This window comes from Schistocerca serialis, chromosome 4 (genome assembly GCF_023864345.2).
Source record: "Schistocerca serialis cubense isolate TAMUIC-IGC-003099 chromosome 4, iqSchSeri2.2, whole genome shotgun sequence".
NCBI classification, from domain to species: domain Eukaryota; kingdom Metazoa; phylum Arthropoda; class Insecta; order Orthoptera; family Acrididae; genus Schistocerca; species Schistocerca serialis.
The window spans coordinates 512,337,264-512,625,621 of record NC_064641.1 but is presented as its reverse complement, the minus strand read 5'-3'; the positions used below and the strand labels follow the sequence as shown (position 1 = coordinate 512,625,621).

The following is a 288,358-nucleotide window of genomic DNA, read 5'->3' as shown; positions in this document are numbered from 1 at the left end:
AACAGCTCTCTGGTCAAAGATTTTATCATGCCTCACCATCGCTGCTACGTTACATACATGTTTCATAACCCTCCACTGGGGGGGGGGGGGGGGGCAAAAGTTTGGCAGCGATGGTGAGTCATTTGGACTTGCCATCGCAAGAAATTTTTACAATTTACAGAATACTCAAATGTAGTACATAAATTAAATGTGGTGCACACGCACCAAGTACAAAATATATCTGACAAAGACAAAATGTGAGTACAAAACATAGTACCAAATCAGAAAAATGTATATACAAATTATTTGACAGATAACAGAGTGCATATGCACTGAAAAAATTCTTTAGCGTTTTCAGAACAAATAAACAGAATGGCAGAAAATCATGTTGACACGTGACATGAGTGTACTTAATGAACATATCAGGAAATCATAAAAGGTATACAGAATGAGTACAAATCATATTGAAAAATGAGAAAAGTGCACAGGCACTGAAGTTCAGTAGAAAACATATTAACACATAACATAAGTGCACATGCACTGTAGTTCAGAACATATCATCAAAATAAAAAATGTATATACAATATAAAAGACAAGAGTGCACATATACTGTACTTCAGAACAAATCGAAAAAAGTCTTTAGCATTTTCACAACAAATAAACATAATGGCAAAAAATCATGTCGACAAGTGACATAAGTGTACTCGCACTGGAGTTCAGCAAATCGAAAAAAAATGTATAGCCCATGAACATAAATGATGTTAGCAAAAAATGATTTTCACTATGTGACAAGAATTAGGATAGGAAAGGGAAGGATTGCATCATGGTTGTAGCACTTTAGATTGCACACAGCTGTTCTGAAAGTCCATATCTTTCCACAGAAGTACAACGCCAAGTGACACAATTTGAAGTTCTTTTCCCATCAGAATTTATCAGCGTAGCCAAGACACTGAACTGTCGTAGTAATGTTCAATGTTTTCATTTTGGCAGTACACTAGGTACACCAAACAGTGCGACCATAATAACGTCTTCATCGCTCACGGTGGTGGACAGCATGTCGTGTCAACACCACGCTCTTACAAGGCACACCAACGTAGAATTAGTGCAAAAACCAAATATAGTGCTCCATGATCATGAGGATGGACAGGACAAATCGACATTCCAGTAATTCAGGGTAGTTAGCTCATAAGGTGAAGGACATTAAGTCACATAATATTGAGAATTACAGTAGTAGTTTGCGGCATTCATAGCCTAGTTATTGAACATTTCTGTACCATGCCTTTAGTACTACAGAATAATGTTCATAAAATTAAATTATTGGCATCATAGGTAATCGTATTACAATAAACAGTGGCAGTCCTTGGCCAGTTACAAAGCATATTTAGTATGACAGAATAATGTTCATCAGACGTCTTAATTGAAAAGGAGAGTCAATTATTGGCCTAGCATTAACATAATACATTGAGTGATACAAATTATTGGCTCTCATTGGCCCTTTACCAAAACATGAAATGTCATAATTGAAAACAGGAGCTAATTGATGACATAATTAATATATAATTCATTAAGTGACACTAATTATTGGCACTCAGTGGCCATCAAGTATCGAATAGTATAAAACATTGTTCCTCATTCAGTATTATTCAGATCATTAAGAAGTCATTATTAAAAATCAGCTAATTACAATCATAGCATTAATAATCAGCAGGCATTATAAGTAGTCTCATTACAATAAACAGTGGCAGTTATTAGCCAGTTACAAAGCATTATTTTATATATATATATTTTTTGTCTCATTAAGAAGTCATTACACAAGTGACATACTATCCAGAGCTAATCAGTATTATTCTGAATTATCATAAACTAGTGACATTATGTGGGACTGGTAATACATTTTTTTTGTTAGCAATGCATTGCGTTGGGATCGATAATTAATTGCTGAGGCATAACACTATTTACTTTTGACCTATTGCTGCAAATGAGGATAGGTAACGTCATTCTCATGAGTCAGCTGTAGCAAGGTTATGTAACAAGGCAGTATATGTGATCACATTTATAAATGATAGACACAAATGGGTAAAAAAATAAAATGCAAGTACTAGAACAGGTATAATAAGTAACAGGTTTAGTAAGTATCATGAAAAGCTTTTCCTGAAAAAAAAAATACAAAATGGATTATTGAGCTGAAAGAAGAAACGCATACTATGCTGAAAAGTAGTGAACTTCGAATTAACAGGTAGTGAAATGTGTATAAAAATGTGTTCCATAGCTGTCCTTTCCAAAACTTTCCGTCATCCTACTATGCAATATAACACCTGCTGTCGAAGTAAACTGCAACAAATACTTAAATAACTACATAGCATAAATACATAACTTCAACATTATCCTCATCTGTAAAGAAAAAACTTCATTATCAATCACTTCATTATCCATATTATCATAACTTCATTATTATCATCACCTATAAAGAAAAACTTCATTATTCATAACAGCATATCCTTCATCATTATTCATCAGCATTCATTATCATCTGCAAAAAAAATTACTTCATTACTCATTATACAACTATTCCTTATCTCTAGCATATTTCATCACTAAAACTAAGATGTGTAGTTCTGTCTGACAGCCTGCATCAATCACCTTGTATTCTGAAAGAAAAATTAGTTAAGACTGCTATTCTACGATGAGTATAGTATATTCTTGTTAATGCTTGTTAATCCTGATCCATTTACTCTTCGTCATAAAGTTATTGCATCTTCTTTCGTTTATTCCGTAGGTGAAATTCCCATTTCTGTTGAATTTATTTCTTACACGCATCATTTCTTTCTGAAATTGATGAACAAAGATTAATGTCTTGCATTTAAATCATATACCCACTAAATAATGACTGGTTTATGGTGACATAATTAACCATACAGCATAACATGACAGAAAACGTAATATGTCAAAGACATTGACAGTGTGCAGAGGCAAAATGTACAGAGAATATCACAATGCAGCAGCAAAAAGAAAAATGTAGAACAGTCACGATGTTGAGATATCATAGGGCAACAAAAATGTCAAAGTCAACTGGTGTGTGTTATATCTTAACTATTTCACAGTGCATACAAACAAAACTGGAATACAATCATATACACAAAAAAAATGGAAAATGTGCATGGTCTGATGTGTAACGACAAGAAAAGCGACCTGCTAACCTTACCTTGTCGGGCACTTGCCAAGAAAAAATACGATAATCATCAGTAATTAGTCATGTGAATATAATTGCATAAGTGGTCATAAAAAAATTAGTAAATGGCATCATAGTGTGTCGAATCATAAAGTGTCTTCATTCAATAAAGGGTTTGATATTTGACCAATGGTGGTTGCCTTTCGATTTTCTGGTTCTCGAAGTTTCGACGTGTACAACATTTGGGTGAGGGATGCTGCGAATCCGATATGGACCTGCGTATAGAAGTTCAAATTTACTGCACTTACCTTTTAATTTGCTGGATAAATAGTGTGTACGCACTAATATCTTCTGTCCAACGTGAAAGTCGTGGCGTGTACAAACCTGTTTTTGCTGTCTTCTCCGGCGCTCTGCGGCACGTTTGATGTTGTTCAGCGCAATGTCAATTATTTCGTGGTGTCTTAGTCGACGACAGGTAGGGAAGTTTACTAATTCTTTAATTTTGTTTGGTGGTTCAACGTTTTTCAGTATAACAGACTCGACGACAGGTAGGGAAGTTTACTAATTCTTTAATTTTGTTTGGTGGTTCAACGTTTTTCAGTATAACAGACGGAGATAGCATAGTGGATTCATTTGGAATGGAATTAATTACATCTTGGAATGAGAGTATGTGTATGTACGGACTAACTGCCGGTTCAATAATTCCTTGGTCAAGCATATCCTGCAACTCTTTTTTAACTTGTTCTCTGTGAATGTATGGAATGGGATAATGCTTTGCTTTAAATGTGTCGTGCTGTTTGACTTGAAATTCATACATAAAACCGGACATAGTACCAGGAATGTTGTCAAAAACTGGAGCTTGCTGTAAAAGAATTTCGTGTAATTGCGTTCGTTCGTCGTCTGTATTTGCACTGCTCTCTTTAACCTTATCAGAAATGATCTGTATTACGTCGTAGTCAGCTTCGTCTGGAGTATTATAGTTGTGTACGTACGTATCTGTGAACAATGTGGGATTACAGTCTATGTTACGTGTTGCGGAAATGACCTCTGTGCGGTTAATTGTTTGTTCTTCCGCAGATAGTGAGTGCTGAAATTCTAAAGCAAGTTGTACGTTTTCATCCTTTAACATTAAATAAGAATTCTGAAAATCAATAACTGCGTCGTGTTGTACCAGAAAATTCGTACCTAAAATAACGTCTGTTGTCAATAAAGGAACAATCCAAAAATTAGAGTGAAAAGTATGACCTCCAATACAAAACGATAAATGCGTCTGTAATTTAACGTCTACTCCTTTACTCGATACTGCTCCCTTCACTTTTGTTTTGCCTAAAGGTAATGTCGGATAGGTATTCTCTTTGTTACACTCGTTAAAAGTTTCTTCATTTATTACTGATATAGGTGATCCGGAATCAATTACTGCTGAGAATTTCGATGAACCAATTTTAATTTCGATAACAGGATGTGAAATTGATTTCTGAACGACTGGTCTTTCCTGCAAAAGAGTGTCTCTGATGTCGTCAAAGGTAATTACATTTTCGTGAACAACATTTTGCGTGTCAAAGGTAGTGCTTGTGTTATTGGAAGATGCGTCCTGTACAGTATCTAGTCAGATTCTATCTGACGTGTTATTATTATCAGGAGGATGTTGTGGCATTTCTACTATTTGAACAGTTCTATTACTTCTTCCAGACGTATTACGTTCTGGATGGTACCTACTGTCGGGTTCATTCATGAGAATATGTTCTTGCGTATGATTTTGCTGTTGGTGAGACCGGCTCTTATTATATGTACGCTGATAATTGTGCTCATCGTTTTTACGTCTGTCGTGATAGTCATTCCTATATGGTGCATTGCGATAGGAATTGAAATACTGTCTTCTCTGTACGTAGTTGTTTCCTTGCTGTCGTGCGTTACTATTTGTTGGATCTGGGACTATACGTGCACGCGGCTGAACATTAAAGCCTGGTTGGACCTTGTGCATTACGTTGTTGGTTACGTATGCTAACCGGCTGACTTTCATGCTGTTGCGGTGGAAAACTTCTATTGTTACCAAAATGTGGTTCCTGTTGCTAATGATTTTGACGATATTGATAATCAGAATTCTGTCTGTGATTTAAGTTCTGGTAGTTGTCATTTCTCGAGTGCCTAATGAAAATTGTCACATTCCGTAAAAATTTGTCTTATCGGGTTTTCATTACAGCGTTTCTTAATTCTACAAAGAGCAATAGTTAAAGAGCAGTTTTGATAGATATAAAGGATAGTAGAAGAGAAGGCAGCAGTGCAGAAAACTAAAGATGAAACACCACTACTACAGCTCGGTGCCCTATGCTCGCTACGGCACATATTCATTAAAGCGTAATGAATCCCCTGAGGTCTTTAACGCACTGCAAATAAATTTTAGCTTTTGCGTTACAGGCAATAGCGGTAAAATTCCAAAGGCAAATTGTTGTATCCGTGCTAATTCAAATTTCCTCATTACAGGCAATGCTGATGAAAATGCAACAGCAAATTGTCGCATCTGGTTCAAAGCTAGTTTCTGCATTACACGCATAGCGGTGAAAGCATAAAAACAAATTGTCGTATACAGCTCAAAGCGTGTACCTGTGTTCTGTCATTATTAAATTCTTTACATTTTCTTACAAATGCAAATTGCTTATAATCAACGTTCTCGTCACTGAATTTGATAACACGTTCAGGTTTGTGTGTGAATCTGTTCGTCTGTGTCATTTCGGATTTCAAGTTGCGTAGCTTTTCAAAAAAAATGGTTCAAATGGCTCTGAGCACTATGGGACTTAACATCTATGGTCATCAGTCCCCTAGAACTTAGAACTACTTAAACCTAACTAACCTAAGGACAGCACACAACACCCAGCCATCACGAGGCAGAGAAAATCCCTGACCCCGCCGGGAATCGAACCCGGGAACCCGGGCGTAGCTTTTCAGATTTTAAGTCGCGTAGTCTTTGTAAATTGCACACATTATACGCGCTGCGTGACTCTGATAAATGCTCGCAACGTGGCGGATTCTGTGACGTGTTGGTGACTGAAATAGTTTTTAATTCTGTTACTTTAAAACTTTCGACATTTTGGTTGTTCTGTCGTTCACTTTTATTATTGATTTCCGTATTCGGAGTGTGTGAAACTTCCAGTGACTCTAAATTAATCTCGTCGCGTATCTGTACTGTGTTTTTAGGGAATTGTTCATTGACTGCATTAATTTCGTGTATCTGTGTTGCGTTTGCTGAACATTGTTCAGTGACTGCATTAATGTCATCTTTATGTGATTCTGTTGTGCCCACACGTGTGCTACTTAATTCTTGTGCAACAGTGCCAACTTCTTCATTACTGTTATTAGCACAAGCCTTAGTATCCTCACGTAATTGTTCTTTACTGTCCTGACATTGCACGGTAACAGCTGTAATCTGCTCACTAACTTGTTTGTTCTTGTTTTTCGTTTGTGAGTTTGAAACTTTCATTAATTGCCTCGCTAAGTTGTTTGTGAAAGTCGTCTAATTTTTCATTAAAGTATTGTATGAGATCTTCACTCTGTTGTTTGGAATTGTTGTCTTGTCTTTCATTCTGTTGTTTGAAATTCTCATTAATTTGTTGTCGCAATATTGCCATAATTTGATCCAAGCCATTATTGCCTACTCTATTCACTGTGGTGTTTAATGGTGGCTCTGGAATTGTCTCGCTTTCTGTAACCATTTGGTTATTCTGAGATTTACAAAAAGATTTGCCAGTCGAATGTACACCGTCGGTCACTATTTCGGAATTAAATGGATCCGTCGTACTTTCAGTACCCTGTCCATTTTCATTAGAAAAATTTGTCTGTACGTTACTTGAATTTTCCAAACCGGGTGTGTTAAGCTCGGTATCGCTCATTACAATAGGGCGTCCCGCGTCATCAATTGTCGTCAAATTAACAGAGGAGACAATTGAGTTCGTTTGTTCATCATTAAGATAAAAGTCATCATTAGTGGTTGGAATGCACTGATTGTTAGTGAACGCAGGATTGTTATCATTACATTGCGTGTCACATGTCCTATCGGTAAAGTTGTTTGAGTCGGTAGTTTCATTCATAATACCTCGCGATACACTATTCACAGTCTTTCGCGGAATTTTTACAATAGTCACAATTATTCACAAAACAAATAAGCAAAAATGCAAAAAGGCAACAAGTACAAATACACCAGAGCAAAGAATTGCCGTTGACCTGTAGAAAGAAAGTCACAATATTAGTAAAAGCGTTGCGCCAAATCCTAATTATATCTAAGCAATAAGAGCAGATATCTGACTGTTTTTCAAAAGATTCTCAACGAAATACGATCCTGGACTGGGTGTCGCCAAGTGTAACCTCCCCACCGAAATTTAAAAGACAATATTTAATAGAAATGGACCCAAACGTAACCTCCCTGCAATGAAATTTAATGACAATAAAAAATGAGAATCGCAATCTGACTCAAGGTGTAAACTCTCACGAAAATAATGAAAAACAATTCAGTGCTAATGAAACTTCAGTGACAATGAAAATTCAATTAAACCGAAATATCGGTCTTTGGCCCTGTGCAAAAACCATAATTAATTTCTTACCTCATTGAAACTGCATGTCAAATTTCTGCTCTCATTGTTGGCCACGGCTTGGAGGAAATGCATTGCAAATAATATTTCTTTTTTTTTTTTTAATTTAACTGAAACTTTACTTTAAGGGAAATGGAAGGAAATCATTGGTTCAATTAAATGGTTTTTTGTAAAAAAAATTGCTTTGAAATCAAAATTATTATTGGGGCGATTATTGCACAAATTAGTTACAGTTGATTTGCATTATTAGCTGAGCGCATTTAAAAATAATATACCTCATCATGAATCTTGACCAGAATGCCGTGTCGACGCCCGCCGACTCCTCACACACAACTGAACTGAGCTACTGCTACCGACAGAGTGCTGCTCGCAACTCTCGCGCGGTCAAGCGCAGACTAACCACGATAAAAGGCTCTCTGGTCAAAGATTTTATCATGCCTCACCATCGCTGCTACGTTACATACGTGTTTCAATGCACAAAAATTGCCGTATCCCATTCTGACTCGTGGTTGGGGCAGAACAGGAAACATGCAAGCACATATTTGAAAAGATGTAAAACCTGCATGACACAGTTTTACGCTATTTTCAAGTGCGATACGTTGGGGAGTACTACAAGGCAACTTTTACACAATTTTTGTGTTTTCTTGAGTTCCTTTGTTTCACAAAGATTGTTAAATATTAACTATCCCATTCCGCCCCTGGTTCCCCTATACACTGAAATCCTCCCTCCACAAGACCATGGCACTTCACCTCGGCACCCAAAACAGAATGGAGCACCCAGGGCCGGTCCGAGAACATTTTCTACACAAGCCCCATGCCATTGGTCTGTTGCAGTTATTTCCGGTCAATCTAGATCAATTGTTCCCAACCTTGTAGTAATTGCCCCCTGAGGTGGGAAATGTAATTTTCTCATGGGTAAAAAAAAAAGGGATCTAATTGTGTTTCGGTTATGGAAATAATTATTTTTAAAAGATCAGTACTATTTTTGTTTTGTAAGACTGTAACACTGATTATGTGAGTTTCCTGTAATTAATCATTTTCAGATAAGAATATTAAAACATTATTCAGTGTGGTGAAGGCTATGGCTTATGGAAAAAGTGTATGCACGACATTTGCCTCAGATAATTCACCTGCAACATACATACGTTGTAACATGTACCTATGACAGTGAAGCTGGTACGTACCATCGCATGAAAATGCCTTCTCTGAGTTGCAGGCAGCTCCTTTAATAGACCAGAACTTGCTTCATTATACACTTTGAAATAATAGATGAACTAACTGACAGCACAAAATCTACACAAAGCCTTTACATGGTTGCAGGGTCTACAATGTATTATTATTATTATTATTATTATTACTATTATTATTACTTGCATTCGTAAGACACAAAGTATTTGCCTTTTGTTGTCTTCCAATTTCCGCCAGTTCAGAAGAAACGAGTCCAACAATCGTGTGATTTACGAAGTGTGGCAGATACTTTTTAACTTTGTTGATTTTAAACGGAGTTTCAGGATGTGGATGAAGCAAATGTCTAGGGACATGACTGATGCTGAAGAAGCATATTTTGTATCAATTGTCTAACCTCAAAGTGGACACTTAGCTATATTTTCTGAGAAGGAGTTGTCAGTAGCATTCGAGGTCTGCTGGGAATCGTTTCATCACTCTGTGAAATTAGAAATAAGCAGCATTAATTACACTGAACAACAAATTTGAAGTTAAAGTGTGTAAATGCATGATTTTGAGTTAGTTATGTTTATTTCAGTATAAAATGATGCAAAATCATCACCTTCATAAATATTTAGCTCTAGTTTTATAAAAAAGTAATCTACATATTTGTATAAATAGCTCACTAACTAAATATGCATTCATGTTCCAGGATTCATCATAACAAATGTTAAGCGAATAATTACTTGAATTATGTTATGTGTTATGCATTGATAAATTTCAGTGCCATTCTAGAAGTACAAAAGTAAAATATTAAGAAAAAATGAAGATAATATTACATGAATTAAAATACTTTGTAAGTCTACTTTGTACCAGAATCATGTAAAGCAGACAAGAAAAAATATAAATTAACTGGTCCCAAATGTATATGAAGGATTACAAATGTTAAATGTCCATACATATATTATATACAGTTACATATTTTGTTCAAAGATAAATTCAGAAAATGACCGTTTTTGCTTGGCTTGCTTATACACATACTCGGGAATATCCCTTGTAATTGTCCAGCAGTAATTTGCTAAAATAGTAGGGCTCCACTTTCCGGTATACTTCTTCTCAAATGAGGCAATATCTCTCTGAAATCGTTCCCCATGTTCATCGCTTACTGCACCACAATCTTTGGGGAAGAAGTCAAGATGACGATGTAAGAAGTACATTTTCAATGACATGTTGCAACAAAGTTTCTCATAAGATGACAACATGTTGTCTACAATCTCCTTGCAATTTATTGCTCGTTTGTTCCCTAAGAACTGTAAACAGATTGTCTTAAAACATTCCCATGCACGCTTATCTTGTATGATTCCATCAAAAGTATGGTCTCCAAAAAGCTCTTGAATCTGTGAGCCTACAAAGATGCCCTCCTTTACTTTGGCATCACTTAAGTAAGTGAATTTTTGTCTTAAATACTTAAACGCATCACCATCTTTGTTCACTCACTTGACCCAACTTGATGCGCAAGTGCAGGAGCAGGAGCTTCTTAGGGTCTACTAGATGTTCGCTCTTAATGTCCTTTATACCTCGTTGAAGAGGTTTTCTGGTGGGCATTCATGTTTACTGTAATGAGATGCACGAGCTCGGCTATCCCATTCACAGAGAAAGCAGCAATATTTAGTATACTTTAACTGCATGTTTTTGTAAAGCAAATGTCACTTTTCCACACACACATAGTAGCAAAATCTGTGAGCACTGTTAACACAAACTCGTTGAATTTTTGTTCACTTCAATAGCAGTCAACTTGAACAACTGGTAGTTAACCTGGAAAAAAAATTATTACATGCATTAATAAAGTCACTGAAGCTGAAGAGGGAGACAAAAAGATCACTAAAATTGGTATCAAAATGTTTATATCCAAAATATTTCACACAAGTAATACCAGGGACAATAATATAATCCACTGTTACTAATTATTATGACTTAGACAAACCATTACAATATTTGATTTTAAACTTAACGTGAAAATCAGTATATAATTATCAGACCATAATAAAACAGTTTAGAATGAAAACTATTGTTAATTTTGAAACGTCTTTGTGATATTCGCGATCAGTACATTTGAATTGGCTATTTTATTCAATTTACATTGTCATTGCTGCACAGTGTTATATGACTAGTGAATTAGTTCGCTGTTTAATCAGATGCCTACAAACTCCAAATATAATTTACCTTTCATCATTTTACAAATGGGCTTTCAACGAAAGTTCTTTTTCGTACGAATGTCCAGTTAGGCCTCAATGTTGATGATGGCGGGAGAGGGGACTAGCTAAATCTAATCGCACTCCCAATCATCATGGACGAGTGCTAGTCGTATCTCTGTGACATACGGGCCACAATTTTTGTTTCATTATATGTAATCGACTGACCAGTGGAAATAAATTTAGCGATAGCGGACTTATTGACTTGGAGAAGGGGAATATGCCACTGATGTTCTATAATCCGATCTTGTACAGTGCGTGTCGTTCGTCCTATGTAAGATTTACCGCCGTCGTACGAAATTCTGTACACACCTGCGTTGCACAACTCTGACAGATCCTAAAAGCGCTAATACTTTCAAAGGAGGTCGAAATATTAGTTTAACTTTATGTCTTCTGAATATTCTAGCTTTATGTCTTCTTAATATTCTAGCTGAAACATCTCCAGAATATGGTAGAGAAGCAGTCATTTTGAAGACTTCATTCTCTTAATTGTTCCGCCTTTTGTACGTCTGTAGCGCTCTCTGTACTTGTTGAGACGAATATCCATTGTTCAAGAACAATGTTTGCAGGTGTTCCAGGTCCGTTTGTAGGCTATCGGCATCTGAAATGGTATGGGCTCGGTAGATCAAGGTCTTTAGAACGTCCATCATTTTTTCAGGATGGTGGCAATTAGTAGATTCTAAATGAAGGTCAATATGAGTGGCCTTTCGAAACACTGATTGCCCAGAGCTGCCATCGCTCTTAAACCGCACCAAGACGTCTAAAAATGGGGGAGTTTAGTGTATTTCTCGGCAGTATTCTCTTGAAGATGGCCAGAAGACTGCCCCGAAATGTCGTACCAGCAAGTTACAGATATCCGGCAGTCCTCTCGAAGCTTTATAGAACAACAAATGTTTGTGAAACGACAAAGTAAAAAAAAATGTAAAACGTAAGACAACAATTTTAAACATAAAACAAACGTAAGTAATGTAAATAATTAGATTAATAATGAATGTTCAGATATTTTAATTACATATGTTAAAAATACACTGACAGCACTTTGTGTACAGCTTATTTTTTAAAAAACTAGTATTCCAGAACCTAGTTATTACACATTGATGAATGTGGCTTGAAAGCTACTTTAATTTACCTTTAAACTTAAGTTCTCATTTTTCAGAATTAATTAATGGTGGTGGGGCATTCAGAAAAATTTAAAAATTAACACAAAAGATGATTGTACAGTTTTCAAGAACATTAATTACATATCAACTTTTATATGAAAAACATTTTATGGATATAATTGTTTCGAAGACATTCACTCTGAACCTAATATGCCAAATTACCTTTTGGGGTGTGTTTTACCTCTTGTAAAGAAATTGGACACAACAAAAAAATACGTATTGCATTATTTCGCCCCCTCCACACACACACACACATACACACACACACACACACACACACACACACACACACACACACACACACACACACACACACAGTCGCAACAAGATCGTTTATTTACACTTGGGAATGTTTCCTTGTCAGTCAATTCTTCGTTTCCTAGGACGAACATATGAAGATATCAATGCCTGGCAGACATCTCCAAAATAACGACAAAGTGATTTTCGAGGTGGAACGTTTCGTGAGCAGCGAAGATGCAGACTTCTTCAACCACGGTGTCCGCCAAGTCATCCATCGTTGCGAAATACGTGTCGAATTGAAGGGTGAAGGGTGTTTTTTGCGAGGTGATAATTGAAACGTTATTACTACCCCTCCTAGAGTTTTCTGCTAACACTAAACTAGTTTATAATTCTTTTTATGTTGTGGGTTTTAGTTTCTGCTTGTACCTAATGATTACTTTACCTTTCCTCCGTATGTTTGTCTTCCGAGGTGACAATGGCACGTCTCAGTTTTAGAACGAATTGTTGCGCTGAAGTTGTTATTGTCACTTTTGCACTGTGTATTGTCCTCAATTCATTCGGCATATACATTACAGTCATAATATTTATGCATGACATCCCATTCTCTCATTTCAAAGAAAAGCTAATTCCCTCCGAAACGTTGTTCGTTATTTCCTGACGAGAATGTTACCGTGTATGTGTTCAAATTTTTTACTGTTGTTCCGTTATTCAACACAGCCAATGTTTTGGTTAGAGGTCGAATACTTTTGGCGTGTAAAAATCTCGCGGACTTTGTCTTTCTCGCAGGTGGCATCTTATTGATCTATAGTTCCGCTTCATGTTACCGTTATCATTCTATATCGAACTTTCCAGATAAGCATCGCCCGCAGTGAACAGCAAATGGCGGTCACTGTCTAAATGTCAAGTAGTTTCCTTGTACTGCTTCTCCTGGGCCAGCGAACTGCTGCCCAATTTCCAGTATCTAGGCCGTTAAGAAGTTGACTTAAAAACTTTTGTTAGTTTCCTTAGATAATTACCAAACAATGCCCACGGGCATTACTGGGAAATGTGACCTCGGTTTGAGGAAGGCCGGCATGTACCAAATGCCCACGGGCATTACTGGGAAATGTGAAAGATGACCTCGGTTTGAGGAAGGCCGGCATATACCTAATTTCCTGTGAGTGTGGGAAGACTTATATCGGACAAACGGTACGCACCATTGAAGATCGTTGCGGAAAACATCAAAGGCACACCCGACTGAAATATCCAAATAAGTCGGCGGTAGCAGAGTACTGTTTGTCCGTGAAACACGAGATGGATTATGAGCGTACCAAGATCTTGTCTCAGACCTCTAAATATTAGGACATCGATATAAGGGAGGCTATCGAAATTCGCAACAGGGAAGATCTTATCCACCGAGATTGCGGCTACAATCTCAGCAAGGCTTGGGACCCGGCACTGAATGTAATAAAGAAGACTCTCAGCTAGAAGTGCGAACTGGCGACCAGGGCGGACGTAGCAAGCACATCGACTCTACGACAGATTCCGACGCCCACGTCTTCGCGACCGCCGGCGCGCGGGCGCGGACAGCGAAGAGAGCGGCCCGCGGGGGGAGGGGATTTAAATCGGCCGCCCGCCCTCAGGAGCTCAGTTCGTCAGCGCACCTGACGATGGCGACATGTGTGATAGCCGAAATATTGTGCCCGTTGGACGCTATGAATCGGCAGTATACCCGTGGACTGTTCGAGCAGCAAATACGCCGGGAGAAACTGAAGAATCACATATGAATAGTGATAGAAGCCGCCACGGCTCATAGACGTCCGTTCCCTAGTTCTCATCGTTTATAAGCAGGACATCATTTTGCCCCATGACAATAACCTATCACATAATAAAGGTATCCATTACGTAGCATGCATCTGTCTGCTAACAGCGCAGTCCACAAGTGTAACCGATCCTCTCAAGTTCATGTATGGCAGCTTCCCGATGGAGTGCACAAACGATAAATAGCAACGCCTTCAGGAAACCGGCAATCATCGTCCACGAGTCTCCACAAACAGAGGACGTAATACTTGAAATCGTTCACCAGTCACCAGTGCAAAGTACCCTTGATATTTCAAGGCAGCTCCAGATATCTCAGAGGCCAGTAGTTGAAGTGTTGCAAAATCAAGCACTGCATCCATATCATTTCGCATTAACTCAACACCAGCAGCCGGAAGACCGCATTCAGCGAGTACAGTTTTATGAATGGCTTTTGTATCAAGGTAACGAATATTTTATAAATAACGTGATATGGACTGAGGGATCTAGTTCCACTCGTGAAGATATTTTTAGCCTCCACAACAGCCATTGTTGGTAGGAACGGAACCCATACGTCACCTGTGAATGTGGCTTTCAGGAACCTTTGGCATAAACCTGAGGGTTGGGGGCCGTGAGAGGAGTGTTTTTGGGACCTTACCTATTGTCAGACATTTTGAATGATCCCTTGCACTGCATATTTATTTGCAATACGTTACATGGCGCATTTTCAAAGTTCCACTTGGTGTTCGACGACGGCTATTGTTTCAGCATGATGGTTCACCGCCACACTTTCGAAAGTGCGTAACTATTTAAATGAAGCGTTTTCAGGGAAATGGATTGGCCGTGGAGGTCCAATGTTCTGGCCTCCAAGTTTCACAGATGTTAATCCTTGAGAGTTTTATCTGTAGAGACACTTGAAGCAACAAGTTTATAGTACTCAACCCATGTGGATGTACACCTAATAGCTCGCGAACACGTTGCTTCGGCAATGGTGGGTGTAGGTGTGTTGTGTACCATAGAGCAAAGTATGATACAGCATGTGGCGAAGTGTTTGCAAATCCAAGATGGGCGCTCTGAACATCTTGTCCAAAGTGAACGTCGCTCATATCTGTAGGAGTTGTGCTAGGATAATCATGGATGCCAAGCGTACAGAATGGAATTACCGTGTGCAACGCAATGTGCAATCTAGTGTAGCCCAACTGTTGTGTTTTTTGTACCTCATCGCATACAGATGTTGTTAATGTATCCACTATTATTTTCTGTTGGCTTTATTTGTATCATGGACGAAACAAAGTAGTCGTTTGTATCTGTTTGAATTGAGATAACAGTAACAGAAAACAGTCTGATGCTTTAACCGAAAAAAATTAGTTGGTATGAATGCGACTGGATCATCGGCGAATCTGCACTCCCCACAGCATTGCCTCGTCTCACTAAATTAATGGGACAGAGTTCATGCTACCGGTTCTTGGCCATACTGCACGCAGTAACAACGTTTTTAAATCCCATTTCTATTAAACCTATTGTGGGACTAGCTTTTCTAGATACACTTTTGTTTTCAACTGTGATGAAAAATTGGATGCTGACCGCCTAGTGTGGAATTTTTGCTTCACCCTTTATATATAAACCAGACTGTATTTGTCTAACTGTTTATGTATGTGATCACCTCCCAAACATCCGGATCGAACTCAACAAAATTTGGGACAGAAACAGTAGGAATAACATATTGGCACTGTGGGATTCATAAGTTCCTAGCTCCAATACAAGTGCAGATATGGGCAAAAACGTTTTTTTTCCTGGCCCTGGCTACACAAAAGGCATGTTGTATGAGAATAGTATCATGCTGTCAAATCAACCTGCTTTGCAATCTAATGTCAGGGTCAAGAAAGTTTTTCCTAACACAGACATGTAGGCTGCTCTTCATGACAAGCATGCCTATTGTTGGAGTTGTGGCTGCTCTGCGTGGTAGGCATGTTGTGTTGAAGTAGTATCAGCTTGTTTTATCAGCCTGCTTCTCATGGTAGTCTGTATGTCAGGAGATAAATTATCTTTAAATCTCTGCTGTGTGACCTGTCCTGTATGGTAGGTAGCTTATGGAAGTAGTATTGGACTGCTTTACTGAACTGTATTTCAGGGACTACATGTGTCGATGAGCATGACTGGGGACAGGTTGAGAAGTATAGAGTCGGGTATGGAAAGAGCAGGAAGAAGGAGGAGCAACTGGAAGGAGATAGTGGGGGCGGGGGGGGGGAGGAGGGAAGACATGTGAGGCTCGTGGAAGGTGCAGAGGGGTAGAAGCAAAGTGTAAATGGAAGAGGGGAGGTGGCTATGGAAAGACAGAATGGAGAGGCAGATTTGGTCAGAGGGATGGAGAGGAAAATATGGTCAGAGAGAAGCAGTGAGCGAAAAGACAAAGAGCTCAGGAGGAGGAGATGAAGGGACAGAGAGGGTGAAGAAGAGGAGATATACAGATAGAGGTGGAGGATGAGGCAGATAGAGACAGGGAGGAACAGATGGATACAGAGAGGAGGAGGAGGAGGTGTGTTCCAGATGTGTCGACTGCATATGTTGGTGAAGCCATGGCGGAAAGGGCCGTATATACCATACAAAATGCAACCTGTATGACTGGGATCTCCTCCAAAACCGGTGGCTCGAAATAAATCAGATTTAACACATGAACAGCAAACTTTTTGAGTACCAGCACTGTGGAGCATATAACATCCTAGCTCCAGTGGGAACAGAGATTCTGGCAAAAACGTGGTGCCACATATGGTGCCCTGCACAACAGATCTGCTTAATTTACATGTTTTATGAGGACAACATATACAGGTGGCTACGTCTGGGGAAAGGCTGGATATAGGAGGGGATGGACAGAGAGAGATGGGGCAGGAGGTGATAACCAGATAAGAGGGATCAAAGAGAGAAGGGACAAATGGAGAGGGAGGAGGAGATTGGCAGAATGAAGTGGATAGATATATGGGGGGGAGGGAGGGAGGAGTAGATGGACAAAGAGGGAGCAGGAGAAGATGGGGGAAGATAGGGTGTGGAGGAGATAGGCAGACAGAGGGGGAGGAAGCAGAGACATAGGGAGGGGGAGAATGAGATGTGCAGTGAGAGGGGGTGAAAGTGATTCCTGAGCATAGGGAGGAGAAAGAGAGAAGGGGATGAGGAGGGATGGACAGAGGGGTGGAGGAGGAGATTTGTAGAGAAGGGGAGGAGAAGATCATCAGATAAGGGAAGGAGGAAATGTTCAGAGGGAGGGGGAAGAGAAGATTGACAGTGTAGTGGGGAGGCCGCTTAGGAGTTATTGGAGGCTTTAGGAACTGGAGAGGCATAGTGACAGGTGTAAAAGGAAGAGGGGAAGGAGGTGATGGACAGAGAGAAGAGGGACGAAGAGATGGACAGAGAGAGGGAGAGAAGGAGATGAAAAGAGGAAGGGGAAGGTGAAGTTGGACAGATGAATTGGGGAAGAAATGGAGAGGGAAGAATTAGACAGAGAAAGGAAGGGGTACATGTCTGCAGTATGATGAGAGAGACAGGGGGTTGGGGAGCTGTCTGCATTATGAGCCTACAGACAGAGACTGGTGGGGAAAGAGATGGACAGAGAGGGAAGTGGAGGAAATGGTCAAAGAGAGAGGGACCAGAAGATTTGTGCAATGCTACCTCAGGGATAACAGACGTACTGATAATGGTTTAAGTGTTGTCTGCTAAGAGATAGCGTAGTGGTATAGCTACCAGAGCGCCAACTGTGTCTACCCTTTCATTGGGAATGTGGCTACCTCTTCATTGGTAATGCTCACAGCTAGAAGGGTCAGTGTGATACAGATGTGTGAAGCAAACAGACAACCATGCTACTGAGATGCACTCATACTTCCTACAGCCAAGTGAGCTGGTTTGAAAGAGGTCAAACTGTGGCCTTCCAAGTGGCAGGACAGTGCATTTGAAGAATTGCCACATAAGTTGGATGTGCTGTGTCAGTTGTACAACGATGCTGGTATCAGTTGTCACATGAACGTTCTGAACATACTCACATCAGTAGAAAAGACCCTGGACGTCCAGTCAGCACAGACGCCTCCCAGGATCGTCGTACCGTAAGGGCAACAGTCGCAAATGGCACAGCTATTGCAGCACATATAAGAGGGCGTGTTATCCCAGACGTGTCAACACGAAATCTTGCGAACCAGTTACCAGCAGTAGGACTATGGGCACGCACAGCTCAAGCCTGTATTCCACTCCTCCCACAGCATCGACGTGCGTGGCTTGACTGGTACTGTCAGAGGATCGTTTGGAAGATGTAACTGCGCGCCATGTCTTCACCGATGAAAGAAGATTCTTCCCACATGCAGGTGATGGCAGTTTGCATGTACGACGTAGACCTGGTTAACACTGTCTAACAGAATGCATTCGTCCAAGACAGTGGCCCCACCCGAGGCGTCATGGTCTGTGGTGTGAGAAGCTACAACCCTCTTTCACCTTTATTGTTTCCTGGAGGGGACGCTATGCAGCGCTCGGTATGTGCAGAATGTTGTTAGCCCCACTCTTTTGCTATTCTGGCAACAGGAATGTGGTGTGTTGTTCTAACAGGATAATGCTCGCCCACATACTAATGGTGAAACTCAACATGCTCTGTAAGACGTGCAGCAACTTCCCTGGCCTGCACGATCTCTGGAATGATCTCCAATTGTGCATATGTGGGATATGATGGCATTAGAAATGATTCATGTCACTTGTCAACCAACAACCCTTACAGAACTGTGTGAGCAGTTTGAAACATTATGGACCTACCTTGTCGATCTATTTTGCATGGACTATATGTGCGGATGGGCACAGATAGGGGAAGTTTTACATGGATAGAGGAGTGGATTTACAGGGGATGGGTGGGGGGAGAGAGGGCAAAGGGGATGAGCAGAGAGATGGGCAGTAGTGTATGGACAGATAGAGGGGAGAAGGAGGAGAGAGACATAGAGAGGGTGCAGGAGCTTCTAGGTGAAGATGGAGAGAGGAGAATATGAGCAGAGACGATGGGAGGAAGAGAGAAAGCAGAGAGGAGAGAGGAGGAGGTGGATAGAGTGGGGGTAAGGTGGTTGTGGGTCAGAGAGGGAGAGGAGGAGGATATGGTCAGAAGGAACAGAGAATCAAATACATTTGTGTATGCAATATGTATCACATACGCACATGTCGTTTTTCTCTCAATGTTCACTTGTATTAACAGTTGTGACATTTAGTCCGTCAAGTATATAAATATATTGCAGATTAGCTGTTGTAGATAGGGCTGAAAGATGGAAGAGTGTTGGAAATATCGGAAGTAAACCTTTGATATCAACATAATCCAAATGAAGCATTTAAAACTAGAACCTGCTAGACTCTAGACGCGATGGAACTCATAAATGTGCGTTGTACCTATGAATTTTGTTGTAGCATTCGCTCCCTTTTAGTTTTCACAGTAAATCTTCAGGGCCATGAATTAGAAACGTGTCTACAAATAATTCACTTAGATAAAGGAGAAGTTTACTTCCAATCAACTCCGTCGTGGAGGATGCTGTAGGTAGGTGGATTCGGACAAAACGGGGAACTGAGTTGAGCTCGACGTGAATCTGAGCCTGTATGTCATTTGCACAGTATAACCTGGGACGAAAAAGCTCTAAGGGCTTTATATTTAACTGGTGCTTTCCTGGACTGCTGAACGTGGGCCAGAAATGTAATCTAAAGGAACGCCTATTTCTTCAGGCACTTCTGTAATATCTCAGTTTCAAAATGAGCGAAAATAATTTTCTTTCAGTCCTACAGAATGTACAAGCAAAGACAGTATAGCCCTCTTCACAGTCTGAAGGAAGTGCAATTCATGGGAAAAACTGACAATTTAGGACAGCTCTTGTGTCTCAGTAGTGCTCTTTGCAAATAGGTATCAAAATTCATATGGTCGTCACAATGTGGTTCAAATGGTTCAAATGGCTCTGAGCACTATGGGACTTAACTTCTGAGTTCATCAGTCCCCTAGAACTTAGAACTACTTAAACCTAACTAACCTAAGGACATCACACACATCCATGCCCGAGGCAGGATTCGGACTTGCGACCGTAGCGGTCGCGCGGTTCCAGACTGTAGCGCCCAGAACCGCTCGGCCACACAGGCCGGCTATCACAATGTGATTAAGCTTTTTGCATCCTCAGACAAGCTTTAGAGTCAGAACCTTGCTTAGCCCCAACAAAACCACTGAAACTAGCTACTGACGTGTCTCAGTACAGCATCTGGACACTCTTGTCCTACCATGAACAAGATTTTTGCAGACAGTCCATTGGATACACTGGACTCAGTTCTACAGAATTACATGCAAACAGGAAAAGAGGACCTGGCGATTGTCTACGCAAGTTATATACATATATATCTATGGTTTGAAATTTCAATCTTGTGACAGCCTATAAACCCCTGTTGGTATTCTCCAGGTCTCATTCTTGTTTACTGGATATGGAAGCTCTGCTTACATTGAGGTGCTCTGCTTTCATCAGAAAATGACTATAATATTGAGTACAAACGTATCAGCCCCCACACCAAGGCAGACACACTGTTTAGGCTTCTGGCTGGCCCAGACCTCAGTTTGGACCAACAAGAGGCCATGGGTTTAAAAATCGACATGAGGCCAGACCCTACACTAAAAGAATTTCACATTACTACATCCACAATTGTAACAGAGTCAAAGAAACACACCAAGCTTCGATAAGCCTTGAAACGGATGTAGTTAGGGTGGCTGGACCTCACAGCAATATGCCCCAGTCCGACATAAAATGGCTATTCTCCTGATTCTTACACAACATGATATAAATTAGCCAGCAATAGATAAGCCTGCTCATGTTCGACTGTACTCCTCAGCAAGCTTATCCTCCAAAACTCTTCTGTCCATGACCTCAACCCATTGCTAGTCCTTTTTTGAACAGAGTGTGGAATGTAGTAGCGGATTCGTAAATTTCTTTATGTGATACTGATGTGTTCGATAGTGGTGGAGACCATAATAAAGACATTGACTCAAGTTCTCGACGGTGAAGTTCTTCAAAAGGCCGCTGTAACAGAAATTCGTTCTCAGTTCACATTCTTCCCCTTTTCAGAATTTTCGGATGCATGGAATCCAGCACCTGCTCACTTCCACTCACAATCCAGTGAGTACGCAGGGCAGATAGCCTACAACTCTAAGGAGAAAAATGAAGGCTGCGATCCAGTCTACATCCACAGATGACACATTAACAATATTTTTAAGCACTTGTAGTGCGACGCTGGTAGTTGTGAAAAGCCCACTGAAGAAAGTGCATTACTGATGGATGACAGCACCAAGGGCGAGAACAGCCAGGTCTTTGTGTCCACATGGGTCCACAGTGTGGAAACAAACATTCAGCGAACATCCATCGTGGACGCCTGCAACATAACCAGAGCCCTGTAATACATGTATATGCGCATCTGTCAATGGTAGTCACCTAGGACCTCTGATTCATCATAATGTACAATCATATAACCTGGTCCACGTGCAGCTCATCCACTATTCCCACTGTTTTCCCCTCACCAGCCATAGTAGCGGCAGTGACAACTTCACAGTAATCAGTACTTTTGATTGCTACCTCTCGCCATCCTATCAAAAGGCAACTGTGGCCACCATTAAGTCCTCGACTCTGTGCGTCATTCATGAGAACCATAGAATCGACACCCCACCACTCCCAGCGACGCCATTATGGGGTGGTGAGAGAGCACCGAGAGCACCGCTTTATACAGTGGTCACATCCCCTGGAGCCACTTAGAGTGGCAATGCGCGGACCATTGCTCCCTGGATCGGCATTAGAAGTTTGGTATAGAGAAGCTCCAGCAACACGGTGCACTCCACTAACAATCAGTCCTTGCTATTGACTGAATTCATTTGTACAGTGATGAGATGAAGAGACAAGGAGGGAGATGGTTGAATCTGTCCTGGGTAGGAGGGATTATACATTGAAGCAGATGGGTGGAGAAATCGCCTTGTACGCCGGTGACACTGCGCTGTTGAAGCGATGTCCCAACCTAAATTTCATTACAAGGCACCTTCTGACACATTTAGACAAAATCACTATTATTACTCTGTGTGGAAGGTGACTGTCTCTACAGGAGCCTAAGCTGTTTAAACTTCAACTCACAGTTGATTACAGACTTGATGTGTGTGACTCTGTCAGATACCTTCGTCTTACCATCAGCAAGAGACTGACTTGGAGGTCGCACAAACCTGCGTGGTCAATAAGTGTCGTGGCCTGTATCTGCTCTTAAAGAACGATGCACTATCAGACAATGTGCATTACAGATGGATGACAGCATCATGGGCGAGAACAGCCAGGTCTTTGTGTCCACGGCATTTAAATGGTGCTGCACTCACTGGTAGTGACAGGATATTCAAAAACCCAAGATGGAGGGAAGTTTAAAAATTCAAGATGTTGATTTTGGGAAATTGAAAAAGAATGCAATATAGTGGAAAATTTTTAAAAAAATATTCAATAATTCAAAAAATTCAAGAAAAAAACAAGATGCCAGAAATAGCCCAGTTGTTTTATGTAACTCCTTTCCTCCAACCTTTTTTCCCACTCCTCTCCCCTTCTGCTCCCTCTCCTCCGATCACATGCCACTATTTACAGTGCTTTAAAATAAAACAGCTTATTCCAGTGTAGCTCCAAAACTAGTCACGGCTGTGTTCAAAGATATCTAAACGATCTAAATTTTTGGGCCATGTTCAAAAGTATTTAGCCAAAAATAAAGCTGCAATTTTCAATATTTCAAAACCTGAAATACATCAGCAACACACACACACACACACATTATGTGTGTGCTATAAACTTTCAGGTTAATCTGCACTGTCGAGCAAGCAAAGTTTGATCTCTGTATCATATGTGGCGTGAGGCACAACAGGTCCTCAAACTCACTATTACGTACCTCTAAATTCTTCTATGGAGTTTGTCAAATGTCAAAATTTTCATTCAACAGCTAAAATATCTACAAAAATGTATCAACTGTAAAAAAATTCAATTTTTATTTCAAGTGTTACAATGTTACTTTCTACACAGATATAAACATCCAATTAGTGCCTAAAACATGATTTTGAACTCTCAGATTAAGTGCCCCAATGCCATAGCTATGTCTAAACACATCTGGCTAAAAAATTACATCCCAAACAGGCAGTTGACACTCTTAGCAATGCCTAAAGAAAGTAATGTAGCAAAACGAACCTTACCAAGCAGAAAGTACACGTTGAATCAAATACTAAGCTAAGCAGACAAGCACACAAAGAAATAGGACTCTAAATCATTAGCAGTTACCGGAAGAATGTAATTAATTACACTCACAATAACTCCCCAAATAAAACATTACCTCATTTAAATTGTTTTATGATGTTTGTCAGGTGTGACAGTGGTATCTTCACACATAAAATACGGAAATGGTGTTAGTATTTCAGCCTTAAGGTACGTTATTAGTGGTAGTGGTTCACACAACTAATCATCACTTGTAGTTTTTACAGGTTTTTCGGTAATGTTTCGCCTTAGCAAGCACCATTTTATAGGGTATGAAGATAATGCATCATGTTGTACGCTGCAAAACATAACCTATGCTATTAACGGTCTAATACTGATTTTTATTTGTATTTGATCCAAGCCTACTAGAGGTTATGTTTCAAATGGCTCTGAGCAATATGGGACTTAACATCTGTGGTCATCAGTCCCCTAGAACTTAGAACTACTTAAATCTAACTAACCTAAGGACATCACACACATCCATGCCCGAGGCAGGATTCGAACCTGCGACCGTAGCGGTCAGGCGGTTCCAGACTGAGGCGCCTAGAACTGCACGGCCACACCGGGCGGCTTAGAGGTTATGTCCAAGACAAATTTTACAGTAATGCTGCAATATTTACCAACTGGAACTGTGGTGCCAGTGCACTCAAATTGTATTGCAATAATTAGCTACTACACTGATCAGCCAGGACATTATGACCACCGACCTACTATGATATAAATCCTTATCAGCAATAGCAGCGTCACTTGGCGAGGAATAACTGCCAATCAGACACATGACAATGCATGCAATATCAATGAGTGTGCTGTCCGTGTGTAGAATGGGGAATGTGCATGATATTTCTGAGTTAGACTAAGGGCAGATTGTGATGGCCTAGAGGCTCGGCACAAGCATTTCGGAAACCACACGATTTGTCTGGTACTCGAGAAATGCTGTGGCTATTGTCTTCAACAGGTGGCGAACCAAGGTGAAACCACGTCCAAATATCGTAGTATTCGTCGAACACTCCTCATTACAGAAGTCGAATGTCGCAGGCTGAGCAGACTGGTAAAACAGAAGAGGTGGATAACTATGGTGGAACTAACATCAGACTTTAATTCTGGGCAGAGTTCTCCTCACGATGGTCGTCTGGAGCCGACGACCAATGCATGTACCAATGTTGACACAACGACAGCGGCCACTACGACCCGAAATGGACACATGACCATCGGCACTGAATGTTGGCGCAGTGTCTGAGCGTTGCATGGTCAGATGAATGCCGATGAGAGGGCGCGAATCCGTCGTCTTCTGGGGGACTGTTCCTTGACACCTCTACTGTGGGACGTCGACAAGATGGTGGAGGCTTCATTACGCTCTGGGGACATTCACATCGGCATCCATGGGTCTAGTGGAGCTCTTTCAAGGCACCATGACGGCCAAGGAATATCGCACACCAGTTGCAGTATAGTACACCTTCACGACGATCATGTTTCCCGATGACATTGGCGTTTCTCAACGAGATAATGCGCCATGCCATAAGGCCAGGAGTGTGATCGGGTGTATCGAGGAACATGGTGGCGAGTTCCAGAGTTCCATTTGATATGCCGAGCTCAAAATCGCCAGATGTGATACTGATCGAACACATCTGGGATGTGATTGAAAGTCGCATCAGAGTTCATCACCCACCTCCCCGGAATTCATGGGAATTAGATGACTTTTTGGTGCAGATATGGTGCTAACTCCCTCCAGAGACCTTCCAAGGCCTCATTGATCCCATGTCACACCGTGTCGCCACTTTTATACTTGCCAGAGGTGGTCATACTGGCTATTAGGTAGGCAGTCATAATGTTCTGCCTGATTAATGTAAAATTACACTAAAATTCGTAACAAAATACATGATGCAAAAAACACACTCATATCTCACTTAGCCACAAGGCAAAAAAACTAATCAAACACCATTTTAAGAAGAAAGGAAAACGGTGTTTTGACAAGAACTTTATTATTTTGAATCACATACACTCCATATTTTCCTAGTATGTGGGCATAGCTTTGTAGTGCTCCAAATAGGAACTGAAAACACACATGACCAAAGAGAGCAAGAGAGAGACGAAATATGGTGAAACATAATGGTGGAACAAAATAGAGGGGCGTCTCAAAAATACAGTCTTTATCACTATAATGAAATTATTTATCATAGTAAGTAACTGATACTGACTGCAAACACACACACACACACACACACACGCACACACACACACACACACACACACACACACACTCGCACGCACACACAGACACAGACACACACACACACACACACACACACACATACACAAGTTGCTTTTTATAATATGCCAGTATAATTACAAAGGTATGATCATGAATGAAAATTCAAACTTTACAACAAAATAAAATTGCATTACTGCTCAAAATGTGTAATATTTCAAGTACAAAACACAATCTACTAATGTCAGAAGTTAATAGTTCTGTAAGGTTAAAAAAATAGACATTGGTTATTGGTTGCATATTGTAACTGCTGATAATGTTAATGAGTGAAGCAGCACTTGTTGACTATAGAAGTTCGACTGTCGTACCACACTTTGCAAGTCGTTTAAATGAAATGCAGCCACACCTGAACAGTGTCTGCTACTTCGGTCACTTATCTGCATCACTAAAATAAATTAAAGGTTATTACTTTAATGAACTTCAAACTTTGTATCTTACATTAAAGCAGATATTAAATTTGCCAAAATACATAAAAATTGGTTCTATAACATGAAAAAACATACATGAGTACTGCAACCGATCTAACTTAGAGTGTGGAGTGCACTTGTTGACAAGAATTACCTAATTAAACAATGTTATTCCCATGTATAAATTCATAAAAAAGATTCATCTCTAAAACTGACCCTAAAGTCAGTCAAACATTATAGTGACCCTATGTTCAGGTATTAGCTTAAGTAGATACTATTAATTAGTTGGTTAGTTAGTTTCTTGTTCTATAGATAAAATTTACAATAAATGTTAAGATGTGGAATATGTCAACAATACAACATAGAACACATATACACAACAAAGAAATTAAAAAATATGTTTGTATGGCTAATTCTGGCCATTTTCAGGTTTTTTCTTTAAGAAATAAGTAATTATCTGTTCTTGGTAATTCCTGTGTGGCATAGGAGGAGTTGTTAATGAGAAACATCTTTAATCTACTCTTGAAAATACTTTTGCTGTATGTAAAATGTTTTATTTCCATGGGCATATTTCACCAATTCCTGTGAGATGTTACCACAGAATATTACCTCATAAGACATCAATGAAGGAAATTTGAAAAATTCATTAACTTACTGACTTCCGTATCCTCAAAGTTACCAGTTATTCTTATGACAAAAGTAACTGAAGCTAAATATTTCAGCAAGTGTACTATATTGCTTTTCCAGTTTAAGACTTCTTTTGCATTCGCATCTACATACAATTTTCTAATTTTCTACCCATTTTATTATTTCTTGATGATGTACTGTGTTAATGCAATGTGGATTTTTGTACAGTACATAACTTGATGAATCGCATTTTTTTTCTTTTCGAACATTAAGGATACTACAATTGTGGAAAACCATACAATTACTTCATTTACTGATATTATTTACTCCCTTGTTTGGCTTCGCAACAATGTTTGTGTCATCTTCAGACAGGATTAATTGTGCCTCCTGATTCCAACAAAATGGCAGATCATTAACATAAAGCAACAGTAGTAGCAGGCCCTGTTGCTATTACTCATACTGCCTACGGCAACTTTCTCATCCCGTCACTTAAATAAGACATCTGCTGAACCACATATGATAAAAATTTGAGGGGGAAGTAGTGGATTTGAAACCAGAAAATCTATTTTTCTAAAATATTATTCTCTTAATCTACAGAGTTTGATCAATGTTGTGTGTGAATTTTATCATGATAGCGGCGTTAGCAGAGCCTTTAAAATATCGAACTGTATAAATCTGCACTCGCAGCCACTCCCACCTTTCTGACATTTGGGAAACCGCTTGCATCAGCAGAATTTTTGTGAGTGTAAAGAGTGTTTTCTTTCGATATCTCTGGCTGACATATATAACTTTGACTGACTTCTATATCGTTGGCTGACAAGTTTCATGCATGTGATTTATGTATTTTGTAACAATACTAACACATATTAGTACATGGAAGATTGAATTAGCAAATCTCTATGGGGAAGTGTAAATATGTGTGTAATGGGTGGTGGAAAAACTATGTTTAGGAAACGTAAGTTTCATGGAAGGCGGATTACGAAGAAAAAAGAGGAAGCAGCTAGAAATGAAGAATGTAAATTCGATACTTCGGCATCGAAAATTGCAATAGAAGTAATGTACACTTGCATGAGTGTTGTTGATGTGGACGTCACTGGATTCATGATTATTGATTTACAGCTTCTCTGCCGTGCTATAAAGCTTTTGTGTTCAAGTGTTAGCTGTAAAAATACAGACTGCATGACTGCTGTTGAAGAAAAAAGATTGCTCATAGCCAGTGATTTTAATTTGTAAATCATGTGGCTACGAATTTTCATTCACCTCCTCCAAAAAACTGCCACTGGTACCTATGAAAGCAATTTTAGTTTTGCATATAATCTGAGATGCCTTGGAAGGGTAGAGAAGGAGATAAATTATTGTGTGGTTTCCTGAGCAGACCTCCACCTTGTACAATGTTTGAAAAAATAAATGTGATACTGCTAAGGTTTCAATGAAAAAAGCAGTGGAAAAACTGGTGGAAATAAACCAAAAAGAAATAGATGCTGTGGTAGATATTCTTGACAGTGAATATCTTACAGATGTTACTGACCAGTGTGTTTCTGTAGATGGGGCCAGGATGAAAAGAAGTCACACATCCCTACATGATGGTGCATCTGTAAGTGGGATTGACTCAGGTAAAGTTTTAGATGTCGAAATTACGTTTAAATACTGCCACCAATGTGAAACAAGAAATATGTCTGACAATGAAGACAATGAGAAACTGTGGCAAGAAAAGCATGCAGTAGCATGCTCTAAAAATTATAGTGGTTCTGGTGGGAGCAGTGAGGCCCTTGCAGTTGTGACGATTTTCTCCAGCTCTGAGGGCCAGTATGGTGTTAGATATACTAAATATTTTGGTGATGGGGACTTCTCTTTGTTCAAAACTGTGACAGATAAAAACCAACAATCCTGCAGTAGAAAAATTTGTGTGTGTTGGCCACGTCTAAAAGATACTTGGTGGTAGGCTTCATCGCTTGCTGAAGGAAAAGAAACGTCAAGTGCTTGAGCATGGAAAATCACTAGAAGGAAAACGCAGGCCTACTCTGAAAGAAATTGCTTATCTTCAGTTATTTTATGGGAGAGCTATCAGGAAAAACAAACAATTTAGAGGTAATGAGACGTACTATGTGGGCAATTTTTTCCATGAGCTATCCACTGCACCAACACCAATGCATAATCTGTGTCCAAAAGAAGATTGGTGTAATACAGCAGAAGAAATGAGACTTATTCACGTAAACACTCATTACCATAATGTGTCATAAATGCAATGAAGCCCACATTCAGGTTTCTTACAAACACTAATTTACTGGGAGATTGTCTTCACGGAAAGGCACAGGATGAGAATGAAAGCCTCATTAATTTAATTTGGATTAGATGGTGAAAAAGGACGTCTGGTGGACTTGAAGTACTCAAAATAGGTGTTCATGATACTGTTTTGAGTTTTAATGAAGGAAATAATATAAGTGCTGAACAGGGTTGGTACAGATACAGGTGTGTTTACAACAAAAGCAGGGTCAAGAAAGCTGACAGATCACTCTCCTACCTATAAATACAGGTGAGGCAGATTCGAAGGGGAGAGAAGAGAAACCTGGAAGATGAGGAGTACCAACATCGAGAATTTTACAATTGATGTAAGCTTATTACACATGGAAGTATGAGATGAAAATCTTTGAACCAAATTTTTCCAGTTTTACACTTTTTGCTTAGTTAGAAACCTTTTCACAAAAGGAATATTCGCTAAGGCTATGAAATTTTCAGGAGCTATTCTAAATATGGTGCTGTCTCATTGGAACTAAAAAATACCAGATCCTGCGATTTCCTTCTGACTTTTATAGACTTGTATGCAGAAAAAACTTTGAATGTACAAAATTCAAAACTCTGTTAATAATGCAATTAGTACTAAAAACTGATGATTGTTGTTCAATGATCTTACAACCTTCTTAGAACACTACAATAAGATTTTCAGATTCATTGCATGATTAGAATTTGAGTTATGCCTTTTCATAAAAGACAATAAAAAATAAAAATTCACATTTCTGCGTCTTTTATTATATTTTTCCTTTAAAATAAAGCTCTTTTTCTTCACACATACAAAATTTTAGATCTATACATTAACAAAGATAGCTGTAATGATTTTCTAAATGAATGTTTACATTTTTGGTTCCATCTGCTCTTAACTTCCCTAAAGGAGTATTATTATTGACACAATAAAATGACTTTGATTGGTGAAATCTTATCATTTAAAGAGTTTGCTAAGTACTCAGTAAATGCATAAATACCTGGCTTAGTAGAATGGCAGTTTTGAAATCCAAACTGGTTCATTATGTATCTATTTACTAGACAGGTGAGTAAAAACCTTGTGGTACTTTAAGGTCCCAAAATTATTAGAAAGTGATGTAAGAAGTGACACTGGGTGGTAGCTATTAACATCTGTAGGGTCACCCATTTTATAGGCTTAAGAATGGCATACTCCAGTCTTAGCAGGAAAACACCTTGTATGAATGAGCCACTACATAATTGACTGAGAATACTACATATTATAGGCCCACAGCTTTTTAGTGTCTTATTGAATATATTATCCATCCTCTATAAAGTTTTACTTTTGTAGAGTCGTGCTGAGCTTCTACATTTCAGATGAGGACGTGATATTAATTTTTATTTCAGGAAATATTCTCTGCATTTCCAGTATACTATTTTGATTTCTCTTCTGTTTGCACAAATTTTTCAGAAATTTTGAAAAGTACTTATTAAAGATATCTGCTATACATGAACGGTCGTTTACAATGTTCCAGTTCTCTTTAACAGAAATAGTGCCATCTTCCATGGCTCCTGTCCTTGTCCCCTTTTGACAATATTGCATATTGATTTTATTTTGTTATCTGATTTATCAGTTTCAGACAAGACTGATTTATTTACAACTTTCCTTAATACATTAGAGTATTGCTTCTAGTAGAAAGGATCCTGTCTATTTTGTACAAGTCCTTTTTCCATTGTGAAGTGACTGATATCTGTAGTGATCCAAGGTTTCCTCAATGACACATCGGAAAACTGCTTTCAAAAGTGGATACAAACTTATTAACAAATAAGCTGAATCTAGAGTTGGAAACTAGGTTGATTGTAAACATGATCCCATGTCGACATATTTAAGCTTTCTTTAAAATTTTCAGTAGTTTTGTCAATAATCAGTCTCATTGTTTTCTTACAATGTTTCCATACTGTATATAGGACTATGTTATATAATGTTACTAACTGTCAATCACGTGATCTGACAATCTGGACAGGCATGTGGCTCTTTAACGTTCCTTTGTTGAGTGAATACACTATCTCTAAGGCCACTACTGTACTGAGAAACTCGTGTAGTGACATTAATAACTGACACCAAATTATAAGTAGTTAAAAGCACCTCTAAATTATTTTTCCTGTCAGAGAGCTTGAAGAAATTTACATTAAAATCGGCACAAATTAACAACCCTTCCTACTGCATGAAAGGGAGTACAATAATTCATAATACTTTTTCATGAAAATTTTCCAAATATCCAGTTGAGCAATCCTAGCCATACTAGTGGATAAAACTTAAGAAAGCTGTTGTGGAAGGACTGTGGACACAAATGCAGAGGAACTACATTTATTCAACAATAAATTATCAACAAATAACTCTCTGAGTAGTTTACAAAATTTCGAAATGACAGCAACGTTGGCACTCAATGAACGGCATAGCCTCCAAATAAACAGCACCTATGATCTTGCTTACTGCTACCTTCAAAGAATACATTAACACATTTCGTTTACAGGCAAAATCTAAAACACACACATAAAAAATTACAAAAGTCTCTGGAAATATTGTTCAACAAAATTAAAAGGAAAGCTGCTTGACATTTATGAAGCCAGTCTTGGGGTTAAAATAAAATTAAAGTAATTGAGTTTAGGAAACAGTAATAAAACTTAATATTCACTGAAAGGCTATGGCCAGGGGTGTCAAACAAAAATTTTAACAGAAAATACACTTTACCTTGACGTCGAGTTTTAACGCTTGCAGCTTATGTGTACCCAAATTCTGTTCAATACAATCAGTTGAAAAGAACTACAGGCCATTGTAAGCTACCTGTAACCTTTCGCAACTTGGTTCAAGCATCATAAACATTAAAATTAAAAATGAACTACAGAAAGTTTAGCAGTATTAAAATAAGTGGACCAGCACAATAAGAAAATTTTTGAACAAACACACAATTAATAATAAAGAATATAAACTCGATTCTTAAAACTAACAAAAGTTTAGGGCCAGTCAAATTCAGGATTATCAAAGCCCCTATACACATCTGAACATGCAGATCACAAATGAACCTTTTGTCCTAATGCCAGTGAGAAACAGTTCTCATGCAAATGTGATGCTCACCGTGCATTGAAGTTTTGTTTTGTACTCCTGGTCATTGGCCTGTGCACTAGACCACGGAAGGCCGCTTCTTTATAAGCCTGTGGATGGTATGAGTCATTAGGAATCACACTATCAGTTGTTGTACGTTTTCTATAGACGGTAAATACGTGCTTACTACCCTGCTTCTTAATGTTCAGATCTAGGAACTATAAACTACTTTCAATATCCTGCTCCATGGTCAACTTAGTTTTGCTACGGCCATCGTTGACGTTTTTACCATTTCAACAAGATCTTCATCTGAAGTGTCAGCAAGCAACAAAGTATGGTTTACATAACGTTTACAACAAACATGCGAAAGACACCGATACGAGATTTCTTATTGACTTTGTAGAATTATTTCACAACAGAAACGTGATTATAACTTTTTAATATTTCTTTGACGCAACAGCTAGAGGCTGCCGATTGTAGTTTTAGGAAATGAGGAAAAGCCGGAGACTAATAGAACAGCATTATGGTAAAGCCAATAGTTGCAGTTACACAGTAATGCAGAGGACTTGTCAGTTCACGACAAGCTCCAGACCTCTGCAGAAGCGTCAACGTGACACTCTTGGAGCCCACAGCAGAGCATTAGGTTGTGACCTGGTGCAATGTACGGTGTGAGACTGAACGGTCACTGACGGATGTGGATGATTTTAATGTAAGACGAGGATCCACAGTCCAAAGTGCTTTTGTTCATTTATTTGATCTTTTACCCCCCTGATATTCTGATGAAGCAACCTGATTATATTGTTTCTTCTATCATTATGAGATGAACTAGGAGCCACGGTAAGTTTAATTTCCTTTAGTGCTGTCTGTCTGAATTCTACATTTGCCCAGCCGCTAGTGTCTCACCTTACTATTATAACCACAGGAATTTGCCTTTGTGTGCTGGTGCGACCCCCCTTTTTATGTTTCCTGCTAATATATGGGCTAACTTGTCCTTACCCCTATCATTCAAGTGAATGCCAAACGCACAGTATATCCCCATCTTCCTATAACCACTACTACAAGAGCACCAATATAAGATTTATCATCCATCTGAAGCATCACACTGGGCTCCATGTTTACGTGCTTTACAGCAGAGGTAACCCAGGGGCGGTCCTGTGCCACAGAATCTCCACAAAACCCATCCTTGTGTGCTCAGTAGCTGCGTCCATTATGTCCAGATTACCCCTGGTGCTCTATTTTTCGTTTTTAGCCAGGCCATTCCCAGCTCCCCAACTATCAACAACTGATCTTCATTGTTAAAATCCTAACACATTTGTCCTACGTCTTCTGCTACCTGGCTAACACTTGCATTTGGTTTCACAAAACTTGTGATATGATATGCTGCGCCTAGTTTTTCCTGCAGCCCTTTCTTTCATCCTATCATGAGCGCTACCTGTTAGCAAAAATCTTGTTTTCCTGTTCAGTTTTTCACACCACTTATCAGTAAATTTCTTAAGATTGCCGCACGGGGTAGCCGCGCGGTCTGGGGGCACATTCTTACCGTCCGCGCGGCTGCCCCCGTCGGAGATTCGAGTCCTTTCTCTGGCATGGGTGTGTGTGTCGTCCTTAGCATAAGTTAGTTTAAGTTACAGTAAATAGTGTATAAGCTTAGGGACCGATGACCTCAGCAGTTTGGTCACATAAGACCTTACCACAATTTTTTTTCTTTGTTCTGTTGCACACTACCTTTCTCGAAATCTGTATATGGCAGTTCCTTCTCTAGTTCTGGCAGCAACCAAAATCTATTGCTCCACTGCATTCCGAATTTGCTAACAAAACTTTCCCTTGTTCGTCCTTTTCTTGCTGTCTTTTCCCAGTAGCCCTTTTTCCAGCTTCAGCTGTTGTAATTTAGTTTTCGTGATTTCAAACTGTGCCTGAATGGTACAAGTCTTCACTTCCTATTGCTTGATTTTCCAGCCTTTTTGAAATAATCTACGTTTCCACGGAAAAACCCCACCGATCACACAATTCTCTTCACCACTGCAGTCGCCCCAAAGAAACCACAATCTACAATTTTCGCGAAACACTGTGTTTAACTAATCTGCTACAACATCCACATGGCTGATAGATTCTAATGGTATATAATATCAAACAAATGAAACCGAAATTTAGTTTACTCTTTTTGGACGATTCTCGCACGACTAAAATTAAAACAATGGGCGTAATAAGAAAAATAAACTTTTTAGCTATTTACCTTATTTCACATGACACTAACGTTTATACTGTAATGTAATTAAGTACATCCTCCCTCTAGCTGGTAGTGACACAGAGTCCTTATTCCTTTCTACTTTTGTCTGCTTCGCATAGTATTTTAGCTAACAAGTATATTCTGCTTGGTCAGGTTCGTTCTGCTGCATTGCTTCATTTAGTGATGGTTAAAAATGTGAACTGCCTGTTTAGATTGTTATTTCTAGCCAGATGTTCTTAGGCATAAAAATTGCGCTGACACTCTTACTTTGAGATTTCGGAATCATATTTTAGGCGACGTTTGACGAATATATATATATATATATATATATATATATATATATATATATTGTGTGTGTGCAAGCACTCATGGAAAATGCAATTGACACTTCACGTAAACATTCCATTTTTTGTGTTGCTGGCATATTTTTGGAGATATTTTAGGCACTTAACTAACAACGTGACATTAGACAAGAGTCATAGAACGATTTAGATGTGAAAATAATTAATTTGAGTGTTCATTAGACATTACGCCATATGTTGTTTTTGTGGTCTTCAGTCCAGAGACAGGTTTGATGCAGCTCTCCATGCTACACCATCCTGTGCAAGCTTCTTCATCTCCCAGTACCTACTCCAACCTACATCCTTCTGAATCTGCATTCCGAATTCATCTCTTGGTCTCCCTCTAAGATAGACCCTGCACGCTGCCTCCAGTACTAAATTGGTGATCCCTTGATGCCTCAGAACATGTCCTACCAACCGATCCCTTCTTCTAGTCACGTTGTGCCACAAATTTCTCTTCTCCCCAATTCATATTCAGTACCTCCTCCTTAGTTATGTGATCTACCCATCTAATCTTCAGCATTCTTCTGTAGTACCACATTTCGAAACCTTCTACTCTCTTCTTGTCTAAACTATTTATCGTCCACGTTACACTTCCATACATGGCTACGCTCCATACAAATACTTTCAGAAACGACTTCCTGACACTTAAATCTACACTCGATGTTAACAAATTTCTCTTCTTTAGTAACGCTTTCCTTGCCATTGCCAGTCTACATTTTACATCCTTTCTTCTTCGACCATCATCAGTTATTTTGCTCCCCAAATAGCAAAACTCCTTTACTACTTTAAGTTTCTCATTTCCTAATCTAATTCCCTCGGCATCACCCGACTTAATTCGACTACATTCCATTATCCTTGTTTTGCTTTTGTTGATGGTCATCTTATACCCTCCTTTCAAGACACTGTTCATTCCGTTCAACTGCTCTTCCAAGTCCTTTGCTGTCTCTGACAGAATTACAATGTCATCGGCAAACCTCAGAGTTTTTATTTCTTCTCCATAGGTTTTAATACCTACACCAAATTTTTCTTTTTTTTCCTTTACTGCTTGCTCAATATACAGATTGAATAACATCGGGGAGAGGCTACAACCCTGTCTCACTCCCTTCCCAACCACTGCTTCCCTTTCATGCCCCTCGACTCTTATAACTGCCATCTGGTTTCTGTACAAATTGTAAATAGCCTTTCGCTCCCTGTATTTTACCCCTGCCACCTTTAGAATTTGAAAGAGAGTATTCCAGTCAACATTGTCAAAAGCTTTCTCTTAGTCTACAAATGCTAAAAATGTAGGTTTGCCTTTCCTTAATCTTTCTTCTAAGATAAGTCGTAGGGTCAGTATTGCCTCTCGTTTTCCAACATTTCTACGGAATCCAAACTGATTTTCCACGAGGTCAGCTTCTACCAGTTTTTCCGTTCGTCCGTAAAGAATTCGTGTTAGTATTTTGCAGCCGTGAATTATTAAACTGATAGTTCGGTGATTTTCGCATCTGTCAACACCTGCTTTCTTTGGGATTGGAATTATTATATTATTCTTGAAGTCTGAGTTTATTTCGCCTGTCTCATACATCTTGCTCACCAGATGGTAGAATTTGCTCAGAGCTGGCTCTCCCAAGGCTATCAGTAGTTCTAATGGAATGTTGTCTACTACCGGGGCCTTGTTTCGATTCAGATCTTTCAGTGCTCTGTCAAACTCTTCAAGCAGTATCATATCTCCCATTTCATCTTCATCTACGTCCTCTTCCATTTCCATAATATTGTCCTCAAGTACATCGCCCTTGTATAGACTCTCTATATACTCCTTCCAGCTTCCTGCTTTCCCTTCTTTGCTTGGAACTAGGTTTCCATCTGAGCTCTTGGTATTCATGCAGGTGGTTCTCTTTTCGCCAAAGGTTTCTTTAGTTTTCCTGTAGGCAGTATCTATCTTACCCTTAGTGATATATGCCTGCACATCCTTACGTTTGTCGTCTAGCCAGTATTGCTCTACCTGCCCGAATAAAGGATCTGACATTCCACGCTCCTATCCGTAGAACGCCAGTTTTGTTTCTCCTGACCACGACGTCCTCCTGAGTAGTCCCAGCCCAGCGATACGAATGGGGGACTATTTTATCTACGAAATATTTTACCCAAAAGAACGTCATCATCATTCAACCATACAGTAAAGATGCGCGCCATTTATAAGGTGCAAAATTTTATACAGTCATTTGTATCACAAAACCTCTGCCATATCCGTGGTTGTCATAGTCACTTGTACTTGACGATCCCTACAAAAGCTTCTTGCTGTCAATCAATAATCTCATTTGGATGTAAATATAACTCGATGTCAGTACAAGTAACCCTAGTAGAGGACTACATGAGCTTCATGATTTAACCCTCGCCTCCCACTGCCCGTTTGTCTTGCTTTTGCACAGGAAACGTCAGTTCTGTATGATGTTCGCTATCCTGAACTATAACAATACATGACATCAAGGAATGAAACAAAGCAAAGTAAACAAGTTTCAGTACACCGCTAGTGTTTACTATGAACAAAAATAACGTATAATTTGCGTCACACTCATAGGCAACTCTTTGTTCGATAGTATGTGCCAGCAACAGATAAATCGGCTGATTTAAGAGGGTTTGAAGCTGTGTTTGTTGTGATGGGTTCGTGGCTGAGAACAGTAGTGTTTGCTGTGATGAGTTCGTGGCTGAGAACAAATACCACGTGAGGGCCAAGGTATGTACTCATATTTTTCCATTGTTAGTGTCTATGAAAACTGATAAACTGTGAACGGCAAAAGGTAGGTATTTACGTCGCATTCTAAGACGTAGACATGGTTGGTTTCCTGTGCAGTGAAGCAGAATAGGTAACAACGTGTGATGTACGACCTGGCAAATTGAGTACGAAAACTGGCGAATCGTGCTTATATTGTCACTGGTCAGAGATTTTGTCAGTTAGGGATAGTCATTGGCCGATGGGAGAATGCAGCGAGACTTCCAAATCACATGAATCACGTGTCAGATTAGATTAGATTAGATTAGTTTTTCGTTCCATAGACCCGTGCTGAGGAGATCCTCGTGGATGTGGAACATGTTATTTTTTTAAGCTGAAATAACAATACTAATAGTATGAGTATATACAATACATCATTTGTTTGTATTAAAAAATTTGTCAATGGAGTAGGAGTTGGCCACTAGTAAGTCTTTCAGGCTCCTTTTAAACTGATCTTTATTTGTAACTAAATTTTTTATGTTTGCTGGCAAATTATTGAAAATGAGTGTTCCTGAGTAGTGGACCCCTTTTTGAACTAAAGTAAGTGCTTTTAAGTCCTTGTGCAGATGATTTTTGTTCCTGGTATTGTATGTATGAACTGAGCTGTTTGTTGGAAAAAGAGATATATTATTTAGGACAAATTTCATTAAGGAGTAAATATACTGAGAGGCAGTAGTTAGTATACCCAGTTCCTTGAAGAGGTTTCTACATGACGTCCGTGAATTTACTCCACAAATAATACGTATTACACGCTTTTGGACTCTGAAAACTTTTGTTTGACTTGAAGAGTTACCCCAAAATATTATACCATATGACATTATGGAATGAAAGTAGGCAAAGTATGCAAGCTTTTTCATTTTTATGTCGCCTATGTCAGCTAACACTCGAATTGCAAATACAGATTTGTTAAGGCGTTTCTGCAGTTCTGTGATGTGCTCCTCCCAACTGAATTTATTATCAAGTTGTAATCCCAGGAATTTGAGACTGTCAACCTCTTCTATCTGCTCTTCTTCATACTTTATGCATGTGCTGGGTGGAAACGTCTTACAGGTTCTGAACTGCATATAGTGTGTCTTTTCGAAGTTTAAAGTCAGTGAGTTGGTTTTAAATCATTTATTACACGTTAGTGATCGTATCAATGTACACCTACTTGACGCAGTGTGACATCTACGTTTCAGGACTATCATTTTTTTATTCAACGTGACTCAAGGACATACGTTCAGTACAATGATGCATATGAGAAGATCGTTTGATTTCTATGTAAGTTGTTGTGAATATGGTGCACATTAAAATCCTGAACTGAGAAGTACGCTTATAGAAACAACAGAGAGCGATTGCCTTAACGGGAGAGCAAACTGATAAACATCATACGTCCTTTAATTGTTGTCCATTAACAGGTATAAAACTTACTTGGAGTGAGTATGAGTCATTGAAATGAATACTAAATCCATTTAATGTAATTTCTCATAGCACATGAATTTTCTGAGTTATTAAATAAAAATGAAGCGCATTTTCCATCGCATATTTTACTATATGCGCAAACTAATTCGACTTTCGGCGCGTCGGCTGGTGGGAGCACATTTACAATCGCTCCCATCAGCACCAAGCCGACTGTCAACGTAATTTGCGTGTGTAGTAATGTGACCTGTATGCCATAAAAATTCAAGTGATATTTCGAGATATGTGGGGGGTGATCTTTTTTCTGCCGATTTGCAGTGCCTCCTCGTGAACCACCTAAACCAAACGTTCCTCCAAGGCACCAGATGTACCTGATGAACACCAACATAATATCCCTACGATATTCGGAAAAGTTCGTAATGAAACCATGTACGAGAGAGTCGTGAAAAGTGCTACCTCCAAATTTTTTATGTGGGGACTCATATCTTTTTAAATAAAATTAGCTTTATTGACAAGCTACATTTTTGTTCTTCATGTCTAGAAATTTATTTCTCAACATAGTCGCCTTGCCGACGAACACATTTCTCCGAACGAGAAATCTGATACCGTCACCATAGAACCATAATTTATGGAGCTAGAGCCTCGCCTCTGCTTGCACTGCTTCATCGCTATCAAAATCCTTTTAAGTTTTGTAAATATATGAAAATCGTGTGGAGCGAAGTCGAGATTTATCAAGGATGATCGATGAGAGTGAACCCACGGAAACGAATTGTTGCAGGTGTCGCAACGCTCGTATGTGGTCTCGCATTGTCATGCTCCATGTTTGGACGAAGGCTTTGAATTTGTGCTTCCAGTATTCTGAGGGGTCTGTTTCTCACGACCGACATAGTGACGTTACATACAATCATGATACACGCTACTATTCGGAACCCGCTACCGGCACGAGGGTTGAAAATCGCGTCGGCGAAGCGGAAAAGTCGACCGTGTAGGGGAACATGGGATAAAGTGGTCAGAGCGGAAAAAGTGGCGATCGCATAGTTCATGTTTTTAACGGTGCTGGTGTCTGCCGACAAGAGATCGGACTAGTTCTAATCTACGCCGTCATTGTTATCAGTGAGTTTTTAGGGGAAGCTTGTTCCGTTATTTTTTAGTAAAAATTTTTCTGATTTTCAGTCGTCTGATGTAAGTCATTTGTACTATTCTTGTTACCTCAGTTATTCGCAAGGTAATAGTTTTGTTCAATATCTAACGTAATAATTTTGTACAATATCAATCTTTAGACAACGTCTTTTGGCTCACAAATGTAGTTAATTGTGGCATTTATTTCGGTTTGATAATACCAAATATAAGTCATTAATACTGACATGGCGTCCAATCGGAAAAAGTGGCTTCGCTACTAGTTGGGAAAAATGGACGGGTTGTCCACTTTTTGCAACAGTTCATTTTTTATCTGTTTACTCTAGGAAGAGACAGTTACTTCCATATATCACGCATAACGTTACACTATTAGCCATCATTCTATTCCTTTGTGATGATTTAGAATTAAGTAACTAACGCTATGTGAGCCCATCTCTCTTCTGTTATGTATAGACTAATACTAGAATCCGCTTCAAAACAGTCTGCTGCAGCCACTTGATATTATTCCAGAAACTAGAACATCGAGATGCCTAGAAAATCAGAAAATATGTCCAGAAATCAGAGCTACAAACGTGGGACCTTGAAGCGATGGAAAGTGTGATTGACGCGGTAAAGAATTCTACTGCAGCTAGGGTTGCCAGATGAAATTGACAAAATTACGGAGCGTTACCTGGCGGAAGGACTTGTTTACTTGCCGGCCGGAGTGACCGAGCGGTTCTAGGCGCTACAGTCTGGAACCGAGCGACCGCTACGGTCGCAGGTTCGAATCCTGCCTCGGGCATGGATGTGTGTGATGTCCTTAGGTTAGTTAGGTTTAAGTAGCTCTAAGTTCTAGGGGACTGATGACCACAGAAGTTAAGTCCCACAGTGCTCAGAGCCATTTGAACCAACTTGCTTGCCTGAAGGTGAACACAACAAAACACTTTTAAAAAACATTAAAAACTTTATTGATTACTGATAGTTAAACGTTTCAACATTTTTTTTACCTTTAACTTTTTGTAAATGTCATTAAATATTGCAAACTTCAAATTACAACGAATGTGTAATTCTGGTTTTACTATATCGACAGTCAGTTTGTTTCTAACGGTGGACCATAAATGATTGTTCCTTTTGATAATGTGTTTATGCTAGGCGTTTCTTTTCCCTTTTAAAACATTTGCAAGAAAACGAGTTTGTTTACGTAGAAGCTTGATTTGGTATTTGTGCCAAAGTTTTTATCTTTTGGCACAGGATCTCTTCGTATTAACTGTCTAAATTAGGGATATGAATGGAATTCTAAAAATACCAAACCCCTTATACTTCGCTGCCGAACACTGAACAGGGGGCTGAAATGCCGAACTGTTCGGTAAAAAACCGAAGACCTTGGCGTCCCAGACCGCAGCAAAGCAACTTCGTGCTCCATGTAATAGACTGAAAAGAAAAGTGCTAGGATAAAACAAGGATACAGTAGGTGGTAATAATATTATGGGATGTTTACGGAGTGTATTGAATATGGGATAAGAGCAAGAAACCCTTGATTTCGTTTCAGAAACGGAAATCGATTTTATGGATTTACAGTGAACGATGTATGGAGATTAACGGTCCAATTGGTAGCGTGGAAGAAAACATTACATCTTTTTAACAAACAGTCGCAGATGGCAGGCAAATATAGCACCCCAATTGGGAAGCTTACCTCAGTGAGCAGAGGACACGCTTTTAACAAAGTCAACATTCTTAAAACATTACAAGAAAAGCAATTTTATCCTACTTATCATATTTATAACGTGGATGAAATAGTTGACAGTTCAGGGCAAGAACAGCAAATTGTTTACACTTAATGCAAGACGACAAGCCGGCATCGTTACTCCATTTGATGGATGGTTGCTGTCCACTTTCGTAGTATGTATGTCACCTCTGGCCACTTTACCCGGTTAGATTGGAAAAAGTGGACTTCGTCTAAGGCTTCAGAAAAATGCATCTACACTCATTCCCATAAATTAAGGATAACTGCAGAATGTGGTGTTGTGGTGTCACACAACATGGCACGACACAAAACTGGCGCTAATAGCATAGGCACATAGGGAACACACACGACACAATCTGTAAGTCCACGTTATTGGTGATAAGTTGAGAAAACCGTCCCGAAACACATGTGCTACGAAAAGCCACTGCTTCATGCACATGTACCCCGACATCTGTATGGGATATGATCACCATGCACACGTACACAGACCGCACAACGGGTTGGCATACTCTGGATCAGGTGGTCGAGCAGCTGCTGGGGTATAGCCTCCCATTCTTGCAGCAGTGCCTGTCGGAGCTGATGAAGTGTCATAGGGGTTTGAAGACGTGCAGCGATACGTCGACCGAGAGCATCCAAGACGTGATCGATGGGGTTTAGATCTGGAGAACAGGCAGGCCACTCCATTCACCTGATATCTTCTGTTTCAACGTACTCTTCCACGATGGCAGCTCTGTGGGGCCATGCGTTATCATCCATCAGGAGGAAGGCGGACATATTAGTGCAAAATGACGTCCCGATGCACCTGACCTGTTAAAGTTCCTCTGCCAAAGACATGCAGGGGTGTACGTGCACCAATCATAATCCCACCCCACACCATCAAACCACGACCTCCATACAGGTCCCTTTCCATTTTTATTTAACGGTAAGGATGATGTCTACCTTCCCTGAAGTATGGACCTTGCCGTTTGTGGGGTGGCATGCCTGCCCCAGCGATACAGGTAGCCATACTGCAGGTGCAATCACGAAGAAGGGGTATCTGTGGAGGTAAAATAAAATGTGGCTCCTGAAGAGGTGCAGTAGCTTTTTCAGTAGTTGCAGAGGCAACAGTCTCGATGATTGACTGCAATGGTCTTGTAACATTAACCAAAGCGGGCTTGCTCTGCTGGCACAAAGAAGGACAGAAAGCAAGGGGAAGCTGCAGCCGTAATTTTTCCCGATTGCATGCATCTCTACTTAAGGGTTAAATGATAATTGAATCGTCTTTGGTGAAAAATATTCAGTAGGTAAAATAGCGCCCCATTCGGCTCTACGGGCGGGAACTACTTGGGAGGATATCATCAGGGCGAACAGAACTTGTGTTCTACGGATCGGAGGGTGGAATGTTAGATCCCTTAATAGCGCAGGTAGGTTAGAAAATTTACAAAGGGAAATCGATAGGTGGAAGTTAGATACAGTGGGATTTAGTGAAGTTCGGTGGCAGGAGAAATAGGACTTCTGATCAGATGAATAATGGTTTATAAACACAAAATTAAATAGGAGTAAAGCAGGAGTAGGTCTAATAATGAATAAGGAAACAGAAATTTGTGTAGGCTACTATGAACAGCATAATTAACGCACTATAGTAGCCAAGACATGCACGAAGCCAACAACCACTACAGAAGTACAAATGTATATGACAACTAGCTCCGCAGATGATGAAGAGATTGAAGAAATATATAATGAGATAAAAGAAATTATTCAGATAGTTAAGGGAGAAGAAAATTTAATTGTGATTTTGGACTGAAATTCGGTAGAAGGAGAAGGAAGAGAATAATAATCGTAAGTGAATATGGAATAAAAGAGGAAGCCGCCTGGTAGAATTTTGCCCAGAGCGTAATTTAATCATGGCTAACACCTGATTTAAAAATAATGAGAGAATGAGACCTGTAAACAACGGAAGGCTTCAGACTGATTATATATTGGTAAAACAGAGATTTCGAAACCAGATTTTAAATCGTGTGAGGTGTCCATGTGCAGAAATAGACTCTGACCACAGCTTATAGGTTATGAATTGGCACAGTAATCAATAGAAGACAAATGGATAGCTTTAAGAGATTTCATAGTGAAGACAGAAGAGGATCAAACAAGTAAAAAGATAAGGCATAGTAGAAATCATTGGATGCCACAGGAGATACTGAATGTAACTGGTGAAAGGATACAGGCGAAAGGGAATACAAACGTCTAAAAAAATTCGATTGATACGAAGTGCAAAATTGCTAGGCAGAAATGGCTAGATGACAAATGTAAAGGGCTTAGATTCGTATTTCGCCACGGGAAAGGTAGATCCTGCCTATAGGAAAATTAAAGAGGCCTTTGGAGAAGAGAGAAGCAGTTGTATGAATATCAAGAGCTAAGATGGAAAACCAGTCCTAAGCGAATAAGGGAAAGTTGCAAGGTGGAAGGAGTATACAGAGGCTCAAAACAAGGGAAATGAAGGCAATACTATAGAAACGGAAGAGGACGTAGAAGAAGATGAGATGAAAGATATGGTTCTACGAGAAGAATTTAGCAGAGTACTGAATGACTTAAATCGAAAAAAGGCCCTACAGTAGACAGCATTCCGTCAGAACTACTGATAGCCCTGGAGAGCCAGTCATGACAAAACTCTTCCATCTGGTGTGCAAGATGTATGAGAGAGGCGAAACACCCTCAGACTTCAGAAAGAATGTACTAATTCCAATTACACAGAAAGCAGTTGCTGACAAGTGGGAATATTACCGAACTATCAGTTTAATAAGTCACGGTTGAAAAAATACCAGCACGAATGTTTTACAGAAGAATGGAAAATCTGGTAGAACCGACCTTGGGAAGATTAGTATGGATTTCGGAGAAATGTAAGAGGAACAAGTGAGGCAATACTAACTCTACCACTTATCCTGGAAGATAGGTTAAGGAAAGGCAAACCTACGTTTATAGCTTTTATAGACTTAGAGAAAGTTTTTGACAATGCTGACTGGAATACTCTCTTTGAAATTCTGAAGGTAGCGGGAGGAAAATACAGGGAGCGACAGGCTATTTATAACTTGTACAGAAATCAGACAGCAGTTATAAGAGTCGAGGGGAACGAAAGAGAAGGATTGGTTGAGAAGGGAGTGAGAGAGGGTTTTAGCCTGCCCTGGTGCTATTCAACCTGTACATTAAGTAAGCAGTAAAGGAAACCAAAGAAAAATTTGGAATAGGAGCTAAAGGTTCAGAGCCTAGAAATAAAAACTTTTAGGTTTGCCGATGACGTGGTAATTCTGGCAGAGGCACCTAAAGACTTGGAAGTGCAGATGAAGGGAATGGACAGTGTCTTGAAAGGATATTAGATGAACTTCAACAAAAACAAAAGAAGTAAATGGAATGTAGCCTAATGAAATAAGATGATGGTAAGCGAATCAGATTAGCAAATAAGACACTTAAAATAGTAGATGAGTTTTGTTATCTGGGCAGCAGAATAACTGACGACGGCCGAAGCAGAGAGTCGAGAAAATGTAGAATGGTAATGGCAAGAAGAGCGTTTCTGCAGAAACGAAATTTGTTAACATCGAATAGAGATTTAAGAGTCAGGAAGTCATTTCTGAAAGTATTTGTCAGGAGTGTAGCCACATATTGAAGCGAAACATCGATGATAAACAGTTTGGGCAAGATGAAAATAGAAGGTTTTGAAATGTAGAAGAATGTTGAAGATCAGGTGGGTAGATCACGTAACTAGTGAGGATGTTACTGAATAGAACTGCGAAGAAAAGAAATTTGTGTCACAGCCTGACTATAAGAAGGGCTCGGTTGATAGGACACATTCTGAGACATGAAGGGGGTGGTGGTGGGGGGGGGGGGAGGGGGTTAAAATTGTAGAGGGCCACCAAGTGATGAATACATCAAGCAGATGAAGAGGCTTGCACAGGATAGAGTAGCATGAAGACCGTAACAACAACAACACAAGGATGATGTGAAAGAAATTGAATACCGTAGACCGAAAAAGTTACACTTTATGTTTATCGACAAACAACAACAAAACAGCACAGTCGTTATCTTTCACATCTACATTTATAGCTTGAAATATTGTATTTTCACACCACCTCAACTCATCACATAAAACGCTGATTTGAGTAACGAAAGAGGCCAAGAGCCCCATTTATATGTCAATGTATAGTATCTAACTACGCACTGTAATTATGTATTTTGACGATTTACAAGGAGAAATGAATCCAACGTCACTGGCGCGCCTAAGAGACTGTAGACTAATTCAGCGCGCATGTAAAAACATAGATATTAAAGACAGACTCTGAAGACATTTGAATATTACAAAAAAAAAAGCGAGCAACCCATCGTCCACTGCCGGACGATATCACTCTCTTTTTATCTCATGTACAATACGGATGCACCATCACATAGGCGTCATTATTAGACTTATAATTTGTTAAACCCAAAAGATAAATACTGCCATATTGTTGCATGTGGGACTAGTATGTGTGAAAAACGCAGAGTGGTTAATGAATGGACATTTCTACGTGATTTATAAACTTCTCAAACAACTCAAGCTCTGTCATTGTTATTGAGTCCGAGTTCGTAATTATAGTGTCAATTACTCTAAATTTGTGTTTGCTTAATCTTTTACTTTCGATGTCCCAAGTTTTTTACAGAGCCAACCGTGTCCGGCATGTCATTGTGTGGACAGAACAGTTCAGGCCGACGTTAACATACTACTTATATTCTCCCCTTGTAATATTCTTCAAACTCAGTTTTAAACTGGCCCTTAGGTACATTTTCAGTTCGAGTGACGTCCGGGAATTTCTTGGCAAACTTCACTTCTCCAACCGCACATCGCTCGCACAAAGCCTCACTGTTCCACAATGCTACGCTGCACTTTCTGAACGGAAAAGCGAGCCACGCAAGTATATGTAGCTTCCTCTTCTCAGTCTGATGCTTAATAATAATATTATTTCCTTACATCAGGAGTTTCCGAAATATAAAACTGTTTAGCGTACAAAAAATGCGTCTCATTTCAACTGTTGGTCATATGTTGCAGTAAGAATAATCTTTATTTCTGTACCGTAATTACTTTGATAGGGTGGAGGACTTTGAGGCGCCCTTCTATCTCATCAAGACATCTTTAACAGATGTTATCTATAAAGCGGGGAACAATCAGTTGATTAACACAGCTAGTCACAGCGCTGCTTCATTAAAACCAGTCAAGGGTACTTAACAACTTCCACTGATCTCCATGCAGCACTCGGCTTGACGTGATCACAGTTGTTTCGTAGCTGTCAGCTAGTGTACGGCAGAATTCTATCGCTCTTTTGACGGGAACGGAGACAACATGGAACTCCGTGGCACCAGCCTTGTGACCGTCCTACTTCTTCAGCTCCTTGCCTATGCCAAGGTAAGACCATCTCAGATAAGGAGTTTAAAGAAAAACTAGGAAAACGTTTTAATACTGCAGTAGAATTTCATTTTTTTGTTTTCAAAGTACAGCATGATGTCAACATAAGTCGTCGTCATCGTTGTCTCTCTATTAGAATGTACAACAATTCGTGCTCTGCCTACATAAATCTTCCAGATGTTGCTGTTTTTTTAAAGGCCTACCGGTGCTTCTTCTGTCTGTTGGTTTATATGATTGTACTTGTTTGAGCATCTTTAATTATACTTTCTTTGTACAAGCATTTATTGCTTCCTCCTAATCTCTGTGAGTTTGACATTTGTGCCAAATATTTATATATCTCAGTGCACGATTCGTCTCGAATCTGGTACCTTAATACAACTTCTCTGACTCTCCTCATAATGTTCATGTTTGACATTTGAATTCATTTTGTGTCTTGTCCCATTAATAACCAATGTTCACTATCGTACTGCAGAATTTTAACTTTTATCCAGCGTTCTCTGTTTTTCTAATATTCTTTTTATTTTTCAGTGAATGTACTGATATTCGGTAAATATATCTTGTTCTCCTCCAGGTATTAACAGCTGGATGACTTTCTACAGGCTGATTAAAAAAGTACGCATTATTGCCTGATAAAAATTCTTTATTGATAGACAGCGCTTATTGAATATCGTCTATTTCGGTTTGATAATGGCACTGGGCAATGGCCGGAATTTTGAAGATAGGCCTGTTGTCATGTTTCAAAATAGTTCAAATGGCTCTAAGCACTACGGGACTTAACATCTGAGGTCATCAGTCCCCTAGACTTAGAACTACTCAAACCTAACTATCCTAAGGACATCACACACATCCATGCCCGAGACAGGATTCGAACCTGCGACCGTAGCAGCAGCGCGGTTCCGGACTGAAGCGCCTAGAACCACTCGGTTGCAACGGCCGGCGTGTCATATTTCAGAAAGTCCTTTCCAGGCAGTAGTATTTACTCCTAATGTTCTACATTTACATCTGCATCTTCATGATTATTCTGCAGCTCGCACCTGAGTACCTGGTAAAGGGTTCTTCGTAAGACCGTCAGAATATTTCTCTACCCTTCCACTCTGATTTCCCTAATTTTATTACGATGATCGGTGCTCCCTATGTAGAATGGCAGCAATAAAATATTTTCACATTCAGACGAGAAAGTTGGTGACTGAAATTTCGTGAAATGATCTTCCTGCAACAAAAAACGCCTTCGTTTTAATAACTCCCATTGCAATTTACTTTACAGCGTCTCCCCTGTTTGGCGATAATACAAAACGAGCTGCATTTCTTTGATCTTTCTCGATGTCTCTCGTCAAACCTATCCGACAAGGTCCCACACACTACAACAATACTCTACCAGAGATCGAAGAACCGTAGTGTAGGCTTGTTACATATTCTACAGCGTTTTGCCAATAAAACGTATTCTTTTGTTTGCCTTACTCACAACACTATCTATGTAATCGTTCCAGCTTACGTTGTTCGTAATTGTGATTCCTAGGTATTTAGTCGGATTTACAGCCTTAAATTTGTGTGAGTTATCGTGTAACGGAAATACATCGTTTTTTTATTTATTTATTTATTTTTTTTCTGTTGTATGGACGACTTCACACTTCTGCTTAGTGAGAGATAATTGCCACTTTTCACACCGTACAGATATCCTGTCTAAGTCAACCTGCAATTGATTTTCATCTTCTGATGACTTAACTAGACCGTAAATGAGAAGGATTTTCTCCAAGCAATTTAAGCGGACTGCTCAGATTATCTCCTAAATCGTTTATGTAAATTGTCCTTTTTTTGTCTGTCTTTCTTCGTCTTGTCAGGAAACAGTCAACTGCGTTATGAAACTTCCTGGCAGATTAAAACTGTGTGCCGGACTGAGACTCGAACTCGGACCTTTGGCTTTTGCGGACAAGTGCTCTACCAACTTTTTTTTGTGCAATAATCTTTATTGAACAAACTAACAGTACTCATGTATATATACACAATGCAACAGTTCTTCAAGGTACCATTTCAATATATACAAATGATTGTTAGTTAAACAAAAATATTAGAATAACATTAAATACAACAAAAATATAACATGTTCCGTCTTCCTGCTGTTTTTTTTCCGATGCATGAGAACGTGGATAAGGGTGTTGCATCATGTGACGGGTACGCATGACACACCTCAACTTTGAGGAGGGTCAAGGAAGACGCTGCGGAGATAACCGGCAAAAGTTTGTCGGTAAGATGGTTTTCGGGTGAGGGTGCTATGGGGACCACTCTGAAAGAGGTATTCTAAAGCCTGTCCTCGAAACCAGATTAGTGTATGGTGCTTAGCAAGAGGGTAGTGAAATATCTGGGGCAACAACAAGAAATATGGGGTTACCGTCGTTGGCGGGGCACGGAGGTAACAGCCCACGATTCGTTGGATGAGTAGCCATACGTTTCGTCTGAGGTGGCAAGTAAGACAGTGCTCGTCGGTGTCTTCGAGCTGAGGCAGAGTGGGGAGGTGGCCAGTCCTATGCGATAAAGTCGACTATTAGTAGGGAATTTGCCATAGATCAAAATGTACCAGAGTGCAGACACAGACGACGGTAAAAAGGGTGCATGTACACACCCCCAAACCGTTCGCCAGATAATGTCAAGATGCTGTAGCACCATGGGGTCGCAAGGGTTGAACAGCAAAAACAAACGATAATAATTTTTTGTACGGGGAGGACGGGTGACTGGAAGATCGGCCCGAACGTAGCTGAGTTCTATGAAACAATTGGCGACGTGGTACAATAATGGAGAAATAGGTGCCACATTGATCGGTGGATCGAGAGAAGCTGGTCCGAGGAGATATCTAAGAGACTGCGTGTTAAGGACGGGACCGGGCCTCGCCAGTGCCGCAACATAGTATGGACAAAGAGTGTGGAAGATCGTGTCCGCACGTTGACGAGTCCGAGGCCACCTTTTGCAGGAGGCAGTGTTAGAGTGTTGTAGCGGACTTTGAAAAGTGCCCCTGCTGACACGAAATATCCAAAGGCTGATTGGATGAGGCGGCCGAGTAACGGCATTGGGAGGATCTGGGCGGCGTGTACCAGTTTAGGGGCAACATACATGTTGACATAGGACACACGTTGGAGTTTGTTTAAGTTACGGTGCACTTGACCGCGTACATGGTGCCAAATCGACTGCAAAAGCCTCTGGTAAGCGAGGGCCACTGTGCGGTGTGTGGAGCTCGTAAATTCGATACCCAAGTAACGAAGGGTGGTACTGACTGGGAGTGGGGTCGGCACCATAGCCGGGAGGCGGCGCCTAGTGTTCATCATAGTCGATTTACGGACATTAACAATGCTATCAGGAAGACGTCCATACTGGTGGACCCATTGGATGGCGTCATTGAGTTGCGTGGAGAAGCAGGTGAGAAAGAGGAGGTCGTCCGCATAAGCCCTGCAGTGAAAGGTGCAGCCACGTAATGTGAGACCCTGCAGTCTAGAGGTAAGACCAGTGATAAGGGACTCAAGTGCAATGGCATATAGTAAAGTAGACATAGGGCGTCCTTGACGCACTGAGCGGTGTATAGGAATCGGTCCTACAAGCCTCCCATTGACTTGTACCATCGAGACTGCCGGAAGCAGTAACCGGCGAATGGCATCGACAAAGAGTAATGGGAACCCCATACGTGTCGCCACCATGAGGAGGAATGGGTGTCGAACGCGATCAATGGCACTAGTGAAATCGATGGATACCAGTGCTGCACGAAGGCGACAAACTGCCGCCAGCGTGATGAGTTTACGACATTCTCCTAGGGCTGTTTGTAAGGTGGCCCCACAACCATGTGCAGTCCGCTCCGGTGAAAGGACCGTAGGTAAGCCGGTGCGTATGCGCGCAGCTAAGAGGCGTGCATAGATTTTATAGTCTGCATTCATTAATGTAAGGGGCGATATGCAGAGACATGAGACCCTCCCTTCGGCTTAGGCACAGGTAGAAGAATGCCAGTGACGAATTCAGGTGGAATCGGGAAGGACGGAGTAAAGAGTTCCTGAATCATTTCCGTCCAGCGAGGAAGCATTAACGTGGTGAACGCCCGGTAAAACTCCACGGGGAGACCATCTGGTCCTGGTGATTTGTCTTGGCCCCCTTGTTGATCGCATATACCACCTCTTCTGCAGTGATTACAGACATCATGGACGTTGACTCCGCTACGGTGAGGGTGCGATCAGGGGAAGGACGGAGATCATCAGGAATTAGCGTTGCCATCGGTTCATCGTCGTAAAATTGGCGATAATGTTCAACGAAGGCAGACACCACTGCCGCCTGTGTCGTGAACACCGTCGGAGGTCGTGATGCTGGGAATGAAAAGTCGACGTTGATGACGATGGTCGAATGCGGCATGGATTGTGGATGGTGTTTTGTCGTGGAGGAGGTCCTGTCGTCGGGAACGCTCCACGACGCCATATAGTCGTGCACGTTAGAGACAGAGGAGACGAGCTTTAGTATGCTGTCGTTCCCTATGGGTTTCAGGTGATGGAGGGAGCGCATCGAGCTCACGGAGGACGGCATAGTAAAAATTTGTGGTGTCTTGATGCCATGCTGCTGCTTCCTTGCCACATTGCATGAAGACCTTTCTTATCGCAGGTTTGGCACATTTGAGCCACCAATGGAACGTGGATGTATACTGCGGGAGGCATCTTTCCCAAGACGCCCATGTAGTGCCAATACACTGTCGGCAATGTGGATCATGAGGAGGGAGGTATTAAGCTTCCAGTAACCTCTGCTGCGCCTTACTGACTGAGGTGGCAATTCCAGGAGCAAATGACGGCGCAATGGTCCGAAAATGCAAGGGGCCATCGTTCAGCTTGGGCGACTTCGTTGCCAAGGTGGGCAGAGACGTAAAACCGGTCCAGTCTGCTCGCAGAATGTGCTGTATAATGGGTAAAAGCGGGGGTATTGTCATGAATTTTCTCCCAAACGGCCACTATATGAAAATCTTCGATTAAGGTGAGCAGTGCCGGGCATGGCATTTGGTCCTGTGGATGGAGAACGCAGTTGAAATCGCCTCCCATGATGAGGCGATCATAGCGCCCAGCAAACAGGGGCGCCACGTCATGTCCGAAGAAAGTGGACCGCTGCCGACGGTTCGTGGAGCCAGACGGAGCGTAGATATTGATGACGCGCGTGTCGAAGATGGTAACAGCCATGCCCCTTCTACAGGGCAGGATTGTCGTGTCCTTGAGTGGGATTCCTTTGCGTATGTAGAAAGCCACTCCACGCCCTGATTGATCACATATCGACGTATATGAGTCGTAGCCGTAGACCGGTGGTAGTGTGGCAACGCGTACTGCCTGAAAAAGGGCGACGTCGACGTCAGAGCCTGAAGCATGTCACATAGGAGCTGCAGCTTGGGTGCGGTGGCGATCTTGTTGACGTCCAGTGTGGCGAACCGATACGTTTGTTTCAGTAGTGGTAGACGCGCATCTACCATCACCAAGGAAAGTATGAGGAGGGCACCGACAGGAAGTCCCGTCCCATCTGCTGCAGTGCCTTGCTTTTGATGTTAATGTAACCTCCGCCGGGACCAGCCGCATAGTCCACGTCTGCAGCGCCCTAGACCGCTCGGCTACTCCCGCGCGGCTTTGATGTTAACAGGCAGTCTCGTCCGGCGGAAGCATTTCATCCCGAGGAGGGGGCGTACCTTCCTCAACGTCGTCGGCCCATGTTCCTGTGCCGTGGGTCTGTCCAATGTCCATGGGAATTGCATCGCGGTGAGAGACATCTGGAGCTGCCGGCGGGGAGACAGGCGTCTCAACCTGCGCACCGATCGTTTCATTGTGTGTGGCGACCTGCATGGTGGTCCCGTCTTGCGAAACGTCTTGTTCATCGTGAAAGCTGTCCGCCGATCTCTGCGTGGATATGTCGGCTGGTTGAGTGTGGTCTTCGTTGTCGTGGGTGGCGACACTTTGAGAGCCCGTGAGTGAAAGGCGGCGGCGTTTGCGCCTACGTGGCGAGCGTTGTTTGCGAACGTGTTCCTCAGTGTCGGACGACGCCAAGGAGGAGCGTCGACCTGGTTCGAAGGCGTCGGTGGGTACAATGAAATTGTCAAACAGGTGTTGTGAAGAAGTACTGTTTTCCTCAGCGTCCGGCGCGGGAGCCTGTTCGGCGGCAAGATTGTCAGGTGGGACGTCCGCACCGTCCATAGGTGACTGGGACAGTGGGACGTGCCGATCGGAAGGACCGGGCACGGACTGGACGAAACTGTAGACGTGGCAAGAGCCGCTGCTTAAGTGACCGGTAGGGCGGTCATCGTGTGTATGACGGACGCTTCCGACAACGGGAGCGGCGCGACACATCGTTGAATGCATTCAGACCGTAGGTGACCTTCTTTCCCGCAACCGGAACAGGTCCGATGTTGGCCGTCGTACATTATAATGGAACGGCAGCCTCCGATACGTAGATAGGAAGGCATGTGTTTCTGCAACTCGAAGCGGACCTGTCTAACACCGTTTAAAACGGGACAGGTTTGAAATTGTACCCATCGTTCGGCAACATGTTCCAGAACGTTGCCATAGGGACGGAACGCCTCGATGACGACGTCTGCAGGTAGTTCGAACGGCAGTTCGAAGATCATTATCGTTCGTGTGCCGAGACCTGAGTGATCGACGGTAACGGATCCGACGTTGTCGTCGGAATGACAGAAGCGCAGTCCACGTTTTGCCTATTGAAGCACCTTGTCGCACGCCGCAACGTTGATCATTTTGACGTAGACGATGCTGCTAACTATGGACAAGTGGATACCAATTAGATCCGTTGGTGGTATTTTAACTTCATCGCGAATAAATCGTTCTACCTCCAGGACCTTGGGTAGGGCGAAATCGGAACAAAAGCTGAAACGTAATGTCTTCTTCCGATAGTTGTGCGCCATGGTGGTCTAGAAGGAAAACGGCACTTACAGCGGCCGAAGTAAACACAAACACACGGTGCGCGCTTCGCCCGCAGCGCTCTGGCGCGTGACCGCCTCGCAGCACTGCCGGCGCCAGACTGCCAACTGAGCTACCCAAGCACGACTCACGCACTGTCCTCACAGCTTTACTTCGCCAGTATCTCGTCTCCTACCTTCCAAACTTTACAGAAGCTCTCCTGCGAACCTGGAACCTGGTAACTTTGCCTATAGTTTTCCCACAGGCCTCTTTCATCTGTGTACTTAATGTGTAATGCAGGATTAGTACTGCGTGTTGTTTGATGTTCTTTGTATTTGATTTATTCTTCTGCGCTTTGTTTCCTACTAGCACCCTTATAGGTCATTGCTAAAGACGTATTAGTATTTTATTACTGTTGTTTGCATTTGTTTCTTCTCTTTCTTCCTTCGAGCGTAGCATTGTGATGCGTTCGCAACTAATATAAAGTGCTCAAATGACTCTGTAAAAATACCGTCTACTCCACAATCATTCGAGATGATATGTCAATAGCGGCACTGAGAACCCGCTGCTAACCTGTATTACGCTAAACTGATGTTCGCTGGGGAACGCTTCAGTCGTGACATCTTTCCGCAGGCCCAGGACGTGCAGGTCACCGTGCAGCAGGGCACGCTGCTGGGGACCGTCGTCCAGAGCGTCTACAACACGACCTACACCGCCTTCCGTGGGATACCGTACGCCGAGCCACCAGTCGGGGAGCTGCGCTTCGCGGTGAGTATAGTGTCATTGCCCACTTCTCAGCTGAAGCTGTTCCGTAGCTATAGCATACTTTTAATTGCTACACCATAGTCTGCCAAACCGCTATGAGTTAAACGGCACAGGGTACTAGCAAGTATATCTACCTCTAAGTGATACCTATTTGTGAGACCTTATACGACACTGCTTAAGTTTCTCCTGCCAGTTAACAGTTGACAAGTAGCAGCCTTTCTGTTAGATATACGAGAGTGTTCATAAATTAGTTATACAAGAGTAGCATTTAATTATGGAAAAATTATATAACTTACAAAAATGTTTCATAACGTACTGACTGCAGTATATCTTCAAGGTTTATTTACAAATGTTCCGTGGGCTATCTTTTTGTGACGCGATAAATGTCCCATCTGCAATCAGTTTCCTGTCAAATCCTAAGAAGCGAGTCTTGATGTATAATGACACTGCTTGTGTTATCCGTTGTCGCAAAACGTTTCTGTTTCCCGCAAGCGGAGGAACAAACTCTCTGTCTTCAATGTAACCTCATGCACAGAAGTCCATTGGATTTAAATCAGGTGACTGTGGTGCCTGGGATATTGCTGCACCAAGTCCATTTCAGGTCGGCACATTCCTACGGACATACATGACCACTTCACGATGATAATATGGTGGCACACCGCCTGACTGGGAAATAAATTCTATGCCCATATCCTGTTGTAATTGAGGCATTACGTACTGCTCAACCATGTCCAGGTATGATACGTCAATTACACTTGACGCGACAAAAAAGACCTGGTGTCCTACTTGATACACAGCAAGTTTCAGTGACACAGTTGTGCCACTTAATAATAGTTTGTCACTGAGGAGGTGCCTTACGATATTTCGTCCTGAGTTGTCTCTGAAATGTAGCAGCAAATCTGGATTTATGAAACCATAAACAACATTGCCCACGCTCTGCACCATTACGCGACTCCATGATGACTGCTGGAATAACTCATTCGTGCTTGCAACCCAGATGGAACGTCAGGAACCAGTAGTATTAGGCGGGAATAAAACTTGAAGATATACTGCATTCAGTGCTGTAGCAAATATTTTATAAGTTATGTATCCTTTTCATAATAAAATTTTACTTTTGTAAAACTAATTTGTAAACATCCTGTATAAAGCAGAGCGTATGTATGTATGTTTCAGGTTCTCCTCCCAAACCCTGCCTCGATTTCAGCCGAATTTGGTACAGGAATAGCAGGCCTCATGAGTTTTCAGGACTGGGAGGTTTACAACCACCTACCACCAATAGCAGGGGAGACATCAGCACAAACGTGTTTCTCCTAAGCCGCTGGTGTATAGACTGCTCTGCATGACAGCACATTATGTAGTCAGAGTACGACCCAGCCAAATGAACATGCTTTGCAGAACACCCTTCATGTCAGAGGCAAGAAACAGCCCTGACATGTAGGCTGCCTTGCATGACAGCCATATTGTGTTGAATAGTACTGTCCTCTTTTATCAACCTGCTTTGCAAGGCAGCTGGTAAGTCAGGGGCAAATAAACGATTTTCAAGCCCCTGGTGTGTAGCCTGCTCTGCATACATGCATGTTGTGGGAGTAGTATTACCCTGCTTTATAGGACTGTAATGCAGGGGCTTCACATGCTGATGACCTTGGTTGCGGACATTGCGAGAAGGATAGAGGAGGGGATATGAAGAGTGAGGGGAGCAGGAAATTGAGTGAGAGAGGGGAGCAGGAAGAGGAGATGCATCAGGCAGGTGGAGATTGTAGAGCGGTAATGGGCAGGTCGAAAAGGAAGTGGAGGATGCACAGATGGCACAGGCTTTTTCAGCAAGATAATGCACCATGTCACAAGGTCAAGGGTGTCGTGGAGTGTTTCGAGAAACACAGTGGCGAATTCCATTTGATGTGGTGACTCCTTAACTTCCTACACCTAAGCCCAATCGAATATAAATGGGATGTGACTAACGTGGTGTCAGATCTCATCGCCCCCTCTCTGTAATTAGGTAACTTGTGTGTCCAGATGTGATGCCAACTCCTCCAGCAACCTACAAAGATCTCATTGCTTCCAAACCTCGACTCGTCGCCGCTGTTATTCGTGCCAGTACGGCTATTAGGTATCTGGTCATAACGTTCTAGCTGATCAGTGTATGTACCTTACATGTTCAGGAATGTCCATGTAAGAAGGTAACATTCTAGCATAGGTCGGCCCCACTGCCCTTCTTAAGAAAGACTCCTGACGCATTCGCAGGATCCTCAGCCAGCCGGTGGCTGGGAAGGGGTACGCGACGCCACGGAGTACGGCAGCGACTGCATACAACCCGACGGCAGCGGCTCCGAGGACTGCCTCTACCTGAACGTGTACGTGCCGGGCGTCCCAGAGCAGGGCGCCAACCTACCCGTGCTCTTCTGGGTGCACGGCGGGGGCTTCTACTACAACAGCGGCTCCGACACGGAACACGGGCCCGACTTTCTCATCTCCTACGGCGTCATCCTCGTCACCATCAACTACCGGTTGGCTCAGCTTGGTATGTACACGTACCCCATTACGTATTCATCTAATACGTGCGTTTATGTTTACGGGTGTATAGATTGTGGAGAATTGTCAAAGCGAAGTACGGCAGGGACACTGACGTGTTGTTAATCAGTGAAACACAGATTCCTATTTACATATAGTTAAACATTCAAAAGATAGGCAGTTTAGGATGCAAAATAAGAATTCGTTTGCAATACTGAAAATGACACTCTAAACATAGAATGTTATGGCTAGTTCTTAGTGCACGCTCCTCTCTATAGTCTTGCATCATCATTGTCATGGATTTCGCCAGAGGCTGCTTTCATTGACATTTTACGCCATTCCTCTAGCAGAGCGGAGTGTTCTTTAGATCATCCATAATCATGTTTTTGTCGAGTGCATGCCACAATCCATCTACTGAATTAATGCCTGGGGACTGTTGTGTCGGCATCCAGCCGGGAGTGCTATACAACACCCACAGCCTTGAATCTAGAGCCGTATGTTTTGAACCATTATCTTGTGTGAAAATACAAACTTCAGAAAGAACCATACTATTCACACTTCGGGCGGATTTATGTTGTCTCGCAAATGGAACCCGCTTGCTTCTGTTGAGTTTACCAATGTATGGTTTTGTACAAGCTGTTTGGCCTCCATATACAGCTTCATAAAGCACATTTCTTCTGGCCTGTGCTGAAGCAGACTTTCCTGTACGCATTTGAATTGCAATCCCAAGTTTTTCATCTCTTACTTTCTGATTTTTCTTGACTTCTCTAAGCAGCTGTCTTTTTCCATCATCTTGGCCAGAACTGCAGGAGTACCGCTTCGCGATTGGCTTTCGTATGTTACGTTCTGATTAAGTCTGTATATAACAGTCTTCACTGTACTGGTAGGTCTGTCAGTGGTCTCTAAAGTTTACTGAAGTTATATTCCTTTTCGAAACAAGCCGATGCAGGTTTCTCTCTCTTCTTTTGTAGTTTCACGACGTTTTCGACCCTCTTCGTTGCACATCGTCCAACGCTTTTAAAACGGAGAGGGTACTGTACACTACAGTGGATCACTCGGAACTGCATAAGGAAAGACAGAGGGGTGTGTGCCAGTACAGAATCATACCTGGGATCTTGTTTACTAGACGAATACTTGTTTGGCATCAACTGGCACATGGTTATAAACAGCGTGTATTTGTTCGGAAATTAAGCAATATATGAACCCAAGTAGCGTTTCATTTTTAAATGTACACTGACAGGAAAGAATCGCAAAACCAAGGAGGAGTTTTGAGACATAAAAGAAAGTTGGTAGCTTTGCTTCTGCAACTGCAACTTCACGACAGTGAAAATTAGTTTGAATTCCTGAGAAATATAGGAATACACGAGACAAGTCTGTCTCTACAATTTGTCTTAGAAGGTAAACTGAAGAAGAGCAAACTTACATCTACGGTATTTGTAATTTAGAATGATACTTTAACAGTGTTGACTGGAGGACTCGAGTTCAGTGTTTGAAGTTCTCAGGTTGTCAGGAATGTAATAAAAGTCGCAGGATATAAAAGAGAGGCAAGTAGCTGCAAAAGGCGTGGGACAGGGTTCTGGTCCATCCCATATGGTATTGAATTTATACACACAGCAGGTAGTAAAGGAAATCAAGTAAATATTGGGAAGTGAATCGATACTCAAAAAGTAAGAACAAATACTTTAATATCTTCCGAAGACTTACTAATTCTGCATGAGACAGAAAATTATTTGTAAGATAAGTTCAACAAAATGGATTGAGATCAGCATCAGTAAACGTAAAATAAAAGTAGTGGAGTGTAGTCCAGTTAAGTCAACTGTTTCTGACGTAATTAGATTAAGAAGAAAGAGCAGTTCTGCAGTTGGGTACTAAAATAATTGGCGGTGGAAGTAGAGAGATATAAAAGAGAGCCTTGCAGTAGCGAGAAAAGCTTTTCTAACAGAAAGAAGTATGTCAACATAAAATATAAATGTTTTGCTGAAAGCAACGGGTGCGAAATGTGGATGACAAACAGCAGAAACAAGGCATAGAATCTTTTAAAATGTGGGTTGAAGGAGAATGCTGAAGATTGCTTCAAGCCCTGTGGGTGGCTTTACGAGTGATGTCAGTTAATCAACTTATGAGGTTATAATACTATAATATCGTAAGTTAGTGCAAGGTAGGATTTTCATGCATAAGCGAGAAATAATAAGAGTGTAATTATGTTTTGATTCAAAAGTGTGTTTATGTTAGCAAGGTTCTAATTTCCCGCGATCGCGGTCATCAGTTTTGGTAACAGATGAGAGATCGTAAAACTGGCTACGTGCCATCATGTGAGAGCTCCCTGGGTTCGTTAAGCCGCTGCATGATTGAGGTGTAACATCGAGAGGTCGTCCTGTCCACCATATCTGCGACTTCCTGGGGACACTCAAGACAGTGGCAACCTGCAGAAAATACGAGTACCCACACCACTTCGTTTTTCCACATACCGTTAATTGTTTCCTTCCAAATTCCCGAGGTATCAGTTTCTTTTAACCTATATCAAAAACAGGTTCATTTTTAAAATTGTTTTTTGGGACGATCTGTTTCATCTCACATCCTAACTTGCGGTTGTCATATGCGCTCGCGACAAGTTCCGATATTTTTCATTGTAGACATCATGCTACAACCAACACACATCTGTCCTATCACGAACGTGCTGTAATTGAATGATATCGCAATAACAAGTAGTAACAAGAATGGAGAGTTAGGAAGTAGCGCAGTAGAAGCAACTGGAATTTTGTTGCTTATTACAGGAAATAAATAGCGAAATTTGACCAGTGCCTGTGAAATGTTTTCAATGTGAGACGTGTTGTTTGTTGCAGGCTTTCTCACTACTGGCGACGCCGTCGTCCCTGGAAACGCGGGTCTCAAGGATCAGCACCTGGCGCTCACCTGGGCAAAGCAGAACATCGCCAGCTTCGGTGGCGACCCTGACCTCATCACTCTGTGGGGCCAGAGCGCTGGCGGCATGTCTGTGTCTTTCCACCTCGTCTCCCCATTGTCCACAGGTAAGTGCACATCGGCTTTTGCCCTTTCCTTCTACAAATTCTGGTAAAATTTTCTTTTAGCAGTTTCATCACCGCATGCGGACACAATCAAGCTGAAAATCAGTTCAAATGGTTCAAATGGCTCTGAGCCCTATGGGACTCAACTTCTGAGTTCATCAGTCCCCTAGAACTTAGAACTACTTAAACCTAACTAACCTAAGGACATCACACACATCCATGCCCGAGGCAGGATTCGAACCTTGCGACCGTAGCAGTCGCGCGGCACCAGACTGGAGCGCCTAGAACCGCTCGGCCACTCAGGCCGGCTGAAAATCAGTCTGCCTGTGTCGGCTTCCTATATAAGTTGGCCGTTACCCCTTCGAACATTCTCTCCCTCTGCAGCCGCCGCGATGGGTGGTGCCGGAGGTGGGGGTTGTGGCACCCGACTGCGAACTGCTGTCTCCAGTGATCGTTTGCTTTTTGTCGCCTCAGCACACGTTTCACGCCAGATTCAGTTGTAGGCCGTTATCTTTGTTAATTAGATGGTCCTGGACCCTAATTTTAATGGCCTGTTTGATCAAGCAATGTCAGGAGGAGGCAGGGTGGAAACAAGGTGCCATGAACATAGACGCTACAGCGAATTACCACGAAGTCACTCGTGGCCGTGCTATAAACTACAACAAAACCAAGGAAATCTTCCTCCTCCTGGCATTGCATGATCAAAGACGCCGTTGAAATTAGTGCCCAAGACAGTCTAAATAAAAAGACAGGGGCCTACATCTCATCATCATCATCATCATTTAAGACTGATTATGCCTTTCAGCGTTCAGTCTGGAGCATAGCCCCCCTTACAAAATTCCTCCATGATCCCCTATTCACTGCTAACATTGGTGCCTCTTCTGATGTTAAGCCTATTACTTCAAAATCATTCTTAACCCAATCCAGGTACCTTCTCCTTGGTCTGCCCCGACTCCTCCTACCCTCTACTGCTGAACCCATGAGTCTCTTGGGTAACCTTGCTTTTCCCATGCTTGTAACATGACCCCACCATCTAAGCCTGTTCGCCCTGACTGTTACATCTATAGAGTTCATTCCCAGTTTTTCTTTGATTTCCTCATTGTGGACACCCTCCTACCATTGTTCCCATCTACTAGTACCTGCAATCATCCTAACTACTTTCATATCCGTAACCTCAACCTTGTTGATAAGGTAACCTGAATCCACCAAGCTTTCGCTCCCATACAACAAAGTTGGTCGAAAGATTGAACGGTGCACAGATAACTTAGTCTTGGTACTGACTTCCTTCTTGCAGAAGAGGGTAGATCGTAGCTGAGCGCTCACTGCATTAGCTTTGCTACACCTCGCTTCCAGTTCTTTCACTATGTTGCCATCCTGTGAGAATATGCATCCTAAGTACTTGAAACCGTCCACCTGTTCTAACTTTGTTCCTCCTATTTGGTACTCAATCCTTTTATATCTCTTTCCCACTAACATTACTTTCGTTTTGGAGATGCTAATCTTCATACCATAGTCCTTACATTTCTGATCTAGCTCTGAAATATTACTTTGCATACTTTCAATCGAATCTGCCATCACAACTAAGTCATCGGCATATGCAAGACTGCTTATTTTGTGTTCACATATCTTAATCTCACCCATCCAGTCTATTGTTTTCAACATATGATCCATAAATAATATGAACAACAGTGGAGACAGGTTACAGCCTTGTCTTACCCCTGAAACTACTCTGAACAATGAACTCAATTTACATCTGAGTCGAGAAACAGCAAAGTGCTCCCTTACAGTGAAGTTCGAACCTGACGATGATACCGCCAACAACAGAGACTGCAGTTCGCAACCGGGTGCCTCTACACCTACCACTGCCACCGCTCACTGTGGCAGTGCACGGATTGCGACAGGAGCAGAGTGATGGAGAGGTTAAGGGCCAACTTACATATGATGCCGACAAGGGCAGGGTAGCAGTCATGAGGAACTATCTGAAAATGGCAGAAATATGCTGGAGATGTTTTCATTTTCACAATTTTTCTAATTTATAATTCAACATTAAACATTGAATCACACAAAAGCATGCTGGTACCACTATTTTGTTTTAATGTTTTTTTGTATCATAGGATTGAAACATTTTATTATAAATTTCTTTTTCTCGAGCACTATTCCTGTTTTTTTAATTTTTTCACCTACAGCAAATTATCTTCAGGTATCTCTGATACAATTGAAATTTTTGACGCTTCCGTTTTATGTAATTCTCACTAAAACGCATTCTTGATTTCACTATGAGATTTTATTGTCTCTTCACAGATTTTCATAGTTACTCTGATCACTGTCTCTCCGAAGATAAGTTTTTCATAAGATAATTGTTAGTGTTCTTGATTATTTATTTTATTGCTTTGTGCACTTCACATGTAGGTTTATCATTCACTTGATTCGACGAAAAATTTTGAAAATCTAAATATTAATCAACAATCTTAGCCTTGCCGTTTAAATGGTACTAATCAGTATTAGAGGATGAATTTAAATAGTTTTTGATAAACAAAAAGCATATAAATGAGCATTTACTATTTACTGACATTGATTTACTTACGTGACTCCTTAAAAATATTTCTAAGGGTGCGAGAATTCGCATTCTCACCTACTTTTCTACAGAAGAGCAATATTTTCCACAGATCTTTTCTCAAGAATTATCATCCAGAGTGGGAACTTCATCGGACTGCCAGGGTCTCTGGAGCTGGCCCGTCAGAACGCCTTCAGCCTTGGCGCAGTACTCGGTTTGGAGACAAATGATTCGCAAGAGCTGGTGGACTTCCTGCGCTCTGTTGACGCTACTGATCTGCTGGTGGACAGCTCGCTTGTTATGTCAGACGTGGTGCGTTATTTGCTGGATTTTTCTTTTTTTACGAAGGAAAGCGAAATAATTGTATCACAATTTGCTTGCAAAAGTCAATATAGGATTTAAGGAAATTTGCTAATAATAATGACGATTATCACTAATGACCAACAGTACGCGAGTTTATGTAAGTTCTCATTCGGTAACTACTCAGGTAGTTGAATCCGTTGATGGTATGTTTTGCTAAACCTCGCGTTCCTTTAGGATGACATTGCAGTACTTTATGTGGTAGCCCACCCAGTGACAACCCAAAAGTTTTCTGATGGTAGCTAGTAGCGTCCGTTTAATTATCATCCTCTAAATGGTATTGTTTTCTTACAGTCTCTATTGTCATACTATCACTCACCATTACACCACCCATGGAAAGCAAAAATCTTGGGATCTGATGATGTACAGAACCTGTAAACGTAGGCTTTCATGGCAGGTGTCAGTGAAGACCGGGTCAACTTGTGCGATATATTTGACGTTTAGGAATCTGTTGCAAGAACCACTTGAAGGAAGCAATGGACGACCACACAGCCACGACACTCACGAGAGCCTAGTGTCTGCTCAGACCAGACTAAATCGTGACGCGGCCAAGTGATTCATACCTAAGGCTCCTGGTCCCCGATAATTTATGAAGATCCCCCGATCTAGAAGGAGTTAAGTCCGCTACAACAATAATCAGTGATGTTGATTCACTCACATATATCCTGGCCAAACATCCGGCTGACAAAAATGTGTAACTTTTATAGCTGCCACGAAGTAAATGAGAACAACTTGGTCTATATTGTATAGATTTCGTTACTATTACATCAGAAGTAACAGTAAGCGTTGCTATAAAGTCTCTCTTCACAAATAGACAAATCGAGAAAATAGCACTTTATCTACAAGATCACCAATCTTGGTGCGTCATTGACCTGACGGAGTACTATACTGTGTAAATTTGCCGTATTTTAAATCGTGGGTAGAATTTTATGACCAATTTTGCAGCAATTAATGGGATCCACGGTCATCCGTAGCTGTAGATCTATTTGTGGAAGCCTTCGAAAACACTGTCCTTGACTTCACCCAGTGCTGAATTCATGTTGGACGTAATTTTTAATGTGTGGCCAAATGGAGAAGTGGAACATCCAACCATTACAAAAACCTCAGTAGCACACAACCAAATATATAATTTGTAACTAAAACTGAAACGAATAGCACCCTACTGAACATGCAAGATGTAGTTTACAGGGCAGCAGATGATGCATTAAATCACAAAATATTCAGGAAGCGTACACATACGAACAGTTATCTGCGCACTCAGTCACGTCATGATATTGGCCAAAGGAATATCTTTGGTTAGTTGGTTGGTTTGGGGGAAGGGACCAAACAGCGAGGTTATCGGTCCCTTCGGTTTAGGGAAAAATTGGGAACGAAGTCGGCAGTGTCCTATCAAAGAAACCATACCGGCTTTTGCCTTAATCAATGTAGGGAAATTCCGGAAAACCTAAATCAGGATGGCCGGACGCGGGTTTGAATCCTCGTCCTCCCGAATGCGAGTCCTGTCTGCTAACCACTGCGACACCTCGCTCGATGGGAATTTCATACGTAAATTGTTGGTCATAAGGGTGCGTCAGATTGTGATACAGTCACGAGGAAGCTAGAGCTGTTACACCTATGAACAACATTCCATACTAGAACAAATTAGTGTACGTCAGACAGGAGGAATGCGAACGGCAACACGGGTGAGTGAACGAATGTAATCGTGCTTATTTGTGTGACTTAGCAGTAGGATATCATATTATGAATGCACAAAAAGGTGATATTTTATAGCGACAAAAAATTAAGAGAACTTTTGCGTACCATGAGAGACTTCATCGATCAACAATCGTGTGTGTGAACTGAGTTGCGGCTGTGGTGCACTTTAATTACAACAACCAGGCCGAGCGTTAAGCATACAATGTCCGCCCAAAACGTTCCGAACTTGTCTCATTTCTAGTGTATAAGCGACATCAAGGCAGCAACTCGAGTGGCGGCATAAACTAACAACTGTAAACAACAGATGTGCAGTCCAATAGTCAGTTGTGAGCAACACTTAAGTAATGTACTAGTGACAGTAGTCAGGCAATGTTGTTATGTAACAAATAGCAGTGGAGCGACATCTCTAAATCGAGCGTTGGCAGACATTGTCCAGAATGTTTCGAAGAACAGATGAGAGAGTGCAAAGTTTGTATCGCATGCCTTGTCTCCTGAACAAAACCAACGACGCGTGGACACCTGCCGCGACTTCACTGAAATGGAAAATGTGGACAATACTTTTCTTGGAAGAATTATCACGAGAGACAAGACTTGGTGTTATCAATCGAACCTACCACAAAACGAATGGGGAAATTCACATGGAGGGTCAAAGCCTTGACAACTGCGAGCTAAGATCCCAAAGACGTTCGGGCTCATATGCGGTTTCTCTTCGTTGAAATGTCTTGGCTCAGACTCGTCTAGGAGTTGAACCGCACGTGTCGCATTACACGCCGTAAGTTAGACACTTGTGACACTTTGGTTAAATTGTCTGGATGATGGCAAGTTTGCGAAATACAATGTTAACGTAACATACAACATTAATAATAATATCGGGAACTAAATTAACGACCTATAAATGATGTGGGCCACAAAGTTGCGATTTTGTTTAGATTAATGTTTATTCATAAAGCAAACTAATAGCGAAAGTGGTCGTATTTAGAGTTACTGTTACACTCGAGCGCTTATCCATTTGACACAGTTCGATCATTCACAATCTCATCGTGAATTAAAAAGTTCAACAACCCACTTCGTTAGCTTTGCGAAAAGTTAGAGTTCACACCAGGCGCGCTGCTGCTCACCGCTCAGAGACTAAGTCCCGCGATACCACACAACTCGAAATTTTCTAAGTCGTTTCACTTCCTAGCTACCTAAAGACCGACCGTCCGCTTTCGCGTCTCTACAGCACTGTACCATTTGGTGTCTCTAGCCGAACTGTCCTCTTTGGTGTCTGCACCAGAACTGTCCCTCTCTATCCGTCTCCGGTCGCGTTTTCCCTCGCGACGAACATCCTCACTCAACTAGCTAGGGCAGTTCCCTTTCCTGAAGCCGTCCATCTGATTGGCTACAGCTTATTCTACATTACTTTACATTTTTATATACTCGTATTTAAATAATCACAGCGTGACCACTTTCACGTTCTAAATAAAGTAACAATAATATCCATTACATAACAAACGTTAAATTCTTTTACATGAAACCAATAGAATTTCCTTCTTAGCTTTGAATGCCACGGCCAGTAGCCTTGCACCAATGTGCTTTCTGATAAATAAATAAAGAACAAAAATAACTATTACGCACTAAACTTAACAACAATTATTCTATTACCTAATGATTCAATAAGTTGTCATGCTGTCATCGTTTAATGTATTTAGTGTGGAGGGAATGCTTAACTGCAAATACAGATAATTTAAATCTACTGTATCTTTTAAACAAATAAAGTTATAGATTTGATATTTACAACATTTGTCAGTTTAATGATGCTCTTCTTGTTAATTTCACTTTAACAGTGAATTCTAAACTATTATAGATACGATGAATATTCAAGTTTTATTGGAATTACCATGAAAATTTATGGAGGATGGCAGATTAAAATTACTGTGGCTTGATTCCCTGAATTACTACAGAATTAAATAGTTTCCATAAATGTTTCCCTTTAAGGCCGATCTTAGGTCCTCCATATTTAACACTTATACGTCTTCTCGGCCACAAATGGCTTCTTTTGGGTTTCCCTATGCCGCAGGTTCTCGTCTGTTTCACTCGCCCACTACAGGACTTAGGCATCAATAGAAAATAGACGCCTGTGAGTTTCCCCATCTCGCGGTGAATCTGCATCCGGTCCTGGATGACAGCGTTCGTTTCACAATTCTTGAAGGCTGACTCTTTCGGCCATATACTTAAATGAGAGCGAAATGCTCGTTAACTCACACAACTTAACTGACATTCAAGCCAGTGTGACATGTGAGTTGAACAACATCACAAACAAGGCCTTTTTTACAGTTTTATACCGTTGTATGAATGTTCTGGTCGTTGTAATCAAGTGGGGAGAAACTATGTAGAACACGTGATTGATTAAAAGTACCGTATTAACTATTCTTCATTTTTTATTAATTCAGTATCTAAACTTTTTTGGATTGATGTAGTACGTATCGCCGAAAACGGATTTGTCGATGAAGAAATGCAGCACATTCAAAGAATGTGAACGAATGATTGATGAACGTCAATGATGCTTGCGTACTATCGAAATAACCAGCAACGTTCAAGGGAAGAATTAAAGAGGTTATCGAGGTCAGATAGCCTAATAACGTTTTGACGACCGCTACCAGAGCCACTTAACAAATGGTAGGTTGTTTAAATCAAAGAAAGACAAAAATAATGAGCTGCAGCAGAAATGAGAACAGCGAGGAATTTAACATCAGGATTGCTGATCACGAAGTAGATGAAGTTCAGGAATTCTTCCCTAGACAGCAAAATAACCCATGACGGACTGAGTAATGAGGCAATTAAACAGAGAACCGACTCGTGGAGATAACATCTTGGACCTGATAACAAACAGACCCGAACTTTTCGACTCTGTAAGTGCAGAACAGGGAATCAGTGATCATGAGGCCGTTGCAGCATCCCTGAATATGGAAGTTAACAGGAATATAAAAAAAGGGAGGAAGGTTCATCTGTTTAGTAAGAGTAATAGAAGGCAGATTTCAGACTACCTAACAGATCAAAACGAAAATTTCTGTTCCGACACTGACAATGTTGAGTGTTTATGGAAAAAGTTCAAGGCAATCGTAAAATGCGTTTTAGACAGGTACGTGCCGAGTAAAACTGTGAGGGACGGGAAATACCCACCGTGGTTCAACAACAAAGTTAGGAAACTACTGCGAAAGCAAAGAGAGATTCACTCCAAGTTTAAACGCAGCCAAAACCTCTCAGACAAACAGAAGCTAAACGATGTCAAAGTTAGCGCAAGGAGGGCTATGCGTGAAGCGTTCAGTGAATTCGAAAGTAAAAATCTATGTAACGACTTGACAGAAAATCCTAGGACTTACGTTAAATCAGTGAGTGGCTCGAAACAGCATATCCAGACACTCCGGGATAATGATGACATTGAAACAGAGGATGACACGCGTAAAGCTGAAATACTAAACACCTTTTTCCAAAGCTGTTTCACAGACGAAGACCGCACTGCAGTTCCTTCTCTAAATCCTCGCACAAACGAAAAAATGGCTGACATCGAAATAAGTGTCCAAGGAATAGAAAAGCCACTGGAATCACTCAACAAAGGAAAGTCCACTGGACCTGACGGGATACCAATTCGATTCTACAGAGAGTACGCGAAAGAACTTGCCCCTCTTCTAACAGCCGTGTACCGCAAGTCTCTAGAGGAACGGAAGGTTCCAAATGATTGGAAAAGAGCACAGGTAGTCCCAATCTTCAAGAAGGGTCGTCGAGCAGATGCGCAGAACTATAGACCTATATCTCTGACGTCGATCTGTTGTAGAATTTTAGAACATTTTTTTTTTTTGCTCGCGTATCATGTCGTTTTTGGAAACCCAGAATCTACTATGTAGGAATCAACATGGGTTCCGGAAACAGCGATCGTGTGAGAACCAACTCGCTTTATTTGTTCATGAGACCCAGAAAATATTAGATACAGGCTCCCAGGTAGATGCCATTTTCCTTTACTTCCGGAAGGCGTTCGATACAGTTCCGCACTGTCGCCTGATAAACGAAGTAATAGCCTACGGAATATCAGACCAGCTGTGTGGCTGGATTGAAGAGTTTTTAGCAAACAGAACACAGCATGTTGTTATCAATGGAGAGACGTCTACAGACGTTAAGGTAACCTCTGGCGTGCCACAGGGGCGTGTTATGGGACCATTGCTTTTCACAATATATATAAATGACCTAGTAGATAGTGTCGGAAGTTCCATGCGGCTTTTCGCGGATGATTCTGTAGTATACAGAGAAGTTGCAGCATTAGAAAATTGTAGCGAAATGCAGGAAGATCTGCAGCGGATAGGCACTTGGTGCAGGGAGTGGCAACTGACCCTTAAAATAGATAAATGTAATGTATTGCGAATACATAGAAAGAAGGATCCTTTATTGTATGATTATATGACAGCGGAACAAACACTGGTAGCAGTTACTTCTGTAAAATATCTGGGAGTAAGCGTGCGGAACGATTTGAAGTGGAATGATCACATAAAATTAATTGTTGGTAAGGCGGGTACCAGGTTGAGATTCATTGGGAGAGTCCTTAGAAAATGTAGTCCATCAACAAAGGAGGTGGCTTACAAAACACTCGTTCGACCTATACTTGAGTATTGCTCATCAGTGTGGGATCCGTACCAGATCGGGTTGACGGAGGAGATAGAGGAGATCCAGAGAAGATCGGCGCGTTTCGTCACAGGGTTATTTGGTAACAGTGATAGCGTTACGGAGATGTTTAGCAAACTCAAGTGGCAGACACTGCAAGAGAGGCGCTCTGCATCGCGGTGTAGCTTGCTCGCCAGGTTTCGAGAGGGTGCGTTTCTGGATGAGGTATCGAATATATTGCTTCCCCCTACTTATACCTCCCGAGGAGATCACGAATGTAAAATTAGAAAGATTCGAGCGCTCACGGACGCTTTCAGACAGTCGTTCTTCCCGCGAACCATACGCGACTGGAACAGAAAAGGGAGGTAATGACAGTGGCACGTAAAGTGCCCTCCGCCACGCACCGTTGGGTGGCTTGCGGAGTATAAATGTAGACGTAGATGTAGACATAAAAAGCAGACTAGCACTGGCAAAGAGGATATTCCTGGCCAAGAGAAGTTTTCTAGTATCAAACACAGGACTTAATTTGAGCAAGAAATTCCTGAGAATGTACTTTTGGTACACAGCGTTGTATGTCATTGAGACATGGACTGTGGGGAAACCGGAACAGGAGAGAATCGAAGCATTGATATGCGATGCTACATAAGAATGTTGAAAATTAAGTGGACTTCTAAGGTAAGGAATGAGGAGGCTCTCTGCAGAAACAGCGACGAAAGGAATATGTGGAAAACACTGACAAAATAAAGGACAGGATGATAGGACATCTGTTAAGACATCGAGGAATTACTTCCATCGTATCAGAGGGAGCTGTGGAGGGTAAAATTTGCACAAGAAGACAGGGATTGGAATACATACAGTAAATAATTGAGGACGTAGGTCGCAGGTGCTACGCTGAGAGGAAAAGGTTGGTCCAGGAGAAGAATTCATGGCGATCCGCTCAAACCAGCTAGAAGACTGATGACTACAACAAAATAAAAGTAAATAAAAAGACCGGGGCGCAAAGAATAATATAGAGGTTGAGGAGTATCGCCTTTTACTGAAATATTTGCGTTTCATACTATGCAAGAAAAAGGCCTCTGGTGAACAAATATTGCTAGCGTCAGGTTCTCATTTCTGTGAAGCAAGTTAAGAAGCTCCCACGTCTCTAATTTGCTGGCTTATATCACAAGAACTGATCACTAGATGCTGTCAGCAGCAAAGCTGAAAAACTGTCACCGAGTAGCCTCATGGGCTACTTACCGAGCAAATAACAACCACTAATGACAATAAGCCTTTTGACAATGTGACCGCTACTTCCTTGCAACGTTGACTACAATGATGGATTGTTAATCACAGCCACTGCGACTAACCACTCGATTTGAGACACGCTTCCGAAATCAGTTCATAGGTAGTAAGTTAACTAGAAGTCGAATTAAAGTGCGTGTTCAGTGGAACTAATTAACCGGATCTGAAGCGTTACAAGTTCCGCCATTCCCAAGGATAAGTGACACATTCTCCGTGAGAAGAAGAGATCCCATGGTAGTGATTCACTGACCCTCTCTTCTCCAAAAGTACGCAGTTCTCATAAGGAAAAAGATTCGAATTTAATCAAAGTATATTCTTCTTACACGTCTTCCTCTGGTCTATCAGCAATGTTAGTTCTAAACTGAAAACCAAGTGCGTAAACTATCAAGTTGATTATCTGACACTAGGCATTACCAGCATTCTTTTGACTAACGAGGAAGACCACGAAATGGTTTTTATTTTAGACGATAGCTTGAAGAGTATAAAACTAAAAGATACACCCAGACAAAACATCCCGACCATTCAAGTACACCCACAGAAATTTTTGAGCGTCATTATTAACAAATAAAAAGAAACGTCACATTCTTCAAAAGACGTATGAGTTCCTAAGATGTGCCCTACTTAATTGCACCGAGCGAGGTGGCGCAGTGGTTAGCACACTGAACTCGTATTCGGGAGGACGGTTCAATCCCACGTCCGGCCATCCTGATTTAGGTTTACCGTGATTTCCCTAAATCACTCCAGGCAAATGTCGGGATGGTTCCTTTCAAAGGGCACGGCCGACTTCCTTCCCCATCCGTCCCTAATCCGATGAGACCGATGACCTCGCTGCCTGGTCTCCTCTCCCAAAACCAACCAACAACTTAATTGCAAATTCCAAATCACTACGCTTTATTGGTGAGAAAGTACTTCTTCCCGCAGCTGTCAAAATCGATGGAGAAAGGTTTGGTGAGAGTCTGAAGTCGACACTACTCTCAGATGACATGTGGTTGTATTGATGCAAGAGTCGCCAACATGACGAATTAATTGGTACCACGTCTTCATGATGGCCCGAAATTCGCCCTGCAACTTGATGACAGTATCGAGATCGGAAATCTTTCGCATCTCGCTTCTGTACGCTAGTGTTATGAAAATGAAATATGTGAGGACTTCATAAAGTTTTGGAAGGGAGGACTACAGGCGAATTCCTTAATTGTTGACAGTATGTCATGCAAAAATTGTGTTGTTACGAACACGGACGCGAGGTTCAATATAATGTGTGCTGTTTCTCCTTCTGTAAAATTCACACAATGGCTTATAAAATAGTACAATCGAAATTCAGTGAAGCGCTGAACGATGTAGTCAGTGTTGAAAATTTTGCGAAAGCACGGGCTTTAAACATTAGGCTATTGTCCGTTCTTGGGGAGCAGCTGGCCTATACCATGATTCGCTTCTATTGCACACGGAGATAAACTATGTGATCAAAAATATCCGGACACCCCCAAAACATACGTTCTTCATATAAGGTACATTGTGCTGCCACCTACTGCCAGGTACTCCATATCAGCGACTTCAGTAGTCATTAGACATCGTGAGAGTGCAGATTGGGGCTCTCCGCGGTACTCACGGACTTCGAACTTGGTCAGGTGATTGGGTGTCGCTTGTGTCATACGTCTGTACGCGAGATTTCCACACTCCTAAAAATCCCTAGGTCCACTGTTTCCGATGTGATAGTGAATTGGAAAAATGAAGGAACGCGTACAGGCCGCCCTCGTCTGTTGACTGACAACCGCCGACAGTTGAAGAGGGTCGTAACGTGTAATAGGCAAACATCTATCCAGACCATCACACAGGAATTCCAAGCTCCATCAGGATCCACTGCAAGCACTATGAAATTTAGGCGGGAGGTGAGAAAACTTGGATTTCGTGGTCGAGCGGCTGCTCATAAGCCACACAGCACGCCGGTAAATGCCAGACGACGCCTCGCTTGGTCTAAGGAAACATCGGACGACTGAACAGTGGAAAAACGTTCTGGGGAATGACGAAGCACGGTACAAAATGTAGCGATCCGATGACAGGGTGTGGGTATGGCGAATGCCCGGTGAACGTCATCTGCCAGCGTATGTAGCGCCAACAGTAAAATTCGGAGCTGGTGGTGTTATGGTGTAGTCGTGTTTTTCATGGAGGGGGCTTGCACCCCTTGTTTGCGTGGTACTATCACAGTATCAGGCCTACATTGAAGTTTTAAGCACCTTCTTGCTTCCCACTGTTGAAGAGCAATTCGGGGATGGCGATTGAATCGTTCAACACGATCGAACACCTGTTCATAATGCACTGCCTGTGGCAAAGTGATTACACAACACTAACATTCCTGTAATGGACAGGCCTGCACAGAATCCTGACCTGAATCCTATAGAACACCTTTGGGATGTTTTGGTACGCCGACTTCGTGCCAGGACTCACCGATAACATCGATACCTCTCCTCAGTGCAATAGGCCTACTCCTTGAAGAATGGGCTGCCATTCCCCAAGAAACCTTCCAGCACCTGATTGAACATATGCCTGCGAGAGTGGAAGCTGCCATCAAGGCTAAAAAAGGGTGGGCCAACACCATATTGAATTCCAGCATTTCCGATGGAGGGCGCCACGAACTTGTAAGTCATTTTCAGCCAGGTGTCAGGATACTTTTGATCGCGTAGTGTGCGTTAGTCGTCCCGTAATAATGTTTTTCGTCGCGTTGTAGATCTGAAACGAACTTCGTCTTTACCTGTTGAGTCGCATATTCACGGGTCTGTTTTCTCGATGAAGAAGGATTTTAATATTGTACCACTTGGCCGACATTTTCAAGAAACTAAATGATCTTATCATCACTTCAAGGCCGAAATAGTAATATTCTTCAAAGAAAAAAGTGGCTGCCCTTATGCGAAAAACACAGATGGAAAAGGGTAACTGCGAGATATTATTTTGCCTGAACAACTTCGTGAAGGAAAAATGAGTTGGATGGGGGCAAGTTTAATAGAACTGGCGTAGTATATCACGAAAACCGTCAACAATTCTATAATAAATTTCCAGAACCTTCGTCTGATTACGATTGGATACGCAACCCGTTCGATACTATCATAACAGAACACTAATCAGACTCTTGCCAACAACAGAACATTAGGAGCCAATAGAACGCTCGAGTGATAGAACATTTCGAAATGAATTTAAATCGAAATCTCTTGAAAATTACTGTGGTAAACTCTGAATGATCATTCCAGTTTAGCAAGAAGGGCAGTAGATGTGTTGCTACTCTTCTCGTCCACGTACTTGAGTGAGTCAACATTTTCCGGTATTGCATTACTTAAGACGAAATACTGTATTAGTAACGACTACAACTGGAAGCAGATCTACGAGTTACTGTTTCAGAGATAGGTCAAAAAATGGATCTGCTTTCTTCACAAATTGAAGCACACGCATCACACTAAACGTGCAAGCGTTAGGAAGTTTCACAATTTAGAACCGTGTTTATTTCTACTCACTTATTTCCTTTTTGGATGATCAGTTTAAATGTAACAGTTTTAAAACTAGTATTTCAATATTGACTATTTTTCTGTCGCCATTTTCATGACGAGATCTTTCAAATATTAACATTCTAAATGAATTAAAGCAATGTAGATGGAAACAGTTAAACTGTAACTGACTAATTAGTGAAATAATTTGTAAAAAAATATTTAGTCAAACACACATACCCGTACAGTTTCAGTAATTGCATACACAGCCGTGGTTATTTATAAACTCGTTGTAACGTTAAAGTTCACCTCGTTTGAATGATACAAATGTATGACAATTTTTTTAAAAATCTTTATCTGAGATGTACTTCAAGAACACTCTCTAATCCAGTCGTTATTATTGCTGCCGTAACTTCACTGAAGTAAACAGATGCAATGGGCAGTTTTTGTGCCAAGTGCACACATAAAAAAAAAAGTTTTGCATCACCTCGGCTCCAATAGTACCGGAACTTGTAAAGAAAATTGGAATAGAGATCAACAGAAACATCATTTCCGCCCTTTTTATTGCTCATGAAAACCACGCATTGCATGTTGTACTACCATACAGCGAGACCATCAGAGGTGGTGGTCCAGATTGCTGTACACACCAGTATCTCTAATACCCAGTAGCACGTCCCCTTGCATTGATGCATGCCCGTATTCGTCGTGGCATACTATCCACAAGTTCACATAACGGCGATTCGGCGTAGATCCCTCAGAGTGGTTGGTGGGTCACGTCGTCCATAAACAGCCCTTTTCAATCTATCCCAGGCATGTTCGATAGGGGTCATGTCTGGAGAACATGCTGGTCACTCTAGTTGAGCGATGTTATCCTGAAGGAAGTCACTCACAAGATGTGCACGATGCTGGCGCTAATTGTCGTCCATGAAGACGAATGCCTCGCCAATATGCTGCCGATATGGTTGCTCTATCGGTCGGAGGATGGCACCACCAGCGGCGTACGCCGACCCCACATAATGCCACCCGAAAACAGCAGGGAACCACCAAATCATCACATTGCTGCACTCGCGGGACAGTGTGTCTAAGGCGTTCAGCCGGACCAGGTTGCCTCCAAACACGTCTCCGACGATTGTCTGGCTGAAGGCATATGCGACACTCATCAGTGAAGAGAACGTGATGCCAATCCTGAGCGGTCCATTCGGCATGTTGCTGGGAACATCTGTACCGCGCTGCGTGGTGTCGTGGTTGCAAAGTAAGACATCTCCATGGACGTCGGGAGTGAAGTTGCGCACCATGCAGCCTATTTCGCACAGTTTGAGTCATAACACGGTGTCCTGTGGCTGCACGAAAATGGTTATTCAACATTATGGCGTTGCAGTCAGGGTTCCTCCGAGCCATAAACTGTAGGTAGCGGTCATCCACTGCAATAGTAGCCCTTGGGCGGCCTGAGCAAGGCATGTCATCGACAGTTCCTGTATCTCCTCCATGTCCGAAGAACATCGCTTTGGTTCACTCCGAGGTGCCTGGACACTTGTTGAGAGCCCTTCCTGACACAAATTAACAATGCGGACGCGATCGAACCGCGGTGCTGACCGTCTCGGCATGGTTGAACTACAGACAACACGAGCCGTGTACGTCCTTCCTGATGGAATGACTGAAACTGATCGGCTGTCGGACCCTATCCGTCTAATAGGCTCTGCTCACGCATGGTTGTTTACATTTTTAGTGTTTTAGTGACATCTCTGACCAGTCGAAGGGACTGTGTCTGTGATACAATATCCACAGTCACCGTCTGTCTTCAGGAGAGATGCGCAAAACTTTTTTTGATGTATGTACGAGGGGGGGGGGAGGGGGGAGGGGGGGAAGTCGGCAAAATAATTTGTTTCAGGAGGGGCCGCGAACCGTCGCGCCCCCTCTTGAAACAAATTATTTTGCGACTTTTTTTGGTGAGTAGCACCTAAGTTAACCCTTCGCAGATTTTCACAAACCCAGAAATATGTTATGTAGGCACATGTAATACAGTGTGCCACAATAAGTGATTGAGATTTCAAAGAATAATTTATACATGTGCCTCCAACGGTGACCTCTTGCATGTGACCGAAAAAGTCTGTTTTATGGCAAACCATGACGCAAAGATGTAGAACTAAGTGGAAACCTGAAAGCAAGTGATAATATAATTCGTTGAAGTCAAAGTTTTCCATATGCGAATTTGAATGAATTCTAACAGGGCACTATGATTGGTATCTGAGAAAAGGGTTTTTCCCGCCGTGATATTTCAGCTCATACAGGCCGTGCATGTACTATAGTGATACGCGTGGAGAACAAGAGCTTAGAAGAGGATCGCATGTAGCGATGCTAGGTTACTGGACAATGCGATATTAAAACAAATCGGTGTTAAGAGTACTTTGTGTGAAAGGGCGTAATGGTCTGTACAGCATAGTCCACAGCGTTGGTTCCGAACTAGAGAACTGACACGGGTGTCCACCAGTTTCCTCCGTGAAAACTTTCTGTGGTGAGTTGTGTGTATGAATTCCAAAGGGAATAACTGCTGAGGTCATCAGTCCCTAGATTTACACACTACTTAAATATACTTATGTTAGGAACAACACACACACCCATCGTCGAGGGAGGACTCGAACGTCCGGTGGGAGGGCCCGCGCAATCCGTGGCATGGCGCCTTAAACCGCGCGGCCACACACTGCGGCTTTCTGTGGTGAATTGTACGTGTTCTGATGTGCGACGGATTAATCTATTATTCTGTTATTCTGCGCAACGGGTTAATCTGAGATGTACCCTTTACCCTGTGCCTCCTGCAAGATGCAATTTCCACCCCCACACTGCTACAGAAGTCAGACAGACGATCCTAACGTTCTAAAGCCTCGAGGACTTAGTTCCTGCAAAGTGATGTCTGCACTGCACATTTTACATTTCATGTGTTGAGAAATAACAGAGAAAACAGCAATAAAATCATAACCCCCTGGCTCAGTCCGTAATTGAAATCAAAATCCTGTCCACTGTCTTTGAATTTCTTAGCAAGGCGCCGACTCTTTAAGAACTGCGCTCAGCCTCATAGCTATTCTTTGGACGCTTTAACGACATACTGCTTCGACGCCGCGTTCGATACGGTGCTTCGTAGCTTTTCTAACTAAGCACACGTTGTAACCACTCATTCTTACGTGAAAGACAAAACTGTATTGTATACGATCAGAAATAAACTATCAAAAGTCAATACTCCTCACAAAAATCAATATTCGAAGCGAAAGAACTGTCTTTTTCGTACACGTACTGATTCTTGCTGACACCACGTTAACGTATTATTGTTTTAAATACTTCTAATTATACCCAGACACTATAGAGGGTACCGATTTGCCGCAGGTAGGACGTTTCGTGTCATCCGAGGCGCTAGACGAGGAGTTCGGCATTCCATAGAACAATTTTGCCTCATATTTTAGAAGGATCGAAGCATCTCTTAAGCCAATTTACAAAAATGATTTTTTGAAAGTTCTGCAGAGGTGTTACACCTTAAGCCAAGTTGAAAATCAGTGTCCATGGAATGTAAATGTTTGGTGTTGAATATTTGGTGACAAACTTATTGATCCATCCTTATCGATGCCACCTGAAATAGTGATAAATATGTAATTTTCTTGGGGGAGGATCTTCCAGTATTGCTTGCAGACCTTCTCTTGGACTTGCGTGGTTTCACCATAATGGCTGACCAGCACATTATTCTGTAGCAACATGGGAAGTATTAGATCGCGTATCCAGATCTAGGCAAGTTGCCTAGATCTTACTTCGCCTGACTCTTGTTTGTTGGTTTACTTGAAGACTGAAGTTTATAATGAAGTGCCAACAACGTACGATAACATGATTCAGCGTATCACCAATGCATGTCAGAAGATTACATCAGAAACACTTGTCAGTTGTGTCGAATTAATCCATGAGCATCGAAGTGGGCGGCGGCATTTTTGAGCGCTTACCGCGAAATAATTCTTACAAATAAGCACCCAATAGTTGAGAGGACAAACCTCAAAGAATCTTTTTTTTTTTTACATTTTTACATTTACATGTCTTGGGCAGATGGAGGGAATATTTTGAAGAGTTGCTCAATGTAGGTGAAAATGCGATCAGTAATGTTTCAGATTTCGAGGTAGAATGGGATAGGAATGATGATGGAAATAGGATCACATTTGAGGAAGTGGAAAAAATGGTCAATAGATTGCAGTGCAATAAAGCGGCTGGGGTGGATGAAATTAAGTCGGAACACATCAAATACAGTTGAATGTCAGGTCTTAAATGGCTACACAGAATAATTGAAATGGCCTGGGAGTCGGGACAGGTTCCATCAGACTGGACAAAAGCAGTAATCACACCAATCTTTAAACATGGAAACAGAAAAGATTGTAACAACTACAGAGGTATCTCTTTAATCAGCGTTGTGGGTAAAATCTTCTCAGGTATTGTTGAAAGGAAAGTGCGAGTATTAGTTGAGGACCAATTGGATGAAAATCAGTGTGGGTTTAGGCCTCTTAGAGGTTGTCAGGACCAGATCTTTAGCTTACGGCAAATAATGGAGAAGTGTTATGAGTGGAATAGGGAATTGTATCTATGTTTTATAGATCTAGAAAAGGCATATGACCGGGTTCCTAGGAGGAAGTTATTGTCTGTTCTACAAGATTATGGAATAGGAGGCAAACTTTTGCAAGCAATTAAAGGTCTTTACATGGGTAGTCAGGCAGCAGTTAGAGTTGACGGTAAACTGAGTTCATGGTTCAGAGTAGTTTCAGGGGTAAGACAAGGCTGCAACCTGTCTCCACTGTTGTTCATATTATTTATGGATCATATGTTGGAAACAATAGACTGGCTGGGTGAGATTAAGATATGTGAACACAAAATAAGCAGTCTTGCATATGCGGATGACTTAGTTGTGATGGCAGATTTGATTGAAAGTTTGCAAAGTAATATTCAGAGCTAGATCAGAAATGTAAGGACTATGGTATGAAGATTAGCATCTCCAAAACGAAAGTAATGTCAGTGGGAAAGAAATATAAACGGACTGAGTGCCAAATAGGAGGAACAAAGTTAGAACAGGTGGACGGTTTCAAGTACTTGGGATGCATATTCTCACAGGATGGCAACATAGTGAAAGAACTGGAAGCGAGGTGTAGCAAAGCTAATGCAGTGAGCGCTCAGCTACGATCTACTCTCTTCTGCAAGAAGGAAATCAGTACCAAGACTAAGTTATCTGTGCACCGTTCAATCTTTCGACCAACTTTGTTGTATGGGAGCGAAAGCTTGGTGGATTCAGGTTACCTTATCAACAAGGTTGAGGTTACGGATATGAAAGTAGCTAGGATGATTGCAGGTACTAGTAGATGGGAACAATGGCAGGAGGGTGTCCACAATGAGGAAATCAAAGGAAAACTGGGAATGAACTCTATAGATGTAGCAGTCAGGGCGAACAGGCTTAGATGGTGGGGTCATGTTACACGCATGGGAGAAGCAAGGTTACCCAAGAGACTCATGGATTCAGCAGTAGAGGGTAGGAGGAGTCTGGGCAGACCGAGGAGAAGGTACCTGGATTGGGTTAAGAATGATTTTGAAGTAATAGGTTTAACATCAGAAGAGGCACCATTGTTATCACTGAATAGGGGATCACGGAGGAACTGTATAAGGGGGGCTATGCTCTAGACTGAACGCTGAAAGGCATAATCAGTCTTAAATGATGATGATGATGATGATTCATGAACACGTCTGGTTTGATCAAATGCATTTTTCTCGATATAATGCCGATTTTGAACTCAGTTCTGTTTTTTGTCGATTTCAGAGCCACACGTCATGCGACGAAAAAAGAATTACCTACAAAAGTTAATTTTCTCCCTGTGGAATCCGATTCTATCATAAAACTAAACCAAAACAAAGGATATTTCTCTTTCAGATTTGGAAGTTGCCACCCGCCCAACCCCCTGGGGGTGAAGGAACCGGGGGGGGTGGGGGGTGGGGGGGGAGTTAACACTGGTCCCGCCGGACGGCATTTATAAGAATATTGAACATCATTTATTTTTCCGTTTTTTAATACTGTGTATAGTTTGAGATATTTCGTTGCCTCAAGGTCAAAAAAATCATCTTTTGGAGCCGACGAAGATAAGCTGCATCTGGAATATCTTCAACACTAGTATTCAGCCAGGAAGGAGAAGAGTAGCGTATAAGACAACCTACTGTCCGTACAAGACCCAAACCAGTTTAATGCCTTAGCCCTAATTACACAGTGTCTTTATTTACTTAATACCACGTGGTGAACCAGATGGTTAAAGTTTTGTTAGTCGCAGAAGTGTTTAATAACCACCTCCGAAACCACCTGCAAGATGAGCTAGTCAAGTGAAGGGCTGTTCGTAAAACCGAACTGCAAATGTCGAGAAATTGTGGGCAGAGAAGTAAACAGCTATACCATTGTGAACTGCCTTTTCGGTATTTATTTTTAAAACATGGGTAAAAAGATGTAAGTCTTTAGTTTTCATTCTGTTTTGTATACGTCTCCACTGATCGGTAATACATGTAGCTGTTAAAATCTTACGCAAGTGAATAATAATCGCGCTTATACAGGGTGTTACAAAAAGGTACGGCCAAACTTTCAGGAAACATTCCTCACACACAAAGAAAGAAAATATGTTATGTAGACATGTGTCCGGAAACGCTTACTTTCCATGTTAGAGCTCATTTTATTATTTCTCTTCAAATCACATTAATCATTGAATGGAAACAAACAGCAACAGAACGTACCAGCGTGACTTCAAACACTTTGTTACAGGAAATGTTCAAAATGTCCTCCGTTAGCGAGGATACATGCATCCACCCTCTGTCGCATGGAATCCCTGATGCGCTGATGCAGCCCTGGAGAATGGCGTATTGTATCACAGCCGTCCACAATACGAGCACGAAGAGTCTCTACATTTGGTACCGGGGTTGCGTAGACAAGAGCTTTCAAATTCCCCCATAAAAGAAAGTCAAGAGGGTTGAGGTCAGGAGAGCGTGGAGGCCATGGAATTGGTCCGCCTCTACCAATCCGTCGGTCACCGAATCTGTTGTTGAGAAGCGTACGAACACTTCGACTGGAATGTGCAGGAGCTCTATCGTGCATGAACCACATGTTGTGTCGTACTTGTAAAGGCACATGTTCTAGTAGCACAGGTAGAGTACCCCGTATGAAATCATGATAACGTGCTCCATTGAGCGTAGGTGGAAGAACATGGGGCCCAATCAAGACATCACCAAAAATGCCTGCCCAAACTTTCACAGAAAATCTGTGTTGATGACGTGATTGCACAATCGCGTGCGGATTCTCGATAGCCCACACATGTTGATTGTGAAAATTTACAATTTGATCACGTTGGAATGAAGCCTCATCCGTAAAGAGAATATTTGCACTGAAAGGAGGATTGACACATTGTTGGATGAACCATTCGCAGAAGTGTACCCGTAGAGGCCAATCAGCTGCTGATAGTGCCTGCACACGCTGTACATGGTACGGAAACAACTGGTTCTCCCGTAGCACTCTCCATACAGTGACGTGGTCAACGTTACCTTGTACAGCAGCAACTTCTCTGACGCTGACATTAGGGTTATCGTCAACTGCACGAAGAATTGCCTCGTCCATTACAGGTGTCCTCGTCGTTCTAGGTCTTCCCCAGTCGCGAGTCATAGGCTGGAATGTTCCGTGCTCCCTAAGACGCCGATCAATTGCTTCGAACGTCTTCCTGTCGGAACTCCTTCGTTCTGGAAATCTGTCTCGATAGAAAAGTACCGCGCCACGGCAATTGCCCCGTGCTAATCCATACATCAAATGGGCATCTGCCAACTCCGCATTTGTAAACATTACACTGACTGCAAAACCACGTTCGTGATGAACACTAACCTGTTGATGACACGTACTGATGTGCTTGACGCTAGTACTGTAGAGCAATGAGTCGCATGTCCACACAAGCACCGAAGTCAACATTACCTTCCTTCAATTGGGCCAACTGGCGGTGAATCGAGGAAGTACAGTACATACTGACGAAACTAAAATGAGCTCTAACATGGAAATTAAGCGTTTCCGGACACATGTCCACATAACATCTTTTCTTTATTTGTGTGTGAGGAATGTTTCCTGAAAGTTTGGCCGTACCTTTTTGTAACACCCCGTATACGGTGCCCATATACACTCCTGGAAATGGAAAAAAGAACACATTGACACCGGTGTGTCAGACCCACCATACTTGCTCCGGACACTGCGAGAGGGCTGTACAAGCAATGATCACACGCATGGCACAGCGGACACACCAGGAACCGCGGTGTTGGCCGTCGAATGGCGCTAGCTGCGCAGCATTTGTGCACCGCCGCCGTCAGTGTCAGCCAGTTTGCCGTGGCATACGGAGCTCCATCGCAGTCTTTAACACTGGTAGCATGCCGCGACAGCGTGGACGTGAACCGTATGTGCAGTTGACGGACTTTGAGCGAGGGCGTATAGTGGGCATGCGGGAGGCTGGGTGGACGTACCGCCGAATTGCTCAACACGTGGGGCGTGAGGTCTCCACAGTACATCGATGTTGTCGCCAGTGGTCGGCGGAAGGTGCACGTGCCCGTCGACCTGGGACCGGACCGCAGCGACGCACGGATGCACGCCAAGACCGTAGGATCCTACGCAGTGACGTAGGGGACCGCACCGCCACTTCCCAGCAAATTAGGGACACTGTTGCTCCTGGGGTATCGGCGAGGACCATTCGCAACCGTCTCCATGAAGCTGGGCTACGGTCCCGCACACCGTTAGGCCGTCTTCCGCTCACGCCCCAACATCGTGCAGCCCGCCTCCAGTGGTGTCGCGACAGGCGTGAATGGAGGGACGAATGGAGACGTGTCGTCTTCAGCGATGAGAGTCGCTTCTGCCTTGGTGCCAATGATGGTCGTATGCGTGTTTGGCGCCGTGCAGGTGAGCGCCACAATCAGGACTGCATACGACCGAGGCACACAGGGCCAACACCCGGCATCATGGTGTGGGGAGCGATCTCCTACACTGGCCGTACACCACTGGTGATCGTCGAGGGGACACTGAATAGTGCACGGTACATCCAAACCGTCATCGAACCCATCGTTCTACCATTCCTAGACCGACAAGGGAACTTCCTGTTCCAACAGGACAATGCACGTCCGCATGTATCCCGTGCCACCCAAAGTGCTCTAGAAGGTGTAAGCCGACTACCCTGGCCAGCAAGATCTCCGGATCTGTCCCCCATTGAGCATGTTTGGGACTGGATGAAGCGTCGTCTCACGCGGTCTGCACGTCCAGCACGAACGCTGGTCCAACTGAGGCGCCAGGTGGAAATGGCATGGCAAGCCGTTCCACAGGACTACATCCAGCATCTCTACGATCGTCTCCATGGGAGAATAGCAGCCTGCATTGCTGCGAAAGGTGGATATACACTGTACTAGTGCCGACATTGTGCATGCTCTGTTGCCTGTGTCTATGTGCCTGTGGTTCTGTCAGTGTGATCATGTGATGTATCTGACCCCAGGAATGTGTCAATAAAGTTTCCCCTTCCTGGGACAATGAATTCACGGTGTTCTTATTTCAATTTCCAGGAGTGTATTTACGATCCTTCAGGGTGTCCGATCGTGGCTACATGAATCCTTCCAATCCCGACTTAAATTTTCCTTCAGTTTCCTTTCTGTTAGTAGAGAGTTCCCCATCTTTTTCAGCTAGTTAACTTATATTCAGACCAGAAATTTTATTCTTTCAGTAAACATTATCTCATTTATTTTGAAATATTGAACATATCATACAAAATATTCGTTTAATGTCAAGTCACAAAATGGTTGTTGTCGTCTTCGATTCCAGGAGAAGCAGCTGTTTTCCTATAATGTGTGGTGGCCCCACATCGAACCAGACCTTGAGGGCGCACTGATCCCAGAGTCTCCAATCCAGAGACTCAATGACGGTCGATTCCTCCAAGTTCCAATCTTCACCGGAGTGACGTCTGGTGAGATGGGTTAGTATCAAGTTTTTATAAAGGTGATTATCTTATGTTCATTTCACATAGCGTCGGACTTAGTGTAAACTGAATATGTAATTAACGAAAAGAATACCATATCTTGGAACTGAAATGAACGAGGAAAGGCAGATTAGAGTTTAACGTCCTTTCAATGGCGAGTTTATTAGAAATGGTGCACAAACTTTGATTGCATAAGATGGCAATGAAATCGTCAGCGCCTTTGGAAAGAAATTAAAATAAACAGGATATCTAGAGCTGCAGTCTTCCAAGCAGCTGATGAAAGGAAAGCTTTTATTTAAAAATCTGTCGTCTAATATGAGAAAAAAAGTTTTGCGACACTCTGACATTCATCATGATTTTTTGCATCCTTGTCAATAATATTTTTATTAGCTTAATAATAAAATCCCTCTTTTCTTTTACCAATGGCGTTTTTACTATGCCAATATACATTTCGAAGGCATATGTTCACCATCCATGATGGGATGTAATGACCTCAATGCGATGTCAATAACCTGTGAGAATTACAGAGCGTTCTTGATTTCAGTTTACGAAATTGTGATGGTGGAATATAACAGAGAAGAATATATTAGATTTTGGTAAAATTTATTGTATACCACAGCAAACGAAAATGTTTCGAGACTGGATTAACAAAAATAATAGAAAAAAGATAAAAGGCGGTTTCAGTTGCTCAGGTGTTCTACATAGTCTCCCCCGACGTGACTGAAATACACTTAACGATCATGCAACCGTGTGAAACGCCCAGAAAAGTGCTTTTTTGGAGTGTTGTTCAACTCGCGCGTCTCATTAACTTAAATGTCGGTTATGTCGTCAAAGCGTTGATCCTTCATGTGAATTTCTGCATTCGTTTTGTGGTAGGTTCTTGTTGATAACAGCGCGTCCCCTCAACCGTGATGATTTTACGCAGAAAATAATTGCCCGCGCTTCGCATTTCAGTAAAGTCGTGGCAGTCGTTCACGCGTCGTTGTTTCGTTCAGGAATCAAGATGTGCGGCACAAACTTTGCACACACTCTTTTCTTCAAAACATTCTAAGGAAGGCCTTTAACACTTTAGTTAGATATGTTACTTCACTGTGATTTGTGACGCAACAACATTTGCACACTGCGACCACACGTCCACTACTTAGCATTGTCTGGTCCCAACTGACCGGTCGAGTGCACGTCTGTTTACAGTTGTTAACTCGAACTGCCCCCGTAATTACTACACTGACGTCGCTTGTAAGTCAGGAAGAAACTCAGTCTAGGAATGTTTTCTGCAGATGAAGTACCTGCGAATCTTAGATGGAGTTCTACCCACTCAGAATTTGCAGGTATAATTTAAAAACTAAAACTAAACTCCTCCGAACAAACCATGAAGGCCCAACGGCACCGGCCGGCCGCCGTGTCATCCTCAGACCGTAGGCGTCACTGGATGTGAAGATGGAGGGGCATGTGGTCAGCACACAGCTCTCCCGGACGTATGTGAGTTTCCGAGACCGGAAGGTATAATTTCAGTTTTAACAAAAATCTCTTCCGTAATTCTTAAATCATTCAACAAATTCGTAAACTGAAATTAAGAACGCACTACACTGAGGAGACAAAAGTCATGGGGTACCTCTAAATGTCGTGTCGGCTCTCATTTTGCCCGTCATAGTGCGGCAACTCAAAACGGCATGGATTCAACAAGACGTTGCAAGAAATGTTGAGACATACTGCCTCTATAGTCGTCCTAACTGCGAAGGTGTTTGCCGGTCGGTTTGGCCGAGCGGTTCTAGGCGCTACGGTCTGGAACCGCGCGACTTCTACAGTCGCAGGTTCGAATCCTGCCTCGGGCATGGATGTGTAAGTAGTTCTAGGGGACCGATAACCTCAGAAGTTAAGTCCCACAGTGCTCAAAGCCATTTAGGGAACGTGTTTGTGGTGCAGGATTTTCTATACGAACTGACCTCTCGATCGTGTCCCATAAATGCTCGGCCATAAATGGTGGCCAGACTATTCGCTCGAATTGTCCAGAACGCTCAACATAGCGCATCGTCACCCACAAAAAATTTCATCATTGCTTGGGAACATGAAGTCCATGAATGGCTGAAAATCGTCTCCAAGTAGCCGAACATAACCATTTCTTATCAATGATCTACAGAAGAATGTTGAAGATTAGGTGGGTAGATCACGTAACTAATGAGGAGGTGTTGAATATGATTGGGGAAAAGAGAAGTTTGTGGCACAACTTGACTAGAAGAAGGTTGGTAGGACATGTCCTGAGGCATCAAGGGATCACAAATTTAGCATTGGAGGGCAGCGTGGAGGGTAAAAATCGTAGAGGGAGACCAAGAGATGAATACACTAAACAGATTCAGAAGGATGTAGGTTGCAGTAGATACTGGAAGATGAAGGAGCTTGCACAGGATAGATTAGCATGGAGAACTGCAACAAACCATTCTCAGGACTGAAGACCACAACAACAACAACATCAACCATCAGTTCAGTTGCACCGGAAAATACAGTCCATTCCATATAAATATAGCCACACCTTTATGAAGCCACTCTCAGCGTGCACAGTGCCTTGTTAATAACTTGAATCCATGGCTTCGCGGGGCCTGCCTCGAACCCACCCCACCATTAACTCTTACCAGCAGAACTCTGGACTCATCTGATCACGTCACAGTTTTCCAGTAACCTATGGTACAGCCGATATGGTCGTGCTGTTATCAAAGGCACTCGCGTCACCCGTCTGCTGCCATAGCCTATTAACGCCACATTTCGCCACACTGTTATAACAGATACTTTTGCCGACGCCCCACATTGATTTCCGCAGTTATTTCACGCAGCAATGACTACACAAACTCCGCGCTCTCGATTGATAAGTTAAGGCCGTCGGCCACTGCGCCGCCCGTGGAGACAGGTAATGTCCGAAATTTGGTATTCTCGGCACACTCTTAATACTGTGGTTCTCTGAGTATTTAATCCCTAACGATTTCTGAAACGAAATGTCGCATGAGTCTAGTTCCAACTACCATTCCGAGTTCGAAGTTTGTTAATTCACGTCGTACGGTCACAATCACGTCGGAAGTCCTTTCACATGAATCTCCTGAGTACAAATGACAGCTCCGTCAATGCACTGCCCTTTTATACCTTGTGTACGCAATACTACCGCCAGCTGTGTATATGCATATCGCTGTCTCACAACTTTTGGCACCTCATTGTTACGGAGAAGAATCTGCTGCATCCCACAGCAGAGTCACGGCTGCCGAGGACCCTGCATCAGCTGGGAGTGGAAGCTGATGACACCCTGATGCAGCGATTTTGCCACTCGCTGGAGATGTAGGCATGGCCCGCCAGTAGCCCTGCTTGGTGGTGGCGGTCACCACCAAGTGTGAGTTTCATTCACACCCCATATCACTGCCCGCTTTGTCCCCTCAAGTGGACCGCGATTTCGGATGCTGTATAGTTGTGCTCAATGTTGAACCTGGCCCGCCGGAACGGTAGACCTTCAGACCTCAGTGCGACTATGGAGTTTAGGGCAGTTTCTATCTTGGACTGGTGTTGGTAGATCTTCGGACTACCCATCAACACTGGCTGATGTTCTGCAGTTAGAACAGGACGCTGGACTCCATCAGCCATTGCTTCGGATTACTCCTCGTCTCGTACGGCACCAAGTTCAAAACCAACACTAGAACAATGTCGCACACAAGACGCCACCATACCATAACCAGAGAATCAAGTACTATCGATGTGAACGCCATCGATCCTACTGATCAAGTGGCAAAAGCCAGCTGGGGTGGTGTATTCATGTCGCCGAGGAGAAGCTCTACACTACTTTGATGTCATTCGTAAACACCGAATTGATTCTGCTCTTTCTGAGTCGTCAGCGGTCTTCAGGACTGCTACATTTCCTTAACGAGTTTGTTTCAAGGTCATTGCTGCTTATTCCAATACTCACAGGATGTTGTTGGCTCTTATCTAGAGTCTCTGATGTAATGTTACGAGGGTATCGTATTCGGTTTGGTCTGCACAGCTCTAACAATTTCCTGCTGAGATGCTCACAGTTTCTCCTAAGAGTGTCAAGGTGGCTATCTTCCGGACCTAGTAACATTGTTGAAATCTTTACGCATCCTGTCGGCGACACTTTCGCGTGATTAACGACGACTGTTTGAATCAGAAAAGATTTTACTCTCACGTTTCTTGACGAATATTGTTGAGCAACAGAAAATTCTCAGATCCACAACTGCCGTTGATATACACTCCTGGAAATGGAAAAAAGAACACATTGACACCGGTGTGTCAGACCCACCATACTTGCTCCGGACACTGCGAGAGGGCTGTAAAAGCAATGATCGCACGCACGGCACAGCGGACACACCAGGAACCGCGGTGTTGGCCGTCGAATGGCGCTAGCTGCGCAGCGTTTGTGCACCGCCGCCGTCAGTGTCAGCCAGTTTGCCGTGGCATACGGAGCTTCATCGCAGTCTTTAACACTGGTAGCATGCCGCGACAGCGTGGACGTGAACCGTATGTGCAGTTGACGGACTTTGAGCGAGGGCGTATAGTGGGCATGCGGGGGGCCGGGTGGACGTACCGCCGAATTGCCCAACACGTGGGGCGTGGGGTCTCCACAGTACATCGATGTTGTCGCCAGTGGTCGGCGGAAGGTGCACGTGCCCGTCGACCTGGGACCGGACCGCAGCGACGCACGGATGCACGCCAAGACCGTAGGATCCTACGCAGTGCCGTAGGGGACCGCACCGCCACTTCCCAGCAAATTAGGGACACTGTTGCTCCTGGGGTATCGGCGAGGACCATTCGCTACCGTCTCCATGAAGCTGGGCTACGGTCCCGCACACCGTTAGGCCGTCTTCCGCTCACGCCCCAACATCGTGCAGCCCGCCTCCAGTGGTGTCGCGACAGGCGTGAATGGAGGGACGAATGGAGACGTGTCGTCTTCAGCGATGAGAGTCGCTTCTGCCTTGGTACCAATGATGATCGTATGCGTGTTTGGCGCCGTGCAGGTGAGCGCCACAATCAGGACTGCATACGACCGAGGCACACAGGGCCAACACCCGGCATCATGGTGTGGGGAGCGATCTCCTACACTGGCCGTACACCACTGGTGATCGTCGAGGGGACACTGAATAGTGCACGGTACATCCAAACCATCCTCGAACCCATCGTTCTACCATTCCTAGACCGGCAAGGGAACTTGCTGTTCCAACAGGACAATGCACGTCCGCATGTATCCCGTGCCACCCAACGTGCTCTAGAAGGTGTAAGTCAACTACCATGGCCAGCAAGATCTCCGGGTCTGTTCCCCATTGAGCATGTTTGGGACTGGATGAAGCGTCGTCTCACGCATTCTGCACTTCCAGCACGAACGCTGGTCCAACTGAGGCGCCAGGTGGAAATGGCATGGCAAGTCGTTCCGCAGGACTACATCCAGCATCTCTACGATCGTCTCCATGGGAGAATAGCAGCCTGCATTGCTGCGAAAGGTGGATATACACTGTACTAGTGCCGACATTGTGCATGCTCTGTGGTTCTGTCAGTGTGATCATGTGATGTATCTGACCCCAGGAATGTGTCAATAAAGTTTCCCCTTCCTGGGACAATGAATTCACGGTGTTCTTATTTCAATTTCCAGGAGTGTATTTACCTCGTGATCGTTTGTCTAAGGTAGTAGGCCCACGTACCCACTTTATATCTGAGGTGACCTTAAGTCTCTAAATAACAAACAAAATCATCGATTTTTGTTTGTTTATTGTCGTTCAGTACAAAAACAAAGACATCACGCTCCACTTTTACATAGCATAGTCTGTGTGGCGACTATACTATCTAATAAAATCCAAGCATCAGAATCACTCAGCGCTCTAGGACTGTCCACCACAAGCGTCCACTCTCAGTGGAGATTGCCTCTGTTATTATGGTGGCTTGTTACATCATTCTCAAGACCACAGACAAGCCCTATGTCATAATTACGATGGACGTATCAGTTTAATATCGCTACAATTTTCCGTGACTTTGAAGACCAGTTTTCCGCACTATTCAGTGGATCCAAATAGTGTTTACGGAACCTCACAGATTGTCATTTCGGTTTTCACGCAAATCATTTTTATAATATATTGATTGAACAGGGTTGATGTAGGGACAGAAAGCCTGAAAATATAAAGAACGAAAATCATTGCGAAATAAGTCAAATTAAAATCGTGGAGAATATACAGGTTGCTGCTTATATCATCGACGCGTTTTTACTGGAACATTTGCCATTTGGATAAAATACAACACTTGTATCGACGTACATCAACTATGATATTTCTTGCATTTCAGAATGCTTATCAAAGATACTGTCTGAAAGTAAATTCAGACGTCCTCTCACATCAGTCTTTCCAAGATTAGTTGGAATCAATCCCCCACAAAGCCTGTTATGTCAGTGTGAATAAGAGGTGGTTTTCACGTTCAGTGCACATTAGTAGAGCTCGGGATGATTTCTAAAATACAGACCACGTACAAACACTTAAAGCACACGAATAAACCTAATAAATCAAATACAAGTAAACAGATCAATAGGGAAACAGGTAGACATTTCAAGAAATTTTATGTACTCACTAAAAGTGTTTGTCGTGTTTCAGCAGAACCACTTTTATTACATAAAAATTTAGGTTATGGTGACCTGAGGGCTGCCCTTCTGAAGCACCCAATTAGAAATAGAACAAGGAGTCGCTGCCGATCTCCAGTTTATGAAAAGAGCGGAGAGTTCGATAGGGTTATATCACAACACGAATTTATATTAACCGTAAAACAAATAGTCGTCTGTCCACTCGGTTATCAGCATGTACAAGTTGTCCCAAAAGTCCGTTAGCATTTGAAAATGTAGTAATTCACGGAATAATGTTGACAGAAAGGTAAAACTTGACACACAGGACTGAAACGACAGGGCTTCATTGAAACCAAAATCAGTGCAAAAACCGGACAACAGATGGCGCTGGGCCGCAACACGTCAGAGAAGCCACATGAGAGTGCGAGGTATGTCGATAGGATACACAGTAGCATCATCCATAGCCGGGCTGATAAAAAAAAACTGCTGGAAGGTACGACATCCATGCAGGATGGCGCTCCACCCCAGATTGCTACACGTGTGAAAGATCTCTTTCGCACTTCGTGTGGTGAGGATCGCGTCTCAGCCGTCACTTCCGTGATGCTTAGCCTCCCAGGTCCCCAGAGCTCAATCTGTGTGATTACTGATCGTCGGGTCAGCTGAAGTCGCGAGTCTATCGCGATCGTCGGACTTCATTTGGGATGATAAAAGAAAACATCTAACCCCAATTTCTTACCGTACCCACTGATGTATTATGCAATGCTTATAATCGCTGTTAATATTTGTTGTAGTGAAAGTAAAACTCAAAAGAGAGAAAGGGCGATTATAATGATGAGATGATCGACGAAAATCTGCGAAGCATGTATTGTAGGCCCCTCTTTCTGAGACGATAAAGCGTCGATCGTGAAATCGTAGTTGTAATTACCTAAATTAGTACTGCAAACGACGAGTGAGAACCAACAGAAAAACTAAGTTTTTCATTATTTCTTTGTTTACTTATGAGCCACTAGAGTGATTCTGTACTCAAGTAGCATGGTTTACTCGGTTTATTTCTCCGTCTCTATCGTCTTCGAACTGAAACACAATAATGCCGTCATCTGACCGGGAATACAGATTGTATTGAGTAGTAACAGTGCTGTTAACCACACAGTGTTTCTATGCTGTACTACGTCACTGAGCATAGCGTGAGACCGCGTCGCGTAAAAAAATCATCGCTATTATTTTAAAATATTCTGTAGCCCATTTTTGACATCTAATGTTGGGGAGAAATTCTCTTGTGCCTCAAAGCTTCCTTTGGTGTATGAAGTTTAGCCATTTGCTGTGAGGATATGCGAAAAATACTGTCTAGGAATTCTCGGTGGAAATTATTGGCTTCGTTAGATGTGATTCAAAGTGGCACGGAGGTTCACAATGCGTGAAATGTTCTTTTCACTTCTACATCGCATAAACAATTTATAATCCTATTAATATAGTAATTTATGAAAATATATGAAAACCCGTCCGTTAAAAGATTGAAAACAATGATCACTCTCGATCGCAACATGCTACCACGTTCAATAACGTACACATGTTACAACTTAGAGTATCGTTAAATACTATGACACTGACTGTACTAGACAATGTAACGTAGATGTCGGTTACCAGTGACAGTACTATGACGACCAAGGAAATAACGCTATTTTTGTTCGCAGGTTCTGGAATATTAGCCAGTCCAGATACAATCAGCACTCTGAACAACAGGTTCGTTGAAGCAGTGGGACCAACTCTACATTTGCCAACTGTGGAACAACAGCAGGAGGCAGCTGCCAAACTAAGGGAATTCTACTTCGGCGACGGAATCATCTCTACAGATAACCCGCAGCCCCTTGTTGATGTGAGTGCGTCGTGAAATATCCTCCTACGGCAGACATTTCTTGCTGCGTACTACAACTCTTTCGATTATTTCCCTCACATTATCAACGTCAAAGCACTTTTAATACTGTTGAGCTAAGAAGAAAAGCAACTAAGAAACCCCGTACTCGCCCAAGAGCAATTGAATGTCAGCCCTCGTCTCAAGCTATAACGATTAACTTTCTCTAGTTGCCATAAACAGCTTCGTGTGAATGTCGCCATTATTTCTTAAGCAAACTCGATCTATTCACTCCCCAGCCATCTCTTAATTCCCTCTCCGATGACGTCATGAGACGTTGACCTGTTCAGCTTCTCATCTTTTAATTTTTTGTAAATGCAGTACAGTAAATTAGCGCAACCTGTCTTGCTATATATTTAAAAAAACTAGATGAGATTTCGTAAACTGTGATTAGAATAACTTTTTGAGTGACAGATTGCGGGGGGGGGGGGGGGGGGGCAGTGTCGGCAGCGTTTAGTCAGCCACGCTACACAAGGCTCTCCAAAGTGCCCACGAAACAGGCAACACTGCGATCACGTGGAATTTGAGAAATAACTAAACTGCTTGACAGTAGCTAAGGAACAAATGCCAGTTCCTAGAGAGCAACCAAAAATAGCTACAGAACACCCAGCGAATGATAATATAAGGAATTATAAGAGGGCGGGACGTGCTAATTGCAGCGAAACCTGTGCACGAACGCTTGGGATGCATTCGGCAATTCAAGCAATACGGTATTTGACGAAGGTTGTTGTGGAACCGATTAGTTCGATATCCTGTGTGATACGGCAACATGTCTGTAAAACGTCATTTGAGTGCTTACAATCGTGGACAAGCAGTTGGACGGCTAGAAACTGATCAAAGGGACACTACTCTCGCCACAGTAAAGAGTGTGTTCAAAAGTGGCATCTCGCAATTGCAGAAGGCCGATGAAGGTGGAAATGCTCCGGTGGTCGTAGAGGAACCATTACACCGCAAGAGGATCGATATGTAGCCCAATAGCGAAAAGGAACAGATATCTCACTCTTTTGAAATCGAAATTTGTGGTAAGTTCCTATGGGATCAAACTGCTGAGATCATCGGTCCCTAGGCTGACACACTACTTAATCTAACTTAAACTAACTTACGCTAAGTACAACACACACACACCAATGCCCGAGGGAGGACTCGAACCTCCGACGGGGGAATGGGGGGGGGGGGGGGGGGAGCCGCGCGAACCGTGGCAAGGCGCCGAGACCGCGCGGCTGTCCGGCGCGGCTATCTCACTCTTGGACAGATCGCTAGCAACGGCTACCGGTACACGTGTGTCTGTCGGAACCATTTTACGGCGATTAAATGAGGCTGGTTTGTGTGGTGCCACCGCCAGACACCACACTTGCTAGGTGGTAGCATTTAAATCGGCCGCGGTCCGTTAGTATACGTCGGACCCGCGTGTCGCCACTGTCAGTGATTGCAGACCGAGCGGCGCCACACGGCAGGTCTAGTCTAGAGAGACTCCCTAGCACTCGCCCCAGTTGTACAGCCGACTTTGCTAGCGATGGTTCACTGTCTACATACGCTCTCATTTGCAGAGACGACAGTTTAGCATAGCCTTCAGTTACGTCATTTGCTACGACCTAGCAAGGCGCCATATTCAGTTACTATAATTACCATATCTGAACAGATAATATTGTGAATCATGTACCGTCAAGAGCGACGTTCATCATTAATGGATTAAAGTTAAGTATCAAACTAATTACGTCCGCTTTCTAAATTCTCATTCCTTGTCATGTTCCAGACCTCACGTCAGTTTAGTTCTTCCCTCCTCACGCTAGCCTGCTTGAGCTAAAACGCGTGCATTTCGGCCTCCACTCGTAACACGGTATTGGCTCTTCTGCCAACACAAAAGTTTGTATGCTCGGAAGCCTGTTAAATGAATCCTACTTCAACGTGCCCTCATCGAGAAAGATTCCGTTGATTTAGGGAGCATGTTGGTTGAGGTCAGCAACAGTGTTCCAGAGTGATGTTCTCCGACGAATCCCGCTTCACTTAGGAAGTGATTCTAGCCATCAGTTAGTGTGGAGAGAGAGGGAACTCGTTACACACCACCGAATGTTCATGAACGTCATAGGTATGGCCGAGGCGCTATGGTGTGAGCAAGGGTTATGCACAATGGCCGAACACCGCTGCATATCTTCGCGCGAGGTACCATTACAGAACAGCGGTATTGCAGGGAGATTATTCTAAATCATAGCTGTCTGTTTGGAGGGTGGTTCGTCCCTATGTTCTGTTCATGGACGACAATGCCCACCCACACAAGACCGCTGAGGTGTCGGGCACACTGGAAAGTATAAAATGGAAGTATAAAATGGCCTACGTACTCCCCGAACCTAGACTTTGTTGAGCTTTCCTGGGATGCTCTTGGTAGATGTGTTCCTCAAAAAACGCCCTCTTTCCAAACCGTCCAAGAACTGACGGAGGAAAGAACTCCTTTACAGTTTGGTAGCCTGCATGAATAACAGATGCAAACTGTACGTTAGTGACTGATAAGTGCATATTTCTTACTGAAAGTCTGATATGTTGGGAGCTTGGCCTGTGCCAAAAATGGACGTTATTTATGTCTGTTATCCTACTTTTCCACGAGGTGAAATATGTACCATTTTTGTTATAAGTATAACGCTCCTCCTCTATTACGTACGTACCGTCTTCCACGTCGTCCGTCATTGCCTGTGATCTTCCTGGTCCAACAATGTCTCTTCTCCACCTGGCGGCTGGCCGCTACCTTTCGACTCAATGAAACGTCGAAGTTATTTTAATCGAGGTGTAGAACAGACTAGCTTTCTACGATTAGATTCTTAGGTTACTGGGAGCAAACCACTTAGTTTCAACAACTCATAAAAGCATCGCAGCTGTCATCTTCACTGTTACAGTAGGCATCGTTTATTCTAGGAAACGTACCTGTCCTTCACAGGGACTTTCCTGAAATTCGCCTGCGGCTGTGTATGGAAATCCCAGGCAACCTAAACCTTGACTCACCGACAGAAATTTGAACCAGGGTCCACCTGAATACGATTTCAGTGTCTTAATCACAGTGTTCTTCCATCAGTTGTGAACAGTGTAACCTCCCAAAAGAAAAATTCCGAAACCTCCCTACAGTAAAAATATAATTATTTATATCATTCACATTCAGTGTAACCTCGCAACACATAAATTCCGTAACCTACCAATAATACAATGTGACTAACCTCCTAATAAAAAATCTGACTCATATACAACCTTTCAATAATTGACTGACTGTGAATCTGAACTGGTAAATTTGGACGTCAGCAGTGCTGCGTCATGGCCCTGAAAGATCATACTGAATAAATTGAAAATTCGTACCTCAATTAAGTTGCCGGATAACACATATGTATCTGCTCCCATAAGAAATTTTTCTGGCACAGCCCAGTGAAATGCTGGCCGATAGATTTGTCATGTATAAAAGGAAACAACTGATTTTTCTTTACAATAATCGGGATGAGCATGGATTGAAGAAATTAGTAAATTCTTTAAATTAAGATGAATGATCGCCAAAGTTAATTTTTATAAAAAAAGATTATTATTAAGAGATTTTATTTAAGCATTTACATGGGACTTGATATAATAATACTGCATATGCGTGAGGCTGCTTTTACCTTATATTATATAGCTCAGGCTCCGCCATCGCTCCCCACGACCGGCCCAGCCAACTCCACCCACGACAGCTCGCTACTACTTACTCCTACTGACAGACACTGCTCTTACTGCATACATCACTGCTCTCTGGTCTGAGATTCTCTTATAGCTTACATATCGCAGACAGCGCGGGAGCAATCCATCGAAATTACATCTGCTCGAGTGCGCTAGCAACAAAGTTCCTTAGTCATGGACCTCTTACAACAGTATAGCTTTAAGCTCGATTTAAATTAGGATTGTTTTCCTTATTTGTATGATAATACTGGTTTCTCTTTAAAATTAGGATCACCTGCAAAAAAATAAATATTAAAGAAGTCTATGAAGGTAGTGGACAAAAGCAATTTACCGGGCTTTGTTCCCACATAAGCCGCGTTGTGTCCTAAAAGGTCGAAAACAATGAGTTCTGCTTAAACTCTCAGATTCAAAATGTGGCAGTGTCCATTTCGATACTCAACTTCGAACCCATCCAAAGGTACGTGGATGATTATCGTCTTTAATTACGTGTCTGAGAAGTGAAGAATAGTCCACGTGTCTTCATAACATCCAGCATATCATTACTGTTCATAGAAATCTCAATTTACCAGCTCCTTTAATTGCGTATGCTACAAAGAGATGTAATTTCAGTTTTCTTCCTACTGATAACTCTTTACCGTATATTTACTCATTTTTAGCCCCGTGTTCATAACCAATTGTAGGAAATGTTAATGATACAATCCGTTGAATCTTCTCGCAACGTAGAATGAATAAGTCTACCAGCTGCATTGTTACAGCCTTTTACATGAACCATTCGAGTAAATATCGTGCGCCCTAAACATAAAACATCCGTCCGGGGTGTTATTTAGCTCATATTAATTGAAATATTAGCATACTGGTTTCCGTCACCACTTTTTACCAGTACTTTCATCTCTTCACTCCACTGATGATAGCCACAACGCTAAACTTTACTTCACCCTTTCGCGTTACAACTGACTGTTCATATTCACCGACTCAGAAGGGTGCTGTAATCTTTTGTCGATGCTACATTTTAATATGGTCTTTTACTATAAAATTGGCCTTACTCACTTCTTCCTTGTGCAGCGGCTTTGCGCAACTCAAGCTTTCCGTCAACGCTTGAATGTCCTATCTTACAATTAACAATCGCAGCACCACAATTACCTTACCAGTTAAGCTCATATTCCGCAACGAAAGAGCTCCACATTCGTGCATGGAAACTGACATTTTGGCAAAAATCATAAGAAATTGTGAACGAATACACGTTTAAGAGATGTTACATTTCATACTAAGGTGTGCAAGTAATATTTTAATTTCCTTTTATATGTTTATGTTTTTAGGCGTGTACTCCAAGCATAGAGTAAATTATTTACATAACATTAAATGAACATAGGCCTTTATAACTATACTCATATAATCAACACTATTATCAATAACTACTTAAAGTTAAAAGTGCACAAGCTGTGGCTGTTTTTACTAAAGATTGTTCACTCCTTCTACGTTATTCAAGCTTCTTTTTTCTATGATTACGGGTCACAACCTGATTATGTATGCATAAAAAATTTTAACAGGCTGGAGTCCACTTCTGATATCATCATACAAATAATGTGCTCCAAAACACAATCTGCAGACTTCGACGATTACACCTTTTAATGTAAAAAAATATTTATTCAATTTGCAAACGTGTCAGTCACAGCAAAAGAAAGAGAAAAAATGTTTTATGTGGGGGGCTTTTTTAATACCTCATACGTTAACTTTTCTGCTTCATTCTAACAACGCTACGAATTTCTGAAGATATATTTCCCTCTCGTGGATTGATGGGTTACATTGGCAATTACAGTTTGGTATTGACTTCTAGGAAAATATTTGATGGTAAAGTGATTTGTCTTAAGCCAGCTGAGGCGCAGAGAAAACACAGCCCAGGTAAACAATGTGGGATAGTTTTATTGAAAAGTACATGAACGTAAATACTCCTCCTTTGGACAAAGTTAATTACTACCATAGTTTATGAAGTTAGCACTGACTCCACATAAGTTCGAACTTCAGGTGAATGCTGTACCGATGAAGCAGCCAAAATTAAATATGCGCTCATAAGTAGATTAAAATGACGAAGTTAATATCGATGGCCGATAGCAAGTTCCTCATCCTCTCCAGTGCAGAGGCCAAGTCCTGTTGATGATGGTGAAAGACACTGGCAGCTCCTTCAGCTGGTCGTGGATGGTGAGTGGCACAATGGCGTCCATAGCAAAGATTCCAAACGAGACTCAGATTGAAGAGCTGTGACTGCAGCTGTGCCTAGTCCAGAGCTCGACGGTGGACTGGGTGGAGCGACGTTGTGTCACCCTAAAGAGCCAGACCACGTAGAGATACTAGAGGAAATATTTGCGATCACGTGATCTGTGGAAGGAAATGGGTCCCCAAGGCCACTGACCAGCTGCACTTGCGTTGCCACCTGCTGGCCTTGTCAGCGTGCGTGACTATTTCCATCGGCTACTGATGTAGCCCTTTCTGGGTTATGCCACTCGCATATTACAGTTGTGTTGCAAGTACGCCAGTTGAGCGGCCCATACATCTCATCATAAAGTTCTGAGGGTGGTGCCCAACTCTAAAGAATGCACCCTCCCACGGAACTAGTGAGCCAGGAGGCTGTGAATGACGTCCATAGAAGCTGGGAAACACAATCCTAAGGAGATGGAGGCGGTGCCACGTTGGGGTTTTCCTGGGTGCTGTACCAGGTTGGCACTGGGAGGAAGGAAATTCCGAGTCTGGAGCAAAAATCATGAACATTCTGTGAAAAGCAATCGTAGTATTTGCCTTGTTTGGAGGTTGATCTGGTCGGACACTTGTGGGTCTTGATGCAATGTCACTTCTCTAATGGCCATAACCAAGAACAGGGTGACTACAGCTGCTAGCTATTTGCAGTGTTGGGAATAGAGGTGTCCTAGACGTCCAGCTGCCGTGTCCCTAGGCTGGGATCCTGATCCAACCGCGAGGCTGGTGTCGGCGGACCTCGAGTGGCTGGCAAGACTGGCAGCAGCCGGAGAGCAAGCCATCTGGGGCGAGCCCATAAGGAGACCAAATATAGACATAGGGGATGTATATGGCTGAAACAGAGCGGGACCGCTTGGAGAGGAAAACTGTGGATCCCAGGGGCGAAAGTGCATGTGGCAGCAGATGAAAATTTAACCTGTTGGGCCTGGAGGGCCTAAATGAATTTGGAAGCACAGGAAACGGAAAATGATGGTACTGGAAAGGTAGAGATGTGTGTCACAGCACTTGGGACGTAAAATCCTTGTGCCTGGAGGGCAGAAGAGCTTAACTGGAGAGTACAGGTGGATGCAGAAGAACTTGAAATTTAAGGGTATTTGAGCAGAAGCCATAAATGGTTGTGGGAACCCTTGGCATGGAACAGAGGGTATAGTTCGCTGAAGAAGCACCGAAAAAATAGGAAAAAGAGTGCAGTGATCGTATCTGAAAAGGAAAGTCAAGAATCGTTTGCTTAGTTGATAAAGAAAACTGGATCAGACATGTCGTTTGTGGATAAGGAATGCGATGGACTAGGTAGGAGGGAATTGGCACTTCTATGGAGGTTTGCTGGTAAGAGATGTTGGAAGTGCTTTGTGTGAGGGCTGATGTGGACAAAGACTCAGTTGCTGTAAAAAGAGGGAACTGCTAAAATGGAGTCCAGTGGTGGTTGACACTGGAGAAGCGTTAGAGAGACCAGTTGGGCTCATTCAGAGACGTGTTGCGCCATGCCAGAAGCAGGAAGCGGTGGCGGACGTATCCAGGAATAACTGACCATGATGAAGCGTCTGGGAGACGCTAGGTACCTCTGGTGCCATTAGATGTCGGCCAGCTGTTTCATAAGAAGTCTCTGCACCTGCTGTATGTTGGAAAGATAGGACTTGAGGATGATCAATTGGGAACTCGACTGTTTGATGCAGAAATTCAATATCATAATCTCCGTGACCTATGAGTCACGAGCAGACAGACACTGTCTACCTGGGACGAGAACGCATGTGATAGTTGAAGTTCACAGAAAAATATCTCACCGCCAGTAACTATGGAATGAAACCAGGCGCTGGAGCCGATGGAGGTGCAGGGTCTCGAAAAATCCGCTTCACCGACTGATATGGGATGGAGGTGTCACTGGAGCCGATGGAGGTGCTGGGGCCCGAAAAATCCTCTTCGCCGATATGAGACGAAACGAGGACGTAGCAATGAAGCCAATGGAGGTTCAGGGCCCTTAGACACCCTCGTCGTGAACTGATACGTCTTGCGTTGGTTGAGGTGCAACGAGAACACAGCCCAGGCAAAAAAGTAGAACAGTTTTATTGAAAAGTGCATATACCAAAATACTCTTCCATTGGAGGAAAGTTAACCACTACTATCGTTTGTGAAAGTTCGTGGTTAGCACTGAATTTATACGAGTCTAAACTTACGGTGAAGGCCGTAACGACGAAACACTTAGTGTTTAATATTCAATCATAAGTAGACCAAAACAGCACAGTGAAGGCTGACGGCAAATATCAAGTTCTTGGTCATTTCCAAAGCAGAGGCCAAGTTCTGTTGGTGGTTGTGACAGATTCTGGTGGCTCCCTCAATTGGCCTTGGACATCATACAACGCCCTCAGTGGCATTGTAGCGAGAAGGAAGCGACTCTGCCTTACTTCTCTGGTTTCTGTATCACTAACCCGGTGTCTTGCTGCTTCGGTAGTCCGTCCCTCGTCGCCAGGTTCAATGCAGGTGTCCTCGGGCAGCAAGCGGAACGGCGTTGTACATAGCGAAGATTCTGAATGACGTTCTCATTGAAGAACTGCGGGTGAAACAGTGTCTGGCCCAGAGTTTGACGGAAGAAGCGATGTTGCAAGTAGATATGGAACTATTTGCAGTCACGTGGCCCGCAGAAGCATACAGGTCCAAGGGGCCAGCGACTTCTAGCAGAGTTCATGTTGTCGCCTGCTGTCCTAATGAGCAAGCGTGACTGAAGTTCTGTCATCTGCTGACGTAGCCCATTCTAGCTTTGATTACTTCCATACCACAATCGTAAAAGGGGTTGCAGATCTGCGTGACGAGCGGCCCGTACGCTACAAGAAGTTTTGTGAAGTAGTAAGTATCGTAATAGACTGATTACACCTACATTTCAATGATAGTGAAAGAAAAACCTCCCAGGATAGGTTTTCGGTGTGATGAGAATTAATATACAGAAAATTCTACTTTTACCGCAATGTTACAATTAATATAGGAATTTGCTCAGTAATCTTAGTTAATGGAGGCATAATCGGATAGTAACATCCTATTATTCCATATGCTCAAACTTCCCTTACGATACATGAACAGCGTGCTGCATTTGACACTGTAAAAACACACCATAGTTCATTTACTATGTTACACATTTTAATAACATATTTTATTTTCATTAAACAGTTCAATAACGACATGGGTATGTTTGCGACAACAGACGCTCTCGTAAGGAAAGTGACTGAAATCACAGACCTCCCGGTTTTCTACTACGAGTTTGACTACCACGTAGACAGCGTCAACTCTTCAGAATGGGGTAAGTAAAAAGAAAAATACAATACACCGTTAAAAAATGATTAGTAACAAAATCAGAAACTTTCATCAGACTCTGTCATGAATATTACCGTAGCTGCTTCTTCATTCTCCCATTGCTCAAATTTTGAATAAGAATTGTAGAGTACAGTGGCTGAAGACTTCTCATATAAGGATACTATGTTACTGTTGTTCAGTTGATTATCTGTGTCAGCGGGTGACAGCAAAAATGACAACACCAATAAACACAAAAATATTTTCTCCTGCTAGTGGAATAGTACTCTGTCTGCTGCTTTTGATCACGTTTTGCAGATGTTAGGTGACTGAGAAAGTCTCCAAAGGCTCTTTCTAAAGACAACGAAAAACGTACGTAGTTCATTAGTAAAATTGATGTCGTAATTCGTCAGCTGTAAACGCATAAATATTCAAATGATTTGCATGTGCCGGAAAATTCACTTCAATGTCCTCTATAGCTCAGTGGAAACGACATCTCGGTATATTTACTCTTTATTGATATATTTTGAGTGGTCTGTGCCTGTACATAACATCAATGTAAACGCATTAGAAATAAACAAGTTTTAGTGTTCGTTGCTACTGACTGAGTAGATATATTAGGTTTCTGGAAGAGATAGAGACCATGCGCCTACCCCGAGAGCTTACCGTCTACCGTCAGTCGTCTGGTGCCTTCCGTCACCAACCTGCACTGTTGTAAGAAAAAGGAATCTCAAGGAGAACAGAACTGAAGGGTCCAGGAAAAAGAGCTAAGTCCATTATTTAATCTTTTCACTTTTCAGCAGTACATGAAAGTGTGGAATAGATCCAGTATTTACTAATACACTCCTGGAAATTGAAATAAGAACACCGTGAATTCATTGTCCCAGGAAGGGGAAACGTTATTGACACATTCCTGGGGTCAGATTCATCACATGATCACACTGACAGAACCACAGGCACATAGACACAGGCAACAGAGCATGCACAATGTCGGCACTAGTACAGTGTATATCCACCTTTCGCAGCAATGCAGGCTGCTATTCTCCCATGGAGACGATCGTAGAGATGCTGGATGTAGTCCTGTGGAACGGCTTGCCATGCCATTTCCACCTGGCGCCTCAGTTGGACCAGCGTTCGTGCTGGACGTGCAGACCGCGTGAGACGACGCTTCATCCAGTCCCAAACATGCTCAATGGGGGACAGATCCGGAGATCTTGCTGGCCAGGGTAGTTGACTTACATCTTCTAGAGCACGTTGGGTGGCACGGGATACATGCGGACGTGCATTGTCCTGTTGGAACAGCAAGTTCCCTTGTCGGTCTAGGAATGGTAGAACGATGGGTTCGATGACGGTTTGGATGTACCGTGCACTATTCAGTGTCCCCTCGACGATCACCAGTGGTGTACGGCCAGTGTAGGAGATCGCTCCCCACACCATGATGCCGGGTGTTGGCCCTGTGTGCCTCGGTCGTATGCAGTCCTGATTGTGGCGCTCACCTGCACGGCGCCAAACACGCATACGACCATCATTGGCACCAAGGCAGAAGCGACTCTCATCGCTGAAGACGACACGTCTCCATTCGTCCCTCCATTCACGCCTGTCGCGACACCACTGGAGGCGGGCTGCACGATGTTGGGGCGTGAGCGGAAGACGGCCTAACGGTGTGCGGGACCGTAGCCCAGCTTCATGGAGACGGTTGCGAATGGTCCTCGCCGATACCCCAGGAGCAACAGTGTCCCTAATTTGCCGGGAAGTGGCGGTGCGGTCCCCTACGGCACTGCGTAGGATCCTACGGTCTTGGCGTGCATCCGTGCGTCGCTGCGGTCCGGTCCCAGGTCGACGGGCACGTGCACCTTCCGCCGACCACTGGCGACAACATCGATGTACTGTGGAGACCCCACGCCCCACGTGTTGAGCAATTCGGCGGTACGTCCACCCGGCCTCCCGCATGCCCACTATACGCCCTCGCTCAAAGTCCGTCAACTGCACATACGGTTCACGTCCACGCTGTCGCGGCATGCTACCAGTGTTAAAGACTGCGATGGAGCTCCGTATGCCACAGCAAACTGGCCGACACTGACGGCGGCGGTGCACAAATGCTGCGCAGCTAGCGCCATTCGACGGCCAACACCGCGGTTCCTGGTGTGTCCGCTGTGCCGTGCGTGTGATCATTGCTTGTACAGCCCTCTCGCAGTGTCCGGAGCAAGTATGGTGGGTCTGACACACCGGTGTCAATGTGTTCTTTTTTCCATTTCCAGGAGTGTATAATAAGTGTGGAAAAATGTTAATTCATACTGCAAATATGCTTTGAAAAGAAGTTGTACAGGGGAAGAACGAGCTCAGTCCATATGAAACGAAGGGAAAAAGTCTTAGTCCATTAAGTGCTGGTCTTTAAAATAAGTAATGATTTAGGCTGTCAGTCCTGACAAATAGCTATTATTGTCATACTGCGCGTTGTTGGCACTATAAGCTTTTGTGTGCAGGTCTTTATATAAGGGGCGATCAAAAAGTTTGTGTCTGAGGACGTTGCTGCAACTTATATACAAAGAAGCGCGACTCCGATACTGGTATAAAAGCACTACGTACAGGCAAGGGATTAGTGTGGCTTTCGTGTCTTTCCGACGTGCGTGCGATAAATGTGGAAACGTGAAGTTATTAGCCAATTCGTTCAAACGGGACCAGCATATTTTTTTATTCTTATCTTGGCTGCCGAAGGACGAAAACTGGCAGACAGACACCCATAGGAGACTGAAGAATATTTATGGGGCAGCATGTCTGTCGAAAACCAGCTTCGTGAAATGGTGTGCCAAGTATTGTGCTGGTAGCGATTTGACACAAGACGCTGGCCAATCTGGAGTTAGGCTAACTCAAATGGGAGACGCTCCAGCACCCGCATTTAGTGTTAATCTCTCCCCATGCAATTATCTCGCCTTCGGTCCCTTAAAACAGACCTTAAAGTTTCGAAGATTCCTGTCGGACGAGGACGTGCAACAGGCAGTTCAAGGAGAGGGGACTTTACCAGAGGGGCATATTCAAGCCGGCGCCTCGGTGGGATGATTACCTCTACGCTTACGGCGATTTTGTCTGACTGGCATACCGATTCTGGACTGTACGGCCTCCGAAAGGATACTTTTGACTGTAAATTATATATTACACTTACGTTTCTGCATTTTTGTGACACTATTGAATACAGAAAGTGAGCCATTGAATAATGCCTTTAGTGAAAGCACGGAAGGAGGTCAGCAACTAACGAAGAAAAGAGCACGGCCCTTATCTTACGTAATAAAAAGATTAAATTAATTTCTCATGAGGTGGAAGAAAACTGCCATTGTAGGTTGCAGTGTTTGGACAGCGTGCCTTAAGATAGAAAACAAAGTATTGAACTCAATGGAATCTATTTTGCAGAATGCTTGTTTATGTGATCTCATTTCCCTACTTCCAATAAGCGTAGAAGGCCTAGAAAAGATGAATGGGAAGCTAGATTTAGCAATACAACCATTTGGTCCATACTGCCACCTCTCAAACCATGGAATGCTCTTTTTAAAAACCCGTATAGATGCAGAATTGGTGTTGATTCCGCACTGATACCTTGTTTTCGAATCCGTGTGGGCCTAGGAACAGCTTTAAACCTGCAGCCTGATAAAAAGACGATGTTAATCACTGCTAAACTTTTTACTATTTATATCCACCTCAGTTTGAACAAATATATTTTACAAGCATCACTGGTATCCGAAGCCAATGAGCGTATTTTAAACATGTATTTCTAGTACTCACTTTATATCTGGAAGGAATATAATTCTTATGCTGTTGCAGGTGCCCCGCACTCCAGTGATTTGCCTTTCCTTTTCGTAAGGAAGGATACGGTGTACAACTTGGATCCCAACTCTGACGAAGACAAAGTGCGCAGAAATTTACTACGCTACTATACTAACTTCGTCAAGTATGGGTAAGTAACTTTTATTTGTGAAATGGTCACATATTTGTCAGGCATCGTCGTCGATACACAAAACACACTCACATGTCAGAAAAAAAAAAAAAAACGTTGCACCACAAAGGACTTACGCGAAAGGAAGGGAAGTTGGTAGCTGTGATGTACACGTACGGACGAACAAGTGATTACAATTCCAGAAAAATTGGGTAATTTTTTCAGGAGAAAGAGCTTCACAAATTGAGCATAACGCATTGGTCCGTCTCTGGCCCTTATGGAAGCAGTTATTTGACCTTGTATAGATTGATAGAATTGTTTAATGACCTCTTGCGGGGTATCATGCCAAATTCTAATCAAATGGCGCGTTAGAGCTTCAAAATCTCAAGCTTGTTGGAGGGCCCTGTCCATAATTCTCCAAATGTTCGCAATTTGGGAGAGATTCAGCGAACTTGTTGGCCAAGGCAGGTTTTGGCAAGCACGAAGACAAACAGTAATAACTCTAGTCGCTTGCGGGCGGATATCATTGTGTTGAAATGTAGGCCCATGATGACTTACCACGAAAGGCGGTAAAGCGGAGGGGGTGGTGGAATGTCGTAGACGTACCGCTCTGTTGTTAGGGTGTTCTCGTTGTTGGGCCGTATGGGGGGCGACAGACAGGTTGGTATCCACCGCTGTCTGGGGCGTCTCCAGACAGATCTTCACTGGTCATCGGGGCACAATTCGAAGAGAGATCATCACTGAAGTCAGCCTTGCTCCAATGAGATTCCAGGCCGAAGGCGTGTCTGGAGATGCCCCAGACATTGGAGGGATACCAACCTGACTGTCGTTCTCCATATGTCCCAAAAACCAGAAGTGGTGGTCTGGAATGTCACTTCTTTTCGTTGCGGGACTCCTATGGTTGTCATCCGCAGCACCCCTACAGCACAGCAGTACGTCGACGATATTCTACGCCCCGTTTTGTTGCCCTTCATGGCAAGTGATTCTCGGTTTACGTTTCAGCCGCATACGGCGAGAGTTTCTACAGCTTGTCTTCATGCTTTCCAAACCCTGCCTTGGCCTGCAAGGTTGCCAGATCTCTCACCAAATCGACAGCGTTTGGAGCATTATGAAAAGGGCCCTCCAACCAGCTATAGATTTTGTGGTTAAACGCGCCTATTGGACGGAGTTTGGCACGATATCCCTTAGGACCACATCCAACAGTTCTATCAATCAATGCCAAGCCGAATAACTGCTTGCATAAGGGGCAGAGGCGGACCAACTCGTTATTGACCTGCTCCATTTGTGAAAGTGTTTCTCTTGTATAAATCATCGACTATGTTTGAATCTGTAATCATTTGTTTGCCTGTCATACAAGCTTAACCACGAAGGAGGCACAATAATCCTTACATATATTCTTGTTCGGCACACAACACAGAACTGTTTGACGAAGCGTAGATTTTGCTATTTATGTTTGATCAGTCAAAACGAAGAATTAAGAAGGATGGTATGCTTCTGTCACAAAGGAAACAACCAAAAAATACAAGAAATAACGTCTCATTTTATCAATGATTTATGTTTTAGAACTTAATAATTGCGTGCAGTCTCCCTCAGAAATCTCTAAAGGATTAATCTCTCCTATGGATTTACTTGTAGAACATTATATGATGAGCACAGATTGTATTCATGCATTAAAGCAGTTACTCAAAATATACTCTTCAGGTTCGTCTTCGGGGTGGTAATGAATACTAGAAATAAAGAACGAAGTTCTGAAACCACTCTAGAATTTGTTTTGAAGTTGTTTAGTCTTTTCACATAAACATCTGTGGTATCATACTGAGAAAGCAGATTTTCTCTCGAAATGATCTGCCAGTGAAGAGGTTTCTTTCAAATACGAAAATTAATAATACATATCGTCAGTAAATATTACGGATCAAACTCTCAAAATCCGGCAGCCACAGCCTGCGTCCAGCAGTAAACTATGAAATATCTACTTTACGCTGGAATACACGAATAAAATTCTTCCTGTATGATACAGTTGTACAATAGTCGTTCTTTCATTTTCGCCTAACCACGAGACTGCAATTGGCGATGAAAATCAGTTAAATAATGTATCAGTGGTAGAGGATGTTGGCGAAAAAACTCAAGGCGGATATATTTGGATGTATACACAGTGATGGAGGAGATAGGGACGTCAACTGCACGTATATTCATCAGCTGCTAGCATTTAAAAGGCGAAAAATAAATATTTCTATATCCGAACGTGTGTGTTTATTAGTTTCTAAATTTAACTGCTACCGAAGCCACGAGGCTTGATCTTAAATCACAGATTATGGCTATCGATTTCCAGTCCATCTGCCTGCTTTATCAACGGTACTGATCTCAAAAAATTCATGTTTTCTTACAGAAATCCTACTCCAGAAGCTGATCCCGTGGTCTGGGAACCCTACAACAACTCCACTCGCAGCTATATGCTCATGCAGGCCACCTTCACAATTTCGCATGACAAGGATGCGGAACGCATGGACTTCTGGGAAGAAAATGTGCCGCTGCTACCTTACGCGAATATCTACTCCAAACGCAACGTGTAACACAGGACCAACATATTCTATGTATGAAACTGGAACAATTACAACTTGTAAATAAATAAATAGATAAAAAGCGGTGTAGCATTGTTGACTGAAACTCCCCAAAGAATACTTCAGCTGTCTGATTGAAAAGAATTTTCACTTTTCCTCTTTGTGGAGAGTGAGTAATGCGCCATGAGTGTACCTCTTCAGTGCGAATGAGTGTGAAGAGTGTTCGAGGAATGAAATGTTTTGTTTCGTTGAAAGACAATGAAAGCAGAATGTGAAGCTCAGTTCACACACAGCCGACCCACGACTTCCTCCTCCAGACTAGCAGCAAGGGATTGGATGAGTTTAATGTTACCATCCAACGGACGAGTGACTATCAAAAATGTCAGATGTCCTTTCGTCACATCCATAATTGAACAAAAAGCAAGCGTTGACGTTTAGAACGTGAATCAATCTGCCTGTGTAATACTGCCATGTGAATTGGAGCTGTCCTGGGGGAGGGGTATAACTACTATTGTAATTTAGTATGGTTTTACCTAAATAACCAAAAACCCTGTCTCTATGTTGCCACGTATAACTCTCTTACTACATTTAGTTTAGTTTTCAAATAGAGTACACTATGCGAGGATAGTCCTGTTAATACGCGTAGAAAAAGCTAATAAATAGTGTTACCCTTTTACAGGATTTGACCACGTGTCGTGTCTGATGGATAAGTAGCCTATTCAATTCCTTTCCTAAGATCTTACCCAGTGGTAAGATAGAAACGCAGTATAAATAGTATTATATTGGAGCTAGGACATCTTAGTTCCAAGTAATTTAGTAGCTTAAAATATGTACTAACGGTCGTAAGCCTATCCAAGCAATGGAACAGCAGAAGTATTAATTTTGCCTACTTTCTTGCTATTGTTTGAGTTGCTTCTTCAAATAAATATTACTCCACGTAAACAATGGACTACACCCTTATATATTACCGTTTTCTAAAAAGAGAAAAAGCCCAGTAGATAACTTCAAGGAAGCTAAAAATTTCGGCAAGTGGGGGACCTTTAGAAACAACACTTACCAGAATCAACAAACTTAAATACTAAAATACTTAGATACTAAAGCACACACTTTTTATACTGAACATTTCACTTCAAGAAAACCTCTTTCTTACTGGAATTTACTTTCAAAACCTATTACTCTTTGAACTAACTCTGTATATCCATTTAGTAGTTTCTAGTAACTTTGCTTCACTCTGATTGAATTTTATGTAAGCATACTTTTACTATAACACTTTGCTGTAGTTAAGAAAACTTTCTCATTAGTTACACAAAAACAATTTAAATGGAGCCTCTTTATGTTAACTTGGCGCTTCATAAGTCTGTGAAACACGATACTCGGATTAATCAAACACCAGGAAGGAACCCTACATAGGTGTTTGATTAAGATGAAATAACAGGGTAACCAGTTTCTTTAAAGTTCAAGATTGATTATTCACAGTTTAAGTTAAAGGTTCACGCTGTACAAAAGTAGAATACAAAAAAAAATATCTCGTGGCTGTAGGCTAGAGTGGCGAACTATTATAGCGGCTCCACTCCTATAGTACGGCCTGCAAGTATCTTGCAGTATGGGCTCAATTTCTCTTCTTGACGTCGTTCAGTTTTACATACAGTAGCCCAACAACTCGCAGCTATGCCGTGAGCCTTTTGCAGTCTTCATCCGAGGCATTTTTTTGCAAATTTTCAGGCAAAGCTTCTCCTGCTCCACAAAGGTGTTACTTCAATCACTGCTGCCTACAAACTGTGTGACTTACTTCAAGCGCTTGCTCTAGATAGTGCGCCAATTCGCCCTTGCCACCTTTTCCACTCATCAGTGCCTCTTTCGTTGCAACCAAAAGCACACTAGCTTTTAAATAACGCCGGCCGGGGTGGCCGAGCGGTTCTAGGCGCTACAGTCTGGAACCGCGCGACCGCTACGGTCGCAGGTTGGAATCCTGCCTCGGGCATGGATGTGTGTGATGTCCTTAGGTTAGTTAGGTTTAAGTAGTTCTAAGTTCTAGGGGACTGATGAACTTAGAAGTTAAGTCCCATAGTGCTCACAGCCATTTTTAAATAACACCTATTTCTCACATTATTCCTAAGAGTGATCATTTCTTACAATTGCAAATTTACATCAACAAATGTCATCGGGAAATTATTTAACATAATGAACCATTTACATAGTATTTTACATACATTACTTCAGTCTCGAGTGTAGTACACTTTACTTTACATGTACAGAAAATATAGAACCAATATGCGAAAATTTTAAAGCAAAAAATTATAAAAAATATAGATGAACCATAAACAAATAGTGTTATGGGAGGGGGGGGGAGGAGTACAAAACGAGTAGTGGATCACAATATCTCATTAGTACTGGAGTCACTCACTCACAGCTAAACGTGCAGGCTCGTGGATCGGTATATTTAACGACCGTCTGCCTAGGTCGCACGTACCTGTCTCCCTGGGCGCTCATTTTCTCTTTGCTGCAGCCACCAGCTACGGTCGAGTCCTGTGATTACTGTATTTAATTAACAGCAGGTTGAGGTACCAAGCAGGCAATGTGGATCATAAATGTCTGGTAAAGATCCACATATATTCCACCAGTAAACACGTAAATATGAACTGCACTGTTCATAACAGTTTTGATAGACAATATTAATAAACTGGGATAACACTTCACCCACAGAGGACTACTTGCAATGCAAATCACTCACGCGGTTTGTTAATTAGCACCTCGATTATTTTAAAGTCACTGTTCCGATATTCAGCTATGCTTTTGATAGTCGGCACAGTTTCTTGTAATAAACGTTAGTTCTTTCTAACGATGGTATCAGTTCCTTTCACAAGCGATTGCGAAACAGTTTCGCGACACGACTAGCTGTTGACGTCGTAATACGTTATACTAATGGAAGTGTCTCCAGGCGTGAATTTTAATTACACACCGTTTGTAGTTCACTCTCAGAATGTACACTGAATGATGATCTAATCGACATTTGTTGATTCCGTACTGCCGGTGCGTGGCTGATTGTTACCTCGACGACACGGGGAAGGAGCACTTGTTACAATATTCTACTAATATTTTCGCTGATGGAAACTGGCATAAAACACATAACTTTCAACCTGAAGGTTTTAGCCGTTTTAGACAATGCAACAGTCGCCATTTTTTGTAGGTCACACACCTGGAGATACTCGTGGCACCCAAAACTGAGACTCATGGACGACTCAATAACAACATCCACGCTATCATCGGTTTTGAGGCGGACAGCGATACTACAGTACGCTTACATATTCCACAGTTCGAAACATTTTTGCCCACAGAGAGCGCTGCGATAGCTGAAGAATCAAGTAAGCTATGTCGCAGGGAAATGTGAGTTAGGGAAATGGCAAGTCGCACTTCCAAATATGAGGGCGGACAAAAAACACGGAAAAACTAAGAACACATCACATTAAACTAAACTAAACTCCGTCCGAACAGGCCACGAAGGCCCAAGGGTACCTACCGGCCGCCGTGTCATCCTCAGCCCATAGGCGTCACTGGATGCAAATGTGGAGAGGCTTGTGGCCAGCACACCGATCTCCCGGCCATATGTCAGTTTACGAGACCAGAGCCGCTATTTCTCAGTCACGCAGCTCCCCAGTTTGCCTCACAAGGGCTGAGTGCACTCCGCTTGCCAACAGCGCTCGGCAGACTGAATGGTCACCCATCCAAGTGCTAACCCAGCCCGACAGCGCATCAACTTCGGTAATCTGACGGGAACCGGTGTTCCATAGCGGCAAGGCCGTTGCCCGACACCACACATTACTACGCCTTATACGACGTAGGAAAACCGTTGGCATTCAAAACAGCTTCCAGTAGTCTCGGAATGGATAAATACAGGTCCTGCATGGTTTTCAAGGCAATATTATACCACTCTTACTGCAAAACAGTGACAAAGCCAGATAACGACGATGAAAGTGAACAGCGACCGCATACCCTTCTCTCCAGACCAGACCACCAAGGCTCAACAATACAGAACTCTGGTGACCTTGATGGCCAGAGGAGATGCGATGATTCATCCTCGTGATCGCAAAACTAGTCTTGGACGATGCTAGCTTTGTGAACAGTGACCCTGCCGTCTTCGAACATAGTATCACCATTCGGTAACAAACATTGCACCATGCAATGCACTTGAAAAGCCTGAATGGTGACATTATCTTTGGCTATAATGATACCTTGCAGAATAACTATGGGTCTTAGGAATTCCACGATATGAGTGCCCAAGTCACCAGTGAGTGCCCGCCTCGTTTCATTCTTGGAAAGTAAACTCGGCCACACGTTGAAAACAATGTGAAACGAGGCTCATTCTATCAATTGACATTCTTGCGTTGCATTACATCACAGCGCAAGATATATAGCTTAGGTACTACGTTACCCCGTTACGAGCATTTGCGTCACTGATGTGTGGTTTTGGAAATACGACTCGCTTGCAAGTTCCTGCTTATGGAGCAGGGTTCGCGAGTGCGACGTTCCGTTCTGTGGCTACCTTTACAACTGTCTTCCTCTTACTTTTCGTCACAATCCTCTTCGATAACCGTCCGTCTCGATCGTTCAGCAGACATTTTCCGCTTTGCCTGTAAGCTCTGTAAATCTTCGGTATGGTACCTGTTGAAACACCGAGCACTTTGGCTACTTTGCTTAAGGAAGCACACACAACACGAGCACCAAGTACTTGCCCACATTCGAAGTCACTTGGCTCCGACATAATGCACACATAATTTCACAAACACAGTTCGGAGTACTACAGGCCGTTGCAAAATATTTAGGACATTGCACAGGAGCTGCTCACGTCCATATTGAATAAAGCAACCGGCAAGCTTGGCTAACATCTGTATTTACGCTCAAGCCCGTATATAGATACGCCATTGCCAACTTACACTATATTTTCCTCCGGGCTAAAGTTGATAGTGACTCTAAGAAATCCAACATCAGCCGAAAGTCGTATACTGCCTTGACATGTTTATCTCTTCTGCTAGCCACATCAGCCAACGCTCTGGGTTTCCTTCCTGAGCTCGCTGTTAGTAGTAGTACCACACTATAGTGAGCATCTCAAATCTGTAGCGTCATACAGTGGAACCTCGTTTCTCCGGACCGTGTGCGGCTGTAGATCATCCGGATACCCCCGGAAGTCAGAAAAACATAGAGAATGGCACAAGTTAAATGGTACAAACACATCATCATCATCATCAGTGTTCTGCCTAAAGGCAGGTTTTCACTTGGCTGTTCTCCAGGCTGTCCGGTCTTCTGCCATCCTCTTCAGGTCTGCGTAATTTCCTCTTCCCTTTATGTCGTCTGTCATCTTGTATCTCCTTCTTCCTCTCAGTCTTCTCCCACAAACCAATCCCTCCAAAGCATCTACTAGCAAACACTCCCTTCTCAATGAATGTCCCAAACAGTTCTTTTTTCTTTCTCTTACGTCTTTTATTCCCTATTAGTTGGCTTCCCAGGAAGCGCCCCAGGTTTCACTGAAATATTTCTCCGCGAAAGTACGCACAAGTATTCCAATCCGGTTCCTGACTGACAGACGTGAATGTTACTCGTTACAGGAACTTTTACAGGTACATTTAGTACCTGGTCCAGTGCTATGTAGTTTCCTGAAAGCTGGACGAATGTACAGTGAATCGCTTCGCAGAAGGCAACATCGTAGTCGCAAGAAATTTGTCAGTATGGGTAGAAACTTAGGAAAAGAATAGCCGTTCAGGCCGCCCAGTTTCTCGACGAAGAATTGTTCTCGCAATGTAATTTCAGAGACGATTTTGCATTATATGGGAGAAAACTTATCAATCAGCACCCACCAACGCGCTCATGAAATGAACACTTCGGAAAACACAGGGTAGAAATGATTGATGGAGCAGCAAATACATTATAAACCACAAGTACCAGCAATGGTACCAAATGATTTTGAACCCAGAGAACTGTTCTGTTATCACAGCACGTTGTAATACACGCTTTGCAGCTGATGGTATTCACTTTAGACAGTTCCTGAGACCTTCTGATGTTACTGTAAGGTGTAAGTTGTTTGTGTCGATAATCAGCTAAAAATTTATTTTCTGGCCATTATTTCCTTACCTCAAAGTACTCAGTTTAAGACCATCTTTTCGTCGTTAGTCTTCTGACTTGTTTCATGTAACCAACAGAGACTCCCTCTCTAGTGCCAATATCATCTACACCAAACTTCCTCAACCACCCTTCCCCTTCTTCAAGTTGGTGATTTAGCATATTTCTTCCCTTCTCCGATTCTGCGGAAACCTCATTTCTCAACTTCTCAGTCTGCAGAGAACCTTCTCATTTCTTCTCTGCGAAGAACCTCAAATGGTTCAAAAGGTTCTAAGCTCTATGGGACTTGACATCTGAGGTCATCAGTCCCCTAGACTTAGAAATACTTAAACCTAACTAACCTAAGGACATCACACACATCCATGCCCGAGGCAGGATTCGAACCTGCGATCGCAGCAGCTACGTGGTTCTGGACTGAAGCGCCTAGAACCGCTCGGCCACAGCACAAAGAATCTCTTCATTTCTTATCTTCTCAGTTCCCTTAATTTTCAGCATCCTTCTGCGGCGCCACATGTCAAACGCTACGATTCCCTTCTTCTTCGGATCTCCCGAAGTCCACAAATTCAAATAACGCTCTACTCCAAATGTAAATTCTCAGAAACTTCTTCCTCTAAATAAGACCTACTTTTGGTATTACTACATTTCATTTAACGAGAAATTTCGTCTTTCCTAGTGTTAGACAGCTTCTTATGACCTCAAGACTTCGTCCATCGTGTGTTAGTTTAATTCCAATAGATTTCCTTTCCCTCATCTTCTATGTGATCACCAATTTTGATGTTTCCCGCTAGTATCCTTACCTCTCATTACTTGTGTCTTTCTTTGGTTCACTCACTGTTTGTACTTTATACTAACGAGATTGTTCATTGCCTTCATCATGCCCAGCAAATCTTCCTCACTTTCACTGAAGACCGCTACGTCATAAGAGAATCTTACCATTGACACCCTTTCACCTTGAATTCAAAAATGGTTCAAATGGCTCTGAACACTATGGGACTTAACATCTGAGGTCATCAGTCCCCTGGAACTTAGAAATACTTAAACCTAACTAACCTAAGGACATCACACACATCCAGGCCCGAGGTAGGATTCGAGCCTGCCACCGTAGCGGTCCCGCGGCTCCAGACTGAAGCGCCTAGAATCGCTCGGCCACACCGGCTCATCTTGAATTTTAATTCTTTTATTTAAACAATTTTAGTTCTGTTATTTCCTTCGTAGCTGATTCGATTTACAGGCTAAAGAGTAGAAAAGAAAGTTCTCATCATTGCCGCACGTACTCTTAATCCGAGTACTAATATTCCTCTCTTGGCTTTCTAGTACTACTGCTCCCTCCTCTTCCTTACAAATGATGTAATAAGGGCATTCAATATGTAATGCAACACACTTTTTTCTGAAAGCAGGTTGGTTTTATTCAGGATTCCTGTACACCATATTACGTATTGCCACTCTTTTGGCTACTAAAACCTATTTTTCAACATAATCTCTGTTGAGCGCGAAGACCTTACTCCAGCTTACTGGAAGGGCCTATATGCACGCCTGGTACCACTCCACTGGTCGTCGCTGGAGTCAACGTCTGCTGCATCCATAACCTCCTCATCATCCACGTACTGCTTCCTGCCGAGTACGTCCTTCATTGGGCCAAATGGATGGTAGGAGGAAGGTGTGAGATCCTGACTGTAAGGTGGATGAGGAATGGTAGTCCAATGAAGTTCTGTGAGTTTCTGTCTTGAGGCCTTGCGTTGTCAAGGAGAAAGAGAAGTTCGCTTGTATTCTTGTGGCGACGAACACGCTGGAGTCGTTTTTTCAATTTCCTGAGGGTAGCACAATACACTTCACAGTTGTTCGTTGCACCATGAGGGAGGACATCGAACAAGATAACCTCTTCCCAGAAGTCCGTCACCTTGAGTTTACGACGCACTGAGGTTGCTGCTTTAATCATTTTCTTCGGCGGAGAAGTGATGTGGGGCCACTCCATGGATTGCCGTATTGATTACTGTTCGAAGTGACAAATCCATATTTCATCGCCTGTGACAATGTCCGAAAAAACATTGTCACGATCAGCCTCGTAAGGTGCAAGCAACTCGGCAGAGATGGTCGGCCCTTCATTGCTCTTTATGGTTTTCTGTTAGGCTGCGGGGAACCTAGCTGGCACACGCCTTTGAGTATCCCAACTGTTGGACGAGTGTGTCTCCACTGCCAATAGAGGCGCCCAGTTGTGCAGCGAGGTATTTGATTGTGATCCATCGATAACCTCGAATGAGAGTGTCCGCACGTTCCAACGTTGCAGGATCACAGCTGTGTGGGGCCAGCCGGCACATGAGAGATCGGATAGATTTGCGCGACCTTGTTGCGATGGTGACAGACGCCTCGCCCAACGACTCACCTTCCTTTTGTTCACTGCCACTGCGCAGACATTCTGCAAGCTCCTACGAATATCTGTGATGCTCTGGTTTTCCACTAAATGAAACTCAGTAACAGCCTTCTCCTTGGAACGCACCTCCGTTATAGACGCCATTTTGAAAGCTGTCTATAACGCTGCCATCTATCGGAACTTCATGGAAATATAGGGACTAATACTCCACGATGTTCCACAACAACCTAAATTGGCCGAGAAAAGAATGTTGCATTACTTATTGAACGCCCCACGTACATTTCCCATTTTTCCCTAAAGTGTATGGATATTTTTCTGAGCATTTCGAACATCTTGTGCAGTCGGAAAATGTGCTCTTTCGTAAGTCTTCCCTCCACAGTCAAGTGTAACGTCAGAACTGCCTCTGTGGTACCTTCACCTTTCCTGAAGGCCAACTGAACGTCATAACAGGTCCTCAATCACATTTTCCATTCTTCTGTAAATTATTATAGTCTTGAACGCATGAATTTGCCGTGCTCCTTGTTGGGGTAGTTAGTTTCGACCGCATTAATCTTGGCTCACACTGTTCCATCCACGCCTCTCCTGTTCTCCGCGGATTGCAGAGCTCGTCACAGCTTGTAAGTATGCTCTCCCCAAGACTGCTTTGATCAGTCAATAAATTCTCCAGCATTTCTTCCACGTCGATATACCACGGTTACTATTATTTAGTTTGTTACTACTTGCCTCTGGGGTTGTCGGCGGTCGCCTATAGCTAATACGTCTGCCCAAGCTGATAAAACACACTCATAGACTTTACGAAAATATTCAGTTGAACACTTCAAGCAATTTGGCTCCCATTTTTTAAAATTCCAGCTGACTGTCGTCAAGTAAATGTCCTTAAAGCAGTCTGTGCAAAATGTGCCTTCAGCAACGTCGATAAATGCTAACTGGCGCTGTAGAAAATACCAGGTCAACGTTACACTGAAACAATCTTAGTAATCTTAGATAGTAATGTATTTACTGCAAGTGCCCAGAGTGTTTACCTTTTTACAGTGTTAATACTAACTTAGAACTGAAAATCCACTAATTTTTATTTGTTAAACATTATTTTAAACGACCGTACTAAATGGAGCGTGTCACTCGATAAGTAACGTGAACTTAACCACAGTAAACAACAGCTGCTGCACACAGTTGGTTTTTAGTATGAGTTTTTTTACATAAATTTAACTCCTTACTTGAAGCTTCTTCAGTGCTGGTAACTCTTGCTTGTGTTTCTTCCACGTACGTACTCTAATTACTCACCTTCCGCAGCTTGTCTGAGAAGCTAAATTATCATTAAAAATGGTTGTTATAGATTAGTTACCCTTTATCAAGCTCAACGTTTTGCAGTTTCTAGATTTCTTTGTTGTTTCCCTGTTATTCATACGAATTCTCGCGGTTTCATAGCATCCAACAAGCCGTTTACTGACTGGCAACGAATGCTAAAGTGCTGTATCGTCCCTTCTGCTCATGAAGACAACGCAGCAAGACAAAAGCCGTATCGGCGCCCTCATCCTTTTCGTAGTTCGACATATCAGGACATTACACATAGTCACAACAGTACCCTGTTTACTGTACACCACATTGCACCATCGTTTCCACTCCTAGTCCTTTAGACAAAGAAATATTACAAGCTATAAATCTAGTTTTACGGAAGTTCTCGCATTTATCTGTCCTTGCCATCTCCATGATCGTGGGCATGATATTCTTCAAAAAGTCCGAGGGTATTTCTCCAGTCTCACAGATTCTACACATTAACTTAAATAATAGTTCGATTGCCGCTTCCTGCAATGATTTGAAACATTCTTTTGGAGTGTGTAAGTTTCGCCTGCTCGGATCGTTAAAACAATAAAGGAGAAACCGTCGTAAGGAATTCTCCTGCCAACCTGTACATGGAATTGGCCAAATATATGATCATACGCGGCTCAAGTTCGATCTCAGGGACGGATCGCATACTCTTACACCAAACAGTACTGAACTAGTTGGCAACAAGAAAACTTTTCAGATACTGTGTGTGAAATTTAATAATTGCTTTTGATAAAAAATGTGACGTGGATTTATTCAGTCTGAAATTTAATAGTATGAGATCTTTACTAAGTAAACAAAAGAGTCAACGGTATCGATTAGAAGTTTAAAAGACGGTTGACACTCATGCTGTGAATTCCAGAATTGAATTTACTTGCAGTTTGAAACCACCGATCACATGCAAAATCTCTAAACTCAATTCACGCAATAGGCGTGTAAATACAAAGTTGTGAAGCGCCCTAAATTAAGAGAAGTAAACGTAGTGAAATACTGTTAAGTAAATATAAGTCCTACAGCCAAAACCAAATTAAATAAAAGGTCAAGTTCCAACCTGTCGTTTCAGAGACTGATCAACTCTGACCACTTTCATACAGAATGATCATCATGACTGTCCGATCAGGACAGGCCCCGCATGCCGATCTTCCACAGATTATATAATCTCGCACCCCGCGATTTGTCAACAACGTTTTAAAAGCACATAATTTCTGTACAGCATTTAAATTTAAAACACAAAATGTATCAGTATGTTCGCAGAATGCCTTGATGCAGCTTTTCACGCTAGTCTATCCTATGTAAGCTTCTTCATCTTTGAGTAACTATAGCAATATACATCCGTTTGAACCTGGTTACTGTCTTCAAACCTCGTTCTTCCTCCACAATTTTTACCCCCCCCCCCCCCCCCCTCCTTCCCCCCGGAATTTCTTTCCATTACCAAATTGACGACTCCTTGGTGCCTTAGTACGTGTTCTATCAACCGATCCTTTCTTTTATCGAAATTGTGCCACGAATTCCTTTTTCTCCATTTAAAGTCAATATCTTTTCATAGTTATTCGATCTAACCATCTAACATGTCAGTAGCACTACATTTAAGAAGTTTCTAAGCTCTTTTTGTGTGACCCGCTGATCGTCCATGTAACAATTCCGGACAAGTCTACACTCCATACAAATATCTTCAGAAAACCCTTCCTAGCATTTAAGTTTACATTCAACGTTAAACGAAGGGCAAGACGTTGCCGTGAACACCTGTCTGCTATCTCCTTCTCGTGTCTCTTTTGACAAGGTCGTTCGTAGAATTTACATCCAAAGTTTTCTGCCGTGATACTTAATTATTTTTATTCCAAATCTAACAAGTTTCTTGGATTGAGCTTGGACGTTTTTATTGGTAGCCTAAGTCTTTAACCGAGGACCACCGTGACTAGTTATTACTATTATTATTGATACTAAGATGTTTTATCATTGGTATAATTTTAATGCTAAAAATTTTTCGAAATGAGTGCCTACGCTCACTGAGAATAATAAGCTTTTTTTTCATTTTTTCACAACAACGTCTCCTCGTAAGCGTCCACCAAGAACTTGGAACTGATTTCTAACTCATTGTAGCAGAAACAGTCCCAACACTGTAGAGTGAAAGGAAACAGTTTATTCAATAATGGCTACTATTACAAGCATGTTTTAACTGCTGAGATTAGCAGTGGACACACGCAAAATATTTTCAGCACCATGTTTCGATTTCCATTGAGTCATAACTAGGTCGCCCAATCTTACGCTTGGTAATGCAGAATGTTTTTATAAGCCGTTCAACTCGAGTCACAGAGCAATTTGGACCGCTGTATAAAGTCTCACAACACTCGATAATAGCCCAACAAGCCTCCACCTGTCGTATGCCTTTTCTCGACCGTAAATTTGCATTTTGTGGAAAGTAAAGTAGAGTACAGTGAACATTGGTTAAACCCCTTATTCCATCTTGGAGACAAATTAGCCTCGGGCTATAATTCCATAAACAGGCAACTCTATCCACAGCTATTACAAGGGTAACAGTTTCCAGAATGAGATTTTCACTGTGCAGCGGAGTGTGCGCTGATATGAAATTTCCTGCCAGATTAAAACTGTGTGCCGGACCGAGACTCGAACTCGGGACCTTTGCCTTTCACGGGCAAGTGCTCTGCCAACTGAGCTACCCGAGCACGACTCACGCCCCGTCCTCACAGCTTTAATTCCGCCAGTACCTCGTCTCCTACCTTCCAAAACTTCACAGAAGCTCTCCTGCGGACCTTTCAGAACTAGCACTCCTGGAAGAAAGGTATTCGGCAAAACGAAGTTGTAGATAGCCTGATAATAGGCAGCACCAAGGAAAGGAATCGTTATTTATATAGCTTCCAAATGCAGACTTCTCCACGTTTCAAGAAAAGAAGTAACTACAATACGAACAACAGTAACAAATATCGCATCAGGAAAAATAGGTTCACATGCGCTTCAGTCTAGCGCACCATAACCTGAAAATCGTGGTACAGCCAGAAGAATCTTCCGAGGAGACATACGACGTCAGTTATTCTAATAAGGTTAGGATATGCATGTTTCCCTGCGGATCTCCATACGACCAGAATGATAAACTCTCTACATTTAGCGAACATCCAGTAGACGACGAGATATAAGCTATATCATATTGGGGTGTACTAAATATACTCCACACCAAAATAAACTGTGGAAAAATCTCACCAAAATATGGATTCTCTTGCTGGCAAAGATTAAACCATTAGCGAGTCTAAATCCCTAAATTTAACAGCTTAATAGCACTTTGACTGAAGAAGTGAACACAAATCCCTGTCTTTAAATACCGACGTTTCTAAATTTTTTTGTATGGGTCCCTGTAGATCACGTTGCTGTTTGCGAAAACGAGTGGGATCGAACTAGTTGCTCCTGTACGCCATTATGGTGAAGGATTGCAGAAGAAATGGGTATTAATCGCACCTATCCATTAAATTTCCTGACATTTTCATCCCTGTTGCCTTCTACTCTTCATTACGCTTTTTCGATAAAAATCTTCAACATCGTTTTCCCACTATGCAGATCTTTGTGAATGATGGCATTAGCACTGTCCTCACTAACCATCAATTCAATTGATCTTATCTAATAGACAGTCACCGTAGATAGTCACCGATTTTTTGTCATCATCAGTGATATTTTTTCCACGTTCTTTATGAGCATGCTGGTTTACAATCGACCTGAATTTGGCGACTCGTCAGCAGTTTCCCTTACTATACGAAACCTTTTTGAACCAGTCATAAAATAGTTTCATTCCTGAATTCCGTAGAGACGTATACCAATGTCGCATTCATCCCCGTCACAGTTTCGAAATCTCTAACAAAATTTTAGGTTTACGTGATGCTACAATGCTCTGAGATATAAGTGTTCTGTTACTACATTCGAATCGCTGAAGAAACCAGTTTGGTTTCAGCATAGTATATTCTATGTTGCGTGGCACTTGCCGCCATGTATTACTATGTGCTTTAGTGTGAATGTAATTTAACAAGTTTCCATTTAGATATCGTACGATTCAACACGTTTCTCTGCCGCTCCTTGTAGTCTATAGACAATTGATGGGCTTCTCGGAAAAACAGCATTACTCTAAAAATTAAGCTCTTGAGAAATGAGACGAAACTGTCCACCATCATAATGCAGCTATATATATGGAATTTGGTATTGCGTAGAGATACATTTACACAGAAGAAACGTAATATGCACTTGCGAATAAATAAAGTGTTGTATTTCACACATGAGAACAAAAACCACGATGAACATACATCATTTACGTTTGAAAAATAAAGATACTATAAACATCGGCTGCTGTCGGCTACGCCCATCTGAGACAGCAAGAGTCTGGCGCAGTTTTTAGATTGGTTGCTGCTGCTACAGTGGCAGGTTATCAAGATTTAAGTGAGTTTGAACGTGTTGTTACAGTCGGCGTACGAGGGATGGGACACAGCATCTCCGAGACAGCGATGAAATGAGAATTTTCCCGTACGTCCATTTCACGAGTGTACCGTGAATATCAGGAATCCGGTAAAACATCAAATCTCCGACGTCGCTACGGCCGGAAAAAAGTCCTGCAAGAACGGGACCACTTTCAAAGTGACAGCAGTGCAACCCTTCTGCAAACTGCTGCAGATTTCAATGCTGGGCCATCAGCAAGTGTCAGCGTGCGAACCATTCAACAAAACATCTTACGTGTAGCCTTGATGACTGCATGACACAAAGCTTTACGCTTCGACTGGGCAGGTCAACATCGACATTGGACTGTTGATGACTAGAAACATGTTGCCTGAGCGAACGAGTCTCGTTTCAAATTGTATCAAGGGGATGGAGAGTACGGGTACAGAGAGAGAGACATGAATCCGTGGACCCTGCATATCCGCCGGGGACTGTTCAAGCTGGTGGAGGTTCTGTAACTGAGTGGGGCGTGTGCATTTGGAGTGATATGGGACCACTGACATGTCTGGATACGACTCTGATAGGTGACACATACGTAAGCATCCTGCCTGATCACCTGCATCCATTCATGTCCACTGTGCAGTCCGACGGATTTGGGGAATTCCAGCAGGACAATGAGACACCCCACCTGTCCAGAATCGCTACAGAGCAGCCCCAGTAACACTCTTCAGAGTTTAAAGATTTCCGCTGGCCACCAAACTCCCCTGACATGAACGTTATTGAGCATTTCCGGTATGCCTTGCAACGTGCTGTTCAGAAGAGGTCTCCACACCCTCGTACTCTTACGGATTTATGGACAGCCCTGCAGGACTCATGGTAGCAATTCCCTCCAGCATTACTTCAGACATTTGTCGAGTCCATGTCACGTCGTGTTGCGCCACTTCTGCGTGCTCGTGGGTGCCCTAAACTTTATGAGACAGGTGTACCAGTTTCTTTGGCTCTCATATGTCTGTAACCCTGTGTGACATAATTACATTGCACACTCTGAATCAAGGAGTCGTTAATACCATTTCGGCGAACTGAACCTGCAGTACACGCATTTTGCTTTCGCAGAACAGCTGCTTTCAACTGCTCATTCATCACACCTACTGATATTGTTATCACAGTCACAGTCAGCTTCTTCATTGTTGCCTTCAGGTGCCATGCAGAGTTTGTTATAACATGCTCTGTTGTCGTGCTTGCTCAAAGATTGTATCACGTTTTGCAGGTCCGCAGTCTTGGCTGGTGGTATTGGTAACCTTGCACTGTACGCTGGTTTTGGTTTAATTTCCTGTGAAAATGGAACGCTATTACGAATGACGGCAGTTCTCCATGGACCTGAATATGTATCCCTAAGTTTTACAGCTGGACGCCTCTGCTCTATCTTGAACATTCTCACTGTTTTAATTTTCATTGGAGGTTTTGTGACGATTCAGAAAGTATGGGACTAAAATTGTCTGAAATAAATGAAACCGCTATATTGCGTTAAATGGTGATGGATTTTGTCGTGATCTTGGTATTACTTCCATTGAATCATTAGGAGTTTCTGCTGCATTTAGTTTTCTTTTTTGTTTTTCTATAAGGGAAAAGTCTTGATTATTTGGGTGGTACATGTGTCCCAGCATTGAAAATAAGTACTTTGTGGTACGAAGCATTTTCAAGGCATGTACTAGAAAATACAAGAGAAACTCCATTACATGTTTTTTGTTCTCTCAAGATGCACCATCGCTTATTAAAGCTATATGTTCAGAATCGTAATTCAGTTGTCTTAGGTAGGTAAATAGCGTTGCTGTAACATCATCATTAGCTACCTTTTTCCAGTAGGCTTCATAATAAGTAAACACAGTAAGTGGGTCATCATCTAGGGAGCGTACACCAAAAGCATGATGCCAGAGCTGGCTGGAATAAAAAAACAGCATTCTACATCTGCGTTCATGATTTTACGCTCTAGCAATGTAACCTTGAAGGGCAGGACGTCTTTACGGAAAACACAACGTCTCCGTTGACAAGATTAGTTTCAGGGCCTGCCATTGTACTGCAGCAAGCACTATGCGCCGCTGTTTCAGGCAGTAGAAGCAGTTGTCCATGACTAGTGCTGTTATTCCCCGAATCACGTTGGACATATGGTGTTTTTCCAGATCCGCTCATATTACAATCCTCGTTTTATGTGAGGCTAATGCTCTTTTAGCCCACACAATATCATGATCAGATGCATTTATATACACACTGTACGATGGCAGCACTAACTCAATTCACGCGATTTCGGACTAGTTTGTTTCTCCGAAAAGCCCTACAATTTGCACGATAGAAATCAGAGTATAGACATCTGTATAGTTTCAGTCTACTAGACAATATCAGTTTAATATAAAAAAATTTAAAACAGCTGGTAGGCCGCGGAATAATAGTTACTTGATGTACTGGAACCTTTTTATGTTTCCACAACTTGTTTTTAGCAGTGTCCATCTTCAGATTATTTTCTAAAAAAATATAGTAACACAAACTTTCTTTTTTGTTACAAGGACTCACAGCTCGCAAGCGTATTAAATTAAAAACTATGTATAAAACAGCCAAAGTTACATTAGAGAGTCTTCTTAAAGAGTGCATACCATTGAGAACAAAGTGAATACAAAGCTTTAAAACCGTTGTCAGATGTTAATAAACACAACCTGAAGACACATGGCATCATAGAGAGTCTCTTGTAATCTGACTTATGCATTACCTGTAGACAAATGTAGTGGCTGCAAGTCTGCACAGGTGAGCTCGCTAATTCCAGACTGCGTAAGCGTATAGGTTCTATCACACGCCGTGCGGAGACGTGACCAGTTATATTGTCGTATGCAACGTTTGTTTTCCAAAGTAGAAAATTACGTAAAATTTATAGTAAGTCGTACCTTTCATACAAACAAATAGGCGAACACAGGCACTAGTACAAATCATTAGAAGTTATTACTAAGAAACTAGTTAAAACTATTAGAAATACAAGAAGTGCAAATCTCATAAGATTCCATTTTCTCCTACGACGTTAAATTATTTCTACATCATACAACTGTGATACATGAATAAAAGAAAGAAGAGCATATTTTTACCTTTCTATTGTAACAAACTGTCGAAAATACTGAAAAACCACTGCCTACAACTAGTAACCTGTTAGTTAGTTATGCTGTTCGGGGCTAAACGACGATGGGCATATCTTCCTAGTTCCTCAAGAATGTCCAAATTTTTTCCTTCCTGCTCAAAATGCGTTATGCTTAAGCTACTGTCAACCGAAATTACATGGCGATTACTATCGCTCTATAATGACTTTCAGTCACATTCAAAAAAAATTTCACAAAGTATAAAACATTCGTAGGTTTACTTCGAACGTAGCAAGCGTTACGTTATGGAAGAGCAAACACTATGTATGCGAAAGGTTAAATTGCGTGCCAAACCATGATTTGATCCCGGGTCCTTGGCTTTCGTGGGCAGTCTTTCGCTTGAGTAGCACTCTACCCTTTGACTGGAGGGATCCAGTAACGGATCCCGGCCCAGAACACTGTAACCTTTCACATGACGAACATCGCAGCAAACTCTCTGCTTAGAGTAAATGAACATATTCTTAGGAAGTACGTTTTCACCATATCTCGTAAATGTTCCATATTTTTAATAGAAACACCAGCATCTGCCAGTTCGGAGAACATCATTTAAAAGCATAGTTTATGCAAAGAGTAGAGAAAACTTTAAGGGACTATCAGACGAAAAAGGGACAGGTGGAAAAAAGTAAGCAAACTATTTATTATTTCAAAATCAATCGCCATAACTGTTATACATTTCTCCCAATGTGAAACAAGACGGTCAATACGTTCATGGAAGAAGGTTTGAGGTTTCCTGCGAAAGATGATTGTAGCCAGGTGTGCAGCTTTTCATCTGAAGTGAATCGACGGCCACGGATGCCTTTCTTCAGGACTCCAGAAATATGTATATCGCGTGGGGAGAGATCGTGACTGTAAGCAGGATTGGAGGATGTGTAAGGACTTCCAGCGAAACGTTTTCATCGTTGTCGAAACACCTCCGAAACATGTGGAATGGCATTATTCTGCTATAGGATGAAGCCGTCAGTCATTGACTTTCTGGAATATGGTGCCACTATTAATTCATAGTAGAACGTGGACTGAAATGCGCCATCAACCTCCAAACGACCAGGATTATTCGCAGACGGTATCATTCTGTTGTAGGATAATGCCTGCCCACATGTTGCCTCCACACGGCTCCGATTTCTCCCCATGAGATTTCCATATCTTTGGATACATGGAGGAACCCATTTTTCCAAGAAGGCATATGTATATAAAATGTCTAAAAATTATTCTTGTAATCCTTTGCTTTTATTATTTCAATTCTGAAGTGTGAAGCAAATTGCTTGTTATGTAATGCAGGTTTCAACGAATTTTAAGTGGCTATCAGGTAGCGTGATTAAGCATCTTTTCGAAAGTACTTTGATATGGATTCTGGTCTTGAGATTCTAGTTATCACAGAAGGATAACTTGAGTACATGTTATCTATCAAAAAAATAATTCTGTTATCTAATCGCAAGTACGGCCTAGGTGAAGTATTCGTTTTATTATGACAGCAGAAACAATCACGGGTACTTAACAACTTCCGTTGGCCTTCACCTAACACTGACTTTTCATGAGCACAGTCGCATCGCAGCTTTCGACTTGTGAAGAATAGAACAGTGTTGCAGTTTCGACGGGAACAAGTTCACTATGGATCTCCGCTGCATCAGCGTTGGGTCCGTCCTACTTCTTCACCTCGTTGTCTATGCCAAGGTAATCCTTGCAGTAGATGATTCCTCTCTATACAGGAGGGTAAACTAAAAATACAAAATCGTTCCCATATCTCTGTGTATTTTATGGTTATGCGAATATCCAAACACAAACGATGACCGTCCACAGGGTAAATCCGAGAGAAATGGCGAACTTTTAGTCAGAAATTTTTGTACAACTGAACACACCGGTTTTCTATCGGATACAATTTTTTTGATTTTTTTCCAATTTAACATTTAAACATAATATTTGACCATGAAAACATCTTTATATTGCAGCGTCTATCCTTTATGCTAGAGGTGATGTGCCACATCCAAAAAACCGCAAAACTACCGTGTTTTTTAAGTCAAAACCTGTATATATACACTTATTTTGTCAATATTCGGCGAATAAATTTTAAGTAACTGGCGATATATATGTATTCGGGAATAATGAATAATATTGTGCACTGATCATAAGACTGCGTGAACACCCTAAAAATGCATGCTAAGTCATTTAAACGAAAATACAAGCAAAATAGAAATATTTTCACTTATTTAACACTGTTATTTGATTTTTTCGCAAATATCCCTAACGAAAAAGTATGCGGCAGATATACCGGATTTTATTGCGGCATGTATCCTGATCTCTAGGGGAGACACGCCTTGATAGCCAGGATGGCAGCAGTAGAATGAAAACACGCCCAACAGAACTTACTGTTACTACAACTACTCAAACGTTTGTAAATATTTGACTATTTAGCACAGACTAATAACTAATCGTGACACTGGAAAGATTTTGAAGGGATATTTATAGATTTACCTAGGTCATCCCCCCTCCCCAGAGCTTATGGAAAATTCACTCCATCGAGACGTGGACAGTTTTATTATGGTCTGGCGGCCACTGAGCAACTGCAGTGCCGATAGGAGCACACTGCGCCGGTATTTTCCGAAAATACGATGGCTACGCAAACTATACTGCATACGGCACCTCTCCCGGATTTATCCTATAATTTTCTTAACCTGTTTATAAGGAAATATGAATTTAAACAGGAGTAAAATCACGTGCTTCATTAACAGAGTTTGTAGCGGTTTAATTGTACGATCCGTGCTATTAAATCCTTTATTACGTAACAGACATAAAGAATAAAAATCAGTCCCTTGATAGGATAGTGATCAGGCTGAGTTTTTAGTGCATCTGCAGGAAATGGTTCTATGTTTACCATGGATTTTCATAACGAAACCTTGCACTGCTCTGAGTCTAATTATGTTATTTTTAAGCGATGGTACTAACGAGACAGGAGCAGAAAAAAAAGCCAATTTAGCCGTCACACTTGACTATTTTCAGAAATTGCTATTTGTGTGGCTCTTTAGTTTCTTATTCACTATATCAGCGTCAGATGTACTTCATGGCCTGGAAAGATGGGAAGTGCTACGTCTGATATATGTTTGGTAACAAACATATGTGTAGTCCTCATTGTCTTGCAACAATACCATGCGAAACCGAGAGTATTGGTTCCATCGCCTAAGATAGTAGAAAAATGATGTATAAGAAAATAGTTTCGCTCACAAGCCACTGTCCACTGAACATCGGGAAGCAACCGACATGCAAAATATTTAAGAGAAGTTCTGAAGGTAGGTGTAGATATCAACACTAAGTCAAGGAAGTACCCAGAATCCAAATTTTGAGGAGGAGAGCGCAAGAGTATTACTTTCATGGAAGGATAAAGGGAAGGGATGGGGGGAACAAAGTACAGTTTCTTACAAAATAACATTCGCAACTATTTAAAAGCAGTGTCTATTAAGCATAAAACATATTAATGCTAGCACTCTTTATTAGATACCTACTATTTACAGAGCACTTCAGTGAGAGAGTATAATTTGTGTGAGAGTTGTGCATAATACTGCGCTATCAGGAAGGCAACATTCATTTACATACCTTCATTATTCACATATTTGGCAATGTTTGGCATTGACTGATAACGTCTTGAATTGAAGATAAACAGTAATAGAAGCTTACAGAACCCAGAGCCATCTGGCATTTTTCAGCTGCAAGAAGAATAGCGTGGAACAGCAAACTAGTTTTGAGATTTCACGACAAATGGCTCTGGGCTCACTTGCTGGCCAGTATCCACTCTATGGTTTGGCTCCTTCCGACTGAAACCAACTGTCAGAACTGTCTTTACGTCGATACAGGATGTTAGTTCGGATCCCGAAGATGTTTATAATTTCTTTCACGGTGAGAGCAAATGGCGGCGCTGCCCCTCCTCCCATCCCCGGTCCACGTGTTCCTTGCTTGGTACACACTAAACAGTGAATGCTTAAACTCTGAACCATCAGCAGTAATGGAAATTGCACGGTATTACGACACTGACAGGCAGAATTTTTATGCAGGAGCCTGCACACTACAGGCCCAAAAAAATGTACACTGAGGTGACAAAAGTCGTGGCTTAGCGAAATGCATATATACAGATGGCGGTGGTATCGCGTTCACAAGGTAAAAATGGTCGAGACGTTGGCGCAGCTGTCATTTGTACTTAGGTGATTCACGTGAAAATTCTTCTGACGTGATTGTGACCGCACGGTGGGAATAAAAAGACTCTGAACCCGGAATGGTAGTTGCAGCTAGACGCATGGGACATTCCGTTTCTGGAATGGTTAGGGAATTCAGTATTCTGAGATCCACAGTGTCAAGAGTGTATAGAGAATACGGAATTTCAGGCATTACCTCTCACCTCGGGCAACACAGTGGCCGACGGCCTTCACTTAACGACCGAGAGCAGCGGCGTACGCATGTAATTGTAGTGCTAATAGATCAGAAACACTGCGTAAAGTAACAGCAGAAACCGATGTGGGACGTAACGACGAACGTGTCCGTTAGGGCAGTGTGGCGAACTTTGGTGTTAACGGGCTATGGAGGCCGATGCGAGTGCCTTTGCTGAAAGCACGATATCGCTTGCAGCGCCTCTCCTGAGCTCATGGCCATAACGGTTGGACCCTAGATGGCTGGAAAACCGAGGCCTGGTCGGAAGAGTCCCGATTTCAGTTGGTAGGGTTCGAGTGTGGAGCAGTCCCCATGAAGCCACAGAGCCAAGTTGTCAACAAGGCACTGCGCAAGCTGCTGTTGAATCCATAATAGTGTGGGCTGTGTTTACCTGAAACGGACTGTGTCTTATGGTCCTCCTGAATCGATCATTGACTGGAAATGGTTATGTTCGGCTACTTGGAGATCCTTTGCGGCCATTCGACGATGGAATTTTTATGGATGACAGTGAGCCATGACACCGGGACACAATTGTTTGCATTTGTTTGAAGAACATTCTGGACAGTTCGAGCTAATGAGTTGGCCACCCAGATCGCACGACATGACTCCCATCGAGCATTTATGGGACATAATCGAGAGTTTAGTTCGTACACAAAATCCTGCACCAGCAACACTTATGAAACGTCCTCTTTGAACAATTACAAATGACTGTGCTTAACCTAACACACAATATTTTTAGCGCAACGCAATCTGACTTTCAAAAAATCCCTACGAAAGAATGGGCCCTGACTAACAGTAAACTATACCTTTCACAAATCACTTACCGCACAAAAATCTTCGCTACTCAAGCTACTGCAATACAGCGAGCGCCACTACTGCCAGCTAAATAAAAGATTCAAACTACTGAAGGCACTAACTACTGATAAGGATAGTTAGCAAATGAAAGATATTAATACAGAACAAACAATGTATTTACCTTGATATCATCATATATAAATATAGCAGTTCATGACAAATTTCAAAACTCCGCCATCTCTCTCCCCACATCCACCACTGCTGGCGGCTCACCTCCAACTGCGCAACGCTACGCGCTGTTCACATCCAGTTGCCACTGCCCAACACTACAATGGCAGACAACAATGCAAACTAGCCACAGACTGCACACAGCACAGCCAGTGATTTTCATATTGAGCGCTACGTAACGTTGCCAATAAGAAAACATAAACAGCCTACTTACATAGAGAAAACATAAACAGCCTACTTACATAGCCCCCATGCTCCCCACAAAAAATTTTACAAATTGTTTTGGGCAGTGCCCAATAATGATTTGATAAAATTTTTCATAATTACAATAACAAAGATATCAAATGCACACACTTATTGATACAATGTTGGTCAAAAGCTAAAATTATCTCACAGTCTATAAAGACAGTCCTGATTCATCACAGTAAAATTACAGTGTTTTTCTTTTTTTTCAAAGTCTGAACAGTAAAAGAGAATGCACACAGAAGTAGTGGATTTCCATGCAGTCTTGAAGAAGTAGTGTCCTTCCAATGGAAAGACAGTGCTGACTCTTGACATGCAGACAAGTAATGGGCCACAACAGAGCAAACCCACAGCAGAGTCATTTGACGTTTTGAAGAATATTGGTAGGTAGGTCATCACAGAGTAGACCCACTGTAGTCCTGGTAGAGAGTATGGTATTGGTGGGTCACCAGAGGTGCAGACCCACTGTAGTCCTTGTAGAGATAATGGTATTGGTGGATCATCAAAGATGTAGACCCACTGTAGTCCTTGTAGAGATAGCCAGCAGCCATCTGTTGTGACTGTGCAGGTGCACAATCACCATTGAAGAGTCTTGCGGATAATATAGCAAGTCCATAAACCACCACTTGTGCACTCACAAAGTTTTTGGAACTGTCCTTAGAACCAACAATGCTGTTATCCAGTCCCTTGCTGAATTATTAACACACGTGCAAACACTAACAGTCCCTACTTCTCACATATTGTCCATATACTATGACCAACAGAAACGTGTGCAGTGAAATGTAACTTAATTTGAAGAACTGGTGTCTATTACAATTTTATAACATAAGAATACAATAACAAATGTACAAAATACATCATTAAAAACATAACAATACAGATAACATTAGTAGTACAGGCGTTACAAAAGAATCGAACTAACATATACATCAGTGGAATTATGACATGAGTACATACATAGAAGATCACAATAACTTTTGAAACATCAACTTCACACATGAGCATTAAACAGAACAGAATTAATAATGTCTAACATCTTTACAAAGTAAATAACATATTATTAATGCCAATTATATTCGAGGATAACAGTATTCCTCATCATAGTGAATGTAGCTTAATATTAAAAGAAGAAAAAATTCTATGAAACTACACAGAGACAGGAAGAAAACAAATACACAAGGGTACACAAACACATAGTGGGATAACACCAATAGGAAAGTACAGGGTTCGTTTTCAGTGTAACATTTGGTACTGCAGTCCAACCCAAAACTTCATATATCTTTCCTCTTCGGTGTAACATTTGGTACTGCAGTCCAACCCAAAACTTCATATATCTTTCCTCTTATTTCATCCTTTGTTTCCACCAAAAAATTTCTATCTAAGCATGCTTTCTGTATTTATATGTTCACACATTTCTTACCTCAACATTTATTTCCAAGAAAATCCTACCTAAACCTGTTTTCTGTACTTTTTTTCATATAACTTCTCAATGCATTTCTTCCAATTCATCGCAACTCATTCTCTTAGAGGCTACCCCCTCTTAAGCTAACTTAAATCTACTGATCTCAAAAAATGGTTCAAATGGCTCTGAGCACTATGGGACTCAACTGCTGAGGTCATTAGTCCCCTAGAACTTAGAACTAGTTAAACCTAACTAACCTAAGGACATCACAAACATCCATGCCCGAGGCAGGATTCGAACCTGCGACCGTAGCGGTCTTGCGGTTCCAGACTGCAGCGCCTTTAACCGCACGGCCACTTCGGCCGGCTACTGATCTCAGATGCTAAACTAAGGGATGAGGCAATGCAGCAGCACAAAATAAATAACACAAACAGCAATGACCAAAAAAATGGAAAATTGCAAAGCAAGCTACAGTAAATCTAAATTACCAAGCAATGCAACATTACAACTAATATGAGCCAACGTGCAGCAACAGGAAAAATAAACGAGTAGTAAAACTGGCTTAGCAGAGTAACACAAAGTCAAATTCAGTAACACTATGCCTGGCAAACAGCAGTAAACATGACATAGCTCAAGCAGAAAAAATATTAAAGTAAAAACAACAATGCAGATAAGGGAAATGTATATTCACATCTTAATGTCTATGTAATTAAAGTGGTGCACCACAAATTATTCTACAAAAGAAATTACCAAGTACTTGAAAAGAAAATTATAGATGCAGTTACTGTTATTAATCCCTTCTTATTGTTCTCTCCATTCCAAGAGCTCCTTTTTCGAAGAATGTGGATCAGAAAATAATTATTTAATAAATCTGTTGACAGAAAGTGTTCACATTAGCAGATGCATTTAAGTTTATTTTATAAAACCAATGCTGCAACACAGCTGGAAACCAGATATTAAACAAAATGAGCAATCTCTTAACTACAAAGACAATAGATGTAAAATGTTTCTAATCATTTCATTAGGCATTTTAGTAAATATCATAAATTACGAGCTCCACAGTATGCTTTCAACAAGGAAATGTCAATAGCGAGGACAATGCCCTCCCCTTTCTTTTTTTCTACCTGTGCTTCTGATGAGGCACTCACTAATGACTTGTTCTCCCGGCGTCTGACACAGCTGCGTGCCCACGACGCATTACGTGCAGGTGGTCACTTAACTTTCTTACGGAAATACACTCCTGGAAATTGAAATAAGAACACCGTGAATTCATTGTCCCAGGAAGGGGAAACTTTATTGACACATTCCTGGGGTCAGATACATCACATGATCACACTGACAGAACCACAGGCACATAGACACAGGCAACAGAGCATGCACAATGTCGCCACTAGTACAGTGGATATCCACCTTTCGCAGCAATGCAGGCTGCTATTCTCCCATGGAGACGATCGTAGAGATGCTGGATGTAGTCCTGTGGAATGGCTTGCCATGCCATTTCCACCTGGCGCCTCAGTTGGACCAGCGTTCGTGCTGGACGTGCACACCGCGTGAGACGACGCTTCATCCAGTCCCAAACATACTCAATGGGGGACAGATCCGGAGATCTTGCTGGCCAGGGTAGTTGACTTACACCTTCTAGAGCACGTTGGGTGGCACGGGATACATGCGGACGTGCATTGTCCTGTTGGAACAGCAAGTTCCCTTGCCGGTCTAGGAATGGTAGAACGATGGGTTCGATGACGGTTTGAATGTACCGTGCACTATTCAGTGTCCCCTCGACGATCACCGGTGGTGTACGGCCAGTGTAGGAGATCGCTCCCCACACCATGATGCCGGGTGTTGGCCCTGTGTGCCTCGGTCGTATGCAGTCCTGATTGTGGCGCTCACCTGCACGGCGCCAAACACGCATACGACCATCATTGGCACCAAGGCAGAAGCGACTCTCATCGCTGAAGACGACACGTCTCCATTCGTCCCTCCATTCACGCCTGTCGCGACACCACTGGAGGCGGGCTGCACGATGTTGGGGCATGAGCGGAAGACGGCCTAACGGTGTGAGGGACCGTAGCCCAGCTTCATGGAGACGGTTACGAATGGTCCTCGCCGATACCCCAGGAGCAACAGTGTCCCTAATTTGCTGGGAAGTGGCGGTGCAGTCCCCTACGGCACTGTGTAGGATCCTACAGTCTTGGCGTGCATCCGTGCGTCGCTGCGGTCCAGTCCCAGGTCGACGGGCACGTGCACCTTCCGCCGACCACTGGCGACAACATCGATGTACTGTGGAGACCTCACGCCCCACGTGTTGAGCAATTCGGCGGTACGTCCACCCGGCCTCCCGCATGCCCACTATACGCCCTCGCTCAAAGTCCGTCAACTGCACATACGGTTCACGTCCACGCTGTCGCGGCATGCTACCAGTGTTAAAGACTGCGATGGAGCTCCGTATGCCACGGCAAACTGGCTGACACTGACGGCGGCGGTGCACAAATGCTGCGCGGCTAGCGCCATTCGACGGCCAACACCGCGGTTCCTGGTGTGTCCGCTGTGCCGTGCGTGTGATCATTGCTTGTACAGCCCTCTCGCAGTGTCCGGAGCAAGTATGGTGGGTCTGACACACCGGTGTCAATGTGTTCTTTTTTCCATTTCCAGGAGTGTATATTGCTCACTCGCTCAAAAACGTTGCATCTTGTGACTTTGTTTCCGCAGGCCCAGGACGTGCAGGTCACGGTGCAGCAGGGCACGCTGCTGGGGACCGTCGTCCAGAGCGTCTACAACACGACCTACACCGCCTTCCGTGGGATACCCTATGCCGAGCCGCCAGTCGGGGAGCTGCGCTTCGCGGTGAGTCTGGTGCCATCGGCCGCTTCTCTCCCCTGGCTTTTACCTCCTTTTCACTGTCACACCTTTCGTCTTTAAATCAAAAGCTGTATGTAGGCTATTTAGGTTTTTATGTTGGTAACGCCACGTAGGGCTCTGTATAAAAATCACTGACTGTGCTGTGTACAGTCTGTGGCTACTTGTCATTGTTGCAATATTCGCTTGTGTAGTGTTGGGCAGCTGGATCAGAACAGCGCATGGCGTTGGGCAGTTGGACGTGAGCTGCCAGCAGTGGTGGATGTGGGGAGACAGATGGCAGAATTTTGAGAGCGGACGATCTGGACGTGTGTCCGTCAGAAAAAGGAAATTTGTAAGACTGGACGTTATGAACTGATATTGCAGTAATTCGAGTAATGAAGATTTTTGTGAGGTAAGCGATTCATGAAAGGTATAGGTTATTGTTATTCAGGGCCATCCTTTTGTAGGGATTGTCTAAAGTCAGATTGAGTCGCGCTAAAAATATTGTGTGTGAGTTTAGTGTTGATCAGAATAAGTAAAGATAGAAATGCCTGAGTACGTTCAGTTTTGCTCACCTGTTTGAAAATCAAATAACGTAAGAGGTTTACCACCACAGTAATTCATAAAATTTTCCAAAGAGGACGTTACAAAGTCACCAAACAAATAAAAAAGTTCTGTCGTATTCACTGTAGTCTAAATACCGTTAAGAGCTGTGTGATAAAGACCACTTGTTACTGGATCGGTCGATGAATAGTACATCCGCTCCATTGAGGAGATGAAGAAGTTTGAGTGCTCTTTCGCAATGGGCGAGATATACAGAGTGTTCCAAATACATTCATCCGATTTTACAAGACCATATGTTCCATATGAATGAAGGTAAGAACTTGGGATTCTACCGCACTACTTTCGCACTAGGTCCGATTACCATACTTTTCCACATTCTATATTTGTCAGCGGAACCGCTTGTACACGTTGTACTCCCACTCCATGTAGATCTGCTGTGCATCTGTTTTTAATTTATGCGGCGTCCTTTACGCATGACGAAGAGTAAGAAACGGCATGCATTGGGAATTTTCATCTTTTTGATATTCCAGTCGCAAAAAAAAAGGGTTCAAATGGCTCTGAGCACTATGGGACTTAACATCTGAGGTCATCAGTCCCCTAGAACTTAGAACTACTTAAACCTAACTAACCTGAGGACATCACACACATTCATTCCCGAGGCAGGATTCGAACCTGCGAACGCAGCGGTCGCGCAGTTCCAGACCGAAGCGCCTATAGCCGCTTGGCCACACCGGCCGGCTATTCCAGTCGCATTTTGTCGATGTATTCGCATCGTGTAATCATTTTATGGACAACGTGCGCCGTAACCAGTTTCTATAATCTGAAGATGTCTACATCTACATCTACATCTACATCCATACTCCGCAAGCCACCTGACGGCGTGTGGCGGAGGGTACTTTGAGTATCTCTATCGGTTCTCCCTTCTATTCCAGTCTCGTATTGTTCGTGGAAAGAAAGATTGTCGGTATGCCTCTGTGTGGGCTCTAATCTCTCTGATTTTATCCTCATGGTCTCTTCGTGAGATCTGGTCTGGCATCTGCTTTACCGACGATAACTTTATATGATCATTTCATTTTAAATCACTCCTAATGCCTACTCCCAGATAATTTATGGAATTAACTGCTTCCAGTTGCTGACCTGCGCCTACGACAGGCGAAACGTGTCATTGAAATTTGAAAATAAAAACCTCCACAACCGAGACAGTAATTTTATCTGAAATCTTACACCGGCTGCTGTATCAGCCGCAATTGTGGAATGGAAGAAATTTTACTTAGGATAAATTTTGACTTTTACTTAGGATAAATTTTACTTACGTGTAGGGGAGTAGGAAAGGGAAAGCTCCGCTGTTCTGGCTACAAACAGGTCAATCGTTACCTATCGACTGCCATGTCTTCTCAGCCAATCTAGTCATCTGGATGCTGTATGGAGGGACATTGGAACCGCTACTTCTCATTAAAGTAGTTCCTCAACGGCAACACGAGGCTCGATGGGCCCCGTTCCAGCTATCCCACTAACGAAAAATCCGTGGCAGTACCGGGAATTGAACCCGCGTCCTTCGCCTGGCAGTCAGCCACACTGATCACTCAATTATGGAGACAGAGTAACGCAAAGGATTACAAACTTTTTATTCCAGAACGACCATCCGATTGTGCAAGCGTTTGAAGCTGAGACAAATGATTTTTATAGTTCAGTTTGAAGGAATGGTCAGTCATGAGGGAAGTGTGGTGGGTAAAAATTGGAGGAGGCGAGGGTTATGCTATAGTAAGCAGGTTCAGATGAGGGTACGTTGAAGTAGTTTGGCAGAAATGAAAAGGCTTGCGTGGGATACACCAGCGTGGAGGGCTGCACCAAACCAGTCTTCGGACTGAAGACCATAACAACAACAGCATACTGACTTTACAGTTCCCCGTAAGTATAAGTCCATTGAAACTGGTATTGTCTGGTACAGAACATCGTGTATAGTTCCACATTGGTACAAGTCCACCGGTTTTAAATATGGAGACTGTTGCGTGTGCTCAGTCACACATATCTATTATATCTAATCTCGAGAAAGCCTGTCATCGAACAAAGCTCGAAAATCTCACAGAGCCAAATGTTAGTGTAATCTTCATCGAAGGTGCGACAAACGCCTGGATGATAGGCAGACTCGTCCCGAAGTGTTGAAGGCAGATACAGACTGAACTATTTACTGTAGTGTCGGACGAAAAACTACTCGAGCCATTCCTGCCGCCACTGTACTGGTTCCTAGAAAGCCTAGAATTACTTCTGGAGGAGGTCGAATGGATACCACAGCTCACATAAAATATTAGATCACTGTATTGTAGTTTGAATAATATACAGTACTTAAATTAGAAACAGTCCATGTCTCCAGGAATAAATGCGTATTTGTTACAGTCGCTGAACATAAAGTGCACAATGAGAAGCTCATCTTAATGTTCAATTGACTATCAACTTCGGTGTACAGTTCTGGCTTCTAATACAACTCGCGCTGCTGGGTCTTAAGCAAGACAATGTTGTACATGGAGCAGTCCTTCACTCATTCTGTTCAATCTATAATGGAAGAAGCACTAACGCAAATATAAGAAAGGTTCAAGATTGGGATTAAAATTCAGGGTGAAAGGATATGAATGATAAGAGTCACTGATGACAATGCTATTCTCAGTGAAGATGAAGATCTGTTGAATGAAATGAATAGTCTAATGTGTACAAGATTAGGCTTGAGAGTAAGCTGTACAAAGACGAACGTAATGAGAAATGGCAGAAATGAGAACAGCGAGAAACTTAAAGTTGATGGTTGGTTCTTCATCTATCAATAATGACGGAAAAAAATGCAATGGGCCGTTTCGCCCGCCGCCGCCATTATGTTTGATGTTGCTGCGTCCAACGTTTCCATCTAGATAAAGCCTGAAAAAATCTTGCATCCCGCAACTTGTCCTTTTCAGTGACAACTTTTCCATAGAAATGATGTATCAACGCCAAATATTATCCTCCAAAAAGCACATACAAAACTTCATCTCAGAACGTCCGAATGGACAGATCTCACCTCCGCAGTCTTTACAAGGCCGCGTCTGGGTCTTTCTCCATAATTCACTTGCCACGCGGCGCTGCTAGGTCATTCAAACAACGCGGAGCTAAAATCTATAGTGAATCCCTGCGTTGTCTATGTGTAAAATTTGTTTGCCCTTTGATATTGTATTAGTCTAAGATAATTACGGCCAGTTTATATTTAATAAATGTGCATTGTAATAACCTTAAAACCAATAACATATTTAAAATGAACATTTATTTTTGTGGTGACCAGTTTCGGTTAGTCACTGACCATCTTCAGACCTCATACTGAAATATGAACATAGGATAGTTTAAGAGGGACGTGTACAAATAGTAGTAACATATAAAATACGAGGGCAGTTCAATAAGTAATGCAACACATTTTTTTTCTGAAACAGGAGTTGTTTTATTCAGCATTGAAATACACCAGGTTATTCCCCAATCTTTTAGCTACATAACACTATTTTTCAACGTAATCTCCATTCAATGCTACGGCCTTACGCCACCTTGAAATGAGGGCCTGTATGCCTGCACGGTACCATTCCACTGGTCGATGTCGGAGCCAACGTCGTACTGCATCAATAACTTCTTCATCATCCGCGTAGTGCCTCCCACGGATTGCGTCCTTCATTGGGCCAAACATATGGAAATCCGACGGTGCGAGATCGGGGCTGTAGGGCGCATGAGGAAGAACAGTCCACTGAAGTTTTGTGATCTCCTCTAGGGTGCGAACACTTGTGTGAGGTCTTGCGTTGTCATGAAGAAGGAGAAGTTCGTTCAGATTTTTGTGCCTACGAACACGCTGAAGTCGTTTCTTCAATTTCTGAAGAGTAGCACAATACACTTCAGAGTTGATCGTTTGACCATGGGGAAGGACATCGAACAGAATAACCCTTTCAGCGTCCCAGAAGACTGTAACCATGACTTTACCGGCTGAGGGTATGGCTTTAAACTTTTTCTTGGGAGGGGAGTGGGTGTGGCGCCACTCCATTGATTGCCGTTTTGTTTCAGGTTCGAAGTGATGAACCCATGTTTCATCGCCTGTAACAATCTTTGACAAGAAATTGTCACCCTCAGCCACATGACGAGCAAGCAATTCCGCACAGATGGTTCTCCTTTGCTCTTTATGGTGTTCGGTTAGACAACGAGGGACCCAGCGGAAACAAACATTTGAATATCCCAACTGGTGAACAATTGTGACAGCACCACCAACAGAGATGTCAAGTTGAGCACTGAGTTGTTTGATGGTCGGCCCGCACACGGGAGATCAGACAGTCTTGCTTGTCCTTGCGGCGATGATGACACACGCTTTCCCAATGACTCACCGTGCTTTTGTCCACTGCCAGATCACCGTAGACATTCTGCAAGCGCCTATGAATATCTGAGATGCCCTGGTTTTCCGCCAAAAGAAACTCGATCACTGCCCGTTGTTTGCAACGCACATCCGTTACAGACGCCATTTTAACAGCTCCGTACAGCACTGCCACCTGTCGGAAGTAGATGAAACTATACGAGACGAAGCGGGAATGTTTGAAAATATTCCACAAGAAATTTCCGGTTTTTTCAACCAAAATTGGCCGAGAAAAAAAATGTGTTGCATTACTTATTTAACTGCCCTCGTACATCTTATATAACAAATAATAAAACAAGAAATTATACCCATGTTAGTAGGCGGTGGCTGTGAACGGAGTAGGCGTTACCAACTCCATGAACGTCAACTGTTAAAGAGAGCAATGCAGCTGTTGCTTAAATACGCGATGCTCCGTCTACTGCACATCGAATTACATCAGCGATAGTCAATCAGGCATTCAGGACGTAAAACAGTTATAACAATAATGTGTATTCAGAATGATTACACGAAAGCTAATAACAAATGAAGAAACCGGTGTCTTATATAAAGTAACTGCTATAAATAACATTTCGTCAGTGTTATAAAAAAGTATATAAAAAAAGAGATAACCAACCATAATCGCCTGTGTGAATACCGATAGCCATCTGTGAGGATTTATCGCAAACTTGTAGATTATATGGCAGTGAAGATGGTGGTTAAGCGACGCCAATGTTTCCCAGGGAGACTGCGTTGTCATATCGATATGCACCATCCAGTAGAAGAGGATTTCAGAGCTGCGACCGCGGCGGAATGTGAAATACGTATGAGCCTCAGGTCGACATGGAGGAATGCATGCCAGGTATTGCGTATTGTTCATAGAACGTAGTGACAGTGCAAATACTACTTGACTGACGCCGTTATTTACCATCGAAGAGGCGTGAAGGTGTCGATGTGCACGTTTCACAGATGAAGATTTCCAAGTTGCGACAGTGACTTCTTGTTACAAAATAGTGGCGTGTAAGTAAGACAACTGTCGTATTATGTGTCTAAATGACATTGAAGAAGTAACCTACAAGATAACAAGTAAAGTAGAATGCATGATACCTTAAGTATGGAAAACATCAGTTACTCCAAAAGAACTACGGCACAAATATCTCACTGACCCATCGAGACAGTCACAGACTTAAAAAAAACAAGCATAAGAAAACTAATGTTTAAAAGAATTGTGAACATAGTTGTTTACAGGCGTACATGATGTCAGATGTGTGGAAATATAAGTTACGTCACTACGACATAATACGCCAGGGCCCCAACTACGTAGTTATAAATGTAAAACAAACACGTAAGCAGTCAGAAGTTAAACAATACTATGACTGTAATTGTCTACAGTCACAACAAGTCCGTAAGGCAGCAATGGGCAGGATTTTAAAATGATTATTTAGAGAATTGAAGTAGGAATAAATGAGGCGTTTGCTGCAGAAATTGTGCAAGCCAGAAGTTTCCTATTTTTAGAAAAAAGGAGTGAAAGTTAAAGAAACCGAATAAATTAACTATTACTGCTACAAAAATTATTCTTTCTACTTGGAATGATATCATTAAATTTAAATATTTGCTCTCTACATGAACTTAAAAATTGAATTTTCACTGTCAAAATTGTGGTCTATACACATAAAGTTGTGATGGATGGGAGGAACATATTTCATCAATTTCCTTAAATGTTTAGCTTTAGCATGTGTTATTGTAGGTTTTTGCATCTCCGATAACTTCAAAAGCATGACACAATCTAATAGATGTATCTGACTTCCTTTTCTGGTTGAAACCTGAAGTAAACACCTGACGGTAAATAGGTACTTTCACTGGGGTGTAATCTCGTTCTTTACACCAATGCAAATACAAACGATGCATTTCGGCAGTGTTCAGTTCGGGATTAAGTCATTCTTGATTTGGATCGACCTTTCTGGAATAGTGTGAGTGGTACCTTGGTAATGATTCTATGTGTTCTTTATTCTGAGGTATGCCTTCTGCAGCAGTTTTGTTTGCAGGTTCACATTTACCACGATTATCTAAAGCGACTTCTTTTTTGCTTGTAAGAAGTAACAGCGCAATCTAGCCAACCAGACGAAATTTGGAAGGTGTTTTGGAAAGCAAGTCTGCACACATTAACATGAGTACCATCCGATTTCTTTAAGGTGTATGTACAAGTGAATGCACGACGTGATTCTGTTGTACTATAGGACCACTTCTTCATTATTCATTGCACCAGTCCACAGATAAACGTTTTTGAGCTAATGCACCTTCTTTGCCACGGGAATAGAACCTTTCAAAATTGCACTGCCTGTCTTCTTCAAGAACATTAACCTCACAGTTTTTTAGGACAATTGTAATGATAGAAACCAAACTTCTTGTACTTATCAGTAACATGTTAAATCTTCTTTACATTTCGTTTCCACAAATCAGGATTCTTTGTTCTCTTTCTAACCTTTTTTTTTTCTGAATGGCAGGAGGGGTATCTTCAACATCAATAAAGTTTCCACTCGTATCCAGATCAGCAATTTTATCTCCATCAGCGACAGTAACTGTTGTTTTAGTTGAGGTACTTGTCATTTGTCCATCTTTTCCAGGATCTGTGAGAGTAGAGTTACCTCTTTTACTTTGTGGATCATTTATAGATGGTGACACAGCAGTTGCTTGTAGTCTTGCTTTTTCAGCACTGATTTGTCTTTTTATTTTCTCTTTTTAAGCTTCCTTTTAGGACTTTCATAATTAGAGTCATCTTCATATGAAGAAGCATGTGGAACATATTCTTGATCAGAACCAGAATCATTCAGATTTTCTTCACTAAATGAATCCACAGTGGGTTACACCAATTTTGCACTCAATTTCAAAATAGTTATCAACGAGTTACACAACTAATGTTTTACTCCTGAATGGCACCTGAAAGAAGTACAAAAATGACAGGCTATAAAAACAATGTAATGAAGAAACAAATAACACAAAGATACAAAAAATGGGTATTTTTGGGTTACACCGTTTCTGCACGATACCCTTCAAATGTGAACAAAAGTAAAATAGCATTCTTTAGTTAGCTTAGGGTAAAATCATCATATCACATGAAGGGAGGCACTGGACACAAACTGGACCTATTAACACAGTCATGAATAAAAAAATAAGAACATAAGCAGCCAAGAGTTTAAAATAAGGCGCACAAAGTTTATTACAAACACGAAACCATGCCATAAAAAATAAAAGAAAGAATAAAATATGAACAGAAGAGCACAAATATTCTGTAATAAGTCTTCAAAAATATCACAGAAATATTTTTCTCTGACGTCTAATTGCTCATAATGAATGCACAAGGGTTTATTTTTGTAGTGACCATAAATTTCTATCTCTTCTAATGTGTTAAGTAACAATCCCTTAGGGGCATTGGGAATAATTTTTAAGTTATTCGTTATAGATCCGTCTGAATGATTGTAACGTGTTAAGTGTTGGACAATGCCGATTTATTACTAGACGTCCTTTAAGTGTGTTTCTTATAACGAGTAGTGAATTTCCTACGTGTCTGTCCAATATTCTGTTTTTTTGCAACATTTACATAATATTTTATTAACACCGGAAGTGAGAGAGGTATTATTGCAGTTTCCAGTTGTACGTTTCAGCCTATTCTGCAAAAGGTTATTAGTAGTCAGGCTGTTATCAAATCAGTGCTCTTGAACAAGTTATTAATCTTGTCAGAAATTAAGCCCATGTATGTCACTTTGGTAAATTTGCTATTGGGAATATTAAGGTTGCTATCAAATTGTTACAATGTGTGAAGCAAATAATCAACTTCACTAGGTTCAAAACAGTTAGCTTTGCCAATTTGGTTTAAAATGTTTAGTTCTTTTTTGATTGCATCTGGTCCCAGAGGTAATTTAAGTATTTTGTGAATCATAGATTTGGAAAAGGCTTTTTTGTTTAGTTGGATGGCATGAATTTGCATTAATAATTACACACCTATTTCATATTTCAGTATGAGATCTGAAGATGGTTACTAAGCGACCAAAACCGGTAATCACAAAAATAAAGGTTTGTTGTGGTCGGTGTTGTTTATATTCATTTTAAAGTAGTAACAAAAGCCATTGTTCTACAGGAGAAAAGTTCTCAAAAATTACTAATAACAAATCCATATTCATTTAGATGATGTCATAGAGTACAGAGTTGTTGAGTAGTTGACATATCTGTACTGATCTTCCAAGAATTCGCAAACAACACTAAATTGTTTTGTAAATGCTCATTACAATATTTTCTGTTATGTTAAATATACCTCAGTCTTCATTGTTCTATCCTAGCAGAATAACTTCAATGAGATATGTGTCTTCGAAACATAACCACTAATGCTCAAAAATGTGTTATTTCACATTCATATTTTTCAACAAGGTAAGATACACTAATTTTTTGTACAGAACATACATTGAAAAAACATTGTTAAACACTTCTATTCATTAGTAAGATGTGTAACTGTTCCAAAAAAAAATAAGGATAGCAATGTGTAAATTCATATCATTCCTCAGTTTGAGCAGAATATCTTTTACTTTATTTCAACATAACAGTTCTGTCACTAAACACATTTAATCTACACACAAAAAATACAGAAACACATAATACACTTTCAAATTTAAACTTGAAGTTCAGATTTTTCAAGCAACAATGTACCCTCTAGTGTCTATTGTTCATTACCAACTTTTGACACAGTTTCCTATTTTTGCACCAGGTGAGTCTTTGCACACTAATTCCACTTCTCCACCTTTTTTACATCAGTGATTTGTTGTAAACACAGTCACAAACTTTCTTACCTGTTAAAGCTTTCTTAGAACCTCAGTTTTTAGATTTTGACAAGTAATTAGATACGATTCTTTTCTATGACTAAAGTAAAATGTATTAGTATCTGTTTTTAACGCCTATTTGTATACAAACATAGATCAGAATAATAAATATGACAAATTATTAATCTCCATTCTCCGTTAACCTAACATACATTTATCTTTTTATCTTCCCTCAGACTCTTTGCATCTGAGCATTGTCCTGAGAAACTCATGACTTATACGTTCTTAAATCTACAATGTTTTGTTAATCCTACGTGCTTCCCTGACATTGGATATTATAGATAATATGTATTTACATGTGGTCCATACAGAATATTAAATAGTCCATGACAAATGAATTTAATGTTACTGATTTCATGTTTGATTTCACTTGATTTCTTGTGAATTTTCACTAGAGCCAAATTATCAGTTTTGAACATAGGAAGTTTTAATCTTCTGTCATGATGGCGAATCTTAGCTGCAGCTTGTCTCTGCGTCTTGTCTCCAAGGAATTTCTTTTCGTCATTAACGTTACTTTCTCTCCACAGAAGACATTCTAATAATTCTTCTACTAAACAGCTGGTCCTCACCTCTCTCAGTGTTTCTTCTGGAGCAAAACAAGTACTCTCATTGTTCAGTGTCTTAATTAGCTTCTCAAATTCTACCGTGTTTTTGCTCCAGTATCAATGATAGTCATGCTATAGGTATGGCAAAGTCATCCTGTTTCTCTCACGTAGCGTTCTGCTGGGTTACTCGAAGGATGATACATTGAAATGTGTATTACTTCTATTTGATTCCTGCCTCTTCAAGCAAAATTGAGTACTGTTATTTGACAGCTCTCACTTTGGCTTAGCCACATTTACAAAGTAATCTCGAGCCATCCTGTTGTGCACAGCCATGGTCTCACTTTTCTCAAGGGGAAGTTTTATAACTTTCAAGAAAAGCCCCACTGCTACCAAAATATATGAGAAATTTCCTGAGGTCTTTGGTAATGGACCAAAAATGTCCAGCGTGATTGCTTTCATGTTCTCTACTGATAGCATTTGACACTTTTGCCCTCTGACAAACATCACAGGATTTAATCCTCTGTATTACACTTTGTATTGTAGTGCCGAAACCCAGCATTTAAGCAGAAATTATAAATCTTTAGCAAGAATAACGACTAGTAGTTTGGAAGCCATCATGGAGCATTAATAGTCGCGAGTAGGCAGCCGCCACTGTGGCGATTTGTGGGTCACAAGGTCACATAAGGGGATCGTGAAGCCACGATAGCTGGGTGCAGCAATAACCGCACAGCAATAACTGTGTGGCTAGCAGGGAAAGGTCACCACGCCAGGGAAAGTTCGTGGTAAAAACAACGCCTGCTAGAGTCCGAATTTCATTGCTGGAAACCAACAAACCACCACAACACCAAAGATACAATGGCAGTAAGACAACTGTGTAGCACCAGCAGGAGCCATGGATTTGCGATGGGTTGGAGCTGACACCAGCACTAATTCCTTCACAGATCTTGGAGTCACAGCCCCACCATCAAGCCATCTATGCCTGCTGCCACTGACGCAGAGTTCCTAGTGGAACTTGACACTATTGCACCAGCCACCGTCTGACTCCTGTCAGAGGGCGGCGAGTCGTACCCCCATGCACAGCTGTCTTCACATACTGCTGCAGTGACACAAGCATAGTGAAGGGCCATATGATCTCCATGGCGCTGAAGAAAGTAGTGTACAGGGAAGTGGATGTGCCAGCGATATTTGCATCATGCAGAGTGGAACTGCTGACTATTTTGTTGTTGTGAATACTACAGGGAATGCACAAGAAATTGTTGCAGATGTTGAGGCAGAGACCGTACGGACACATGTATTTCCCCAGAAGCAAGGTGAACAGAGAAAAATAAATAGGAGACGAGTTCGTAGAATGGGTGATCAAGTCGATAGAGCTGAAACTGTTGACAAGTGTACGCCAGAGATACAGATCTGCCACGAGCCCAAGCAGTGTATCACAGCCATGCAGAGCAAGCATCTGACATGCGCAGCGAGTGTTTACAGCAGAGCCACGGTCCATTGTACATGAAAAAAATGAAGTTGATAAAGGGTGCAAAGCGAGTCTGAAAGTAAACGTTCTGAGTGAACATCATGCCGAAGTTAACCTACAGATGATGATGCTGTTTGATTTGTGGGGCGCTCAACTGTGCGGTTATCAGCGCCCGTAAAAATTGCCAACCTTTGCTCAGTCCAATCTCGCCAATTTCATGAATGATGATGAAATGATGAGGACAACAAAAACACCCAGTCATCTTGAGACAGGTGATTCCCGCCGGGAATCGAACCGGAAACCCTGTGCTCGAGTAGCGAGAACGCGACCGCAAGACCACGAGCTGTGGTGAAAGTTAACCTTCAGTGATTGAAAACTGTTGCCAGTGTGGAACTGTTATGGGATGCTTCTATTATACCAGACAAATCTCTGAAACTATGTGCAAATACATTAAAGGGTAACTCGCATGATGGCCGGCCGAGGTGGCCGAGTGGTTCTAGGCGCTTCAGTCTGCAACCGCGCGACAGCTACGGTCGCAGGTTCGAATCCTGCCTGGGGCATGGATGTGTGTGCTGTCCTTAGGTTAGTTAGGTTTAATTATTTCTAAGTTCTAGGGGACTGATGACCTCAGATGTTCAGTCCCATAATGCTTAGAGCCATTTCATCCAAGCAATTCGAGAAGAATTCAGCCTGTTGCCCGTGGTCTAGGGGTAACGTCTTTGATTCATAATCTAAACGTCTTCGGTCCCGGATTCGATCCCCGCCACTGCCTAAATTTTGATAAATAATAAGCATTGGCGGCCGAAGACTTCCGGCATAAGAATTCAGCCTCATTCTGCCAATGGCCTTGTCAAAGAGGGCGGAGGAACGGATAGAGGTTCAGGGCACTCTCTTGTCCTAGGGGTGGGAAATTGCCATAAAGGCGGAAGAACAGCAACGATCAACGACATGAGGATGCAGAAGGCAATGGAAACCACTGCATTAAAGACACGTAACGTGTATCCACGGGACATGTGGCCTGTATTTGAAGAAGTGTCATGATGATCTCTCCATTGGCAAAAGATTCCGGAATAGTCCCCCATTCGGATCTCCAGGAGGGTACTGCCAAGGGGAAGGTTACCATGAGAAGAAGATCGAATAATCAACGAAAGGATAATGTTCTACGAGTCGGGGCGTGGAATGTCAGAAGCTTGAACGTGGTAGGGAAACTAGAAAATCTGAAAAGGGAAATGCAAAGGCTCCATCTAGATATAGTAGGTGTCAGTGACGTGAAGTGGAAGGAAGACAAGGATTTCTGGTCAGATGAGTATCGGGTAATATTAACAGCAGCAGAAAATGGTATAACAGGTGTAGGATTCGCTATGAATAGGAAGGTAGGGCAGAGGGTGTGTTACTGTGAACAGTTCAGTGACCGGGTTGTTCTAATCAGAATCGACAGCAGACCAACACCGACAACGATAGTTCAGGTATACATGCCGACGTCGCAAGCTGAAGATGAACAGATAGAGAAAGTGTATGAGGATATTGAAAGGGTAATGCAGTATGTAAAGGGGGACGAAAATCTAATAGTCATGGGCGACTGGAATGCAGTTGTAGGGGAAGGAGTAGAAGAAAAGGTTACAGGAGAATATGGGCTTGGGACAAGGAATGAAAGAGGGGAAAAATTAATTGAGTTCTGTAACAAGTTTCAGCTAATAATAGCGAATACCCTGTTCAAGAATCACAAGAGGCGGCGGTATACTTGGAAAAGGCCGGGAGATACGGGAAGATTTCAATTAGATTACATCATGGTCAAACAGAGATTCCGAAATCAGATACTGGATTGTAAGGCGTACCCAGGAGCAGATATAGACTCAGATTACAATATAGTAGTGATGAAGAGTAGGCTGAAGTTCAAAACATCAGTCAGGAAGAATCAATACGCAAAGAAGTGGGATACGGAAGTACTAAGGAATGACGAGATACGTTTGAAGTTCTCTAACGCTATAGATACAGCAATAAGGAATAGCGCAGTAGGCAGTACAGTTGAAGAGGAATGGACATCTCTAAAAAGGGCCATCACAGAAGTTGGAAAGGAAAACATAGGTACAAAGAAGGTAGCTGCGAAGAAACCATGGGTAACAGAAGAAATACTTCAGTTGATTGATGAAAGGAGGGAGTACAAATATGTTCCGGGAAAATCAGGAATACAGAAATACAAGTCGCTGAGGAATGAAATAAATAGGAAGTGCAGGGAAGCTAAGACGAAATGGCTGCAGGAAAAATGTGAAAACATCGAAAAAGATATGATTGTCGGAAGGACAGACTCAGCATACAGGAAAGTCAAAACAACCTTTGGTGACATTAAAAGCAACGGTGGTAACATTAAGAGTGCAACGGGAATTCCACTGTTAAATGCAGAGGAGAGAGCAGATATGTGGAAAGAATACATTGAAAGCCTCTATGAGGGTGAAGATTTGTCTGATGTGATAGGAGAAAAAACACGAGTCGATTTAGAAGAGATAGGGGATCCAGTATTAGAATCGCAATTTAAAAGAGCTTTGGAGGACTTACGGTCAAATAAGGCAGAAGGGATAGATAACATTCCATCAGAATTTCTAAAATCATTGGGGGAAGTGGCAACAAAACGACTATTCACATTGGTGTGTAGAATATATGAGTCTGGCGATATACCATCTGACTTTCGGAAAAGCATCATCCACACAATTCCGAAGACGGCAAGAGCTGACAAGTGCGAGAATTATCGCACAATCAGCTTAACAGCTCATGCATCGAAGCTGCTCACAAGAATAATATACACAAGAATGGAAAAGAAAATTGAGAATGCGCTAGGTGACGATCAGTTTGGCTTTAGGAAAAGTAAAGGGACGAGAGAGGCAATTCTGACGTTACGACTAATAATGTAAGCAAGGCTAAAGAAAAATCAAGGCACTTTCATAGGATTTGTCGACCTGGAAAAAGGGTTCGACAATATAAAATGGTGCAAGCTGTTCGAGATTCTGAAAAAAGTAGGGGTAAGCTATAGGGAGAGATGGGTCGTATACAATATGTACAACAACCAAGATGGAATAATAAGAGTGGACGATCAAGAACGAAGTGCTCGTATTAAAAAGGGTGTAAGACAAGGCCGTAGCCTTTCGCCCCTATTCTTCAATCTGTACATCGAGGAAGCAATGATGGAAATAAAAGAAAGGTTCAGGAGTGGAATTAAAATACAAGGTGAAAGGATATCAATGATACGATTCGCTGATGACATTGCTATCCTGAGTGAAAGTGAAGAAGAATTAAATGATCTACTGAACGGAATGAACAGTACACAGTATGGTTTGAGAGTAAATCGGAGAAAGACGAAGGTAATGAGAAGTAGTAGAAATGAGAACAGCGAGAAACTTAACATCAGGATTGATGGTTACGAAGTCAATGAAGTTAAGGAATCCTGCTACCTAGGCAGTAAAATAACCAATGACGGACGGAGCAAGGAGGACATCAAAAGCAGACTCGCTATGGCAAAAAAGGCATTTCTGGCCAAGAGAAGTCTACTAATATCAAATACCGGCCTTAATTTGAGGAAGAAATTTCTGAGGATGTACATCTGGAGTACAGCATTGTATGGTAGTGAAACATGGACTGTGGGAAAACCGGACCAGAAGAGAATCGAAGCATTTGAGATGTGGTGCTATAGACGAATGTTGAAAATTAGGTGGACTGATAAGGTAAGGAATGAGGAGGTTCTACGCAAAATCGGAGAGGAAAGGAATATGTGGAAAACACTGATAAGGAGGAGGGACAGGATGATAGAGCATCTGCTAAGACATGAGGGAATGTCTTCCATGGTACTAGAGGGAGCTGTAGAGGGCAATAATTGTAGAGGAGGACAGAGATTGGAATACGTCAAGCAAATAATTGAGGACGTAGGTTGCAAGTGCTACTCTGAGATGAAGAAGTTAGCACAGGAAAGGAATTCGTGGCCCGCATCAAAGCAGTCAGTAGACTGATGAGCAAAAAAAAAAAAAAAAAAAAAAAAAAAGGAGAGCTACAGTGGTAGGAATAATTTGGACTACCTGTCATAGTGCTGTGAATGGTAGTGCTGTATGTGGTTTTCTTGTAAGGATGTTTTCATTATTTTGTCTTGGGCAGCGTAAGGAGAACTGTTGTCACTAGGATAAAGTTGCAAAGTTGTTTCAAAGCAAAGTGTTAAGAAACCACCAAGTAAACAAAGGAGGTGCCAAAGGTAAGAGTTTAATGAAACGAGATCACGTTTTATTGAATTTAATATGTTAGGTGTAATTTATTGAGGAAAAATGTGTCACTTTAGTTTCTAGGTGTGGAAAGGAAAGTTGGAGGTTCTTTTTCATAAGCATGTCAATATGTCTAGTAGTGAAGAAGTCTCATAATATTTGAGTTAATGAGCATTGCTTGGGGCCCTTGACTGATGTGAAATTAAGCAATATGTGCAAGAAACGAAAAATAAGTTTCTGGAGTCAGAGATTAATGTAGCAATGTAGTAGTTAAGAGGTAGGCAATATGGTATTATGTAGTTGCTTTACAGGTTACATCTACATTTATACTCCGCAAGCCACCCAACGGTGTGTGGCGGAGGGCACTTTAAGTGCAACTGTCATTACCTCCCTTTCCTCTTCCAGTCGCGTATGGTTCGCGGGAAGAACGACTGCTGGAAAGCCTCCGTACGCGCTCTAATCTCTCTAATTTTACATTCGTGATCTCCTCGGGAGGCATAAGTAGGGGGAAGCAATATATTCGACACCTCATCCAGAAACGCACCCTCTCGAAACCTGGACAGGAAGCTACACCGCGATGCAGAGCGCCTCTCTTGCAGAGTCTGCCACTTTAGTTTGCTAAACATCTCCGTAACACTATCACGCTTACCAGATAACCCTGTGATGAAACGCGCATCTCTTCTTTGGATCTTCTGTATCTCCTCTGTCAACCCGCCCTGCTACGGATCCCACACTGATGATCAATACTCAAGTATAGGTCGAACGAGTGTTTTGTAAGCCACCTCCTTTGTTGATGGACTACATTTTCTAAGGACTCTCCCATTGAATCACAACCTGGCACCGGCCTTACCAACAATTAATTTTATGTGATCATTCCACTTCAAATCGTTCCGTACACATACTCCCAGATATTTTACGCAAGTAACTGCTACCAGTGTTTGTTCTGCTATCATATAATCATACAATAAGGATCCTTCTTTCTGTGTATTCGCAATACATTACATTTGTCTATGTTAAGGGTCAGTTGCCACTCCCTGCACCAAGTGCCTATCCGCTCCAGATCTTCCTGCATTTCGCTACAATTTTCTAATGCTGCAACTTCTCTGTATACTACAGCATCATCCGCGAAAAGCCGCATGGAACTTCCGACACTATCTACTAAGTAATTTATATATATTGTGAAAAGCAATGGTCCCATAACACACCCCTGTGGCACGCCAGATGTTACTTTAACGTCTGTAGACGTCTCTCCATTGAGAACAACATGCTGTGTTCTGTTTGTTAAAACTCTTCAGTCCACTCACACAGCTGGTCTGATATACCGTAGGCTCTTACTTTGATTATCAGGTGACAGTGCGGAACTGTATCGAACGCCTTCCGGAAGTAAAGGAAAATGGCAGCTACCTGGGAGCCTGTATCTAATATTTTTTGGTTCTCATGAACAAATAAAGCGAGTTGGGTCTCACACGATCGCTATTTCCGGAATCCATGTTGATTCCTACAGAGTAGATTCTGGGTTTCCAGAAATGACATGATACGCGAGCAAAAAACATATTCTAAAATTCTTCAACAGATCGATATCAGGGATATAGGCCTATAGTTTTTCGCATCTGCTCGAGGATCCTTCTTGAAAACTGGAACTACCTGTGCTCTTTTCCAATCATTTGAAAACTTCCGTTCCTCTAGACTTGCGATACACGGCTGTTAGAAGGGGGCCAAGTTCTTTCGCGTTCTCTGTATGGGACAGAATTGGTATCCCGTCAGGTCCAGTGGACTTTCCTCTGTTGAGTGATTTCAGTTGCTTTTCTATTTTTTGGACACTTATTTCGTTGTCAGTCATTTTTTCGTTCGTACGAGGATTTAGAGTAGTAACTGCAGAGCGATCTTCCTCTGTGAAAAAGGTGTTTAGTATTTCAGCTTTACGCGTGTCATCTTCTGTTTCAATGCCATTATCATCCTGGAGTGTCTGGATATGCTGTTTCGATCCACTTACTAATTTAACGTAGGGCCAGAACTTCCTACGATTTTCCGTCAAGTCGGTACATAGAATTTTACTTTCGAATTCACTGAACGCTTCACGCATAGCCCTCCTTACGCTAACTTTGACGTCGTTCAGCTTCTGTTTGTCTGAGATTTTTTGGCTGCGTTTAAATTTGCAGTGAAGCTCTCTTTGCTTTCGCAGTAGTTTCCTAACTTTGTTGTTGAACCACGGTGGGTTTTTCCCGTCCCTCACAGTTTTACTCGACACGTACCTGTCTAAAACGCATTTTACGATTACCTTGAACTTTTTCCATAAACACTCAACATTCTCAGTGTCGGAACAGAAATTTTCGGTTTGATCTGTTAGGTAGTCTGAAATCTGCCTCCTGTTACTCTTGCTAAACAGATAAACCTTCCTCCCTTTTTTTATATTCCTATTGACTTCCAAACTCAGGGATGCTGCAACGGCCTTATGATCACTGATTCCCTGTTCTGCGCTTACAGAGTCGAAAAGTTCTGGTCTGTTTGTTATTAGTAGGTCCAAGATGTTATCTCCACGAGTCGGTTCTCTGTTTAATTGCTCGAGGTAATTTTCGGATGGTGCACTCAGTATAATGTCACTCGATGATCTGTCCCTACCACCTGTCCTAAAAATCTGAGTATCCCAGTCTATCTGTTCAGCAAGAGTAATAGAAGGCAGATTTCAGACTACCTAACAGATCAAAATGAAAATTTCTGTTCCGACACTGGCAATGTTGAGTGTTTATGGAAAAAGTTCAAGGCAATCGTAAAATGCGTTTTAGATAGGTACGTGCCGATTAAAACTGTGAGGGACGGGAAAAACCCACCGTGGTGCAAAAACAAAGTTAGGAAACTACCGCGAAAGCAAAGAGAGCTTCACTCTAAGTTTAAAGGCAGCCAAAACCTCCCAGACAAACAGAAGCTAAACGATGTCAAAGTTAGCGTAAGGAGGGCTATGCGTGAAGCGTTCAGTGAATTCGAAAGTTAAATTCTATGTACCGACTTGACAGAAAATCCTAGGAAGTTCTGGTCTTACGTTAAATCAGTAAGTGGCTCGAAACAGCATATCCAGACACTCCGGGATGGTGACGGCATTGAAACAGAGGATGACACGCGTAAAGCTGAAATACTAAACACCTTTTTCCAAAGCTGTTTCACAGAGGAAGAGCGCACTGCAGTTCCTTCTCTAAATCCTCGCACAAACGAAAAAATGGCTGACATCGAAATAAGTGTCCAAGGAATAGAAAAGCAACTGGAATCACTCAACAGAGGAAAGTCCACTGGACCTGACGGGATACCAATTCGATTCTACACAGAGTACGCGAAAGAACTTGCCCCCCTTCTAACAGCCGTGTACCGCAAGTCTCTAGAGGAGCGGAAGGGTCCAAATGAGTGGAAAAGAGCACAGGTAGTCCCAGTCTTCAAGAAGGATCCTCGAGCAGATGCGAAAAACTATAGGCCTATATCTCTGACGTCGATCTGTTGTAGAATTTTAGAACATGTTTTTTGCTCGAGTATCATGTCGTTTTTGGAAACTCAGAATCTACTATGTAGGAATCAACATGGATTCCGGAAACAGCGATCGTGTGAGACCCAACTCTCTTTATTTGTTCATGAGACCCAGAAAATATTAGATACAGGCTCCCAGGTAGATGCTATTTTTCTTGACTTCCGGAAGGCGTTCGATACAGTTCCGCACTGTCGCCTGATAATCAAAGTAAGAGCCTACTGAATATCAGACCATCTGTGTGGCTGGATTGAAGAGTTTTTAGCAAACAGAACACAGCATGTTGTTATCAATGGAGAGACGTCTACAGACATTAAAGTAACATCTGGCGTGCCACAGGGGAATGTTATGGGACCATTGCTTTTCACAATATATATAAATGACTTAGTAGATAGTGTCGGAAGTCCCATGCGGCTTTTCGCGGATGATGCTGTAGTATACAGAGAAGTTGCAGCATTAGAAAATTGTAGCGAAATGCAGGAAGATCTGCAGCGGATAGACACTTGGTGCAGGAAGTGGTAACTGACCCTTAACATAGACAAATGTAATGTATTGCGAATACATAGAAAGAAGGATCCTTTATTGTATGATTATATGATAGCGTAACAAACACTGGTAGCAGTTACCTCTGTAAAATATCTGGGAGTATGCGTGAGGAACGATTTGAAGTGGAATGATCATATAAAATTAATTGTTGGTAAGGCGGGTACCAGGCTGAGATTCATTGGGAGAGTCCTTAGAAAATGTAGTCCATCAACAAAGGAGGTGGCTTACAAAACACTCGTTCGACCTATACATGAGTATTGCTCATAAGTGTGGGATCCGTACGAGATCGGTTTGACGGAGGAGATAGAGAAGATCCAAAGAAGAGATGCGCGTTTCGTCACAGGGTTATCTGGTAACCGTGATAGCGTTACGGAGATGTTTAACAAACTAAAGTGGCAGACTCTGCAAGAGAGGCGCTCTGCATCGCGATGTAGCTTGCTCGCCAGGTTTCGAGAGGGTGCGTTTCTGGATGAGGTATCGAATATATTGCTTCCCCCTACTTATACCTCCCGAGGAGATCACGAATGTAAAATTAGAGTGATTAGAGCGCGCACGGAGGCTTTCAGACAGTCGTTCTTCCCGCGAACCATACGCGACTGGAACAGGAAAGGGAGATAATGACAGTGGCACGTAAAGTGCCCTCCGCCACACACCATTGGGAGGCTTGCGGAGTATAAATGTAGATGTAGATGTAGATATATCTGGTAAATTGAAATCTCCAGCTAAGATTATAACATGCTAAGGAAATTTATGTGAAATGTATTCCAGATTTTCTCTCAGTAGTTGTGCCACTTATGCTGCTGAGTCGGGAGGTCGGTAAAAGAAGCCAATTATTAACCTAGCTAGGTTGTTGAGTATAACCTCCACCCATAATAATTCACAGGAACTATCCACTTCAATTTCACTACGGGATAAACTACTATTAACAGCGACAAACACGCCACCACCGGTTGCATGCAATCTATCCTTTCTAAACACCGTCTGTGCCTTTGTAAAAATTTCGGCAGAATTTATCTCTGGCTTCAGCCAGCTTTCCGTACCTATAACAATTTCAGCTTCGGTGCTTTTATCAGCGCTTGAAGTTCCGGTACCAACGCAGCTTCGACAGTTTACAATTATAATATCGATTGCTGCTTGGTCCCCGCATGTCCTGACTTTGCCCCGCACCCTTTGAGGCTATTGCCCTTTCTGTACTTGCCCGAGGCAAGGGTAAACGTAATCATAGTAGAAAATCGGGTCCGGGCAAGACCGGAGGGACTGGGTCTTCTCCGTGGAGTGGGGCAGCGTAGTGCGCTACTCAGTCTTTGAGCACAAATTATGATTCTTCAGCAAACGTAATGAGATGTAGTGCAGAAGCTACCATGGAGAATCACGTTAACAGTCACAAGTCCGTAGCCAACATTTCGATGACGTCGGGATCAGTTTAACAGACGTGCAATGGGACTGTGAAGCCAGGATATCCAAGCACAGCAGTAAACTGTACCACATAGTAATAACGGTGTAGCCAGCAGGGCAACGTCAACAAGCAAGGGAAAGCCTCTTGGTATGGACGACGTGATTAGCTGCCTGGTTTCAGTTGAAACAAATGGGCGCCAGAAGCATACAAACGAGTGTAAATTTCGATTTAGGAGTTCACTTCTCGTCAGTGGAAACCAGCAGCACAATTACGACACCAGTGCTACGACAGACATCGAGATGACCGGCTGCCAGCGGCAGCGCTGGGTTGGAGAGTAGGCTGCACCTGCCGCCAGCACCAATTCCTTCATGGGACTTGGTGCCAGTGTCCTGCCGGCCGGCCGTCCATGCCCGCTGCCGTCGACGTTGAGTTTCCTCTGTAAACCAGTAAATGTCTTTGACAACTTCTGGTCCGTCTAACATACGTTTCCTCTTCCTGCATTCACCTCGGATGTGCTATGTCGTTCAAGACTTCTGCAGAAGTACTCTCTTGCCTATACGGTCTCATCGCATCGGATACATCTTCCACGTCGCTATGTGTCGAATTGCTACAGCGGTCATATACTTCAACGTCTACTACATATCTACCACGGCTCTCTATAAATGTCATACTCGGATCAGATTCAGTTACTTCCTTTAGAATTACCCTCTTAGTTGGAGTATGATTTTTGAGTTGTAGTTTTTATTCTTCACCTGGGATAATCTCGTCTGTATTTGCATGCTTTAACGTGCGGTGCCCTCTTTCCTCCTCCCTCTCCGCGATTTCGGGGAGGGCCGCTTCACAGTCACATTCTTACGTGCTCTTCTTGATTTCCCACTTTCTCAATTCATCATGTACTTGACGGAATTCTTTCATCAACGCCACATCGCTTGAATTCTTCCCCTGTTCACAACTATTGTCATTATTTGTGACAACATGCCCCTCTGTGGGCACTTCCACCACTAATTCTTCCTGCTGATCTCGACTAATCCCCACATCTTCCCTGCTTTCAGACTTTGATTCCACTAGATTATCCTTAAACTGAATTTCTTCAGTTGCAAGCAATTCTACCACTTCTCTTGATGTCTGTATTCCAACTTTAAGCGTGTCATGCTTTCGGGCGCAAAACGTATCTTCAGCATGACAATGCCTCATGTTCTTGCCCCTCTCTTCTTTCTTCTAGTACTTCTGCCTGTTATTGGGCCATTTACTTCCTTCTGCACCAGTGAGGCCTCGATCTGCGTGGAAACTAGTTTTCTGCTCTTCCTGCACCTTCCACCGTGAGAATAGTTTACCGCGCCCTCTCATCATGTTCATTTGATGTCCATTTTGTCCACCTCTTTCAGGCATGTTTTGGTTTCTGCAGCCCGTCAAGTCGCGTATTCCTCGATCCCAATTTTTTCTAAGAACTCGTCGAAGATCTTGTGGTTGCCGATGGATTGCTTAGGATCAAAAAAAATGGTTCAAATGGCTCTGAGCACTATGGGACTTAACTTCTGAGGTCATCAGTCCCCTAGAACTTAGAACTACTTAAACCTAACCAACCTAAGGACATCACACACATCCATGCCCGAGGCAGGATTCGAACCTGCGACCGTACCGGTCGCGCGGTTCCAGACTGTAGCGCCTAGAACCGCTCGGCCACCTCGGCCGGCTTAGGATCGTCGGGTAGTTCCTTTCACAACAGCAGTGCTATTTCTGATTCAGTCCTCCTGTCCTTGAGACACTCAAGTCGCGTGAAACACATCTTGAAGTAATCGTTGATGGACCCTCGTCCATGCTCTGACATTGTCGTGACAACAATTCTCATCACAAATTATCGTAGTTCTGGATGAACCAGACTGCTCCTAGAAACTTCTTTTTGAGCTGCCAAAGCCTTAGGTTCGTGATGTCTAAATTCAGCCCCCAACGCTTTGCGTTGCCTGCTAAGGAATCAATCAACAAATTAATCCTTTCTCTATCACTCATCCCGATAGGTATCACACGTGCCGAATGTTCTTAATGAAGTAGACCTGATGCCAAACTCCTCGTTTCTTCTTGCTCAGTATTTCTGACTTCTGTACTACCATCGGTTTACAGTTAGTCCTAGCCTGATTCTGTAATTATCATCGTAATGATTCTGCTTCCTTGCGAGTCTTTGCTGTCGTAGTTTCTATCTCCCATGTTTCTTGCTTCACGCAATAACCTATTCTGTAATGCACCATCGAAAGAGAGGTACGCAATGCGGTGACTGCTGCATAAGTCTCTTCAGAGATTTCTGCTTAAGTTACAGGCACCATTTCCTGTAACTTTCCGTTAGTCATCGGATCAACAGTTTCCTCCAGTTGTCTTTGAATTCCAGAATTGAATGTTTCTTTAATGTTGGTAACCGTTACATCACTTCTTACGGCACCTATCGAACTGCTAAGATCTGTAACACGTTGCCTTCGAATACTCAAAATAGCCAAGTTCGTTTCCATCTTTTCTGTAAGATTTGACCTAATTCAAATATCGTAACTTCTATTTTGTTATGCTCAGTTTTCAAGTGACTACGGTTCTCCTCCGTCTTAGTGGTGGGATTTGTAGTCATGGCAATCATTAGTATTCATGTCAGTCATATTTAACTGCATGTTTTTAATACGTCCATTACGTAGGAAATGGTAAACTGTTGTCCATTATTTGATTCTGTTCACGTTTAATTTGAAGCAGAGTTGCCTCTGGTTCTTTGCTGCCTCAAATCGGAGTAGGTTCAGTCAAAGGATACGACAGACAGCTTGCGCCTTCCTTAGATGACCACAAGCTGCAAACGTGGCATCATTGCTCCGTTTGTTAGCATCTGTCTTGGATTCAACTGGTAATGTCTCGCCTGGTACAATGGTATTAGGAGCCATTTTGCTTCGTTCTCGTTCTTGTCTTACTAAAACATTAATACAATCAAATGCAAATTACTGTATCATTCCAAACGGTTTTCTGCCTACTGTTTTGTAAGTTGTCGTCCTAAACTTTCAGATTTTGTTATCTAAGTGATTTTTCGAAATTGAAAATTTTATTTATTACTCTGTTGTGACGGCACACAAATTTGAAAAGTCCTTTCATACATTACTTTGTATAGCCGAACCGGTCATTTCTACAGATGAAATCGATCTGAAGAATCTCAAAATATTGTTCATGTAAGAACGAACTATTAGTTATTCTGTTGTTCGGAACCTAAATTTAACTACGAAAATTAAGCATAAAAGTCTCTGTGTTCGTTGTTTTTGCATTTAGCAATGTTTGAACACAATACAAAGTTGAAATTTAACGTCTGGAAATCATTGCGCACGTGCGATGTCTGAACGCGCAAAAACAGCCACTGTTCAGCCCGTTTTTTGTTGTTCCCCGCACCCGATCCACCGCATCAACATAGAAAACTGCAGTTAGCAGTGCACACTGTTACTAGTTAGCTACTGTGTCTGCACTTACTGAAACGAATAATACCATTTCAGTAAATATTTTTTAAGTAACTTTTGAACTAACCTTTTGACCTGTGTATCCTAACGGAACTTACACTCAGGGGACAAAAGCCATGAGCAGCGATATGCACATACATAGAGGGCGGTAGTACCTTGCACACAAGGTATGAAAGGGCAGTGCATTGGCGGAACTGTCATTTGTACTCAGGTGATTAAAGTGAGAAGGTTTCCGACGTGATTATGGCTGCACTGCGAGAATTAAAATACTCTGAAAGTGGATTGGTAGTTGGAGCTAGAGGCATATTACATTCCATTTCGTGTATCGTTAGGGAATTCAATATTCCGAGATCCACAGTGTCAAGAGTGTGCCGAGAATACAAATTTTCAGGCATTATCTCTGACCACAGACAATGCAGTGACGGAAGGCCTTCGTTTAACAACCGAGAGCGTTTGTGTAGAGGTGGCAGTCTAACAAACAAGCAACACTGTTTGAAATAACCGCAGAAATCAATGTGGGACGTGCGACGGACGTATATGTTAGGACAGTGCGGCGAAATTTGGCGTTAATGGGCTATGCCAGCACTCGACAGATACGAATGCCTCTGCTAAGAGCACGACATCGCCTGCAGGCCTCTCCTGGGCTCGTGACCATATCAGTTGGCTCATAGAGACTGGAAAACCGTGGCCTGGTCGGATGAGTCCCGATTTCAGTTGATAAGAGGTGATGCTAAGGTTCGAGTGAGGCGTAAACCCCACGAAGCCATGGACTCAACTTGTCAACAAGGTGCTGTGCAAGCTGCTTGTGGCTCCATAAAGTTCTGGTCTGTTTCTACATAGAATGCAGAAATAGTTGTCTTCGGCTACTTGGAGACCATTTGCAGCCATTCAGGGACTTCATGTTTCCAAACATGGAATTGTCATCGGGTCATAGTTGTTCGTGATTGGTTTGAAGAACATTCTGGACAGTTCGAGCGAATGATTTCGAGACGCAGATTTTCCGACATGAATCTCATCGAACATTCATGGTACATGATCGAGAGGTCAGTTTGTCCACAACATCCTGCACCGGCAACATGTTTGAGGTTATGGACGGCTATAGAGGCAGCACGGCCCAGTATTTTTGCAGTGGATTTTCAACAACTTGTTGACTCCATGCCTCGTCGAGTTGCTGCACTACACCAGGCAAAAGGAGGTCCGAGACGATATTATAAGGTAGCCCATGAGTTTTTCCGTCGTAGTATATTTTATTTAAGGGAATCAGAATCAAACGAACTTCTATCCAAAGCAAAATGATGATAGGAGGTTCTGATTTCTAATCGCGGTTGACACATAAATACAGTTCACTTGTACACTGTACTGCCTACCTTAGCAGTAGTCTATATCACTGGATCCATGATCACCATATCAGTATGTAGACTCTAAAGGAACTGTTTTAAACTCACCTTCTGACAACCTCTCTGAAATCGAACGTGGACACGGAGTTTGTCGCCAAGCTCTGAGGGAGCAAATGAATTTCATGTTTCACAAGTGACTCTGGATTTACTGAAAATGAATAATAACTGTGGCTGATCAGAAGAAACTTTTCTTAGAAACAAGGTGGATCAATGCCTCTGAATTGCTATGTAGCACTGTGGCTACCACCATAAAGTTGAAGTTAACAACAAGTAAAATTCAAAGTTATTGAAAATTTCTTATTCCCATTCTCTAATGAAACCATTCAACAGCAAAACAGCGAAATAGCTGTGCGACCATCATACACAAATAAAACAGATTAGCTCAGAAGAAGCAATTAGTTTATGACGAGAAACTGAGCTTATGACAAATAAGCATCTTCGTAAGAATTTCAAACCCAAATTACACTTACAAAATATATATATAAAGTATTATGGTCAGGAAAAAGGACATGTATTGACTTAATAAAATAACTGCACCGCATCCATCGAAATGACTGACTGCACTTTGAAACACGTATGTAACATAGCAGCGATGGCGAGGCATTGTAGCATCTGTGACCAGAGAGTTTGCGCTTGACCGCGCGAGTGTTGCGAGCGGTTCTCAGTACTCTGTCAGTCGTTGCGAGTCTGTACCTCTGTGTAGTCGTGCAGAGCAGTACGCTAGTAGTCGTCATGCAGAGCGGTCGGTCAATAGTAGCAGCCCAGTGCGGTTGTGTGATGTAGGCGGTCGGCAACACTGGTCAAGATGGTGAATGAGGTATACTATTAATTAATATAATCATTAGACAATGTAAAACTTATTTATTGTAATCAATCTCTAACAAGTCCCCCAATAATAATTTTGATTTCAAAAGCATTTTTCAAAAATTTTATTTTTTTTTTGAACTAAAGATTTCGTTGCACTTCCCATTTCATTCCACTTCTTTTGAAGAAAAATTTCAGTAAATTCACAGAAAAAAGGAATATTATTATTTGCAATGCAGTTCCTCCAAGCCGTGCGCAGAAATAAGAGCAGAAATTTGACATCCAGTTATTCTGAGGTAAGACTTTAATTATGATTGTTTTACACAGGGCCAAAGACCGATATTTCGGTTTAATTGAATTTTCTTATCACTGAATGGACTTTAATTTTTGTGAAGAATTTTTATTTGAGTCAGATTGCGAATTTCACATTTTTGTTGCCATTGTCAGTACATTTCATTGTGGGCAGGTTACGCATAGAGCAATGTCCATTAGTATTCTTAAATAATATTGTCATTCATGTAAAATTATTGTGGCGAGGTTACACTCGGCTCCCATTTCTATTAAGTATTGTCTTTCTTTTTTCTTGTAAAATTTATTGTGGGGAGGTTACAACTTTAACAATGCTAAGTTTCGTAAATTACGCAAAAGTTATTGCCTTGTGTGCTGTGGATGTACTTTGGTAGCTAATGGTTGGTTCTTAACGTTTCAGTAAAAAAAGGAAAAGAATGCAACAAGTTGTCTCGACTGCCGTCGGCATTATGCTTGACGTTGTTGCGTCCAACATTTCCACCTAGATAAGGTCTGGAAAAATCTTGCATCCTGTGGCTTGCAGTTTTGAGGGACGACTTTTCCATACAAATTATGTAGCTACATCAAATACTGGGGTGGAGAACGCTGAAGAAGCACATATAAAATTTCACCTCACAATGGAGTTGCAGACAGATGGCCCTTTCCACGCCCTCCACATGCATGCCTCCGAGTCCTTCTCTACAATTCTTCGCTTGCTTGCTTGTCAGCGCTACAAGGACATGCAGATTTTGCCTCCCTTCACTTTGTTCTTGGATATTTCAGTTGCCTGAGATAGTAATACTCAGTTCATGTTGAATAAACCTACACAGTAATAAAGTAATAACATTAAAATTAACAACAAATGATTTATTCTTCCATCTTCATTTAGATGAGGTGAAAGAGTAATAGGTTGCTGACTAGTCGGCACATCTGTATCAGTCTTTCAAGACTTCGGAAAAAATTTTTAAAAAAAGTAATAAATGGTTAGTGACGGTTCTGGATGTTACGTTACAAGGTGCTACTTTGAGATAGAGAGATGGCACAGGAGAGGAAGTCGCTGCAGGCCGCATCAAACCAGTCAGTAGACTGATGCCCCAAAAAAGAAGGAAGTATGCACATTTATTTTGATAACTCCAGTTTCATACACACATTGTCTGGCAATCATTGGCGAGGAGAGCGCACAATGATGCAACATCGCAGTCAAGGAATATGAGCTTGTTTCTGTGTGAAGTACTCCACGTCTCCACGAGGACTGAACACTTGCGATAATTGAGTTCCCTGTATGAAAATGACCTGCAGAACCGTCAGTCGCGACGATATAATTTTTGTGATACGGCTTTACCGTTACCATAGTTATTCGAAGGAAAGTCAAAGTTTCGTGTTATTTATCAGCCAGAAAAGTTACGTGTACCGTAAACAGCAGCAGCTTTGCTTTGCTGCAACGTGAAACGATCAGAAAATGTTGTTTCCATGTTTTCAGTCGAAACTTTTTCTTTTCAAAAACAACTGAATAGAAAGAAGATTTTTATTTGCAAACAATCATAAAAGATCAAAATTTATGGACTGCAATTAATGTATCTCCCCGGCTTTCAGTCTTTACAATCAAGTGGACACTGTAAATATCACACAAGGGCGTAGGTATAGGCTGGGTCCAAAGGCTGATCAGAAAAAAATAGAAAAACAAGAAAGACCATCTAAGAATTAACCGGAAGAGATACATAAGTTCTCCTGCTCTCATATCGCCATCTTATTCCTAGGGGAAGAATCATTTCCCTCTGCCCGCCACTGTAACGCACTTTCTTGTCACAGTGTCATATCTGGTGTCATTTCATCCTCGCAGCATCACGAGAAAAATTACTATCACCCAACAGCCGGCTAATGCCAACATAGTTCGTGTAACAACACTGCATTTGGTTCCTACAACGGACAGCTACACAGCTTACTCATGTTCAACAGTGGAGTTTCTTCTGCTATTTCTCTTCGGTATTTACAATGGCCCGCGAGCGGGTGCCGAAGCAAACATTTGTCCTAAGGCTTCAGATTTCTGCCGACTGGGGACTGGAGTGCCTTGTGTTAATGAAGTAAGCAATAAAAAAGAGTGCAAGGAATATGTAATTTGCTTTCCACTCCATTTCTACTCCTCCCACGTTCTGGATGGTACGATCTGCTGTGTACATAAAAACAATTGAATGACCTTCTGTGGCTGAAAATCGATCTTACAGGATATTTTTAACGTTGTGCCTGCGTACAGCTATATTCTAAACTAAAGGCTCGTGTAGATAAACGTATGCTCTGCAACTGAACATCGTCAATGACGTAATTACTGAGTTTGCATCACTTATAGCAAGCAAATGCTAAGTTACGCTCTAATAACCTTTACCTTTTATTTCTAATTAATTATTTATGCACAATGAATAATTTATGTGGAAGAAATAAAATCTGCGCTTTATTATACATCACACTTCCACAAGTAATCAGATAAAGATTTTTCCGTAGTTTAAATATTTTTGGAAAGTTTATACAATTTGCAATTTACTTATTAGAATGATATAGTTAATTAGTTCTGTTTGATGTTTTTTATAAATATAGTTCATTTAAGTAATATTTTTCAATAATGCTTCATTTTTATTAAACCTGCTTACAAAATTATAGAATTTGTTAAATCTGTGTAGAAAAGTTTGCTAACCATTAATTTTATTGGGGGGGGGGGGGGGAGGAAGGGGAGAGTTCAATATTGGTAGTTCGGCCAGGGGTGCAGAACGTCCCCGGGACAACTCTGAGCACAACCCGTCACATATGTGTTCGGTCATTGTCGGAGTGACCCAGAGATACTCAACAAATGTAGTTGGAAACATTAAAGATAATTTGCATTACAGAGACCAAACCGAATCAAGAAACCTACTGCTTTCCTCCACATACACCTCAAGTAATTCCTAATACGGAAAAGTTATATAAAATCAAACTTATAGGCCCAGAGAGACGAACTTCCTTCCCGCGTAGCATTAGTGAATCGACTAGGAAGGGGGAAATGACCCTAGTATAATATGTACCCTTCACCACATACCATACAGCGCCTCACGGAACAATGATATAGATGTGGATGAAGGCTGTGGACAAAACTATTTCGTGGTGCCCTGTTGTCATGTCTCAGTCGAATTACCTGTCGTGCAACTGGCTTGTACAAAAAATTCAATTTAAAATGGAAAATGTGAGGTCTGCGAAAGTCTCTTATCACGCAGTCACTGACGCCTTCGCAGGATCCTCAGCCAGCCGGTGACTGGGAAGGGGTACGCGACGCCACGGAGTACGGCAGCGACTGCGTACAGCCCGACGGCAGCGGCTCCGAGGACTGCCTCTACCTGAACGTGTACGTGCCGGGCGTCCCAGAGCAGGGCGCCAACCTGCCCGTGCTCTTCTGGGTGCACGGCGGGGGCTTCTACTACAACAGCGGCTCCGACACGGAACACGGACCCGACTTCCTCATCTCCTACGGCGTCATCCTCGTCACCATCAACTACCGGTTGGCTCAGTTCGGTACGTAAGCCTCTCCACACGCTACCTGCGACCCCCTTTGCTGCATTGCCTTGTGAACCAATTTGAAAATGTTCTGTCACTGTTTTCAGTCAAAACGTAACAAAGGATGCAAGGGGTATAAGTACAGATATTTTTGGTACCTTGATATGTATACATGGCAACGGCCTTGCCGCTGATCACCGAAGTTAAGCGCTGTCGGGTGTGACCGCCACTTGGACGGGTGACCATCCGGACCGCCATGCGCTGTTGCCATTTTCCGGGGTGAACTCAGCCTCGTGATGCTACTCGACCGAATAGTAGCGACTCCGGTCAAAGAAAACCATCGTAACGACCGGGAGAGCGGTGCGCTGACCACACTTCCCTCCTATCCGCATCCTTAGCTCAGGATGACACGGCGGTCGGATGGGCCACTTGTGGCCTGAAGACTGAGTGCTTTAATATGTATACGTACCATTGTGTTAGCTGTAATTTCTCTAAATCGAACAGTCTCCCCTCAAACATATCACAAACCTTACGACCTGATGTTTTCTGTATGGCTTCAACTGCACTGCCTGTCAGTGTAAACTAACCAGTTACATCCATGTGCCCACCCTTCAGTATCTGACCTGCTGCCCAGGGGAAAATAAGCATTAACGACTTTCGTGGAGGTACATACGGTCTATGCAACTAAATGAAGGCAGTTTGTTTATTGCCATATGCGTTTCTCTTCTTTTATCTGGGAAGCATCATCAGTGGCCTGAAACACATGGGTCTTTTTTATACATACAATAAACTATTATGTGATAGCTATAATATGCAGCTATATTCCATTTTGTCGTTTTTTTCTCCTGCTTTTTAGGTTAGAAGCAACTTTTGTAGCACAAGTCCCGTATAGTGAATGTATCGTTTGGTGCTACTTACGGTTTCCAGCTATCTATCACATAATACGTTTATTGTATGTATAAAAAGAAAAATGTATTTCAGGCCACTGATGATGCTTCCCAAATAAAAGAAGCGAAACGCGTATGGCAATAAACATATTGCCTTCGTTTAGTTGCATAGACGGTACATACCTCCACGAATTTAGAGCAGCTATGGGAAAGACGGAAAACAGATAAAAATGACGATTAATGACTTTGTCTTGCCACATGCACTTGAAGATACTAAACAATCATAAAACATACTTCTCCTAATAATTATACTTATTAATTCGCAAATGAAGAAAATACGGATGTAATGTTGTTCAGAAACGCGTATTCAGTCCAGTAGAAATATCTGTACTTGCACCCATTACAACGTGTATGTTCAAGACAAATGAATACTTTAGAAAATGGTAGCATAATGAAAGTAGGCTGCAAAAAAAAATCTGAGTAAAGCATGAAACATTTTTAACAGAGGAATGTTCTCCGTTCGGCATCAGCGATAAAAATCCTTAAGAAAGAGATGTAAGAGCAAACCCTTATCATAACGTTAAATTGTCACATTTGCTAATAACAAACAGTGTGTTACCGTCTTATGGTTCTAGTGCTTGCAGCTTCCTTAAACGCATAACATCCATCCGGCAGTAATGTGGCGTAGTGTTATCAGTTCAACTTGATAATAAATTCGGTTGGGAGGAGCACACCACAGAACTGCAGAAACGCCTTAACAAGTCTGTATTTGCAATTCGAGTGTTAACAGACATAGCCGATATAAAAGTGAAAAAGCTTGCATACTTTGCCTACTTTCATTCCATAATGTCATATGGTATAATATTTTGGGGTAACTCTTCAAGTCAAACAAGAGTTTTCAGAGTCCAAAAGCGTATAATACGTATTATTTGTGGAGTAAATTCACGGACGTCTTGTAGAAACCTCTTCAAAGAACTGGTTATACTAACTACTGCCTCTCAGTATATTTACACCTTAATGAAATTTGTCCTAAATAATATATCTCTTTTTCCAACAAACAGCTCAGTTCAGACATACAATACCAGGAACAAAAATGTTCTACACAAGGGCTTAAAAGCACTTACTTTAGTTCAAAAAGGGGCCCACTACTCAGGAACACTCATCTTCAATAATTTGCCAGCAAACATAAAAAATTTAGCTACAAATAAAGATCAGTTTAAAAGGAGCCTGAAAGACCTACTATTGGCCAACTCCTTCTACTCCACTGACGAATTTTTTAATAGAAACATATATATATTCATACTAGTAGTATTGTTATTTCAGCTTAAAAAAAAAAGTGACATGTTCCACATCCACGAGGATCTCCTCAACACGGATCTATGGAACGAAAAAGTAATCTAATCTAATCTCCTAGGTGTGTAGCAGTTGTGCACCTACCAGAATCAAAATATTAATTCCCGCGCGGGGTAGCCGCGCGGTCCGTGCGGCTCCCCACGTAGGAGGTTCGAGTCTTCTCTCGGTCATGGGTGTTTGTGTTGTCCACAGCGTAAGTTAGTTTAAGTTAGTGTGTAGGCTTAGAGACCGATGACCTCTGCAGTTTGGTCCCATGATTTCCAAATTTCAAAAAAAATATTAATTCTTGTTAGTCTTGCTGTCTCCGTCGAACGTAGAGAGGTTGATGATGGAGGTAGTTGTGACAATGAAAATGATTATAATGCATACATTCATTTGTAACAAATAACTATAACTAATTTACCCGTTGGTTTTATCACCAATGGATGCACAATATTTACACTGATGAACCAAAACATTATAACCCATTACTCAAAAGCGAGTTGGTCCACTTCTGGAACGCAATTCAGCAATGATACCGCGTGCGATGGATTCGACAAGTACTTTATAGGTCTCACACTTCCTGTGACTTACGGGCAGTTGGTTTGTGAGCGCGCAGCTGGCACCCGATAGCGTCCCAGTTGAGTTTCATCCGTTTCAGATAAGCCGAATTTGATGGCCAAGACCAAAACGTGAGTTCACTATCATGCCTCAAACTACTTCAGCACGACTCTAGCCTTGTGACGTGGACAGTTATCCTGCTGGAAGACGCGATCACTGTTGAGGGAGACATCAAGCATAAGGGGTTACAGGTGGTCCCTAATAAGGTTCACGTAGTCCACAGCCATCATGGCGCCTTAGATTCCTACAGCAAGCCCCATGGGAGCTCAGGCGAATGTCCCCCATAACATAATACTGCTCCCGCCGGCCTGAGTCCGTGAGGCACTGCATGTTCCTAGCAGCCGTTCGCCTGGATGACGACGTATCTGGACACGACCATCGACCTGGTTTAACGATAAACTGGATTCATCCGACCAGGCGACACGATTCTATTGATATGCGGTCCAATCTCGATGATCCCGTGCTCACTGTAATCATAACGGACGGTGTTGTTGAGTCAACAGGTGAACACGTAGGGGTCCTCTGCTGTGGAACGCCACGTTCAACACTGTGCGCTGAACGGTGTTCTCAGAAACACTTACGGCTACGCCCGCACTGTTATCTGTCGTCACATCTCTCACAGATCGCAGCCTATCTTGCTTTACAGTGCGGGAAAGCCTCCGGTCTGTGTGTTCTGTGATGAGGTATGGACGTCCACTTCTTGTCGCCTACTCGTGGTTTCAGCATTCTTCAACCGTTTTCCGTAGACGCTCACGACAGTAACACACGAACAGCTTTCCGTTTCCGAGAAGCTCGCTCCCATGCACTGAGCGACAACAATCTGGTGTGTGTTAAAGTCGCTTCAGTTGGCGGATTTCACGATTTGCGCCACTTATTGTCGTTAGAATGATTACTCATTCGTCTCTGCTCCGCTCATACACTTCTCTTACCGTGTCAGGCGCCCTCAGCGCCAGCAGGCAGCATACAACCTCACGGTGGGCAGTGGTCATAACGTTTTGACTCATCAGTGTATTTACGTTAATATGTTGTCAACAGTGTTGTACCAGAGAGATGGCTAATGGTTCAAATGGCTCTGAGCACTATGGGACTCAACTGCTGAGGTCATTAGTCCCCTAGAACTTAGAACTAGTTAAACCTAACTAACCTAAGGACATCACAAACATCCATGCCCGAAGCAGGATTCGAACCTGCGACCGTAGCGGTCTTGCGGTTCCAGACTGCAGCGCCTTTAATCGCACGGCCACTTCGGCCGGCTGTACCAGAGAGAAAAATACACTCAACGATAAAATGTCTGGTTGTTTACTTGGCTCTGGAAGGAAACAGAGTGCATACTATAAGACATGAGAGACTAGTTCACTTTATTAGAGCATAGGTAGGAAGACTTAATTAACTTTGTACGATGCGTTTCTACAGAAATGTATTCACTACTCTGGCGTATCACTTAATACAGACAAATTAGAAGTCTCTCACTCAGAACACATTTAATAATAATTTTCATATTCCGTTCTGCCCAATACACTGATTGCGCAGCTGGTCTACTGGAAGACTATGCTGTCTTAGTCGATGATCGCGGACTGAGGTGAGTGGTACCGTGCTCGGCTGCAACTCGAAGGCCCGTTGCGGCGGTGTAGCGAAACGTTTCTTGGCTACGCCAATACCATCCATTCGTCTGTGAGGTTTGCATCGACGTTCTTTTCTTGTGGTTGCGTTGCGAGATATCAATCTTACTTTGGCACCTAACTCTTCGGACGACAACAGAAGCAATAACTGCAACTAGATGCTATTCTCTCTCTTTAAAAAAAAGGTTGGTATTGTAGAGAATCAAATGGAAATGCTGGTACCCCTAATTACATAATTCTCTACATGCCAGTAATTCCATGCCTTTTGAGTTGTCTACCTCTTATTGCCCTACACAATACGAAAACAGTGATAATGCAATGTAACCATCACGAATAACCTCTGTCGGCTGAAGAAGAAGTTGAGAGACTTATCACATAACCCCTGACAGATATCTAGACCCAATTGCACTAGTATTTGATGACAACAGTTTTCTTCTACAAGATGGTTTACATGGCGTTCTCTGTAGAATACCTCTTTCCTGTTACATCAATTTTGGATCGCAGATGAAGAAAACTGTACTTTTAGAAGAGAACACGTATGTCTTACTTTAAGCCCGAAGCATAGTGTGCTGTGGAATTAACTTCACAGCCCGACATATTGACAACCAACGGGCGCTGTTGCGCATTATTCAGTTAATTCCCCTGCGGGTATGCTACTCGTTTTGCAGTTTTGGTTTCTGGTATCCACCAGTCCCCGTCATAACCAAGACAGTCTCTTCCTATACAATACTTTTGTCTGAACAGATAACTCTAGACATACACTGCTTGGGCAGGTATGTAAAGGACTGGAGATGCAAGTCTGTGATAGGTAGAACGGCCACCAGAGAGCATTGGTGTTGGTCGTATTTAGTGTTGTTGCCAGGCTTGGTGGAGTATATAGGGCGGTGAACAGCGTCAGATGTTGAGTGATAACACCAGGGACACGGAGATGCTGCTTCCTCCTGTGAGACAGTGTTGTCAGCACCTGAATGTGAATGGAGCATCATTGTGGGTCTCCATTTGGTCAGATTTGTCGAATATTTGGGAGTGACACTGAGCGCATGTGTGACTATACGGAAATGGTTAGGGCAGGCATAATCATCGTCGCAGTTCCATTCGGTCACATCAGACCCCCTTGCATCTGTGTCTGCCATCTGAGAACAAACAAATCTGCAGCCCTAGTCGGAAATTAGCAGAGCCGGACTAGGGCATTACCATCCCTCACGTAGGCTACCGTTAGCTCCACAAATGCAAATCTTTGGAGTGGTGCTGTGGGCTGGGAGCATGGACTGCTACTGAATGGTGTTTCATTGCCTTCACGATGAATCGTGATTCTTCAATAGATGAGGATCATCGACGAGATTGGCGGCGGCATGGAGAGGGGTCCCATTCTTCCTGTGCGTTGGAGAGGCAACGCGTTGTTGCTGCTGTGTCGTGGTATGGGGTGCCGTGAGGTATGGTCTCAGGTCACGATATTTCACCGACTCTATGGGTCCTTGTGTACTACATCTCACGCAACGGTATTGTGGTGCCATTTTCAACAGGACAGTGCACGTCCACACATGGCACGTGTCGCTATGAGCTGTTGGCAAGATGTTGACGTTCTTTTGTGTTCTATCCACGATAGAATATGTGAATGGTCAACTCGGACGTAAACTCTGTCCCAGTGCCCGTATCCAAGCACCAGTTACAACAGTTATGGATGGCTTGCGCAAGGAAAGAGTACAACGGTTTTATCACACCCTTCCCAACGAAATCAGTGAATACATCCTGACCAGAAGGGTGCTACGCGCAGGATTTCGGTGAGAGTTTGTCTGGGGGCTTCCAACCAAGTCCTTTGATTTATTAACCAAAATGTACAATGCCGGAGGGGAGCGTCCTGATATATCATTCATAAGAAATACTGTTTTGCTCCACTGAAACTAAAACAAAGGTGCTCTGACACATCTGCAAGAACAACACTAGCTCACCAGATAGTACAACTAAACCGACAGCTTAGCCACACACGGACACTATTTTTGTATCAGTTATGAGTCATTCTAGCTTTTTTGAGGAGATACTGTATTGCCCTTTTTCAGTATCCGAACTAACTGTCGAAAAACAGATACATACTGAGAGTATGAGAGGAATTTCGAGTGGGTAATAGAGAAGTGAGAAATTGTTTCATAGTCTCTTTATTATCTATTCCAGATATGACACCTCATTAGGTTTCATTGCAACTGTACCACTGGGGTAACACACGGGTACTCATCGTCTGTGTAGACGTTCCAACACTCTGTACTTGATGGGCCATCGTATCAACTGTAAATGAGCGTCCCGATTCCAGTAAAACGACTACCAGAATCAACTGCAATGACCATCAGCTGAAGAAGAAGTGGAAGACTGAGATTTCCGTTGCCTAGCTAGAACTGTACCAAATAACAGACAGGCCACAGTGAAGCACATCACTCAGCAGTTCACTACTAGATATCGTGCACGACAGGGGATTGCTTCGTGGACCTCCTGACACACCACATGTACCCATTTTTTCCCTTGCTGCACCATCCAGAACAGGATAAGACATCATATCATCACTTGTCAGAACACTTTCTCATTTAACTCTAACATACCAATTCTCATTAATTACAGTTCGAACAATGTGAAAAATAATATGCTCGCCTTGCACCCAGTTACAACCGATTTTGATGAGTCGTGCGTAATATTTATCATAATGTGTTTAAAACGCTGCTTGTGTCTTGCACAAACACTCATACTTCAAATCTCCAATGTCATCGAGATAAAAGTTATGTTACAAGCCACTTACTCAGTTTACAAATGTGTCTTCTGCATAGTTGTGTCCTTTATTCATAATTACATTTTTCAATTATCTAATTTCAACATAGTTCTTATAAATAACATTAACAATCAAAAATATTTATGCATACTGGTTGATAAGTTCAGATATGTTTTACATTCAGGTTAGATACGAAATACAATTAAGACCGTGCAGCATCCCATGTAGCTGTATGGTGAAAGAAATTACCTAATGCCAAATGGGGCACTATTGTCTCTTTGATTAAAAATACTTACAGTATTAAGTCAGTGTGAGTGCTCTAGCTGTAAATGGCCTTATCTTGTCCAGATATAAAAATGAGTCAACTTATTAAGCAGCATAGGTGATTAGTTTTGGATGATAACTAACGAAGCTGAAATTAAATAATTGCAAGCTACAAATAAAAGTACTGTCTATGCATGAAACATGCTTCCTTCCAAAAAATGTATCGAACTGTGAATCCAAATCTGCAAAACACTACTTTTATAGTTTAGTCATTCGAAATATTTGATTTACACCCATTTCACTTCCTCCCAAAACAACGTCAGTGTTCTAGAAGCTTCATTCCATTTAGTCATCGACGCTTTGCTGTAAACAAACAAATCAGTGCCACTGCTGTTAAATTTTGATTTCACTAAACGATACTCCATCACAATTTGGAACATGCTGATGTCTAATGAAAAACACGTAGAGCAAAGGAAGTATGGAATAGAAATATAAAAAAGTAGTGCTTGTAACTTACTGATCAGTACCACAAATGTGACCGCATGATTCTTCCTCCTAAGAGCGTTTGGAGCAAGGCACTGTTGCTGAGTAATCTTACTGTAGCAGGAATCGTGTTACAGAAAAACTACATAAAGTACATCCTTAAAGTATCCACTAATGGACGAAATAAAATGAAAAGCTAACAAAAATGTCTGAAGTTCCATAATGATTACAGAGAAGTGTTAAACCTTATCATGTAACTTAGAATTTGAATAGGACTTATTTAGACAAATAATAACGGTCGATAGCCCAAATATACACTAAATTATACAGAATAAGTTGCTGTAAGATGCAGTGTCTGCTTCCGCAACAATGCAAGCAGCGTTACTCTCCAATAAAACTTACCAGGGACCTTAAACCACGGACACTGTTTAACTCTCTACTAATTCAATATAAACTAAAGGTCTATCCAGCACCTGAAATGCCCAAAAAGGTCGAAATACCGCACGCTAAGCAAACCCAAGTACTGTATAAGTGCAGTACACAACAAGACCACCTCACATTACAATGAAGTATAACAAAAGACAGCTAGTTTTATTCATTTCAGTAGTTGGGGCTTACAGAGACGAATTATATTAAGTAATTAATGTATAAAATTAACTTTATTATTTTCATCGTTTAAATGAAACAGACTTCAACTACACGTTAATATTTTGTGACATATTTAATTGTACTTTAATTTTAAATTACTGATTCTGATTGTCCAAAACGCCGCACATAACAACAGAATTCTTCCTGGGCTGATATCTCAGGTTCTATCGTTGATAGAAAGGTACGGTTAAATGTTTTGTATAGCCCTTGGGCTAGGGACCATTTGCAAACCCAAAAGAAAGATAGTATTAGAAAAGGGTCAAAGAATGAATATTACACACATCCTTTTGCTTAGGCAACTGGAGCAAATCGTTTGGTTCTTTTTGCATTTAATGTGGTTACGATGGGCCTTAAGGGACTTACGGAGGCACCATTACTTCAAGGGTGGTTCCTTATAAAACCCATAAAATTGTTTTTTACCATTTGTTCGTGCCTAAACATTGTTGCGGGTTCTTTGAAAGATATGCACAGCAAATGGATGACACTTTTATGATATGTTCCTCAGATACTGTTCCTGAGCAGTCTAGAAATTTTTCTTGATACCTCTACCCGTTTCCTAGATACTGAGGAAGTTACCTTACATGTACACGTCAAATAAGCACGAAAAATCTGCTAAGAGGTGAAATCTGAGTAATGGATAACCGCAGAAAATTGTTCATATTTTAACGGTATATTCACTAGACATTTATCTAGAAGGGATATTGTAGTGTTGGCAGAAAAGCCAACACTGTTTTTCTAGAGGAGGCCGAAATGCACGCGTTTAATTACACGCTGACTGGCGTGAGGTCTGGAACAGGACAATATCTTGAGAATTGCAAATAAAGTACGTAGTTGATATAACACTTAACTTTAATCCACAATTGTAGAACATCTCTCGTTACGGTACATGCTTCATAATATTAATTATCAATTGAATACGGCGCCTTGCTAGGTCGTAGCAAATGTAGCTGAAGGCTATGCTAACTATCGTCTCGGCAAATGAGAGCGTATTTGTCAGTGAACCATTGCTATGAACGTCGGCTGTACAACTGGGGCGAGTGCCAGGACGTCTCTCTAGACCTGCCGTGTGGTGGCGCTCGGTCTGCTATCACTGTCAGTGGCGACACGCGGGTCCGACGTATACTAACGGACACCGGCCGATTTAAAGGCTACCACCTAACAAGTGTGGTGTCTGGCGGTGACACCACATTCCTCCCCCGCAAATCGGCGTACGGTTGTGTTATAAGGCTTCCGCCCGCCGTGGGGAGGACCCCATGTTGACGTATGCGAGGAGGTGGGGAGCCTAACAACAGGCGAGGCTGTGCTACCCGCACCCGGCCATTCGGTCCGAGGTGAGCTAGGAAACGCCTGAAAACCTAGTCCAGGGTGCACGCCAACATGCGGTGTATGCGCCCTTAAAGAGACAGGAGGGGCCGAAGGGTCGACCTCCATCGCGTCGGGGTACCCGACAGGCGAAGACGACATCTGGTCCGGAGCGGGCAAGAGGTCCATGCCGGAGGACAGCTGGTCACGGGAAGCGATCGGCGGCGTGTGACCCAGGGAGGCGCTTGGCGGCTGCAGCGAAGCGTCCACTGTGGGCGTCGCCGGCGGGAGAACAGGCGGCGGCGGCGGCGGCAGTGTCGGCGCGTCGCCATGGGGCAAAATGGAAGGCAGCGTCGGTAACACCTGGGGATGAGGCGAGCCAGTAGAAAGGTCCCCAGGGCGCTGACCGGACGGCACCGTCGCTGAAAGCAGACGGGGAGCGGCAGAACCCGTGCGACGACAGAGGCGCAGCTGATTGAGATGCCGACGCACCTCACCAGAGGCCCCCAAAACCAAATACATAGCGCGGCCGAGGCAGCGAAGAATGCGCCCTGCGAGCCAACGCCGTGAACCTCGATAGTTGCAATAGTATACAACGTCGCCTGGAGCAAAAGCAGGTGGCTGCCGCTGCACAGTAACCTGATGCGGCGGATGTAGCAAAGACATCAAGGTTCGATGAGGACGACCGTGGAGCAACTCAACCGGCGAGCGACCATCTCGGGGCTGAGAGCGATACGAAGACAAAAAGAGCAACAACGCGTCCTCCCGAGAATGCGACGCTTTCAACTTCAACATCTGCGACTTGAAAGTCCGGACCAATCGTTCAGCGGCACCGTTTGACTGAGGCGAAAACGGCCCGGATGTCAGATGTTGAATACCATTGGCCTTGCAGAATGACTGAAATTCTGCGGACATGAATTGTGGGCCATTGTCGGAAACAATAGTCTGCGGAAGACCTTCAATGCAAAAGATAGCGGATAACGCTTGGATGGTGGCAGACGACGTCGTGGAAGACATCTGGACAACAAAAGGAAAATTACTGAAGGAATCTACTACAACCAACCATCGAGCATTCCAGAATGGACCAGCAAAATCGATGTGTAAGCGTTGCCAAGGGGAAGTGGCTTTTGGCCATGCAAAGAATTTCCGCAGTGGTGCGGATTGTTGTTCGGCACACACGATGCAAGAAGAGCACATATTCGTAATCGCAGCATCGATTCCGAACCAAGTACAGTGCTGACGAGCAAGTTGTTTCGTGCGCACTATACCCCAATGTCCTTGGTGGAGAAGCCGTAAGACAGAGGACTGTAACGAACGTGGGACCACGACCCTGGACTGATCATTATCAGAACGCAACAGCAAAACACCACGTCGAACAAAAAGTCTCTCCTTGTGAGCAAAAAATCGGCGAACCAACGGATCCTCGATCTGTGATTTCGACAAGGGCCATTGCGTAGCAACAAAACGCAAAACGGTAGCAAGGACAGGGTCAGCAGCTGTGGCCGTAGCTACACGACGAAAATCAATCGGAAATGAGTCGACCACGTCATCGGTTTCCGCATCAATGAACATGCAAGCAAGTTCGGAAGAATCGAATGCTCTATCCTCAGCAACAGGCAAACGGGACAACGCATCGGCGTTTCCGTGCTTAGCAGTGGACCGATACAAGATATCGTAGCGGTACTGCGAGAGGAAAATAGACCAGCGAATGAATTTCTGCGCTGTACGCGGAGGTACAGGCTTGTTCGGATGAAAAAGCGACGTCAAAGGTTTGTGGTCTCTGACGACGGTAAAGTGACGACCATACAAGAAATCGTGAAACTTAGTAACACCAAACACGAGAGCCAAAGCTTCTTTCTCGATCTGTAAATAATTTCTCTGCGCAGGCGAGAGCAATTTGGATGCAAAGGCAATAGGGCGATCATGCGAGCCATCCTTGTGCGCAAGCACAGCACCGATCCCGAAATCCGACGCATCTACCATCAACAAAAGGGGTTTCTGGGGATCGAGTGGCGTAAGGCAAGTATTTGAAAGCAACGCCGGTTTCAACTGGCGAAAGGCGCGTTCGCATTCCGTCGTCCAGACAAACGGAACACCCTTACGGCGTAAGCGATGAAGTGGAGCTGAAGTGGAAGAGGCATGTGGTATATATTTATGGTAATAATTAATTTTTCCCAGCACACTCTGTAGCTGCTTCAAATTCTGCGGCGAAGGCAAGTCTTGTATGGCACGGAGGTGCTCTGGACTGGGATGTATGCCTTGGGCATTGAGTACATGACCCAGATATGGTAAGTCACGAGCAAAAACACACATTTGTCCTTCCACAAGCGAAGACTATTTTGGCGCAAGACCTGAAATAATGTCCTGAGATTGGCTAAATGTTCTTCTTCCGTCTTTCCGGAGATCACAATATCGTCCAGATAGTTTGCTGCAGTAGGGACCGACGCACAAACAGTTTGCAGATATTGCTGAAACAATGCAGGGGCGGATGCACACCCGAATGGCAGTCTTTTGAAGCGATACAAACCAAGATGCGTGTTAACCACCAAGACGCGCTGGGATTCGTCGTCCACTGGTATTTGCAAGTACACATCTGCGAGGTCCAACTTAGAAAAATATTTACCCGGGCACAGTTTGTCAAAAAGATCTTCCGGGCGGGGTAAAGGAAAAGTTGCAATCACTAGTTGTGGATTCACTGTTGCCTTGAAGTCCAAACAAAGTCTCAATTTTCCGGAAGGTTTTGGCAAAATTACTAAGGGTGATGCCCAGAGAGAAGCCTGCACACGTTCAATTACACCTTGTGATTCCAAATCTTTTAACGTTCTTGCGACCTCATCACGCAATGCGTGGGGAACATTGCGCGCTCTGAAAAATTTCGGTTGCGCGTTTACTCTCAGCTCCAAATGTGCTTCATAGTTCTTAGCGCAACCTAGGCCCGGTGCAAAAATGTCTGCAAATTCTTCACATAGACGAGAAACACTGGCTGAAGGCACAGTCTGGTTCACTGATAGGACCTGATTTACTATAGACAAGTTAAACAACTGAAATAAATCTAAACTAAACAAGTTCACTGCAGAAGAAGAACGAAGGACGTAAAGTGACACAAGTTCTGTTTGTCCCTTGTATCTGGCAAGAAGGCTGCACTGTCCTAACACAGGGATATTCTGACCTGAATAACTATTTAACGTAACATTTGCGGCACGCAACGGAGGTGTGCCCAGTTGTTTGTACGTGTCTTTATTGATCAATGAAACTGCAGCTCCAGTATCGAGCTGGAATGGGATCACGTTGCCATGAATGTCCAAGTCTACAAAAAGTTTATTGTCCTGCTGACGACAAGAGCGACTGTCTCGTGCAATTTGAACAGACACTGGTACAGAATCACTTGTTAATTGACGTGATTTCCGGCGACGTCGACGCACATTTTTTGTGGGATGCACACAGTCACTTTTAGAGCGAGTGGCACTGAGCGGAGTGGATTGAACTACATGAATATCCATGGGCGAAGGTTCATGAGCCTGAGCATTCTTGGTTCGATTCCGGCGTGAAGCAAAGGGCCTGGAATGGTTGTTAGTGTCCGATCTAAGCTTTTTCTGGCAAACACTCTGAACATGTCCTTTTTTATTACAGAAAAAGCAAATAGCTTGGCGTGACGGGCAATTCTCACGCGAAGGTCTGGTTGCACACCGCGGGCATGATTTTAGCACTGCATTTGCTTGCTGCCGCGGGACACGTGGTTGAGATCATGGCGGCAGCTGCGCGGACGAGCGCGAGGGCTGTTTACAGTTCCGTGCAGCTCGCCCGGCGGGCCGGTTAATGTGACACACGGCTGGCGAAGTTTCAAATGATTCCTGAGCAAAGTCAAGTGTGTCTTGCCTATCCAATATGTCTATTACTTGTTGAAGGGAGGGATTGACTAGTTTCAAAATCTGTTCCCTTATACAAACATCAGAAACGTTCTGTGCAATTGCATCACGTACCATAGTATCTGAATAAGGGAGTCCACATTCACACTCAAAAGCACAATCCCTAGTAAGGCCTTGTAGGTTGCAACCCACTCGCTATTAGTTTGACCGGCCGTACGTTATGTACGAAAGAAAGTATACCTTTTTGCAACTACATTGACGGATTCCTTGAAATATGCATGTAATGCCGACAAAATTTCTTCGTAGGTCATTGTTGCTACTTCGCGTCAGGGAAACAATTTCACTATCACACAGTACGTGTGGACGCCGACACACGATAATAAGTGAGGCTGCCGCTCATTACCTTGAATTCTGTAGGCGGCGAGATGGAATCCAAATTGGCGTGACCACTCCGTACAGCTTTCTAGTGCCGCATCGAAATGACGAAAAGGTGGTGCAACTGCGTGTTGTGGCTGCGGTAGCGGTGGAGCGGCGGCTGCCGCATCGTTTTGCATTGCACATTGACCCTGGACAAGCTGTCCCAGGGCATCCAATAAGGCCTGCGTCTGCTGATTCTGCAAGCGATAAAATTCGGACAGTACATCTGGAGATTGTGGCGAAGCCATGACACAAGTAAATTAAGCAAGTAGAAAAAAGAAGATCCTTTTGAGACTCGTCGCCAAATATGTAGTGTTGGCAGAAAAGCCAACACTGTTTTCCTAGAGGAGGGCCGAAATGCACGCGTTTAATTACACGCTGACTGGCGTGAGGTCTGGAACAGGACAATATCTTGAGAATTGCAAATAAAGTACGTAGTTGATATAATACTTAACTTTAATCCACAATTGTAGAACATCTCTCGTTACGGTACATGCTTCATAATATTAATTATCAATTGAATACGGCGCCTTGCTAGGTCGTAGCAAATGTAGCTGAAGGCTATGCTAACTATCGTCTCGGCAAATGAGAGCGTATTTGTCAGTGAACCATTGCTATGAACGTCGGCTGTACAACTGGGGCGAGTGCCAGGACGTCTCTCTAGACCTGCTGTGTGGTGGCGCTCGGTCTGCTATCACTGACAGTGGCGACACGCGGGTCCGACGTATACTAACGGACCGCGGCCGATTTAAAGGCTACCACCTAACAAGTGTGGTGTCTGGCGGTGACACCACAGATATCATCCCATTTTCAATAATCTTTATTAGTCCATGGGCGGTTCCTTCGAAAACTACCAAAATGGCGTTTTTACGCTTTATTTCGTACCAAAACTGAGACACGGTTTCCCAGACGGTTACGCAAAAAAAATATTTGCAATTTTTACGATTTTTACCATATATTCGAAGAACCTTGAAAATTTTCTTGATATCGTTATCCGTTTCCGGGATACAGGGGTCCAAAGTTACCCTTCTCGTACACGTTAAATAAGGACGTAAAATTCTGTGTGAGGAGAAAAAGTAGATCATAAAGTGACGAATCACGGAAAAATATGCTATAAAGTGTCTTCATTATCATCAGAGTTTCTGCGAACCTATGGTGCAGTACTGAATTCATGTGCAAAATTTTTAAGTACGTGGAATCCCTTCAGATATGTAAAATTAGTTTTGCGTCACTTCAGCTTTACATAAGTAAATTATCAAACTTTTACAAAAAAATGGTTCAAATGGCTCTGAGCACTATGGGACTCAACATCTTAGGTCATAAGTCCCCTAGAACTTAGAACTACTTAAACCTAAGTAACCTAAGGACATCACACACACCCATGCCCGAGGCAGGATTCGAACCTGCGACCGTAGCAGTCCCACGGTTCCGGACTGCAGCGCCAGAGCCGCTAGACCACCGCGGCCGGCAAAACTTTTACAGCCCCAAAGGTTCTTTTCATATGAGTGACATGTTATGGCAAGGAAAAGAAGGGAACCAGCGGAAAAATGCTCTTGTCAGAGCACGAAAAAGCGAAATGCTCCTGTTTCTGAGATTGGGCACAAGCTGCCTCATTCTATCTTCCTCAGCATCTTCAAAAGTTTTCCCAAAAATTTTGGCATTCGATCATATTCGCGCTTTTTGATGCTGAGATAGAAAGAAATATTGGCAGTGGGAAAGAGACGGAAAAGCAATAAGTACTGGAAGATAGCAGACAGTGGTTGTGGTACAGGAAGAGCTAAGGAGACAATGGCAGTGAGAGAGAAAGAGGGCCACAGTGGCAGGTTCCCAAGTAGATGCCGTGTTTCTTGACTTCCGCAAGGCGTTCGATACAGTTCCCCACAGTCGTCTAATGAACAAAGTAAGAGCAGTGGCAGAACAGTGCAAGGGAAAGAGTGGAGGAGGCAATGCCAGTGGGAGATGAATAAAGAGAATGAAAAAGTGGAAGTGAGTGAGAGCAAATGAGAATGACTACGAAGAAGAGATAGTGACGGTCACAAGAGGTAGCAGCAGTGAGGAGACGTGAATGAGACAGCAGCAGTAAGAGAGAGCAAGAGAAAGAAAGTTCCTGTGAGATAGTAGTAGTAGGACAGAACGAAGAAGACTGTGGCTGTGACACGGGAGACAATGATAGAGAGACACAAAGAGATAGTGATAGTGAGATGGGCTGAATGAGTGAGTGAGAATGGGCAAGTGCAAGCGGATGGGTGTGAATGACTTACAGTGATGGAGTTGTGGATATGAGCGAGTTACGGTTAGAAGAGTTCGTGAAAGTGAGAGGTGAGTCGCATATTAAAAAGAGCACGAATATGTCAGCTTGCCAAAATTCTTGAGAATATTGTGAAGGGTGCTGAGGAAGATAGATTGAGGCAGGTGCTACCCCACTTTTCATTCAGAGTCTTTTAAACAAGACTATATTCACCTTTTTGTGCTCCGATAGGAACTTTATTCCGTTGGTTCTAATAATGATCTTTCATTATCTAGCGATTATCAGAATAGCAATCAGGAGAATCTGTTGGATCGTAAAACACTTGACACTAACTTGATAAAATCAGTGCGCACACACAAATAAATACTTTCCTTCCAGCAGGTCGACTGTCGTACAAAATTTATGAAACGGCATCTGCCGCCATCAACTGTATTTATTATTTATTTTCCGCTATTGTCGAGTTTTGGTTATTGTGCTCTTTGCAAGCGGCATTTGATGTGCATGAGCACAACCATCAGCAAATGGCTCTCCTCAATGCTGCACTGCAAAATTACGCGAAGCGAAATGTAATGTGAGGAGGGCTATGCGAGAGGCGTTCAATGAATTCGAAAGTAAAGTTCTATGTACTGACTTGGCAGAAAATCCTAAGAAATTTTGGTCTTATGTCAAAGCGGTAGGTGGATCAAAACAAAATGTGCAGACACTCTGTGACCAAAATGGTACTGAAACAGAGGATGACAGATTAAAGGCCGAAATACTAAATGTCTTTTTCCAAAGCTGTTTCACAGAGGAAGACTGCACTGTAGTTCCCTCTCTAGATTGTCGCACAGATGACAAAATGGTAGATATCGAAATAGACGACAGAGGGATAGAGAAACAATTAAAATCGCTCAAAAGAGGAAAGGCCGCTGGACCTGATGGGATACCAGTTCGATTTTACACAGAATACGCGAAGGAACTTGCCCCCCTTCTTGCAGCAGTGTACCGTATGTCTCTAGAAGAGCGTAGCGTTCCAAAGGATTGGAAAAGGGCACAGGTCATCCCCGTTTTTAAGAAGGGACGTCGAACAGATGTGCAGAACTATAGACCTATATCTCTAACGTCAATCAGTTGTAGAATTTTGGAACACGTATTAAGTTCGAGTACAATGACTTCTCTGGAGACTAGAAATCTACTGTGTAGGAATCAGCATGGGTTTCGAAAAAGACGACCGTGTGAAACCCAGCTCGCGCTATTCGTCCACGAGACTCAGAGGGCGATAGACACAGGTTCCCAAGTAGATGCCGTGTTTCTTGACTTCTGCAAGGCGTTCGATACAGATCCCCACAGTCGTCTAATGAACAAAGTAAGAGCATATGGACTATCAGACCAATTGTGTGATTGGATTGAAGAGTTCCTAGATAACAGAACGCAGCATGTCATTCTCAATGGAGAGAAGTCTTTCGAAGTAAGAGTGATTTCAGGTGTGCCGCAGGGGAGTGTCGTAGGACCATTGCTATTCATAATATACATAAATGACCTTGTGGATGACATCGGAAGTTCAATGAGGCTTTTTGCGGATGATGCTGTGGTATATCGAGAGGTTGTAACAATGGAAAATTGTACTGAAATGTTGAAATGTAGGAGGATCTGCAACGAATTGACCCATGGTGCAGGGAATGGCAATTGAATCTCAATGTAGACATGTGTAATGTGCTGCGAATACATAGAAAGAAAGATCCTTTATCATTTAGCTACAATATTGCAGGTCAGCAAGTGGAAGCAGCTAATTCCATAAATTATCTGGGAGTACGCACTAGGAGTGATTTAAAATGGAATAATAATATAAAGTTGATCGTCGGTAAAGCAGGTGCCAGACTGAGATTCATTAGAAGAGTCCTAAGGAAATGCAATCCGAAAAAAAGGAAGTAGGTTACAGTACACTTGTTCGCCTACTGCTTGAATATTGCTCAACAGTGTGGGATCCGTACCAGATAGGGTTGATAGAGGAGACAGAGAAGATCCAACGGAGAGCAGCGCGCTTCGTTACAGGATCATTTGGTAATCGCGAAAGCGTTACGGAGATCATAGATAAACTCCAGTGGACGACTTTGCAGGAGAGACGCTCAGTAGCTCGGTACGGGCTTTTGTTGAAGTTTCGAGAACATACCTTCACCGAGGAGTCAAGCAGTATATTGCTCCATCCTACGTATATCTCGCGAAGAGACCATGAGGATAAAATCAGAGAGATTAGACCCCACACAGAGGCATACCGACAATCTTTCTTTCCACGAACAGTACGAGACTGGAATAGAAGGGAGAACCGATAGAGGTACTCAAAGTACCCTCCGCCACACACCACCAGGTGGCTTGCGGAGTATGGATGTAGAATGTAGATGTAGATGTAGAAATGGCGACTAAACATGAAATTTAGAAGTAGTAAATTACCAGTAAAGCAGTAGCTGGAATGGGAAGACAGCCCAGTGTGAGTTAACTGTAAAAAAAAGTAGAAAACAGATAATTTTGCCATTTCAGGTAAAAAAAGAATGATTAACCACTGAATTCGAGCTAAATTGACATAAAGATTCTGGGATTATCGTACATACTCTAATATGAGTCTCAACGACTTAGCTTACTCCATAGTTCACACTTTGTAACGATAGCGTTGCTGTCAGTAACGATATTCAGCTAGCACTCAGTTCAGTCTAGATCATCGAATTACGTTGAGTCCGCCTCCATTCGCAGTGCACTTCACGTAAACTATTAAGTACCATCCAGTTCATTCTTAGAGCTTTAACTCAAGCATGCGATTATCACCATTTCCATGCCATAGGCCGGCCGCTGTGGTCGAGCGATTCTTGGCGCTTCAGTCGGGAACCATGCGGCTGCTACGTCGCAGGTTCGAATCCTGCCTCGGGCACGGATGTGTGTGATGTCCTTAGGTTAGTTAGCTTTAAGTATTTCTAAGTCTAGGGGACTGATGACCTCAAATGTTAAGTCCCATAGTGCTCAGAGCCATTTGAACCGTCCATGCCACTGTCGCTGTCCGTGTTAGAATAATACCTGAGGCTACTTCCGCTGCCCATGGCGAAGTTCTCTACTAGCGCATCACTTGCTGCTATTCTTTTTTCCATTGTTGCTCGTTAAGACTTTCTACTCCAGACCATATAACTTGACATTTGCCAGTACAGGAAGCAAATCAACATGAAAGCATAGCTTGCCATAAACTTACACAATAAAAACAACTTTACTATGTTGATATACAATGTAAATAACTGGTACATAGCATGTTGTCGTTGTAGTAAACTTCAGTCCGTAGACTTTTGACGCAATTCTCCTTCCTAGTCTATCCTCTCTCTTCATCTTTGCATCAGTGCCGCGGCCTACATCTGTTTGAACCTGTTCAACGTATTGAAGCCTTGGTCCGCCTCTACAATTTTTACCTCCACACTTCCTTCCATTTCCAAACAGATCATTTTTTGATACCTCAGAATGTGTCCTATCAATTAAGTCCTTCTTCCGGTCAAATTGTGCCACAAATTTCTTTTTTCCTCAATTCGATTCAGCATGTCCCCTTAGTTATCCGATCTAATCTTCAGCATTATTCTGTAGTACCACGTTGCAAACACTCTTATTTTGTACTAACTGTTTATCATCAATATTTCACATCCATAAAGGGCTACACTCCAGGCAAATACCTTTATAAAATACTTCCTAAAATTTAAATTATACTGGATGTCTCATGGAAACGTTACAGAAACTGAAGTACCGTGTCACTGGTTGCAACGAGGTCTTAAGATCAAATATGGGTTTTGTCGCAGGTTTCCTGAGTACAGGTGACGAGGTCGTCCCTGGAAATGCGGGTCTCAAGGATCAGCACCTGGCGCTCACGTGGGCGAAGCAGAACATCGCCAGCTTCGGTGGCGACCCTGACCTCATCACTCTGTGGGGCCAGAGCGCCGGTGGATGGTCTGTATCTTACCACCTCGTCTCCCCACTGTCCACAGGTTGGTGATCACTGTTTGTCACTGACCCTTAAAAATGTTGACCAATCCATTGTTTTATAGTTTTACTGTAACTAATGGAACCAACCGCGTCAAAAATAAGCCGCTTGCTTCAAGAGTGTCAGCTTCGCAGCTAAATATACCCGAACTTGATACAAACCACGTCACACCGAAACGCTCCCTGTGCACACCAAACTTCTCACTTTCCACCGCCATCTTAGTATTACACTCAATTTTAATTCTATCTTAGATACTATTTCCTTTTCTTGAGCCCTTCTACCATGTCTCCAGACCACATCACTTCTATTCTCTTTCGGTTTATTCCTTGGAATCGTATTTTTAAACTATCGTTCTGATCATTTTGTTTCTGCTACTTCCTCATCTTTTATTAATTAAATTTTTAGACCTTTTCTAGCGCTTACAACGCATTTAATTGTTAGTAATTTTCCCTGAGTTGCTTGGTGATCAGCTCATACATAACTGTAAGTACATTTACATAAAAGCTCAAAAAGGTGAAATTTGTATCTCTTATCGTTTCTCTTTTACCTGTGTCCTAATACACTTCACCAATGCGCATTTTTGTTGTTCTTATTTAATCCATTTTTAAAAGCTTTCTATGATATTTTTAATTTATCTAATTTATTACGCAGCGCTACGCATTCTACATCTGGCTAGGTTCATTTTACTGCAACCAGACCGGGTTATTCAAAAAATTCTATTCTTCCGTGTATAGCTACTTTTCTCAAACATTTCCTTGTAACATCTTTCTAAGAACCTTGAATTCCTCACCTTTTATTCTATTAACTATTTAGTGTGTTGTTCATGATAATAATAAATGAAGTTCTCTCTGTAGGTAAACTTACTTGTCGTGTCATCCAAGACATTGACTTGTAATTGTTACCGAATTTATTATTTTGCACATGATATACACTGACGGAAAAAATCGCAACACCAAGAAGAATTTGTGCGACATAAATGAAAGTTGGTAGGTGTGTTTCTACATCTGAAAGATGACGCCTATTCAAATTTCGGGCCAGTTGCATAAGAATGGCACTAGTGGCGCTACTATGAGGATGCATATCAGGTTTGCTTTAAATACGCGCATGGGACATCGTTGGGTGGCAACTCCAGCATCATCCACAAACTGCCTTAACCGTCCCTGTATTGACCGACCAAGCGCAACAAGCATATAATTCCATCCCACAAACTGACATACGGGACCTGCACAATACAATGCATGCACATTTGCGTGCTTGCATTCAACATTCTGGTGGTTACACGTTATTAATGTTCCAGCATTTCACATTTCAAAAGGCTTATCTCGCGCCTACATTAACCTGTAGTCTTGCAAATCTTAATACATAAATATGTTGTCTGGAGAAATGTATTCCCGGAGCTTCGTTACTCTATGTCAGTTATTTTCGGCGTTGCGATTTTTTTTTAATCAGTGTACTTTCCTTTTCTTCTTTGCTGTGTTTGTACTTAATCAGAAAGTCAATTCTAGTACAAAATCACTGTCTAACAAAACCGTATGAAGTTTAATTAAAATTTCGACTAAATACCTACTCTTTACTGCACCAGCTGACCTGCCAACTAAATACAATTTGAGTACCATACTCAAAGAATAGACTTCACCACTAGAGTTTGAAAGATACTAGTGGCCATAATCAGTTACATTTCAAGCAGTGAATACATAAATGTGCAATAACTATTTGCTAATTGAATAGTGTATCACGAAAATTCATTTTGGGGCTGCAATAAAACGCATTACCACTTTGTTTTCCTTGTGATGTGTCATATCTGTGCAGGCCTTTTCTCAAGAATTATCATCCAGAGCGGCAATTTCATTGCACTCTTACCTTCTCTGGAGCTGGCCCGCCAGAATGCCTTTAGACTGGGAGCAGCCCTTGGCTTCGAGACAAATGACTCACAACAGCTGGTGGACTTCCTGCGCTCTGTGAATGCTACTGACCTGCAGGTGGACAGCTCGCTCGTCATGTCTGATCAGGTGTGATACCTCATGTATCATGTAAGGGAAAATATACGAGTACCAACAAATGTGAGAGAACTTCTGTGAATTGGTTTTCAGAGAATGTTTGGTATAAGTCTTTCAGAGGGCTCAAGGAATTTTATTTTTTTTTAATATTTGCAAAGTTTTATACTTTTTTCTTCGTTGTTACGTACTTACCGTCCATTTTCGTTCTTGAAGCAGATATATTCGGGCTAGTACCCATTTAGTTTTGTTTCTAAGTCTTTATGAAAAGTCCTCGTATAATTATCTTCAGTTTCAAGGAGGTGATTGGCTTATTGTTTATCTAATTCTGAAGTTTCTTTTCTAATTACCAGGAATATTTCATTTATTTTCTTATTTCATTCCACCAACAACTTTTCTCCGCGTTTGTAAAGGAATTTGGTTTTGAGCAGTTTTTATGAGCTTTTGAGTTTTTCCCTCTTTTAAGCTCGCGTTTTGTCGAGTTCACTTGCTGACAGTGGTGGTTGATCTTGTTAGCATCCGATTACGAATTACTGACATCCTCTTCCAAATTCTCTTGGGCTTTAAATTCTGTTTCACTTCAGTTAGATATGGTCTGTGTCAATATCTTTTCCCCTGCGAAGTTGAATATGTAAAATGTCCTTGTGATATGGAAACGACATTGTGATTAGAATAATGTGGAATTCACCTATATTCTTGTTGGATGACCATCATGTCTCTTTTTTATTTTGATATTACAACGCGTTGACATGATTTTGAGACTGAAATTTCAGTATCTACCAGTCTCAGTTTGCTTAGTGCATTTGTGTGCAGGGAAACCACCAATTGTTTTTCTCAATTTTGTATCTTTCACTAGGCAGGTATTGAAATCACCCTCTAGAATTTTCTCATGATTTTGTGGAAATTTAAAGAACGTGTTTTCTACGATTTCTCATTATCTATTTAATTTCTCCGGGTTTGTTTTGTTTTCTTGGTTGATCAGTACACATGCCTTAATTACTGTGTCCATTTTATTTAACCCTCAGATGGGACCTATTTTTAAGACTACTTTAGTCTGTTTGGCGTTTGAATAATCAGTGATTTTTCAGAATCCATGCTGTTCGCATCTGGAAATCTTGCTTTGCCTCTTGTGTGTCTAAAAGTTTAAGTGTTTCCCTAATTTTTAGAGTTTTCATGTCTTTAGGTGTGTGTTAATATTAATTGTGCCGAAGAAAGCCTTGATTTTTGGCCTGAGCTGGCCAGAGGACTCCGATTACCTCTGAGTTGTTTATGCAAAACCATTGTCTTAGAATTTTTGAAAGCTTTGGAGGCATGTTTTTCTCCAAGCTCTTTTACAAATATTTCCAACGTTTCATTTCTTAATTCTCTGAATATAATCTTTATTTTACGCTGATATTACATGTATTTCTAATCCCTTTGTATTAACCAATTCAGAATGTGGCCTCTAGTTTTCTTTTACGTCTTTAATCGATATTTTAAAATTATGTCTTTAATGCCTTATATTCCTAAAGTTTCTATTACGGATTATTTAAGTTTTGAGCCATCTAGTCTTACAGACCATACATTTTGTTTAACAAAAGTTCTTAATCCGTAAATCCTTGCTGAAACAGCTGGACATTGTATTTGCTACTTTGAGCTTCTGTGATGGTTTCCCAAATGCGTCCATTTCTGGTACTTGGTTTCACGTATCAGATAACGTTTCTTTCTACCTATTTGTTCTCTTTTGTACGTCACGCTTAATTTTAAGAAAAATATAGATATCTGTAGAAAAGTTTCTCTTACAGAACTATATCAGAGACATTGTTCATGTAAGCAAAATAAGATTATTATTGTAGTTATACTATTAACGCACAAAATGATTCGAAGAATGGTACCTTGCAAATTTGTGATCTAAATGAAAAGTACTAATTTATGTAACAACAAGAAAAGAGTACTTATGTAACATGACAGTTCATTTCAAAGTAGCATTTAACCTTACTTGAAAATTAACTGTTTCGACACTGAAACTAAGTTATAACCACAGAAGATGGTCTCCATATCCCAAAACATATTTGGATAACCAAAGGAAAGAAACATATTTTATGTTCTACATGTCACTAATTACAAACCAAGAGTGGAGCCTCCTGAGAGATAATACCAGAAGAACTACAGCACTATACGACACATGTGATAGTTGGGAGAAACAGTATGTGATAGAAACATATGAGTAAAGTGGACAAACGTCACAAGTATCTGAGACTGACCTCTATAATGATCAGGAATGATGTACTGGACTTTTGGCAACCACTTCTCTCCAGTTCTCACATCCAGGTGGGAGGAGCAACACAAGCAGGTCTTAGCTCCGAGGAAGGAGACCCACACATCAGCACAATCTCCATGTTTCAGTGACAGTATCGCAATGCCGCGAATATTTATTAAACCATAAGCCAAATATAAAGACAAATAAGAACAGAATGGGTTAAACCATTAACACTATCGTTCAATAAAAGCATATTATACGATGTTAATGATAGAATTTGCATTGGTAGTTCAGCCCGAAGAGTGGTTTCATGCATTCTCCAAGCTAATCTATCCTGTGCAAGTCACCTTATCTCAAAATAAGTATTTAAACCTACACCCTTCTGAATCTGTTTACTGTATTCATCTCTTGGTTCAAATGGTTCAAATGGCTCTGAGCACTAAGGCACTTAACTTCTGAGGTCATCAGCCCCTAGAACTTATAACTACTTAAACCTAACTAACCTAAGGACATCACACACGTCCATGCCCGAGGCAGGATTCGAACCTGCGACCGTAGCGGTCGCGTGGTTCCAGGCTGTAGCGTCTAGAACCGCTCGGCCACATCTCTTGGTCTCCCTCAATGATTTTTACCTCACACACTTCCCGCCAATACTAAATTGACGATCCCTTGATGTCTAGGAATGTGTTATAACTATTAACTGCTTTTAGTGAGGATGTGGCATAAATTTCCAGTCGCCCCAATTCTTTATTACGTCCACATTAGTTACGTGACCTACCCATCTAATCTCCAACATTTTTCCACAGCATCAAGTTTCTTAAGCCTATATTCTCTTCTTGCCTAAACTGTTTCACTTCCACACATGGCTACACTTCACTTACATATCGTCAGATGGGATTTCCTAACACTTAAATCTATAACCAATGTAAACAAATTTTTCTTCTTCAGAAACTCTTTTCTTACCACTGCCAATCTACAATTTGTGTCCTCCCTATCTCGACCATCATCAGTTATTTCGCTATCCAAGTAGCAAAACTCATCTACTACTTTAAGTGTCTCGTTTCATAATCTAATTCCCTCAGCATCACCTGATTTAATTCGACTACATTCCATTATCCTTGTTTTGCTTTTGTAGATGTTCATCTTATATCCTCCTTTCAAGACACTGTCCAGTCCGTTCAACTGCATTTCCAAGCCCTTTGCTTTCTCCGACAGAATTACCACGACATAAACATACCTTATAGCTTTTATTTCTTCTCTCTGAACCTTCCTTTTCTACTCCAAATTTTTCTTTGGTTTCCTTTGCTGTTTGCTCAATGTACAGGTTGAATAACATCGGGAATAGACTACAACCCTGTCTCACTCGCTTCTCAACCACTGCTTCCCTATCATGCCTCTCGTCTCTTATAACTGCTGTCTGGTTTCTGTACAAGTTGTAAATACCCTTGCGCTGTCTGTATTTTACCTCGGCAATCTTCAGAATTTCAAAGACAGTATTCCAGTGAACATTGCCAAAAGCTGTTTCTAAATCTACATATGCTATAAACGTCGGTTTGTCTTTCCTTAGCCTAAGAGAAGTCGTAGGGTTAGTATTGCCTCGCTTGTACCTACATTTCTGCAGAATCCAAACCGATCCTCCCTGAGTACGTCTACCAGTTTCTCCATTCTTATGTAAAGAATTCATGTTAGTATTTTGTAACCACGATTTATTAGACTGATAGTTCGGTAATATTCACACTTGTCAGCATCGGATTTTTTGGAATTTGAATTATAGCATTGTTCTTGAAATCTGAGGGAATTTATCTGTCTCATAAATCTTGCACACCAGATGGAATAGTTCTGTGATGCCTGGCTATCGGTAGTTCTGACGGAATGTCGCTTACTCCAGAGGCCTTGTATCCACTTGCGTCTTTCAGTGGCCTTGAATCCACTTACGTCTTTCAGTGCCCTGTCAAATTCTTCTCGCATTACACGTTCTTTCATCTCATCTTCGTCTGTATCCTCTCCCCCTTCTATTACATTACTTTCAAGTTCATCCTTCATGTATAGGCCCTCTTATACTCCTTCCGCCTTTCTGCTTGTAGCGTAGTTCAACATAATGTGTCAATGTGAAAAATATCATCGCCCTGACACAAATGTCAGTGATACTTTAAATGATGCTATATTATGAGCAAAAGCATAAGGGAACAGATAAGAACGTCAGCGTAATAATTAACTTGTCTTTTTTTAAAGTATTTTCGCTGTGTACCCTTCGTTCAAATGAACAAAATGGAACTCAGTGAAGCCATTTTTTATTGTTCCGTTAGTCTCTTTCGAAACTAGGAACTTAGTTCAGACGCGGCCATGTTTCTCTCTAAAAATATTCGCGAGAAATACGTCTGAAGACTGCAACAACGGTTGTAAACATCGAGTATGTATACAATGTGATATTTGATTATCAACGACAAAAATTGTATGAAATCGTTGAAACCATATCTTGTACAGAAAGAAGAACGGAGCACATTTTACAAGGAAAAAGAATTATTCCATAGCTTAGGGCAATATAGATATCGTTTTGTTGACTGCTGACGAAAAGTATGAGAGATAACTAATTTTTCATAAATGTTTTTGTTTTTACAATTTTAAAAATATGATTGCTTTTTTGCTGTGCTCAATGGGTATGGCTGAAACGTGAGTCTTCCCACGATAACCAAAAACAAAATAACAATTACAGTGGTGGGTGAGCTGGTGTTGTTGCATCAGAAAAACTCGGAGTTTTCTGGGATGCAAAACAAATTTTTATCATTGATTACTTTATAAAGTGTAAAACAATAACTGGGGAACACTACGCAAGTCATTTGGACAAATTATATGCAAAAATACGTGAGAAGAGGAAATAATTGCAAAATAAAAAACATAACTCATCAGATCAATGCGCCTTACTTAAATGAGCATAACTAATGACAAAACCAAGAAATGTGCAGTACAGATTCCTTGTAAAACTCACCCTGTCCGCCACTTGGTACCCTCTGACGTTGTTCTGATATCTTATCCAAAGAAATCTGCCGGTGGAAAACATTCCGAGTACAATAAAGAGGCACTGCCAGTCAAAGATGGGTGTTTTGCAGACCTCCCACAATCTCACTGCAGGAATGGAAAACACTAATTGAAGAACCGGTAATCGAAGCAATTAGCCGTAAATAAGACGACTTCGAAAGATAAGGGCATTTTCAAGCAAAAAAAGGCACACGCTTTCATTGTTATGCCGAGAACTTACCACCTTGCCTTCGTAGTTCAATTTAGTACATCTTATGCACATCTAAGCCTTCCAACTTCTTAACCCCGAAGAAATGGCATGGTATATAACATAGTGCTAATAGTACAAATATTATATGTAATATAATTATGTTTGGTATCGTTCAGTTAGTGTAGACAACTTGCGCACATTTGTATCTTCCAGTTCCTGAGTGCCAGAGGAGTATTCGCTTTTAAATAACAATGAATGTATGAAATCTTATGGGACTTAATTGCTAAGGTCATCAGTTCCTAAGCTTACACACTACTTAACCTAAATTATCCTAAGGACAATCACACGCACCCATGCCCGAGGGAGGACTCGAACATCCGCAGGGAACAGCCGTAAATAACAGGGCAGTGATATGTGAAGTTATCTATAAAGGAGCTAGACGCAAATTTTAACAATACTCTTCTGCAGCAATTACTAAATAACGCTGATCAGTCAGCTGATTGCTCTAAATGCAGATCAGTAATTTTTTAATTTCAGAAGGTTAATGATCGTTGTGTTATACTGCCAAATTATGAGTATGATATACAACACAGCAACATTTCAGTTTATTGTATAGCCGATATACAGACCTTGTTTGGTTCTACGTAACTGACCACAATGTACTATCGTTGCTGCTTGCTGCTGTCTCCGTTTTCAGGAAAAACAGTTGTTTTCGTACACTCTATGGTATCCTCACACCGAGCCAGACTTGGAAGGTGCCTTCATCTCTGAGTCAGCAATCCAGAGGCTCATCGATGGCCAATTCGTCCAAGTTCCTATCATGACTGGCGTCACTTCTGCTGAGTTGGGTAAGTGTCCAGTGCTGCAATATAATGAATTAACACGTTTCAATCATTCTGCATATTGTAAAGTCATACTGGTAGCCTGCATGTGTGATAATCTACCAAGCCACAACTTCCTCCTCAGATGAGCATCATCATCATCTAACGTAAGTTTTGACCTTTTTCAAGGTAATTAAATGAGTACTTAATTAAAATCCATCATCTAGAGTAATGAAAAATACGACAGTACAGCGTCGCAGATAAATTGATTGTGCTCTATTTGTCCAAAATCTCAAGAGATGAGTCAGTCCGATAATGAACTACGACAAGAGTTCTAATAACGTCATTTCAAAAGAGTCCCGAAAGAGACCATAACTTCTAACACCAATATTATTTCGAGACATCAGTAATTTTCAGCATTCAAAGTAAAGTTTATTTGCCGGTCAGCTGTACACGTGTAACACCGGACACCGAGGGAATTGTACTTTTATATCTGTATTATGAATATTACTTCGTCTCACTGGAGTTCATGACCGTCCTCTTCACCGCAAAGGACAACTCTGTACGATTTTCATTTACTAAATCAATGGGAAAAATCGATGCTATATTGGCAATATTGGTATTCCGCGACTGTGTTATACCACATGTTTTAATATAATTTCCGTAATCAACCACAATGTTACTGTGTTATTATCATATACAGTTCTGGTTTAGGCACACTTGCATGTTCCAATTTCAAGTAGACTGCAGCTGATCCTTCCATCTCTTCTTAGAACGCCCAACTTTTCTTCTCCCCTGAGGAGTCTGTCAGAACACTAATTTAGGTACTCTTTCACCTGACGTCCTTTGAATGGGTTTTTCAGATTTTTTCTGTATTCCTATATTTTATGAAGTATGCTTTTGACACCCAGTGTTTCTAACCAGCTAGTCGTCTTAGGAGTCTCATTTCTGCTGCTGCTTCATTCCTCCTCCGCTAATTAGCGGTAAGAGTCCAAATCTCTGATTCATACATTAGACCTATTAGTGTTACAGGATGAACCAGAAATTATGCAACCCTACAGTTTAGTACTGTCTCTTTCGTAACCTTTTTTTTTCTTTTTTTTGAGAAGAGTGTGGTATATCGTACTTATTATTACTTGAAATTTTTATAAATTAAATTCTTGATCGTTGGATGTGTAATAGAGAGCTCACGTCCGAGACATCTGAAAGTACTTTCTTGTTCAAGCAGTTCATTGTAATTACTACTTTTGCCCTTTTTAAAGCTTCTCGCTATGGAATGTCATTACCTTACTTTTATCTTTTAGACATTGTCATATTATAATCATTTACTGCCTTGTGCAAGGACCAAATACTTCTCTGAAATTTGTCTTCAGAGTCTACTGAGGTTATTTGATCATCTGCAAATAGAAGTGTATTTATAACTTTATTACTGCCTTGGGATTGATGTACTACTTTGACAAGGAAAAACTCACTCCTTTAGTTGCGGTTCTCGAAAGCGGATTACCTTCTTGCGCTTTGATTTCGTTTTATACGTGCACACTTCGACTTCCACTCATTAGATGCTGAGGTACACCGTTCTTCTCCAAAATTTCATACAATTTAACTCTGTCAGCTTTATCAAAGGTTTCCCATAGTAGATAAAGGCTACATATTTTGGATGGTTGTATTCTCTGTGTTTTTCAACGTTTCCGAAAGTGTCTTTAGCCTATTTGTTATTACTTTCGCACATATCTAGTATCCAGAGTTCAAAATACTAATACCTCTATAACTGTCACACATCCTACGGTCTCCTTTTTTAAATAATGGGATAAAAGCTTCCGTTTGTTAATCACGTGGAATGTTACTTTATTTCCAACAACTATCTATGGCTTTAGGGATAATGATTCCAAAACATATTTAAATAATTTCACGTTATTTTTCGATGTCTTTAACGAAACCCTTAGTTCTTCCACTGATATACCATCAATATGCTTGTCACTAACTGCGGTTTTCACATTTTCTTAATCACTTGCCCATAAACACTAGAAGTAATCCATTCACTCATTTTCTGAAGTGCGGTTAATATGAATCATGTCTCTTTCATCTTTATTTTGTTGTTTAAGCAACTTATAGCCTTCAGTTTGTTGCCCATGTAAATCCTGCTCTACTTCACTCAGAAAATTTTTCCCAGTTTAACTGTTTTATTTTTCTTGTCTGTCTTCTGCCCACTAATATGTGCCATTTATACTCCCTATAATATTCTTGTTTCCTTGGTTGCAGGAATCTCAGGTAGGCTTGCTTCTTAAATTTTATTATGTCTGGTAGTTCTTTGCTGCAGACAGAAAGTCACCTAGTACTTTTCTTATTTCACTCTTTTGTCTAAAGCTTCATCAACGGTTGATCGTATTATTCGTACTATTTCTTTCCATTTTTCATTAATGTTCTGTTTCCTTACACGTCTTTTACTATTTCATACAAAACTTTTCGTATGACCATCTAATGTCTGAATCTTGTAGCAAATACATTCTTTAAATTTCTTGTTGTATCTGTTTTTTGTTAGTACTTTTATTGCTATAGAATGGAATTCTTAGTTTTAATATTACCAAAAAATGGTCGGTACGAACATCGAATTCTCTGTAGACTCTGGTGTCTTCAATTAATAGAATAACTTTTATTTGTGATAATATACTCTATTGCAGATCTAACACCCCCCAGCACTCCATGTAAATTTATCTTTATATGGGTAAAAGCTCTTTGCTATTCTTTAGTGGTTGAAGGTAGAAAATCTCTTAAGATATCTCCTTTAATGATAGATTTTCTTGTCCTTGCATTGAAATCCCCAGCAGTTATTAAGTATTCTGCTTCAGGTATTCCGTTAACCTTCGTCCGTACGCATTGGTAGGTTGCATGTGTTTCCGTGCTTTTGCCCTCCTCTGGTTGATATACATCAATTATATTCACCACTTTTCTCAATATCTTTAACTTGATATGTATTAGTCTTTTATTTATGAACGTGTATGATTGCAATCATTTTCTGTGGGTACTTTTGCATCTCCATCTCTTGCCTGTCCAGTTCTAGTTACTCCACGGTATATCATAATATAATCATTAACTTCTTTAGAGCCTTGCAGTTTCTCCTTTGTTTGTGATATTACAGTTATCTCAATTTTTGCAATGAGACTCCTTTGTTGTTTTTCTTTAGTATTTATTAGTCTAAGATTCCATGACTAAGATTTTTAAAATCTTCCCAGTATTTTATTCTTAAGCTTTTTCCCCGCATTGGCAGTCATCAAAAGATTATTCCGCTTTTCTGCTTGATTTTTGCGAGTAATGCGATAATTACTCATTTAGAGGATTCCGACGTGTGGCCAGGGTAGCTAGGTGGAAGAGGCTGACACCTCTAGTTATCCCTCCACATCTGGTTTTATAATCATGTCGTCCTTAACTACGGCTATGGATCCATCTGTTGTATAAGATATCCTTGCCTGTTTTGCACCAAGATTGTCTTAAGATTACCCTTCCCCACTGTCCCCTACACTATATTCCGCTCTTTGTCTTACTACTGCGTCATTATATGCGCTTATTTCTTCGCGGTGCATTCCGAACTACTTGAATTCATTGTAAGGCAATAAAGGTATACAAAAATCTTACTATTTGTATCGAAAAAAATTTTACTGACTAAACAAGTATTGAGGCTGCTTATTTGTTTCGGATATGCTCATTGGAACCTCAGCAGTATTCCTCCCCACATTAAAATGTAAATGAAATACAGGTAATTTTCTACCAGTAAGACGTACTGACAAGTCAATATGTTGCAGTGGTATTTCATCGCTCACTGACTTCATGTCTGCTTTGAAGGAAGAGTCAACCACAAAGAAATTATGTCTTAGCGTTCAACTGAACACGGTAAGCTCGACCGCGTCAGTAGCCTGAGACCAAATGTGCAGTAACGGAGTAAAATATCAAAGTTTGTAGGGACAAGGTGTTGGAGAAGTTATCCTTCATAAAATCCGGATTTCAGTGTAATGCTGCTTCTACGTGTTTTAAGTACAGGATGCGAGACAATTATCGTCTTTGAGAAGAGCCAATGGATACACTGAAGTTTTCAGAAGTTCTAAACTGCATGAGTACTGCGATAATTCCCTTCGCGGTAATACTGGAAGGTTCTGGAAGGTTAGGGAGGTGTCTCCCCAAACCTAAGCACTGCGTTGAGCTCGGTGAAGCTATCACTTCATGGTATGTTCAGTGGGTTTATCGTGATGTGAAAGAAACTTTTCTTGTCCCTAGTTTACCGAAATAGATTACAGGTGATTCTTCTAGACGCGCAATGCGTAGAGGTTGGTTATTAATGTGTAGGAGTCTGAACCAATGATAATATCTATGCGCAAGAAACAAGCCAAACATTTTGCAGTTAAAATGTTGATTGGCTCAGAAGCCTAAATGTTGTTCTGAATTTTCGTAATCAGGGAGTCGGTCGAAGTCCTTCATGGAGTGAAAGGCAGGTCCATCGGACGTGGACGTTCAATTTTTATGGGTACTTTCGAGTTTCGTAAAATGACTACATCATTTTGGTGTAGCCACGCTTTGTTTTACGGCAACAACTGTTTCTAACAGTTAATCGTGTCCTTTGTAAAGCCTTTGTAACTTCGTACCGGAATACGACTTAAGCTGACGTCAACTTTGAATTGTCAAAACAAATTGTAATCTGTCATACAACATTTCAAGTGTTGAGATGGCTGTATGGGCTCTTTCCGAAAGCTAATAAACTAAAAAATAATTGATCGTCAGTTGTGATTTTCATAGATTCATAGATGATTTAGTTCAAGCTGGTGTTATTTATTATTCGACGAAAGATTTGTATTGTCTGAAAGGGGCGCTGGTCGAAAAACAGATACTGGTAAACTTTCCTAAAATGAGCATAAACCGTGTCATTTCCAAGGAAAAAGATTTCCCACTTTGGGACTGTTAACTGTAAACTTATTTCTTTGGCGAGTTTTTCAAGAGCCTGTTGGATAGGAAAAGGAGGTTCTTAGCACTATGTTTCACCTCCGGTGGTCGGATCTTGGATTTTCTGTGGGTACGTGACATTTTCACCTTACCTAACGAATTAAAGCTGTTCTCTACTGTAGCATTGCAGAAATCTGATTACCGCTTTTTACCCGACAGTGGTGTAATTACGTTGAGTAGAAGGGTGCGGCGTGCCACTAACAAAGGAGCCGCGCCTCCTTGTCATCACCGCCTTCAGCCAAATGTATGGTATATGTAGGACATGGCCAGAAATGTTTCAAATGGCTCTGAGCACTATGCGACTTAACTTCTGAGGTCATCAGTCGCCTAGAACTTAGAATTAAAACTAACTAACCTAAGGACATCACACACATACTTGCCCGAGGCAGGATTCGAACCTGCGACCGTAGCGGTCGCTCGGCTCCAGACTGCAGCGCCTCGAACCGCATGGCCACTCCGGCCGGCGGCCAGAAATGAAATTGACGGAAGTGGGACCTTCATATGGCAAAGCTTTTAAACGTAATTGCAGTTTGGTGCGAGTCAGATGAGACGAGAGCTATTTATGTTAGCTCAGCTTCCAAACAACGACTGCATCAGTGGGAGGAGTACAGAACGGTAATCCGAGGGTCGTGGGGTGGAGTTCCTTTATGAAAACTTTATTTTTATTTTTAGTTTTTACGTTACTTACATTTGAAATAAACCGAAATAACGCTCAGTTTATTGTATTTATTAATATTTCGTTAATATTTTCATAAAGGCATGAAATAGAAAGGCAAAGGAAAATTTGGGATTACAAATAAATTTCCAACGAAGGATTGCACTTATACAATGTCCACGAGACTCTGCAGATAATTTTCCGAGGAGGGATTGTAGTTAACGAATACAATCTCTTCCTGGAGATTTATTTGCAATGCAAAATTTTCCTTTGCCTTTCCTTTTCGTGCTCTTTATGGAAACATTAACGAAGTATTAATAAACACAATACAGTGAGCATTACTTCGATTTATTTGCAGTGCAAGTAACGTGAAAATTGAAAATGAAAAGAATCCCGCATAGGGACTCGAGCCTACGACCCTCGGATTACCGTTCTGTACTCTTTACACAGCACCAAACGCTGCCTGGTAACTACGTTAACGTAAATGGCTCATGCCTCAGCCGACCTGCACCAAAAAATGCTATTTTTTGTAACGCTTGGCCATCTGGAGCTGCCCTGCATACTCCATAAATTTGGACGAAATCGGTGATTATAAGTAGGCGCTGTCCCCTTACAATACACGGAGCGCATGAACCATGTCTTGGGTGTGCTTTGGTGACTTCGCGATGTTAGGAAGAGAAGAAGCAAACTGTACGACGTATTTACAGGGTGACAGTTATTGAACTATATGGAAAAAAACCTAAATTAGTTACAAACCACGGCGTGCACATACTTTATTCCACAAGTAAGCCTCAGTACAGATATTCGGAATTGCGTTATGACGTGCTCGATATGCCTGCCATCATTGGCGATGATGTGGCGCAGACGAATAGCGAAATTCTGCATGGCCTGCTGAAGTGTTGGAACATCAGTACTGTCGATGACCTCTTGAATGGCTTTTTTCAGCTCAGCAATGGCTTTGGGGTTATTGTTGTACAAATTCAAATAGCTCTAAGCGCTATGGGACTTAACGTCTGAGGTCATCAGTTCCCTAGACTTACAACTATTTAAACCTAACTAACCTAAGCACATCACACACATATTCCCGAGGCAGGATTCGAACTTGCGACCGTAGCAGCAGCGTGGTTCCGGACTGAAGCACCTAGAACCGCTAGGCCACAGCGGTCGGCTATTGCTGTACACCTCATCTTTAATATAGCCCCACAAAAAGGAGTCTCATGTGTTCAGATCCGATAAATATGGCGGCCAATCGAAGCTCATGCAGTGGCCTCTGGTATGCCCAGAGCCAGAAAGCACTCCCCAAGGTGCTCCTCCAGGACAGCAAACACTCTCTTGCTTCGATGGGTTCGAGCTCCGTCTTGCTTGAACCAAATCTTATCAGGACAGGGTCACTTTGGATAATGGGGATGAAATCATCTTCCAAACCTTCACATACCATTCGGTAGTCACTGTGCCATCAAGGAGTATTGCACCCATTATTCCTTGACAGGACATTGCACAACACACAGTCACCCGTTGAGCATGAAGAGACTTTTCGATCGCGTAATGCGGATTCTCAGTCCCCCAAATGCCCCAATTTTGCTTACTGACGAGCCCATCCAATTGAAATTGGGCTTCATCGCTAAACCAACGCACACAGTGCATATTAATTTCCATCATGCCCTGAGGCCAACCGTGCAGTTTGAACGTCCTAACGCAGACCTTTCAGAAGTTATGACGATTTTATTTCATGTAGTTGTATAATTGTCAACCTGCACCACCGCAACATACTCAAATATCAGCATTTGTTACTGGCAAAAAAATGTTTTTTGTATGATTTTCAGTCCTACGTAGACGGGGAATATTGACGAAATTCCAACGTTCATACAGGGTGTGTGGATGTGAGCGCGGATACCGAAACAAATATTGTTCTCTACAGTAATATTTTCGTGTGAGGATTTTTTAAACCTGTAGTAGGAATTTCCTCTGAACGAAAATTTATTAATCCAATAAAATCTGGGACGTTGCATTTGATAATGAAAACAATTTTTATATTGCGTTCTCCTGTTAGGACAAAAAGTTATACAAACAAGTCTCAGTTTTTGACACAAAAAAGTTTCCGTTTTTTTACACAAAAAAGTTTCAGTTTTTTACTAACAGGAGACAACAACATTAACACAACTACTTCAGTTACGCTAGAGGTTCAAAAATTCCTCCATTGAACTGTTAATAGATGTTACCCCTTTGGGTCATGATCTGTCTAACTAGTGTCCTTAATACCTACTGCTGACGCTGCTACCCGGGCTAACAGATCCTCTTCTGATTCAACAGGGCTTTTGTAAACAAAGTTACACGTCTCTCATCACGCAAAGAAGTCCAGAGGGATCAAATCAGGAAAAAGAGTAGGCCATTTTACAGGATCACCATTGCCAATCCACTTTTCTGGACCTGTCGGTTCAAGAAACGACGCAGAGCATGACTGAAATGCGCCATGGCCCCATCAAGCCGGGGCCTCGTGTACTGATTTGTAGTGGATTTAAAAACTGCTGGTGAAGGACTTTTCTTACATTTGTCTGATTCGTCCCCATATCATATCCAATTGCACGATTACTGAGACCGATTACATTCTCTACCTGATTAAAAAATGCTCACAGGTAGTTATTTTGTTTTGGTATCCAGTGCAATCTACAAGAGTTTGACGGTTTAAATAGTTTTCACCCTGAATATCTTCGACACCTGATGATGGCACCAGCGATTCGAATCGCGACGTGTATGTAACCTTGCAAGCTAATGCGGGGATCATGAAGGATCATGAACACGAAGTTCTCCTTGATTGGTTTGCTAGTCACCATATATGTTGTATGCTGTCATGACTTCCGCGAACTTCCTCGTTTGTGTCGAATATATGTTAGTACATACGTCGCTGATCGCCTGTCGTACCTAAACATACAAAAAATCGTCTGCAGTCAGTTCCGAATACATCAGGCTTACCGAGACTGATATTACCAAGCAGAAGGCCACAGTAGCCGCTATTCCTTCGGTGTCTAATAGCCATTGTCGGCGTATCTCCAGACCGTCGTTGATGGAATTTTCGTAAGCCAAACTGACGGCTAGGGCGACTATTTAGTCAAATGGCGACTCTGAATTGGAGGTACTTCCAGCTTACTAACAGCAATCTGTTGCATATTATTGTTAAATGATATCTAGGTTATCTCTTACATTTGTGCTTTTGGTTTTCACAGCGCCAACTTCCATTCAAGTCGTAACCAGGCTCTTCCTGTTACGCGCAGAACGCACAAACTGACTACAGCAACCGCATTTTTCATGTGGCTCCCGTGTGTTCTGTGAACAAAGTATTGAAATTTAGTGGCAATTGTTTTAAGATGCCCGAGGGCAATTCAAAATTCCTGTTACAGAATTCTTTGGGTTGTAGAGGATACTTAGTACATGAAGTTTTGATAAGAATTCCATGTCTGGAAATGTACCGTCTCATCGGTTTGAGGATCGGATAATCTTCTAATCCCTCGCTTCACGGTACACACACAGCGGATACAATGAGTTCTGTCCCGTGTGCTGCACAAGCACACGGCATGGACAATGCTTCGAGAACCAGTACTCGGTTGCCCTCCACGTGACAAAAGACGTCCTCTGCAAAGTCGAGAGTGCAGCCCGTCCGTGGAGTACCACAGCCATCCCTGCTACTTTCAAACGTATCAATTCCTCGTAGCTGTTGATGTAGTCGGACATGGTTCAAATGGCTCTGAGCACTATGGGAGTTAACTTCTGAGGTCATCAGTCCCCTAGAACTTAGAACTACTTAAACCTAACTAACCTAAGGACATCACACACATCCATGCCCGAGGCAGGATTCGAACCTGCGACCGTAGCGGTCTCGCGAATCCAGACTGTAGCGCCTAGAGCCGCTCGGCCACTTCGGCCGGCTGTTATGCGATGTTCCTAACAAAACTTCATCTACTAAGTTCCCTCTACAACCCCTAGAAGACTGTAATAGGAATTCAGAACTAGACCGTATGTGTTCGTTCTTTATTTAATATTTGTCAAGACATGTTACAGAACTTCTCGCAGTTTGTCTGCGCCATTGAACGAGACTGTTCTGGCAAGATGACTCTGCTGTGGAACGTTTCGATTTTTCGATCCAATGGTACGAATATCTAATAAATGTAAAAATAACATCATAATAACTTCTGTGGTAACCGAAGTAAATGAGTAAACACAAGAAAGTGTTTGTTTAAAGCCCTACACTTATTCCCACCCCCGTAGCCGAGGTCTCTAACCGTGAGGAGGCGCTCGACTCGGACGTAAGCCGGTTCGCATCCTGGTGGTGGACGAAATTTTCACTGCCGGAACTTTTCTGGTAATGGGAGGAGAGATAGTCGAGCAAAGTTCCTGATCGCCGGTGGTTGCGCCGGTGTCATGGATTAAATTCGAAACCTATACACAGTGACTCATTAAGTGAGGGTATGTGACACTGTTGATGCTGATCCATCCGTCGTATGTGGGGTGCTACTGAAGAGGAGAACACCACTTGCCGGCAACGGGTTTCAACCCACCTCCCTTCTCTCACTACCACAGGGTGCCAATAAAGTCCGGGAACACTTTCAGTTATTTATTGCACAAGAAGTAAACATTGCACAGATGTCATGTACATTGCATTTTGAAGAGAAACTCAAAAAAGTTTTTTTACAAACATTCGATATCCGAACAATGAGTGACCGGGCAGAAGTCAATACGGTAATCGAATTCGGTAATCGAATTCTTGCCATACCCGTCCCAGCACGGCATCGTCGACTGTGGCAGTCGCTTCCCGTACTCTCTCCCGGAGCTCTGCTGTATCACGTGGTAGCGGCGGTACACACACCAGATCTTTAATGTGTCCCCACAGAAAAAAGTCACGCGGAGTGAGATCTGGCGATCGGGGAGGCCATTTCATGAAACATCTGTCCCCTTCTGTAGCACGGCCAATCCATCGATGCGGTAGCTCCGTGTTCAGATACCCACAAACTTCACGATGAAAGTAGGGTGGAGCCCCGTCCAACTGAAAGATAAACGGAGAGTCCGATTGCATTTGAGGCATCAGCCAATGCTGCAACATGTCCAAGTAGAAATATCCGGTGACAGTGCTCTCGGCGAACTCGCCATGTTTGCAACTAGTGCTGACTATCGGCAAATTACCAAACTACGTTGTGGCGATATACATGAAAAAACTTACAGGGTTCCTCTTCAAAATGACATATGTATGATATCTGTACAATGTTTGGTTCTTGTGCAACAAATAATTGAAAGTGTTCCCGGACCTTACGTACACCCTGTATTATACAACATAAACACAGCAGTACACTCTACAAGCATCCATTACACTAACATACAGGCTACAAAACACATACGACAACTCTCTCATATCCGTAAGGAAAAGGAGAGCACCTTTTCCGACAGGCGGTTGAACTCACCAATGGGACAATCCAGCCACAATCCAATACGACATTTATATCTTACTTTCGGCATCAAGTTGTAAGATTTTGCCCTAACGTGAAACGGTGGGCGGAGTAGTTTGATTGGGATCGTTAACTATTCAAATGGCTCCATGCACTATGGGGCTTAACATCTGAGGTCATCAGTCCCCTAGACTTAGAACTACTTAAATCTAACTAACCTAAGGCCATCACAAACATACATGCCCTAGGCAGGATTCGAACCTGCAACCGAAGCAGCAGCGCAGTTCCGGACTAAAGCGCCTAGAACCGCTCAGCCACAGCGGCCGGTGAATCGTTAATCAAATATCTTAAACTGGCCCTGTATATCTGAAAAAGAAAACCATCAGCCATCCAAACAATGATAAGTAAATTCATGTTGTTGTTGTGGTCTTCAGTCCTGAGACTGGTTTGATGCAGCTCTCCATGCTACTCTATCCTGTGCAAACTTCTTCATCTCCCGGTACCTACTGCAACCTACATCCTTCTGAATCTGCTAAGTGTATTCATCTCTTGCTCTCCCTCTACGATTTTTACCCTCCACGCTGTCCTCCAATACTAAACTGGTGATCCCTTGATGCGTCAGAATATGCCCTACCAACCGATCCCTTCTTCTAATCAAGTTGTGCCACAAATTTCTCTTCTCTCCAGTTCTATTCAGTACCTCCTGATTAGTTATGTGATCTACCCATCTAATCTTCAGCATTCTTCTGTAGCACCACATTTAGAAAGCTTCTATTCTCTTCTTGTCTAAACTATTTATCGTCCACGTTTCACTTCCGTACATGGCTACACTCCATACAAATACTTTCAGAAACGACTTCCTGACACTTAAATCTATACTCGATGTTAACAAATTTCTCCTATTCAGAAACGCTTTCCTTGCCATTGCCAGTCTACATTTTATATCCTCTCTACTTCGACCATCATCAGTTATTTTGCTCCCCAAATAGCAAAACTTCTTTACTACTTTAAGTGTCTCATTTTCTAATCTACTTCCCTCAGCATCACCCGACTTAATTCCACTACATTCCATTATCCTTGTTTTGCTTTTGTTTATTTTCATCTTATATCCTCATTTCAAGACACTGTCCATTCCATTCAGCTGCTCTTCCAGGTCCTTTGCTGTCTCTGACAGAGTTACAGCGTTATCAACGAACCTCAAAGGCTGGCTGGTTCAAATGGCTCTGAGCACTATGGGACCCAACTGCTGAGGTCATTAGTCCCCTAGAACTTAGAACTAGTTAAACCTAACTAACCTAAGGACATCACACACATCCATGCCCGAGGCAGGATTCGAACCTGCGACCGTAGCGGTCTCGCGGTTCCAGACTGCAGCGCCAGAACCGCGCGGCCACTTCGGCCGGCGAACCTCAAAGTTTTTATTTCTTATCCATGGGTTTTAATTCCTACTCCGAATTTTTCTTTTGTTTCCTTTACTGCTTGCTCAATACACAGATTGAATAACATAGGGGATAGGCTACAACCCTGTCTCACTCCCTTCCCAACCACTGCTTCCCTTTCATGACCCTCGACTCATAACTGCCATCTCGTTTCTGTACAAATTGTAAGTAGCCTTTCACTCCCTGTATTTTACCTCTGCCAACTTCAGGATTTGAAAGAGAGTATTCCAGTCAACATTGTCAAAAGCTTTCTCTAAATCTACAAATGCTAGAAATGTAGGTTTGCCTTTTCTTAATCTATTTTCTAAGGTAAGTCGTAGCGTCAGTATTGCTTCACGTGTTCCAGCATTTCTACGGAATCCAAACTGATCTTCCCCGAAGTCGGATTCTTGCAGTTTTTCCATTCGTCTGTAAAGAATTCGTCTTAGTATTTTGCAGCCGTGGCTTATTAAGCTGATAGTTCAGTAGTTTTCATATCTGTCAACACCTGCTTTTTTCGGGATTGGAATTATTATATTCTTCTTGAAGTCTGAGGGTATTTCGCCTGTCTCGTACATCTTGCTCACCAGATGGTAGAGTTATGTCATGACTGGCTCTCCCAAGACTGTCAGTAGTTCTAATGGAATGTTGTCTACTCCCGGGGCCTTGTTTCGACTTAGGTAGTAAATTCATATGACTACTAAATTAGACAGATATCTCAATGAACTCAGTTTATCACACATGCACGTAACTAAACTCACAATAAACAAATGGAAAGAACATTAAAATGAGTAGAGTATTTGCTTGGCAAGTGGATACGCGATCTGCAATATGATTCAAGTGAAAACGCATCTGGACAAAATATTTACACACATGGGAGTCATACCGTGATTCCCTTGCTGAAGTTGAAAACATGTTGAATCTCTAACTCCAAAAAGTCTTCAGATGAATGTCATTACAAATGATTTGTCTTTCCCTGCAGTTCGCTTCGCTGTTGTAGCTGGGTCTTACCATACTTGTAATCTGCAGGTACCAGCTGACACGGCTGCAAAAATCAGTTATTGAGTCTTAACCGACAACTTGCCTCTGTCTGCGTCTAACTTCAACTCAGCCAGATGAGAGCCAGACGAGCCAGGAAATGTCGTCTGGAAGCGAAGTCTGCCCACCAAGACGCCCGTCTGCCAAGACGTCTGCCCCCCGAAGTAACTTTTTGCAGAGCACTTCCGACAAGGAAACTCTGTACTCCCAGTGTTTTTGGCGCTGCATAACCTGTGATTGGCTCTACAAAGGCGACGAATAAGAATTCATCTTACAGGACTCTAGTCTCTCTCCCTTACTTGCATTTCAGGTAGTTAATCAGTTGCAAAACTTGTTAGTCTTGGTGCTATAAAATGTGTCTGAAATACTGCCTCACTCTGCCTTCTTGCATCCACTGAGCAATTTGGAAGGACTTCTGTCAGCACAGTTAACTACTTACTCCTACTTCTAAGTTATTTGTGTGAAACATTGGTAATCGTTTTTACATTTCTTTAACTATCTGGTTTTGCAGCACCTGACGAGGTGTCGGTATCTGACTATCTTCAATGGTGCCATAAATTTTCTGCTCCCATTCCAATTCTAATATGTTATCCTAACAACCCGTGCTGTTTTGGCGAATTTTGACTGCCCCTTGTTTCTCTCCACAGACGTAGTTCTCCTCGGAGTCTGGAATTTAGCAGCATGTATCCTGCGGCCACATAGCTCACTAAAACAGTCTCTGTTGTTCATGCATCTCCAGAAGATGCAATCTGCATTGAATTACTTTGGGCAGTCGAGGATACGTCGACGTCGTCTCACATAGCCCAGCCCAACTCTGATAACTGTCTTGAGGGTGCCTTTGCACAAGGGCGAGTGGTTGTTCTGCGAATGGTGATGGAGGACTGACTCCCTGCTGGTTATGGACCTACCCCGTTTCCCTCATTCTCCGTGGAGTTCAAATTGCTTCAATGATGTCTTCTCATTTAGCTGTGCGTTTAGGGTAATATACGAAACTGTAATCTTAATACCGGTAGTTAAGTATTGCCAATCACTGGTACTGATTCACATTTCATTATTCAGTGGAGATTATTTTATTCCAATTATGATTGACTCTTTATTATAGGTTTTACGTAAGTTACAGGACAGTTTGGAAAAAAAAAAAACAATCACGTAATAAAGTACCGTCATCAGGCTATCCCATGATGAAAAACATACACAATGCATCATTAAATACTTTTTAGAAAATATTTATAAAATGTATTCCTATATGCCAGCTAAAGTAAGGAACAAAGTGCAACTTTAAAATATTAGAAGCTTCCCATCCACGCAACACAGTCGTCAGATCCACTTACGAAGTAGATTATTTTGTGATTATAATAATAAGTAAAGTCAATGCTATGAGTTAGACAGAAGAAAACTGCTGCAAGATGTCAAAAGGGAAGGTATCGTATATCAGTCAGCAAAAACAGAACCGTTAGAGGATCACTTTGCTGTCCATCTGTCTGTCTGTCTGACTATTAAGAAACCTTTTTCTCAGAAACAGGCACATGCATCAGGTTGAAATTTATGCGCAAAACATTTAATCTTATAAGTCTACACAGTCTAAATGTACGACCATTTATGTCAAGTATCTCGATACTTGCAAACTCATTCATCAAAATCTAGAACGTACTTGACATTGACCCTGAATTATGAAATGTGGCAAGAAGCAAGGTTCCACAGTAAAATTAAGGGAAAAAACCGAAAATTCTTAATTTGAAATTATATCACAAGAAAAAAAATATTTTTGTCACTTGTTATCCAATTCCTGTCTGTCCGTCTGTTAAAACCCCTTTCTCTCAGGAACAGCTGGACGTATCAAGTTAAAATTTGTGTCACACGATAAGGTAAACTGATAAGGTAACTGATTTGTGTGTGTGTAATATATAACTTCTGCACCATTTCAGTGCAGTAGTGTGTTCATTGTAAACAAGTATTATAGTAGTTCTATTACATGTTTATTACCTTATAAATAAAAAAACTTTTTAGTTTAAATTAAGTGCATTAGTGTTTGTAAAATGATTCTTTCATATAGTGTTCATTTAAAAAATGACGATCTCTCCACTTGGGACATGTGGAATGGTACATTAGCTTATTTGTTTTAGTTGTAAACATTTGTCATGTATTATTGTTTTTCTGACATGTTCTACATCCTGGAACACCTCCTCACTACGGATCAATTGGAATGAAAGTAAAAAACCAAACCAAAACCAAAATTGGTGTCTGTGAATTCCGGATAATTCCGCTACGCGGCGCTGAGTGAGCTATTTGTCGAGTCGCGTGCTAGACGTGAAGGGCTGTACAATCCTCTGTTATAAGCTGTTCTTCGGGCGGCAAAAATGTGTAACTTCAACATTTCTTACAAAACACTTGCAGTGCCTCTTAGCAGCTAAAATTTCGGCAATGCATTTCTTTCGGTGTCTTCTTGCTGGGTAAAAAATTTCAGGGTAGATTTCGACATGTCATACTGGACCATTTACTTGTTAGGAGATTCCTTGCTTCCAGCACTCATGTTTCGATAAGTCTTCATGGCAATTGACTTGTACACCAGATGCGCTGGTGCTACTGTAATTATGGATATTCCTTACGATATGGAATTTCTTGCTCGTATTTTACATACTTTTGCTCAAGTGAAGGACAGTGCGAATGACCTTAGAACGACGACACGGCAGCTGTCTACGAGAGCTATAAATGCATTGCAGTTGACGGTGGACTTTCTTAACATCTTTTGTAAGGAAATGTTCACAGTTAAACAAAAAATTAAATCATAATGTTTCATTTATTGTCATCTGCATTTGTCCTGTTCCGCATCATTTTCACATAATTATGTTCATAAGACTTCTTTGTTCATATTCACGAACACTATCACTCCTCAAAGCATGTACCTTTCCTCCTGGCTCACCCACTGTGTTCATTTCACTGGATATTCAGCCTGTATGATAGGATTTGATTGGTGTTGTTACTTTTCAGTAATAATGATTCCAATCATTTCAGTGAATGTGCGAGGTCTTTTTATCAAATACAGTAGAGCGTCGATTATCCGAACGTCGGTCAACCGAACGACCTCTTAACCGAACTGTGTACTGGCTCGCACCTGTTACTCTCCCACCCTACCGTCCATCATCCCCCTCACTCACAAGCCAAGTTTCCCACAGTAGTCGCCGCACTGAGCCACCGCTGGCGGAACATTGATTTGTGTGCTGCTGCGTGAAGAAGTGAACTTGACGATACAAAATGCTTAGACGTAAATGTGTTGTCCTTTCTCTGAGGGACAAGTACGAGATTATTAAAAGGTTAGAAGAAGGTGAATCTGCAACCACTTTACCCAATGAATACAAGGTGGGGATGCCTGTTTTTATGAATAAATTTACTGTACAGTACTTATTTTTGGCAAATAAACATGTACAGTTCGATTATCCGAACAAACCAGTTTTCCGAACACCCATGTCCCCCAATTACTTCGGATAATCGACGCTCTACTGTATATTATTTCTCAAGTCCGCATCTCTTTTTCTCAACAAATAGTTCTACTAATCGTACAGGGATGAATAAGGTATTGTTAAAAAGGTTTTCAACCGGCTTCGGGCGTTGTACATCGATTTTGGGCTAAAACTTACTATTTTTGGAATACGTTAACACAAGAGACTTTCAACTATCAAAGACGAAAGGGCATCGTGAATTCCCAGGTTCATATCTATACTTTAGGAAGCTAACTTACAAATCACGAATAAGAGACTCCTTTTACATACTATAAAGTACCGGTACTTATTAACTGATAATTTGTATACAGCACTGTCATAGATAATAACCGTGAAGAGTCTGCCTGCATAGCTGGCAGGTAACGTGCTGGCCTCCCGTGCAGCGTGCCTGGGTTCGATGCCCGGCCGGGTTGAAGATTTTCTCCTCTCATGGACAGGGTGTTGTGTTGTCCTCACGATCATTTCATCCTCATCACCGGCGTGCAAGCTGCCCAATGTGGCGTCGACTTGCACTTGGCGGCCGAGCTTCCGCGGAAGGGGCCTCCCGGCCAACGATGCCATACGCTTATCTCTCTCACCGTGAAGACTGCGGTAGTCCATTATCTCTGTCCGTCGTTTGAGCCAACTTTTTAACAAATATACTTTCCGAAACGAGAAACATGTTTGTCATTGTCGCCTTGAGTTGTGATTGGCCTGCTGCTGCCGCGACCTAACGTGCTCAGGTAAAGTAGGAAGTGCAGTTACAACATTTAAATACAGTTAGAAGTTAAGGTTCCCCTAGTGATGTACCAAGTAAGAAGCGAACAATACCTTCTAACCTACACATTCCGCATTTATTTACGTCTTGTTATTTTATATTCGTATTTCTTATTAAACTTCTGTTCGACAACAGGTAAATGTAAATATTGCGGTCGAAAGCTAGTTAATTACAGGTATGTGATGACAGTCAGATATTGTGCTGAGCAATAAATTACATGTCTTCACTTATTTTATTTTGTGTTTGTTTTAGCTCATTAATTATTAAGATTTGTCAACAACAGGGTATTCTAGATATATACACAGATCTATCATAAATTGGTGATTATTATTTTACGCCGTTCGGTTCACTTTTAAAGATTTTTCTCTTCCCCAACTACCCTTATCTCAATGCCTACACTAATTCCAAATACTATCACTATTTAAAACTATGAAAGTGAGAAAGTTTCGTACGGGTCCCCTGGTTTCTTATCATATCGAAAGTACACCCCTTATTGTATTCGCGTTGCGGTATGGTCATTTTCATTCCCTCTAACGCCTGCCTTAAAACAGTGAACCATCTCACTTAAACGCCTGCCTTAAAACAGTGAACCATCTTCACCTAAACTGATATCAGCTTGTACAGTTGTTAATAGAATTAAAATATCAACTACTGTGATGACGTTGTATGCAACACGACTTAGATTTTACTAATTTCTATTGTCTTTATTGTAATGTCTAATGTACGATGTTTTGCTCGTAGGTGCTGGAATTCTGTCCAACCCAAATAAAATCAACGCACTCAACGACCACTTTGTTGAGACGGTCGGACCAAATCTGCACTTGCCAACTGTGGAAGAGCAGCAGGAGGCGGCTGCCAAGCTGAGGGAATTCTACTTTGGCAATGGGACGATCTCTCTAGACAATCCGGAGCCGCTCGTGAATGTGAGTTCATAAGAAAAATTTAAATGTCAAACAGGAGTTTCTTATAATACACGGAAAATAATTCCATAAATGTCCTCGTTTCAGCACTTGCATACTCTTATACATCGAGACAACACAGACAAAAACCCACTGCATTTGTAGTTCGAAAAAGCAGACGTGCGTCCGGCTGTCCTGATGTTTTCTGTAGTTTCCATAACTTCCTTCATAGGAATAGCGAATTGTTTCTCAAACAGGACACACTTAACTCACATTTCTCTGTACGAGCTAGCACTCTGTACTTAATGAGGTCGAGAAGACGTTAAACTTTTAAGTTCCTTCTTTGATTTTCTAAATGCGAAACGCAGTAATCCAAATTAATCCAATATAAACCTTTAGTAACTACAAGGAACACTAAAATATTTCGTAGGAATTTGTTGTGTGTTTAAATTTCACATTCACACAAGAAGTATGTCCTACACCTGACTACATCTTCTGCAGGCAGTATCGATTCTAAAAAGACAGGTGCCCCAGATCGAACGGCTAAATCCAATAGTCTATAACTATTTTAAAATACAGATACCAACTCGTGTCAAAGATCTGGATATTGAGAGTGCTGCGGCTGCTGATATTATAGTACTGGAGTGGGGACACATGGAAAACGATGTAGCATATCCACATGTTATCATTGTCAAGTGTATATATTTTTTATTCCGCTCTCTTTTACTCATTTCATTGAAACCCCACAACTGCACTCCGATGACGAATAAGGCGAGGACGAAATAAAACATAGTAACTTCCTTATGAATCTCCAGCATGACGCAGGAAAAATGGGCCAGAAACTTACTTTTATTAAAGCTGTTCTATGTAATTTCGTCGAAGTCGCAATGAAAAATATCCTTTATTCGCGGTGACTAGTTTTGGTATGACGTCATTTGCCGAACGATTGCCTATAAATAAATTACAGCTGTTGTTACAAACTTTCTTGAAATTGAACAATTTCACGTACGGATGACATTGTTCTTGCTCGTATAAAAAAAAAGTTACATACACTACTGGCCATTAAAATTGCTACACCAAGAAGAAATGCAGATGATAAACGGGTATTCATTGGACAAATGTATTATACGAGAACTGACATGTGATTACATTTCCACGCAGTTCGGGTGCATAGATCCTGAGAAATCAGTACCCAGAACAACCACCTCTGGCCGTAATAACGGTCTTGATACGCCTGAGCATTGAGTCAAACAGAGCTTGGATGGCGTGTACAGGTACAGCTGCCCATGTAGCTTCAACACGATACCACAGTTCATCAAGAGTAGTGACTGGCGTATTGCGATGAGCCAGTTGCTCGGCCACCATTGACGAGACGTTTTCAGTTGGTGAGAGATCTGGAGAATGTGCTGACCAGGGCAGCAGTCGAACATTTTCTGTATCCAGAAAGGCCTGTACAGAATCTGCAACATGCGGTCGTAAACTACCCTGCTGAAATGTAGGGTTTCGCAGGGATCGAATGAAGGGTAGAGCCACGGGTCGTAACACATCTGAAATGTAACGTCCACTGTTCAAAGTGCCCTCAGTGCGAACAGGAGGTGACCGAGACGTGTAACCAATGGCACCCCATACCATCACGCCGGGTGATACGCCAGTATGGTGATGACGAATACACGCTTCCAATGTGCGTTCACCGCGATGTCGCCCAACACGGATGTGACCATCATGATGCTGTAAAGAGAACCTGGATTCATCCGAAAAAATGACGTTTTGCCATTCGTGCACCCAGGTTCGTCGTTGAGTACATCATCGCAGGCGCTCCTGTCTGTAATGCAGCGTCAAGGGTAACCGCAGCCATGGTCTCCGAGCTGCTGCAAACGTCGTCGAACTGTTCGTGCAAATAGTTGTTGTCTTGCAAACGTTCCCATCGAGACGTGGCTACACGATCCGTTACAGCCATGCGGATAAGATGCCTGTCATCTCGACTGCTAGTGATACCAGGCCGTTGGGATGCAGCACGGCGTTCCGTATTACACAACTGAACCCACCGATTCTATATTCTTCTAACAGTCATTGGATCTCGACCAACGCGAGCAGCAATGTCGCGATACGATAAACCGCAATCGCGATAGGCTACAATCCGACCTTTATCAAAGTCGGAAACATGATGGTACGCATTTCTCCTTCTTACACGAGGCATCACAACAACGTTACACCAGGCAACGCCGGTCAACTGCAGTTTGTGTATGAGAAATCGGTTGGAAACTTTCCTCATGTCAGCACGTTGTAGGTGTCGCCACCGGCGCCAACCTTGTGTGAATGCTCTGGAAAGCTAATCATTTGCATATCACAGCATCTTCTTCCTGTCGGTTAAATTTCGCGTCTGTAGTACGTCATCTTCGTGGTGTAGAAATTTTAATGGCCAGTAGTGTACTTGCATCGTAAGTACTGAAACTTAATACAGCCAGTAACTCACATTTTCAAGTAGTGACAATCGTCATTTATGAGGAATGTATGCAAAATCATCTACAGCGTGTTAACAGTGCTTTTTGTCAAATAGCACCAGGACAATTGATAGCTACATGAAGCTACAGCAGCTTGAAAGTAAATTCGCCAGAAGCCGCTATAGTAGCATATGAACCTGTGCGCGCTCTACAGCGACAATCGAACAGATTCTTAAAACCTACAGTTATATAGCTTATTCTGAAGGTGGCAGGGGTAAAATACAGGGAGCGAAAGGCTGTTTACAATTTGTACAGAAACCAGATGGCAGTTATAAGAGTCGAGGGGCATGAAAGGGAAGCAGTGGTTGGGAAGGGAGTGAGACAGGTGTGTAGCCTCTCCCCGATGTTATTCAATCTGTGTATTGAGCAAGCAGTAAAGTAAACAAAAGAAAAATTCGGAGTAGGTAAAAAATCCATGGAGAAGAAATAAAAACTTTGAGGTTCGCCGATGACATTGTAATTCTGTCACAGACAGCAAAGGACTTGGAAGAGCAGTTAAACGGAATGGACAGTGTCTTGAAAGGAGGGTATAAGATGAACATCAACAAAAGCAAAACAAGGATAATGGAATGTAGTCTAATTGAGTCGGGTGATGCTGAGGGAATTAGATTAGGAAATGACACACTTAAAGTAGTAAAGGAGTTTTGGTACTTGGGCAGCAAAATAACTGATTATGGTCGAAGTAGAGAGGATATGAAATGTAGAGTGGCAATGGCAAGGAAAGCGTTTCTGAAGAAGAAAAATTTGTTAACATCGAGTGTAGATTTAAATGTCAGGAAGTCGTTTCTGAAAGTATTTGTATGGACTGTAGCCATGTATGGAAGTGAAACGTGGACGATAAATAGTTTAGACAAGAAGAGAATAGAAGCTTTCGAAATGTGGTGCTACAGAAGAATGCTGAAGATTAGATGGGTAGATCACATAACTAATGAGGAAGTATTGAATAGAATTGGGGAGAAGAGGAGCTTGTGGCACAACTTGACTAGAAGAAGGGATCGGTTGGTAGGACATGTTCTGAGACATCGATGGATCACCAATTTAGTATTGGAGGGCAGCGTGGAGGGTAAAAATCGTAGAGGGAGACCAAGAGATGAATACACTAAGCAGATTCGGAAGGATGTAGGCTGCAGTAGGTACTGGGAGATGAAGAAGCTTGCACAGGATAGAGTAGCATGGGGAGCTGCATCAAACCAGTCTCAGGACTGAAGACCACAACAACAACAATAAACATTAAGTGTTCAACACATTAAGTGTAATAAAAATAATAACTGGGTTAAAGGTGCAGCGTCATACTACGGCAGAACTGTAATCAGATAGCAGAATGTTTAAAGCATAATAGTAGGCATCATGTAGTAAAACAAAAACTTAATAATGAGGAATAACTATGGAACGCCACATTACAGCTTAATCCGTACTCATAAAAAGAAACCCATTATTCATATTAAAAGTCACGGTCAAATCATAGTTAATACTCATTCGTTGTTTACCGCTAAAGATGAAGCATTCGTGGTGTAACACTTGTCTTTACATGTGACGTCAGTTTTCTATATGTACAAACTCGCGTTAATAGAGGAACATTCCCTTAGTTAGTCGATTTTACTTTATATTTATTTATATACAACAGAAATAAAACCACAAAAATGAGGCTTCCAATCGCTTCTACAGAGTTCCTACAATCATTTTGTTACATTGATATCAAATAGCAGTTGTCAAATGGCTCACACCTAATCGAAAGGAACATATTTTTTAATTTTTATTATTCATTCCTGACTTATATAAATACAATGAATGACCGTCCTTATTTGATTCACATGTTTGCCGCACACAGTGAATCACCAAAAAGCCTAAATTATCCATAAATCGTCAACTCCTTTAAGACGCCATGCAACCCCAAACTGATTACTACACCCAGAGGACGCTGACCATGATAGACTTTTTATTTTGGAAAAAGAAAAATGTCGATTAAAGTCTGACCGTTCATTAAGCAACTTATCTGGTTCCTTAATACTGCTCTAATAGGTCTCAACTTCCTCTAAAACGTGAAGCTTTAAATCTTTACAAATAACATGCAATATCTTCGGCGTGTTCTCTAAGCTCCCAGTTACGTGATCCCTCATTATGCTATTGTTGATCAAAATCCGTCCTTTTAGCGGTACCGACATATCTAACCATCTAATTTATATCGCAGATACCACATGTCAATCTATAGACGCAATGTGCGTCATATTTCTCTATCTTATTCTTTTCCAACCTGTGTTTTAACTTGTATTTCGAAAGACGAACCGTTTGGAACGTTGCCTGAAACCTCTTCGGAAAAGGTAATTCCAATTTTCCTATTGGAAGTATTTCAGTTTTATTTATTTATTCTTCATAATTACAACCTATTATCTGAGAAGTTAAAAGCAGCAATACAAATCACATCTCCTTGCATAGTAACAAATTACTTATTACCTATTTATTTCTGATCCTTAATTTTTAAAATACAACCACTTCTACCACTACAAAAGTACGATAAAAACCTTAACAAGCTACCCAACTGTTAATACTACTATAAGCACTACCGAATCTGCCCTTACGCGGAACTTTAGTTCGTTCATGCCTCCGACAGATTTGCGTTACCAGATTACTCTTATAATCATCGGCCACTGCCATGTGTCTGAGAATGCTGACTTCATTCTGCACCTCATTTTCTTCAAGTGGTAGTTTGCAAACACCAGTGACTATCGCGTGAAAGAAAACCTTTTCGTGTTGCGCCGGATGGTTAGAATCATTCCTGATATTATAGAAAATGACCTTAGTAAATGATATTTTAAAAGTGATTTTTATTTGGTTTTAGCCGTTCATCCTGGATACCTTCCCCTGCAAGCGGCGTCGTTGCAGCCGAAGAGGGCGGGAAACTACGCAGTCGGAAAATATCGCTTCCAAATGAATGTGATAACTTTCGAACACAATATTCTGAAAGCCCGGAAAACGGAGATCTGTGAACAAGCCAGAAAAGGATAATGAAGGGACATATTAATAATATTAATAAGGTTGCAACAACGACACGTCGGGAGAAAGTGCAGGCCTCCGAACGTTGCGGGTTTTCGAATCCCGTTTGAAGTACCGTAGAAAGCTGTGGTGGCCGCTTTTTAAACCTTACGGCAACGTCATCAGTCACGTCGCTGAAACGTGGAAGACGTTCGAAGCATACCGTGTCCTCAATGGTGACCATCGCTTAAAAACTGAAACTACGGAAACACGTGCCTTCCTACTTGGTTATTGTCGGTTGCAGGGATGTCATCAAGTGCGTTGGCCAGCCGCGCACCTGTTCAGGTTGTGGCCAGGAAGGCCATGTCCATTCCGAGTGTCTCCGACGTAGACTGATTCGGACGCTGATCGGAGACGTCGCTCCTCCTGCGGTGCTCACTGTGTTACCTCTTCCTTACGCATCTGCGGCAGTGCTGCCTGCAACGCCCCTTCTGAATCAGTCGGTACCCGTGTCGGTTCCTCTCGACGAAGCGATGGACGTTCCACCTGTCTCTCCTACACCCCTGCCCGAAGCGGTACAAATGAACGACGAATGTCAGCAGGCATAAGCTCTCTGTCCCGACCCCATGGTTGTTGATCATGGAGCTGTACCTACCTCCGCCTTTTTGCCATCTGGCCACATGTAGGGACGCTAGCAGCCCGCCATCCGACACGGAACAGCATGTTAGGAAGCAAAGGTCGCCGAGGAAACGGAGGAGACAACCCCTTTTGATGACTGCGTCCATCGGAAGTCTGCACAGGATGACGACTCTGCTACTGATGGTGCGCGCTGTCCTCTGACGCTCTGACACCTGACGACGCGACGTCCTTCCCTGCCTCCATCTCCAGTCAGCGTCCACCTCCGGACACCGACCGTCCCCCGCCTACGTCTGATTCGGTTGCCTCCCTTTCTGTGTCTGGCGCTACCTGTGGGCGCACCTATCATAATGTTCCACTGAACTGGTTGGTCCGGTGACATATCTGTCTTCTGGGCGGAGGAGGTCGATGCTGAGGATGGACATTCTGGAGGGTACAGAACGATGGATCCCCCCTTGGTGGGGTCGGCTCCCTCCCCGTCGCAGTGATGTGCCCTTCTGTGGGGGCCTAACAGGGAGTTCCTTGTACTTCCTCCGTGTTTGAATCGCCTGTCCTCCTGTGATGGCAGCTTTTCAGACTTATCGCATAGCCGGCCGGAGTAGCCGTGCGGTTCTAGGCGCTACAGTCTGGAGCCGAGCCACCGCTACGGTCGCAGGTTCGAATCCTGCCTCGGGCATGGATGTGTGTGATGTCCTTAGGTTAGTTAGGTTTAATTAGTTCTAAGTTCTAGGCGACTGATGACCTCAGAAGTTAAGTCGTATAGTGCTCAGAGCCATTTGAACCATTTTGAACTTATCGCATAGCCACGGTCAATGTCAACACTATTCGCGTACGCTACAAACTGGCTTTACTCCATGACATGCTGTATGCCACGGACGTTGACGAAGCTCTCCTTCAGGACGTGCACGTTGCAACTTCCTGTGCTTCCCACGGTTTTACAACACATGTCTCTCATGCCCCTAGTAGTAGGGTGGCGATCCTCTTTCGTGACAGTATCCTAGTTGATGCAGTTGCCTATCTCCCTGATGCCAGAGGTATGGCTTTCACGTTTAGTGGCGTCAGGATCATAAATGTCTATGCGCCATGTGGTTCTGGTCGCCGCCGAGAACGTTCCACCTTCTTCTCAGCGACAGTCACACCTCTGTTCCTGGGCTGGCAGGATGCATTGATCATGGGAGGCGATTTCAACTCTACCCAGGCACACAAAGACCAATTACCACGTCACTCTGCGCGCGACTCTAGCGACAATTCTCCAGCACCTCAGCCTGGCGGATTCTTGGGAGCATGTTCATGGCGATCGTCCAGGGTTTACACATTTCACCAGTCAGTCTTCCAGCCGATTCGATCGTGTTTACATCTCCCGCGATATTATCAGTGGGTCGCCGGCTACTGAAGTCCGGCCCCCTGCGTTCTCTGACCATGACGCATATATCTGCACCATCAATCTCTGCCGACGAAAGGTGGCGCGGCCGTGGACCATGCAAACTGAACACGATTGCGAGCTAACATCCCAAAGATGTTTGGGCCCACATGCGGTTCCTCTTCGAAATGTCTTGGCTCAAACTCGTCTAGGGGTTGAACCGCATGTGTCGCATTACACGCCTTAAATTAGACACTTGTAACCCTTTGGTTAAATTGTCTGTCTGGTGGCAAGTTTGCGAAATACGAAGTTAGTATAGCATACAGTAACAGTGATAATGATATCGGGAACTAAATTAACGACCCATAAATGATGTAGGCGACACAGTTGCAATTTGGTTAGAATAATGTTTATACAGAAAGCAAACTAATAGCAAAAGTGGTCGTATTTAGAGTTACTGTTACACTCGAGCGCATATCCATTTGACACAGTTCGATCGTTCACAATCTCATCGCGAATTACCAGTCCAATGCTTCACTTCGTTAACTTTGCGAAAAGTTAGAGTTCACACCAGGTGCACGGCTGCTCACCGCTCAGAGACTAAGTCCCGCGATACCACACAAGGCGAAATATTCTAAGCCGTTTCACTTCCTATCTACCTAAAGACTAATCCTCCGCTTTCGCGTCTCAATGTGAACTACACCCTTTGGCGTCTCCAGCCGAACTGTGCTCTTTGGTGTCTAGACCAGATCTGCCCTCTGCCCGTCTCCAGCCATTCTTGTCATGGTGGGTGCTCTGTGTGAAAACTGATCTCTGCAAGGCCTTGATTGGTTACGGAAGGGAGGTTGCAGTGTAGAGGCGACGGACTCAGGAATTCTATTTCACCATTCTCCGGGAATGTACTATGATGTCGTATTCGCCAGAGCGCCAGGCGATGGCGAATCGTGCTAAGGCACAGCTCACGTCCTTTCTCGCCGCCATCTGGAAGGACCTATGTTCAGGGCGCGCACACTAGATGGGTTAGTGCAAGAGCGTCCATCTATGTATCATGTCATAGCGGAACGACGCCACCGTCAGAGGAATTTGATTTGTGTTCTTACTACTGATGGGCAGCGTTTTGATAACCAACTGGATATCGGGTCTACCCCCGTGCATTTTATGTTACGCTGTAAGCTGAACAACATCAGCGCCCTGCCAACATTACAGGGTTCTCCAGACTCCTTTGGCTCGGTTCCTGTGGAAGCGACAATGGATCTGATTGCTAATGTCACGGAGGACGAAGTCCATGACGCTATCCAGGTGGGTTCTACGAACAGGTCGCCTGGCCCTGACGGCCTGCCATTGGAGTTTTATCGGACATTTCGTCCCATCCTAGCTCCAGTGTGGACGGAAATTTGTCGGGACTTTATGTCACCTTTCGTGCCGATTCCAGACGATTTCCTCGATGGTTTCCTCATTCCCATCCACAAGCCTCGGGGTAACTCACGGATATGCGATTACCGCCCCTTGACGTTACTCAACAGCGATACAAAGATCTTTACCCGGCTGTTAGCTGCGCGGCTTAAACGGACAGTTCGGTACGTGATTTCCCCCGATCAAACTTTGGGAGGTACCAATAACACCCACACTGCCCTCTGTCGCTATCGGGACATAATCGCTCTTACACACAAATGTCGTACGCCTGGACTTTTGACAGCTCTTGACTCCAGCCAGGCGTTCGATCGAGCCAATCACGACGACTCTAGAAAGGGTGCTTCGTAATATGGGCTATCCTGATACTACCGTCGACGTAGAAATGCGTCTTCTTCATGGAGCTACGTCTCGTGTACTCTACAACGGCCGTCTTACTCTTCCCATCTCGATCCGTCGATCAGTACGTCAAGGCTGCCCGCTCTCGGCACTGCTGTATGCATTCGCCATGAAACCGTTGCTATGATGCCTCCGCCAACGCCTCTCTGGGATGTCTCTCGGTGACCATGTATTCAACTGCACTGCAGATTCAGATATTATCGTCATCGTTCTTCGTAGCGGTGCTGAGGTCAAGGAGTCACTGGCATGGGTTACCACCTACGGTGAATCTTCTGGCCGCTGCTTTAACGTCTGCACATCGAGCGCCATTGCTAAAGGTGCGGAACTTTCTGCGGACAGTGCTGCTCCTTTGCGTGTCGCTGATACTCTCCGATGCTTAGGACCCGATTTCGCAAGTGATCTGCGGTGGACAGTTGCCCTCAACTGGCGATGTTTACTTTTCCAACTTCGATCTGGACTCTTAAATCATCGTTCACGAGCGCTCCATCTTCTGCAACGCACACAATACGTAAATGTATATTTGGCGTCACGTATACCCCACGTGGCACAGACACTTCCTATTCCACCATCAATGGCCCGCCGCATGCTAGCGGTAATGAGTTCGTTTGTTTGCCACGGCTTGCTGTTCAAGATAAGGTACGAAACCATGACCCTCCCGCGGTGCAAGGACAGTGTAGGTCTGATCCTGTGCCTGACAGAGCGGTAGCCCTTTTCATTGGCTCTCACATGACGTTGTGGCGCCGTAGTTCTACGTGTCTTACCAGCCTACTGCTGGAAGCCCTTGCACCACACTCTCTCTCAGCACCTACGCAAATTTCGGAAGTCCCGGCGCCCTTCTTTTACTTCCGCCACTTTTTCCTTGAACTGTGCTACGTCCGTACTGTGAAACTGCTGGCGCAATTGACATCCACGAAGGCGATCTATGGTTTCCTTCAGCAGCACGCCGATTGGCGTGCCGTTCGGCGATCGGTGAGCGCTCCTGATCTTGAAAGTGACGTCCAGTCTGCATGGTACCTTACTGCCAACGGAAAGCAAGTATGCCAGTCATGCCTTCACAGGATTCATCCCGCAGACACCCCGTTATATGTCGACTGTGATGTTATGGACACAGACGGGTACAGCCTGGAGTGCAGATCGGCGAGAGGTGTCTGGTTCTTGGTGCGACAGATGTTGTCCCTAATTACCTGTACGCCTCCTCATCAGCTACCTACTCAACTGCTCCTCTTTCCGGACGCAGGACACTTCCTGCAAGCGAAGAAGAATTCCGTGAGGCGGATTTGTGGACGCGCAGCACACTACTTGTTTGCTGATGGCAAGAAAAGTATTCATGACTTTCGGCAGTTCCTTAATGAAAACCGTTGTGCAATTGTCCGCAGTCCAAAATACAGACAATTTTTCTCCAATTTTCTCTGCAGTGTCTTCCATAACGCACCACAGAGCTGGGGGTGTTCCTGTCATGAAGAGTTTATCCACGCCTGTTCCACACTTGGAACCGATATACAGTGGTAATCGGAATGTTCTTCTCGGAAAAACTATACTTTGATAGTCTCCATTAAACCGACGTCTTTTTTGCCGGCCGCTGTGGCCGAGTGGCTCTCGGCGCATCAGCCCGGAACCACGCGGCTGCTACGGTCGCAGGTTCGAATCCTGCCTCGGGCACGGATATGTGTGATGTCCTTAGGTTAGTTAGGTTTAAGTAGTTCTAAGTCTAGGGGACTGGTGGCCTCAGATATTAAGTCCTGTCGGCCTTAGAGCCATTTCTGACGTCTTTCTGCGTCTTCCTCCTCACGTGACGCCCGTTTTTGATACTCTTGGTGGTATTAATGACAAAAATAAATAAATAAAAATAGATAAGAACAAAAAGAAAAATAAATAAATAATCGGTGTTCATTGTTCAAAATGTTCAGATGTGTGTGAAATCTTACGGGACTGAACTGCTAAGGTCATCAGTCCCTAAGCTTACACGCTACTTATCCTAAATTATCCTAAGGGCAAACACACACACCCATCCCCAAGGGAGGACTCGAACCTCCGCCCGGACCAGCCGCACAGTCCATGAATGCAACGCCTGAGACAGCTCGGGTCATCCCGCGCGGCGTTGTTCATTGTACCTCTACTCCAAGTTCCCTACGCTTTCCTTAGTTCCTGGAGGGTGGGAACGGGACATGGTAGCCAGGCCTTGGGTTGCGACCACTGCCCACTTTGACCCCCTCTGTCCCAGGTTCGAAACACGCCACTGCTTACTGAGTAACAATCAACACTTGACGAAGAGGGCGGAAGAGCGGACAGAGGTTCAAGGCACTCTCTTGTCTAGGGGTGAGAAAGTGCCACTTAAAGGTGGAAGAATCAGCATGAGGATGCAGAAGGCAATGGAAACTACTGCATTAACGACACTTAACTTGTGTTCACAGGACATGTGGCCTGTTACTGAAAAAGTGTCTGATGATCCCTCCATTCGGATCTCCGGGAGGGAAGTGCCAAGGGGAAGGCGACCATGAGAAAAAGATTCAATAATCAACGAAAGGATAACGTTCTACGAGTCGGGGAGGGCAATATCAGTAGCTTGAACGTGATAGGGAAACTAGAAAATCTGAAATGGGACATTTAAAGACTCAGTCTAGATATAGTAGGGGTCTGTGAAGTGAAACGGAAAGAAGATAAGAATTTCTGGTAATATCAACGGCAGCAGAAAATGGTATAATGGGAGTAGAATTCGTTATGAATAGGAAGGTAGGGCAAAGAGTGTTTTACTGTGAACAGTTTAGTGGTAGGATTGTTCTTATCAGAATCGACAGAAAACCAACACCGACAACGATAGTTCATGTATACTTGCCGATGTCGCAAGCTGAAGGTGAAGAGATAGAGAAGGTATAGAGGATATTGAAAAGGTAATACAGTACCTAAAGAGAGATGAAAATCTAATAGTCATGGGGGACTGGAATGCGGTTGCAAGGGAAGGAATAGAAGAAAAGGTTACAAGAGAATATGGACTTGGGGCGAGGAATGACAGAGGAGAAAGACTAATTGAGTTCTGTAATAAATTTCAGCTATTATTAGCGAATACTCCGTTCAAGAATCACAAGAGAAGGAGGTATACTTGGAAAAGGCCGGGTGATACGGGAAGATTTCAGTCAGATTACATCGTGGTCACACAGAGATTCCGAAATCAGATACTGGATTGTAAGGCGTAGCCAGATCACAATGTGGTAGTGATGAAGAGAAGGCTGAAGTTTAAGACATTAGTCAGGAAGAATCAATAGGCAAAGAAGTGGGTTGCGGAAGTATTATACTATGGAACGACTAGATACGCTTGAAGTTCTTTAAGGCTATAGATACAGCAATAAGGAATAGCTCAGTGGGCAGTACAGTTGAAGAGGAATGGACATCTCTAAAATGGACCAACACAGAAGTTGGAAAGAAAAACATAGTTACAAAGAATGTAACTACGAAGAAACAGAAGAAATACTTCAGTTGATCGATGAAAGAAGGAAATACAAAAATATTGCGGGAAGCTCAGGAAAACAGAAATACAAATCGCTGAAGAATGAAATAAATAGAAAGTACAGGAAAGCTAAGACGAAATGGCTGCATGAAAAATGTGAAGAAATCAAAAAAGAAATTATTGTCGCAAGGGCTGATTCCGCATATAGGACGGTCAAGTTAACCTTCGGTGAAATTAAAGGCAAGACTGGTACAATTAAGACAGTAACCGGATTCCAATATTAAATGCAGAGGAGAGAACGGATGGGAGGAAAGGGTACATTGAAGGCCTCTGTGAGGGGGAATATTCTCTGATGTGATAGAAGAAGAAACAGTAGTCGTTTTAGATGAGATAGGGGATCCAGTATTAGAATCAGAATTTAAAAGAGCTACGGAGGACTTAAGATCAAATAAGGCAGAAGGGATAGATAACATTCCATCAGAATTTCTAAAATCATTGGGGGAAGTGGTAACAAAACGACTTTTCACGTTGGTGTGTAGAATGTATGAGTCTGGCGACGTACCATCTGACTTTCGGAAAAATATCCACACAATTCCAACGACTGCAAAAGCTCACAAGTGCGGGAATTATCGCAAAATCTGCTTAACAGCTCATGCATCCTATTTGCCGACAAGAATAATATACAGGAGAATGGAAAAGAAAATTAAGGATGTGCTAAATGACGATCAGTTTGGCTTTAGAAAAGGTAACAGCACCAGAGAGTCAGTACTGACGTTGCAATTGATAATGGTGGCAAGACTAAAGAACAGTCAAGACAAGTTCATAGGACTGGAAAACGCATTGGACAATGTAAAATGGTGCAAAATGTTCGAAATTCTGGGAAAAATTGGAATAAGCATAGAGAGAGAAGGGTAATATACAATATGCACAAGAGCCAAGAGGGAATAATAAGAGTGGAGGACCAAGAACGAAGTGCTCGGATTAAAAAGGGATAATCTGTACATCTAAGAAGCAATGATGGAAATAAAAGAAAGGTTCAGGAGTGGAATTAAAATTCAAGGTGAAAGGAAATCAATTATACGATTCGCTGATGACAATGCTACCCTGAGTGAAAGTGAAGAAGAATTACATGATCGCCTGAATGGAATGAACAGTCTAATAAGTAAAGAATATGGATTGAGGAAGACGAAAGTAATCAGAAGCAGCAGAAATGAGAACAGCGAGAAACTTAAGATCAGAATTGATCGCCACGAAGTAGATGAAGTTAAGGAATTTCGCTGCCTAGGCAGCAAAATAAGCAGCGACGGACGGAGCAAGGAGGACATCAAAAGCAGAGTAGCACTGGCAGACAGGGCATTCTTGGCCAAGAGAAGCCTACTAGTATCAAACGTAGGCCTTAATTTGAGAAATGAATTTCTGAGAATGTACGTATGGAGCACAGCATTGTACGGTAGTGAAACATGGACTGTGAGATATGGTGCTATAGATGAATGTTGAAAATTAGATGGACTGATAAAGTAAGGAATGAGGAGGTTCTGCGCAGAATCGGAGAGGAAAGGAATAAGTGAAAAATACTGACAAAGAGAAAGGGTAGGATGATAGACATCTGTTAAGACGTGAGGGAATACTTCCATGGTACTAGAGGGAGCTGTAGAGGACAGACTCTGTACAGGAAGCAGAGATTGGAATACATCCAGCAAATAATTGTGGACATAGTTTTGCAAGTGCTACTCCGAAACGAAGAGGTTGGCGCGGAAGAGGAATTAGTGGCGGGCATCAAACCAGTCAGAAAACTGATGACCCAAAAAAAAAAGTCAGTAGATCTTGAAGCAAGCATGTGTTCTTTCACCATTTCTCATAGCGAGAAACCACATGGAGTCAAATCGGGTGACCGTGGTGACCACTTCGAAGGTCCATCTCTTCCACTCCAGCGTCTACCAAATGTTTCATCCAGCTAATGTCGAACCTCTAAGGAATAATGCGATAGTGCACCATCTTGCTGGAAATAACCCGAGGGACAGAGTTTCAACAACAAATGTACTTCGAATACCGCATCGCACGTTAACTGTCGGAGAGCATCGAGTGTGCTCTCCCAATTCATAATGATTGTCTGTACGCCAAATGACGCAACTGTGCTTATTCACGTTGCCGCTGGCATGAAATGTGACTTTACCCCACATAAAGATCACAACATCGGGATCTGTGTCAGTCATTTCTAATAACGCTTCTGCAACTCGTACACGAGCAATTTTATCAGCGTCAAATAAGGCCTGTGTCATTTGAATGTGGTACGGTTTCATTCCCAAATTGAAATGAAGATTTCTTAAGGCACTTGTACGGGGTTTCTAATGCTAATCTCTTACTTGACTTTCCTGACCTCCTTATCACTGTGATGTTGTCTTCGACTCGAATAGTTCTTAGACGTCCACTTTTTCCTTTACAGTCAAATGCAAATCGTTCTGAGCATTATGGGATTGAACATTTGAGGTCATCAGTCCCCTAGACTTAGAACTTAAACCTGACTAACCTAAGGACATCACACACATCCATACCCGAGGCAGGAGTCGAACCTGCGACCGTAGCAGCAGCGCGGTTCCATACTGAAGCGCCTAGAACCGCTCAGCCACAATGGCCGGCCTTTACAGTCATTCGGCACAGACCCGAGCGCACAAATAGTTGAACGGCTTGGAGGATCCTTACGAAACTGTTACTGAAACAACTTTGTTCTTATTATTGAGGGTGACCCAAACACTTCCATCCAAGTTCCTACCTTCCTTATCTCTGCCAAAAGAAAATTTAAAATTACGTAGTTCGATAAGAGTGGTAACATCTTTTTGGACAGTCCTGAAACAGTACCCTGGACTCCAAAACCTCGCTGACTGCTGTTGCAGTTGCCTCGTATTTTTGAAAGCCGACGTGGTATTAGAGTATGTCTGATGGCGCGTCCCAAACCATCACAACTGGTTTCCGTCTGCTACGATGTTCACGAATGCAGGCTGCCTGATGGTGCTCACTAAGCTTGTCGTGTAACAAACATACGTAAAAACACTGTGAAGTCTTTTAAATAAAGTCGTTATGGAAGCTAACGAGTAATATGCACAAATATAAGACTACACACGATACACATTGGACATAAAATAAACAATGTTAGCGACGCAATTTCTACAGCTACATCTCATATATGGCGCAAGACACTTTACGGTGTATTTTGGAGGGTACTTCAGGTGACGCTATCGTATCGTCCTTTTAATGTTCCATTCTTGAATGGTGGGTGGGAACTGGTGGTAAACTCTAACTTCTCTTTTTTTCTTATTTTTTTATAATTTTCTTTGCGGCCGTTTCGAATGACGTGCGTGGGAGTAAGTAATAAGTTGTCTGGTCTCTCTTGGAGAGTACGCTTTCCACGACCTCATGTCATGTGGCGTCTGCCATTGGAGACTGATGAGCATCTCCGTGATCCTCCCCCAGTCACTAAACGAAATTGTCAGGAAACGCATCACTCCTCTTTGTGTCTGCCTCCTCGATTAACCTAATTTCGCATGGTTTCCAGACTGAGAGCAATACCCAAGAATCGATCTAACGAGTGCTTTGTAAACCACTTCTTGTGACAATGAATTACATTTCCTAAGGATTCCTCCTATTAATCTCAGCCTGAAATATGCTTGTCCTACAGCTAGTTCCCATAACTGGTTTCACGTGAAATCGATCCGGACACATACTCCTACTTATTTTACTGTTGTTATTGCTTCCAATGATTTACCTTCAGTAGTAGAATTAAACAGTAATGGACGTTCCCACCGAAAAAAATCTTCACTACCTTCTTTGCTACCTAATCAAAGCCGTATGAAACTTTACAGTTCAGAATCTAGATAATGTTCTAGATTTCCTTGCTATATTTTGTCCGCAGTTCCATCTCCAACCGTTGCTTTGAATAGTGTTCTGTAAAAAATTTTTGTAAATACTCTATGTAGCTCGCTTTCACTGCACAATAGACAAAAGTCAGTACCTGAAAATTTGCTTGTATCACTAAACAGAGATCTTGAGGAATTCAGCTCACTTTATTCGTTCATGAAGTCCAGAGGACAGTAGACAACGGCATCTTAGATTCCGTGTTCCTTGACTTCCCCAAGGCCTTCTAAGCTGCTCTCTATGATCGTTTCATGGACAAAAAAGAGCTTACGGAATAAAGGACCAACATTTTTTGAGTAGGTTTAGGACTTTCTAGCAGACAGGACTTAACACGTCTTTCGTAACGTGGCGATACCCAAGGGAGTTTACGGTTCGTTATCGTCGAGAAAAAGCCCGGTGAAAGTTTACGCGAAGGTTGCAGGAAAGCTGCATCGCTAGAAAATAGTACCGTTTGGCAGGACAACCCACAATAAGGCAGCTACATACTTTTATGAGCACAACAGATTTGCAGTTTAGTTTTACGAATCGCTCTTTAGCTCACGATGCAAACTCCATTTTGCACAGTTAGTCGAATGTGTTGATAACAGCGTGAGAAGAGGATATTTATTGTGTTCTAACATCGGCTTTTAACTCCCTACATCACAGAAGTAAATTAGAACTTCACAGAATAAGGAGTAAGGCATTTAGTTTGTCACGGACTTTTCCCTATTTTTCCACAAGTAGAAAGTAAGACTGCTTTACATTCCCACATAACAGGAAATTAAATAGCATCAGTTTGGGTATAATAATGTGGGATGATCATCAAAGTTTCATATTAGCGCCGTTTTCTCTCTTAGGTTCCTTTTATGATTTGCCGTACACTACAAGATGAATCCGCAGCTGTTTCGTTTGCGGATGATAATTAGCGTAAATGTTACAGATTCAGTTCAGGACCCAATTGCTGTATCAAATCACGTTCTGAAGAGAAGAAACTCTTCGTTCACAACTGCAATAAAACACAGTACATCCAGTTTCTTTCATACGATTGTGTTCACAATGAGATTCAATTATCTTATGATGTATGGTGTGGGCTGCGCCGCTGGGGGCGCCCAAAAAGTAGAGCTCAGGTAAACAATGAATATAAAGTTTATTAATAAACACATGATCTTAAGTCTCCGTCTAGGGGTTAGAGCTACATCCAAAAGAGAAATGATAATGCGTGGAAGAATCTGGTTATCACCAAAACTCACAATGTCAGCTTGATTGGCAGAAGACCAAACTGAATAGCAAAGTTAAGTTCTGGGTTCACAAAAGGATAGCAGATTTATTAACGAAACACAGCGATATCACAAAGCCAGTTTCCGCACAAGTACATGCAGAAGAGACCATCTTTCGGTGATATCCGACGACGGCACTGGCTGCTGCAAATAGCGGCGGTTTCCGGTAGGAAGACCAGCATCGAGGAAGTGGAGGCTCGATCTTTCCTAAGTTCTTGACCTGTTTTCGGCCATGTGACCCTGCGGAGGCAAGTAGATCTGCAAGGGTAACGACCTCTCGTGGCACTTTTGCTGCCACCCACCGGTCAGGCGGGTACATAAAGCTTTCCTGGTGTCATCTGCTAAGGACCCTCCGGTGGCTTGCTGTGTAGGCCACCAACTAGATACTGGTGTAAGACTGGTTGCTATGTCAAAGGACCCGGACCTAGCATTCCTCCCCTCCATCACATATGAGAGGTTGTGGCACATCTCATAGTCCCGGAAGGTGATCGTTTCCCCACCAGTGACCTGCAGAATCGGCGAACCCAGAGGTCTGATGTTAATGTCCATTGATACGATCATCAGAGTCGTCGAAGTTTCATGCAATAAAAATGGCAGTCTCTGGAATGGCATTTCAACCTTGCAATTTTGCTGAAAAACTTGTGTTAGGCAGCTGCTACGCGCTCTTGAGAGTCAAAGTAGCCCAATAAGCATCACTTTAAATGTTCACATGCGACGGCATGCAGCTTGACTTTCAGGTTGAGTTGCTGCTGCAAGTGATACACTTCATGGCTGGTATACCAAAGCCAAAACAAATGCGTGTTATTGCACATTACCTGTGACACTATGTGCCAAGTAGTGTTGTTCAAGATGAGACATGTAGTTGTCCCTTGGCTTGACCATTTTGTCAGATGTGTGCGATGTAGGTGGTGCAGTGCAAAACCCTTTCACCAGTGGGTCAATGCATGACGCGCAGTTGGAGATTTCCAGTGGAATAGTGGTCATGGCAGACATCTACTCTAACACGAACTCTTGGGCCTGTTGCATATTCTGAAGAAGCAACAAAATTTGGGAGGTCACGTCCACTGGATTTCACGTGCTGGGATGAAAAACAAATATAATTTCACTCGATACTCGGAGTACAAGCAAATAAACACTGTCTACCTGGAAAGTAGAACACCTGTGAGAATTTATTTTACCAGTAAAATTTTCATCGCCAGTTGATATGTACTTCAGCAATAGGGTGCCTGAAAGTGTAGACAAGGAAACCAGTACATACAAACTTTATTAATAAAAACATGTACTCTCCGTCTTGAAGTTAGAGCTACATGCAAAAGACAAATGGTAGTTCTTAAAAGAGTTTGGTTATCACCGAAGTCACCATATCGATTTGACTGCCACGAGACCAAACTGAATAGGAAAGTTAAGTTCTGGGTTCACAAACGAATATGAGGTATAATACAACACAGTGATGCCCCAATACCAATGTCCACACAAGCCCATGCAGAAGAGGCCACTCAGGATTGCAATGGCTGCGCCATGTAGTGCCGCCTTCTGATAGGTAGACGGACATCGAGGAACTGGAGGCTTGATGGTTGCTATGCACTACTACGGTTGGCACCTGGCCCAGAGAGGTCGCTAGGACCGACCAGCCCGTCAATGTGGAGCCACCAGCCTAAATGCCATGGACACAACGGGTTACTACTAGACCTATTTTTTAGCCATGTGACTCCTTGGGGTCAAGTAGGTCCACGAGGCCAAGATCTGTCTTGGTGTTTTTGCTGCCGCCTGCTAACCAGACAGATGCATGAAACTTCCCAGCTGTCGTCTGCTACAGTGGTCCTGGGTTTGCTGTGCAGGCCACCTGCTGGACTTTGGTGTATGACGTGTTGCTTTCTGAGAGGGTGAACAGACCCAACATAGTAATGCTGGTACAATTAGTGAAGCTGCAGACACCATATTTGTGACAATGAGGGCAGATTAATTTCTTGATTTTCTGCAGACGTTGAGTATAATTATCTTTATGACTACAACATCGCCCACAGCTGGTGCTGATGATACATTGTTGTTGTTGTTTTTTATTTTTTTTATTTTTCATTCCAGAATTCTTTCATGTCACATGGGATAATGTTTTGATGCTTTTCCCTTCAAGCACAAAAAATAATTTTAGCCCAAAGGTGGGCTATCATGGCCGTGCATGGTATTAATTAAGGAAGTTCAAGAAGGCATCAGTTTAAGTAACTGGAAGTTATCTCATATATCTACTTTCCTAAGGGATATATGGTTCATATTAGGAACTTGTTTAAAAGTATCAGTATCGTCTTTAAACATAGAGGATAGAGGAAAGTTCTTTAAGTTGCGACCACAGCCTAAAATATTGTTCGAAACATTGTGTAGCAATCTGCAACATCCTTGCACAAGAACTAAAGGCGGTTGCTGATAGAGAGCAACTTTTCAGTCCCATGTTAGACAGACTTATGTTTCCTCTTGGGATAATCTGTGTAAAATTAATTGTATCTTAAGAATGAAATGGAAAGGTTGAAAAACATTTATGATTATTTCAAGTGTGCATCACCATCTGATGATCTAAAATAATCAAATTGCAGAAAAAAATTGTAAGAAGGATGCAGTGCTGTTTACCTGATATACACATCCTGATTTGAAGTTTTCATGGGTTTTTAAAGTCGTTCCAGGTGAAATCCAGATTGGTTCTTACTGACTGGCCATACCAGAGACCTTCATCTTCGTTATTAATCTTTGTAAAACTAAGCAACATAATTTAGTGTGTTATTATTTGGCTTATTTTCTTACTTATGTTTGGATATCTAATCAAACGTTCTACAATATTATTTCTTAAAAGAGATGTTCAGCAGAATAAAAACAAGTAAATAAATACATAAAAATCTAGGTTGTCCAATAAAAATTAGATCTGTCTTTCTAACTCCTATTATACATTGACCTCTGCTTGTTTTTAATATGAACGTTGATTAAGTTTGAAAATACGTTATGATAACTAAACAGAATTTATATTCTCTAGTAAAATGCTTGCAATAGTCTAATAGAACAATTATTAACATGCTGGTTGTAATGTAAGTCAAAGACTCCCAACTGTACTCTGAAGTGTGCCGACATTTAAAAATATTTTAATCATACATTCAGTTTTCCAAAGAAATCAATAATTTCCCTGCACATACATCAACTGTTTTTATAATTGTATACAGTACTGTACTCAAGTGTTTAAAGAGTATGTAGAGGAGTGTGATGAGCATAGTTTTTGAAAACCAAAGCTCATCTGTGAATAGAATTACTTACTGATTTTCTGTTCGACATACATAGAAATGTAGAAGTACCACGATATCGTATTTAATAAACAAAAACATACTGTTATCAGTACCTACAGATGAATATAACTCGTCACACTGTGACCATATTACTAGTTTACTGTACATTCCATTTCATTCAAGTACGAATTTCCTATACGTTTACTTCCAGTTTCCCAAACTACACATTCCATCCTATGTGTGGTTTTCATTTTTCGTTGCTCCCATACTAAAGTAACGTTATCGTTATTGTTGGTCAGACCAAAAATATATGTTATAAAACAAAACAATGGTAGGTAAATCATCAAACAATACATGATGCTGAGGCTGTTTTATATGCGTGATGCATTACAGTGGAAGTCAGTTTCCTCTCGACATTTCTGAAGATAATTGATCGCAACGTTCTGAATGCCAAATATTTTGATTACTCTTGAACTTGAACTATGATACTAGACACCATACAGAACAGAAAAGAATGGTGCATGGTTTTGATCGTTACGCGCATTCTTCAACAGCAGATATGATTTCGTATTGCAAAGCAATAACCGAATTTCTCGTACAATGAACATATGCGTAAGTGGAATCCTATCTGATGTTCCTTTCTGAGGAACTAAAAGCATATCGCATTAGTACCTTAAACTTCATCTGTTATATAAAATGAAGTTTAATGAGACATATTATTTTCTTACAACAGTTCAACAACGACTACCTTATGTTCGAGCCGACTGACGCCCTCGTCAGGAAAGTGACTGAAATCACGGATCTGCCAGTTTTCTACTATGAGTTTGATTACCACGTGGACAGCGTCAACTCTTCAGAGTGGGGTAAGTACAAAGAATTCTTTAAAGACAAAATAAAACGAAAAATTTATCGTTACGCAGTATCACGAATAAAATTTTCTTGAAGTTGCGATCCCCAGCTTTGATAAAATACGTTATTTATTTTTTTTTTTTTTTTATAACACCGAAACACTGCTACAAGACTATTTTTCTGCAAGTTCCTTCATTATCATCTGGCAGACTTTAATGTTTATAATGGATTATGTTGTGTTTGGGTACTGGATGACGTTGTGCCACACACCAGGCCCACTTGCTTACACATAATTATCTATATATTTAATATATTCTGCAATGATACATATGTAAGATATATCATTTTAAGATTTAAACTCTGCCAGGTGATGACGAAATAGTCGAAATTAGTTGCAGCAACATATAGTTTCTTAGCATCTTTTAGGTAGTACACTATGTGATCAAAAGTATCCGGACAACTGGCTAAAAATGATTTACAAGTTCGTGGCGCCCTCCAACGGTAACGCTAGAGTTCAATATGGTGTTGGTCCACCCTTAGCCCAGCTTCCACTCTCGCAGGCATACGTTCAATCATGTGCCGGAAGGTTTCTTGGGGATTATCAGCCCATTCTTCATGGAGTGCTGCACTGGGGAGAGGTATCGATGTCTGTCGGTGAAGCCTGGTACGAAGTCGGCATTCCAAAACATCCCAAAGGTGTTCTATAGGATTCAGGTCAGGACTCTGTGCAGGCCAGTCCATCACAGGGATGTTATTGTCGTGTAACCTCTCCGCCACAGGCTGTGCATTACGAACAGGTGCTCGATCGTGTTGAAAGATGCAATCACCATTCCTAATTGCTCTTCAACAGTGGGAAGCAAGAAGGTGCTTAAAACATCAATGTAGGGACCTGTGGATGTTTATGAATGGAAAATCTCCCGTAGAGACGTATGACACAAGTGACACTTCAATCACCTGACCACGTTAAAAGTCCATGAGTTCCGCAGAGCGCCCCATTCTGCTCTCTCACGATGTCTAATGACCATCAGGTCGCTGATATGGAGTATCTGGCAGTAGGTGGCAGCACGATGCACCTAATATTAAAAACGTGTGTTTTTGGTCGTGTCCGGATACTATTGATCTCATAGTGTGTATGTAAAAATGTCTAGTGTCATGAATACTGCGATTCTTACATTGTTCTGTAGGGTTCTGGACTGACATAGTGCATACTAGCCACAAGACAACTTTGAGCACGACCTGTCATCGCAGTTTACACCTTCTACAAACAAAAGAAAATTGGATGAATGTTTTTGTAATCTGGTCAAACATAGTTTTTGAAAAAGGTCATGCTTATAGGCAATAACATGTGCAGTAATATGCAGCCTCGCTAAGGCGTAAGCCATAGTCTCAATTTTGTAATAATTATACAGAATAATAAAACTAATTTGACAAAACGGTAAAATTACTTGCAACGCATGCAGATAGCTTGCCACCTCGCTTTTCCTGTAACATTTCTTGTCTTTGCTAACAACTACACCAGCACATAATTATTAATAACAACGTCTATAAAACTTACTACGTTTCTCGAAATACTGAGTGCTTCAAAAATAATATCGGCCTTTTGATAATTTACTATACGCCGGGGACGTCGTGTCAAGTGATGACACAACGATCTAATGATAGAACAAACATGACTGTTTTCTTTTAAGCACGAAAACGATTTTAGCAATGCCTGTGTCACTCGAACAGAATATCCTGTAGAAGTGTGCAAATAATATGTGCAATAATACCGCTATGTAAATTTTACTTTAAGTTTTACTACAGTACTTCGAATGACAATAACATCTGAAGATCGCAAATCGTATTACTTCTTTGAAAGAGTTAATTGTATTCGTTATGTAAAACGAAGAGCGTCTGACCGGATGCTGAATATGCAAGAGACATTGCCCTATAGTCCAACAAAAAATTAAGAAGACGAGAAGTGAATTAGCAGTTCCAATGCCGTCTAAGTGAAGAGTTTTAAGGAAACGTTTGCCATCATCTTCATAATGTTTATATTTCTTGGAGACCCTAAATTCAGCTGCTACAGTTTGTGAGAAAAGTTTTTCTTTAATAGTTAATCCACATTTCATCCAAGGATAAACGCTCATGGTGTACGTATTAGGGAGTCAGAATATACTGCTGTGTGAATCACCGTCCCCGAAATTAAAAATTTTTTGTTCCAAACTTTGAGGTCTAGTTTATGAACCATTCTTCTTCCCCGAAGCAAGTGAAACTTAAACAGTTTGTCTTGTTACTCGATGGACCCTTCCTAAACTGCAAGATGAACAAAAGACTTTACCTTGCTACTACATGACGTGTTTCCTGAGTGCCACTAAGCTGTAGTTAAATAATTCTGGGTTTACTACAAAGGACTCGATGCAGGGCCATGAGATTTCTTTCTCTGAAGGTTGATGAAAAAAATAATTTTGTCTATGTGCGTTTACTACCAGGTAACCAACCTCACTTCAGAAATATTGCTACGCAGCGGCGTCAGCAATGATTACAGATATGTTGATTAGGTCATGAGAGAAACTCGAGCATTGCCTGTATATGTTCTGTACTACATATGCTTTCAATGTAAACTGTTAGACAAACTGAGTTGTTTCTCTATTTCCCGTGAGACTTTTTTAAATACAGGGTGATTCAAAAGTCATGTCCCGTAGGACAAAGTCGACGTTGGTGATTCAGTAGTCTAGACCCTTCGGATAATCTAGTATTCAGGAACATTACAGGAACAAACATTCGAAGCAGAAAATTCTAGAAAATATGAGCTCCAAAATGTATCCACTAAAAACTACGAGAGAGTAGAAGAGACGTTTGATAGTACCGAAGATGACGAAGTGCTCATGGCTCTTATGATGTGCATTTTAGAGCCCATGTTAACAAGAATTTTTTTGCTTTGAATGAACGTTCCTGTCTTATTCCTGAATAAGACTGTGTGCCAGGACCTCTGAATCAAGAATGTGCACTGTTTCCTATAGGACATGTCTTTTGAATAACCCGCCATTGGTAGCTCTCTGATACAGTCGAAACTTTGCAGCGTGAAAGAAGGATGAGAAGAAAAGAACACCTAGTTTTGCTTAGGTGCCAACATTCAATAGATTCCGAGAAACTGACGGTCAAAATTTTGATGCCACTTCATCAGTCCTCTCGCGCAGTTTATATCCAAGTGAATTGCTAGCACAGTGGCTTGGATCACAGTTTCAAATTTTTGCGTCCCATGTTCAAATCCAATCTAATGTTGTTTTTGTTCTCTCTTTTGTCCTCGGATACGTATGTGACATCAATATTTTTTGTGATATCAAGAAATACAATTGAATTATTGACAAAAGAAATAAGCATTTCAAATTATATTTAAAAAATTTTACCTTCTCAAATCTTATATGATCTTATATAATTAACGTAACTGAAAATTAAAAAGATAAAATTCTAGTATTTTTGTCGCGTAAGTATGTCACATCAGTATTATTGACAAACGAAGTAAGCTTTCCAAATACTATTAAAAGTAGTTTTTATCATCACAAACGACACGTATTAACACTTTCTAGAAAATATTTTGTGTCTAATAAACCAGTAGCAAATTTGTTCCTCGAATCCAACAAATGTTGAGCCGATTACTGGAACGCCAACAGAATGCGTACGCAACATTCACAATATTGGGACAGCTCACAAAAGAAATCTATCATCAGTCTTTAGATAAAGTTATCCGACCTTAGGTAAAAATGGAGCCGTTTCTCTACCTTTTTGACTCGTAGGGCAGAAAACGTGATCTCTCCTAACGATGAGCTGTTTCTCGATGAAATCGGACTAGCAACGTCTTCATTAAAAGTAATTCCTCCAAAGTATATGCCTTTATGTTAACCCTCCGAGGTATAGTGTTACTGAGAAGTGAAGCACGGCATTCACCGATTATGGAAGTGCACTATTTGCGTTGCACATTGCACAGTAAAAGGAAATCGTAAATAGAAGTTATGCAACGGAAATACATGGCTTGATCCATAATTAAATGCAGTCTGCAGCTTTCGAGAAAATGCTTCGATATGCGTAGTTTGCCGCGAGATTATCGCCAGTTAGTGAGCTATTTAGATAGGTTAACGAGGGTGTTTTCCTAATTACATTCACACTGAAAAATGTGGCTGTGCCATATGTGACTTATCACGTTACTCGTGGTGCTCCGAATTTTTCTGCTTCGGATGTTTTTTTGTGGTACATACATCTCTGGGAAACGCATTGATTCTGTTGAGGCATAAAAGTAAAAATCAAAGCAAAAAAAAAAGAATACTTGAATTTATATGTTTTTAATTTTCAGCTACCGTTAATAATATAAGATTATATAAGATATATAATTATAAAAAATGTTTTTAATATAATTTGAAATTCTTATTTTTATTTCACGATGTCACAATAAATATTTATCTTACATACATCCACGACAACAAAAGAGAGGAAAACACATAAAACTGGGTTTGAATACTTGAATTTATATGTTTTTAATTTTCAGTTACCTTTAATAATATAAGATTATATAAGATATATAATTATAAAAAGTGTTTTTAATATAATTTGAAATTCTTATTTTTGTTTCACGATGTCACAATAAATATTTATCTTACATACATCCACGACAACAAAAGAGAGGAAAACACATAAAACTGGGTTTGAATACGTGTCACAAAAACTTGAAGCTGTTCTCCTAACCCTTTTTTTTTTGAACACGGCCTCCAATCTAGAAAAATCTGAGCAGTGGCTGAGCTCGGGCCTTAATCACTAATCAAAAATATTACCCCTGGACCACGGGCGGGCCCAGCCACCGGTGGCCCAACTAAAAGGGATACAAGCTGCACAAACGGACTGATGAAGTAGCATCGAAATTTTGATCACCACTTACTCGGAACTATTGATCGTTGACACTTAAATCATAACAGGTGTCCCCTTATTTTCACTTTTCTTTCGCCCTGACAAGTTTCGAAAGTATCATCGACTTTTTACGGGTTATCCTTGTCAGTTTTAAGATGTCGGTACTTTCGTAACAGCACCCAGCATACAGGGTAAACCAGAACTCCACTGACAAAGTTTTGGAGGTTGTCCAGAGGTACTTTCTGCTGCGTATTTTGACAGTGGGGGCATTTGATCTTCGCCACCTCGTTACATGTAACTGTAATTTACTGCGGCACTGAAATGCCTGTAATATGCGATCAGAAAAACGTAGAAAACAAAACACAGTGTAATAAACAACACTTAGACGAAACACTGTGGGATGGCTGCCGTCGTTGCGGGAACAACTCTGTACAGTGTTGTGTTGCGTCGCTCTGACATTGCATTCAGTGAACCCATATGAGATGTAAACCTCGAACAATTCTTCGTCAGTAAACCTATCCATACTGCTGTATATCAGTGTTAGCACAGAACTAAGGCTGCGTACACAATGGCACCGACAACGGTCATCATAACACCATCGCCAGAGGTCGCCAGATAACATCGAACGACAGCTCGGTCACGGTGCGTCCGATTTAATTCATCAGTTTTCGGCGGGGTCGATCAGGTTAGGTTAGGTTAGGTTAGAATCTATTCTATGTATGACGTAAGTTAGATTTTAATCTCCAAGGGTCGGATGGATATTCGACGCCTCTGTGCTTGGAGACGAGTGCTGTAAAGCTGCGTTTACTATTAAAAAGATGCCGAATGAGCTATATCCGTGTCGGAAAGAAAGTATCGAGTACTATACACTCTCTCTTCAGTTATTGGAATTACGAGACAAGATTTACTAAATAATTATCTATTACTTAAGTATGTAGTATCAATGATACATTGCACTAAGGATCTCTTCATAACTCATTGTTCAGAGTATGGTTTATTATGCTACAGGGCGACTTCGATGCATAAAGGTTTTGCCTATCAGTTTATGAGCATATAATGGTTAGTTTACTTGATGAAAGTAGATGTTTCTATTATATGATGAATGGACACAATTTGTATATGAGTAAGCAAAAATTATTAAATTAGTGAAAGGTAGACTGGTGGTTTAACAGCAGCTCACTTTATTCTAAAAACGGTGAATATTAATTCAATACCGGAGGTAGGTATAGTCAGATAATCAGATTCTAGAACCTGAAACTTCACAGCTCTTTAAACACTTTCACAGTGTATTTTAGAAAGGACTAGCAAGATTTCTGATGGCAGTATTATTTCAGATTGAGTGTAGCTTTTAATAAAGAAAATCACATATATTACAGAGTCTTTTAGAATACTTGCACGAAGCATAGCTCCAAAATTCAGTATAGAATAAATTAAAAACGTCCTAGTATTAGGGGTGCAATAGTGAAAATATTACATTTTAAATTAGCATTTAACGCATCGTAAAAAGCATCTAACATGTAACACGAAACTTTGAAACTGTACTATTCAGAACGCGCTATTGGTCTAATCATTAGAAAGATGTAATCACCACATCTCACTTCTAGTTTTACTTCAGCCAGAATTGCATCTCTAATGTGAGTATCGGATTTTATAATAGAGCTCAAATTACATCTCTAAAAGCACTCGAAATCTGTTTTGCTGAGTTTATTTGAAGTTGTGCAGGAATACGTCAATTAACGTTCAATCACTGACATTCAGCAAACGTGTGAAAGACATAAAATATTTGGAATAAGGTACCCTGAACACCTGAGGCATTGTAAAGTCGAAATACAAACGTACACCATTTTTGCAAACCACTTCATTTAACAGAATAACCAGCCTACTGGCCAGTAAGCAGTGATAATAATTTGTAGACAACTGCTGTCGACCTACCACAACCGAAAAAGATCCACTACAGTAATTTTAATCATAAGATACATCATCCTTGTCACTTGAACAACTTATTTTTCAAGGTTGTATCTACACCGATAAAGATGTTACCTACTTGTGATTTCCAATAAGCCTGCGATCTCAGTCCATAGATTCCTATCCCTATTATGACATTTTTCACCCTCAGGATGTCACGAACTAGCCTGTTGACTAAACTCATCAGTTTCTCACATGCCTTGTTTCGTGTCATGTCGGCCATTATGACCGTTGTCGTCCAAAATCTTTACGTACTGGCTATGAGATCGGCTACATTGTGGTCGCGCACGTAATGGCGTACTGATTTGCAAAGATCGGCCGTCCTCGGACGATGCCGGTCGTCGGTGGAATCCACTAGTATCGGTGCCACTGTGAGTGCAGCCTAACAATGCAGAGAAAACCGAAAGCAGCCTCTAGACATACTGAATGCAAGGTTTAAGGTGAAGAGCGAAGTTAAAGTTAATACTGATCAGCAAATACACTAAAGAGCCAAAGAAACTGGTACACCTGCCTAATATCGTGTAGGGCCCCCGCGAGCACGCAGAAGTGCCACAAACCGATGTGGCATGGACTCGACTAATGTCTGAAGTAGTGCTGGAGGGAATTGACACCATGAACCTTGCAGGGCTGTCCATAAATCCGTAAGAGTACGAGGGAGTGGAGATCTCTGCTGAACAGCACGTTGCAAGGCTTCCCAGACATGCTCGTTAATGTTCATATCTGGGGAGATTGGTGGCCAGCGGAAATGTTTATACTCAGAAGAGTGTTTCTGGGGCCAGTCTGTAGCAATTCTGGACGTGTAGGGTGTCGCATTGTCCTGCTGGAATTGCCCATATCCATCGGAATGCACAATGGACATGAATGGATGCAGGTGATCAGACAGGATGCTTACGTACGTGTCACCGGTCAGAGTCGTATCTAGACGTATCAGGGGTCCCTCATCACTCACCCTGCACACGTCCCACACCATTACAGAGCCTTCACCAGTTTGAACAGTCCCCTGCTGACATGCAGGAGATATGGATTCAAGAGGTTGTCTGCATACCATTGTACTTCTACCCGATCAATACAATATGGAACGAGACTCGTCTCACCAGGCAACATGATTCCAGCCATCAACAGTTCAATGTCGGTGTTGACGGGCTCAGGCGAAGCGTAAAGCTTTGTGTCGTGCAGTCATCAAGCTTACACTAGTGGGCCTTCGGCTCCGAAAGCCCATATCCATGACGTTTCTTTTAATGGTTCGTTCGCTGACACCTGTTGATGGCCCAGCATTAAAATCTGCAGCAATTTGCGGAAGCTTTGCACTTCTGTCACGTTGAACGATTCTCTTCAGTCGTCGTTGGTCCCGATCTTGCATGATTTTTTTCTGCCCGCAGTGATGTAGGAGATTTGATGTTTTACCGGATTCCTGATATTCACGGTACACTCGTGAAATGGTAGTACGAGAAAACCGCCACTTCATCGCTACCTCGGAGATGCTGTGTCCCATCCCTCGTGTGCCGACTACAACACCGCGTTCAAACTCATTTAATCCTAGATAACCTGCCATTATAGCAGCAGTAACCGATCTAACAACTGCGCCAGACACTCGTTGTCTCATATAGGCGTTGCCGACCGCAGCGCCATGTTCTGCCTGTTTACATATCTCTGTATTTGAATACGCATGCCTATACCAGTTTCTTTGGCGCTTAGGTGTAGTACCGTGAGTGCAAACACGGAACACATATCATCCTTATTTGCATTGTTGTGCACCTATTTTTCGTGTATCGCAGATATAAATATAAATGGGGGCGAAAAGTGAAGCGCAATGCAGTTATTCCGTGCAGACTGCGGGTCTCTGATACCAAAATACTCAGAGAATGTTTCTCAACAATCCCCGAAATTTTGTCGATGCAGTATGAGTTCCCCCTGTACAGTTTTTATTCCGCGAGTTAATTACTACTTGTGTTTTATTGTTAATTATCTGAACTACTCCATAATTCCGATCACTAACCACTATTTTTTCTTTGTCGTGTACTTCTTCCTTTCCATTCCTGGGTCATTTGTACGTCCTACACTGTTAAGGTGTAGGGCTCACAGAGAGTCTGATGAAGACTGTGGACTTGTTCCTCCAAACCGCTTCCTCAGCTTACTCATAAAGTCACGAGAACTGCGATCGGTGCAGCCCTTAGTAACACCCTAGACCACCCCTAGGAAAAACATCCGGTCTGTACGAATGAGTCAAATAAGACACGAACTTACAACAATAAAGAAGCTCCTGTAGAGGCTTGTAAATCCCTGTTGCTCGACAACTGTGCCTTCCATAGCTAAGACGGTGGAAAGAATTTCTTCTCAATACTAGTTTAAACTATAAAGTTATACGATTCAGCACACCTGTCTGGGTTTTCAAGAAGACCAATTCATTTCTTCACTGCTAATACCGGATGTCGGCATGGACCAATGACGTTGGCGTGTGACTCCATCCATGCTTAAGCAAGTAGAATAGAACAGCGTCGATTTTTCTGGTAGGCTGTTGTGACGGACTGTTCTGCAGTGTCGTCCGAGCTCTAGGTTATTTTGAAAGGTGTGAGTTGGCGAGAGTAATTAACATTCTTGTATTTATTTCGATGGGGGTTTCATACATGTCGATGATGTTATAGGTTAAAGCAGACAGGTAGTATCGAACGGTTAAACATTTTCCAAGAGATTACGTTGAAATGCGGAGTTGCTAACACGACGACATAGATCGGGCTACACCATGCAATTAGCAAAGCATCGTTGACTGGATGGCTTCTTCTCTTGCTTCGTCATCTGCAGATCTGGGTAGATCCTTTGTTTGGTGTTCCTTCTTCCCGGCCAGCCGGAGTGGCCGTGCGGTTCTAGGCGCTACAGTCTGGAACCGCGCGACGGTCGCAGGTTCGAATCCTGCCTCGGGCATGGATGTGTTGCATGGGGGCTTAATTATATGTAATGCAAATAATTTTAAGTTTTTTTTTAGTAGCTGTCTGTCCGATTACGAAGTCTCGTAAACGGTTGGCCCTGACTAGTTTTAGTACGCAATCTGACTGCATAGAATAACAACAAAGAATGAAAGAAAATTTCCGTTAATACAATTAATTAAAACGTACGAAGCAAAGCGCAAGTGTAACTGTTCTGTGTGTGGAAGTGTGATTCAACGTACACATCTGGCACGGTTCTTCTTCAATAAGACAAGAAATTTTAAATACCATTTATACTGAAGCAATTAAAAAAAATAGAAATACTATAATTGCGTAAGGAAACCAGAATTACAGTCTAATACAAGAACACAAGCCAGATGCTTTGTTGACTGAACCTGTAATGACGCATTATTTAAGACACTGAAATAATAAAAAAAAGGGAATTTTTTTACCTTCATATATATTGACGAAAAGCACTCTGATCATTACAATATCTCCATTCGAACAACATCTGCTGTCTAGCCCATCAAACAACTGCATAAAACATGGAACAAGCACTCCCTACTACAACATCTCAACACCGACTCACTACTACTACTCCACAAGCACTGACTACTGCCACATCTCGACAAGCACTGACTACTGCCACATCTCGACAAGCACTGCCAGTGGAGGCGGCGGAATAAAACTCTTTGGCGCAATCTCTGGCGCTGTGGCTCAGTGTAGCCACCTTTCATATGCCCTTCCTCCACGGGCCAGAATTTGATGGTATTTTTGCCAGCATTGGTGGTGAAAATACCACCAAATTCGTCCACAAAAATACAGACAAAAATAAAAGATAATATTAATACGTAAATATCACATAATTAGATAAAATTTTGGCTTTGCACTGACCTTTCAATAACCTAATGTATAAAATACAGAAAGCAATACAAATTCTTTAATACATGTGACTTTACATAATAGTTTACACAATACACAAAAAATCAGTTTATACAAATGTTCACATAAAATGCTTTCAATTATTCAAAAAACAAGTGGTTGATAGTTCCAGCAGTAGCACCCAGCAATGGTCAACAGGTGCAAACAGCAAGAAGTAACATCATTTCAGTAGAATCAGTTCCAACAGTGGCACCCAGCAATGTTGAGTAGGTGCAGACACCGACAGGTGACATCATTTCAATAGAAGCAGTTCCATCAGTTGCACCCAGCAATGTTGAGCAAGTGCAGACACCAATAAGTGACTTCATTTCAGTAGAAGCAGTTCCATCTGTGGCACCCAGTAATGTTGAACAGGTGCAGGTGTGAACAACAGTTTGAATGCACACACAATTGCTTTTACAAAATTATTATCAATGCTCTTACACTAAACATACAAATTATAATAAACACACAAATGATATCAGATAATTGTCATATTAAATATTACAAATACACAAATATCAGTAAACCTATAATATTTATGGGTGTCAGTGCAAGCCACAACAAACAAGTAAAATAATATTTAGGAGATAGGTCGGTACCAATTATTTGGGATTAGGAAAGGAAAACACACAACACACACTCACTCATCTTTCATCCACATTAAGTGCTACTGTGTAATTAAATAGTGTTAACTGTGTAAATGCAATTCTGTCAAAGATTTGATGTTCGACATGTGTATCAAGTAGTAGTGGCATCAATGTATAACAGTCAATAATAGTTAGTCAACGTCATATCATCATGTCAAGACCAATGTTTGCCGAGCCAAATCAAATGTACGGTTGCTGAACAACTGTCAGTGTGCCAAGATATGCAAATACTTTGTCTCTCCAAAAAAAAGTATACACTGCTTAGTGATTTAACAAAGTGTGTGTGTAGATAATCTTCCTTCTACTTGAGTGTTCTAGTCTGCCATCTTCATCCTCCTTGTTCCATATAAACCAACAAAAAAATATGCTCCTCACTTACTTTACCTCTTATCCAACAAACCCCAATAATCATCAGCATCACATAATCTTAATACTTCAATAATACCTCTTACGTCGATACATATAAACCTGATCATCAATATCATTTACCTTACCTCGTGTCCACCAAAACTCCAATAATCATCAACTTCACACAATCTCAATACCTCAATAATACCTCTTCAATATGTCGACACATATAAACCTTACCATCAATATCATTTACCTTACCTCTTGTCCACCAGAACTCCAATAATCATCAACTTCACACAATCTCAATACTTCAATAATACCTCTTCAATAAGTCGATACATATAAACCTTAGCACCAATATCATTTTACTTCCATAACAACTCTTTCCTCTAGTCAGTCTCTTCGAACAAGTACAGATAAAATCCTAGTGCAAACTTCAATTCACCATTCTATACAATCCGAAGACACAGTGTCCACACACAACCTCTGTGTAATCCATCTGACCCAAATCTTCTACTCATTATGAATTATAAGATACATTTTGGTTACCTCGTCCATCATTAAACAAAAGAAATTCATACATGACTTCTAACAGCCTTTAGTTTGAATAACTCTCAGTAAGTAAGTACGAGTACGTAGTATGAAAGATCACATAAGACTTTGAGCGAATAAATCGTAATATTTCACAGTATGTATACCACTTCAAGAATCATGGCAAATCAGAAACATACATGTGGAGTATTTCTTGTGTCAAGTGTCACTTCCTATTTCAATTGCTCACGAAGAATGCAGTGTAATAACTGTCAATGGTCTAACCCTAGCGTTGGTATTTCATGTCGTTAGCTTCCTTCCTATTAGCATAAATTTATACAGCTTCCATGAAACCTCCAGCTCATGTGACTTCTATGAAGTTTCTTGTACTAATGTCGTTCGTCGAATTATAGCCGTTCATTTTCTTATCTTAAAAATATAAGGCACTGAGCGTAAGCAAAACATGCAATAGCGGGTAAATATACCAGTAGAGAACATAATGTCAACAAGTGGATGCAGCACAATTCCTACAACGAGGCTCTGCCAAGCAAACAATCTATAATTAATACCATAGTGTGACCTAAACTCTATGTTCGTACACAGTATATCAGCATTTCTATATATCAAATTAAAGAGTAGTTATGACAACAAACAGAAATGTATAAATATGCAATCCATACGCAAAGCAGCAAATATATATCTTACGTAATAAACAGGTCATTAGGATCATATCAGCATAAGCAAATAAATGTTCGTATGTAATCTTAATAAGTAAACATGAAGGTGCAAGCAGATAAATCACAAAGTATAACTTACATACATAATTATATCAGCACAATTAATCATGTGACAATTATAATTTAAATAAATAAGCACAGCAGGCACATAATAAAAAAAGGTGACACTAGTGAAAAAGCATAGCAGCCAAGCGATGCATAATATACACAAGTAACAACCCTGTTCATTAATCAATCATTGTCAAAATAAGATAATGTACGCAAGCACGTCGCTTCACAAGTACATTCATAGAACATGAAATTTAGCACAAAGTATGAATCACGTAATCGCGAGCAGCAAATTACGTCTAAAGTACGAACCTAAGTGGAAATATGTTTCCTGAAAAATAAACTCAATTAATAGTTACCTTTTTAGTTTATTAGTTTCTTCTTCGAAATTACGTTCTTCCTGAAATTTTCTCGATAGCAAGTCCTCTTAACGTCGGACAGACACAGAATTTACCTGAAGTTCTTAAATATTTTATAGAACCGTATCCTGAAAAATACTGAACGTTAATAACAAAATTCATCAAGTCACTATAGCTTTATACTGAATTTAATCAGAGAAATTAGACTGTGTATTTGTTTACGGCTGTCAGTGCATTCGCACTGAGCGCTCGATCAGCTGTAGGTACACGTGACGTACGAAGTAATTGTTTGCGGTCAACGACTGCCTTGTGCGGCGCGCAGACTTGACTGTTGCTTTGAGTATGTGCCGCCGCCAAAACACAGCGAGGTATCCTTGTACTCTCCGTGTGCTTACATGTAACTGTTAGTCTCTCAAAAGTATATCATTCCACAAAAATTTTAACGTTCGATATGTGATGCATTCCCTTAGAGCGCCGAGATTTAAGAGTTTCTACTTCGACAGTGTTATCATGAATAATTTTGCGAATTCTATATGGACCGTTATAAAGCAGAAAAAATTTGCGACACAAGCCTTTTCCTTTGTGAGACAAACGATGAGACTTAATTAACACCTTTTGGCCAACTGAAAAGGTTTTTAAACGACCAGGACGCTTAGCTGATTCCTCTCTTCCAGCAGCCGCAGACGCAATATTATGTAGAGCCAGGTTGACAACTTCAGAATGCCGCAGTTTCCGTGAAGGCGGAAAAGGAACGATTTCAGAAATGCGATTTTTCGGTGCTTTGTTTTTTAATATCAGTATAGGTGGTAAAGAAGTTGAGTCATTAGGAAGTTCATTCAGAATGTTTTGAAAAATATGAAGATACTGATCCCAAGTTCTGTGATTCTGATGACAATAAAGTCGACACAATTTATTGATTTCCTTCATCCATCTCTCTGAAGCGTTAGATTGAGGGTGAAAAAGTGAAATGAAAATTGGTTTAATCTTACGACGCCGTAGAGTACGAAGCCAAATTTTAGAGTGATCCATTATCTGATATAACCTTATCAACATGACCCACTTCTTTAAGAAAATGTTTGATGAAAGCGTTAGATACTGAAGGAGCTGTTGCTTTGCGTAAAGGTGTAAAACACACATATTTTGATGTCAATTCCACTGCTACGAAAATGTACGCAAAACCATTAGTAGAACGAACCACTGGACCGAACAAATCGACTGCAGCCATGTCCTTTAATTTCGCTGGAATGATAGGAAACAACGGTGCTCTGTGAGAAATAGTTGGCGGCTTAGCCTTTTGACATAATTTGCATTTGACAAGAACAGATCGAATACATTTTTCCATATTACTGAAGTAGCAATTTTCTCGTAATTTATGAAAGCATTTTCTGGGACCAAAGTGTGCATAACTGAAATGTGTGTACCAAATCAATTTATTAACCCACTCATCAGGAATACAAACTAACCAAACAGACTTGTCGACCGATTTTAGTTTAAAAAGAATATCATTGCGAACTAGATAATACTGTCTAATCGCTACGCTTTCCTTTCTCCTCCACTTCTCCTTAATGTCCTTCCAGATTGGATCCTTATTTTGCTCCTGGAGCGAAGACGAAATAAAATTCTCAAACGCAACATCTTGAATATACATCAAACAATAATTGTTTTCTTTGCAGTCCTCCTCAGCACTTTGTTTCAAACCCATAGGTGCACGCGATAAAGCATCAGCAATAATATTTGAAGAACCCTGTATGTAAACAATACTAAAATCAAATTCCTGTTGATACAACGCCCATCGTGACAATCTGCCATGAGTTAATTTTGTTGGCATAAGAAATTCCAGAGCTCGATGATCGGTGTAAACCTTAGTATGTCTGCCAAACAAAAATGTCCGAAATTTTGTGAAAGCCCAAACAACAGCCAAAGCTTCAAGTTCCGTAATCGAATAATTCTTTTCTGATTTAGAGAGAACACGACTTCCAAATGCAATATTCTTCTGTACTACAACGCCGTTTTCTTCTCTCTCTTGAAATAAATGTGCACCTAGGCCTTTGTATGATGAGTCCGTCGCCAAACAAAAATCTTTAGATAAATTCGGATGTGAAAGAAGTGGAGCAGCAACTAAAGCATCACGAAGTTGTTCAAATTCTGACTGAGCTTCCTCATCTCAACACCAATTAGAATTCTTTCCAGATAGTTCACATAAACGAGGTGTGGCCAAATCGTCCAATCTAACAAAGCGTCTAAGAAAATTACAGACACCAAGGAAACTACGAACATCACGTTTTGTGGTAGGAACAGCATAATTACGAATAGCGTCTAATTTCTCTGGATCAGGAAGAATACCTTCTGTAGAAATAATATGACCAAGAAATTTCACCTGAGAACGACCAAATTCAGATTTTTCCAAGTTCACTGTAATGCCAACTCTTGCAAAAATACGTAATAATGATTCCAAAATTTTGTTGTGCTCACTCCAAGAATGTTTAGCAATAAGAATATCGGCAACATATGAAGTAATATTGTCACGAAGATAAACAGGTAAAATTTCGTTTAAACTATGAATGAATGCTGATGAAGATACAGTAAGTCCAAATGGTAATTTCCGAAATCACTTTTGGGTAAAATAGTCATATCCGGTTATTCTTTAACGACTCTCTAGATAGATTGATAGTTGAAGAGTTATTCCGATAGGTGCAAAGAATAGTAAAAGAGGAGGCAGCGGTGCAGAAAACTAAAAGGGAAATAGCACCACTACAGCTCGGGGCCCTATGCACGCTACGGCACATATTCACTTAGTGTAGTGAATCCCCTGAGGACCTTAATAGCCGCGCATAATTTCCAGTTTGTGACTTAGTGGCCAGTTTCGTGGAAGTGCGTACATAAATTGATCTATCCATGAACATGAATGTATGTCATTCTTAGAATTGCGAAAGATCTTAAATTTCCGAACAGTCAAAAAGTGTTTATAGTCAAAGTTTTCTCCTCGTGGCGACAAAGACCTACCGCGTCTGTCCCAGTCCGAATGTCGATTATTGTCAAGTTCGCGCGCCTGGCGCTCTCTTGTTGCATCTCGTAAATGAAACAAATTATTTTCTTCAAACCCCTCTGCTATCTGTATTTCTAAATTTCTTCTGCTGTCTTTTCCTACGATTTCGCCTTCAATTTGTTTGACTTGCTTTCGTAATGCCTCGAATTCCCTTTTGACGCATTCATTAAATTTTCCCTGATTTTCAACATGCTTATTCATGTTCTGGTACTCTTCGGTTTCTGCAAATGGCAATGGAGCTGTATCATCTGAATCTCTGTCCCCATTTAAACTAAGACTTGTCAATTTATCTGAAATCTCCTCAACTCTTTCCGATAAGTCACCTATTTTTTCTTTCTGTTTATTTAAGTCTTCCGTAAGTGTCGCGACTCGGGTTTCAGTATTGACACATTTAGTAGTTAACTGTTCATATTGTTGTGTTAGGTTATTTATTCTGTCATTTGGTACGGATTCCTCGATTCTCTCAAATATTTCTTCCTTATCGTGTGCACGTTGTAAATTTAACTCTGAAAATTTTTGTACTATCACGCGATCTCTTTCTTCCTGTTCTCTATCCTGTTCCTTTTGTCTGATTTCTATTGAAATTAATCTATTATTGTGAGCATTCAAAATCGGTTGTACTTCTTCTCTAATTTCTTTCTTTAATTCATCTTTCATGTTTTTGAAACATGTCCCTATTCGTGAGTCTAACCGTGTTTCCATTGTTTCCATCTCTGTTTTAATTTCAGATCGTAACTGTGATCCCACTGTTTTTAATTCGGATCTTAACTGTGTTTCCATTGTTCCCATATCAGTTTTTAATTCAGATCCCAAAGTTCCCATCTCTGTTTTAATTGTTCCTATTTGTGAGTCTAACCGTGTTTTTAATTCAGATCCCAAATTTAATATTACACCCATCAACTGCTCCATATTAACTGGTTCAAAATTCTTTTCGCCCCTAACATTTCCCGCAAAACCAACTTCCTTCGGCATAGCCATAAAGCTATCTGTGTTCGATACTATTCCAGAGTCTTCTGTCATTAATCTCGTATTCTGAAAATTTTTTGATTGTGAAAAATTTTGAAATGGTTCCGGACTATTTTCCCGACTTATTAAATTGTTTTCAACTTCATTATTCATCACACTGTTCTCCTGTGTTGGCGAGTTTGCCATGTTAACAATTTCGTCATTCTCACTATCCATCATTTTTGCCTTTTTCATCGATCGCTTAATCATTTACAAAACATACAAAACTCGTCAGTATACAAAAATTACACACAATGACACTTTATCACCAACAATATCATTCACACGAAATGCTTCCCTCGAACACGATTAACGAACAATTGAAATCTTCCTAACTGCACAAAATTGTCAAACCCGTATACAAGACAACAAAAATTAAATTCTGCAAAAAAATACCATTAGAAGAATGACAATTACCAAATCTACACATGCAATATAGACTACAATTACTAAACTACAAATTACTGCAACAATACTACTGTCTACTATTTTTACAATCAGAAGAATTCCAAGGGACGATCCGAAGCAGCGGTCGCCACGTGCATGGGGGCTTAATTATATTTAATGCAAATAATTTTAAGTTTTTTTTTTAGTAGCTGTCTGTCCGATTACGAAGTCTCGTAAACGGTTGGCCCTGACTAGTTTTAGTACGCAATCTGACTGCATAGAATAACAACAAAGTATGAAAGAAAATTTCCGTTAACACAATTAATTAAGTCCCCAGAAACTATAAAACGTACGAAACCAAAGCACAAGTGTAACTGTTCTGTGTGTGGAAGTGTGATTCAACGTACACATCTGGCACGGTTCTTCTTCAATAAGACAAGAAATTTGAAACACCATTTGTACTGAAGCAATTAAAAAAAATAGAAGTACTATAATTGCGTAAGGAAACCAGAATTACACTCTAATACAAGAACACAAGCCAGATGCTTTGTTGACTGAACCTGTAATGACGCATTATTTAAGACACTGAAATAATAAAAAAAAGGGAATTTTTTACCTTCATATATATTGACGAAAAGCACTCTGATCATTATAATATCTCCATTCGAACAACATCTGCTGTCTAGCCCATCAAACAACTGCATAAAACATGGAACAAGCACTCCCTACTACAACATCTCAACACCGACTCACTACTACTACTCCACAAGCACTTACTACTGCCACATCTCGACAAGCACTGCCAGTGGAGGCGGCGGAATAAAACTCTTTGGCGCAATCTCTGGCGCTGTGGCTCAGTGTAGCCACCTTTCAGTGTGTGATGTCCTTAGATTAGTTAGGTTTAAGTAGTTGTAAGTCTAGGGGACTTATGACCTCAGATGTTAAGTCCCATAGTGCTCAGATTCATTTGAACCATTTGAACCTTCTTCCCATTCACACAAATACATGAGTTGGACAAAAATATGGAAACATCGCGAGAAATGCATGCTTGAAAACAAATACAGATACATACCAACCCTGCAGGTTCCGCTGTTGTATCCGATCACGAAAGGCACTTGCGCAGCGCCTCAGTACGTTTTGTCAATCGTGGTGAGAACAGTACGAACATGGACAAGCTGTTGGTGCTCGTACGGTGTGCTTTCGTGACCAAGGTACCTATAGTCCTTGGCGTTTCAAGAGGCGTTGTATCGAAGATCTACATCGCCTACAGGAAAGCGTAAAAACATCGTCCGCTCAGTCACAACGTGAACTGAATGTCGGGCCTGAGAATCCTTTCGGTACCTCCCCCCGCTCCCTCCCCTCCCCCCCCCCCCCCCACACACACACAAAAAAAAAGCGAAGAGAGCTTCTTATCCAGGGATTTGTAGGGCAAGCTGGGATTCCAAAATCAGTAATCAGTACGCTAATGCAAATGCCCGTAACAGGAAAACGTGGTGCCGCAACCATGATACCTCGACAATGGAAGATGGAAGGAAAGTCATTTATTTGGTCGGACGAGTCTTGTTGCACGCTGTTTCCAACTTCTGGCTGAGTTTATGCCCCAGAAGTAGCACATGGCGGGGGCTCGGTGATGATTTGGGCAACCATACCGTGGTAGTCCATGGATCCCACGGGCACTCTGCAAGGGCATATTATAGCCAATGGTTATGTGACCGTTTTGGTTGATTAGGTCTATCCCATGCGACAATGTGTGTTCCACAATGATGATGCGGGATTCAAGACGACAGGGCCCCTGTTCACAGTTCGCATCGTCCACGACTGGTTTTTTGAGTACGAGGATGAATTGTGGCATGTCTCGTGGCCGCCACAGTCACCAGACTTCAGTATCATTGAGGCTTTGTAGTCTACTTTGCAGAGGAGGGCGCCTGATCGCTGTCCACCTCCATCATCGTCACCTAGACTTGCCACTATTTTGCAGAAAAAATGTAAAAATATTCCCTTGAAACCATGCAGGATCTGTATTTACTCATTTCGAGACGAGAGAGTGCTGCTTTGAATGCCAACGGTTTTCCTACACCGTGTTAGGCACGGTAGCGTGTTTTTGGTGTCTCCACATTTTTCAAAATGGCTCTGAATACTATGGGACTTAACATATGAGGTATTCAGTCCCCTAGAACTTAGAACTGCTTAAAGCTAACCAAACTAAGGACATCACACGCACCCATGCCCGAAGCAGTATTCGGACCTGCGACCGTAGCAATCGTACGGTTCCCGATTGAAGCGCCTAGAACCGCTCGGTCACAGCGACCGGCTCCACATTTTAGCCCACCTGTATCATGCAGCAGTCAACAAGTCTTTGTCTAGCAGATACACACAGTCCTACTGAGATGAAGACATATCCTCCATATTTAGTTGACACAGCTGGTGTACGTTTCCTCAGCATCGATTCATAAGAAAAGAAGAAGCGGGTTACGGGTAATGTCCTAAGGCCACAGATGACAAAAAAAAGTTTCATAAATGTACTTCGAATCTGTCTTCTGAAGCCCCTTCTACTATAGCTACACAGAAATGCAGTTCCTCTTTATAAGATCAAATTGAGGCCCTCTATTCCTACAGCAAAAAATAGGGCTAAGGCGAAATGTGTTTTTGCCTTGTATACCTCTCATAAAATGAGACGTGCATTTCTTCATTCTTCAAATGCATGTGTATCTTTGGGGACTCTAAAATTCAGAGGTACCTTTATTTTTGAAAAATGACAGTACATGTCGCGAAAATGTAAAATCCCTGCGTGTGCTTCATTCTGCATCCTACTGCCACAATGTTTCAACCAACGACAAAATGGCTAACACCAACAAAAGTGGGGCGGCCGGAGTGGCCGAGCGGTTCTAGGCGCTTCAGTCTGGAACCGCGCGACCGCTACGGTCGCAGGTTCGAATCCTGCCTCGGGCATGGATGTGTGTGATGTCATTAGGTTAGCTAGGTTTAAGTAGTTGTAAGTCTAGGGTACTGATGACCTCAGATGTTAAGTCCCATAGTGCTCAGAACCAACCACCAACAAAAGTGCTTACTCGCACCAGTTCGTTTGTGGTTTATGTGCTTAATGCAGGAATCTGTGCTATGGGCCACGCAAGGAGACAGGCAGCATGTTCCATTGAGAAACAGTCTCGGTCAACATGTTCTGCGAACTTCGGGAAAGTAAACGTGAATTTTATTGGTTATTTATAGTGATGATTTGTTGAGATCTGAGAATACCTACGAAACGAGAAATTAAAAAACAAAACTAATTTAAGTACGATGACATATTTCTGAACAGGTATCGATCTCAGTCTAAACAGAAACACTATCAAAACCTCACTAACACCTAGGGATGACCACATACAGATTTTTAAAAAAAGTAAATCCTCAAAACTCACTTTGCATATAGAAGGAAAGTAAATCCTTTTTTGTTTCAGGAGCCCCGCACTCCAGCGATCTGCCGTTTCTCTTTGTAAGGAAAGACACCGTATATAATCTGGATCCCGACTCAGACGAGGACAAAGTTCGCAGAAATGTGCTTCGTTACTGGAGCAATTTCGCGAAGTACGGGTACGTATACGTCTTTGTGTGACATGTTCAGTTATAAACGTAACACAGGATAGAATCGACACATTTTACGAGGACTTGTAGCTGTCACATAATATGTGTATGAAAACCTACTGAAAAGGTCATGCAGTGTATAATGTCTACTCTGGCATAAATATGTGATAGTAACTACAGCCGTACTCATCACGAGCACTTAATGACGTCTCTTTTCGCAGAAACCCTACTCCAGAAGCAGACCCCGTGGTATGGGAGGCGTACAACAACTCGACCCGCAGTTATATGCTCATGCAGGCCACCTTTACACTCTCACATGGTAAGGATGCGGAGCGCATGGACTTCTGGGACGAGAACGTGCCACTACTGCCTTACGCCGATAACTTCTAAGAGAAGTAAACTACGGGCTAACACCTTCCCACAAAATATGAACGAATGTTAACAAAATGTTCACAAATAAAGTGTGAATTTCTTATAATCTTGTGGCATGATTTTCTTTCATTAAATTAACCTTTTAATTTAACATGTTAATCTCAGGCGACACCGATTCCAGTAATCACAGTATGAGCATTAACTGTCCTAATGCATTTTAACTGATACTGTTGCACTTAGTCATCCATTGGCTACAAAGAGTTGATAGCAAATAACTTTTTAACGCAATATTTTGTCACCAGCGGCATTTGCACGATGGGTGGCTTATTTTAGTTGACTTCAAGAAAAACATTCACCCAGACTTGGTCAGTTCGTTTCTACGTATAAAACGTGGACGAAGACACGTATAGATTCTTCGTTTAGATGCCCTTATCTCGTATAGACACGGGTTCGGCATGTTTATCTGTATTTGGCAATGTTAGTGTCAGAGGGTGGCCGGATACGCTTCCCACTGCCACTCCTAAACCTCCCCCTCCCCTCCCCCCCCCTCACCCCCACCCAACCACCATCACCACTTGGAGTGGAAACTGCGTACACCTTCTGGCTGGGTCCAGTGTTACACTTGATGTCAATGTGAGAACACTTTCGGAATGTTTGCGAATCTCCTAACTGAGATGGAACACGGGACCAATCGTGTGTTCACGTAGTCAGGTGTGGAGAGCCGCCTAAAAACCACAACCTGGCTGGCCGGCACACTGTGCTTCGTTAATTCGCCTGGCGGATTCCACCCGGGATCGGCTCGTCTCCCCGAATCCCAGAAGCGGCATGCTTAAGGCGGGCGGCTTCCTTAACCGGTCATACAAATGTTCAGATTGACTCATCTAGAAATAAACGAATATTTCAGGCAGTGAAAACCTTAACTTGTTACCGTGTTTTTAAAAGTAAATTAAAAAAACTTACATAAAAAACTGATTACGTTGAGGAAGTGTCATTTACTCTAAAAACACTAAAATATTCATTATCGTCTTCACTTCAAGAAATAGGCAATATTTTTGATTTGCCAGTTACGGTACGCACCGCTTCTTCGGTCTTCCTTGACTTCCTCTCCCATTAAATCTTCTTATCTGGAGAGGTAATTTTTCTTCACTCATTCTTTCGAGATGTTCATTCCAGTCTTCTTGTATTTTGCTGAGGATGTTAAATATGTTCAGCTCTTCCCAAATTTCCGCACTTCGAAATCTGTCGGCTCTTGTGCATCCCTTTACTGCTCTTTGCAACCTCGCCTCTGCCATTCATATGCACCTTTCTTGACATTTACTTATAACCCACGATTCACTTCCGTAAACAAGACCTGAAACTACCATTTCCCTAAAGGATTTCAGCCTTGTTTCTTTCCTCGCTTTATTTTTAGACATCTGTTTATTGTTTCACATATATTCCCAAACTTCGCTAATTTCTTCTCTATGTCTTCGTCTTAGTCACATGTGACGTCACAACCTAAATAACTAAAATCTTATATCAGTTATAATGCTCTATTACTGATCACTATTTTTGTCTGTACAGGATATTTCCCTCTGAAAGCCATTGATTTTGTCTTCTTTTCTGAAATCGTCAGCTGGTACTCTTCATAGACTTTACCTAATAAATGTATTCCCCCTTGCAAACCATCTTCATTACTCATCAGCAATGTAGCGTCTTCTGCATGTAAAAGACAATTCAAGCGGCAATGACTATCAGTCTTAATTTGCCCGTTAAAAATCTTCTTCCATTTCTAAATTGCTACATCTAAATCAATGTTAAAAAGTGAGGGTGAAATGCTGCAACCTTGACTAACTTCTTTGTTTGAAGCTATAAGCTGTGTTAATCATTTATATCTAAAATTATAGTCGTGTGTTTGTTCTGACTATTTAATGTGTTTATTAGGTGTTGTGGATATCCTCTTTTCCCATAAGTTTCCACAGTTTCTATCTATCAACGTTATCATATGCCTTAATTAAATCAATAAACGCTAAACGTGTTTCCCTGTTATACTTTCTCTGTTTTTCAATTATCTATTTTATTATAAATACCGTATCTGTGGTCGATCTGCCCCTCAAAATCCAATTTGTTCTTCGACTAATAATCTCTCAGCTATAACATTAACCTCGAGTTCACTATTCTTGCATAAACTTTGTATGTTGTGTCAAGTAATCTGATTCCTCTATAGTTTTCGTAGCTATTGCGATCTCCTTTTAAATAGTGATGTCACATTTACTTGTGATCATGTTTTTTGAATAGCTACCTTTTTCCAACACACATTAAATGGATGAAGTAATCTCTTTTGTAGTAGGGTGCCTCCAAATTTTAGCAGGTCAACGTTTATACCAACCGTACTAGTAGCTTCGTTTTTTGAGTTGAGGACTTTTCTTAATTCATTCGTACATAAATCGTCTACACATCCTATTTCAATTTCATCCTCTATATTCATAGAGGACCAGTTTTCTTCATGCAACAAGTTCTTGTAATGTTCTATCCATTTTGTTTGTTGGATGTTATTTATTTGAGAAACTTCTTTTTCTGTTTTATATAGCATTTTCGTTGGTATAGAGTGTTATTTACCTTCCGTAAGTATCGTCTTCTATTATGTTTATAAACCTATCCCAATATTCTTGACGAACTCGTTTCACTGCTCGATCCGCTGCATTTCTCCGTTGTTTGTAAATTTGACGATTCTCCTCTGTTGGTTCACTGAGATGCTTAAGATAGGCGTCTTGTTTTCTTCTTATAGCTTTGTCTAATTCTGGTGTTCAAATTTTTAACCCTTACTTCATTTTATCTTTTCCTTTTTTCCTAAAGCTTCTTCAACAACTTTCTTAACTGCAGTTTCTGTATGTTTCGATTTCTTTTCTATTTCTTCCTCTTCTTCTTTGTTCATCAATTCTTGATTAAGTCTCTCCTGGCACAGATCTCGTACGCTTTGGTCATTTAGTAGATATAGTTTACAGATTTCTTCCTTCATCTTTCCCTCTGTCAGTTTTTTTTCCTGTTTCTGCATTTCGCGTGCACGTCTATTTGAGATATCACCAAGAAATGGTCAGAACCTGTGTCATATCCCTTGCCTTCTAATTTTTCACTAATGATAGTGTAGTCAATAAGAGACTTAAATCATCGTGCTGACCATGTTTATTTATGGATATCTTTTTTTGCGAAACAACATACTGTTACCTTTAGTTTGTTAAAATCTCTTTGCAATCTTCCATTGTTGTGTATGACATTTGCTCCCATCGTTCTCACAATTTTTGGGACAGCTTATTCGCCACCCTTGCGTTTAAATCCCCTGTCAATATTGTTTGATGCTTATTGGTATACTTGCCAAAAAAACGATTGGAGTTTGTCATTGAAATATTTACTCATATTTTTCCTCTTCATCAGGCACATAAACTGCAATGATAGCAAAGTTTTTTCTCTCTCCTTTGACGGTTAAAACTACAATTCTTTCATTTATGTAACTGTACCCTGTAATCCTTTTTCCCCATCTTTTATGTAAGTAAATGGCAATCCCTTTTGTTGCTCTCGCCTGTTTACGCGTTCCGCTATTCCCATAATATCAGATATTCTCCTACATACTTGTTACCCTGTAGCTTTTTCTTTGTTTCTGTTAAGGAAGTTATGTCTGCTTTGGCCTTTTTTTTTAGAATTTCTGCTAACTCCTCTACTTTGTTTGCTAAAACTCCGACATTCCATGTTGTTACCTCAATTGTATAAGCAATCCATTTATTCTTAAACTTTCTCTTCGTCGGCTTCGTCATCGGTATATCTGACTTTCATCCGAGGCTGTTTTGAATACTAGTAGTAATTGGAAAAATTCACCTGGCCGCCTTACGAGGGCTGCGCAAGAAGGAAAGTGGGCTATCTGATTTTCTTTTAAGGTTTTGCTCGCCTAGGGAGGCTGGCTTCCCCCAACGCCTGAAAACCTCCCCACCCTTTGCTTGTCACTGGTGATGATAGGAATAGGGACATGGGAAGGATAGACTTTCTACAGGAGAAAGGGACAAATAGGCTGTTGTTGGGCACAGTCTGGCTTCTCCCCTTCGGCCTGTCCGGCTTGGGTGACTCTTCTGACAGCTAAGCTATAACCAGCATAGCCCTCTGGATCCAGAGTAAACAAACTTCCTCGGCCGCATGGACAGTGCTACGTTAAGGCGGTGTCTCCAAAGGAAGACAACATTTTTTTTCTTTAAATTTCAAAGTAATGGCAAATGGGGATTTAATAAACAATGGCGGTTAAAGTTCCGTCTGTTTAAACCGTCATTGCTGGCTTAAGGTTACTGAAGCCCTAGTAAGAAATGTGCCGATGTGTCATGTCCAGACATTCTTTCCATATGCATCAAATCCAAGCGAGCATTGAGACTGCAATGAGATTTCTATCATTAGTCTTAATAAGCAAGTAAACCTATTCTTCGCTGTTTACACAATGACTTACTGCATAGTGCATATGTTATGAAAATTTAGGATCAATAACCACTATTTTTAGTGTTCCGTGCCTCAATCGATAAAAACGGAACCCTTATAGGATCACTTTGTTTGCCTCCTCTCTGTCTGTCTGACGATTAAGACCCCTTTTTCTCAGGGACAAGTAGAGCTACAAAACTGAAATTTATGTCACATCCTAAGGTCTACGACACCTTGGCGATGTGAAAAATTTAAGCTTCTAAGGCAATTCAGTCAGAAGATATGGCCATTTATGACACACATTTCGGTACTGAAGAACTCACTCACCAAATCCTGCAGGATACTTCCCGTCGACATAAAGTAATAAAATTTGACAAGAAGCATCATTTCACCATGAGAGTTAAGGAAAAAATCCTAAAGTTGTTAATTCATAATTATATCACTTTTTTTACATTTGTTGTCTGTCCGTCTGTTAAGAGCGCTTTTTCTGAGGAAAGGGTAGAGGTATCGAGTTGAAATTTACGTCGAATACAAAGTTCTACGGTCTCTTGGCAGTGTAAAAAATTTAAGCTTCTTAGTCAATGCAGCTGAAAGATAGGTGTCTATAAAGATTCTGGTTTTTTTTTTTTCAGAAACGTGTAGAAGTATCAAGTTGAAATTTATGTCGAATACTTAGCTACATGCTGTGTGTTCTGACACCCCTTGATAATGTGAAACATTTAAGTTATAAGTCATATATTTTGATACTCGCAAACTCACTAGTCAAAACCCAAATGCATGTCGGTTTTGGTGAATAGCGATAAAGTGTGTACCCGGAAATCGAGGGGTCGCAGGATCGATTCTCGGTCAGACCGCTGATTTTTTAGTCTTCGTTTTAACCTAGCTCTCACCTCTCACGATATGAGGAGTCGCCAAAAACAAACACGCGATTCGGATTCCAAGTTAAATTGTAGGTCTCCTTTCTCCACTTCAATAACTTAGGGACAAGCAAGCCGCTGAAGTGGCGTCCAATTGAGAGACTTTCACCTGGCCATAGAGGCACATGCAATTATTATTATTATTATTATCATCTATGTACATACTTAATATTGTACTGAACCCTCAGAGCGGGAGTCCAACGCGTTTCTTAACCATGCAGTCATTGGTATTCAGTCGCAGGACTATGCCTGGTTGACATGATGTTCTATTACTGAGTTCTTTCACGCTAGTGAAAATGTATTTTCGTTGGCCTTTAATTTCATGCTCATTGCCTCTATTTGATAGTTCTGAAGTTAACCTACCCTGTAGCGCCAAAGAAACTGGTATAGGCATGCGTATTCAAATAAGGAGATATGTAAACAGGAAGAATACGGCGCTGCGGTTGGCAACGCCTATGTAAGACAACAAGTGCCACGAAGTTGTTAGACCAGTTACTGCTGCTACAATGGCAGGTTATCAAGATTTAAGTGAGTTTGAACGTAGTGATGTAGTCGGCGCAATATCGATGGCACACAGCTTCTCCAAAGTAGCGATGAAGTGGGGCTTTTCCCGTACGACCATTTCACGAGCGTACCGTGAGTATCAGGAATCTGGTAAAACATCAGTCTCCGACATCGCTGCGAACGAAAACAGATCCTGCAAGATCCGGACCAACGATGACTGAAGAGAATCGTTCAACGTGACAGAAACGCCACCCTTTCACAGATTGCTGTTGATTTCAATGCTGGGGCATCAGCAAGTGTCAGCGTGCGAACCATTCAACGAAACATCATCGATATGGGCTTTCGAATCCGAAGGTCTTCTCGTGTGTCTTTGATGACGGCACGACACGAAGCTTTACTCCTCCCCTGGGCCCCTCAACATCGACATTGGACTGTTGATGACTGGAAACATGTTGCCTGGTCGGACGAGCCTCGTTTCAAATTGTAACCTCATGAGTCCATGGATCCACGGTCCCAGCATGTCAGCAGGCGACTGTTCAAGTTGGTGGAGGCTCTGTAATGGTGTGGTACGTGTGCAGTTAGACTGGTATGGGACTCCTGCTACGTCTAGATACGACTCTGACAGGTGACACGTATGTAAGCATCCTGGCGGATCATCTGCATCCATTTATGTCCATTGTGCATTCTGACGGACTTGGGCAATTACAGCAGAACAGTGCAACACCCCAAACGTCCAGAATTGCTACAAAGTGGCTCCAGGAACACTCTTCTGAGTTTAAACACTTCCGCTGGCTACCAAACTCCCCATACATGAACATTTTTCAGCATATGTTGGATGCCTTGCAACGTGCTCTTCAGGAGAGATCTCCACCCACTCGTATTCTTACGGATTTATGGACAGCCCTGCAGGACTCATGGTTCAGACATTAGTCGAGGCCATGCCACGTCATGTTGCGATAATTCCGCGTGCTCGCCTGGACCCTACACGATACTAGGTAGGTGTGCCAGTTTCTTTGGTTCTTCGGTGTACATAACTTCAGTCGGGTATAAAAATTGAGCAGTATCTTCTCACAGTCGTTAGATTTATTCCTACCAGAGAGAAAGGTTGTTATATTCAAAAGGTGCTTCTTATACTTGCGTTTTACAGTAGTTTTACAGTAGCAGTTTTACAGTAGCGCAAATCCAAGAATCTCTTACACATGAATGCTTCCATAAATGATTTTTCGGTTGCATCTTTCTTAATTTATATAAGTTCTCATATTAGTGCAGAATAAAGGGAACAGTTTTATTCGACCCTATAAATATGTTGTTATGACTATGAATGAAATTTTTATATGAGCGAACGGATCTCGATGATCGATTGCAGCTGGAAATAAAACAAACTCATGCAAGAAACTAGTTATTTGAGAGTGGAAATTCATGTGATGTACTGCACCCACAAAATATTGTTATCATATTTCATCCTACAGTCGCTGAATTCGCCCTACGGCAACAGCATTCAAAGCCACATCTAGTTACCAGCTGATTACTTCTAGTATCCTCACGGGAGGCAGTGTCTGCTGGACATTGCCAGTATCAAGTATTTTGACATTTTAACTGACCTGCTACTCTTTTACTATTATCTCCTTTACACTCAGTGGTTCGAATAGCAGTTGCGCAATACGAGCGTCTGCTGCCAGAAGACGCACATTCACTTGAATACCGATGCAACTTATTACAGACAACTAACTAGCTGCAATATCTATCACCATGCACAAAATTTGTGCCACCGGTCCTGAGTAGTCTTTCCGTTTGAATCGCTTACTGCGTAATGACGTGCATGTTTAGCCCTATTTCAAAACGTTGAATGACTCAGTATAAGAACTTTTTTAAAGCCTTTGACTCATATGACTCGTTTCCGAGGCAATAAAATGGGAATTTGGGACGTCGTTCACACTTACGACTTCGTTATTTTGTTGTAGCTTGATTAATTACATTTTTTATTATGATCTCTCGTAGAAATTTCATGTTTCTCATCAAGTGTGTTTATAATTCATTATTACAATCAGTTTCTGTCGCTTGTGGGAAGGCATCACATAATATATGATCAGAGTCGTGAAAACAATACTATGTCAATTTTAGACATACTGTATTAGGAACTTCATGTGACAAAGATAGTAAGGGTAGCCGGATACCTGCAAAATACTGTGTTGGGAAACAAATTTATGACGAAAATAAAAATATATAAAAGTATGGTGCGTTATGACAATGCAGCAGAAACTAGAGCATAAACGAAAAAGATAAGTTCACGTCAATGGAAGTGAAGATACTAACACAGATCCAAGAAGCAAGCATGAGGGACAAGAGAACAAATGTATCGTGAAGGGAACAGTGTGAAATAGAAGAAACAAATAAATGGATGAAGACAAGGAAAAGGAAATAGAAGGACCATGTGGAAAGGATGGGACCCACTAGACTAGTTAAAATTTGTAAATATGGACGACAGCAAGGGAAACGACTGTGCGGACGACCACCCAAGAGATGGGACGACAGTTGGTCCAGCACAGTCACGGAATGATGCCGGCCATCCAGGTTTAGGTTTTCCATGGTTTCCCTGTGTCACTCCAGGTAAATGCTGGAATAGTTCCTTTGAAGGGCACGGCCGATTTCCTTCCCCATCCTTGACACCATCCGAACTTGTGCTCCGTCTCTAATGACCTCGATGTCGATGGGACCTTAAACCCAATCTTTCCCTCTTCCTTCTTCAAAATAACATGTACTTGTCCAGCATATTTTTTGAGGGTTTCACTCGAAGCCTCCTCGGTAGTGACGACTTGAGGTCTCCACTTTAACGATACAGCACCGTTATCATGCTGATACAACGCCAGCACATAGGGATCGTTTTAGTAATAGAAGTCCAGGGGCAACTCAAGTCGGAAGATGAAGGAGAAGAAGAACAGACTGCTAGTGAAACACTATTGATACAGTCCTAGCTGTTCTTTTATTATTTTATTTTCTGGTAATCTTTTTCAGGAATTTCATCTTCAGATCAAATTACAGAAGAATAAAATGGAACATGTAAATATGTAAATAAAATTATAATATAATAAATAATGAGAATTTTTAAATAGGAACACAACAGTAAATGTAGACACTGTGAAGTTCCTCTTTGTGAAACATGTCCTTAGAAAAATTAATGATTTACTGTGCTGATAAACCTCTTATGTTATTTGATTTTCAAACAGCTGAGCAGAACTGAACGTAATCAGACATTTCTCTCTTTACTTATTCTGATCATCACTAAACAGACACTCAATACTTTTAGCGCAACGCAATCTGACTTTCAATAGCCCCTACAAAAGAATGACCCTGACTAAAAATAACCTATACCTTTCATGAATTACTTACCTCACAAAAATATCGTTAATCGAACTACTGCAATACAGCGAGCGCCAATACTGCCAGCGATATAAAAGATTCTAACTACTGACGGCGCTAACTACTGATAGGCATAGTTACCAAATGAAAAATTTTGATAGAGAGCAAACAATGTATTTACCTTAATAGTGTTCAAAAGTCATAATATATGTATCAGTTCATGACATCCAGTCTTATAAATTTACTGTCTCTGATGGACACACGTCCAGATCATCCTCTCTCAAAACTCCGCCATCTCTCTCCCCACATCCACCACTGCTGGCGGCTCATCTCCAACTGGGCAACGCTACGTGCTGTTCACATCCAATTGCCCAACCCTACAACAGCGACAATTCCAACAATACCAACCAGCCACAGACTTCACACAGCACAGTCAGTGATTTTCATGTAGAGCGCAACGTGGCGTTACCAACATAAAAACCTAAACAGCCTACTTACATAGCCCCCGTGCAACATGTCTTCAAAATATTTCACAAGACTGGAAAATTCAGATTGTTCGAAATGTTTCATCATTATGATGCTATGTTTTACTCGGTCTTGTGTAGCTTGAGACCAATATGCTGAGAGGAAGGCATGATAAAATTCTCCTTCACTGTGACAATCGTGAATGACCGATCGCATTCTTACAGCTGGTTCATTCTCTAAGTAGCCACACATAAATTCTAATCTGTGCTCTAATGACCAGTTGGGAGGAAAACAATGAGAGAATTGATGAAGCCACGCTTGTGGATGAATGTCGTTGCCAGAACTCTTAAATATTTTGAATTTACATGTAGTGATGAACAGCTTATAGTCAAAATCATCATGTCGGCGAGTCGCATATCGGTCATTGTTACTTCGTTTCGGCGGTTCCATCTCAAAATTCGGTGTACCTTGGCAATTTCTTTCATAATTTCCGAAGTGCCCTGTGTTATTATTTTGTGGCTGTTCCGTATTTCCATGTCACTCTTCCCGTATTGGAGCGCGAGTGTCCTCTGAAATATGTAATTCTTGTATTACCTGTGTCAACTGATCTTGTACTTCCCGGATTTCTCTTTTGTACTGCAACTGCACAATGCTACGCGCTGTTCACATCCAACTGCTCAACACTACAATAGCGACAATTCCAACAATGCCAACCAGCCACAGACTTCACACAGCACAGTCAGTGATTTTCATATAGAGTGCTACGTGGCGTTACCAACATAAAAACCTAAACAGCCTACTTACATTTGTTGTTGTTCACTTCATTGATAATTACTTCTCTCCTTACAGATGGTAGCTTATTTCATCATTAGTATTATCTGATGATTGGTTGAGTGGAGTTCATTGAACACAGTGAATTAAAATGCCATTATTGTTTATTATGTCTTCTGTCGAAGAGAATTGCTGAAAGGTATCAAAATCATCCCCCCCCATTAAGCATGGACCTTGGCGTTGGTAGGGGAGGCTTGCGCGCCTCAACGATACAGATAGCCGTACCGTAGGTGCGACCACAATGGAGAGGTATCTGTTGAGAGGCCAGACAAACGTGTGGTTCCTGAAGAGGGGCAGCAGCCTTTTCAGTAGTTCAGGGGCAACAGTCTGGATGATTGACTGATCTGGCATAGTAACACTAACCAAAACGGCCTTGCTGTGATGGTACTGAGAACGGCTGAAAGCCAGGGGAAACGACAGTCATAATTTTTCTCGAGGGCATGCAGCTTTACTGTATGGTTAAATGATGACGGCGTCCTCTTTGGTAAAATATTCCGGAGGTAAAATAGTCCCCCATTCGGATCTCCGGGCGGGGACTACTCAGCAGGACGTCGTTATCAGGAAAAAGAAAGCTGGCGTTCTACGGATCGGAGCGTGGAATGTCAGATCCCTTAATCGGGCAGGTCGGTTAGAAAATTTAAAAAGGGAAATGGATAGGTTAAAGTTAGATATAGTGGGGATTAGTGAAGTTCGGTGGCAGGAGGAACAAGACTTCTGGTCAGGTGAATACAGGGTTGTAAATACAAAATCAAATAGGGGTAAAGCAGGAGTAAGTTTAATAATGAATAAAAAAAAAAGGAGTGCGGGTAAGCTACTACAAACAGCATAGTGAACGCATTATTGTGACCAAGATAGACACGGAGCCCATGCCTTCTACAGTAGTACAAGTTTATATGCCAACTAGCTATGCAGATGACGAAGAAATTGATGAAATGTATGCTGATATAAGAGAAATTATTCAGGTAGTGAAGGGAGGCGAAAATTTAATAGTCATGGGTGACTGGAATTCGAGAGTAGGAAAAGGGAGAGAAGGAAACATAGTAGGTGAATATGGATTGGGGCTAAGAAATGAAAGAGGAAGCCGTCTGGTAGAATTTTGCACAGACCATAACTTAATCATAGCTAATACTTGGTTTAAGAATCATGTAAGAAGGTTGTATACATGGAAGAACCTGGAGATACTAAAAGGTATCAGATAGATTATATAAGGGTAAGACAGAGATTTAGGAACCAGGTTTTAAATTGTAAGACATTTTCAGGGGCAGATGTGGACTCTGACCACAATCTATTGGTTATGAACTGTAGATTAAAACTAAAGAAACTGCAAAAAGGTGGGAATTTAAGGAGATTGGACCTGGATAAACTGAAAGAACCAGAGGTTGTACAGAGTTTCAGGGAGAGCATAAGGGAACAATTGACAGGAATGGGGGAAAGAAATATAGTAGAAGAAGAATGGGTAGCTTTGAGGAATGAAATAGTGAAGGCAGCAGAGGATCAAGTAGGTAAAAAGACGAGGGCTAGTAGAAATCCTTGGGTAACAGAAGAAGTATTGAATTTAATTGATGAAAGGAGAAAATATAAAAATGCAGTAAATGAAGCAGGCAAAAAAGAATACAAACGTCTCAAAAATGATATCGACTGTAAGTGCAAAATTGCTAAGCAGGGATAGCTAGAGGACAAATGTAAGGATGTAGAGGCTTATCCCACTAGGGGTAAGATAGATACTGCCTACAGGAAAATTAAAGAGACCTTTGGAGAAAGGAGAACCACTTGCATGAATATCAAGAGCTTTGATGGAAACCCAGTTCTAAGCAAAGAAGGGAAAGCAGAAAGGTGGAAGGAGTATATAGAGGGTCTAAACAAGGGCGATGTACTTGAGGACAATATTATGGAAATGGAAGAGGATGTAGATGAAGATGAAATGGGAGATATGAAACTGCATGAAGAATTTGACAGAGCACTGAAAGACCTGAGTCGAAACAAGGCCCCCAGAGTAGACAACATTCCATTAGAACTACTGATAACCTTGGGAGAGCCAGCCCTGACAAAACTCTACCATCTGGTGAGCAAGATGTATGAGACAGGCGAAATACCCTCAGACTTCAAGAAGAATATAATAATTCCAATCCCAAAGAAAGCAGGTGTTGACAGATGTGAAAATTACCGAACTATCAGTTTAATAAGTCACCGCTGCAAATTACTAACGCGAATTCTTTACAGACGAATGGAAAAACTGGTAGAAGCGGACCTCGGGGAAGATCAGTTTGGATTCCGTAGAAATGTTGGAACACGTGAGGCAGTACTAAACCTACGACTTATCTTAGAAGAAAGATTAAGGAAAGGCAAACCTACGTTTCTAGCCTTTGTAGACTTAGAGAAAGATTTTGACAATGTTGATTGGAATACTTTCTTTCAAATTCTGAAGGTGGCAGGGTTAAAATACAGGAAGCGAAAGGCTATTTACAATTTGTACAGAAAGCAGATGGCAGTTATAAGAGTCGAGGGGTATGAAAGGGAAGCTGTGGTTGGGAAGGGAGTGAGACAGGGTTGTAGCCTATCCCCGATGTTATTCAATCTGTATATTGAGCAAGCAATAAAGGAAACAAAAGAAAAGTTCAGAGTAGGTATTAAAATCCATGGAGAAGAAATAAAAACTTTGAGGTTCGCCGATGACATAGTAATTCTATCAAAGACAGCAAAGGACTTGGAAGAGTAGTTGAATGGAATGGACAGTGTCTTGAAAGGAGGGTATAAGATGAACAACAACAACAGCAAAACGTGGATAATGGAATGTAGTCGCATTAACTCGGGTGATGCTGAGGGAATTAGATTAGGAAATGAGACACTTAAAGTAGTAAAAGAGTTTTGCTATTTGGGGAACAAAATAACTGATGATGGTCGAAGTAGAGATGATATAAAATATAGACTGGCAATGGCAAGGAAAGCGTTTCTGAAGAAGAAAAATTTGTTAACATCGAGTATAGATTTAAATGTCAGGAAGTCGTTTCTGAAAGTATTTGTATGGAGTGTAGCCATGCATGGAAGTGAAACATGGACGATAAATAGTTTGGACAAGAAGAGAATAGAAGCTTTCGAAATGTGGTACTACAGAAGAATGCTGAAGATTAGATGGGTAGATTACATAACTAATGAGGAGGTATTGAATAGAATTGGGGAGAAGAGGAGCTTGTGCCACAACTTGACTAGAAGAAGGGATCGGTTGGTAGGACATGTTCTGAGACATCGAGGGATCACCAATTTAGTATTGGAGGGCAACGTGGAGGGTAAAAATCGTAGAGGGAGACCAAGAGATGAAAACACTAAGCAGATTCAGAAGGATGTAGGCTGCAGTAGGTACTGGGAGATGAAGAAGCTTGCACAGGATCGAGTAACATGGAGAGCTGCATCAAACCAGTCTCAGGACTGAAGACCACAACAGCAGCATCAAAATCATGTCACGAGTTTTCCATTATACTTCAACTTTTATGAATGTTTCAACCTTGGACGACATTCCCAAGTTGTGCCTTACCATTCGGTAGTTTTCCAGCACAAGACTGGCTGCATCTGTAGACTTCACTTTAACTACTGCCATGCCAGTGCACGCTCAGAAACAGGGAGAAGTTAGTTTAACCCTAAGCTTAATTGTAAATGATGTCAAAATGATAACCGAGCGAGGCGGCGTGGTGGTTAACACACTGGACTCGAACTCGGCTAAGCCCGGGTTCTCGGGTTCGATTCCCGGCGGGGTCAGGGATTTTCTCTGCCTCGTGATGACTGGGTGTTGTGTGCTGTCCTTAGGTTAGTTAGGTTTAAGTAGTTCTAAGTTCTAGGGGACTGATGACTGTAGATGTTAAGTCACATAGTGCTCAGAGCCATTTGAACCATTTTTTTCGAACTCAGCTGGACGACGGTTCAAAACCGCGTCCGCCCATCCAGATTTGTTTTCCTGATTTCCCTATGTCACTCCAGGTAAATGCCGGGATGGTTCCTTTGAAATGGCACTGCCGATTTCCTTCCCCATCCTTGACACCATCCTAACTTGTGCTCCGTCTCTAATGACCTCGATGTCGATGAGATCTTAAATCCAATTTTCCTTCCTTCCTTCTTCAAAATGACATGTACTTGTCCAGCATATTTTTTGAGAGTTTCACTCGAAGCTTACTCGGTAGTGATGACCTGAGGTCTCCACTTTAACGATACAGCACTGTGATCGTGTTGATACAACGCCAGCAAGTAGGCGTCGTTTCAGTAATAGCAGTCCTATTTAGTCCCTCCATAGTGCGAAAGTCATGTTGCGTCTGGTATACTAGCTGTGATGTGCTATGAATGGAAGTAATGTGACTGGCTGCTGTATTTAATACTTGTGGTAAAAGTTACGTAGTGGGCTCCCCTTGCATGAGTCTGTCACCACAACCAACATTTCACATTCTAGTGAAGAAATGGAAATGTATCTTTAGGTTACCTGCAAGTGACTAAGTCACATCTTCCGTTTCTCAGAATGAAGTGTATATTTTGCAGCAAATTGTTTTGTTTCTTTTTCTGACAAAGCATTTACAGCTGTTTCATTTCGACATCAATTCAGAAAGAAAAAATGTAGTTAATATGTGGCTAAATCACAAAATCTTCTCTTGACATATTCTTGGTTCATTCGTGGTACAATATCCATTCTATACACGTCTACCAGTTATATTTACAGAAAATTAAGTGCCCCCACAGCTGAATAATGAAATTTATTATTACTGCACATACTCCAGAAAAGCCGTATGTAGAATCCAAAAACACATGTAAATGCTTTGGCAGAAAAAGAGACAAGGTAATCTAATGCAATGCATACACTTAAGTCAGACTGAAAAACGAAAGTTGTCACACAACTTTAGTGTGTTTTCTATATTCACTAATGAATACATGAAATTACTTATATCAGCACGTCATTTATAACGTCCATTGTCACGTTATCTCCACAATTTTCCGAGATAATGTGGCTGTGGCTCAAACCATGATTCTTGCAATTTGTTAGTCCTTATTCCCTCAAATGTTCAAAAAATCGAAAAAACTCACAACTGAGATGGATCTCTCTTATATGTTATAGCAATGAATATTAGAGAACATACTTCTATTAAAGCCGGGCGCTGGTGGACGAGCGGTTCAAGGCGCTTCAGTCTGGAACCGCGCGACCGCTACGGTCGCAGGTTCGAATCCTGCCTCGGGCATGGATGTGTGTGATGTCCTTAGATTAGTTAGGTTTAAGTAGTTCTAAGTTCTAGGGGACTGATGACCTCAGTTGTTAAGTCCCATAGTGCTCAGAGCCATTTGAACCATTTTTTTTAACTTCTATTAAATTAATAAAAAATGTCCCAGAATCTTTTACGAACGCATAGGCGGATAAAAGAATTTTGTGTATAGCAGGAGGCAAACCAAATCCTTTCAACTCTGTAAATCCACCCACACCTCTATCTAGTACGCTTTGATTAACTTCCACAGGCTATATAAGTGTCATTAAATGACATTAAATTATAAATACTCATTCCGAGAATGACGTGTTTGTGATAAATCTTCAATACGCAAGTCATAACACGAAAACAACGAAGTAAAAACGACAAAATCCAAAAGCCAAAGTTCTTCATTTGCTAACTGCTGTTGAGTTTCGTAGTCGCATCTAGTTTATGGAAGACACATCATTCTGATGTCACTTCCCTGTAAGCTTCCCCCTAAAAAAAGCTGCCATCGTAAAACTCCATGTTGAGCCTACACATGCTTAACTACATGCTGTCGCACCTCACAGAGGTTGTATTTGTTCTAGTTTCGATCGAGGTGCAGCAATTGTGGCCTCAGATCCAGGTAACTGTTCAATTTTCAACCCTGGATTCTTCATTTGAATGAAAAATCATGATATGAAGAAACAAGCATATCACACATCATGATATGAAGAAACAAGCATATAATACATACTGGTTGCTGTACCAAACACTGAATGAACTGGAAACATTTTTGAAAAAACATGGTAAGAAAATGCACACAAAGCCACTACCGAAAACATCCGAATCATTCAAGAAATATAACAAAATTTTAATATAGTTCTATTAATATTAACATTGCTACGTATCTACAACAGATACATTGTCTAACCAGTGAAGGGTGCAAGTGATAGTAAAAGCTGTGGCTCTTACAAAATGTCAATATTTCTTCTGTGGTGGTCAGTAGAGAAATCTGCTCATTTGTGTCCTTTTCACCAGCATCAACCAATTTTAACATGAATGTGTCTAGTGTTACCACTTATCACCACAGAATGTTTCCTCGGCGTCTTTCCCGGTGGCATGCTTCGCTAATTAAAATTAGCATTTTTACAGAGCTGCCAGGCCAAGGAGGTAATTCCTCGCTTTGCTGTAACCAAGCGCCACATTCGAACTGTTAAAATGCACAGAATTTTGAAATAGACAAGTCACGCCTTAGTGAGACAGCGAATACGACACACATGGTATGAAACTGATGGTAATGCCAGAAACCTACTTGATTCTCATTTACTTCTGGTATCAATCTTGTCACCAATCGATTGGGAGCTGGTGGATGTAGCCATGGCAGGGCAGCGACGTGCGAGTTTGTGTAAGACAACATCCAAGGAATTTTCCAAGTCTGACCTCTTAACTTGCAGAGGTGCCGACATGGCGACCAGTAAGACGCACAGAACTACTATTAATCTCTCCAACCAAGAATTTGATGACAACTCTGTTGCAGCGCTGAATAAAGGCCTTAATTTTTCTCCAGCACCGCGATATCTGCCAATATTGGGTACTGTTAGTGCAATAAGCAGTGCATTAGGCATCTCTCAGACGACGCGGCCGAGGACATCAGACTAACTACTAGCCGTACCCTAACGAAAGCTAAGCCATCGAAATCCAACATTAGCCGGGAGGAACGACATGGCTTACGCCCATTACATGTGAATGAGGAATTGGTCGTCAAGGTGCTATATTTACGCTGAAGAGCCAAAGAAACTGGTACTAATATCATGTAGGGCCCCCGCGAGCACGCAGAAGTGTCCCAACATAACGTGCCATGGACTCGACTAATGTCTGAAGTAGTGCTGGAGGGAACTGACACCACAAATCCTGCAGTGCTTTCCATAAATCCGTAAGAGTACGAGTGGATGAAGATCTCTTTTGAACAGCACTTGCAAGTCATCGCACATACGCTCAATACTGTTCATATCTGGGGAGTTTGGTGGCCAGAGGAAGTGTTTAAACTCAGAAGAGTGTTCCTGGAGCCACTCTGTAGCAATTTTGGACGTGTGGGGTGTCGCATTGCCCTGCTGGGTGCAGAATTCACAATGGACATGAATGGATACAGATAATCCGACCTGTCGGGTGCTTACGTACGTGTCACCTGTCAGAGTCGTATCTAGATGTATCAGGCGTGCCATATCACTCCAACTGCACACGTCCCACACCATTACAGAGCCTCCACCAACTCGAACAGTCCGCTGCTGACATGCAGGATCCATGGATTCATGAGGCTGTCATGTCCATCCACTCGATACAATCACAAACGAGACTCGTCCGACCAGGCAACATGTTTACTGTCATCAACAGTCCAATGTCAGTGTTGACTGGCCTAGGCGAGGCGTAAAGCTTTGTGTCGCGCCGTAATCGAGGGTGCACAAGTGGGCCTTCAGCTCCAAAAGCCCATATCGATTATGTTTCGTTGAATGATTCGCACGCTGACACTTGTTGATGGCCCAGCATTAAAATCGGCAGCAATTTGCGGAAGTCTTGCACTTCTGTCACCTTGAACGATTCTCTTCAAGCGTCTTTGGCCCCGTTCTTGCAGGATCTTTTTCTACCCGCAGTGATGAAGGCGATTTGATGTTTTAGCGGATTGCTGATATTCACGGTACACTCGTGGAATGATCGTACGGGAAAGTCCGTACTTCATCACTACCTCGGAGATGCTGTGTCCATCACTCGTGCGCCGACTATAACAGCACGTTCAAACTCGCTTAAATCTTGATAACCTGCCATTGTAGCAACAGTAACCGATCTAAGAACTGCACGAGAGAACTGTTGTCTTATATAGGCGTTGCCAACCGCAGCGCCGTGTTCTACTTGTTTACATATCTCTGTATTTGAATATGCATTCCTATACCAGTATCTTTGACGCTTCACTATATTAGAAGCTTAGTCGCAATCCAACACAGACCCATCGTCAGAAAGGCAAGGAATTTAATAAAGGACTCCGGTATGCCAGAAGAAGTGGCGAAGAAAGCCACGTGCCTCCAGACCGAAGATATAAAAGGAAAATATTCCTCTGAGACCTGTAGTGAGCGGAATCAGTTCAACCATGTACAGATTGGCAAAACACCTGGCAGGGTTAGTAGCACTCAGTTGCGAGATCACGAACAGCACGTTGCTAACTCGCAGTCATTCGTTGATACCCAGAGGAAAATAAACATAGGTCAAATAGACATAATGGTTAGTCTGGACGTTGTGTCACTTTTTACACGAGTTCCTGTGCAAGACAATCTGAATCTTTTGGCCCAACAGTTTTCACCAGAGATCTTCAAGCTGTACTGTCTAAACGACAATATACTTCTTGTATCACAACGAATATTATGAGATGACACGTGGCACAGCCATAGGATCCCCACTGCTTCTAGCCGTCGCGAACATTTTCATGGAGCCCTTTAAGGAGCAAGCTCTGAACTCCGTGAGGTTGCGTCCATCATGCCTTCTACGGTACATTGACGATGTCTTCTTGATATGGCCTCATAGTGAAAATGCACTGCAGCAGTTCATCGACCACATGAACGGTGTCCATCCCAACACTAAATTTGCTGTCGAGTTGGAGAGGGAGGGCAAGCTTACAGTCTTGCTTTAGTTGAACGGAAGGCAGAGGACCGGCTTCGTATTCAGTGAACAGGTAATTAAATGCCAACGGTTTTCACCACCGTGCACACAAGAAAGAGGTACTGAACACGTTAGTGCACAGGGCAAAGATTATTTCTGACGACGACCATCTATAGTCTAAATTTCAGCAACTGACGTGCGTGTTCAGAGAAAATGGTTACAACAATGGAGAAACTGCTAAAGCTTTCAAGTGCCACCGAAGTAGCTGCATTAGTTCCATACCTACTAGCTAGATAGGATGCAAGCTGAAGAGACATGGACTGAGACCAGTGTTCCAGCCTGCCTCCAGGATGAGAGATATGTTATGTCCCATTAGAAGCAACGTAGGTCTCCAATTTACTGGTCAGTGTGGTGTCCCCTGTAAATGTGGTAGCATTTGCATAGGTGAAACTATTCGCGCTGTTGCCGAGTGTTGTGCGGAGCATTCACGACATATAAAACAAAGGTAACTTGAGAAGTCGGCCTATCTGAACATTGTCTAGAAAACGGGCATAAAAACAATTTTAAAAAACGAGAGTTTCAGCTCAAACACCGACATAGTGGAATTATGTTACCAAAGAAGCGGCCGAAATAAACAGCAACAATTTTAACAGTGACCAGGAGTACACACTCAGAAGGGCATAGGGACGGGCTTTGGACCTTGAGCGAAAGCAAAGACGTAGACTTGACACTTGATGGGACGCAGGAGCGGCAGTTTCAAACGTGGCACCAGCCGCTCGCGCCATGTGACATCACTCGGTCCCGCGGCAGGACGGAGCCGCTAGAAGCACATGCGGTGCTCTGACCCTCTCTGGAAGGTTCCAAACGCTGCCCTTACATCTGTATAAATTGAACACAGCACCAGCCCCAGCAGTCAGTGATTTCAACCCCTGGTGGCGATGGCAGAGACAGCTATCAAAAGCTCGAATGTTTTATTTGAAATGACGTGGCTTGTAACCTGAGAAGATTGTATCGAACCACAGAATGTTAATAACGTACCCAAGCATAATGTACTATTCGTAGCAGAGAGTACGGCTTTGATTTGGTGCTGTTTATGTGATCAATGTGCAACAGTTCCAGCGAGTGGGAAGGCTGGGTTGAAGTAGGTGTGACAAAAACTTGAGAAACTGTGTCAAACAAATAAACACCTTACACTGAATACCTGAAACATTACTGGTTAAATCGAAAAGTCGCACGACATAGTTACGTAAAACTGTACAATTCCCATTGATATGCAAATCGAATAAACAAACCGACATCTCATGAATATAAACCACTAACACACACACACTAGTAATTGCATGCAAGTAATTTCCCAGACTTGAGCTACGAGACGCAGGTCTGAGGGAAGGAGAATTTTACAACGGAAAGCCCCAACCCATATTCGCTGAAACCTTCACAGAGGGACATCTAGCGGACACAATAAGACACCGGAGCCACCGTGCAGGCCACTGGCAAAAGCCGCCCTTGTCCCTGCTTTTAACGTCGAATTCTCGGAAAGACTTTCTACAGTAACATGGCTGGAGATTGCAGATAAATGTCCAGAGAAATCCAACTCAAAACACTGGTGACTCACTGTGACCAACTGTGTAAAAACCACGTGGAAAGAAGCGGTGTATCTCAGTATTACGTAACAGAAGCTAAATTCTGCCCTATGAAAGAAATGAAGCTTGTGATAGGCTACAGAAACTCTGTTGTTGTTGTTGTTGTGGTCTTCAGTCCTGGTTTGATGCAGCTCTCCATGTTACTCTATCCTGTGCAAGCCTCTTCATCTCCCAGTACCTACTGCAACCTACATCCTTCCGTATCTGCTTAGTGTATTCATCTCTTGGTCTCCCTCTACGATTTTTACCCTCCACGCTGCCCTCCAATACTAAATTGGTGATCCCTTGATGCCTCAGAACATGTCCTACCAACCGATTCCTTCTTCTGGTCAAGTTGTGCCACAACCTTCTCTTCTCCCCAGTCCTATTCAATACTTCCTCATTAGTTATGTGATCCACCCATCCAATCTTCAGCATTCTTCTGTAGCACCACATTTCGAAAGCTTCTATTCTCTTCTTGTCCAAACTATTTATCGTCCATGTTTCACTTCCATACATGGCTACACTCCATACAAATACTTTCATAAATGACTTCCTGACACTTAAATCTCTAGTGCGTGGAATTATAACAAGAACGAATGCTCTGATTGGCCAGAAAGAAACGGAGTGGCCACGAGCATTGAAATAGGCAAAATACAGACAGACAAATTGGCTCTTCTCTTGCAGCAAATCGTAGAGCCTTTAGCAAGGCGATTCGTGCCACACTGAGACGGTTGAGAGAGTAATTATGTGAACACTTGCTCACAGGCTCGTCTTAACTCCTAAGGAGTTAAACTGCAAAGTCTCCTAGTATGGAAAACTGCGCCGAGCACTGACGATTAACGCTTGCAAGTAGTTTGAGCCCAACGACGTAAGTGCTATTCCGTCCAAATAGCATGTACCATGCCAATTAACTTAGCTACAGAACAACTAGGAGTCTCGGCATCACCAAAGACATAGGAAATGCATCAGAATGGTGTTTAACAGCCGAGAGAGATTTAGAATAGATTCCCAGGTTCACAGCTCGCGCCGACAGTAGCCGCTGCTGCCGCCGACGGAGGGGAAACATGCGGCACTCGCGCTACACCAGGAAGTGATATTCAATTGACACTCAGCATTGCAGTCATCTCCGTCTCTCCTGTTTTTTCGTACATTCAACCATGACCTGTAGTTAAACATATTCACGATTGTTGGGCTTAATTGAAACAAAACGCGCGATATATCCGATCTAACGGAAAGGACTGATCAGCCACTGTACAGTGATTTAAACTCTGAAGTTACTGATTTGTTTTAATTGTGTACTTCTTTCTGATTGCTCTTTACCGACCTTCATCCATTATTTGGTTATTTTAATTGTGCAGTTTAGCTTAATTGATATCTCTGGCCCCAATTGTAATCAATTTGTTTGTATTTTATCGGCCCCCAGGCATGGTCACAACCATCTTACTATTAAAGAACCTTAGAATAGTTAGGAATTTCGCTTCACAGTTGTGAACAACCAATATCAATATTTTACCATCCTGTACGTATTATGTTTGATTGATATGTCATAAAGTCATACTTAGAATAAAAAATAAATTTGAATAACGAAAATCTAAGATTTTCATTTTTGCTAACATAATTCTTAGCTCCTACAAAAGTAATAGGTCCATTTAGTCGCTCTTCTTGTGCTACATTATTAGGAGTAAGACTAAATGTATCAACAGTCTTGTACACAGGCATTCTTGATCTTCTTGAATATCTTCTCCTCCTGTACGGCATGGCTGTGTGCTCAGTGCGGCTGCCTCGAGTCAAATATGGCTGTGTGCGCCGCCATATTGGCGGGTGACCTTGAACGAGTTTCGCTCGGCCGCCGCTAGAGCTCGGCGGATCGCACTATAGTTTTAACTAAGTGCGATCCGCTGCAAAAGGGTCTGCTTCTGGCCTCCATATTGGATTTCTAGCGCGCGACTTCCTGCCGCGCCCAGTGTGGTGGCGCTTATCAGTGGGAAGTTCTGCAGTACAGGCAGCTGCACGCTCATTTGACTCGAGGCAGCCACACTGAGCACACAGCCATGCCGTACAGGAGGAGAAGATATTCAAGAAGATCAAGAATGCCTGTGTACAAGACTGTTGATACATTTCGTCTTACTCCTAATAGTGTAGCACAAGAAGAGCTACTAAATGGACCTATTACTTTTGTAGGAACTAAGATTAATTTTTCTTGTACAACTACAGAGGTTGTAACTGGTAATAGTTGGTTAACTATTGCTATTGTAAGGGGCAGTGATAAGCCTTTATTAGGCTTGGAGTCCTATTATGATAGAGATATAATTTGTTATCGTACCTGTTCAATTGGAGTTAAAGGTGATAGGAACTACGGTACTGCTGTTGTACTTACTGATAAACCATTTACATTATATACAAAGAACAGGAGACGTGTTAATGCTAATGAAAGAATTAATATTTGGGTTAAGATTGATGGTGTATTAACAAATTACATTAAGGTACAAGGAGATGTGACTGTATACTATCATCCTTAATAAAGCGAACCATCCTTATCTATCCCGTGCATTATGTTTCTAATTTCTATACAGGGGGTGTAGTGGAACCGACATTGAAATCATTGTCTGATTACATCACGTCCATAGTGCTGCACTCTTCTGAACCCTGCATGGTGAGCTGGTGTCTTCCTATCTTGCAGGCCATAGTTTCAACACAAATTTCTGAAACACTCACAGAAGGTCTCTGTGCAGCTGTGGTAGTGTGGTAGCAAGATAGAGTAGAACCAGTCTCACACATTTTAGAAAACATATTACATTTATTGCAACTCCAAGATCCAACAAACATTTCTTTAAAAACTAACGCTAAAACTCCCATTAACACTTTCTTCACTACACGGTTTTGAATAGCAAAAATCCCCAGTAAGTGCCACTTAGAGATAAGCTCTCGCTTTCTCTCTCTCTCTCTCTCTCTCTCTCTCTCTCTCTCTCTCTCTCTCTTTCTCACACACACACACACACACACACACACACACACACACACACACACACAGACACACACACACACACAAACATACACAATTATAATAAAATGATAGAAATGGCTTCCCATAAAATTATACTAAAGCAGAAGTAAAATGAATTCCCACACAATTTTAATAAAATGTTACGAATGACTTCCCACACAGTCATAATAAAACAGATATTTCCAGTTAACAGTCAGGTGTAATTTAATGACTCTATCATTAAGCTAGAAGAAACACCAGCAAACTTACTAAATACCCCCCTTCTACCATGAAATATTTTGACTGAATGGTATATGGCAAAATACTCAAACAATGAACATCATGCCCATCAACAAGTTCAAATAGCGACACAAATCCGTATTTGTCTGTGTAATACGTCTCAACACCACTCTTATTCTTCAAAACAAGTCAGTCCCGATAAACCTCAGGAACTACATCCCAGACAACGTGGCTTAACACAAAGATACCGTCGGGCCCTATTCGCATGCAGAACTTGCAACAGCAGCCACATGAAAAAATCAGCCTACCTACGCTGGCAGCACACACCAAATTGGAAGTCCAGCGTGCTAGCTACCTCCAATATGGCCCTAACTAATATGCAAAATAACATGTTTGGTGATAGTCGCCACCGCCTTCGATGTAGACCAAGTAACCACTTTGCAGTGGTACAGTGAGCAGCGTCCTGCATGGAAAGCAAGGTGAGTTCTTGGCACTTACATGCCGATGGCTGAACGCAGAAGGAAGTTCCACTGATGTGCCTGGTAAGCCACAGCTAGGCAGTGCCACAGTCACACTGCTTCCAGCATCATGCTGCAATGAGTGGCAAGTGTAGGAATTCAAGCCAGCACAACTTGAGACCACTTGAGGTCAGTCAAAATGATAACGGAGTAGTAGACTTATGAAGCTACATACAGTAAAAAGAAGATGAAAAAACTGTCAAAACGTAGTGTAACATTTTTCAGCAGTGCACAAAAAATGGTGCGCTTGTTCTCAGCGAGAAAGACACTGTTAGCTGTGAACTTGAACACATCCCAAGAACATTCAGCTGTTAGAACCTGTCTGCAATAGATATACCATAATTACACTCACACAAAAGACAGTAAACCTCCCTTACTCATGTACATACATAAAAAATCTGTATGTGTTTCTGTGCACATATGTTTGCGTGTGTCTGTGTGTGTGTGTGTGTGTGTGTGTGTGTGTGTGTGTGTATTGTCCACATTTCCTAAACAACTGCATCGATTTCAACCATATTTGGTATACATACTACTTACTATTGGGATAGAAGTGTTGCAAGGGTGAAACCTGCCTATCTCCCATAGAGGTGAGGGTGGGGGTGACAAATGTTGGTAACCCCTGGCATCTAGATTCCCCTGTACGAGAGACGTGTTATGCTAGTAGTATCAGGATGCAATCCCAGTGAGTTTATGTGTGGATGGGCAGAACTGAGCAGAGAGAGAGGATAGTGGTAGATGGATAGTCGCTGGGGGGGGGGGGGGAGGGGGATTAACTGGACAGGTAGAGACGGGAATAAGATGTTTGCAGAGGAAGAGGGGCGGGAGGAAGTGGACAGATAAAGAGGTGGGACAAGGACAGATGAGGACGGATGAGATTGGCAAATAAAAGAGTGGGAGGGGGCAGAGCTGATAAGCAGATACAGAGGACAGAAGAGCAGATGGAAAGATAGTGGAGAAGGGGATGGACAGAGAGAGAGGAAAGAGGAGATGGTCAGGGAGAGGGGAGGGAGGAGGAGGTGAACAGAGATGTGAGAGGACGAGATTCAGAGAGGAGGAGGAAATGTGCAGAGGGAGGATGTAGGAAGGAGGAGGGGAAAGTGGTGGAGGCAAGTGGAAAATGGAGAGGGATAGGAGACAGGTGGAAGAGGAAGAGGGGGAGGAGGAGATGGATTGGGAAGGAGAAGATGGACAGAGGAGGTGAAATGGAGGAAATTAGCAGAGAGAGGGCGAGCAGGAGAGAGAAAGTGGGGAGGGGGAAGGAGACGATAAACAGAGAGAGGGGGATGGAGGAGTTGGACAGATAGAGAGAGGAAGGAGGAGGTGGACAGAGATAGACACAGGAGGAAGATACAGTTAGAGGAGGAAGGGGAGACGGGGAGAGTGAGGAGGAGAAGATGGACAGAGCTCTGATAAGAAGTTGTGTGCAGTATGTGCTGTTTGTGTCTCTGGGTGAAGCTGCAGCAAATGGCTAGTAGACTATCATAAAACTTAGTAAGAGGTGTAAATGCAAATAACTGAACCATAGAAACACATAAGTTTGCTTAAACAGATGAAATGTATGAAAACTGAAAAATAATCAAGTAAGATCTGGACATTAAAATTATGTACCATCTGAACAATATTAACAGAAATCTAAAATAATGACATATTCAAAGAGTATGTTTACTTGAAATAGGTTACTAACGAAACTCGAGGACCACTGAGAGTAACTGTGTTGAAGTAGCAAAGGACTGGTTTAGCAATGCAAACAGTGTCCATGCTCGACATACAGAGAGGTGTGGTAGCATCCTTGAACTGCACGCCAGAAGTACCTTGTCGGCTGAGACATAACAGCAGATGTGTTCTAGCTGCTCCCTCCAAGCAGCGCAGCACTCCCGACACATTGACACCAGCGACAAGTAAGTGGAGTGAGGCAAGTTCAGTACAGAGAGCACTGATGCGTCAACCACAACATGCACACATATCGACCCACTAGGATATGTAAATGCTCTGGGACTGCTATTGATAATATCTTTGAAGACAAATCTAGGGTCTGGAACCACGTGACCGCTACGGTCGCAGGTTCAAATCCTGCCTCGGGCATGGATGTGCGTGATGTCCTTAGGTCAGTTAGGTTTAAGTTGTTCTAAATTCTAGGGGACTGATGACCACAGCAGTTAAGTCCCATAGTGCTCAGAGCCACAAATATAGGGCAAAAAGTCATATACCAAAACAAATAGTAAATGCGATATCTGACCATGACATGCAGCATCTTGTGTTAAATGTTGGAACTCATCAGGATAAAAAACCTATTAAATCTGAGTACAGGAGGGTAATAAATAAGTAAAAAACTGAAAATTTCAGGAGATTACTCAAGGACATGAACTGGTTAGATGATTAAAATACTTCTGACTCGAATGTAAAATACAAAGCATTCATTAATAAAGTTACCTCCTCTTTTGAAAATTGTTTTCCCTAAAGGTAACTCAAATTACACAGAAGCCAAAAAGTAAATCGTCGGTAACACAAGGAATAAAGATATCATGTGTAGGACAAAAAGTATCTTAAGTATCTATTATTTAGGAACGGCTCTGAGGTTAGAATTTTAATGTATTCTAAAGAATACTGCAAAATATTGAAGCAAGTAATCCAGAAATCGAAGCAGCTTTATTAAGAGAAAAAGATAATCACATCAGGCAACAAAATAAAAACTGTATGGGATATAGTGAAGACAAAGACAGGTGGGACCAAACAGAAAGAGGAACAGATAGCTCGAAAAATAAATGAGACTCTGGTAACAAATGCATGTAGTTACAAACCTCTTAAACAAGTTCTCCATTTCTGTTACTGTCAGCTTGGGGTTATCAGGTTTGGTGAACAGTGCAATGGTTTATCTGAGACCAGTCTTTAAAAATAACTTCAGTAAAATGGAAATGACACTTACGTCTCCCAAAGAAGTAGCATCCACCATAAAATCTAAGTATTCCAGTAGGTATGATAACATATCAACAAATATCAAGATACATTAAAAGAAAGCATTTACACGCACCCAGAAGCACATTACAAGGTAAAAAGATAAATACATGTTACATTTCTCCTGTTTCTTAAAATTTTCCACAATGGTTTAAATTTTTTCTTTTTAAATATTTTTCACATTATTTCTGTTGTTTATAAATATGGACTTACTTAAAAAGAACACATACCTCCATAAAAAGGGAACTAGTCTCTTCATTAAAAGAGGACATACACATACACATATAACATGATGCAGAAAAAAACAGAAAACAAACCAAATTTAATATCTCCTACTTGTCTTCCTTATTTATAAAATCATCCACTCTGTAGTAACATTTGCTTTTTAAAAGTTTTTCCATGTTTGCTCCTGTGGGTTTTAGCTTCCAGTTCTTGAACTTTGGCCTCATTTTATTGCTGGTTGTGAGGCTGAAAGCCATCTAATATGGAGTATTCTCAAATAATGTAAGTCTGTGGCAAAGTAACATGTAGTCTTGTTTATCCCTTGTTTCATAAGCAAGTGAGAACGAATTTACTTCAACAAAATTTTAGCTCTTTTAGCTCAGAGAGAAGTTTTTCATATATAAACATAGGAGGAACTGTCAGTAAGTCAAAACTTGTGAATAAAGGTTTGTATGATTCTGTATTGTTTGTTCCAGTCATAGCCCTCATAATTTTTTTCTATAGCTTGACTACTCTGGAAGGTTTCATTCTTCAGCACCCAAAAAAATTATGCCATATCTTACAACTGGTATAAAATATGAATGGTACACAATTTTCTTAACAGCTAACTCAGTTACTTTATTTAGAAACCTCAATGCATAAACAGAACCATTTAACTACTTCAGTGAGCAGTCCATATGATCATCCCATGACAAGTTTTCGTTTATAGTCACTCCAAGAAATTTACCAGATCCTGCAGTGATCAGTTCTCTGGCTTTATAACTTAACTAAGTTATATATTCAACAGTCTTTTTGGTCCTGAAATATGCAGTTTGTGTTTTTGTTAGGTTTCGTTTCATAGCATTATTATTTAACCAATTTTATAGTTCTTGAAGAATTTGTTTCGTTTTCTGTGCTAATTCTTCAGTGTTTTTACAGCCGACTATTGCTGTTGAGTCATCTGCATACAAAATCGTATCTGAAATTTCCTAACCTGACATATCATTTATATAATACAGAAACAGAAACGGGCCTAGTATGGAGCCCTGGGTTACTCTTGCCTGTATTTCCTTGCAACCAGAGCAGGCTTTCTCATTCTTATGTTCTATAAATATCCTCTGTTTTCTATTTGTGAGGTAGAATGAGAACCAAGTTAAAGATATTTATAGAAGCCATAAGAAGGTAGTTTGAGGAGCAGCTGCTTATGGTGTACCATATCAAATGCTTTAGTGAAGGTACAGAAGTACCAGATATGCACTCCTTGTTATCGAGGCATTTGATTATTTTAGTGTTTAGCTCATTAATTGCATGCACAGCACTTTTTCCTTCCTAATCCCACATTGATTATTAAGAATAATGTTAACTTTTCTTACATTTTTCTAATTAGTTACACACATTTCGCTCAAATGCTTTAGAAAATAATGTTAGTATTGATATTGAGCGAAAATTTCCTATTTTCTCTTGTCTGCCCTTTTTGTGGATAGGTCGAACTTCTGCATATTTCAGCTTGTCTGGAAAGGAGCCCACATCAAACGATTGATTTATTATGTGGCAGAGTTGGGGTGCAACATTATCACACTGTGGGTTTACTATTTTTCTTGGAGTACCTACATATTTAAGATTTTCTAGGGATTTTATAATGTTAGCCACTTCACAGCAGGATATACGAGTAAATTCGAGTTCTCCTGATCCATGTCGCATTATACTGGGATTAACATGTGGACAAGGGAAGTCATCAGTTTTATCTGAAGATAAAGTACCTGTTATATCTTCACATATATGTCTGGAGTCTGGAGCTCTTAAACACTTGCCCGGTGGATTTGAGAAAAGAAGTAAGAAGGTTTCTGGTAGCAGTGAAAATTCAAACTGACTGCAGCTATTAATAAAGGGAACCAACTACGGGGTGTTTAGAAATTTCCATTACGAACTACCAGGACTTGTAGAGTGGGATGAGTACATTATATTTTGAATAGAAACCCATGTCCAGAAACATATTACTTCCGTTCCATGTCAGTTACAATTCAGATGTTTATCTTATGCACATCCACATAAGGAATTGAAATAAGCATGACACAGTACAATTATTGGCGAACAATTCGAAAGGAAACATAACGAAACATACATTTATCATTTAAGCACATTTGTTTGTATTAACACTTAAACATTATGTTCTGTACATGTAGTGAGTTGGGCTCTTCTTTGTTTTGAAATAATGGAAACATGTAATGTTTAAGTGTTAATACAAACAAATGTGCTTAAGTGAAAAATGGATGTTTCATTACGTTTCCTTTCCCTAAGAGTGGTAATTTGTCATAGTTAATTCAGTTCCTCAAGCATAAGTGGATGAATTAAACATCTAAACTGAAATAATGGAAGAATGGAAATTGTATGTTTCTGGACATGGTTTCCTATTCAAAATACTGTGCAGTCACTCCCCTCAGCAAGCCCTCGAAGTCTG

General features: G+C 41.9%; 2 protein-coding genes across 2 annotated transcripts; both read left to right on the top strand.

Annotated features, from left to right (window-relative positions):
* Nucleotides 1–47,158: 47,158 nt before the first annotated feature.
* Nucleotides 47,159–108,633, top strand: LOC126475235 (pyrethroid hydrolase Ces2a-like). Its single transcript, XM_050102913.1, has 9 exons — nucleotides 47,159–47,221; nucleotides 57,130–57,406; nucleotides 60,240–60,425; nucleotides 63,089–63,288; nucleotides 84,286–84,436; nucleotides 92,714–92,895; nucleotides 102,019–102,148; nucleotides 105,952–106,084; nucleotides 108,450–108,633. The coding sequence occupies exons 1-9, from the start codon at nucleotides 47,159–47,161 to the stop codon at nucleotides 108,631–108,633; spliced, it is 1,506 nt and encodes a 501-aa protein (XP_049958870.1).
* Nucleotides 108,634–127,804: 19,171 nt separating this feature from the next.
* On the top strand, nucleotides 127,805–258,054 carry LOC126474577 (venom carboxylesterase-6-like). The gene is made up of 10 exons (XM_050102052.1): nucleotides 127,805–127,819; nucleotides 135,809–135,943; nucleotides 166,656–166,932; nucleotides 187,154–187,339; nucleotides 189,145–189,344; nucleotides 195,492–195,642; nucleotides 214,140–214,321; nucleotides 236,174–236,303; nucleotides 257,541–257,673; nucleotides 257,886–258,054. The coding sequence occupies exons 1-10, from the start codon at nucleotides 127,805–127,807 to the stop codon at nucleotides 258,052–258,054; spliced, it is 1,578 nt and encodes a 525-aa protein (XP_049958009.1).
* Nucleotides 258,055–288,358: the final 30,304 nt, after the last annotated feature.

Bases quoted from the DNA above. Each gene is read 5' to 3' on its own strand.
- LOC126475235 (XM_050102913.1), top strand. From the start codon at position 47,159: ATGGAACTCCGTGGCACCAGCCTTGTGACCGTCCTACTTCTTCAGCTC. The intron at 63,289-84,285 runs GTGCGTTATTTG...CTTCGATTCCAG, and splicing joins CGCTTGTTATGTCAGACGTG to GAGAAGCAGCTGTTTTCCTA. The intron at 106,085-108,449 runs GTAAGTAACTTT...GTTTTCTTACAG, and splicing joins ACTAACTTCGTCAAGTATGG to AAATCCTACTCCAGAAGCTG.
- LOC126474577 (XM_050102052.1), top strand. The intron at 187,340-189,144 runs GTTGGTGATCAC...ATATCTGTGCAG, and splicing joins CGTCTCCCCACTGTCCACAG to GCCTTTTCTCAAGAATTATC. The intron at 214,322-236,173 runs GTGAGTTCATAA...TTCTTACAACAG, and splicing joins ATCCGGAGCCGCTCGTGAAT to TTCAACAACGACTACCTTAT.